This window comes from Dipodomys spectabilis, unplaced genomic scaffold (assembly GCF_019054845.1).
Source record: "Dipodomys spectabilis isolate Male_0828 unplaced genomic scaffold, ASM1905484v1 ptg000030l, whole genome shotgun sequence".
NCBI lineage: Eukaryota > Metazoa > Chordata > Mammalia > Rodentia > Heteromyidae > Dipodomys > Dipodomys spectabilis.
The window spans coordinates 10144749-10414813 of NW_024870707.1; the positions used below are offsets into that span (position 1 = coordinate 10144749).

General features: G+C 52.3%; 14 protein-coding genes and 1 pseudogene across 24 annotated transcripts; 4 read left to right on the forward strand and 11 right to left on the reverse strand.

The window, feature by feature from the left end:
• Positions 1 to 1631: 1631 nt before the first annotated feature.
• Map4k2 (mitogen-activated protein kinase kinase kinase kinase 2) lies at positions 1632 to 15931 on the reverse strand. 2 transcript variants are annotated; one of them, XM_042676255.1, is made up of 32 exons: positions 15800 to 15931; positions 15633 to 15690; positions 15330 to 15420; positions 15184 to 15248; positions 14801 to 14856; positions 14455 to 14502; positions 14327 to 14369; positions 13865 to 13937; positions 13641 to 13772; positions 13503 to 13565; positions 13168 to 13249; positions 12979 to 13086; positions 12261 to 12339; positions 12062 to 12120; positions 11208 to 11251; positions 11058 to 11096; positions 10932 to 10965; positions 10758 to 10860; positions 10587 to 10651; positions 10466 to 10507; positions 10273 to 10357; positions 10123 to 10202; positions 9979 to 10039; positions 9783 to 9900; positions 4479 to 4537; positions 4297 to 4400; positions 4033 to 4210; positions 2813 to 2881; positions 2583 to 2669; positions 2267 to 2337; positions 2125 to 2180; positions 1632 to 2037 (listed from the first exon to the last, which is right to left on the reverse strand). In XM_042676255.1, exons 1-32 carry the CDS (start codon positions 15893 to 15895, stop codon positions 1950 to 1952), a joined length of 2436 nt encoding a protein of 811 aa, XP_042532189.1. In that variant the 5' UTR covers positions 15896 to 15931; the 3' UTR covers positions 1632 to 1949. The 2 variants fall into 2 exon arrangements, with proteins under 2 accessions (XP_042532189.1, XP_042532188.1); XM_042676254.1 differs by having other exon boundaries at positions 10587 to 10675.
• Positions 15932 to 16211: 280 nt separating this feature from the next.
• Men1 (menin 1) lies at positions 16212 to 21905 on the reverse strand. 3 transcript variants are annotated; one of them, XM_042676269.1, is made up of 10 exons: positions 21820 to 21905; positions 21004 to 21464; positions 20075 to 20283; positions 19773 to 19901; positions 19438 to 19478; positions 19269 to 19356; positions 18553 to 18689; positions 18060 to 18195; positions 17494 to 17658; positions 16212 to 17332 (listed from the first exon to the last, which is right to left on the reverse strand). In XM_042676269.1, exons 2-10 carry the CDS (start codon positions 21446 to 21448, stop codon positions 16850 to 16852), a joined length of 1833 nt encoding a protein of 610 aa, XP_042532203.1. In that variant the 5' UTR covers positions 21449 to 21464; positions 21820 to 21905; the 3' UTR covers positions 16212 to 16849. The 3 variants fall into 3 exon arrangements, with proteins under 3 accessions (XP_042532203.1, XP_042532202.1, XP_042532204.1); XM_042676268.1 differs by having other exon boundaries at positions 21832 to 21892; XM_042676270.1 differs by lacking the exon at positions 21820 to 21905 and adding an exon at positions 21730 to 21752.
• Positions 21906 to 29020: 7115 nt separating this feature from the next.
• On the reverse strand, positions 29021 to 49109 carry Cdc42bpg (CDC42 binding protein kinase gamma). Its single transcript, XM_042676253.1, has 37 exons — positions 48838 to 49109; positions 46356 to 46447; positions 46180 to 46263; positions 45464 to 45559; positions 45090 to 45238; positions 43694 to 43787; positions 43279 to 43479; positions 42907 to 43155; positions 41900 to 41979; positions 41235 to 41317; positions 41066 to 41146; positions 40732 to 40838; positions 40461 to 40640; positions 39941 to 40033; positions 39711 to 39832; positions 39541 to 39607; positions 39230 to 39336; positions 39019 to 39133; positions 38724 to 38872; positions 38556 to 38644; positions 38279 to 38331; positions 38096 to 38194; positions 37945 to 38004; positions 37242 to 37347; positions 36586 to 36719; positions 36359 to 36498; positions 36191 to 36272; positions 35440 to 35656; positions 34648 to 34710; positions 33939 to 34538; positions 32867 to 32964; positions 32701 to 32785; positions 32439 to 32559; positions 32190 to 32307; positions 31879 to 32002; positions 31659 to 31744; positions 29021 to 30118 (listed from the first exon to the last, which is right to left on the reverse strand). Exons 1-37 carry the CDS (start codon positions 48995 to 48997, stop codon positions 30062 to 30064), a joined length of 4641 nt encoding a protein of 1546 aa, XP_042532187.1. The 5' UTR covers positions 48998 to 49109; the 3' UTR covers positions 29021 to 30061.
• An 8119-nt stretch (positions 49110 to 57228) lies between these two features.
• Positions 57229 to 84522, reverse strand: Ehd1 (EH domain containing 1). Its single transcript, XM_042676271.1, has 5 exons — positions 83997 to 84522; positions 79953 to 80050; positions 63310 to 63722; positions 59731 to 59895; positions 57229 to 59359 (listed from the first exon to the last, which is right to left on the reverse strand). Exons 1-5 carry the CDS (start codon positions 84398 to 84400, stop codon positions 58835 to 58837), a joined length of 1605 nt encoding a protein of 534 aa, XP_042532205.1. The 5' UTR covers positions 84401 to 84522; the 3' UTR covers positions 57229 to 58834.
• Positions 84523 to 100668: 16146 nt separating this feature from the next.
• Positions 100669 to 124724, reverse strand: Atg2a (autophagy related 2A). Of its 4 annotated transcripts, none has more exons than XM_042675597.1 (41): positions 124470 to 124724; positions 121898 to 122060; positions 121643 to 121795; positions 121404 to 121506; positions 120861 to 120996; positions 120667 to 120765; positions 119449 to 119545; positions 119208 to 119372; positions 118961 to 119101; positions 117766 to 118003; positions 117533 to 117680; positions 117360 to 117452; positions 116471 to 116626; positions 116127 to 116370; positions 115600 to 115696; positions 115317 to 115476; positions 114205 to 114347; positions 113981 to 114120; positions 113715 to 113875; positions 113201 to 113351; positions 112854 to 113059; positions 112679 to 112759; positions 112360 to 112466; positions 112190 to 112282; positions 110428 to 110498; positions 110180 to 110256; positions 109396 to 109560; positions 109122 to 109248; positions 108819 to 109036; positions 106620 to 106828; positions 106252 to 106387; positions 104852 to 105085; positions 104635 to 104736; positions 104461 to 104542; positions 104225 to 104351; positions 104067 to 104139; positions 103859 to 103941; positions 103501 to 103622; positions 102662 to 102816; positions 101431 to 101583; positions 100669 to 101349 (listed from the first exon to the last, which is right to left on the reverse strand). In XM_042675597.1, the coding sequence occupies exons 1-41, from the start codon at positions 124638 to 124640 to the stop codon at positions 101113 to 101115; spliced, it is 5817 nt and encodes a 1938-aa protein (XP_042531531.1). In that variant the 5' UTR covers positions 124641 to 124724; the 3' UTR covers positions 100669 to 101112. The 4 variants fall into 4 exon arrangements, with proteins under 4 accessions (XP_042531531.1, XP_042531530.1, XP_042531528.1 ...); XM_042675596.1 differs by having other exon boundaries at positions 104070 to 104139; positions 109390 to 109560; XM_042675594.1 differs by having other exon boundaries at positions 109390 to 109560.
• A 5502-nt stretch (positions 124725 to 130226) lies between these two features.
• Positions 130227 to 139808, forward strand: Ppp2r5b (protein phosphatase 2 regulatory subunit B'beta). 2 transcript variants are annotated; one of them, XM_042675599.1, is made up of 14 exons: positions 130227 to 130475; positions 130935 to 131389; positions 132068 to 132264; positions 133542 to 133643; positions 133806 to 133898; positions 134005 to 134135; positions 136038 to 136097; positions 136198 to 136306; positions 136733 to 136786; positions 136871 to 136921; positions 137043 to 137162; positions 138215 to 138342; positions 138575 to 138676; positions 139034 to 139808. In XM_042675599.1, the coding sequence occupies exons 2-14, from the start codon at positions 131191 to 131193 to the stop codon at positions 139179 to 139181; spliced, it is 1494 nt and encodes a 497-aa protein (XP_042531533.1). In that variant the 5' UTR covers positions 130227 to 130475; positions 130935 to 131190; the 3' UTR covers positions 139182 to 139808. The 2 variants fall into 2 exon arrangements, with proteins under 2 accessions (XP_042531533.1, XP_042531532.1); XM_042675598.1 differs by having other exon boundaries at positions 130938 to 131389.
• Positions 139809 to 139975: 167 nt separating this feature from the next.
• On the reverse strand, positions 139976 to 140602 carry Gpha2 (glycoprotein hormone subunit alpha 2). Its single transcript, XM_042676630.1, has 3 exons — positions 140506 to 140602; positions 140158 to 140342; positions 139976 to 140077 (listed from the first exon to the last, which is right to left on the reverse strand). Exons 1-3 carry the CDS (start codon positions 140600 to 140602, stop codon positions 139976 to 139978), a joined length of 384 nt encoding a protein of 127 aa, XP_042532564.1.
• A 3248-nt stretch (positions 140603 to 143850) lies between these two features.
• Majin (membrane anchored junction protein) lies at positions 143851 to 172291 on the reverse strand. The gene is made up of 7 exons (XM_042676096.1): positions 172191 to 172291; positions 167904 to 167961; positions 156742 to 156821; positions 153887 to 153950; positions 148427 to 148499; positions 145651 to 145759; positions 143851 to 143915 (listed from the first exon to the last, which is right to left on the reverse strand). The coding sequence occupies exons 1-7, from the start codon at positions 172289 to 172291 to the stop codon at positions 143870 to 143872; spliced, it is 531 nt and encodes a 176-aa protein (XP_042532030.1). The 3' UTR covers positions 143851 to 143869.
• Positions 169554 to 170039, reverse strand: LOC122105010 (annotated as a pseudogene).
• Positions 172292 to 200084: 27793 nt separating the features above from the next.
• On the reverse strand, positions 200085 to 205948 carry Batf2 (basic leucine zipper ATF-like transcription factor 2). 3 transcript variants are annotated; one of them, XM_042676299.1, is made up of 3 exons: positions 205803 to 205948; positions 203717 to 203821; positions 200085 to 201188 (listed from the first exon to the last, which is right to left on the reverse strand). In XM_042676299.1, the coding sequence occupies exons 1-3, from the start codon at positions 205839 to 205841 to the stop codon at positions 200379 to 200381; spliced, it is 954 nt and encodes a 317-aa protein (XP_042532233.1). In that variant the 5' UTR covers positions 205842 to 205948; the 3' UTR covers positions 200085 to 200378. The 3 variants fall into 3 exon arrangements, with proteins under 3 accessions (XP_042532233.1, XP_042532234.1, XP_042532232.1); XM_042676300.1 differs by having other exon boundaries at positions 200085 to 201185; positions 203717 to 203824; XM_042676298.1 differs by having other exon boundaries at positions 203717 to 203824.
• Positions 205949 to 223185: 17237 nt separating this feature from the next.
• Arl2 (ADP ribosylation factor like GTPase 2) lies at positions 223186 to 229841 on the forward strand. Of its 2 annotated transcripts, XM_042675888.1 has the most exons (6): positions 223186 to 223295; positions 223613 to 223744; positions 227360 to 227470; positions 227559 to 227721; positions 228585 to 228665; positions 229403 to 229841. In XM_042675888.1, the coding sequence occupies exons 2-6, from the start codon at positions 223680 to 223682 to the stop codon at positions 229535 to 229537; spliced, it is 555 nt and encodes a 184-aa protein (XP_042531822.1). In that variant the 5' UTR covers positions 223186 to 223295; positions 223613 to 223679; the 3' UTR covers positions 229538 to 229841. The 2 variants fall into 2 exon arrangements, with proteins under 2 accessions (XP_042531822.1, XP_042531823.1); XM_042675889.1 differs by lacking the exon at positions 223186 to 223295 and having other exon boundaries at positions 223544 to 223744.
• A 3936-nt stretch (positions 229842 to 233777) lies between these two features.
• On the forward strand, positions 233778 to 244115 carry Snx15 (sorting nexin 15). Its single transcript, XM_042675893.1, has 8 exons — positions 233778 to 233955; positions 236576 to 236611; positions 236816 to 236936; positions 238101 to 238216; positions 238323 to 238470; positions 239021 to 239164; positions 242185 to 242442; positions 243552 to 244115. Exons 1-8 carry the CDS (start codon positions 233857 to 233859, stop codon positions 243644 to 243646), a joined length of 1017 nt encoding a protein of 338 aa, XP_042531827.1. The 5' UTR covers positions 233778 to 233856; the 3' UTR covers positions 243647 to 244115.
• A 1029-nt stretch (positions 244116 to 245144) lies between these two features.
• Sac3d1 (SAC3 domain containing 1) lies at positions 245145 to 249851 on the forward strand. Its single transcript, XM_042675892.1, has 3 exons — positions 245145 to 245294; positions 245535 to 246115; positions 249282 to 249851. Exons 1-3 carry the CDS (start codon positions 245218 to 245220, stop codon positions 249779 to 249781), a joined length of 1158 nt encoding a protein of 385 aa, XP_042531826.1. The 5' UTR covers positions 245145 to 245217; the 3' UTR covers positions 249782 to 249851.
• A 25-nt stretch (positions 249852 to 249876) lies between these two features.
• On the reverse strand, positions 249877 to 257879 carry Naaladl1 (N-acetylated alpha-linked acidic dipeptidase like 1). Its single transcript, XM_042675891.1, has 18 exons — positions 257625 to 257879; positions 257364 to 257536; positions 257172 to 257293; positions 256908 to 257030; positions 255946 to 256229; positions 255763 to 255867; positions 254759 to 254844; positions 254527 to 254646; positions 253735 to 253820; positions 253577 to 253640; positions 253424 to 253491; positions 253248 to 253339; positions 253077 to 253167; positions 251378 to 251459; positions 251118 to 251291; positions 250955 to 251042; positions 250525 to 250617; positions 249877 to 250290 (listed from the first exon to the last, which is right to left on the reverse strand). Exons 1-18 carry the CDS (start codon positions 257807 to 257809, stop codon positions 250104 to 250106), a joined length of 2223 nt encoding a protein of 740 aa, XP_042531825.1. The 5' UTR covers positions 257810 to 257879; the 3' UTR covers positions 249877 to 250103.
• A 6421-nt stretch (positions 257880 to 264300) lies between these two features.
• On the reverse strand, positions 264301 to 267655 carry LOC122105016 (transcription termination factor 4, mitochondrial-like). The gene is made up of 4 exons (XM_042676105.1): positions 267563 to 267655; positions 267233 to 267331; positions 264725 to 264791; positions 264301 to 264591 (listed from the first exon to the last, which is right to left on the reverse strand). The coding sequence occupies exons 1-4, from the start codon at positions 267640 to 267642 to the stop codon at positions 264424 to 264426; spliced, it is 414 nt and encodes a 137-aa protein (XP_042532039.1). The 5' UTR covers positions 267643 to 267655; the 3' UTR covers positions 264301 to 264423.
• Between the last annotated feature and the right edge of the window lie 2410 nt (positions 267656 to 270065).

Genomic DNA, 270065 nt, shown 5'->3' on the forward strand with positions numbered 1-270065 from the left:
GAAAAGAAAATACATTTAAATACTTTAAATTTGCATAAATAGTGCTAGAAGGGCTCAAAAGTAACTGGGACATGGGTAACTGGGGGAATAAGAGGGAAACTTTAAAATACTTTATTTAATATTTGAGACAAAGTCTTGCTATGTGACCAAGGCTGGCCTGGACCTCCTGCCTTGCCTCTGCTTCCTGAGTGCTGGGATTACAGGCATGTCCTACCACACCCAACTCATTCTATCTTTTGTATTTCAAAATATGTACCTCAAGCAAGGACTACCTATAAACAAATATATAAATAAACTTGAGTTTTAGTCTCAGTCAGTATACATTCCCTGCTCTCTTACCTTCTCTTTGGCTTATGCCTGCCTTTGCTGGCAGAAAACTTGTCAGAGGCCCTTCCTTTCACACACACACATCTCCAACCCCCCTTTGGCACATTACACCTCCAAGCCCCTCCCTCTTCAGGTGGGATCTAAGGCCTCCAGGGTTTACCACAAGGTGGCGCTGTCTACTGTTGTCGTGGTAATGGTCACAGACCTAACCCAGGACAACTGGAGTCAGGGTGTCCTGGCCTCTCCTAGGCGCTCACCTCTCCACCCCTGCCTCCAGCATTCTTCCAAGAAATCTGGAAAACTGGGAGGAAGGAACTCGCCAGGTAGCCCTATCACCTCCCTCTTAATTTGGTCCTCAGAGCTTGGAAAGTGCCTCTCCCCTCGGGTCTCACTGGGTACACCGGATGTGTCCCCTCCCCTAGTCTATCTAGCTCTTCATTTCAGCCAAGAAACACTTGTCACTAGAAACAGCGCAGCCAGGACTCGTCAGGTGGGTGGGAAGGGGTCAATGATATCCTGTGTCTATTCATACGAGCTGTCATCTGCCCTCCCACCAGCCATAGGAAAGGTCGTCTTAAACATCAGCATGCTGATGGGCCGGGCGGAGTCTCGAACCTTTGCTCCCGGAGCTTCCAGCCTCCCTGGACTGGCCCTGCCTGTACACCCCCCTTTCCATCAGGGTCAGCTTCCTCCCTGTCTCGGCTGTCCTCCCCTGTCCAAAGGCTGTGGTCAAGAACAGGCAGTCAGTGCCTGAGGCTGTAGGGCTCCTGACCTGGGGTTCTGGGCCTTTCTGCTCAGGGGCTGTGGGAGAAGGGCAAGGTAAAGCCCAACCTGAGCATGGGCTCCCGAGATAATGGGTCCTCTTGAGGGCGCATCTGCATCTTGGTCGTGACCCTGGAGCCTTGTGCCAAGGAGCCCTTCCGGGTCTCACACACACTCAGCCCCGTCTCCTCTCCTAGCCTGTCAAGTGCACTGCGCTGCTGGGCACCTCTAAGGGGCGCTGCGGGAGGCAGGAGCCAGCAAGCAGCTGCTAGTCATGGAACAGGTTAGATCACAGAGCTGCTGGCAGGGACACAGGTCAGGTCCTGCAGGGCAAGAGTTCCCTAGATGATCTCTTTGTTCTGGATGTCCCTATTGCATGGTCCTTCGGGGTGCTGAACAACAGAGCTCCAGAACTGCAAAGTGGAGGGCTGCCAGGAAGATCCTAGGAACACCAAGCACCCTCAGATAGGGAGGAGGGCCAGGCGGCGGGGGCGGGGCCAGCTCCTCAGCCCACAGGGACCGGTGGGATAAGACCAGCCAGCTTTCATACCAATATAGTTCTCTTTTAAATACACGTTCCCCAGGACAGAGCCAGGGGCAGGCTCTTAGCAGAAAGTGGGAATGTGAAACAAAATGGAATGGATTGGCAGGATGGCCTCCACTGTGCCAGTGTGCGGGTCCCCACACTAGGGAGGTGGTAGCAGTTCCTTGGGGTCCAGTTATTGCTAAAGGGGGGGAGGTACCCTCCCCTTGAGGGACATCCCCCACACACTGGTCAGGATTATTTCTGCCCTCCAGCCCTAGCAGAGTAAGGGGCTCAGGCTCTTCCACGCTTTGCCCAGAGGGGCAGGAGGGACGGCTCAGTAGCTGCTCTGGTGGCCGGTGAGGATGTAGAGGTTGCTGTGTGCCCCGGGGTTGTCTGTGGGAATGCTCTCCAGTATGATGTCTCTAGTGAGGGAAGAGGCACCTGGTGAGCAAGGCAGGAGGTGCAAGGCATGCTGGTCCACTTCTGACCTCAGGGACGCCACCACCTACCTGTGGGCCCCTAGTACTCGGAAGATCCTCGTCTCATCCGTGATCTCTTGTGTTACCTGGAAGACAAGGGGTACTGAAATCACTCCAGCGGGTGTCCTCTCCAAAGACACGAGGGCTGTGGGGGTGGCCCGGCCCAACTCACCTCATTGGTGTCCAGGCTGCGGCCCTGCATGCCATGGCTCCAGAAGGCCAGCACGCTGTCCTGCAGGCACACTGCAGGGGAGAGGGGCTTGCTCTACCTGCCCAGCTCCGCCCACTGAGGCAGGGAGCCAGCCGCCCCCCCCCTCCACCAACCCACTTCTGGCCTCAGGGGTCCTAACTGTGGATGACCAGGATGGCTCCCCAGAAGGGCTGGAGGCGCTCTTCTTGCCCTCCATCCAGATCCTGCCTCCTGGGCCACCTTGTATTATACTCTGAGCTAGGAGGGCACCCCTGCACCCCACCTCTGGCTCACTTACCCACGGTCTCTATGGGGAAGTCGAAGGTCAGCTCAGGGGCCAGTGTGGCTGTGGGTTCACCCTGCAGGTTGACGATCCTCACGCAGCCTACAGAGGAATGGAGCTGGTGTTTGTGTCTGGGGGGGTTGGAGACAGAGTGGCTCCCTCCTAGGAGGGCAGATCCCTGCCCCCACCCCCACCCCCAGCCCTTACTCCCCCTGTGCTCCTGCACGGATCACAGAGGTACTCACGTTCAAAGCTGACCAGCACTGTGTCCCTGTCCACCTGGATCACCTGTTGTGCAGAGCCTGGAATCCCCTCTGTGGGCAGAGAAAAGGGGACCAGACCTGTCTGAGCCCCCAAGATATGGGGCATCTATGGGACACACAACCACTTTCAGCCATCTCATACTGACCCCTACCAGGAAACTCAAGAGAGGGGAGGAACTTCCTGAGGGCCTAGCGCGGGACACATCTTCCAGGGAGGTGTGAGTGGGCTCCACTCTTCCCTTGTCAGCCTCGGTTCCTCACGAGTGACCCAGGCATAGCAATGCACAGCCGGGAGACTCAAGAATGAAATTCTGCCAGCTGCTGGTGGCTCACGCCTGCAATCCTAGCTAGTCAGGAGGCTGAGTGAGATCTGAGGATGTGTTTCAAAGCCAGCTAGGGCAGGAAAGTGCCTGAGACTCCAATAAACCACTAGAAAACCAAAAGTGTCACTGTGGCTCAAGTGGTAGAGCTCTATCCTTGAGCAAAAACGCTCAGGGGGAGCACTTAGGCCCTGAGAATGAGCACCAAAAAAACAAAACAAATCCCTCTTGTGAGCAAGGCTATCATACTGCCAGGCCTGAGCACTGGCAGCCAGAGTTTTCTTGGCTGTCAGTTGTTTGGTACAATAACTTTTTCTTTGTGTGTGTGTGTGCGTGCGCGCGTGTGCGCGCGTGTGTGTGCACATATATGCACATACATACTAATATCAGGGCTTGAACTCAGGGCTTTACACTTTTAGCTTTTTTGACTGATGCTGGTGTTCAACCATATGAGCCATGCCTCCAGTTCTGGCTTTTTGCTAGTTAACTAGTGCTAAGACTCAGATTTGTCTGCCTAGGTGGCTGGCTTTGAGCCACAATCCTCAGACCTCAGCCTCCTAAATTGCTAGGATTACAAGCATGAACCACTGGTGCCCAGCTCCTTTCTCACTGTAGCTGGCCTTCAACTCCTAGACTTACTTAAGCAATCCTCCCTGCCTCAGCCTCCCCAGTAAACTGGGACTCTAGGCTGCACCACCATGCCAGGCTTAGTCTTGGAGATCTTTCCAACTAAAGGGAGGCAGAGAGTTCTAAACCCACTGATGTCCTTGGGCCCCAAGGTCTCTGGGGAGCCGTGGCTTGTGATTCCCAGCCCCTAACTCCCGCCTCTGTCTCCCTTATCTGCTTGCCAACCCCCCCCCCCAACCCAGTCTCCCTGATTACCAGGGGGGATGAGGATGTCAGGCGTCAGGCCGGCCTCCAGAGGCAGGACGTGGAACAGGACGCGGCAGCCAGGCCCCTCGGGTCCCTCAGCACCCACACACACCTGCGGCAGCTCCTTTCCGTCTAGCACCAGCGGCTCCAGCATCCCAGCTGGGCTGGGCAGGGGGCTGGAGAAGTTCTAGAGGGGGGAGCCGGGTAGTCGGGGTACTCGGGTCTCTGCTGCCTGCCTTGAGACTCCCTGGGCCTCTCCCACCACCCCCTCACCTTCAGCAGCAGAAACTTCTGCAGGGGCTCATACCACTGCAGCAGGAGCATGCTGGCGGGCAGGGCGGCCAGCAGGAAGGTGCCACCCGTGTAGGGGTTCCTCACTGAGGGAGAGACAGAGGGTGGGCAGGGAGCTCAGCCTGCGCCCCACCCTGCTGGGGCCCCACTCGGCCAGCTCTTACCCACACGGCACTGCAGGCAGCCTTTGGTGTCTGGAATCTTGGTGGACAGGGCAAAGCGCCTGGAGGGGTGATAAACGGGGGTAGGGGGTGGGGAGTTGGGGAGCCGTCACAGCCAGAGCACTGTAGGGTGGCCATCTTTATCTTGCACACTAGCACGCCGACACCCCATCGCTGCGGCCACCTGGCAGCTCTCCAGCCTGGAGTCCTCAGAGTCACACCCAGGGCCCTCGTGGCCTTGTGCAAGTCACTTCCCCCATCCATGCCTCAATTTCCTTATCTGCAGAATGTGGGTAATGCTAGTGGCCACTTCCTGGGCCGCAGACAGGATGATACAAGTTCCTACGGGGAGAAACGTGCGCCTGGTAGCTTTACTTTTCCACTTGCTTTGAGTTCTAGGAGCCCGGAGCCGGTGGCTCACACCTGTAATCCTAACTGCTCAGGAGGCTGAAACCTGACTGATTTGAAGTCAGTCTGAGCAGACAAATCCAGGCCAGTCTTGGGGCTTGAACTCAGGGCCCAAGCACTGTCCCTGAGCTTCTTTTGCTCAAGGCTAGCACTCTACCACTTGAGCCACAGAGCCACTTTTTTTCTGTGTCTGTGGTACTGAGGAATCAAACCCAGGGCTTCATGTATGCTAGGCAAGCACTCTGCCACTAAGCTACCTTCCCAGTCCTCTAGGAAGACTCTTATCTCCAGAAGTGGAGCCGTACCTTAAGCAGCAGAGCTCTAGCTTTGAGTGAAAAAGCTAAGCAAGAGTGAAAGGCCCTGAGTTCAAGCTCCCGTATCAACACACAAAAACAACACAAAACAAAAGCAATTCTTTTTTTTTGTTTTGTTGTTGTTGGTCATGGGACTGAACTCTGGGCCTGTGCGCTGTCCCTCAGCTCTTCAGCTCAAGGCTAGAGCTCTACCACTTGAGCCACAGCGTCACTTCTGGCTTTTTCAGTTTATGTAGTGCTGAGGATTCGAGCCCAAGGCCTCATGCATGCAAGACCAGCACTTTACTACTGAGCCACCTTCCCAGACCCAAAAGCAATTCTTTTGTGGGCAAAGCCATGTGAAGAAGAGTGGCAGGAGTGGAGTCGGGCTCTGGATTGCTGGGCTGCACTGGCCCATTTCACAGATGCACCCACAGGCCCTGGGGGAAGAAAGGCTTCAGACAGCAACCATTTGCCCTCCATCACTGCTCTGGTGGGGGCTACAGGCCTGCAGGGCCAGGGGGTGGGCGGCTTCAATGATGGGGAGCACGCAGTATTCTCTAGGGAACAGGGCCATGTGCTGGTGTGGACACTGCAGTGACTCAGGCTCTGTCTGTACTTCTGCCAAGACAGGCCCCTGGGAGGAAGCCGGCGTCTGCCCCTCTCTGCCCTCTGCCCTCCTTCTTCCTCTCGCTGTCCTCCCAGCTGGCCTTTGGGAAGGACAGTGGCATACATTCTGGCATGTAGCTTTGTATTTGGTTCTTCCTCTTGAGTAATTCATGTTTTCTCTTCTTTATGTGCAACGCGGACCTTGTGATTCTGACCTTCCAGACACGGGCCCCAGGCTGCAGTGCCTCGCCAGGGCCTCAGTGGGCCAGCTTCCTGCAGGCCCAGGGCCCAAGCAGAGGCTAGACAGGGGATGAAGCTCAGGAAGCCCAGAGGACAGTGGACACCAGGTGCAGTGCTGCCCTCGGCCTGGACCGCCTACCCTCCCTGCAGGTCCCCTGCTGCATGCCCCACCTCTACATCTGGTCATGGCATCTGAACCCAGAGCCAGCCCTCTCCTTGGAGCTTCTACCCCTTCTGGCTGTAGATGGATGGAGGTCTCCTTAGCATGGCACATTCAAAATGTATCTTGGAAGCCAGGCGCTGGTGACTCACACCTGTAATCCTAGCTATTCAGGAAACTGAGATGTGAAGATTGCAGTTAGAAGCCAGCCCAGGCAGGAAAGCCTATGAGACTCTTATCTCCAATTAACCACCAAAACATCAGGTATGAAGCTGTGGCTCAAGTGGAAGAGTGCTAGCTTCAAGCAAAAAACTAAGGAACAGTCAGGTGCCGGTGGCTCACGCCTGTAATCCTAGCTGCTCAGGAGGCTAAGATCTGAGGATCGTGGTTCAAAGCCTCAAAGCCAGCCCGGGCAGGGAAGTCCATGAAACTCTAATTGCCAATAAACCACTCAGAAATATCAGAAGCAGTGCTATGGCTCAAGTGGTAGAGTGCTAGCCTTGAGCTGAAGAGCTCAGGGACAGTGGGCAGGCCCTGAATTCAAGCCCCAGAGCTAGCCAGCGTAGCCAGCACACACACATGCACGCACACACACGCACGCACGCGCGCACGCGCGCACACGCGCATCTTGAGCAGAGCACTGATGGCTCATATTTGTATCTTAGTTACTTAAGACGCTGAAATCTGGAGGATCTAGAGTTTGAGGCCCTGAGTTTAAGTCCTGGGATTAGCAAAAACATAAAAACCAAGAAAAAGAAAAAAAAAAAACCCACAGCCAGGCACTGGTGGCTCACACCTGTAATCCTAGCTACTCAGGAAGCTGAGAGCTGATGATCAAGGTTCAAAGCCCGCCCAGGCAAGAAAGTCTAGAGACTCTTATCTCCAAGTAACCCCCAGAAAACTGTAAATGGCACGTGGCTCAAAAAGTGCCACTGAGGGGCTGGGAAGGTGGCTCAGTGGTAGAGCCCATGCCTTACATGCCAGAGGCCCTGGGTTCGATTTCTCAGCACCACATAAACAAAAAGAAAAAAGCCGGAAGTGGCGCTGTGGCTCAAGTGGTAGAGTGCTAGCCTTGAGCTGAAGAGCTGAGGGACAGTGCCCAGGCCCAGAGTTCAGGCCCCATGACCGGACCCAAAAAAGAAAAAAAAAAAAGTGCCACTGAGTGCCCTGAGCAAAAAACAGCTCAGGGATGGCTCCCAGGACCTGAGTTCAAGCCCCATCACCACAAAAAAAAAAAAAAAGTATCTTGGGCTTGCATCTTTGTACAGCACTTGCCTGGCAAGCATAGGCCCTGTGTGTGCCAGAATTAGGGTTTCAACTCAGGGCCTGGGCACTGTCCCTTAGTTTTTTCTGTTGGTATTTTTTTTTTCTCAAGGCTAGATGTCTACCACTTCAGCCGCACCTCCATTGACTTTTTTGGTAGTTTATTGTAGTCTCACAGGATTTCCTGCCTGGGCTGGCTTTGAACCTCACTCCTCAGATCTCAGCCTCCTAAGTGTCTAGGTTCACGGATGTGAGCCACAGGCATCTGGTGCAAAAACACACGTCAATGCAAATTGAATTCAGCTCCTCCTGGCTCTTGTTCCACCTCTAACTGATGACAGCTCCATCCTTCCTAAAGCCGGGGCAGGGCCCTGGTCAGCACCACCACGCCCTTCTCCCCTCTACTGCCTATCATCAGGAAATCCTGCTGGCTCCACTGGCAACACAGTACCAGAACTGGACTGGTTTGCATTTCCTCCATTGCTACCCCAGCCCTTGTGCACACTGCTTCCCACCCCAGCACGGCAATACCTCCTCACTTCCACCCTCGCCCTGTCGCTGGTGATCTCAGTGTGGGTCACTCCGCCGCCGCAGTGCCCGCCCCACTCTCTCTGCCCTCTGAGTTAAAGCTGAAGGCCTCCTCAGTTATCTCCCTCTCACTCCATCTGATCCACCACACTGGCTTCATTGCTGTTCCTCAAGTAGACCGAGCTGACTTTCGGTCCCAGGGCCTTTGCACTGGCCCAGCCTTCTGCCCAATGGCCTTCCCCACATATCTACAGGATTAGTCTTTTGTTGTTTCTGCTGCACTGCTGGGGACAGAACCCCAGGCTTTACATACAACAGCCAAGAGCTCTGCCACGGAGGTACAGTACCCCAGCTCTCTATTGCCCAAAACAGCACTTTCTCAGCAAAGCCTTCCTGAGCACCTGTTCAACGCCACCCTTGATGTCCCAGTGGCTGGATGATCTCTTGAGCCATCAGCCACCAAATAGTTTCCCTGACCCAGCTCCACACTGCCTGCCTCCCTCCACAAGCAACAGACGCCATGACAAGGGCCAGAGTTCATCTGTGCCCCGGGACTCTGCTAGGAGCCTTCTGAGCACTGTCGTCATCAGCTGAATGACTAAGTGCTCTCTCCAACATGGCCCATGCCTCACAAACCTAGGACACACTCAGGGTTACTCTGTCCCCTGACCTTGTCAGTCTACTCTAAATGCCCCCCAGGCTGGCCCACGGGCCGCTCCTTTCCCAGTTCACCTTCCATTGTCCACCACAACTCATTAGCATGTGCCTCTGCTGAGCATCTTTCTATAAGAGGGCTGAGATGTTCTCCTGCCCAGGGCAGGCCTAGATACCTTATCTCTCAGCCCCAGTGATTGGCTGGAGAGCGAGGCGGCACCTCAGCGGGGCCAATGAGAAGTGGCCTGAAACCTCTGGGAATGATTTGGGAATGGAGGTTCTAGATCCACGGGGTTGGGACTACAGGTAGCCCCATCTGTTCTGTCCTTTGAGAAGAAAATCTGTTAAACCCAGAGATGCAGGCCAGTTCCTACTAGTGCTACCTGCACCTGGATCCAACTGAGCCTGAAGCTAAGCCTACTCCGGCACCTTCAGCTACATTAAACACTAAACTCACTTCTGTGCTTAAACCAATGAGTTGTTCTGTTTTGCTTTTGACTGGGTCTTTTTAGGTCGCCCCGGCTGGCCTAGAACTTCAGATCCTCCTGCCTCAGCCTGGGATGACAGGCCTATGGCACCACTCCTAGCTCTTGGCTAGTCAGTTGAAATCACCTTCAACAGGAAGAATCCTGACTGGCACTCAGATCGATCTTTTAAAAACGCTGATGGTGCAGCAGTGGCAGCAGCAGCAACAGAAGAGCTCTGCCACCTGGGCAGCTTCCTCGGCCTCAGCCAAATACCATGGAGGTCCTGGACTGTTTCACACACATCTCTGTTCTTTCCTCTGCCCAGAAACCATGTGTTCTCAGACTCTGATCTCTTTCCACTCTGCAGCCTCTGTCCCCCAAGGATCTCCCAGCAGGCCCAACTCAGCATCAGGTGGGGACAGGGACTGTCTTGCAAAGGGAGTCATCTCCCTTGATTCTCCAACACAGAATTCATGAAGTGTTATGCCCAGCATCGCCCAGGGCTGAGCTACTGGCTATCAGGAAGCCCAATAGCTGCAGCTGGTGAGGAGGTGGCTAGCACCTGTACTGACCAATAGGGTCCTGGGGCTCAGAGAGGATAAGGGACCAGCTGATACATCAAAGATCCCACCAGTCTCTGCCCAGAGCCCCTGCCGTCCAGTTCAGTGCAGCCCGCAACCCCTACCTGGGGATGATGCGCTGGGTGAGGCGGTTCGTGGGGATGGAGAGCGGCGCCTGGTGCTGTAGTCTCCGTTGCTCAAACAGACCCGGAAGGTCATGTGCCCAGATGTGTGTGGATTTCCCTGCCATGAGCAAGGCACAAGCGGGGGCTTAGGGGGAAGTTCAGGGCACTGGGGCTCAGCAGCTGCCCCGCCCCCTACCTGAGAGTGACAGCAGCACATTGTTGACGCAGTAGAGCCAGGAGCAGCGGTGGGAGATCAGCTAGGGGGCGAAGTGAGGGGCGTTTGGCTGGCGTGCAGCCTCCCCTGAGCCTCTGCCCCACCCCCCAAGGCCAGAAGCCTCACCTTCTCCAGGGTGTCCTCGTGCAGCTCGTGCAGGTTGAGCGTGTAGATGCCCTCCTCAGCTCCCACCACCAAGAACTGGTCTGAAGGTGTGAGCACAGGGTCAGAGATCAGTGGCCCATGGGGAGGGGGGTGGGTCCTCCTCTGGCCTACCTCGAGTGACAGGGTGGACCCAGGTGACGGCAGCGTGGATCCGAAGGGGACAGCCATTGAAGACTTTGGAAAAGCAGGCGCCCATCTGTGGAGGAAGTGAGGGGCTGAGGGGGGGGGGGGCCGGGGCAGCAGTGGGCGGGCAGGTTAGGAGAGCAGCTGAGCGGGACACACACACACACAGGTGAACACTTACGTGCACCTTGGGGGTTGGGGGAAGCCCATGGCAGGATGACCTCTGGGAGGGAAGGAAGGAGTTAGGGCCAAGGTGACCTCACTGCCCAGTGCCCACAGCCCCTCCTCCTCGTGGCCCTCACCTCAGGATCTTCCCGCTGCTTCATGGTGGCCCAGGCGGTGGACAGCACTGAGGGGCTGCCAGGGCCTGGGGGACATGGGGGCAGGGTTCCTGCAGGTATATAGGCCACACGGTGACTTTCAGCCCTGGCCCCATTCCAGGTTCCTCCTGGCCTCCCAAATCTGAGGCTCACCTGGGGAGCTCGAGAGATCCTCCTTGGCTGGCTCCGCAGGGGAGGGCCCCAAGAAAGGGGCGCGTTTGATGGTGCCCATGGCATCATCGGGGGAGTCCAGTTCCTGGGAAAAGGGCTGGGCTGTTAGATGGCCCTGTCACCTGTGTGTACATCCCCCCCTCCCAGCTACAGCACCTGGAGGTCCGAAGCCGGCCTGATGGTCAGGCTCCTGCGGGAGACAAAGCAGTGGACAACCGCTATGAAATGGGATTGGCTCCCGGGCCTAGAGTCCCCGCCCCTCCCAGAGTCCCCGCCCCTCACCTTTCCTCAAGCGCCTCCTGGACAGACTGCAGCAGGCTCCTGTGTGACAGGGGGGGAGGGTCAGAGGTCAGCCTCACTACAGGACCTCCCCCTGCCCCCCCCCCCCCCCCCCCCCCGCAATCCACCCTGCAGCTTTCCTCCCTCACTTACCCACTCAGCTCCTCCTTTCCCAATAGCGTCCACTCTTCCTCCCACTGGAGGAAACCAGGGCAGAGACAAGGAAGGAGGCAAAGAGAAAAAACTGTGAGAGGTCAATAAAAGTTGAAGGAAAGCCACTGTGGCAGCCACGAGTGTAATCAGAACACTCAGAAGGCTCAAGCAGGAAGTTCATGAGTTCCAGGCTAGCCTGGGTCATAGAACTGACTTTATTGCTGAGCAAAACTAAACAAAAGCGAGGTACTGGTGCCACATGCATGTAATCCTAGTTATACAGAAGGCAAGATGGCAGGAGAGAGGACAGACAGGAAGACGGACAATGCACTAGTAACACCAGAGTGTAGGTCAGACCTATGCTGACAGAGCCAATTTTGTGCATGTAGCTGTACTGGTACTGGCGGCTTGAATCAGGGTGCTGTCCCTGAGATTTTTTTGCTCAACGCTGGGACTGCACCACTTGAGCCATATCTCCACTTCTGGTTTTTTGGTGGCTAACTGGATTTTCCTGCCTGAGCTGGCTTGGAATTGGAAACCTCCTATCTCAGCTTCCTGAATAGCTAGGATTGTAAGAAAGAGCCACCAGCACCTAGCTTTTTTTTTTTTTTCTTTCTTCCTTGTGGTACTGGAGATTGAACCCAAGGCCTCATGCTTGCTCTACCACTTGAGCCATACCTCCCCACTAGCCCTAGACCCATCTTCTAAGTCGCGGTCTAAAGGAAACTAGCCCACAATGGAGCCATTAGCTACAGATTTCTGGGTGGTACAGGGAGCCCCTGTCTGAAAGCAATCTCTTACATCAGAGACCCACCCCACCCCACTCCCCACCCCCGGCCCACCACAGCCCTCACCGGCTCATTGATTGGGTCCGTTTCCTTCCTGCGAGGAGCGCCAAATTTCACCTGGTGAACTGGGAGGCCCAGAGTACAGGGTTAGGGGGCTGCCATCTCAGGACTGACCCCGACTCCCCCCACAACGTACACATACTGAGACCCTGGTGTACACACAGCACACACCCTAATCCACGGGCAAACAAGTCAGAAGACTCACACTGGATCTCGGAGGGGGTCCTCTCGGCCACACCAGGCTGGCCCCGGGAGTGAATAGTGTCTGGAAACATGTCGTAAGTCTAAGAAGGAAAAGCAGTGCACTGGCACCCAGCGCCCATCTCCTGCCAAGGAATTCTGCGAGGGCACACACATGGGGTGTTCTGTTTTTGGGAAAACCCTCTGAGGTCACTGTGAGATTAAAATGGGCACCCTCATGTCACAGATGGGAGAACTGGCACAGAGAGGCTATGTGACTTGCCAAAAATCACACCGAAAGCAAGATGGCTCAGTCATGGCCCCGGGTCAGCCTGGGCTCAAGAGTGGGAACCTATCACAGGAAAAGCAAGACCCAGCCCAGGGAAGATTCCTAATAGGCAAGCTCTCTGTGCTGGAATTACTGTGACTTTAAGCTCACACCTGTAATCCTAGCTACTCTGAGATCTGAGGATTGCAGTTCAAAGCCAGCCCAGGCAGGAAAATCTGTGAGACTCATCTCCAATTAACCAACAAGAAGTTGGGAATGAAGCTGGGGCCCAAGTGGTAGAGAGCCAGCCTTGAATGAAAAAGCTAAAGGACAGAGCCCAGGTCCTAAGTGCAAGCCCCAGTCCTGGGGTTAAGAGGGGGACAGACCTTGACCAATATCTCCTTTGGGATCCTTCCAACAAGATCAGGTCAAAGCCTTGTTCCTGGCCCGCCCTTCCCCACTGCTCCCTGCTTACCTCTAGCTCACAGTCTTCAGGGGAGGGGGTTCCCAGGTGGGGGTCACTGGCCTTGTCCAGGAGCTGAGTGAGGAGGGCCCGAGGGAGCTGCTGGGTTGTGAAAGGGTGCTGGAGGAATGAGGGGTGCTCAGGTTAGCCTTGTTCTCCAGACATTAGTGCATTGAGCCCCAGGCCCGCCCTGCCTCCCACCTGTAGAAGCCTCTCAGCTGTTGGCCTCTTCTTGGGGTTCTTGGTCAGTGCCAGCTTGAGGAAGTGGTGGAAATTCTGGGTCCTGGTAGGTACAAGAACCCCCACCCAGCGGGAGGTTAGGCCCCATGCAGGGCATCCTGCTGATCATTCCATCCCTGCTCCAGAAGCTTCCAGAACCCAGCAGGGCCTACCCAGCAAGGAACAATCAGGGCAGGACAGTTACTGCCCACGGCTCCATCACCAGCCATCTGCCCTGCTCTCCCGTCCACACCAGGTCCCGCACCCTGGAGAGTCAGACAGTCCAAGCACGGGAAGGGGGAGGGGAGGGGCCTCACCAGCGCGTCTTGTCCCTCAGCTTGGGTGGCTGGAAGCTGCTCTTTGACATGAGCATCAAGGCCCTGGGGGAGGGTGTGAGGTCAGGGGTGAAGGGTCAGCAGGGCAAGCAGCCGGCAAGGGGCATGGCCTAGGCTGACCTCATGGGGTGCAGATGGAATAGTGGCGGCTGCAGCTCGCCCAGCTCAATGGCAGTGATGCCCAGGGCCCACACGTCACACAGCTCGTTGTAACCACCCTTGCGTTCCACGGCAGCCACCTCAGGCGCCATCCTAGAAGTGGGGGGAGGGAGGGGTGTCACATGTGCGGCTGGCCAGGAACCCCACTTGTGGCCCCTCCTCCTCTTTCCAGGCCCCAGCCTCACCAGTATGGAGTCCCAATGAAAGATTTCCTCTTGGCCACAGATGCTGTCAGCTCCCCAGATACCCCAAAGTCAGCTGCAGGAACAAGAGCAGCTCTCACCAGATCTGTGGCTCTACTCACCTCCCCCATCACTCCGGGGCCTCAGGCTCAGGATGCACCTGGAAAGGCTCAGATGGGCAGGTGGCCAGGCCCAGACACAGCTGCCACTGGCCGCAGGCCTGGCCAGGTCCCTTTCCTGCAAGGGGTCAACCAGCCTCTATCCCTGACTCAGTGCCTTGGTCCCACGCCAGGATGCCATCCAGGCCCAAGCACAGCTAGCTACCAGCAGGAAGGGACTATGCCACAGTTCCTACATGGGGAAACTGAGGCCAGTAAAGTGACTAATCCCAGGGCACCAGGCACTCTCTAGAGCTTCTGGGCTGCCACAGAACCCTAGGTACTGAGTGTGTCCCTAGGTACTGACCCAGCTTGACATCGCCCTGGAGAGTGAGGAGAAGGTTAGCTCCCTGTGAAAATGGAGGAGAGAGTCAGTGCGCTGCCCCATGAGCCTCCAGCACCCTCACCCTGCGCCCTTAGCCGGCCCCTACCTACCTTGATGTCTCGGTGGATCTTCCCTAGAGAATGCAGATGGTGAAGCCCCTGAGGACAAAGAGGAGTCCCTGAGGGCAGCCACCTGGCACACATCCTCTCACTGAACCCCTTCTCGGAGTAGGGCCCCCCACCCAAGCCACTTCTTCCTCCCCTCTCCCCAAACAGGAAGTGACTGAGCCAAGAGGGAAATGGGCTGCTTCCGGCAACAGGGATGGGGCCCCTTCCCCTCTAGGACCCAGAGCCCCTTGAGCCAGTCCTGTCTGGAGCGCTGGCTGCACCCCACTGGTCAGCTGGGGTCTGGACCCACAGCTCCTGGGGAGCTAGAGAGTCTTATGGGCCCAGCTACCTTCAGTGCCTCCCGGCAGACGTAGGCAATCTGCCTTTCCTCCAGGGGCCCAGTGGCTGAAACAGAAAGGGTGAGGGCTGGCATGGAGCGGGGCTGAGAGATATGGGAACCCTCCCCGACACCCTAGGTGTGTGTGAGGGGGTGCAGCAGGGACTTCTAAGGGAAAGGGGTGTTAGATACATCCCTCTCCTGCTTAGGATGGAATTCGGAACCCAGAGAAAGACAGCTATCACTCAAGGTCACACAGCCAGTCAGGAATGGAGAGAGAGAAGCCCAAGTCCGGCCGGGCCTGTCCCGGCTGCTGCCACGTTGGGCTAGAGGGAAAGGCTACAGCCCTCCGAGGGCCCCCCATCCCCGCCCTCGAGGGGGGGGACCCCCCGCACCGTGGTAAATCTCCTGTAGGGACCCCCCTCCGCAGAACTCCATGCAGATCCACAGGCGGTCGTTCCTGGGGAGGAGACACAGGGCTGGGGTGGGCGCGCAGGCCGCGCGGGGGCTGCGCGGGGACAGGCGGGCAGGGCAGCCTCACCTGAGGTAGCTGCCGATGTAGGCCACCACGTTGGGGTGGCGGCATTCACGCAGGATGGTGATTTCCTGCTGGAGGGAGCTGATGTCGTCCCCTGAGGAGCACGAGGGGACACAGAGCGGGCGGCTGACTCAGTGGGCTGCAAAATGGGCCTCGGGCGCCTCCCTCCAGACCGGACAGGTGGACAGGTGGCCGGCGGGGCCGCGGGGGCAGGAGGGGCGTCTTGGAAACGTCCACTCTGCGCCCGCACCGAGCCCGCGCCCGCCCGCGCTGCGCTCCGACGCAGAGGCCCCGCCCGGCCCTCACCTGGGTCCAGCTTGACGATCTTCACCGCGGCCAGCTCGGAGGTGGCGGTGTCGCGGGCCTGCGGGGCGGGGGGCGAAGGGGTGAGGCGGGGGCGGGGCGGCGCCTCCCGCGCGGCCGGGCGCGGCCCCCTCCTCCCGGCTCCGCGCGGTCCCGCCGGCCCGGCGCACCTTGTAGACGTCGCCATAGGTCCCGGCCCCCACGCGCTGCAGCAGCTCGAAGCGATCCCGCGGATCCTGCAGCGACACGTCCCGCAGCAGCGCCATGGCCCGGCGCCGGGCGGGCCGGCCGGCAGGCGCGAGCTGCGGAGCCGGCGCGGGGCGGCGCGGGGCGGGGCGGGGCGGGCGCCCAGGCCGCGAGGGCGGGGCCGGGGCCCTGGGGCGGGGCCGCCCCGCCGCGCCGCCGCCGGGCCGGGAGGAGGCGCCCGCGGGAGCCGCCCCGCCGTCCGCGCCCGGCCCGCCGTCCGCGCCCGCGCCACAGGTGGGCGCGCCGGGGCGGGCGGGGCCGCCCCCTCCCACGCACCCCCAGCCGCAGGTCCCGGGACGAAACACGGACAGGTGCAGGCCTTTTTTTTGTTGTTTTTTTAACAAAATGTATTCATCTGCCTTAGAACTGAAAAATAAATCTATGTACAAAACAGGAAGAGCTCGGCCCGCGCCCTCCCACCCCCCTGCAAGCTTCCTCCGGGGATGGCCGGGACCCGGGCCCCTGAGTCCAGGAAGGGGGCGCGGGGAGCTGGCCAGGAGGACGGGCTCTGGATCCAGGTATCAGGGATCACCCTGGGCGCCGGCACGCGGGGTCCCCAGCCGTGGACTCCGCGGTGCGGAAATGTGCCCCAGAGTCCCGGGCCGGCAGACCTCGGCCCCTAGAGGGAGGCCTGCCTCAGTCTCCCCAGGTGGGAGTGGCCTGCAGTCGGTCAGTCTGGCCGAGGGGGGCGGGGGTCAGAGCTTCGGCTGTGGCCCACTTTCGGGGGCTCGATCCAGCTGGCCGGCCGGGATGCGGGGAGAGGGGACTACACTCTAGGAGCAGGACCATGGCTGGAGGACCTCGCTGCCTCGACCATCTGAGTACTTGTAAACCTGGGAGCTGGGGTGGGGTGGAGGCAGAGCCAGACTGTAGGCCCAATCTGGCTGTTTGGGAGGCAGCGGGGCTGGCTGGGGAATGGGAGCTGGGGGAAGCCCAGCTGGAGGGACTGAGGGTGGGACGGGGCTCCCCGCAGGTCACAGGCCCTTGCGCTGCCGCTTGAGGAAAGACAGAGTGTAGTCGCTGGGCGTGGACACCTTCTGCTTCTTCATCTGCACCTGCGACTGCGCAGTGAGCTGCAGCTTGATGGCGCTGGAGTTGATCTTGGTGGCCACCAGCAGCTCCTTCATGCCCTTCATCTTCTCACTCTGGAAAGTGAGCACCGGGCCATCTGGTGGCGGTGACGCAGCAGGTGCGGGGGCCTGAGCTGCGCTGCTGCCTTCGGGGCCACGGCCTGTGCCTGGGACTGTTCCTGGGGGCTTTCGGGGTGGTCCTGAACTCGCACCCTGCCCAGAGTTGGGGCCCTTGTCCAGTGCAGGCTTCTTGGGGGGCGGAGGTTCCTCTGGCTTGGACTCTCGCCGTGGCCCTCGCCGCCGGCCTTCACGGGCCTCCTCACCCCAGGGTTCCTCTGTCTCAGCTGCCTCTGCGTCTCGGCTCACTATGTGCACCTTCTGCCGCACCTGGACGAGCAGCCGGAAGGTGTTGCAGACCACGGTTGGGAACTGCAGGGCCCACCCGGCCCCAGCCCGGCTAAAGGTCTGTTCCATCTATCCCCAAGGAGAATGGCAGTGTCCTGCCACCCTGTGGTGACGTCATTCCACGGAGCACCCAGCCCCCTCACCTGTCCCTCGAAGCGGCCTAGGGACTGCACGAGGAAGGTGGCCCAGCCCACGTGCAGGACAGGTGTGGGGCTGCCCTCCTCCCATTTGCAGATGCCATCATAGAATCGCAGTAGGTGAGCGAAGCACTCAGGGTCCTGGAGGGCAGAGCCCTGGCTCTGGGTGCCCTGGGCAAAGGAGGAGGGAAAGTAGAGCGCAGGTCAGACCCAGGGCGCAGGCAGGTCCCCACCGAGGCAGAGCGCTGACTACAGAGGTGAGGAGGGGCCAGGAGCATCCTCAAACCCTCCTTCCTCTTATAAAGCCGGTCTCAGCCAGGGCAGAGGAGGGAAGGCCATCTCCTACCTCCATCTAACCCTGCGTGAGGACCCTGGCCATCGAAGAGAAGGCTACCACCCCATATACCCAAAGAGACAGGGTAGAAACCCCCAAACATCCTCAGTTCCTTCAAGCCCAGGATCTTGGCTACAGCAAGAGAACACAGCCCTGAGCCAACTTCCACACGCAGTCCCCAGCCGTGTAATGGGGACCCTATCCAAGGGTGGGCTCCAGTGAAGCTCCAGCTCTTCACCTGAGTCTGCTCCCCGGGCCGCTCCTCGCCTGCCTCCAGCAAGCTGGCCGCCTCCTTCAGCAGGTTGGGGATGACATCATTGGCCACTTCAAAGAATTCCTTGTAGATCTCCTCGTCCTCTCGGCAGTAGTTGTAGCTGAGAGAACAGGGAGCATGTGGGATCTGTGACAGATGCCCCCAGGGAACAAACAGGGGGAACAGCCCAGGTTTTCTCCCCCCAGGTCATCCCAAGCCAGACAAGGGCACCTATGTCAGAGTACTCACAAGACTAAGGAGGGGAGGTAGGGCTAGGCTAGAAACTGGTGGAAAGAAATGGGAAAGGTCTACCCAGAGGCCCCTACTTCCTCAGAGATGGTAGCCTTGGCTGCTCTGGGGACTGAATGGAGGGAGAGGGGACAGAGCTGGGAACTCTGGTCTCAGTCTTGGACAAGAGTTGTTGGAAACTGAGTAAGGGGAAAGGGAGGGCTGGAGGCGGAAGTGGGGGGATCCTCACTCCTGGATGACCGTGGCAGTGTCCGCCCAGGCCTGCAGGGCTTCTCGCACGTTGCGGTTGCGACAGTGGTAGCCAGCCAGGTACATGTAGGGGTAGATGTGCTCATCACGGTAGTAGGCCTTGGCAGAGGCAATGCCCTGTGGGATGGGGCAGGGAAACCTCAGGGAGGCAGCCCCTGCTTTCTGGGATGGCATGCATGCCCCATCGAGTCACACAGGGAAGGTACAAAAGGGATTTGTGGAGTCCTCCCCACTTCCAACCCCAGCTCCACCCCCTGCTGGCCCCTTTGTGGAACTCTCCTCTGGGAGGTGATTGCCGAGGCCTGAAGTGGATTATAGGGATGGGGACCCCCACAGAACAAGGCCCAGGGAGGGGAGAGGCAGCGCTCCCAGCCCCAGCCAGGCTTTGTCACTTACTCTTCTACAAGAACACCAGAGGTTTCCAGACCCAACACCCTCTCTGCTCCCACAGCCTCTACTATACATGGGAAGGATACTAAGGGGACAAATTGAGGCCCTGCCGATTGTAGGCTGGGGAGTGCAGCACCCCTTGGGCAGCCCTGACTATAGACAATGCACTTGATACAAAATGGGGACCTGTGTGGAAGATGCTCCCACACACCCGAAGCCCTTCCATCAACTGTTCCCTGCATGTCCCGGAAAGGAGACCCCAGACATTGTCAAAGCCTAGCTCCTGCCACCTCCTGAGATGCTCACCTTATGGTAGAGGGTGAGTGGGTCTGGCCGGCCAGGGGTTGGCTCCAGCTCCTCCAGATCTGCCAGGTTCCCTAGTGCCATGGGGTACCTGGGAAAGGATCGGGAAGTCTAGGATGCCACTCATCGCTCTGGCCCCTAAGCCCTAGTCTGGCTACTTTTCCTTACTGACCTTTCCAGATGTCCCCGGTCATAGAGCAGCCAGAGCAGCTTCTAGGGCCGAAGAAGAGAGTTATGAGTTGGGGGAGAGGGGGGGAAGGGGGCAGCTTCCTAGCAGGTGGCATGGGGGATCAGAACCACTAAGGACTCCCCAACCAGGGAGAGAGAGCTAGAATTCAGGAAGCAATCCTTCAAGGGAATCAAAGCCCTTTCGGGTCTCAATTCCACTGTCCCAGGAACCCCTGGAAAGGAATTATTCACATACAGAAAGATGAACTCTGCCCAGGGCCCCTCAGCAAGCTGAGGCAGCAGCCTGGCCAGGCCCAGTGCTGCAGGCACACCCCTCACCTGCTGCAGCTGCAGGAGCTCCAAGGAGTCCGTGTGCAGGTCAATGGAAGGGTTGATGGCACACACCATGAACGCCACCTCCATCTTTCGATCACAGCGCATGTATGAGCCTTTCAGGTACAGCCAGCTCTTGGGGGGGGGGGGGGGAGAGCAAGAGCAGAGGGGTCAGGATGGCCCACAGTGTGCCTACTACAGGAACGACTGCAGGCAATGGGCTGAGTGTATGGGCCAGGGAAGAAGAGACCCTTGGATAGCTTGTGTTAGCAGAGCACCAAGGGGACAAGGTTGGAGGTCTTACATACCCGCTCAGCCACACCAGCATTGACTGTCTGGCCTCTGCGGTCCTCATTGCCTTTGCCATGCCACGTGACCTCAGCTGTCTGCTCCCCATTGGGACCAAACACCACCCAAGCATGATCCTCAGACAGAGCCAAGTGTACGTCCCGGAGACCCAGGGCCTGGCAGGCCCCTACTACAGCAAAGGCCACACCAGAGCTATCCAGTTTGGTACCTGTAGAAGGGGGCAGTAACAAGAGAGGGTCTCTTGGGCTTTTTTGGCCTAGTGGGAGAGGAGCCAGGTATCAATGTGCCATATTCCCTCCCACAGCCCCCCAGGCTTCAAATGGAGTTCCAGCAATACCTCCTATGTCTTCCACAGGAGAGGCTCACCTCCCCCGTTACATGCTTGTCCCCAGAAAAGGACAGGTGTTTTCTGGATCTACCATAGCTCTAGCCAGCTTGTGACACTGCCCTTTCCTCGTTATCTGTTATCACCTACTTCTATTAATTCAAAAAGTTGCCTATCTCATCACATCTATTAGATTACCACAGCAATAGTAACAATAGGGCCCTGTGGCCACCCACCAACAAATCCTCCCAATTTATCTCTGCACTTCTCCCCCACTCCGCCCCCCCTCCCCCCCAATCTGCTGCCACTTTCTGCGTTTCAAACTGCATGGCAGGGCTAAAGGTACTGAGCAGACACACACAAGGAAAGGTGAAAGGTTTTGGAGTAAAGCGATTCGATTTCTGCCCCAGTACTGCCATTCTGTGACTCTGGCACATCCCTTGCCCTCTTGGGATCTGTTTCCCCCAACTGCAAAGGACAAACACCTGCCCCTCCGGACTAGGTTTCCAGGTCTCAAAAGGGCTCTGTAAACCACACAGCACTGAGAAGAAGAGGTGGGCCAAGATTCATTTTACTCCCCGGGGCCACCTGTCAGGCTCCAACCTGTGATGAAGCTGAAGAGGGACTGGATGTGGGCCCGGTCCTTGAAGTAGGAGCGGCTGAGGCTGTTCCATATGACATCAGAGACTTTCTTCACCAGCTCGCGGCTGGAGACACCCCCTTCTCGTGGATAAAGGGACAGGTCGACGGCGCCTCGGATCTGGGCGGTGAAGCGGGCATAGAGAGCAGCGATGATGGACAGGTCGGCCACGGGGAAGTAGGTGAGGCCGCCGGGAGGGTCAGGCGCGGGGCTGGGCTGGAAGGTGAGCTCGGGAACGTTGGTGGGGATGACACGGTTCACGGCTAGGAAATGCTCGACGAAACCCAGTACCAAGGAGAGGAGCACCAGATCGGGCTCCTCCCGGCCCAGCTCGGCAGCAAACAGGCGCACCACATCGTCGATGGAGCGCAGCGGGAACAGCGTCTTCTGGGCGGCCTTCAGCCCCATAGCGGCGGGCGGCGGCCTGCCGGGGAGTCCCGGGAGAGAGAAAGAGGGTCTGGCTTGGGGGAGGGGACCCCCTACCGGGCCCCCCCACGGCTCCCCCGCCTCCCCGCCCCCTTCACCTGCGCCCCCCAGCTGCCCCTCCTCGCTCGACGAGACCCCTCGGCCGAGGAAGAAGGGCCTCCTTGTCCCCTCCAAACCCGCGACCCCCGGCCCTGCAGGGGTGGGCGCCAAGGACCTTTCTGAGGGCCTCCAAAAAACGTCCCGCCCTCTCTCTACGATGATACCCTCCGAACCCTGGAGTCCTTCCAGAAGGAGACCTCTGGTCAGCCCCCTAAATCCCAAGGAGAGTCCTGGCCTCGGTCCCCCGCGCCCACCTCCGCGCTTACATCCCACACAAGGCACCGCGGCGCTCGCCGCCTGGAGCCTGCTGGGAAGCAGAGTCCCGCCTCTCGTGCCGCGTCGCCTTCTGGGAAATGGAGTCCTGAGCCGGCCCCGCCCTGCTGAGTCTGCAAATGGTGGCGCACGGTGCCTTATGGGAGTCGTAGTTTCGCTACTCAGAAAGCCTGCGGGGGGTGGGGGAGGGGGGGAAAATGGGGCAGGGAAACAGGGCCACTTTCTCGAGGTCCTCAACGATTGGATCAGCCCCTATCGCGCGCTGGCGAGGAGGCGGCCCCGCAGTGTCTTCTGGGAGTTGTAGTTCGGAGAGTGACAGGCGCGCTCCAGTCGTCCCTGCGCGTCCTCGTGGGGGACAAAAAAAAAAAAAAAAAAAAGCTATTTTGAAACACTTGCAGGGCCGGGCGTAGAGAGCGCGGCGCTCGGAGGCTGGGGCGCGAGGGGCGTGGGGAGCGCGGCGCAGCGCGCGGAGGCTGGGGCGCGAGGGGCGTGGGGAGCGCGGCGCGCGGAGGCTGGGGCGCGAGGGGCGTAGAGAGCGCGGCGCTCGGAGGCTGGGGCGCGAGGGGCGTGGAGAGCGCGGCGCTCGGAGGCTGGGGCGCGAGGGGCGTGGGGAGCGCGGCGCGCGGAGGCTGGGGCGCGAGGGGCGTGGGGAGCGCGGCGCGCGGAGGCTGGGGCGGGCGCGAGGGGCGTGGGGAGCGCGGCGCGCGGAGGCTGGGGCGGGCGCGAGGGGCGTGGGGAGCGCGGCCCTCGGAGGCTGGGGCGCGAGGGGCGTGGGGAGCGCGGCGCGCGGAGGCTGGGGCGGGCGCGAGGGGCGTGGGGAGCGCGGCGCGCGGAGGCTGGGGCGCGAGGGGCGTGGGGAGCGCGGCGCGCGGAGGCTGGGCGCGAGGGGCGTGGGGAGCGCGGCCCTCGGAGGCTGGGGCGCGAGGGGCGTGGGGAGCGCGGCGCTCGGAGGCTGGGGCGCGAGGGGCGTGGAGAACGCGGCGCGCGGAGGCTGGGGCGCGAGGGGCGTGGGGAGCGCGGCGCTCGGAGGCTGGGGCGCGAGGAGCGTGGAGAACGCGGCGCGCGGAGGCTGGGGCGCGAGGGGCGTGGGGAGCGCGGCGCTCGGAGGCTGGGGCGCGAGGGGCGTGGGGAGCGCGGCGCGCGGAGGCTGGGGCGGGCGCGAGGGGCGTGGGGAGCGCGGCGCGCGGAGGCTGGGGCGCGAGGGGCGTGGGGAGCGCGGCGCGCGGAGGCTGGGGCGGGCGCGAGGGGCGTGGGGAGCGCGGCGCGCAGAGGCTGGGGCGCGAGGACCCGGAGTTAGAGCCAGCCCTTGTTACATAGGCTTCTCCGTTTCAAGGTAAACACTCTGCCCTGAAGACCGTTTTAGGATGCACAGGGCTGCACACTTCATTCTTTTGGGGGAGGTGGGGTGAAGGGGGCAGTCGTCCTGGAATTTGAATCCAGGGATTCCTGTTTGTTAGGCAAGTATTCTTTTTTTTTGGGGGGGGGGAGAGGGTCCGGTCACGGTGCCTGAACTCTGGGCCTGGGCGCTGTCCCTCAGCTCTTCAGCTCAAGGCTAGTGCACTATCACTGAGGCACCTTCCCAGCCCCTCTGTGAGACTCTTATCTCCAATAAGCCACCTGAAAACTGGAAGTGGTGCTGTGGCTCAAGTGGTAGCGCTCACCTTGAGCTGAAAAGCTCAAAGACAGTGCCCAGGCCCAGAGTTCAAGCCCCACGACCAAAAAAAAAAAAAATCAGGTAAGCCGAACTTGACAACGTAGAATGTGTCCTTGAAGTGTCCTGAGCTGAGATTTGGCTGCTCACACTGTTATATCCTAGCTACTCAGGAGGCTGAGTCTCCTGGGACCTCAATATCTCAGATTCTACTATCTTAGCTTTGGAACCCCCTATGTCTGCCTCCTGGGTCCCCAGTATCTCAGATTCTGTCTTAGTCTGTTCCTAAGGCCCCAGAAATCCCTACCTCTGTCTCCTGGACCCCCAGTATCTCAGACTCTACTATCTCAGCTTGAGGATCCTGGTTTGAAGCCAGCCTGGGCAGAAGCTTTGAGACTCTTAATTCCAATTAACCAGCAAAAAGCTAGGATGTATAGGCTCAAGTGGTAGAGTGCCAGCTTTAGTGGGGAAATCCAGGCAAGAACACAGGCTCTTGAGTTCAATCCCCAATACAAGCACAAAACAAAACAAGTCAACTTCTCAATCAGGCTGACCTAGATTACCTAATTGCCCTAATTACTTCCCATCCAAATTTTTCTATCATCTCTATACCCTAGCCCAGCTTTTTTTCCCCTAAAGCATCAACACCTTCTAAAACATGGTTGCACAGCCTAGGCACTACTTACATTTGTGGCCAGGTGAGTCCTTGTACATTGAAGGAGGGCTCGCAACTGCCTGGCTGGACAACCTATTGTGACAGCTGTCACCATCTCTAGACTGCCAGATGTCTACCTAAGGCCTCAATAGCCCCAGGTCGAGAACCACTGTTCTGACATATGATCTAATGTGTTTGTTATTTGTCTCTTACCACTGAAATACAAGCTCCATAGGACAGGTAATACGTGTGTTTTGTTTACTAATGTGTCCTGGTTGTTAAATACTGGGCGTAGAAGCTCACACACCTAGTCCCAGTTTACTCAGGGAGGCTGAGGCAGGAGAAACACTTGAGCATAAGCATTCAAAGTCAGTTTGTATAAAACAGTAAGACCCACTGGACGATGGTGGCTCATGCCTATAATCTCAGCTACTCAGGAGGCTGAGATCTGAGGATCACTGTTCAAAGCCAGCTGGGGCAGAAAAGTCCCTGAGACTCTTATCTCCAGAAAACTGGAAGTGACACTGTGGCTCAAGTGGTAGAGCACTGGCCTGGAGCTCAAGAGCTCAGAGACAGAGCCCAGGCCCAGAGTTCAAGACCCAGGACCAACCCTCCACCTACCCCAGGGCCCAGAAAAAAGGGCTGGGAATGTGACTTAAAGGTAGAGTGCTTGCCTAGTATGCACAAAGCCCTGGGTTCAATTCCTCAGTACACACATAAACAGAAAAATCCAGAAGTGACCCTGTGGTTCAAGTGGTAAGACTACTAGCCTTGAGCACAGAGAAGCTCAGGGACAGCACCTAGGCCCTGAGTTCAAGCCCCAGAACTGGCCCCCTCCCCCCCAAAATCAGATAGTAAGAAAACAAACAAAAAACCCAGTAAGATTCCCCAATCTTTTTTTTTTTTTTTTAATTTTATTTTATTGTAAAGCTACTATACAGAGGGTTACAGTTACATGAGTGAGGTAATGAGTACACTTCCTCTTGAACATTGTTACCCCCTCCATTGTTTTCCCCCTACCATCCCCTCCCTCCCTCCCTTCCCCGAGGTTCTTTTTTTTTTTATTGTGATTAAATGATTACATAATTTCAAAGTCACAAGTTCATTCTAACTTCCCTGGAGCAAAAGGGTAGAGGGAATGGCTTATATGGTAGAGTGCTTGCCTAATAAGCTTGTAGCCTTGATTTCAGTTCCCCCCCAAAGTCTAGCTGTTGACCAGGCATGGTGGTATAAACACTCAGCACTCAGGAAGCTAAGGCAGAAGGATGACAGATTGTGTTGGGAGAGAGAGAGAAAAAGAGAGGGAGGGGGAGGTAATGAAGAATGAAGCCAGGAACCTATGATCCTAGCTATTCAGGAGGCTGAGACCTAGAAGATTATTATTTGAAGCCAGATGAAGAAGAAAAGTCCAAGAGACAACACCTCTAATTAGCCAGCAAAAAGCTGGACTGCAGGTTTAGCTCAATTTGTAGAGTACCACCCATGAGTAAGGAAGCCAAGTGTGCTGAGTTCAAACCCTGGTGCTGACAAAAAAAAAGAGAAAAGAAAAAAGAAATCGGACATGAGCCACACATGTTGAGCTAAATGAAAAGAAAAAAGCCAAGTATTGGTAGCTCACGCCTGTAATCCTAGCTACTCAGGAAGGAAGCTGAGACTGACGATCACGGTTCAGAGTCAGCCTGGGCAGGAAAATCCTGAGACTCTTACCTCCAATTGGCCAGCAAAAAGCTGGAAGTGGAGCGATGGATTAAGTGGTAGGGTGCCAGTTTGAGCAAAAAAGCCAAGCAAGAGTGTAAGCCCCAGTACTGGCACAAAAAACAAAATTGGGAATTAAACTGTGTCTGAGCCATACCCACAGCCCCTGGATAGGGGATCCCAATGAAGAGGATATGGAACTCATATTCTCCATCTTCCTGGAGGTTTAGAATTTGCCAATATAAAGTGTTGGGCAAAATAATGTTTTTTGGTCAGTCGTGAGGCTTGAACTCTGGGGCCAGGACACTGTCCACCACTTGAGCCACAGCGCCACTTCCAGCTTTTTCTATTTATGTGGTGCTGAGGAATCAAACCCAGGGCCTCATGCATGCAAGGCAAGCACTCTACCATTGAGCCACCTTCCCAGCCCCAAAATAATTTTTTGTGTGTACGACAGTCCTGGGACTCCTTGAATTTAGGACTAACGCTGAGCTTTTGTGCTCAAAGCTAGGGCTCTACCACTTGAGCTACAGTTTTGTTAGTTAATTGGAGATAAGAGTCTCATGAATTGCTACTCAGGAGGCTGAGATCTGAGGATTGTGCTTCAAAGCCAGGCCAGGCAGAAAAATCCCGAGAGTCTTAGCTCCAATTAACAACCAAAAAAAAAAAACCCCAAAAACAAAAACCCGGAAGTGGTGCTGTGTTCAAGTGGTAGAGTGCTAGCCTTGAGCTGAAGAACTCAGGGACAGCCCAGGCCCAGAGTTCAAGCCCCACGACCAACCAAAAAGAAAAGAAAAGAAAAGAGAGTCTCATGGACTTTTTTGCCCAAGCTGACATGAAACCCCGACCCCATAGCTCAGCCTCCTGAGTAACAAGGATTACAGGTGTGAATCAGTGGTGCCTGGTTTGGGCAAAATAATTATTTTTTGGTCAGTCCTGGGGCTTGAACTCAGGGCCTGGGTGCTGTCCTTCAGCTCTTCAGCTCAAGGCTAGCGTTCTACCACTTGAGCCACAGCACCACTTCCAGCTTTTTCTATTTATTTGGTGCTGAGGAATTGAACCCAGGGCCTCATACATGCAAGGCAAGCACTCTATCATTGAGCCACCTTCCCAGACCCTCTGGAAGTCTTTTGGCTGGTCTGTTTCTGGGTGTGGAGGAGGCAGCCACTTCTCCAAGTTGATGGAACCTGACCCCAGGATTCCAGATTTTAGCTTTCCAGAGGCCTGGTTATCCCTTATCCCTAGACCCTGTCTATGGATCTGTATACCCCAAAAGGCAGAGGAAGCATTTTTTGACACCAAAGGCATTGTATATCATTACTTACTTTAGTCTCACCAGACTATCCCATAAGATAGGTTTTATGATTCCTACTTATAAATAGGGAAACTGAGGGCAGGTAACTTACTCATGACTGCATAGACTTTAATCCGGAGTATCTAACTCTCCAGCCTGGGCTCCTAATCAGGCCCTCAAACTCAAACCTCCAACCTCCATTCCCAACCAGGCAGTGGCACTTCAGACTGGTCCTATACTTTCCTCCAGTTTTAGTATCTTTTTTTTTGGTCGTGGGGCTTGAACTCTGGGCCTGGGCACTGTTCCTGAGCTCTTCAGCTTGGGGCTAGTGCTCTACCAGTTGAGTCACAGCACCACTTCCAGTTTTTGGGTGGTTTACTGGAGATAAAGAGTCTTACAGGGCTGGGAAGGTGGCTCAGTGGTAGAGCGCTTGCCTTGCATGCATGAGGCCCTGGGTTCAATTCCTCAGCACCACATAAGCAAAAAGAAAAAAGCCAGAAGTGGCGCTGTGGCTCAAGTGGTAGAGCACTAGCCTTGAGCTGAAGAGCTGAGGTACAGCGCCCAGGCCCAGAGTTCAGGCCCCACGACTGGACCCCAAAAAAAAAAAGAATCTTACAAACTTTCCTGTCCAGGCTGGCTTTGAACCATGATCCTCAGATCTCAGCCTCCTGAGTAGTTAGGACTACAAGTGTGAGCCACTGGTGCCCGGCTCTTCCAGTTTTAAATCCTGCCATAAGCCTTGGAGCTCAGCCTTCTACCCTCTGGGTCCTGTCCTGATCCCAGGACTCAGGACTTCCAGTCCAGCTCTCAGGCCAGCATACTGCCTGGTCCTAGAAAACCCCAGCTATGAACAAGTAAGCCTCCTGAGGCCTTTCTCCTCTTCTCTCCCTCCTTTTCTCAGCATCCTCTCCTGGGTGGGCAGTGGAGTGCCAGATTCCTTCAGTGGCCTCCGATTCCCTTCTACTCTCTCCACCCTGCTCCATGTGTGCCCCAGGCTGCCCTCTACCATTTGCAGTGCCTGAGGTCTTAGGGCTCTGGCTGGTGGACTGGCTTTTCTCAAAGGCAGGCAGAAGAAAAGTGGAGTCTGGGAGCAGGGTAGGGTGGGGGAGTTTACCTTCCTTCTCAGGCCTGGCCAAGGTTGTTACTACAAGCTAGGGCTCCCGTTTGGCCACCCCTTTGTCTTCCTGGCCAGCTGCCTGGGGTCACTGCTGCCCAGGCCCTGGCACTGCTGCTCCTTGGTAGGTTGCTTTAATACTGCCCACGCTTCCTGCCCCATAACACTGTCTTCATTTACCCTATTTGGCTGTGTCATTTGATTCTTGAAAATGCAGTATGGATACTAGGGTTTGAACTTAATGTTGTCCCTTACCTTTTTTTTTTTTTGGTTGAAGGTCAGTACTCTACCACTTGAGCCACAGCTTCACTTCCAGCTTTTTGGTGGATAATTGGAGATACTTTCATGGACTTTCCTGCCCAAGCTGGCTTCAAACCATGAACCCCAGATTTCAGCTTCTTGAGTAGCTAGGATTACAGGCCTGAGCCAGGGGTGGCTGGCAGGAGATCTGGTCTTAAACCACCCACATTTTTCTCTAGCTCCTGCCCTCCCATTTTCTTTCTTTTTTTCCTTTTTTTTTTTTTGCCTGAACCCTGGGCCTGGGTGCTGTCCCTCAGCTCTTCAGCTCAAGGCGAGTACTCTACTGCTTGAGCCACAGCGTCACTTCCAGTTTTCTAGTGGTTTATTGGAGATAAGGGCCTTTCCTGCTCGGGCTGGCTTTGAACCGTGATCCTCAGATCTCAGCCTCTTTAGTAGCTAGGATTACAGGTGTGAGCCCGGCTTGAACCCATTTTCTAAATCCCAGTAGGACAGACCCAGGCAGGGAGGCCAGCAGCTTACAAAGTTGTCTTTATTGGTTTCTGGCTGCATCACAGAGCATCAGGGTCTATCCCTCCTGGGAAATGTGGCATCTGAAGAGATAAATACTCATTTTGCCCCCTAGACTTTCATAGGGAGAGGTTTCATAAAAATAGTAATATAATAACAATAATAAAGACTGTGATCAATAATAAAACGCTCCCTATATTCCCCTAATACAGTTGGTTGAAGCTTCAAGAAAAAGGAACTCCCTTTCTGGAAAGGGCCAAAGTGGCCCCTTCTAGGGGTCCATCTCCCACCAAGAAGCCCTTATAAATACCCTCCCCATCCCGTCCCTGCCTGGGCAGATTAGCCAACAATGCCAGTCCTGCTACCTATTCCACTAAATCTTGCTCAGGGAAAGGTCCCTGGGCCTGGGCTTTCTCCCAGTTCCCCTCCTTCCACAACTCTCCTTTTATCTCTCCACCTCCTCTTCTCCATCAATCCTCTCTTATCTCTCCTCCTCTGAATGGCTTGTTTCCTTCCAGTTACTACATGCTTCTGCTTCCTGTTCTCCACTTCCTCTCCCAGCTTGCCTCTCTCTCACCTCCACTTACATCCTACTTCCTCCTTGCCTGTCCTTTTCTGTGAATCAGACCCTGTCCTCTGCACCCTGACCCTGAGCAGAGACCCTGACATGTCCCACCTTGGCCTAAGCAAGGGGCCACTGTGCACATAAGACCTGACCCGCTCCCAGGGACTCTGTCCTCCATTCCTCATCCTGACTCCTCCAAACTTCCCAGGGCATGGCACTGGAAAGAAGAGCTTTGGCACTATCATCCCTGGGCACCAGGGCCATTATATTCCCAGCGGCCAGCCCAGGCTGGGGCTGGTAGCCAAGGGAAAGGCAGGATGAGGACAGGGAACCCAGACCAGCCTCCAGGCATTGCTGCGCCCAGGACCCTCTGACACCAAGTTTCCATGTGTCCCGGACCAGCCGGAGTATGGCACCCCTCAAGTTCTGTGCTCCCTCGTGTCTTTCTGTCCTGGGATGGGGTGGGCCCTGCCAGAGGGCATCAAGGGGAACCCTCTGATTCTGGGGCTAGTGGGAGGCTTCGAGGCCGCTCTGAGACCTGTGGGAGAAGGGAAAGGAAGTCAGGCAGGAAGAAGGGGGAACTCTTTCCTCCCCAGACCAATGCTTCCCAGAGTTTTCCCCTCACCCCATCGCCTGCTGTGACATGGCCCTGGAAGAAGCTGGGAGGCGGGGTAGAGGTTGGCTGAGTCATCGGAAGAACCTAGACAACTCCTACTCAATCCTGAACAAACCAAAGTCCCGCTGCTTATTCACCCAATTTCACTACCATCATTCAACAAGCAGGCAACAGAATGACGGAGCCCTCCAATGAATGAGAAAGAAACCATAGGAAGGGGCAGATGGACAGTGTGCACCTTCTTTGAAGGCGATGGTGGCGCAGCCTAGGTGTTAATAGAGGACAGAGAAGTAGCAAAGCAAAAGTCAGGCCAGGGTGGCTCAGGCCTAGTCCTACTTTCTCAGGAGGCTTAGAGCTGAGGCTCAAAGTTCAAAATCATCCAGGGCAGGAAAGTTCATGGACTCTCATCTCCAAATAAACACCAAAAACCAGAAGTGAAGGTGTGGCTCAAGTGGTAGAGTCCTAAGTCTTGAGTGAAAAAAATCTAAGGGATAGTGCCCAGGCCCTGAGTTCAAGCTCTAGTACCAGCACAAAAATAAAGTAAGTAAAATAAATAAATGAATAAATAAATAAATGGGAATAGTGACCTACAACAGTCCTGACTATTCCAGAGGTGAAGACTGTGAGTATCAAGGCTCGAGGACAGCCTGTGGAAAAAAGTTAACAAGACTCCATCTCCACAAGCCACTTGGGTATGGTGGCATGCACCTGTGATCCCAGCTAGGCAAGAGACAGAGGTAGAAAAATGGAGGGCTTAATAAGGCTGGCCCAAACACAAATGTGTGATCCTATCTGAAAATTCAGCAAAATGGGCTAGGAGCATGGCTCAAGTGCTAGAGTGCCTGCCTAGCCAAAAAAAAAAAAAAAGAGGCTCTGAGCCAGTACAAGATAGGTAGACAGGGGCTGGGAAGGTGGCTCAGTGGTAGAGTACTTGCCTTGCATGCATAAGGCCCTGGGTTCGATTCCTCAGCACCACATAAGCAGAAAAAAAAGCCGGAAGTAGTGCTGTGGCTCAAGTGGTAGAGCGCTAGCCTTGAGCTGAAGAGCTGAGGGACAGTGCCCAGGCCCAGAGTTCAGGCCCCACGACCAGACCAAAAAAAAAACAAGATAGACAGACAGATGATGGAAGATAGATGATAGATAGATAGATAGACAGACAGACAATCTCCCAAGAGTTCCCCATTGGGGCATTCCTCCACAGGCCAGGCCCTGTGACAAACATCATCACCTCACACAGGCCTCAGGGTAACCATTCATTTTATGAGACATACTCAGGGAGGCTGAACTCCCTGCTGGGGATGCACAGGTAGAATGGAGAGTTTAGTCCTCTCTAGGTCAGGCTGACTCCCGCAGGTAAGTCTGCTTGCCTATAGGTTCAGCTAGTTCTCTCTGGCTTCCTGTGAAGGCAGTGCAAAACAACTGTTCCTTCTTGAATGGGGCACGGACAGCCCCGCCCCCTCACCTGTATCAAGGACCCAGCGGGGCTCAGCAATCCCTGGGGGCAGGACACTGATTCGCTGGACAGTGATGTCCAAGGCTTCCTCTTCACTGCTCCAGGAGCAGGATGGCAAGGGGGGAGGTGGGAGAGCAACAACAACAAAATGCCTGAGTCAGATTTGGGGGGAAGTCCAAAGAAGGTGGAAATTTGGGGGAGGTGTGTGATAGTGTGGGGCTAGCCTCACTGTGGTCTGCGTCTCCAGGGAGTCCGTCATTGCCAATGGACACTGGGCGACGTGGTGTCTCAGAGAAGCTGTGCGGCCTTTGCGAGCTGGAGCCGCGGGCCCCTCTTCCCTTCTGTTCTGGAGCCTGCCAGGGGACAGATGAGGGGTTGGGACCTCGAAGCACAACAGGTTAGGGCCTTCCTGCTGTGGATGAACAGCGGTTCCCGTTTATCAGAGGGATGAGCCACAGGCCTCAGCATCCGGGTAACCACAGAGGCCTGTGATTGGCCAGCATCATCAACAAGGCTGGTGATTGGCTCTGGAGGACTCACCCGGGGCAGGTCCTTAGCACTGGGTTTCCCATCAGTAGGGCCCACGTGCACCAGGTGGTTGAAGTTGGTGGGCGGTGAGATGAGCTTGGAGCGCACAAAAGGATCCTTTAGCATCTCCCTGAGGGTAGAGAAGGTGTAAGGATCCTGGCAGCAAAGCTCAGTCCTCCCTGGCCCTCCATGCCCGCCCCAGAATGGTAAGGCCCGCCCCTGGGCCGGAAAGTCCCGCCTGGCCACAGCCAGTTTTGGCACCTGCGCTGCTGCTGTCGCTGCTCATCCGACACCCGGAAGAAAAAGTGGCGCTTGCTCTTGGTGCGGAATAGCTGGCGCCGGCTGTTGTCAGTGAGGTCGGGGATGTCAAATTCATCCTTCTCTGTGAGAAAACCTGGGAGGTAGGGGTTGCTCACAAGTCCCCAGAGCCCCAGGGAGCTGGGGCTCAAGGTCAACCCCTCCCCCCCTTGCACAGCTGAATGTACACACATACACACGCTTGGACTGGCACGCACTCCCTTACCTGCCAATGGGTTCCTGAGGTAGGTCAGGCGGATCTTCTCGGTGCCATAGAGGAACAAGGAGCCCTCTAGATTCAGGGGCCGCACCTGAAGCAGCAGGTGCAGAAGTCAGGCGGTGCCACTCAAGCCCACCCCAGTGCAGCCCCCGGGGTCTGGGCAGGCCTCTACCTTCTTGAGCGGCACGGTCTGAACCCATTCCGCTCTCCTCACGTCAAACACATCAATGGAGTTCTCACTGAACACTGTCAGGTAGGGGGCTGCGTAGCCTGCAGGTGAGACACCGCCTATTCTGTGCCGCTCTTGGCAAGCCAGGGTGCCTCTGGAGCTCACTTCCTCCAGGGCTCCAGCAGGAACACCCTGAGTCCTGTCACAGCACAAAGGTCCTTCTGAAGATTCTTCTAGTTGCCCCACCCAACGCTACTTAGAACAGATGAGATAAACAAACTGCCGAGCGTCTCTGAGTCCCACACAGCTCTAAACCCTCCCAGGGTTTGTTCTCCCTCACTTCTCCAACAACTCTGAGTAGGAGCTATTAACACCTCTAACCTAAGGATGAGGGAATGGAAACCCCAGAGCCAAGTTACAGCCAAGGTCCCCCAGCTGGAGAGGGAGAGCCTGGGGCAGTTTTGGCTGAACATCTCTGCTAGCCCCGCCCACAGGCCCCACCTTGGCTCAGGAAGCAAGTTCTGGCTGACTCTCCCAGGTCTTGCCCCAGCACACTTGTTACTCAGGAAGGTATCAGATTGTCCCTGCCTCATTCATTCATTCATTCATTCCTGAAGACATCCGGAGCTCCTAAGCACCTGCTTAGAGGTTGGTGCTAGGTGTGGATAAAGAAACCATACCTCTCCCTCTCCTCTGCACACCAAGCCATCATGATGATAATGATAAGATCTAAGACAGAGCTCTGAATAAAAAGGCTGGGGAGCCTGGGTCACACCTGTGATTCTTGCTACTCAAGAGGCTGAGATCTGAGGATTGTGGCTGGAAGCCAGCCCAGGCAGAAAAGTCCCCAGGGGACTCTTATCTTCAATTAACTACTCAAAAACCAGAAGTGGCACTGTGGTTCAAAGAGGAAGTGCTAGTCTTGAGTAAAAGAGCTCAGGAACAGCGCCCAGGCCCTGAGTTCAAGCTCCACAACTGAAAAAAAAAAAAAAAAAAAATCTGGGCAGGACCCTGCCTTCCTCTGATGCACCACAGGTACCTTCCCCAACGCAGATGTGCTCTTCATCAGCCTTACCCCAGCCCGTGGGGGCCACTGGCCACAGCAGCTCATGGCTGCGTGACTTGCGGCCAGCGCCATCCACGTAGACTCCGGCCGTGGCGAAGAGCAGCAGGAACTCATTGAGGCTGAGCTCCACGGCGCCCAGCGCCTCCCCCAGACCCCCACGGGATGGTGGCAGCTCCTCGGGGACCAGGCCAGCCCCTAACGCTAAGGGTGCAGCCTCGTTGAGCAGCGGGTAGAGTGCGAAGGTTCCAGCCGCACCCACGCACAGCCGGTCGCCCAGCAGCCCCAGGCTCTGGACAGGTGCGGGTGCCTGCAGCTCCCGGATGCGCCGCTGCCAGGGCCCTGGTCCCGGCCCCAGCTGGTAGCAGAGCACCTGGCGCTTGACAGCCACACAGAGCACAGCGGTCCGGGCCTGCAGGATACGCCCTGCTGCCAACACCTGGCAGCCTCTGGACTCAGGGATCTTGGTACCCGATGCTTCACAACTCTCCAGTTCCGCCAAGGCAAAGAGGCGCACGCTGGGACCTCGGCCACACAGCACCACCAGCAGGCCCGCAGCGGGGCTCACGGCCAGCCGCTGCACCCGCCGGCAGTCCCCCACCTGGAAAATGTCTGCGGGGTTGTGAGAGACAGCAAGAGTGGGTGAGAAGCAGCCCACCTCCTCTTCGGTCCCCTGGGGCTGACTCCGCCCACCCCCACCCCACTCCAGCCCCCTGTGTACCATTGCTGTGCAGGTGAATCACAAAGAGCCCCTCCTCGGTACCCAGGGCAAGCCGCTCCTGGTCTGATAGAGGGAGGGAGAGGGTCAGGGGTCAGGGAGGGCCCAGGGCCACCTTGTTGACTGGAGGAGCCTCAGTTTCTCTTACAGTAACCGGGAGGGGTGGTGATCCACCCGGGGTCCCCCAGCACTGGCACCTTTCCTCCCATAGCTTAGACCCTGCTCTTCTGGGGAAGGACCTTGGTGACAGGGGTCAGGGTGATCAGGTCACCTCCTGGAGCCTCAGTTTCCCCTAGGTACACAGAGTTGCTATGAGTAGCCAAGCAGAGCCCCTTGCTCAATAAACACCCTTATCTCTGCTGGCTCCTAGAGCCTCCCGGGGCCCAGCTCAACCTGTCCTGTGGCCCCACCCTGAGGGGCTGCCTGTAGGCTCAGTTATGTAGGTCCTGCTCAGGCCTTATGTCATCTGTTGATCTATGTGAGACATGTTCAGAGGCTCCAGGAGGCTCTGGGGCTGGCCCCTGTCACCCAGCTGCTAGTAAGACAGCCAGAACAAGGACTCTCCATTTCCTTGCGATTCTTTCAGAAAGAGCAGAACCTGAGGCCTAGAGAAATGATATGACAGGAAGCCAGGCCCCCTTAGCCCCTGGCTCTTCCCACAGCTCCACCCGGAAGACAGCTGAGGGGATTCCTGTGAAAGGCTGAGCACCCAGCTCATGGCTTCATCTTCGTGACTGGCCTGGTCAGCCCCTCCCTGCCCCCTGCTCAGACCACCTCCTTTGGGGTGAGGCTCACCAATGATGGCAGCGCACAGAGTATGGGGTAGCAGTGGTAGCCCGTTGTCGTAGGCTTCCTTGAGGGTGTACACGGGCCGCGGCCGGGGCCGAGTGTCCAGCAGCAGCCTCTGCAGCTCGCCCAGCACCTGTAGCCAGCGCTCCCGCTCCCACTCGCTCTCAGCCAGCAGCAGCACAGTGCATGTGGTGGGGGGCACTGTCAGCTGGGAGGCCGTCACCTGTAGACAAAGAAGCCAGGCTAAGGGGCTGAAGGCCAAGAGCCAGCCTTCCACTCTCCTTCTCTTCCTCCAGTAGCTGGTGTTTGTTAGCCATGACTGCATGCTGGGGTGGCAGACAAGCCACATGCGCAATCCCACAGCCTCATGATCTACGTAATGGGGGAAGGACTGTGTAAGAACACAGTAAGGATCCTTCATCAGGATGAGTGCCATAGGGGAGGGGCTGGGGCCTGGTGATCCTGTGCAGAGGGGAAAGAAGGACCAAGAAGGTGATAAAATGTGGGTGCAAGGCATTCTGGGAAGCCGTGGGAGCTCAGATCCATGGGGCTTCAAGGCCTTAGTCTGGAGCCCCTGAGGGCACCAGGGAGCCATCCAAGAGTTTTAAACCAGGCAGGACAGGGCTGGATTCCCAAGTGGCAAGCTCAGGGAGGTTGCAGGATGAGAGCTACCATGTGGAGCCATCCATGTGGAGAGAGGGGGCTGGCCAAGGGGCAGCTGAGTGGTGGTTGGGTCCATCCTGCTCAGAGCACTTACCCTAAAGATGCGTGGCAGGTCTCTGGATTGAGCGTGGATGACATCTGAGGCCAGGACAGGGGTGGCTGAGAACTGGGGATCCCTGGGGAAAGTCACAGAGCATGTCTGAGATTGGGCTGGATTACCCGGATGTCTCCTCTACCACTAGGCCTTGCCCCCATCTCCCACCTCAGATCCAAGGCCTGCAGGAGGGCCCCGCTCGCTGGGCTGACCCGAGGGTCCGGGGCATCAAACAGCAGCAGACGGGAATCACTCAGGGCGGCGTAGACCCGCTGCCAGCCCCGCCGTACACCCGAGGGCCGTGGCACCTGTTGGGGGGCGGAGGCGGATGTGGAGGAGTGCACATGTCCTAGACACCCCCATCTGTCCTCCTCGTCTTCTCACCCACAGCTCACCGACAGGAAGCCCTCAAAGGCAGTTCCGGTGCCCGTTTCCGGGTGCACCCCTAGGGCTGTTCGGAGGAGGTCAGGGGGCACAGGGCAGGGTGGGGCCTGGGGGGCACAGGCTGAGTGACAGAGGTAGCCGCAGGCTGTGGGGAGAACAGAGACGTCAGATGGGGTGAGACTGGGTGAGGGCAGCTGGGATAGGGACTTGGGCCTTCCCAGGTCCGTATCGTTGAGGCCAGGGGTGCCTGGATTGTCATCACCCATTGCTCATCAAGTGAGAAGACTGAGCGGTGGGAAATTTGACCAGTAACCCTGATTTAAATGGAACTGTCTTTGGATGGGTGTCAGGATTACACTCGGGGGGTGAGGGGGGGCGCTGAGGCAGGAGCTCTTGGGGGAGTTGTTTTTTTTGTCATAGGGCTTGAACTCAGGGCCCAGGCACTGAGCTTCTTTGGCTCAAGGCTAGTGCTACCACTTGAGCCACAGCGCCACTTCAGGCTTTCTTCTGTGTATGTGGTACTGAGAAATCGGACCCGGGGCTTCATGCGTGCTAGGCAAGCACTCTACCACTGAGCCACCTTCCCAGCCCATGGGCGGGGGGGGGGGGCGGGGGGGGGGGGGAGGGGGGGCGGGGAGGGGCGAAGCAGGGGAGTTGCAGTTCTCACCATCACAGCCCAGGCCTTGGCGGCCCAGGCCTAGCATCAGCGAGGTACAGCAGAGACACTTGGTAGGTGATGGGAAGCTCCGGGGACGCAGTGTATGTGAGCCAGGCTGTGGAGGGCGATATACCATCACCCACAACTGCCATGGCCTCCCACGGCAGAGTCTGTGCCCCATCCCAGAGCAGCCAGGCCAACAAAGGGTTGAATCAGGTATGCCGCTGACTTGGAGCCCCAGTGAGTCAAATTCAATGCTAGGGCAAGGAAGGCCCTGGGCTCAATCCCCAGTACCCCAAACACATAGAAAAACTTGCAGATACAATTATCACACTAGGGCTGGGAAGGTGGCTCAGTGGTAGAGCGCTTGCCTTGCAAGCCTGAGGCCCTGGGTTCGAGTCCTCAGCACCATATAAGCAAAAAAAAAAAGAAAAAAGCCGGAAGTGGCGCTGTGGCTCAAGTGGTAGAGCGCTAGCCTTGAGCAGAAGAGCTGAGGGACAGCGCCCAGGCCCAGAGTTCAGGCCCCACAACCGGACCCAAAAACAAAACAAAACAGAACAATTATCACACTAAATGGGGTCTGCTAGAGATGATGCTCCATTCCCCCTCACCCCCGGGGTGTGGGGGAGAGGGCAGAAAAATCCAGCACGCAAGAGTTCTGCTGAGTGGCTAGCTTGGTGCCCTACCCCACTGTGCCCCTGTAGGCACTAACCTTAGCAGGAGGACCTTCTGCAGGGGTGGTGGCAGCGGCAGGGGCTCTGGGGAACACAGCCTGCAGGGGTGGAGGGGTGGCGGTGAACAGTGAGAAGGGCACAGTTCGAGTGGGGTGTGGTCCAGTCCCCTGTGCATCCCCCCATCCTTACCCCCATACGCAGGCTGCGGCGGCCCTCAGGCCTCAACTCTGGCTCCGTTCCAGGCCGTGGGGCCTCTCCTGAGATGCCAGCGTCCTTGGCAGACTCCTTCTGGAGATGGGCAAGGGACAAAGTCCAACCCCACCCTGCCCCAGTGCCTTCCTCCAGGATTCCTCTCCACCAGCGGGTTCTTACCTCTGTGTTCCAGAAGGACAGGAAGGGAATGAGGGAGCCTGAGGTCTTGGTGTCTGCAGAGAGAGGGCGGGTGTCAGTGGAGGTGGGGGTCTGGGGACTGAGGAACCGGGGGCCAGTGGGGGCCTCAGTTCTCATCTCTGTAAGAGGGGAGGGGTGACCACGGCCGGGGGACTGGCCCAGTGGGGCCCTAGGGTAAGCAGCAGCATCTGGGACAGCAGTCACAGGACCCCCCCCCCCGCAGGGAGTTGGTGCAGGGAGATGGTACAGGAGCACTCACCCCCTGGCCCACGGGCCCGCAGCTCCTCACGCAGCTCAGCCACCTCCTGCTGCAGGGCCTGGCTCTGCTTCTCAGCCTCCTGCAGGCGTCTGCAGTAAGGAGATAATGGTTCACCATTGGCCTTGTCCATGGCTCTGGTCCCCCCCAGAGCCCAATCCCTGTCCTCACCGTTCTGCCTGCAGCTGGGCCTCCTGCACCTGTGTCAGGCGCTCCTGCAGACCCTGCTTGGCGCGGATCTCAGCCTCCAGTGCTGACTGCAGCTCCAGCCTGGCCGAAGCCTCCATCTTCTGCAGCCGCCGGGCCTTCCACTGGTGGTCCTGGTGGCCAAGGGATACCCCAGTAAGGCACCTGCTGGACCCCCCCCACTGCCTCAGAAACTTCTTCCCCCCCAAAGCAGGCAACTGTCCATGCCATCTGGCCAGGCCCAATGCACTGCCACCCTCACCGCGACCCTGAGGCTTACCATGGGCCGCGTGGGAAGTGTCTGGGTGCCCACATTCCGCAAGGACTCCAGCTCCTCGGCCATCTTGGTGGCCAGGGCCTGCAAGTAGCCCCTGGAGACCTTCTCATCATTCACCCTGATTGGGATGGGGCTCAGCGTCATGGGCTGGGCCCAGCCCTATCCAGGCCCCCACTATGCCCACCCCCAAAGGCTCAGCCCTGGTGACACCCACCAATTGAGGATGTCTGCGATCTGAGCCTCCCAGTTGCTCTCCGTCTCCCGTCTCTCGCCCTCCAGACGCCGCTTGCTCTGAAGCTCCTGCTCCAGCTTTTCCACCAGCTGGAGGCCAGGCAGAAGGTGAGTTCTGGAGACCCTCGCAGCCTCCCCGCAGCTCCCTCCACCCCTGTGAGCCTCACCGAACACAGTCCCTCCTCATCTGCTACAGTGACAGTGTGTCTACTACCAGGGACCCAGAGCTCTGCCCACCCGCCCTGCCAGACGCCCAACATGCCCTCTTGCTCATGTGTCCTCCACCCGGCTCACCCGCTCTTGCTCCCGGCTCAGCCGCTGGTTCTCTTCCTGCAGCTGGCACAGAGCCTCCTCCTTCCCGCTGCTCATGGGGAAGAAAAGGCCAAGGAGGAGGTGGTGATATGCTTCCCAGCCCAACCTGGCCCTGCCCTGTCCTGCCCCCCCCTTTCCTGCTGGCCACTCACCCTCGGCTGCAGGCCTGCTCTAGCTGCTCCTTCAGGGCTGCCACTTCCTGCCGCAGCAGGGCCTCCTGAGATCCCCCTTCCGGTGGTCCCGTGCCGTTGGTCTCACAGGCTGTGTGGACAGTCTTGAGGATGTGGAAAGGGGTCAGCCAGGGACTCAGTAGCCATGGCCCACCCTGAGGCACAGGCCTGGCTCCCAAGGAGCTTCTTACCCCTGGGGTGAGATTTGGTACCTTGGGCCTCAAAGACTCCTTCTCAAGGCTTTGCTTGTATTGTCCCTGGAGTTGTGTCACCTCCTGGCACAGGGCAGCCACCTGGTCCTCCAGCTGTCATTGATGCGAGGCAGGTTATTGCGGACCTGGCCCACCCCAGCCCTTCTGCCCCACCGCGCCACGCACCCACAGCTTCCCCAGCCACTGAGGGTCAAGAAGAGGTTGTGGCCGGCACCGATGGCTCACACCTGTAATCCTAGCGACTCAGGAGGCTGAGATCTGAGGACTGCAGTTCAAAGCCAGCCTGGGCAGGAAAGTCCGTGAGACTTATCTCCAATGAACCACCAGAAAACTGGAAATGGGGCTGTGGCTCAAGTGGTAGAGTGCTAGCCTTGAGTTGAAGAGATCAGGGACAGTGCCCAGGCCCAGAGTTCAAGGCCTGTGACTCACACAGACACACACACAAAGAGGCTGTGGTCTCCCAGTGCCCCGCCCCACCCGTCTCATCCTTGAGCCAGCTCTTCCCACCTTCATCACCCACCTCCCTGCGTGCATCCTGAGCTTCCTCCAGCTGTGAGCACAGGGCCTCGATCTGGCTGGCTGAGGCTGCTTCTCTGTCATGGGCCTCCCGAAGCCTCTGCAGCAGCTCCTCCTGACGGCCCTGGGCTCTGCGCACCTCCCGAGTCTGGACCTGTAGCCCTGCCCGCATCTCAGCCAGCTCCTGGGGAGCCAGGGCAGGAAGACAAAGCCCATCAGGGTATCAGCCACTGATGTAGATCCCCGGGCCATGCACCTGCCTCATGTGGCCTCACCTGCTGAAGGCGGTCCTTCTCCTGCTGTAGGTCACTGTCTTGGCTGGGGCTGGCAGCCGGAAGCCCGTCCGTCTGCGACAAGGAGGCCTTGTTGTCCCTCAGTATCTCTGTCGGGAATAGTCACTGAGACCCGGATGTACCAACCAACCCAAACTCAATCTAATACTCCAAGCACAAGATTCAGAGCCTTCCCTGCAGCTGAGTGGTCTCCCTAGGTCATTGTCCATGGGTAGGCTTAGAATATTTAAGTTACTTCCCTCAGAACACACAGCAGATACAGAGCAGAAGCTCCAAGAGCCGGGGACCCGGGGTTTGTTGAGATGGGAAGGGGTACCTGCTAGTCTCTCACGCAGACTCTGCACCTCCTTCTGCAGCTGTGCCAGCTCCTGGGGCTCTGAGGGGCCAGGCGGGGCCTCTGACAGGACAGTCCCATAGGTGAGTGTCCAGGTCTGCAGTAAAGCACCTGGGCCCACACACCTAGCCCCACCCTGTTGTTCCTGTACCTTGAGGTTTCCAGCTCAGCTCGACCTTCCCCTGCTTCCGCTCTGGGGCAGCCACAGGCTCAAAGCTGCTGTCAGGACCAGGACTGGGAGAGGACAGGGGAAATACACGTTGGCAGAACCCAAAGCCCCTTCCATCCTCCTGCATCCACTCATTCACTTATCTAAGAGATACCCAGCGCGTGCTGGCTCCGTGTCCCAGGCCCCGGTCTCCTGAAACTGCCCTTAGGAGACTCCAGGCCCCTGCCATCACAAGCTGTGACCTTGGACATCATCTAGCTCATCTGAGCCTCAGTTTCTCTCAGAAAAATGAAGATAACAATACAGCGTCTTCCTGCTGGTGAGGGCTGCCCAGAGTGCTCCTTCCATCTGGAGCAGCCCAGGCTCCTGCTGGCCCCATGAATGCTGATCCACCTGCCTATTTTACAGAGGCACAAAATGAGACTCGAACAGCAGGGGCCTCTCACACTCCAGGCCTCTGACTATGAGTCTAATACATTTGCAGTGCTGGGCGGCCGCATGCCACAGCATGGCCACAGCTAGACCCAGACACTGAGGCTCAGAGCACATGTCACGTGCAGTGGTCTGGAAGCCCTTTGGTCCCCTTTCCCAAGATCTGTATAGGGTATGTCCCTAACCTGGCAGCAGGGATGTGAGAACAGACTTACCTGCCTGAGGTGTAGGTGAAGCCCACGAATGGCAGGTGGTGGCCTGAAAAGGCCCCATGGGAGGGTGGTGGCAGGGTCTCCTACAGAAAAGGGAAGGAGAGTCAGAGTCAGCAGGCATGGCTTCCAGCTTAGGCTCAAGGACAGAAGACTCCCACAGATGACAACTTCTTCCTGTTCAAGCGTAAATTTGACACAGTCTCTACTAGAATGGTAGAGGTGCCACAAGTCAGGCACTGGTGGTTTATGCCCACAGCCTAGCTACACAGGAGTCTGAAACCTGAAGAAAGACAGTTCAAAGCCAGGCTGGGCAGAAAAGTCCAGTTAACCAGAAAAATGCCAGACTAGAGAAATGATTCAAGTGGCAGAACACCAGCTGTGACCAAGGAAGCTGAAAGTACAAGGTCCCAAGTTCAAGCCCCAGTATCAGCACACACAAAAAGGCCTATAACGCCCATGAATCTTTGAGGTCAGGGTCTCCCTGAGGCTCCTTCGTATGAATTCTGGTTAACAGGATGATACCTGAGGTCAAAGGGCCTTCATTTGGTATAATCCACTTCAGTGCAAGTGAACCAATTCAGATAAATCATAACTCTCATGGACCTTTAGGGTCCAAAGTTCTCACCCCAGCCCAGTGTAACTGCCTTAGAGAACTTCACTTTTTGTTTTTGTTTTCCTCGATCCACAATCGAGGAAAGTTCTCACCGCAGCCCAGTGTAACTGCTTTAGAGAACTTCACTTTTTGTTTTTGTTTTCCTCGATTGTGGGGCTTGAACTCTGGGCCTGGGCACTGTCCCTGAGCTTGTAAGCTCAAGGCCAGCACTCTACTACTTGAGCCACAGTACCACTTCTGGCTTTTTCCGCTTGTGTAGTGCTGAGGAATCGAACCCAGGGCCTCATGCATGCAAGGAAAGCACTCTACCACTGAGCCACCTTCCCAGCCCCACTTTAGGGAACTTCTGGAGGTACCTGCAGCCTGCTAGGGCACACCCTTCTGCTATGCCACTTACTGGGTGGTTAAGGGTGTCGTCGTCCACGTCGAAGTTGGAGGTGTCCATAGGCCCATGCAGGTCAGGGATGTAGGGGGCAGTGGTGGTTGCTAGCCGCTCCCAGTCCACACCTTCAAAGAAGGGGTGGTTCCTGAAGTCATCCAGCCCGCTGCGGCCCAGCCGCTCCTCCTGGCGGCACAGCAGCTGGCGGATGAGGTCCTTGGCACTGGCTGGCACATCAGGCATATCTGAAGGGAACTGCAGGTGGTCCTGTGGGTCAGAAGAGTCAGGTGGGTCAGGATGGGAGTCCACTTTGGCCCACAGGCATCTCTAATAAAATGTGAGGGTCTCATTGTCCGCCCCCACTGGTATCCCAGAGCCTGGCAATCAGACCTCATGGTTCATGATCTTGCCGTAGGTTTCCACCAGGGATTCAGCATAGAAGGGCGTTTCTCCAAAGAGCAGCTCGTAGGCACAGACTCCCAGTGACCACCAGTCACACTGTGGGCCGTAGTGACCCTTGCCCTCCTCCATGGCTTGCAGGATCTCAGGGGAGATGTAGTCCGGTGTCCCTACTGCTATCGATGAATCCACCTGCAGTTGTAGTAGTAGGTAGGTGCCATGACACCTTCCAGTTTGGCTAGGCCTACTGACCCCTCGTGATGACCCAGGCCTGAGCCTAGCACTTACTCTCCAAGGGGCAAAGCCACAATAGTGCTGCCCCCCCGCCCCCACCTGGGATCCTAATACTAGGCCAGGATCTCATCCACCTAATGTTCCTGGCTCCTACAGTGAGTGGGGTCCGTACCATGCCACTGTTGTTGAGACGCAGGCAGGAGCCAAAGTCGGCCAGGCGGATATGGCCATTCATGTCCAGCAGGACATTGTCAGGCTTGACATCCCTGGGGGAGGTAACAAGAGAGAAGTGTTCAGTCTGTGTCTGGATGTGAGTTTAGGTAGATGTGCAATGGCACATGAATGCTTATACATGTTCTTTTTTTTTTTGCTGGTCTTGGGGGCTTGAACTCCGGGCCTAGGTGCTGTCCCTGAGCATCTTTTGTTCAAAGCTAGTACTCTACCGCTTGAGCCACAACTCCACTTTTGGCTTTTTCTGTGATTAATTAGAGATAAGAGTCTCATGGAGGGCTGGGAATGTAGCTTAGTAGTAAGAGTGCTTGCCTAGCATGCATTAAGCCCTGGGTTCCATTCCTCAGTACCCCATAGACAGTTAAAGCTGGAAATGGCACTGTGGCTCAAGAGGTAGAGTGCTAGCCTTAGCAAAAGAAGCTCAGAGACAGTGCCCAGGCCCTGAGTCCAAGCCCCAGGAGTCTCATGGACTTTTCTGGCGTGGCTGGCTTCAAACTGAGAACCTCAGATCTCAGCCTCCTGAGTAGCTAGGATTACAGGTGTGAGCTACCAGCATCTGGCTTCACATGTGTTCTTGTGTGTACATGCACGTGAGTGTGGAAGTTAGTGATTAGTAGTCAGAAGAAAGAGTCAGTGGCTCACAATTATAATCCTGGCTATTCAGTAGGCTGAGATCCAGAGGACTTTGAGGAGAGCTTGTATAGAAAAGTCTGCTAGACTGTATCTGCACAATAGCCAGTGAAAAGTCAGGCTGGAGGCACAGCTTAAGTTGTAAGAGCAATGCTTGCTGAGCAATCAGGCCTAACAAGTTCAAGGTCCCCAGTTCGAACCTCAGAACCATCCCCACCCTCCCAAAGAAAGTCAGATTGGTTTTGTGAAGACTACAGCTCAGCCACCTGCTAGCTGGGTCATCTTTTTTTTTCTTTTCAGTTGTGGGGCCTGAACTCTGGGCCTGGGCGCTGTCCCTCAGCTCTTCAGCTCAAGGCTGGCACTCTACCACTTGAGCCACAGCGCCACTTCCGGCTTTTTTCTTTCTGCTTATGTGGTGCTGAGGAATCAAACCCAGGGCCTCACGCATGCAAGGCAAGCGCTCTACCACTGAGCCACCTTCCCAGCCCTAGCTGGGTCATCTTGAGCCAACTTAGCCAGGCTTATCTCTGACCTCCTCAACTGTAAAATGGGACCACTGGTGGCCCCCACCACACAGAGCTTTGGGAGGGAGAATCAAAGGAAGTACCCCACGTGGCAAGGGAGCTGGGCACAAGGCAAGTGTACAGAAAACACCATGCATTCCCTGAGGAGTAGCCAGGCTGTCGGCAGTGGGATGGGCACCCCACCTGTGGACATAGCCCAGCTGGTGCAGGGAGTGGATGGCCAGCACCATCTCAGCCAGGTAGAACTGGGCCAGGTCGGGTGGGAGGCGGTCTTCAAAGCGGCTCAGCAGTGTGAGGAGGTCCCCTCCAGCGTAGTAGTCCATCACCAGGTACTGGAGGGCAGTGAGTAGGGTTAGGGATCACTCTGGGAGAAGGGGCACCTGTCTACCTCACACCAGACCCGTAGGATTCTGGCAAGACAGGGTTGTTAGCTCCAGACAGCTCCCAGCTGGGGTATAGACAGGAGGCTCCAGGTCTGGGCTGGACTCAGAGCCCCTACCTGTGAAGGCCTCCTCTGTCCCTAGGCCAGTGCCTCGCCCCACCTCCACTCTCCTCACCAAGTACTCTTCATCTTGGAAGGCATAGTGCAGAGCCGTCACCCAGTGGCCGTTCCCCTTCACCAGAACGTCCCGCTCCTCCCGGAAACAGGCTGTCTGCAACAGGTTTGGGGAGCAGGGGTGGAATGGGGTCAGAGCTAGGAACCCCAACTCCTCCAAACAAGATGGAGTAGGACTCATAGGCCTAGATGCTTTGATTAAGGGTATAACTCTGTACCACCCTGGCTTGGCCTTGGATGAGCTCATGTTTCACGGTTCTGAGCCTCAGTATTTCCATTGAGAAAATGGGAACAACTCCATTTGCTCTTAGAAAAGTTTGTTCTAGCCGAGCACTGGTGGCTTATGCTTGCTGAGACCTGAGGATCACGGTTCAAAGCTAGCCCAGGCAGGAAAGTCCTTGAGACTGTTATCTCCAATAAACCACTCAGAAAACTGGAAGTGATGCTGTGGCTCAAGTGGTAGAGCACTAGCCTTGAGATGAAGAGCTCAGGAACAGTGCCCAAGCCCAGAGTTCAAGCTCCCACCCCCCCCAAAAAAAAGGTTTGTTCCAAGGAAGGAATAAGAGCTGGGTGAATGTTGAGATGGCATCCTACGCCTGCCCAGGTCCCATATGCCACTACTTCCCCTGGGCATCCCCATAGGTCTGGCTGGCAGCACATACCCTCTGTGCCCCTTGCAGGGTGCCCAAGACCCACCAGATTGAGTCCCACACTGACCTCCGCCCTCTTCAGCATCTCCCACTTGTGCAGCATTTTCATGGCAAAAATCTGCCCACTGTCCCTCTGTCTCACCACAGCAACCTGAGGCCACAGGAAGGAACTGTGGTCAGGCCAGGCCAGGCAAAAACCCCCTCTTCCCGCTGCCCCCTCCCCACCCCAGACACTTTGCTCACCTCTCCAAAGGCCCCACGGCCAATCACCTTCAAGATCTCAAAGTCATCTCTCTGCAAACGTAGCTCCTTCACTTTCGTTACAAAGGGACTGGCTGTTGGGAAGGGGACAGAGTGGGGTTCAGTATATACTTAGGAGGGTCCCAGCAACCTCTCCTTGGAAAAGCAGGAGCTGTGACTCCTAGGAGTTCAGGGCAGGGATGTCCCCAGGGACAGCCCAGCCAAGGGGCTGATAGGAGCTGGAACCTGTTCAGCCATGATCAGGACTCTCAGAAGTTAAGGGTCCTAACTCAGGATCACCTGGAATTACCCAGCTCTCCCTGGCTCCCCAGACTCCAGGAGGCTAGCCCAGAGGATGATGGGACCTCGACATCCTGGGGCCTGGGCCTGGCTGGCCAGGCAACCCTGGGGACTATGAGGATACCTTTCCCACCTGTAGCTCACAGCGCTAGGCCCCTAACAGGGCCAGGCCAGGGCCTGTCTTGGGGAACTGGACGGGTGACATTCCTTGTCCCTAGAGAGGCTTCTCTGCCATTTAGGAGTTGTGGGCCTGGGTCTGGGGACCCCAAAGACACCGAGGATCCTGGCTGGAGGTAAGGCTTGGGGCAGCCCAGAAGGCAGGGAGAAGAGCAACTCTGCAGGGCTCTGGGGAGACAGGCTCTGTGCTCCCTAAATAGGGCCTCCTGGGTCTGGAGGCACAGATACCAGTCTGCCCAGGTACTCACAAGACTCAAAAAACAGGGCCAGAAAACCTTTCCCTGGTGGCCAATGCCAGCAGCACCTGAAGGTGTGAGCACTCAGGATTCCCTGCAGGGCTGAGAGTTCTGCCGCTCAGCCCTGCCTTCCTCTCTGGATGGGGCTTTTGCCTGGCCCTTCCTGGACAAAGGGCCTCTCCAGCCCCTCCCAGCCCCTCCCCAGGTCTAGAGTAGCCACAGGCCAGGGGGACAGAGTGGGTCTTGGGAGCTGAGGTAGGCAGGAATGCCCAGTTTGCATTGGGAGCAACTGTGGTCTGGTGCGTTGCCTCAGTTTCCCCCTGCCAGGAGGTAAACTCCTTGCCAGCTGGGCGGGCCTGTGGGTGGGACAGAGAGCTGCTCCACAGGTTTATCAGGCAGAGCCCCCGCAGCGGGGGCGGTGTGGAAACCTCATTACAGAAATTAATTGTCTCTTTCCCAAGTCTGCCCATGGAGCTGGGGAGGAACAGCCAGGCACAGGCTTCAAGGGGGAGCTAAGGCCAGACTGGCGACCCACCAGCCACATGGGTCAAAGCCCAGGACCCAGAAGTAGGAGGACCCAAATACTTTAGACAAGATGCCCACTCCCCGCTGCCTGGCCAGGGGGGATGGGGGCTCTGGGCAGGAGCAAGGACAAGTTGGGGCAAGAGGAGTGAGTCACGCCCTTAGAGTTACCTCGGGAGATGTCAACAGACGGGCCCCTATGCTGGGGTCCCAGGCAGAGGTGCCGGAGGCAGGCAGGGAGGAACAGAACATGCATGTGTCCAAACACACACACACATATGGGCGTGGGTGTCACGGGGTGGGTGGGTGGGTGATGACAACAGTCAGACACACACAAAACATTCGAAACTTTCGGGGAAACAGGCAGGCAACAGGAGCTCTCTAACTGCCCTCCCCCAGATACAAGTGGCAGGGAGGAAGGGCAGGCCCCCAACGGTGCCAGGCTGAGCCTTGTGCCTGCCCATAGCTCTGGAGCGCCAGGAACGCTAGTTGCCCACTGGGCAAACATCCCAGCTCACCCCACCCTTCAGGCCTGATCCCCATGCCCTCCCACCACGGCCCTGCCAGGTGTTGACCAGGGAATCCTTGTGCTGGTGCCTGTGCCCACACGGGGGTCAGGGTCACCCTAGACAGCCACTCCCAGTGATTCCGATGAGTCAACCAGGAGGGGGTGAAGGCCCATCTCCAGTCAGGCCCCCTACCCCAGCCCTGGGGGACCAGCTTCAGTCCAGGCTGTGGCAGACTTGTGTACAGGACGCTGGGGAGTGTCTGCAAATGTCCAAACCCACGGATCGGTGTGTTTGGCAGCGCTGTGGGGCTCCTTGGGCCCCTTTGCCGAGTCCATAAGGAACGAAGGAGAGTAAGAAAGTTGGTGTTTGTGGGAGGTGCACGGCATCTGCGAGCGTGGTTGCGTGTTCTGCCTGGGGTATGAGGTGTGACGGAAAAATCCTGCGTGTGATGTGGCGGGGGATGTGTACAGGGGTAGACAGAGTTTACAACAGGGAGTAAGTTGGTGTGCGTGTACGCGAAGTGTGTGTTGTGTACTGGAAGCGGGGTTGGCAGAGGGAACGAGCCTGTGTGAGTGAGGAGTGCAGGTGAGTGTGCACAGGGGTCCGGTGGCACGTGCCAGAGCCAGCTGGGGGTTTGCCTTCGAGGGGAGTCCCGGGGGTGCGCGTCCCTGTGGGAGGGCGTGGAGTGGGTCGCGCAGGGTTCCCGCAGGCCCCACTCCCCTAGCTGTCCCGGCTACTCACCCCAGCTCAGAAACTGCGCCACGTTGCGATCCCGGCGCAGGGGGGCGCTGCTGAGTTCGTGGTGCAGCCCCAGCAGCAGATCCAGGAGGCCGTCGAGTCCCGGGCCGCCGCCGGCCTCGCCCCGCACCAGCTGCTCCAGCGCGCGAAGCCGCTGCTCCATGGCTGCGGCTGGAGCCCTGCGCCCGGGCTAGAGCCAGGTCGTCCACATTCCCGCCTGTCGATCGTCGGTCGGTCGGTCGGTCCGTCCTCACGTCCGTCCGCCCGTCCGTCCGTGGTTCCTCAGCTTCGTCAGCGCGGTTCCCCCCACCCTCCCGCCCTCCCCGCTGTCACCTTCCCCCGCCGCCGCCTGCGCGCCCTCACCTGGGCGCCGCGCCCCGCCCTCTGCCCCGCCCCCAGACGGACGGGCAGGTGCGCGCCGGCCAATGGGAGCCTCGGCTGAGGGTGGAGGTGGGCGGGCGGAGGCGCGCGGAGGCGGGGCCGACTCCGGCCAGGAAGTGGCGGGGCGGGCCGCGAAGAGTAACTCCTGGGTGGGGCGGGACGAGCCCGGGTGGAAGGGGAGGGGGGATCCCTTGGGGTCGAGAAAGACCTCCCCCCCTCCAAATCCGTGCGCGTCCCGGGCTCAGCCAGGCCTGGACTCTCACCTGGTCTGATCTAGGTAGGGCAACTACAACTCCCCTCGCGTCCCCGCGGCCGCCTCTCCTTGGGGCCCAGGGAGAGGGGGTTGGGGCCGGCCCGGGCCCCAGAGCCGGATGGGATTTGTAGTTCTCCCCTTCCCGGGTCCGCCCACCGGGCTTGGCAACACGCCTTCCTCCCCCCCCTTCCTTCCCCTCCTCCCAAAAAGTTTATGATCGGTCTCACTTTTTGCTTCGTTGTAGCTACCCTGGAGACAGGTGGGGTAGGGATGGGCACACCCACCTAGCAGAGGGACGTACTGAGGACCCAGGGGAACTGAAGCGGAGAGGGGACCCTCAGCCAGACCCTAGGAGGGGGTGCAGACATTGGAAAGGTTTTCAGCGGGATCAGGGCCTGCGGGGCCCCGACCTGGAATGTGGAGGGCGAGAGAGGCAGGGGGAGGGGAGGGGAGGGACTGGCTCAGTCCAGTGATATTTCTGATTTCTGCCCAGCTGTGTGCAGCTGGACTGGACTCGACGCCGGGCTGGACCCGACGCCGCGGAACTGTGAGTCCATCCAAAAGGAGAGATCAAAGGAGGGGCGTTTTAATGGCTTCAGACAGCATTCTCTCATTAAAAGACCCGACAGTGGTCTGGGAGTTCCTGGCCAGGGACCAGGGTCAGGTTCCCCGGGGTGAGAAAAGCCACGCTGAAGGTTTGCAAAGCGGAGCTGGGCACCTCCCGGCAGCAATCGAGGGTGTTTCTCAGAAGGACAGATCTCCCCCGATAGCGGAGACCCTGGCCCAGAGGGCCCACAACCTGAAATGGAGAATCAGGGATGTTTCTCCTCTGTCAGCCGAGAACAAGAGTCAGGATTCAAACTCAGATCTGAGAGTCCTCAACACTGCCAACTGGTGTTCATGTTCAGGGAGGACGAGGGCAGGAGTTTGGAAGGTTACAAGTCGCCCTCCAGGCTCTCACCTGAGGGCTTCTGGGCCTTTCTTAGTGGAGACCTGGGGTAACTGCCATCCATAGGAGGGCAAGAAGGAACCACAGGGGGGCGCCAGAGACCAGAAAGAGGGGCAGGTACCTGGCAGAAGCGCACTTCCTTTTTGGAAAACTAGGGGGCAGTGGTCCTACGCAAAAGATGGGTCTCTCTTGTACTGCCCCTTTACATACCCTGGCCTTCAACTCCCACCCCATCCCAGCTCCAGGGGTCAGAAGTCAAGAGCCAACAGGAGAGGACTCAGGTCCCTTAACCTCTCAATACTGAATTCTCAGACAAGTCCAACCTCCATCAGACTGTCCTCACACTTTGTAGAGGGGAAACTGAGTCAGAGGCCTAGAGTTGAATGAAGACAGCTAGAACTGGCATTAGGAACTCCTTGCCTCTCAGGCACTCTGTTCCTTTTGGTCCTGAATTAGTGGGTTTTGTTAGGGGGGAAGGAGGGTTGTTTTGTGTGTGTGTATATGTGCTGGTACTTAGGGGCTTGAACTCAGGGCCTGGGCACTGTCCCTGAGCTTCTTTTGCTCAAGGCTAGCACTACCATTTGAGCCACAGCGCCACTTTGGTTTTTTTCTGAGTATGTGGTACTGAGGAATCGAACCCAGGACTTCATGCATGCTAGGCAAACACTCTACCACTAAGCCACACTCCCAGCCCCTGCATTTGTTCTTGTCATTTTTGCAAGTTTCAGTGTCCTTGTCTGTAAAAGAGGTTTGCGTTTCTATTCATTTGTTTGCAGCTCTGTTGTCAGAAGGTCCTTAAAGGTGGACTCTGCCAGGTGCCAGTGGCTCACATCTGTCATCTAGATGCTTAGGAGGTGGAGATCTGAGGATCACAATTCTAAGCCAGCTAGGGCAGAAAAAAACATCAAGATTCTTATTTCCAATTAACCAGCAAAAAGTTGTAAGTAGAGCTGTGGCTCAAGTGGCAGGGTGCCAGCCTTGAGTGAAAAAGCTCAGGGACAGTGTCCAAGCCCAGAGTTCAAGCCCCAATACCAACATACACAAAAGATGTACTCTGACTGACCTCTTTCAGCCCTACGTGGCCAGGCTTCCAACCCTGACAGTGAGTGTCAGCTCCTAGGCATAGTCTCACGTTGTCTTAGTAGCTGTATTCTCTAGTCATGAGCTAGCCGGGCCTCCAGGCTTATAGCTCAGCTCCCCTTAGAGCTCAGCTTCCAGCTCAGCAGCGTCAGTGGACACCAGCCAGTCAAAGCTTTACCCTCTTCCCATGGTGTCCTCCTTCCAAGGCCGCCCTGCCTCCCAGAGGCTTACCCAGATCTGCAGGAGGGATCTGCTCTATGCAGCCCCCACTTCACCTCCCAAGCCCCTTTGGGAGGGAGGTGCTGGCACCAGCCCTGGGCAAGAGGCCATGATGATGACACCCTTGCGTTTTTCTGTGCTTCTTGGCATTTCAAAGTGGCTTCAGATGTCTTATCTCCACAAGAGCCCTGCCAGGAGAGTTATTATTCCCTCCCTTCATAGATTAATACACTGAAGCTTGGGAGGTGGCATAGTGCCAGCCCCTTTGCTCTTGCCACAGCCTCCACCCTGCCTTTCACCCTGCGCTCCTGGCCTAGACCGATGCCCGGTAACAGAATGGTACCATGTGGCACCCGGGGGCTGGGGACAGGGGACAGGGCCACAGCAGACTTGGTATAGGCTTCTGCGAAGGAAGTTGCCAAATGTGCCAAGCTAGTGGAAAAAGGCAAGAGGGCTCAGGAGAGAGCAGAGAGCAGGAAGGTGCTGGAGCAGGAAGTGACTGGGAGCCTGGAGCAAGTAACAGGCAGGAACCGGTTTCCTCCCCTCTGGAGCTGGAGGGGGGCCTAGATGCAAGGTGGGCTTGGGGTCCGTAATGTCTACAGCTCAGACCTAGGTCAGAGCTCCTCTCCCCAAGATCCAGAGACTCAGCCTTCAGTGGGTGACTGACTGGCTAGCAGTTTGCCACCCCAGCCTGGAAGCAGCTCTGGCTAGGAAACAACCACCACAACCACAACAATAATAAGCACACAGTGTGGCCCTCAGTAGCCCTTCCACCTTTTCTCTCTAGGAAGACTGGGGGCCGTGTGTGGAGGTATGTAGCACTGCTCAAGCACCTGCTGGATTTTTTTTTGCCAGTACTAGGGCTTGGACTCAGGGCGTGCATGCTGTCCCTCAGTTTTTTTTTTTTTTTTAATCAAAGCTGGTGCTCTACTACTTGAACACAAAAATGGAGCTCTGGGGCTGGGAAGGTGGCTCAGTGGCAGAGCGCTTGCCTTGCATACATGAGGCCCTGGGTTCGATTCCTCAGCACCACATAAGCAAAAAGAAAAAAGCCGGAAGTGGCGCTGTGGCTCAAGTGGTAGAGTGCTAGCCTTGAGCTGAAGAGCTGAGGGACAGCGCCCAGGCCCAGAGTTCAGGCCCCATGACCGGACCAAAAAAAACCAAAAAACAAAAATGGAGCTCTATGTGGGGTGCTGGTGGCTCGCTCACACCTGTAATCCTAGCTACTAAGGAGGCTGAGAGCTGAGGATCATGGTTCAAAGTCAGCCTGGGGGGGGGGGGGACTGGGAAGTTGGCTCAGTGGTAGAGCGCTTGCCTTGCATGCATGAAGCCCTGGGTTCGATTCCTCAGCACCACATAAGAAAAAAAAGCTTGGGCTGGGAAGGTGGCTCAGTGGTACAGCGCTTGCCTTGCTTGCCTGAGGCCCTGGGTTCGATTCCTCAGCACCACATATGCAAAAAGAAAAAAGCCGGAAGTGGAGCTGTGGCTCAAGTGGTAGAGTGCTAGCCTTGAGCGGAAGAGCTGAGGGACAGCGCCCAGGCCCAGAGTTCAGGCCCCATGACTGGACCCCCCCAAAGTCAGCCTGGGCAGGGAGAGTCCAGGTGACTCTAATCTCCAGTGAACCACCAGAAAACCAGAAGTGGTGCTGTGGCTCAAATGGTAGAGCGCTCGCCTTGAGCTGAAGAGCTGAGGGACAGCGCCCAGGCCCAGAGTTCAAGCCCCACAACTGACGCGCCCCCCCCAAAAAAAAATGTCCAGAGCTCCAACTGGGTGGACATACTGTGGTTTTATCATCCAAGTTTTCTTCCAAAAACCTCCCTGTGCTGCTGCGGCTCTCCACGGGCTCCGCAGCAGCACATGTGCTTCTGAAATCATCTGTCCTCTGGGGAGCACAGGAAACCGGCCCAGCCCCTCCACCTCCACCCAGGTCACTCCAGCCCCGGGCGCCACCGGTCTCTGAGCTGCTTCAGGGAAGGGAGGGCACCCTCTCTTTGTTCTGGGTGCTGGGTGGAGCAATTGTGCTCTCTGTACCCCACCTCTTACCCCCCTTTTCTGACTAGTCACCCCTGAATGCTCAGCAAAGGAAGCCATTGAAGGTGGATGTCCTGGAGGATCTGCTAGAAGTTTCTGGGGCTTAAGGAAACAGCATCAGGAGGAAAAAGTCCTGGGTAGACCCCAGAGAATGACAAAGGTAGGGGGTGGTGTTTGCCAGTACTGAGGCTTGAATTCAGAACCTGGGCAGGAAGGCTCAGGTTTTTCACTCAAGGAAGGTGCTTTACCAGTTCAGCCACACCTCCACTCCACTTACAGCATTTTGATGGTTAATTGGAGATAAGAGTCTCAGAGACGGGCTGGGAAGGTGGCTCAGTGGTAGAGCGCTTGCCTTGCATGCTTGAGGCCCTGGGTTCGATTCCTCAGCACCACATAAGCAAAAAGAAAAAATCCAGAAGTGGCACTGTGGCTCAAGTGGTAGAGCACTAGTCTTGAGCTGAAGAGCTGAGGAACAGCACCCAGGCCGAGTTCAGGCCCCACAACCGGACCCCCCCTCCAAAAAAAAAAAAAAGAGTCTCAGAGTCTGAGACTTTCCTGCCCAGGCTGGCTTTGAATTGTGATCCTCAAATCTCAGCCTCCTGAATAACTAGGATTCTGTAATCCTAGTTATAAGCCACTAGGTGAGATTCCTCCTCCTCTTCCTCCTTCTCCTCCTCCTCCTCGTTTTGGGGACTAAACCCAGGGCCTGGTGCATTAGGCAAGTTCTGTGTCACTGAGCTACATGCCCAGGCCCTAAGCTGGAGTCTTTGAAGGTGGCAAGCAAGAGGAGTGTGGCCAGCTCTCCTCTGACCAGCCGGCTGGCCTTGGCAAGTCCTCTCACCCACTGGGATAAAAACAGGCCTGGGGTGGATGTATTGGCTTCATGCTGTTCCAGGAACCGCCACACACCAAACTACTACTGTGTGGGGCCCAGAAACAGAGCTGACTCCTTTACCTCCCGGACCTAAGCTGTGAGGTGCCCCAAAGGCTTCTTACGCTAGGCCTCTCGGACAGGTGAAAGGAGTCTTCTCACCAGAGGCTTGGTGAGAAGGGAAGGCTTGGGGTGGGGCTTAGCTGGCCAGGTGGGCAGCCGCCATTATCTACCTCTGTCAGCCTTATCAAAGTCAAAGAGGACCTCAATCCAAACCAGCTGCCTGAGCACCTCCTCAAAGGGCACTTCCTGGGCAGCATCTGGGGCTCACCCCACTGAGGGATGGGTGCTCAGTGGACAGTGTATCTCCGGGTCCCACAGGTCGAGCCCCCTACTGAAGGCAGACTGGCCTTGCTGCTTCCCCCACATTCTGTGGAGGCTCCTTGGGCCTGCTGTCCGGCGCTCTGACAGCTCAAGGCGCCCCGACAGCTCAAGCTCTCGGGGGCAGCTGTGGTGATGTCTGTAAGCTCAGGTGCAGCCCCTCCCCCCATGGAGAGCATTGGAACTCCTTTTTTATTTTTTTGCCAGTCCTGGGGCCTGAACTCTGGGCCTGGACACTGTCCCTGAGCTGCTTTTGCTCAAAACTAGTGTTCTACCACAAGCCACAGCACCACTTGCAGCTTTTTTTTTTTTTTTTTTTCCCCTTTTCTTCTTTCCTGGGGTTTGAATTCAGGGCTTGAGCTCTGTTACTGAGCCTCTCTGTGCTCAGGGCTAGCCATAGCACCACTTCCAGCCTTTTCTGTGTATGTGGTACTGAGGAATCAAACCCAGGGCTTCATGCATACTAGATAAGCACTCTACCACTGAGCCACATTCCCAGCCCAACTTCTGGCTTTTCTTGAGTAGTTTCTCTCTCTCACTCTCTCTCTCTCTCTCTCTCTCTCACACACACACACACACACATACACAAATACATGCACACATAAATGCACAAATGGCAGCAACGTCTCCATGGGTCTTAAGCTAGCCGTCATTGATTAAACAAGATTTCTCCCATTTTCGTGTTCACAGTGTACTGTAAGGTCTTTTTTTTTTTGGGGGGGGGGGTGGTTGGTCCTGGGGCTTGAACTCAGGGCCTGAGTGCTGCACCTGAGTTCTTCAGCTCAAGGTGAGTGCTCTACTGTTTTGAGCTACAGTGCCACTTCTGGTTTTCAGATGGCTAATTGGAGATGAGTCTCATGGACTTTCCTGCCCTGGCTGGCTTTGAACCACAATCCTCAGGTCTTAGCCTTCTGAGTAGCTAGGATTTCGGGCGCGAGTTTCCTGCAACCAGCCTGGAACTTTTTCACACAGGCTTTCACAGCCCAGGTTGACCTGGAACCTGCTATGTAGCCTGGCTGGCTTCAAACTCCTGATCCTCTTGTCTCAGCCTCCAGAATGCTGGAGTTGCAGATATGTACCAGCATGCCTGGTTTACAGCATCAGATCTTGACTATGGGGCCTGAGGTGGGCTGGGGGAGCTGGATGCTTTGCTTTACTTTGAAAGGGTTTTGGTGGGAAATGCAGTGGAAATCAGTTGGCAACTGGAGAGACCCAGTCTGTCTATGCCAGTCCTGGAACTTGAATTTAGGGCCTGGAGCTGAGCCCTTGCTTTCTTTTGCACAGGCTGGTATTCTATCACTTGAGCCACAGCTCCAGTTCTGGCTTTTTGTATGGTTAATTGGAGATAAGAGTCTCCTAGACTTTCCTGCTTTGAATCGTGATCCTCAAATCTCAGCTTCCTGAGTAGCTAAGATTATAGGCGTGAGCCACCGGGGTGCCCCACTAAGATTTATGTTTTAATCCCATTTGTTACCTAGCTATTGGGGCTGCCCGGTGTCAGGCTCTGCGATGGGCGGTGGATCCCTGGGGGCTCAGGTGATCTGGCACAAAATGAATCCACACAGGGTGTGAACACAGAAGCTGCTCCTCCAACCCTAAACACCTGTTTACTGTCTTCTGCCTCACGTTTGCCTGCAGCAATCTCTCCCTGGTTTCATCTGTCTACCCTTCCAGGCCTGTCAGTCCCAATTTGTCACCCTTCCTTCTCTGTAAACAGGGCCCCTATCTGTGTCATCAGCTGGCCCTAAACAGCCACACCCGCCCTGGGTTTTGTCACACCAGTGTCTGCCTTGTCTGTCTTCAAAGCCCCCTCGGGGTGAGCGTGGAGCCAGGCTGGCTCTGGAGCCCAGAAACCCCATGTTTATGAGATTCCTCCCGGTGCCGAGGGCCCCACAGGCACCCCCTCATTTGTGTTGAGGTGCAGGAAGGGGGGTGCCTGCCCTGTCAGCACTTTCCCCAGGCTTCTCTAGTGGCCTTACTCCCCCACTTCCCATCATCTCTTCCTTAGCTCCCACCTGGTCCCCCGCTGCTCCCTGGAAGACTCCCTTGCCCCTCATCTGCACAATCCTGTGAAGCGGCAGCTCCCATACAGCCGGTGCCTGGCAGCAAGCTTGCCAATCTGTCCTTCCTGGCATCATCGTGGTCTCCAGCACCCCCAGAGGTCCTGGGTGGGCCTGGGAGAGGGGCAAGGCGTTGGCCCCAGAAGACAACTGAGCACCAGGAGCCAGCTTCAGCACAATTAAACCTCTTTAATACAAGCACGTTCTTCAGTTTTAGTCACCTGCCCCGCACAGGGGAGGGAACGCCACGCCTGCATCTTCCACAGTGGATCCACGGCCCCGTCTCCTCCATCTTCCTCCAGCTCCACTCAGGATGGAGGGCCAGGCGGGAGGTAGCAGGCCAGGCCCAGGCACTCAGCCCCAACGAGGCATCCAGCGGAACTGGGGGTGGCCGGGTGGCTCCTGTGGCCTGGGCCACAGCACCTGTCTGTATGATGCCCACCCCAGTGGCCGAGCGCTGGCCGCCAGTGTGTCCAGGTCGCCGGGTCCTGGGGCGTGGCGAGGAGGCGGCGGGAAAGGCAGCTTGCTGGCTCTGGCTTCTTATTGCTGGTCTGGGGGCTGAGGGCAGGCCCTGAGCACACCCAGGTCCTGCACAGGCAGCCTGTGCGGCAGGGGGAGGGGGAAGGAAGGAAATGGGGGGATGAAGAGGGAAGGGGATGTTTTCCCTGTCCCTGCTGCCCGGACCCCAGGTCCAGGCCAGAGCTGCGGGCTGCTGCTTACCAGCATCTCCCAAGATACTGGGAACCCCCACCCCAGCAGGGAGGGGCCCAGGGGGCCATAGGGAAGGGGGGGGTAAAGTGAGGGGCCCAGTTCAGACCCTTCAGGTGGGAATTGGGCTCCTCCTTGGCCAGCCAGTAAACCCAGGCCAAGGGGGGTGAGTTTCCTGTGAGTCCATATATCAGCGCCTGGGGCCCCACCCCCTAGATGGAAAGGGAGACAAAAAAATCACAGCTTTTGAACAAGTGGTCTAGAAGTTACTGGAAAATTCGGTCAAGTGTCACTTAACAGAACAAGACCTAGCTTATGTGATTAATATATATATATATATATTAATATACATATTTTTTTTCTGGAAGATATTCTCTACTTTCTAGAACTCCCCAAAAAGGATAACAGTGGCTGGATCTTGTGCCTGCGGCTGCCGCGCTGGGCAGGATGTTGGAGTTGGGGGTGTGGGAGGCAAGGGTGGGGTGCATGTGTACCGGGAGCTAGGACAAGTGGAGGCACAAAACTGGTGTCACCCCAGTACAAGGGGCTGAGAAGGTGGGATGAAGCCGCCGTGCTGGCTGCGGGCGGCCGCCTCACCTGGGGAACAAGGAGCCCAGCCCGTCTATACAGCCCGTGCTGTGTAGCTGTGCAGCAGCTGCCAGTGCGTGAGCCAGCATGGCTGGCTCTGGGGTCCCTGTCACCCTGTATGCCCGGCCAGGCCAGAGGAAAGGCTGGGACAGGAGAGGCTGTCGGACAGAGGACGAGGCAAGAATGAAGACTGCCTCTAATGTTATATATTAAAAATAATCCATCGTTTTTTTTTTGTGCACAAAATTCCATCATTCACGTGGGAGCAGCACCCTGCCTCCCGCTGGGCCCCGGAGCAGCCTTTCAAAGAAAGATGGTGGTTCTCCTACTAGAGAGCTGAGGAAACACCGCTCTTGTCTTTATGGACCTTGAAAAAAATGGTGACCCTTTCCCTCCCCCCCCATCTCGGCCTCCCCGGCCCTGGCCCGCCCAGGCAGGCGTGGAGGTGGCGGGCAGCCCTGGTGGTTGGGGCGCGGCTGTCACTCATGCCTCCGCTTGGAGGGTGGGATGAGGTGGGGGGGCAGGTCGGCGGGCAGCTCGTGGCCCTCCAGCTTGACCTTGATGAGGTGGTTGGCCAGGGCAAACTCCTCGTCATCCAGCAGCCCGTCCTTGTCCACGTCGGCCAGCTTCCAGATCTTCCCCAGCACCGTGTTGGGCAGCTTGGACTTCACCATCTCCTTCTTGGCGTTGGCGCCGGTGATCTTGCCGTTGACGGGCGACAGGGTGTAGAAGATCTCGTCGTAGGTGGGCTTGTCCTTGCCTACCACCCACTCCACGTCGTCGATCCCTTCGCCCGCCCCCTCGCCATAGCCGTGGCCGAATGGCCCGTTCATGGTGCCGTCGAAGGCGCCGCCCTTCACGGCCTGCGAGGGCATCAGGGACTCCTCCTGGCGCACCATCACCATCAGCCGGGCAATGTCGTTGGCCAGCATGTCGTCCACGGTGTCCAGCAGCTTGGGCTTCAGGGCCTGGAACTTGCTGAAGTCCTGGGCCTGCAGGAGTTCCTGTGGGTGGGGCACAGGAGGAGTGGCCTGGGAGGGGGCGGCCTCAGACTCCAGGCACGTCCCAGTCCCGGCCAGTCCCGGCTTGCATGCCCAAGGGAGCCACAGGGGGCCCCCCTCGGAAGCACCTTCCCAGGAGGGCTGTGGTGAAGATCCCCCAAGGGGACGCTCGGAGGGCCTGGCCCAGCCCTGCCTGCCTGTCACCGCATTCCCCTGCTAGCCTCAAGCCTGATCTGGGAGGGGTGCAGTGATTACCCAGCTGCTACCCTATGGGAGGGGGGGGGGTCCTCCCTCCCTCCCCTCCCCCAGAGCTGGGATTCCCTCTGCACTCCTCCAGCCCAGAGAGCACTCGTGATGGCCCAGGGTGGCCATACCTGCATCTTGCGGAGGCTCGGGAAGTCCCCGGGGGAGATCTGGTGCTCCCGCTCGATCTTCTGGTAGATTTCGCCCAGGTTGTTCACCAGTTCTTTCTTTTTGCTCTCCTTACCGAAGACGTTGGGCATCTCCTTCTTCAGAGAGCTGATGATGTAGGCGTGAACCTGTGGAGACAAGGCACAGGAGGGTTTTCACATTTGTGTGGCCACATTTGCCCCGGCTGCCCCAGGGCCTTGGAAGCTGCTGCGCGGTGCCAGCTGCTCTTGCCGGTCAGGCTCAGAAGCTGCTGCCGCCATCACAGAATCCCGCTGGCCCGAGGGACAATTCTGACCAGGGGCAAGACTGCTCACTGGCAGAAGGATGGAGGAAAGGAAGGTGCGCTTGAAATAAGACAGACATCCTTGCTCAAGTCAAAGGCTGGTGAGCCCCGCTCAGCTTGTCGCTGGCTGAGCATCAGGAGGCACTATGTGTGTCACTATGTGTCTGCCCGATGCAGTTCTGTGCTGCAACTGGAAACAGAACCTGGCCTGTGAAGAAGGCCCTGAATGAGGGCGGGGGGTGTGGGGGGGTAATTAAGCTGCTCAAGGGCTTGATGGACTAAGTTCAGGAGCCCAGACTGAGACCCAGAGTGCTGATAGCAGGCCGTGGCCTGTTCGGTCTCTGCAGCCCCCCTTGTGCCCCCCCACACTGGGAGCTGTTGGGATCAATGCACCCCCTGCAGGGGGAGGGGGAGGGAGAGACAGTCCCACAAAGGCTTTGTCTGATCATCTTCTCTGCCCTGCTCAGATGATTCTCAGTTAAGGTGAGACATTCTCCATTCCCCTTGGAGGGCAGATCATGCCTCAAAGCAGCCCAGCCCTCAGAATGCCTGTCTCGGGCCTAGTGTCATCCAGCCACGGAAGGCTTCAGCCAATCTCAGCTGGGTTCCCTTCCGACCCACGGCCAGGCTCAGCCAATCTGATGTCCCTTACTTAGCCCAGGTGGCAGCGTGGCCCAAATTCCTTGAGTAGAACAGTCACTGGCTCATCTTGCTCCCCCCACCCCCCAATGCAGGGATTCCCCGGGCTGCTGGGAGGGCAGGGCTTGCTGCTCACTCCAAGAAGAGGAAGGAAATGGCTACATAACAGCAGGTGTGGGGTAAGATTGGAGGCCACAGGGCTTTCCAGGAGTGGTGACTCCTGGTGCCCGCAGGCCAGACACTACAATGCTGGTGCTGCCGGGCCAGCGTTCGGGTCCTGTGCTCTGCCCACCCTGGAAGGAGAATGGCAGAGAGGTTGGGCCAGTGTCACCCGTCCAGTTAGGCCATCAGTCCTTTGAGACCCTGGGCGTCACATGGGCCTTCTCATGGCTCCTTTCTCAGGAGTGGCTCTAGTTGCGGGAAGTCTTGGATGTCAAGAAGCCTGGAGGCCTAGGTCTGTAGGTCTGTGTGTGACTCTCACACAGCAGCACCTGCATTGCACCCCCCCCGCCGCCCCCCCCTACTGCCGGCCCTGAGCACCGAGGGATAGAGGTGAAGCTTCAGCACCGCAAAGCGCCGGGAACTGGTTCTGGTAGCCTGAGCCAGGGAGCACCAAAGCCTCCTTCTCTTGGGCCCCTAGGGAGAGACCCCGGGGTGCCTGACACTGCTGCCTGGTCACCGCGCACCTCTGCACGCTGCTCTTCAGCAAGGCCTTCCTTGACCCACAGGGCTGCTCAGGACCCAGGTGACTGTCTGCCACAGCTGTGACTCATGGTGCCCTCTCTCCTCTGCATGCCATGGGCAGCTATGCCCTTTGTGGCCATCTTCACCCATGAACAGGTGACACAGAGGCCTGGCCTCGGCATGGACTCCCCAAGAGCCTATCCTATGGCTTTGGGTTTTTTTTGTTTTTTTTTTGGTCATGGGGCTTGAACTCAGAGCCAGGGCGCTGTCCCTGAGATCTTCACCTCAAGGTGAGTGCTCTACCACTTGAGCCACAGCGCCACTTGTAGTTTTCTGGAGGTTAATTGGAGATAAGAGTCTCATGGACTTTGCTGCCTGGACTGGTTTGAACCCCGATCCTCCTGTTTCAGCCTCTTGAGTAGCTAGGTTACAGGCATGAGCCGTGGCACCTGGCTGGCTTTGTTGTTTGAGATGGAGGTCTCATTGCCCAGGCTCAGGGGCTCCTCCCACTCAGTCCTCCAAGTGGTGAGACTGCAGGCACATGGCCACCTGCGGCTCTGAGCCCTGGGTGTGAAGGAGAGCTCAACCCTCCCTTAGCCATTCAATCTATGTCAAGCCTCTCCCCGCTAGCTAGCAGGAGAGATCCCTCCCATGATTTATCTGGCAGGCTGATGACTGGCTATTTGGAGAGGGTGCCCTCTGCCCCTCTGTGTCTGAAGGGCCCACTGGAGTAACTGGCCTTCATTTCCCAGCCCTGTCCACCTTGGCTGAGCACTGAGGTTCCAAAACCATTATGGGAACCTGTGGGCCTGGCCTCCCATGAAAGATAACGGTGGTCTAGTGCACCTGCGTGGGCAGCGGCCACGTCACAGGGCCTGGGCTTCAGCTCCCAGATCTCTCTGGGTCACAGGCTGTGGCCATCTCATCACTAGGTACTTCCTGTCCCAGCTTAAGCAGCAGCCAGGGCCCAAGGCCTCCTCGCTCCTCCTCACGCAGCACAGTGCTTACTGTGGGGCAGGGCTGGGATGGGGGCAGCGAGTGTCACTGGGCCTAGCACACTTTAGCGTACAACAAACCCCAGAGAAGAAGCCAAGCAGGTCATCAAACTGCTCTTCTGTGGTAACTTCCTGTGTGACTTTTTAATTTTTTTGTAAGTCCTGGGGCCTGAACTCTGGCCCTGGGCGCTGTCCCTCAGCTCTTCAGCTCAAGGTGAGCGCGCTACCACTTGAGCCATGGCACCACTTCCAGCCTTTTCTGTTTATGTGGTGCTGAGGAATCAAACCCAGGGCCTCATGCATGCAAGGCAAGCACTCTACCACTGAGCCACCTTCCCAGCCGCCTCCCCCCCCCCCCCCCGTGACATTTTTAAGTTGTGCTCATGTTTAGAACTTCTGTGACCTAGGTGAGATATAAAACCCAGATAGACCAAGCTGACAGGACCAGGGGGAGAACCGTAGTTGAAAGGCTGCAAGTTGGGAGAACATGGCTCACATCAGTAATCCTAGCTACCTGGGAGGCTGAGATTGTGAGGATAGGGGTCAAAGGCCAATCCTGGCAGCAAAGTCTACAAGACCCTTTTGTCAATAGGGCTGGACATGATACATGCTCTTGTTAGCTATCTAATAAGCAATTTTCAGCCATGTGCACCTTGGCAGGAAGCCTCAAAAATAACAAACAAAACTCAGCGTTTAACAGTAATATCACATGCTTAGGAAGAGCAAGGCCTTGAGTTCAAACCCCAGTACTGCCAAGCATGCGCACGCACATGTGCACACACAAGTACACACACAGAGCCTGGAGCACAGGGAAGAGGCTTCTAGCCATATGGGAAAATGGCACAGCTTTGGCTGTGTAGCAGTCGTGGAGGGAGGGTCCCCAAGTACCAGTCCTGAGCCCCCAGACCCCACTTAGGAACAGATGATCCAATGGGGTGTACCTTGGCCAGCCTCGCCCGCTTGATCAAGTCGTTGAGCTTCCTCAGAGCAGCATTTCGGGGGAGCGACTGGATGTCTTTGAAGAGGTCCTGCTCTTCAGCCTCAAAGAGCTTCCGGTTGTCAGGGATGAGCAGTGGGTGGGACCAGAAGGAGCCGATGTAGACCCGGACCACCTCGGGGGTGTTGATGATCTTCCCCAGGGACCACATGAGGGCCCCATACACCCGCATCAGCTGCTGGGTCTCAATCTGGTCAGCCTTGTTCAGCACCACACGGATCTTGTCCTCGTGGTTCTTGAGGGCCTTAATGACCTCTGAGAACTCATCTGAGATGTCCAGCTTGTGGGCATCGAACAGCAGGATGATGCGGTCCACGCGCTCAGCGAACCACTCGAGAACAGCCGCAAAGTCATAACCTGGGGCGAGAGAGGGAGGAGTTCAGGGCATCACGGTGCAGGCTGCTCTGGCGGCTCTTATTTCTAACTTAGTCTGGAATCTCTGTGCCTGAATTTGCAAGGTAAATTTCTTCAATGTTCTTCCCTGGACAGCACAGTCACTGGAGGGAGGGATCATCAGGTCTCTCCAATTTCCACACCACCTGGAGCACCTTGGCCCTGTTGCGTGGGGTATGCATAGTCATGCATGCAAAGCAAGACCTGACAACAGTCAAGCACTGGTGGCTCATGCCTGTAATCCTAGATACCTCAGGAGGCTGAGATCTAAGGGTCAAACCCAGCCCAGGCAGGAAAGTTGTGGGACTCTTAGCTAAAAGTGGCTCAAATGGTAGAGTACCAGCCTTGAGGAAAAAAAAAGCTAAGGCGCTCAGGCCCATGTGCTTTGGACAGCAGAAGCAATAAACAGCAGCACTTGTAACTGCAGGTGGCCCTGGTGTGGCCAATGCTTACAGTGAGGCTCCCTTGCAAGTCTCAATCATTTTCTATGACAGGGGTTGGTGAGCCATCAGCTGGGACCATAGCTGACCCACCACAGCAGCAGGGTTCAGCTGAGGCTCTACAGAAACACGAACAAAGGTCTGCAAAGCTGACAGAGAAGGGTGCGCTGGCCTCTGCTCTGCAAGCAGGCACAGTCGGCCACAAACCACTCACTTCCCCTTCACAGTAATACATGCTTCTCTAAATGACAGTGGGTGAGATGGGCAGACTCCACCCAACCCTTGTTCTATGCTTTTTCTCCCCGCAAAAGGCCCATGCAAAGCCAACTAATGAAGTGACCTACGCCATCTGTGACACAGACTAATTGGAACTTCACCCATTGACAAAATTTAGCTGGATTCAGTTCTCACCCTCCCTTGTAACATAATAAGAAAAAGTCATATGCAGAAAACTAAAAGTGGATCCCCGCTTGTCACCGTACACTGATACCAATTCAAAGTGGGTCTAAGACCTCAATGTGGAGCCAAAACTTTGAAACTATGCTAGAGAGGAGCAGGAGAGACATTAGAACTTATAGGTATAGGCAGAAACTTTTTTTTTTGGTCAGTCCTGGGGCTTGAACTCAGGGCCTGGGCACTGTCCCTGAGCTTCTTCTGCTAAACGCCAGCACTCTACCACTTGAGCCACAGCACCACTTCTGATTTTTTCTGTGTATGTGGTACTGAGGAATCGAACCCAGGGCTTCATGCATGCTAGGCAAGCGCTCTACCAGGAAGCCACATTCCCAGCCCCAGAAACACCTATTGAAGAGTCCCAGGGGCACAACACATAGGAGAGAGACTTGACAAGTGGGACTACAACAAACTAAAAAGTCTCTGCACAGCTGACATAGTTACTAAACTAGAAAGACAGCCAACCAACCAGAAAAAGATCTTGCCAGCAACATATCAGACAAAGGCCTAATATCCAATATATACAAAGAGTTCAAGAAATTAAACCCTCCCAAACCTAATAAACCAATCACTAAATGGGATAGGGAGATAAGGAGAGATCTCAGAATAAGAGGTAAGATGCCAGGGGGTGGGTGGCTCACACCTGTAATCCTAGCCTCAGGAGGCTGAGATCTGAGGATCACAGTTCAAAGCCAGCCTGGGCAGGAGAGTCCATGAGAATCTTCAATAAACAACGAGAAACAGGAAGTGGCACGGCACTCAAGTGGTTTAGCGCTAGCCTTGAGCTGAAGAGTTCAGGGACAGTGCCCAGGCCCAGAGTTCAAGCCCCATAGCCAACAAAAAAGAGGTAAGAATGGCAAAGAAACACATGAGGAAATGTTCATCATCCCTGGCCATAAAGGAAATGCAAGTCAAAACAACTCTGAGACCCCAGTAAGATTTCCCAACATTGTGAATTTGGAGATATGGGGAAAAAGGAACCCTACTGCCCTGCTGGTGGGATTGTAAACTAGTACAACCACTCTGGAAAGCAATCTGGAAGGTTCCTCAAAACATTAAACATAGACCTTCCCTATGACCCAGCCATACCTCTCCTGGTCATCTACCCTGAGCATCACAAACCACGAAATGACAAGGACACCTCACATCCATGTTCAATGCTGCACTATGCACAATAGCCAAGATATGGAAACAGCCCAGATGCCTCACAATAGGTAAGTGGATCCAAAAACTGTGGTACCTATTCACAATGGAATTTTACACAGCCATTAGAAAGAATAAAATAATGTCATTTGCAGGGAAATGGATGGAATCATGTTAAATGAGGAAAACCAAGCTCAGAGAGACAAACAATGTTCTGATACACAGAAGTTAGATCTAAAATGCACTGGATGACAAATTATATAGGATTCTAAATACATAACAATAAGACCAAAAGAGGATATTCTTTTTTTTTTTTGGTCGGTCGTGGGGCTTGACCTCTGGGCCTGGGCGCTGTCCCTCAGCTCTTCAGCTCAAGGCGAGCGCTCTACCACTTGAGCTACAGTGCCACTTCCGGTTTTCTGGTGGTTTATTGGAGATAGGAGTCTCACGGTCTCTCCTGCCTGGGCTGGCTTTGAACTGAGATCCTCAGATCTCAGCCTTCTGAGTAGCTAGGATTACAGGAGTAAGCCACCAGCGCCCGGCTACCTCTTCTTATTTGTATACAATAATATACATACTGAAATGAATTCCATGATCTGAAAACAAAAGACTGGGGCTGTGCTTGCCTTGCATGTATGAGGCCCTGGGTTCGATTCCTCAGTACCACATAAGCAGAAAAAGCCGGAAGTGGTGCTGTGGCTCAAGTGGTAGAGTGCTAGCCTTGAGCTGAAGAGCTGAGGGACAGCGCCCAGGCCCAGAGTTCAGGCCCCATGACTGACGGGGAGGCTGAGGGGGGAGGACCCAAAACCTTATTTTTCTTTCTTTCATTTCAGCTCTTAGTTTTTGGTGATGGTTCTGTGTTCTTTACCTGATATATGGTGTATTCATGTGTATATCTTTCAGGAAGGCAGGGAGAGAGCACAGAACTCAAGGGAAAAGGGTGAAAAGGTAAACTAGTGGAGCTCACGGACATTGATGGAAGTGAACTATACAACCTATGTGGGGAGATGGGAAGGAGGGACAGGGAGGGGGTGAGGAAACACATGACACTGTACAAAAGGAGATGTACTGGGCTGGGAAGGTGGCTCAGCGGTACAGTGCTTGCCTTGCATGCATGAGGCCCTGGGTTCAATTCCCCAGCACCACATAAGCAGAAAAAGCCAGAAGTGGCGCTATGGCTCGAGTGGTAGAGTGCTAGCCTTTAGCTGAAGAGATGAGGGACAGCGCCCAGGCTCAGAGTTCAGGCCCCATGACTGGCCAAAAACAAAAAAACTCATTACCTGAACCTGTACATCACCTCTATAGTAATTTTTTTTAATAAAAAGGAAGCACACACACACAAAAGTGGCTTTCTTCTTGAGGATTGGGATGCAGCTGCAATGGTAGGAGCTACAGTAACCACCTTATGTTCAAAGATGAAAGCTTCCTGTCAGAGATTGACTGGGACTGTTGTTTTCACATAAACTATCAGATATGTGATTTAGCTCAAGGCTAGTGCTCTACCACTTGAGCTACAGTGCCACTTCCACTTTTCTGGTGGTTTTTTTTTTTTTGAGATCAGAGTCTCGCGGACTTTCCTGCCTGGGCTGACTTTGAATGGGGATTCTGAGTAGCTGGGATTACAGACATGAGCCACCGAGACCCCTCTCCCTTAGCTTTTTTGCCCAAGGCTAGTGTTCTACTGCTTGAGCCACAGCTCTACTTCTGGCTTTTTTGGAGATAAGAGTCTCTACCACCAAGCCGGGTGCTAGTGACTCATGCCTGTAATCCTAGCTACTCAGGAGGCTGAGATCTGAGGATCATGGTTCAAAGCAAGTCAGGCAGGAAAGACTGTGAGACTCTTATCTCCAATAAACCACCAGAAAACCGGAAGTGGCACTGTAGCTCAAGTGGTAGAGCGCACACCTTGAGCTGAAGAGCTCAGGGAGAGCGCCCAGGCCCAGAGTTCAAGCCCCACAACCGACCAAAAAAAAAAAAAGTCTCTACCACCAAGCTTTACCTGCTCTGGTAGGTTTCAAACTGCCATCTCAAATCTCAGCCTCAGAGTAGCTAGGATTGTAGGCGTGAGCTACTGGTGCCCAGCCCTTCCTGACTTCCGAGCTGTGCGGGCTCCATCTACACTAACTCCTCTTCTTAGGAGAGACTGGCTTGACATAGCCCTGGGGAGGGTGAAAATGGGGCTCTGGGGCCTGGAACTCCATGGCTAGTCAGGAATCCAGAAAAACAAAAATGCTCAGCCTGGCTATGAGGTCAGGGGTCAAAGGTTAGTTGTGGCTGGCACAGTCACTAAACCGTTTAGAAAACCCCATTCCCACTGCTTTGGTGACAGCACGCACAATGGCAGTGGTCTCACGGAGAAAAGGGTGCAGTCTCGAGCCTGTGCAGTCGCACCAGGGCTCTGGTGGGGACTGGTCAGAGGGCAGAGCTCCCAGCGTCAGAACACCTGGATCAAGTGCCAGGAAGGCCACCCAGCGTACAGCCACCCTCACAGGCTGCTGGTGCCACAGTTCAAGGCCCTGGGGCACCCTGGGCCCTGCAGATGCTGGGAGAGCAGAGAGGCACCCGAGGGACTGAAAAGTCAGCAGAACACCGGAAGGGGAAGGCAGTGAGGGAAACAGGGCCACAAGGAGGCTCAGTGCCCTGGGCCCCAGACTGCACTCCTGACCCCCAGCACCCGCCCCATGGCGGCCCGGGAGCCTCTAGGAATGCTGACTCAGGAACTAGGAGGCGCCTCGCTCAGCAAAGGGAGGCCCAGCTCCTCCCCTTCTCAAACTGTGAGGCCGCAGAAGGCCACAGTTGAAATTAATCTGCACAGCTGGAGATGAGCAAGGCCAGATCCCGGTTCCTGGGAACGGGGCGAGGGGGGGGGCACCCCACAGGCTGTACTGGCCGTGTTGGCTTTGGACAAGCAGCTGGGACAGTGCCTGGGGAGCTGAGGTCACCCTCTGGCCCCACCCAGCCGCCTCAGTCTTTCCCCTCCGGTGTCAGGGGACCATGGGAATGAGAGGAGGGAGGAAAAGGAGTCTGTCTCTGAATAGGGCCCCCAACCAACCCCAGCCCGGCCCCACCCACTCTAGCCCCGTTCCTAGCCAACACCTCAAGCTGGGTCAAAACAAAATGGAGCTAAGTCCATGTTTTGCAGGTGAATAAAATTTCCTGTTTATTATGGAAAGTGTTCACCGTTTTGGTGGAAGGGAGACATGGCTGGCCAAGTATAATCACAGGTCACCGAAGGGGTCACGGTGCTCAGGGCTGTGCAGACATCAAGGGTGTGACCATGTGGTTGCAGGCCCCTTAACCCACCAGCCCTCAGTGCTCTCTCTGGTGACCACACTGCACGGAATAGCCAAACAATGGGCCACTTGGCTGGAGACAAGCCCAGGCAGGGTGGCCAGTGCTCAAGCAGTACCCAAGGCAATGGACCTCCAGGCTTTGAGACACATCATGTGTCCAAGGCAACAGCAATACTGCAGAGTGGTGTGCTTGATGAGAGAGAGAACAATGTCCCTCAAGACAGCGCCTGCACAATGAGCTTTATCTACTTTAAGCCTCTATAAGACAGTGACTCCTACTTCTACCAAGAACACAAGGCACAACCAGGGCAGGTGGATCAGCCTGTGATCCCAGGTACTCAGGAGCTGAGATCGGAGGATCACGGTTCAAAAGCAGCCCAGGCAGAGAAGTCCAAAAGCCTTATCTCCAATCAAACACCAAAAAGCCCAAAGTGGAAGTGTGGCTCAAGTGCAAGCGTGCCGATCTTGAGTGAAAAAGCTAGGGACAGCACGCCAGCCCTGAGTTCAAGCCACACCAATAGCACAGGAAAACATCAAAACTGAAAAAGAGCACAAAGCACAGCCCAAAGGGGTGGGCTGGAAAGAAAAGGCCACCCTGCAGGGAGATCTTAGTGAGGCAAAGCCAGAGCTATCACTCACAAGAGACCAAGAACCTGCAGGACTTGGGCCTGGAAGCCACGCCCCTGAGTGAAATGAGCCAATCACATGAGGACACATTCAGGCCATTCCACCAGAATGAGGTGCCCAGGTGTCAAATGCAGAAGAAAGTGGGACAGAAGGGCGAGAGGGCAGGGATTAGTAATTAATGAGAACAGTTTCAGTTTGGAAAGATGGGAAAGTTCTGGAGATGGAAGTTCTAGTTGCACTGTGCCTCCCACCACTGAACCCACACTTGAGAATGGGGGACGCTGCTGGACTCTGGTGGTTCCACTCTAATCTCAGGGGACTGAGATCTGTTTTGTTTTGTTTTTGGTCCGGTCATGGGGCCTGAACTCTGGGCCTGGGCGCTATCCCTCAGCTCTTCAGCTCAAAGCTAGCATGCTACCACTTGAGCCATAGCACCAATTCCGGCTTTTTTTTTTCTGCTTATGTGGTGCCGAGGAATCGAACCCAGGGCCTCATGCATGCAAGGCAAGCGCTCTACCACTGAGCCACCTTCCCAGCCCCAGGGGACTGAGATCTAAGGATTACAGTTCAAAGCCACCCCAGGCAGGCAAATCTAATTATCTCCAATTAACCAGCAAAAAGTTGGAAGTGGTGTGGCTCAAGTGGTATAGCACTATCCCTGAGTAAGAAAGAGAACAGTATTACAATATATGTACTTTTATAATATGTATAATGTTTATATATTATAAACATTCATCTTTACATTTTGTGCCAGTCCTGGGGCTTGGACTCAGGGCGTGGGCACTGTCCCTGAGCTTTTTTGCTCAAGACTGGAGCTCTATCACTTGAGCCACAACTCTACTTCCATCTTTTTGGTGGTTAATTGAAGATAAGAGTCTCATAAACTTTTCTGTCCAGGCTGGCTTTGAACCGTGATTATCAGATCTCAGCTTCCTGAGTAGCAAGGATTACAAGCATGAACCACTCACTAGCACTTGGCTGCTAACATATTTTACCACAATTAAAAAGGGAAGGTAGCAGGAGCTGAGAATGTGGCTCAGTGGTAGAGCGCTTGCCTTGTATGCATGAGGCCCTGGGTTCGATTCCTCAGCACCACATAAGCAGAAAAAGCTGGAAGTGGTGCTGTGGCTCAAGTGGTAGAGCGCTAGCCTTGAGCTGAAGAGCTGAGGGACAGCGCCCAGGCCCAGAGTTCAAGCCCCACCACCAAAAAAAAAAAAAAAAAAAAAAAAATGGGAAGGAGAAAAGGAGAAAGGAGAAAATGTCCTGAGCTGCTCTGAGCAGCACTACTTGGGGAAATGGCCACACAGGTGACACTGACAAGATGTGAAAACTACCAGGAGCAGAGTCTCTGCTTACACCGGGCCTCCTCCAGGCCTGCTCTCAGAGGCCCAAATGACAGCAGACTTAGCTGCCTGCCTGCAGGTGTGTCCCGTGCTCTCCTCCCTAGAGGGGCCACGCACCTCACCAGTCTAGCCCGTGGAGACCGCAGCTGCTCAGCGGCCTGCCCTGCCCCAGCACCCTCCAGACACAGGTAGTTCCTGTAGCTGGGGAAAACGGCTTCACGCATTCCAAAAGTTTCTAGAACATGGAACAATGGAGGGTTTGTCTCCACCAGACTCTTGTTTCCTGCCATTCAAACGGCGTGGGCCTCGGTATTTCTTGCCAGAGCATTCCACGGCACACGTTTCCAATCCGTGCAGGCTGGCCTGGAGACAAGAGCCCAGGAGAGCAGAGATGGGAGCTGGGACTGAATGGCAGTGTGGGAACTTGCTCCAGAGGTCCCCACGCTGGACTTAAGGGAAGGCCTTCTCCAAGTAGCACAGAGAGAAAAGGGAGAGGCCTCCCCACCCCAGACATTTACCCCAGAGAAAAGAAGGCGCTGTGCACCACCTGCTACACAGCTTTAGTCAAAACTGCCCAAACTGAAGACAGCCCAGTGGTGAACGCTGAGACCTACTGAGTACAGCACAACCACAGGACCGGAAGCAGGCTGGCAGTAGTGGGGATGGCGGGGGGGGGGGGGGGGGGGGGGGGGGAGGGGGACACACCGATCCCCAGGCTGGGGATGCAGCCCACACGAAGTAAACTTGCCCGTCATGCGCAAGGCCCTTGCTTTTGAGTTCCATCCCCAGTGCCACACAAAACCATTCTAAGGGAGCAACCCCCTGACACTCCTAAACACGCAGGTGAATCTCAAAAACACCAGGGTTGGTCAAAGCAGATGGACACAAAAGGCCCCAAGGATTCCATTTACATCGCATTCAAGTCTTATGTAGCAGACAAGTCTTAGGGACACACGTATCCAAGTTGCCTGGGGCTGGGAGTGAATCACTACAAAGGAGCACGGGAACTTTTTGGGTTAGGGGAAAGCTTTCCATTGTGGTAGTGTAGTGGTGATACACAGCTGCTTCTAAAAGGGTGGGTCTTGCCAGGTACGGAGTAGCATACCAATAGTCCCAACTACTTAGGAAATGGAGATCAGGAGGATTGAGAATTGAGGCCAGCCCAGGCACTAAGTTAGTGAGACTCCACCTTGGCAAAACAAGCCAGATGTGGTTGTTCACAACTACAATCGCAGCTACACAGGTCTAGGATAGGAGCCCAAGGCCAGACCTGGAGAAACTGGAGAACCTATGAGATGTATGTGTGTGAGTGTGAGGGAGGAAATCAAAGCAAAAAAAAAGGCTGAGGGCACAACTCAAGTGGCTGAGGCTCTAGATTTGATCCCCAGCAATGTTTAAAAAAAAAAAAAGGCCAGGTATGGTGGTGAAGGTCAGTAATCCCAGTACGTGGGAGGCTGAGGAGGATTTTGAGGTCAAGGCTACCCTGGCATACATACACAAGTAGTTCTGTGCTAGCATGGTCCATGACTCAAAAAACTGAAATGGTGAAGCACTGGCCTCGAGCTGAAGAGCTCAGGGACAGTGCCCAGGACCCAGAGTCCAAGCCCCAACGACCCACAAAAAACAAACAAACCAACAAAAAACTCAGCTAGGCGCTGGTGGCTCACACCTGTAATCTTAGCTACTAAGGAGGCTGAGATCTGAGGATCTCCGTTCAAGACCAGCCTGGGTAGGAAAGGCTGTGAGACTTGTGTCTCCAATAAACCACTCAGAAAACCAGAAGTGTCACTGTGGCTCAAGTGGTAGAGTGCTAGCTTTGAGCTGAAGAGCTGGGGGACGCGCCCAGGCCCAGAGTTCAAGCCCCACAACAGACCAAAAAAAAAAACTGAAATGGGGGATCTTACCGTACATAATGCAGACCTCAACACATCTGACCTAAAAATAAGCAAGGGAGGCAGAGTGGGGAGAGCAGATGGATGGGCACCAAGCCCACAGCTCCACCCTGAACCTCCTTCTCAACAGGCAGCCTGGTGACCCTAGCATGCCACCTGCCCACCACCGCTGGGAGTTCCCAGTTTCTCTGCAGCATGAAGACAGGAAGTTTCTGCCTTGGATGCTGCTGGGGGCGGGGCAAGTGCCTGGCACACCACAAGCACTTCATAAATGTTTGCTCTTATTTACACGCTCAGATTCTGATGGGTGCGTAGGCAGGGATGGCTTCAAAGGCGTGAAAATGACTAGTACCCCAAATATAAACTGAACATTTGCAGGCGCTTGGGCCAGCTGCTCCACAGCCCGCCTGCTGCTCACAGCCTAAGGAACAGGCGCCAAAGCCGGCACAGCCTGGTACAAAGCCTCTGTGGGCAGAGCTGGCCTGATCCAGCATCCCCAGTGGAGAATATGGCCAAAGAGGCTCCACGCCCAAGAATGTGTATGGGACAGTGGGGCAGTGTGGGGGGGGGGGGGGAGAGGGCTGAAGAGCTGAGTGAAGGAGGGGTGGGTGGGGTCGGAGGCTTTAGGGAGGCTGGCTGCCTAAACCCATAACCCAGCTGAAGTGAAGCTGACCTGAGACAAGTCTGGGAAATCCTGAGGTCCAGAGTCTTGGGTGGGTAAATTCCAACGACCTGTTAGCAATAATCTAATCTTTTTTTTTTTTTTTTAAGCTAGTTCTGGGGGCTTGAACTCAGAGCCTGGGCACTGTCCCTGAGCTTTTTTTTTTTTTTCCTTCAAGGCTAGTGCTCTACCACTTGAGCCATGGCTCCACTTTCGGCTTTTTGATGGTTAACTGGAGGTAAAAGTCTCATGGACTTTCCTGACCAGGCTGTTCGAACCGTGATCCTCAGATCTCAGCCTCCTGAGTAAACAGGATTACCTGGCTCAGAGGCTCAGTCATTCTCCTTTCAGTGATGAAAACAACTCCCTGACCGCTCAGCTCCTCTAGGAACAACCCAGGACTTGACTTTTCTGGGATTATCTGTGCTGCAGATACTCTCAATCCAAGAAGGACATAGCACTGGGCCTCACCGAGGCTTGGGGCCACCCCTAGAGCACTCTATGGCCTGCAGAGCACTTCATGAAACTGGCCCGGAAGACATCAGTAGTGGTGGGTGGATGAGGAGCTGGCCAGAAGATGGAAGGGCCATCCAGAGCACAACCCCATTTTGCCAGGCTTCAGACCTGGTGAAGGCATGGAGAGGAGTCGCAGCCTCCAGCCTATCTAACTACAGGAATCAGGACAGCTCAGGCAGAGCCTATGGACCAAAAAGTAGGCAGAAAGCCCAGTACCAGCCAGCTCAGGCTGGATGGCTCTGGGGACACTTTCTAGTTGGAGGCTGGAACGTGGACAAGGATGAGATACCACTACTGCTATTCAAAGCCCCAGTCCAAGCCGGGTGCCCGTGCAAATGCCTGTAATCCTAGCTACTCAGGAGGCTGAGATCTGAGGATCACGATTCAAAGCCAGGCCGGGCAGGAAAGTCCGTGAGACTCTTGTCTCCAATAAACCACTAGAAAGCCAGAAGTGGTGCTGTGGCTCAAGCGGTAGAGCACTAGCCTTGAGCTGAAGAGCTCAGGGACAGTGCCCAAGCCCAGAGTTCAAGCCCCAGTCCATTTCTGGGCAGGGAGTCTGAGCTTGGCTGGTGGCTAGCATTTCAGGAGGCCCAGCCCTGCACAGGAACAACTCTGTAGGGTGCAAGGCCCATCTGGCCCCATCTGGGACCCCGCCCAGAGTCTGTGTCATCAGAGCTCATCATCAAATGTTCCTAGACCTGCTTCCTCATCTCAAGGGCAGTGGCTTCCTGACAGGCACAGCTGTGGGACACAAGTGGGGTGCATGGACCGGGCCATGTGGGCAGGAAGGCGGGCACAGAGCCAGCCCGGTCTCCACCTCCTCATCCAAGCAGAAGCCACCCTCCTGCTGTGTATACACATTTTTTTGTTATCGTTTTCCGTCTGATTTGGGGGCGTGTGTGTTCGCACGTGCACATGCTGATACTTGGGGCTTGAACTCAGGGCTTAGGTGCTATCCCTTAGGTTTTTCACTGAAGGATGGCACTCTACTACTTGAGCCACAGCTCCATTTCCAGCTTTTTGGTGATTAATTGTAGGAGCTAAGTCTTACACACTTTCTTGCCTAAGTTGGCTTCAAACCACAATTCTCAGATCTAGCCTCTTGGGTAGCTAGGATTTCAGGTGACAGCCACCAGTGTCTGGCCTTGTGTATACAACCTTTGTGGGGTAAAGTAAGGCAGAAAGTTACAGCGTGGCTCACAGTCACACAGTGACCCTGTGGGAAGTGCACTGATCTTGCCAAGTATACTTCCTGTCACTGTCCGCAGGGAAGACGCTGCTCCCAGGACCAAGGGATTTCACAGGTGTCCACAACCTGGAGGCCAAGGGCAGCGGCCTGGCCGGCCCCAGCTGCCCTTTGAAATGCCCTTTATCAGTCACATGGGCAGCACTCAGGAATGAACACGAATGCTGTCTCCACAGCCACCTTTCTCTGCTGACAAGGGAGAATGTTATCTTGAAGGCCACTCAGAAAAGTAGCACAACAGGCAAGAACAGGCTGGGCACCAGGGGCTTATGCCTGTAATTCTAGCTACTCAGGAGGCTGAATTTGGAGGATTGAAGATCAAAGGCCAACCTCAGCAGAAAAGTCTGTGAGACTCATCTCCAATAAACTACCAAGGAGCCTGAAGTGGAACTCAAATGACATAGAGCACCAGCCTCGAACAAAAAAAAGCTTAGGGACAGTGGCCAGGCCCGGAGTTCAAGCCCGGGGACCAGCACCAAAAACAACAACAACACCACCACCACCACAAACAGGCCAGACCAGGGAGAGATCCTGAAAGGGCCCCTTTTCTGCCCTGAAGCAATTCTCAGGGGTCCTGACAGCCTGGCCAGTCTCCTGATGACTCCATCCCCCAGGCCCACCTTAGCTTTATCTTTCCAAAAGGTATTTCCTATGCATAGGAGGGACCGAGGGAAAGGGAAAGAAGTTGGGAGGGGCCGCAGACTCGGGATGGAAGCCAATGTACTTAGCAACATTAATGTTCCAGCCACCTTGGCCCTTTCCAGGGAGGGGGCACTGACAGTAGCAATGCGTGTAGCACACCAGACGCATGCTCCCTGGCCGGCGTATCTTTCTGAGAGGGAAACACCTGCTCTTCAAGCTGCCAGTGGTGGGAGCCCGGAACACACTGCCTTGTTCTGACTTCCTCTGCACACAGAGGCATGGAGGCTCCGGGTGACTGGCTGGTGGGTGGGGCCTGAGGAAAAGCCCACTCCTTCCACACCAGCACCTCCAAGAGGTGGGAAGTGACCAAAAAGCACCCGACACCAAATCCCAACTTGGTAACATCTAATAAGACATAAAGCAGGACCTCTGGGGCTATGGAAGGAAAGGGATGGACTAGGAAAACTGGGTTTGCTCACCATTTTCCAGCTAAAGTCTTCCGCCCACACAGGGGATGTGGCCAAGGTGCCTCTGTGCCTACAGGGACTCACAAGAGACCCCACTAGGCACAGCTGGGGGTCTCCTGTGGGCTTGCAGCTCATGTGTATTTACATAGACTCCCTGAGGCCTGGGACCCCAGTGTCTCTGCCAGCCCCAATGGAAGGCATGGTTGGAGCCGGAAGTGCGGCTCAAGGGTAGAGGGCTTGTCTAATACTCACAGCCCCGGTGCCAAAACAAAAGCAAAGAAATAGAAGAAAAACCACACTGCCAAAGTTTCTTAAGCATCACTTAGATGCCTGTCCAAGACGAGTATGTACACTGCCATGGACTCTCCTATCAAGAAAAGAAGTAGAGCCGGGCACTGGTGGCTCATGCCTGTAATCCTAGCTACTCAAGAGGTTGGGTTCTAGGAACTGAGGTTCAATGCCATCCCAGCAGAAAAGTCAGACTCTTATCCCCAATTAACCTCCAGAAAATTGAAAGAGGGGGCTGGGAAGGTGGCTCAGTGATAGAGCGCTTGCCTTGCATGCACCTGGGTTCAATTCCTCAGCACCACATAAGCAGAAAAAGTCTGAAGTGGCGCTGTGGCTCAAGGGGTAGAGAACTAGCCTTGAGCTGAAGAGCTGAGGGACAGTGTCCAGGCCCAGAGTTCAAGACCCACGACCGACAAAAAACAACAACAACAAACAAACAAAGGAAAGCGAAAGAGGAGCTGTGGCTCAAAGTGGTAGAATGCTATCTTTGAGCAAGGAACAGGGCCCAGGCCCTGAGTTCAAGCCCCCTGACCAACAACTGGAGACTCCAATGCATGAAGACAAACAGTCCAAGCTGCTTGGTCTGCTAAGCTCTGAGGACACAGGCTGAAGAGTCAAAGAGTGGAGCAAAGCATCAGCCACTAGAGCCAGTAAACTTCACCACATTGAGCTTCTTTTTAGTTTTATGGCAGTATTGGGATTTGAACCCAGGGCCTTGTACTTGATAGGCAGGTGCACTTCCACTTGAACCACACACCTCATTCCTTTTTGCTTTGGTTATTTTTCAGATAGGGTCTCTTACTTTTTGCCCAAGCTGGCCTCAAACCTTTTACCTATGTCTCCCACACAGATGGGATTACAGATGTACCCTACCACAGCCAGGTTATTTATTGAGATGGGGGTGGGGTGTCTAACTTTTGGCCAAGATGGCTTCAAACTGTAATCCCAATCTCCGTCTCCTGAGTAGCTGGGATTGCAGGTATGTCCCAACATGCCTAGCCAGGGCCCTTTTCATGAGACCTGAGTCAGAACACCAAACCCTTTACCTCAGTATCTTCACTCAGGCTGGGCAGGCCCCACTAGCAGAGGCATTTTGGCAAGATAAGCCTCCACCAGTGAGCTAGGGTCCCTTATCAGAGGCTGCTAGAGCCTCTTGTCAGCCAACAAAGGTCCAGATACCTCAGGCCTGAGGCAGGTATGAACTCCCTTAGTGGATCTTTCACAGTGACTTATCCTTTTCTGGCCTTTGCTCTGGCAAGTGAGGCAGCTTTGGCTTATCAGGTATTTTCTTAAAACCAGGGTGGAATAATAGTAACAGTAAAAAGAAAGAAAAAAAGAAAGAAAGAAAGGAAGGAAGGAAGGAAGGAAGGAAGGAAGGAAGGAAGGAAGGAAGGAAGGAGGAAGGAAGGAAGGAAGGAAGGAAGGAAGGAAGGAAGGAAGGAAGGAAGGAAGGAAGGAAGGAAAGAAAGAAAGAAAGAAGGCCCAGACTCTGGAAAGAATCCCCCAGCCTGCTCCCTTGGCTCCCATAAATACCACTGAGAACTCTCCACCCTGCTCACAGGCAGCCTACTTCAGGTGTTGATACAAGGGCCTCCAAGCTGCTGGCCCCAACAAGAAGATCCCACCCCCAACCCCACCCCCATAGCGGACAGGCCGTAGGGCAAGGGCCAGAAGACATCCAAGCTAATGATCAACAAACTGGTCCTTAGGTCCTCCTTAAATATGCTTCAGCTCCTGCCAAAGTCACTGGCAGGGATTGAGACAGAAACTGACTCAGGCCAGGCTCATCCTGAACTGCTTCAGGCCAGGCTCATCCTGAACTACATCAGGCCAGGCTCATCCTGAACTACATCTTAAGGCAGCCTAGCGTGACAAGCAGGTCTGGGCCTTTCCTAGCCTCTGGGATGGGCATGGGGACTTAACTGCTCTTGAGAATGTGGGGTTGGAGGCGTGGCTCAGTTGGTAGAATGCTAGTCAATGAGCAAAAGCATCAAGTACGGAGTTCAAATGCCATCTCTGACCAAAAAAGAAAAAGAATGTGTTGTCTCTGTATTGATGGAAATGAAGGTCCGGTTTGTGAAAACAAAAACAAAAATACAGCAAAACCTGGATGGGAGTCATCACAACTGGACTGGACTCAGGCACTAATGCTCAGCAGGAAACTTCCTGTCCTAGCTCAGCCCCCAGGGCCTCCAGCGAGGCCGCTGACAAGCAGGAGCTAAGCAAATGTAAGCAAATTTCCAAGCCCTAGCGGCTTGCACAGCTCTGCCAGTTTCTCCTTTTGCTAGGCTGCTCCTACTATCTCTGTGCTTATTAGGAACTTACATGGCTCTGGGAGGCAAAGATTTTAGGTGCCAAGAGCCACAGGAGGCCAAAGGCGCGTTCAAGTCAGTGATGGCAGGGGCACCTAGGCACAAGTACTGGACAATACCCTGCCATCTCACTGCATGGCCCAGGGGTCCATGTGGCCCTATTCCAAGCATGCCCACCCCTCCCCCAAAAAAAAAAAAAAGCAGCAACCACACAGAAGGGACTGTGATCTTGCCTTCCTTGGTCATCAGAGCACAAGGAGAAAAAAATAGCTTAGGCCAGCACCCATAATGAAAGTGACAGAAGTACTGGGACTTGAACTCAGGACCTTCCACTTGCTAAGTAGGTGCTCTACTGCTTGAATCATTCTGCCAGTCTCTTTTGGCACTGTTATTTCAGATAGGGTCTAGCATTATGGCCAGACCAGCATGGACTTCAATCCTCCTGTTTGTGCTTCTCTTTGTCAATGGAATGACAAGTGTACACCACTGCACCCAGCCATTGTGCTTGTGTGCCCTGTAGCTTGGGATAACAGGGGTGCATTACCACACCCAACTTTGGGTTGAGTTGAAGTCTTTCCAACTTGTTGTCCAGGCTGGCTTTGAACTATGATTCCCTTGATCTCCATCTCCCTAGAAGCTAGGATTACAGGCCTGAGCCACTGTGCTGGGTTGGATAACTCTGTGTGTGTGTGTGTGTGCGTGCGCGCGCGTGCGTGCATGCATGTGTGCGTGCGTGCGTGCGCGCGTGTGTGTTTAAAGCCCAGGGCTGGAAGAAACCTCCAAGGCAGCTTCCAGGCTAATCATCGACAGCACATGCAGTGGTCTGACAACACTAGACACCTAGGCTGCCCTGAGCTCAGAGCTTGTTTACCTCTGCTGATGCGCTGCTTCTCTCCAGACAGGATGCCGGGGGTGTCGATGATGCTGATGCTGTCCAGGACTGGGTTGGGCAGCTGGGCACACATGAACCTGCAGGACAGCAAAGGCAGAGGAGAGCCATCAGGAGGGTTGACTCAACTTCCAGATGCCACAAGGAGAGCTTCTGGGCCTCCTGTTTCTACCCAGGCTTCCTTCCCAGAAGCAAGGGACTAGGGTCTCTCAGCATCTCACTTTCCAGGGGTAGCTCTCTCTTTTCTCTCTCTCTTGCTCTCTTTTGCTGGAACCCAGGGCCTCACACATGCTTGGCAAGCATCTGACACTGAGCTGCCGCCCATCTGCTCTGGGAATGCAGCCTGCAGGCCCTGACCGCCCCCCACTTCCCTCACATGCACTGTCCCCCTAGAGTTCGAGAGGTCAGCTTCCAAGTTGCTGACTTGTTGGTGAAAGCAGAGCGAGCCTGGGTGACCGTTCAGTTCCGAAGGGAAGCAGAAGTGGGACACGGGGGCCTGGCAATTTCACATTAAAATTTCCAACCACTTGGCTGGCTTCCCGCACCCCGCCGAGGCAGCCACTTCCCGGCTGCCTGGGGAAAGTGACAACCAGGGGGACTGCGCTGTCTCACTAGAGGTGGGGAAGGAAATATGGACACACCATTCGCCAAGTGGTAAAGCCAATCCAGGAAAAGCCAGGCCACAGGACAGAGAGGTGACCCCTGGAGAAAGGATCAGCCATGTGCCTGCCCTCATGCAGAGCTCAGAGCAGCCCAGGGGGCTGGCTCTTTACTGAACGGCAGAAAAGCCTCCTTGAACACCCTCTCTGAGAAAGGTATTGTGAGCAAAGGAAAAGAGAACCCCATTGTCTGTAGGACATGGTGTCAAACTGCCCTTTCAGCTGTGGGGGTGGGGTAGGGGAACTAGGGTTCCTCAGTGTCTCCTAGGGCCCCATCCTCCAAGTGACTGGAGGCCCACAGCTGTAAGGATGGCCGGCCAGGGCCAGAGGCCCGACTCCAAGTGTAACAGAACAAAACAGCTGAGCCATGGGTGAAAAACCTGGGACTTCATCATCATTAGGCCAACACAGAGCATGGAGTGTTCTAAGCCACTTCATGCCACGTAGGGCTTCCTCACTGAAGAGAGGATGACAAGATAGAAGTAAAAGAGGAAGCCAGGTACCCATGGCTCCTAGCTAAGGAGGCTGAGATCTGAGGATCACAGTTCAAAGCCAACCATGGCAGGAAAGTCCCTGCGAGACTCATCTCCAATTAACCATTCAAAAAAATCAGAAGTGGCAGGGCTGGGAAGGTGGCTCAGTGGTAGAGTGCTTGCCCCTCATGCATGAAGCCCTGGGTTCGATTCCTCAGCACCACATAAACAGAAAAAGCCAGAAGTGGCTTTGTGGCTCAAGTGGTAGAGTGCTGCTAGCCTTGAGCTGAAGAGCTGAAGCACAGCACCCAGGCCCAGAGTTCAAGCCCTACAACTGACACAACACAAAAAAGAAATGAGAAGTGGCAAAGTGACTGTAGTGGTAAAGCATTAGCCTTGAGCACAAAGAGTATCAGGGACAACACCCAGGCCCTGAGTTCAAACCTCACAACTGACACACACACACAAAAGTAAGTAAAAGAGGGGACACAGAATGGACTCTGGAAAGAAACATGCACAAATATGTCCAGCAAAGAATCCTACCCAGTGTGTGAGCATCTGCCCAGCACAGCACAGGGAGTGGACAGAAAAGCCAGAAGGGCAGGTGGCAAAGAAGCCACCCACCCCAACAAAGATGCAGATTCTATCTCACTACAGGCGGGCCGTCCAGTCCAGGTTATGTAATGAGTGTTGATCCAGCACTTGCAGGACTTTGATTGTACCCTGCCTCCATCTGCTCCATCTGATCCTATCTCAGAGCAAGCCACTCAGGAAAAGGAGGCTGGAGCGTCAAGTTCATGACTCAATGGGTCCCTTGAAGAAAACCAGGAGAGTCTGTTTCAGCCAGAGAAAAGCCCCCTTTGTTATGCCCTCCCTGGTGGGCAGCACCCCTGGTCCATGCATCCTGTCACAACTCGGGCCCCCAGCTGACAGAAGGATGGCCTTCAGTGCTCAGGGACCCTGTGGAGAGGGGGCAGAGGTGAGGAGGGAATGTAAGTGATGTCAGCAAAGCGTTTGTGCCTGACCCACCACTCCCCAGATGTTCTTTTTAAGGCAGCAGCAGCTGTGGGTGCACAAAGGCCAGGGAGTCTCACTGCCTTTAATGTAATGGGTAATCCTGACAAATCAGCCAGGCCCTCTGCCCCTCTGCCTCCTGAACTGATAAGGGCTCTTGAGATGGTGTCTAAAATCCAGTTCTGAAGCTCTAGGTGTCCAAAGACAGGAAATGGAGTCATGTGCCCATTTTCTCTTCCAAAAAAGGCCTGTCCTCACAATCCAGTGAACACGCAAGGATAGAGGTGGTGAGTACAACGCCCCTTCTGTGAACCCCCAAGTTCTGGATGGAACAGAGCCCTAATGAGGACACTTCCAGTTACAGGCACCCAACTTCCTCCAAGACCCATGGCTGTTGGAGGCAATGGACTAGCCACAGGTACGCTGAAAATAAGGGCCAGCCCTTCAGGAGCCTTAGTCCAAAGGGCTTTAGTCAATCCCTGGGCCTGGCATGCAACTAACATCAGCATAAAAACATAAAACAGAAGGCCAGGCTGAGATGCCTGGAAGGGACAAAGAGACACATTAAAGGTCAGCTCTGTGCGGGGAGGCAGCCTGGCCACGGCTGGGATGTGGGACAAGCTGGCCCGCCCCGTGTGCTGGACAGTGTCTGGGAAGGAATGTGATGTAGAGGGTGGAGACCTGGAAAGCAGGATTCAGATTCTTTCTTAGGCTCTTCCCTGACTCAGGCTGCAGACTTTGAAAGGCACGCAGAGTTACTCCTTGAAAGAGGGAGAGAGAGGGCAGGGTCTGAGAAGTCCAGAGTGGGCCTCCGTGGGCCTCCTGGGGTGGAGGCAGGATGCCTGGAGTTCCTTTGGAGAATAGTGAGCCTGGGCGGTACAAGTCCCTAGAGAGGCCACTGCGTTTCATTCATACTTTCATGAGACTCTGATCCATCATTACTCACACTTTAAAGAGGCAGGCCTCACCCTGTAACTGGGGAAACTGAGAGCCAAATGAGGTAAGAAATCTTCTCTCTCTCTTGCAAGAAAGGAGGACCTATATCTCAAATTTCTTATCAGGGTTCTGGGTAATACCACCTCCTGAAGGCCTTGGAGGCGGCCCTGACCCATTAGTAGTCTTTGAGAATAATGTTCAGACCCCTCCTAGGAGCTGTCCCAAAAGTGAGCAAGCCATAGCAGATCCTAACTGTTCCTCCTACACATAACCACAGCTCCCCGGGAGAGTGTAAAGCAGACAGACAGACAGACAGACACACACACACACACACACACCCCGGGAGAGTGTAAAGCAGACACACACACACACACACACACACACACACACACACACACACACACACACACACACACACACACACACACACACACACACACACACACACACACACACCAGCAAAGCTAACAGCCAAAAGTCTCGCGGGTTTCGCGGGACACTTAAGAAACAGACCCAGCGGGAGAGGGAAAAGAGGTTAGAGGGTGACTTCAATGAAATCTGTGAGTCCGGTCTGGGGAAGGAGGTGGACACCAAGAAAGGGAGACACAGCACGGCTCATCTTCCCAAGGACTGTGCGGGAAGTGGGGCCGGGGTCTGCGGAGGGCTTTGGGAGTTAAACTGAAGATTCTGGTGGTGACAGAAGCCAGAGGAGAGGGCGATGCGGCCCCCTCGACCCCCGGGGGGGGGGGGTGGACGGGTTTTCCGCGGGACTGATCGCGGTCCCTGGGAGTGGTCGCGCAGGGTCTGGCCGGGGCCCCGAGACAAAGGACGGAGGGGGCGACGATGGCCGCGGGAGGGGAGAGGCGGGCCTCGCTGGGAGCGGGAGGCCCCGGCCCCGGCCCGCCGCACGCCCGCGCCCGCGCCCCGGGGTGAGCAGTGGGTACCTGTTGAGGAAGGCGTTGCCGAAGGCGTTGAGCTTACGGAAGGGGCGCCGCGGGTCCACGACGAGCGCGTTGCCCGGCACCACGCCCTCGGTGGGGCCGTGCATGACCGCGATGAAGGAGTCAGTGGTGGGCTCGGGCCCGATGCGCATCCCCGGGAAGTCCTGCTCGATCAGGTGCCGGATGAAGGTGGTCTTGCCCGTGCTGTACTGGCCCACGAGCAGCACCATGGGCTTGTTGTCGAAGTCGGCGTCCTCCAGCGCGGGCGAGTGGAACTCGTGGAAGCGGTAGTGCTCCTCCAGGGGCAGCAGCTTCTGCGCGTACAGCTGCCGCAGCCCCTCGGCCACCGTCTGGAAGAGCTCCGGCTCCTTCTTGCGGCGGGCATCCTTGCTGACCCAGCTGAACATGCTGCCGGAGACGGGGCGGGCGGCTGCGGGACACGACCGGCGGCTGAGGGGAGGCTGAGGGCGCTCGGCCGAGGAGGGGCCGGCCGGCCGGCGGAGGGCGGCGACGGCGACGGCGGCGGCGGGGCAGGGGGCGGGGAACGGCCCGCACTGCGCAGGCGCAGGGCTCGCGGACACGCGCTCGGCCGAGTAGCGCGCGGGCCTCCGGGAGCGCCCTTTATAGGGCCCACCCGGCGTTGCGCGCCGCCGCCGCCGCCGTCCCCGCCCCCAGGCCAGCCAAAGGCGGAGGGAGGTGTCCCTCCTGGCCCCGCCCCCCGCGGCGTGCCACGTCCTCCCTCCTTCTCCAGACTTCCATTGGCTGATTTCAAATCTCGCGAGCCCATGGCTGGGCTGCCGTGGCAACCGCACTTGTTTAGACCCGCCCCCGCGGGACGGACTGCGGAAGTGCTGGTTGTGCGCGCTGCGGAGTCCGGGCGCGGGGAGACCCGGGTGGGTCCCCTACACCCAGCCGGAGGGCTCCAGATAGCACCCCAACGTCCCGACGCGCGCCCCGGCCGCGGCGCTTCCTGCTACTGCCCTCCTCCTCCTCCTCAGCCCCCAGAAGCCTCGGAGGATCTGGGAACCCTGCGCCGCCTCCCCTCGCCCCTTCCCCGACCCTCTCCTTCACACTCTGCCGTATTTCATCTGCTCTGGGCACGGAGACCGGGAGAGGCGGTGGGGGAAGCCGAGGGAGTGGGGGATCCACGGGTGGAGGCTGATCAAGAAGAGAAATACTAGGTAGACCCCAGGAAGTGATGGATCCGAAAGGCCTGGCGCCCCCCAAGCCGGCCGGGCTGCGAAGCGGAGCGGGACGGAGCCGTGGAGAACACAGATGACGTGACCTTTTGGGGGGAAAGGCAAGGTCCCCTCTGCCCAAAGAGGCTGCAACTGTGGCGGGGTAATAAAAGAGGAAGTTGAGGCCTTCAAGGCCACTCGAGTTTTGAGGAACTGAAATCGGAAATTCCCTGTGTGGGGCAACAATGAAATCTTGTGGGAACTTAGGGGAAATTAAGAAGCCCAACTATTTCCGCTTTCCTGTCCGAGGCACTACCAGTTACCATCCTTTTGTTCTGACCTATGCACCAACCTCCTTACCAATTCCTGGCTGTTCTATGGGATCATGGCCCCACCATCATCCCCTGCCAACTCTAGACCCTCTTGTCTGTCCAGGCTGGTGAGAATCTTCAGGGGATGATGTCAGAACTTAGGGGATTGTGATGGTTAGGTAACCAGTGTGAGATGGGGGTGGGGTGGAGGTAGAGACATTTGAGGTGAACCTGAGGAAGCCATGCCTGGTGGCACATATCTGTAGTCCCAGCTACAGCGAGGCTGAAGTGAGAGGATCACTTGAGTCCAGGAGTTTGAGACCATCCTGGGCATCATAGTGAGATTGCATCTCAAGAACTAAAAACGGACTGGGAAAGTGGCTCAGTGGTAGAGTGCTTGCCTTACATGCATGAGGCCCACCTAAACAGAAAAAGCCAGAAGTGTTGCTGTAGCTCAAGTGAGTAGAGTGCTAGCCTTGAGCTGAACAGCTTAGGGCCAGCGCCCAGGCTCAGAGTTCAAGTCCCAATGACCTACAAAAAAAGAATGGATGGATGGATAAACAGACAGACAGACAGACAGATAGATAGAACTAAAAACAGTGAAAGCATTTATGAGGCTGAGGTATAGTTCAGTTCAAGTATGTAGTTTAGTTCTAGAATGCCTAGCATACTTGTGCTTGAGGCCTTAGTTTCAATGCCCAGCACCACAAGAAAACAAAATTAAATTTGAACTTGGGAATGTGAAAGCCTTCTGTCCAGTTTTCTGCCTCTGGAGAGATATGGAAACCTGAAGGGCCGAGCACCTGTGTCAGGAAAGAAAGCAAGCTGTTGGCCAAGAGCACAGAAGCAGAACAAGCCATGTGTACATTGGTGAGACCTTGAGCGGGGAAGATGGGAGGTTTTGGGGTCACCTTTGGTATGATGGGCCCCTAACAGAGAATGGGCTTAATGAATTACTCCAATCCACCCAAGGTCCCAAGTCCCTCCCTAGTTCACTGCTGCTTTCCTGTAGGATTTCATTAGTATTCTTTTCATCAATCATAATAAAACACAGAAGCCATAGATGACTTTTTTTTTGGGGGGGGGGGTAGGATGATTGATGCATTCAAAGGAGTATATTGATACTCCTGAGCAGAGACTGTCACCAGAGGCCATGTGCCAACTTGGTGACCAGAGGCCTGGGGCTAAGCCCTGTCCAGACTTCCTCAGTCTGCTTTAGAAGCCAAGTAATTTGCCTCCTACACAGTGTGGCTGAGGGTCCACCCCGGACATGTCATTTCTAGGCTGGTCCAGAGAAAGGCTTGAGGCAGAAGATGCTAAATAAGCTGGTTGTTCGGTCATCTGAATAGGAAGCTGTCTCCAGTAACATTCACCCTGACGGGCCATGGTTTTCGGTTTTCACATCTCCCCAGAGCCCTGGGTACTGGGAAAACCCAGCCCCAACAAATTGAAAACAAAATGTTCCGGGGTTATTTATAAATGAAAGCCCGACCCTGTCTGTTGTGGACGTCCACTCAACTTTTTCCAAGCAGCTCAAAGCACTGAAGAAGGGATCGCCCGCCCTCCTTGTAGGGAGATCTAAGGGTCCCGGAATTACTTGCCCCAATTCCTCAGTTTGGTGTCTAAATCTTATAATGTCCTAATTTTCTTTCCTTTGGCTTATTTTTGTATTTTTTTTTTTTTTTGAATAGGTTACTTTCTTTTTGGTGGGAAAGTTTTTTGTGTATTTATTTATTTTTATGTGAATGAGCCATTTCACTTTTGGTTTCTCTACTGTTTTACTTTCTGCTTCTTTGCCTGTGCAGATGAATACGATTCCAGTTGTCTCAGAAACTGTGCCCATCCCCCGCTCCCAGCCATTTTGATTTTGTTTTCTTCAATTTGCAAACACACCTGCAAACGAAGACCCGAGATTACCCTGTGCCTGCAGAAGTGTCTTTTCTCATAGGCCTCTGGCTTAGTCCCTTAAGGGCCTGGACTAAGGAAGTATCACAGTGTCCCTAAAGACAACTTCAAAAAAAAAGAGCAAGAAAAAAAGAGGGAGTTTTTTATCTCCAAATATGGCAAAAGAATTGGGCTGGGAAAAGTGGAAAACACATAGGTTTCTTCCTGGGCTAAGCAGTGATTCCTTCTTTCCACTGAGGAAGTGTGCATACAAATGCAGACTTTTGTTTATGAAGTCAAACGATTTGACAGCAGATCACTGTTGCCAAAGCAAGGTAAAGAACCAGAGAGGTCTGTTCCCTGGCGTACTGGGGTCTCCCAACACTGGCCCCAGTCCCAGTTGCTTTCAAATACCGATGAGAACAAGCCTGAGGCCCCAGGCTTTTCAGTAACTCGCTGAAGAAAACCAGGCTGAATGGGAAGCTGAGATTTCAGGAATCTCAACACTGCCTTTTTCTGGCTCTGGCCTTCTAGCTGTGAGGTCAGGCAGGTGGAAAAGCAGAGCAGAGCTTCAGAGCCTCTTTGTGAGGCACAGGCTGGGGGGGAGGGTGGGCTGTGCCCTCAGCTCACCAGCTCTCTGGCTCCTTCGTTTGCACTCCCAGCACCAGGCGTGTACCAAGGCACCCAAGAGTACCAGGAATGTTGTACACGCGTGCATGCAATCCCAGCACGTTACAGAGCAGAGACCCACACGTTCAATGGCCAGCTTGTAAACACTCATCACAGCCCTTAGAGCCTGGGGTCCTGCCCTGCAGGGGCTGCTAAAGCGGGGGGATGTAGTGAGTGCAGGCACTGTAGTGTGGATCACCCCAAACTTAACTCTCCCCCACACCTTTGAGCTTTAGGTCTTTGCTTGATGGTCTATGGGAACCCCACAGGGAGTGCTTTGTTAAATGGCACATGAGTAGTATTCCATCTTTTAACAGTGATAACATCTTAGGGCCCTTGGCAAGGCCCTAATGAAGCGCACAGATGCAGCTGCCTGACTGGTCAACAGGTCGTGTGAACAGTTCACAGGAGAGCGTGCGGTGGCTTCCTCTGCCTTCCTTACATCCCTCCAAGCACATAGCAGAGCTGGAAGCAGCCCTAGGATATTTTGTGGAACAGAAGAATGAATCACCAGGTACACGTGGCTCATGCCTATAATCCTAGTCACTTGCGAGCTGAAATGTGAGGACTGCAGTTCAAAGCCAGCCCAAACAGGAAAAGTCACAGAGACATTTTTCTTGCTTGTCCTGGGGCTTGAACTCAAGGCCTGGGTGCTGTCCCTGAGCCTCTTTGTGCTCAAGGCTAGCGCTCTGCTACTTCCTGCTTTTTCTGAATAGTTTTTTTTTTTTTTTTCCTGTGGTCCATTGTGGAGCTTGAACTCTGGGCCTGGGCGCTGTCCCTGAGCTCTTTAGCTCAAGGCGAGTGCTCTACCACTTGAGCCCCAGCACAAGTACCAGGTTTCTGGTGGTGCTTGCCTCTCATGCAGGAGGCCCTGGGTTCGATTCCTCAGCACCACATAAGCAGAAAAAGGGGGAAGTGGTGTCGTGGCTCAAGTGGTAGAGTGCTAGCCTTGAGCTGAAGAGCCAAGGAACAGTGCTCAGGCGCAGAGTTCTGGCCCCACGACTGACAAAAAAAAAAAAAATCCTTTAGGAGTTGGGGGTGGGGAGGGCTGTCACAGTGGCCAGCTAGCAATGGGGATCCCCAAAACAGCCACTGGCAGCAGCAAGGCGAAGCTTGGAAGCAGAGAACCCCAGAGCTTCCAGGCACACACCCAGCCGGGCTGATACCGAGAGACATGTCAGCCCCAGTCCCAGTAGAGAAGAGTCATGTTCTACCTGATGTGTATGCACGTGTGCACATGTGCATGCATGCGCTTGGGCCAGTGCTGCGTCTTGAACACATGATCTTACATGCTCACTTAGCTGTTTTGCTTAATTTGAGTCACAGCTCCACTTGTGGCTTTTTGCTGGTTAAATGGAGATAAGAGCCTCTCCGGTTTGTCTGCTTGGGCTGGCTTCTGAACCATGATCCTCAGTTCTCAGCCTTGTGAGAAGCTAAGATTACAGCTGTGAGCCACTGCTGCCTGTCTCCTGACCACTGCTGCCTGACCACAGGCGCAGAGCTCACACTGGGGTTATTTTAAACTAAAGCGGTTGTGGCAATTTGTTGTATAGCAATAGAAGATGACCACAGCTGCCAATAGGTTTGTCTTTTTCTCCTCCTCTTCCTCCTCCTCCTCCTCCTCCTCCTGCTTCTTCTTCTTCTGTCAGTCATGGGGCTTGAACTCTGGGCCTGGGTGCTCTTCAGCTCAAGGCTAGCGCTCTACCACTTGAGCCACAGCATCACTTCCAGTTTTCTGGTGGTTCATTGGAGATAAGAGTCTCGATGACTTTCCTGCCCAGGCTGGCTTTGAACCGCGATCCTCAGATCTCAGTCTCCTGAATAGCTAGGAGGACAGGCGTGAGCCACAGGGCCTAGACTTGTCTTCTTGTCAGCCCAGACGTCACTTGATGGGCAGCAGGTGGCAGCCACTCTTGTGGGGCTGGAGCAGAACGTGGAAGGAAATGAAGCGGACGGTGGAGTAGCAGTAATGGCAAAAGTCTTGTGACGTGTCCACAGTGTGACCCGGCTTGACACGTGTGGGCATGTGCGCACACAGGCACGGTGGAGTTTCTCAAATACAAGTGATTTAGGGCCTCGGGACATCCGTTCACGTCTGGAGACGTTCTTGGTGGTAAGTCACAAGTGGGGGAATGCTCATGGCATCCAGGCGTAGAAGCCAGGGAGGTGTCGCCACGAGGGACAGGCGTCCTCCCAGGAGAGAACAGAACCCACCCCAGAGTCACTGGAACCGAAGCTGAGAGCTCCCCCATGCGCACGCGCACGCACACACGGCAATACTGTTGAGAAGAAGCAGTATAGCATGAGGCCCAAGCACAGCATTCCAGAGCGGACTGTTACGGGTGAAGTCTGTGTGATTCTTAGCAAGTTGCTCAATGTCTCTGACACTAACTCTAAACTGAGAGATGACAGAGAAACCTTTGTTAAAGTTTTACACAGCACAGCAAAGCCAAACTCTATTGTAAGCTGTCCCTACGTTTTAAGAGCTGGCCAGAGGGTTTCATTATTTTTGTTGTTTGTTTTGTTTTGTTTTTGTGCTGGTACTGGGCTTGAACTCAGGGCCCTGTGCTCTTGCTTAACTTTTTTTGCTCAAGGCTATCATTCTACCACTCACAGACTTTTCTGCCCCTAGGCTGGCATCGAATATTGATTCTCAGAACTCAGCCTCCTGAGTAGCGAGGATCGTAGGCACGAGCCACTGGTACCCAGCTCATGTTTCTTTTATTTTTAATTGGGAAAAGAGAGAAAAATGATGAAAAATATCATAAGTTTGGTCCTCAGCACTACATTTATTAGATAGATAAAATCGAATCAGTGGCTTATACCTGTAATTCTAGCTACTCAGGAGGCTGAGATGTGAGGATCGTGGTAACAAGCCAGTGTAGGCAGGAAAACCCGTGAGACTCTCATCTCCAATTAATTACCAAAAAAGCTGGAAATGGAGCTGTGTCTCAAGTGGTAGAGCAACAGCCTTGAGGAAAAAGCTCAGGCACAGCGCCCAGGACCTGAATTCAAGCCCCAGACCAAAACAACAGTGCTGAGAATGTGGCTCAGTGGTAGAGTGCTTGCCTAGCATGCGTGAAGCCCTAGGTTCAATTCCTTAGTACCACATTAAACAGAAAAAGCCAGAAGCAGCACTGTGGCTCAAGGAAGCTCAGGAACAATGCTCAGGAGGCCCTGAGTTCAGGCCCCTGGACTGGTAAAAAGAAAATGAGAAGCACAGAAGAGAGCTGACAAGGAAAGCAGCGTGGCTTCGGATGACAGGGGCCGCCGTGACATTGGAAATGAGCTTCATGCTGAAGACCAGCGTTGTGTCACTAACACAGGCCTGTGTTTGGTAACTTTTGGGGTTGTGTAAGGATGTCATTTTTCTTAGATGCATTTTGAAATATTTAAGGGTGAAAGGTCATGAAGGGTCATGTAACTCAATGTGTATGACAGAGCAAGGGAGAGACTGGAAACTAATATTATGGCAAATTCATTAACTCAATGAATCAGAGGAAAGGGTAGATGGGTAAGTGGACATTGCTTACAACATTTTGGAAAGTTTCACAATTGTCAAAAAGGAAAACACAGCCTCTCAGGAGGCTGAAATCTGAAGATCATGGTTTGAAGCCAGCCTAGGCAGGAAAGTCTATGAAACCCTTATCTTCAATTAACCACCAGAGTCAGAAGTGGCACCAGCACTATGGCTCAAAGTGGTAAGAGTGCTAGCCTTGAGCAAAAGAGCTCAGGGCCAGTGCCTAGGCCCTGTGTTCAAGCCCCATGACTGACCAAAAAAAAAAAAAAAAACAAAACAGAAAACAAAAAACACCACCAAAAAACAAAAAAGGCTGTATGTAGTTAGGTATTCCCCTCCTTAGGCACCACAGGCCTGGGTCCAGTGCTGTATCCATGGTCCAGTGCTGTATCCATGGGCCCCGGGATCCACCCACTACTCACAACAGAACTGTGTCCTCCCCAGGGAGTAGGGTGCAAAATTCATTTATAGTAAAAAAGGAAAAAATGAATTACATCATAATTATTTTTTATTTTTACCAGTCCTGAGGCTTGAACTGAGGGCCTGGGCACTGTCCCTGAGCTTCTGTGCTCAAGGGTAGCACTCTTACCACTTGAGCCACAGCACCACTTCCGGCTTTTTCTGTGTATGTGGTACTGAGGAATCGACAAACCCAGGGCTTCATGCATGCGAGGCAAGCACTCTACCACTAAGCCACATTCCCAGCCCCATAATTATTTTTTTTAATTAAATTCAGCTGGGCGCTGATGGCTCACACCTGTAATCCTAGCTACTCAGGAGGTGGAGATCTGAGGATCGAAGTTCAAAGCCAGCCCAGGCAGGAAAGTCTCTGAGACTTTGATCTCCAATGAACCACCAGAAAATTGGAAGTGGTGCTGTGGTTCAAGTGGTAGAGTGCTCACCTTGAGCTGAAGAGCATAGGGACAGCGCCCAGGCTCAGAGTTCAAGCCCCACAACTAACAAAACACCCAAAACCAAAACCAAAAAACAATGAAATTCATCCAGCAGTGGAGGAAAGGGAAAGAACTGGTTTCTGGCACGACTCAGCAGTGCCACCCACTGTACAAAAACAAGAATACAACTGATCGGAGCAAACCATGTCAAGGAAGCGCCATGAAGGTCAGCAGGACACAGCCCTGTAGTCAGCAGGCATGGTCTTTTTCTTGACTAGCGTGGTAGTTATGCAAGGACTTACGGTATGCATAAGTGAATATACGTGTGTGTGTGTGTGTGTGTGTGTGTGTGTGTGTGTGTGTGTGTGTGTGTGTGTGTGCGTGCGCGCACGCAGCCAAGCATGCGTGCTGATCCTAAGGCTTGAATTCAGGACCTAGGTGTTATCTTAGATATTCTACTCAAACCTGGTATTCTACCACATTAGCTTGCTACTTAATTGGAGATAAGAATCTCATGGAGCTGGTGGCTCACGCCTGTAATCTTAGACACTCAGGAGGCTGAGATCTGGTAGTTCAAAGCCAGTCTAGGCAGAAGACTCATCTCCAATTAACTACCAGAAAACTAGAAGTGGTGCTGTGGCTCAAGTGGTAGAGCAATAGCCTTGAGCTGAAGAGCTCAGGGACAGCATCCAGGTCCAGAGTTCAAGCCCCACAACTGACAAAAAAAAAGTCTCATGGATTTTTCTGCTCTGGCTGGCTATTTTTTCTTTTGTCCATCATGGGGCTTGAACTCTGGGCCTAGGCACTGTTCCTGAGTTCTTTAGCTCAAGGCTAGTGCTCTACCATTTGGAGCCACAGTGCTGCTTCTGGTTTTCTGTTGGTTAATTGGAGATAAGTATCTCACGATTTTCTTGCCCAGGATAGCTTTGAACTGCAATCCTCAGATCTCAGACTCCTGAGTAGCTAGGATTGCAGGCGTGAGCCACCAGTGCCTGGCAAGAATACATTTCTTTTTAGATAATGTCATCCTTTTCTTTGCTCTCTCCCAGTTTTTCCCTCTCATCCCCACCCACGAGTTGTAGAATGCATTTTCTACATAGTGTCTAGTGAGTACTACTGCTGCATTTGTTCACCCTTTGTCCCTCCATTTCTGTGCCACCCCTTACCCTCCCAAAGACAGATAAATGAACAGACAAAAAGAAAACAAAAACAGCAACAAAGAAAAATGTTCTTGTTTCCATTTCTTGGAGTTCATTTCAATAAATATTATTTTATATGATCAGATGCACATCGGCATTGCACCTTTGTGATCCTCTCCTAAGAATATCCTCCTCTTGTCTCACTGTGTGTGAATGTCTGGCTGGCTTTGAACTACTGTCCTCAGACCTTGGCCTCCTGAGAGCAATGAATCATTGCAGCTACTGAGCCAGCTGCCCGTGCCTGGCACATTTATGTTTTATGCACATGACAGCAGGACGAGTCTCACATGCCCCAGATGCCTTCTCAGTGGAGGATAGCAGCCCTGTCCAGGAGGATTGGGAAGCTGTGTGGAGACTGCAGAGCCCCAGGGAGGCCTGGGCTCATTCTGCAGCCGCAGAGCCCTGCCCAGCTCAGGAGCAGTACCAAGAGCACCCCCTGGTGGCCACTGTGGAAGTGAGGCTTGCAAAAGAGCAAGCTGCCCATCAGTCCCTCTGTCTCCTTGCGGCATCTTCATGCTCCTTGCCTATTCCTTCACTTCACTGCAGCAAAACAAGGATTCACTTCTCTTTCTTGATTGAGACCTCTTTCTTGATCCCCTCCTTCCTTTCTTTTCTTTCTTTTTCTTTTTTTTTTTTTGCCGGTCATGGGGTCTGAACTCTGGGTCTGGGCGCTGTCCCTCAGCTCTTCAGCTCAAGGCTAGCGCTCTACCACTTGAGCCACAGCGCCACTTCCAGCTTTTTCCTTTTTGCTTATGTGGTGCTGAGGAATCGAACCCAGGGCCTCATGCTTGCAAGGCATGCACTCTACCGCTGAGCCAACTTCCCAGCCCCTCCCCTCCTTCCTCTACGGGCCCTTTTTCTACAGTGGGGACGGGAATTATTTGCACATACTCTCCTTTGTTGGCCTTGCTGTTTCACATGGGTGGTGATGATGGTGGCAGCCAGACAACAGCTGGCATCCACCAGTCGGCCGGCTGCCGACTCCCAGCACTGCGTTCCCATCCCCCAGTGTCTGATGCCCAGCACAGGTGTCTCCATCCACACAGGTGGTCAGTCCTTCGGTGTGCATTTGCTGAGTGCCTCCTTCATGCCAGCCTCTTGGGTACAAAGTCAGTGACTGCCACTCCCAGACAGGTTGCTGGTGATGGGACACGATGAGGGTGCTAACTGGCCGCAGAGCATCACGGGAGTCTGTGTAGATATCTCTGGGACTCAGGAAGGCCTTTTGCGCAGGTTTTGTGGGGTTCTGAGAGAGGATGGGGAAGACCCAGGTGAGGGAAGATGTGCCCGGGCCCTGGGTCTGCGGTGAAAACAATCACCACCACCACAAATAAGTAGAGTCAAGGCACAAGGCCAGAGGGAGGGGGACTGCCCCTCTCCCAAGTAGAGACATGGTGGTCTAGAGCTGCCGTGGGCTTTGGTGAGCTCAGGAGAGGCAGGTGGAGGAATCCCATCGGCCCAATCCGCCACCCCCTGTCACCCTAAGTCAGTACTCAGGGCCCCAGGCTGCACAGACCCATGCAAGTCAGTGCCCAGGGGTCCACTAGCCAGAGGATCTTGAACACCTATTGTGTTGGTTGGTGAGAAGCAGGCCAGGAGGATGAGTAAGTGGTGGACTTTGCTCCGGAGGAGTTGGAGACCAGAGCGAGGATAAGATAAGCACCCAGCATGCCTTAAGTGGAGATAAGGGCGTGGGAGAGGCCACTCCTGCCGAGTCCTGGCAGTGGGGGATGAGCTGGGCCTCGCAGGGGTGGCTGGAGTCCCAGGGATTCAGAGGGAAAGGGGTGAGAGACTCCAGAGTTCAAGGGTCAGGTGTTTGTTGCTACATCAGTTCTCAGAGGGAGAAGGCCCAGCTGGCTCGGTGACACATTAATGCTTGTCCCCTTGGAGCCTGCGTCCACCCTCCCACAGGCTCACAAGTTACCTGGCAAGGTAATCTATATGAATGCCCAGCACATAGAAAGAGCTCAGTTACTAATTCCTGTTAAACAATTTGATGTGTGTGCGTGTGTGTGTGTGTGTGTGTGTGTGTGTGTGTGTGTTTGTACGCACATGCACATGCTGGTCATGGGTTTGAATTCAGGGCCTGAGGGCTGTCCCTGCGCTTTTTGCCCAAGGCTAGTGGCTCTATCACTTCAACCATAACTCCACTTTCAGATTTTTTGGGGGTAGTTAATTGGAGATGAGTCTCTTGGACATTTCCTATCCTAACTGGCTTCAAACCAAGCTCCTCAGATCTTAGCCTCTTCAGCAGCTAGGATTACAGTTGTAAGGCACCAGCACCTGGCTTACCCATTATATTTTATTCTTAGATCTATGCTTCCATCTGTTTGCTGGTTAACTAGAGATGAGTATCATGGAATTTTTTTGTGAGGGTTGGCTTCAAATGGTGATCTTCAGATCTCAGCTAGAATTACAGGCATGAACCACCAGTGTTCTGCTAAAACTTTATGTTAGCAGCAGAAATCTTTATTTGTTTATTTATTGCTGGTTCTGGGGCTTGAACTCAGGGCCTGGGGACTGTCCCTGAGCCTCTTTGTGCTCAAGGCTAGTGCTCTACCATTTGAACCACAGTACCACTTTTAGCCTTTTCTGAGTAGTTTATTGGAGATAAGAGTCTCATGGACTTTTTTTTTTTTTCGGTCGGTCATGGGGCTTGAACTCTGGGCTTGGGCACTGTTCTTGCACTCTTCAGCTCAAGGTGAGCGCTCTACCACTTGAGCCGCAGCACCACTTCAGGTTTTCTAGTGGTTTTTATTGGAGATAAGAGTCTCATGGACTTTCCTGCCCAAGCTGGCTTTGAACCTTGATCCTCAGATCTCAGCCTCATTAGTAACTAGGATGATAGGTGTGAGCCACCGGCGCCCAGCAAGCAGCAAAACCTTGAATTTTCTTTCCAAATAGAAAATCTCCCAGAGTCCCATTACATATATAGAGAGAGGGTAGGATTGCAGCTGTCACAGGAGAACGGGGGAGGGGTGGGGCAGGCAGTCCTGTCCACCAGGCTGCTACCACCACCACCACCACTACCATCACCAACATCAGATAAGGCCCCTGGCCTGTTTAAAACCAGGGAGTCCAGGCTATGCCTTAGGGAAGTGAGAATGCCAGAGAGAAGACAGTGAGCAAGTTGGGGGTGGGGGACTGCTTGGTGATTTCTGTCCTTGGTGTCTCCCTCCAGGCCCTGGTGAACACCCACTAATAATTCTTTGGGGTGTAAGATGTAGGCTTGGGAGCATTCATTGTGCACATAGTTGGGCTCCCAGGTCTGGGGGCTGAGCTCTCTGTGGTGCAGAGAAAGGCCCACAACCCCCCACCCCCCGCTTGGTGAGTGCAGTGCGGTACTTAGGATCAAATGCTTCAAGAAGGGTTATTCCTCGCTTGGTAGAATGCTTCCTTAGCATGTACAAGGTCCTGGGGTTCCATCCCTGGGAGCAGAAAAAAAAAGGAAAGGAAAAGGTGCCAGTGGCTCACACCTGTAATCCTAGCTACTCAGGATGCTGAAATCTGAGGACTGCAGTGCTAAGCCAGCCTATGAGTCCAGGAGATTCTCATCTCTGATTAAACACCAAAAAAAATTTAAAAAAAAATGGAGTTGTGGTTCATGTGGTAGAGTACTAGCCTTGAGTAGAAAAGCTCAAGGGGCAGCACCTAGGCCTAGAGTTCCAGACCTAAATAAAAAGGAAGGAAGGAAAGGAAGAAGGAAAGATGGGAATGGGATGGGGGAGTTGGGGTTTGGGCCCTGTGCTGGAGTGGCTAGATCTTTCTTTTCCACCCTTGGACACTTTCTGGCCGGGCTGCCTTCACAGGTCCTGGCGGCTTGCATTCAGGCGAACATACCTGTGACCTATGGAATTGGCAGCCAGGGGGAGACAGCGCACTGGCTGTCAATTCATAGGTCAGAGCCTTGTGCACTGGGTCTTGACAGTGAGCCGGCAGCCCGCCACCCTTGGCCATCCTGGCCTGACATCACCAGGGAGGCCCCTGAGGGCTTGCTGGACGGCAGCTGCTGTTCCTCCTCCGTGGGTACCCGCTGCCGCCCCGGATAACAGCAGCCCCACTGGAAACGGTGGCACTTCCACATGGAGTTGCTGTTACAGGGGGCAGGAGCCAATGAGAAGCTGCTTTCTGTTTGCAGGAGCCAATGAGAAGTTGAGTTCTATTCGCAGGAAGCAATAGGAAGCTGTGTTCTGCTCGCCTGGTGGAGAGGATCCTGGGAGAAGCCCATACCGTCCACTCCATGCCGCTGGATCCTCTTGGCCCCAGGTCCATGACCTTTATCGAAACCCTTATTATCAGGGCCCACACCTGGTACCCCGTGGGGGTGCCAACCCTCCTTTCTGGGCGAAGTCCAGGTTCAACCCCAAAGCTGCCTCATAAAGCTGGGAGTGGCTTGGATTTACAACTCTTGGCTAGCCTTTGCCCACAGTGACAGCCCCCGCCCTCTGTCCCCAAGCTCTTTTGTTTCCTTGTTACTTTTCCAACTAGAGCTGGGCCGCTGAAGCCTCCACCTTATGCCCTTTGGCCACCTTTTCCATGGTGGCTATGGGGGCATCTGTGGCTCTCCAGGGCCCTCTAAATGTCCATTTCCCTGAGGATGGCCTGGTGTGGGAAGCTGGGGACGCAGCAGGGAGGACAGGACGGGGTCGGGAGGTGAGGCTCAGGGGCTGGAAGAGAAACAAAAAATGAGAAAAAGGTCAGAGAAGACAGTAAAGAGATGGAGAAGAGGTGAGGGGGAGGGGAAGAGAACTTGAGGGTTAGGGTGTGGCAGAGTAGCACACGCCCAGCACACAAAAGGCCCTGGAAAAAACAAAACAAAACAAAAAGATCCCAGTACCCAGGGCTCCCGCTTATAATCTTAGCTGCTCAGAAGGCTGAGATCTGAGGATCACAGCTCAAAGCCAGGTGGGGCGGGAAACGTACATGAGACTCTTATCTCCAATTAACCAGCAAAAAGCCAGAACAGAACTGTGGCTCCAGTGGTAGAATGCTAGTCTTGAGCACAAATGCTAACGGACAGCACCCAGGTCCTGGGTTCAAGTTTCAGTATCGTGCACACACACACACACACACACACACACACACACACACACACACACACACACACACACACACAGTTTCTGATAATTCAACCAGACCGGTCAGCAAGTGCTAAGAACAGAGCTGCTGCTGCTTGTGTGCACACACACATGGAACCTCAGCAGCCTGAGCCAGTGAGGCCTGAGAGCTGTCACCTAGAACAAGTATCTTAACCTCTCTGATCTGCTGCCAGTTCCTCCATACAAGCTAGAGCTGGTAAAGCATCCTGCATTCTGACCTAGACTAGGGGAAGCTGCTTTCCACACGGGCTCTGGGAGCCCTTCTCTGGAACCTTCACCCCCTTCTACACAAACTCTGGGACTGAGAAGCTTCAATGATAGGTATGGGCGCTGTCCTGCCCACACCCTGTTGTGGACTTAGGCCATGTTTCCCTTTGCTTGTGGTGGGCAAAGGCCCAGGGTGGCAGAGGAGGCTGCCCAAGGCCACAGATCAGGGTCTTAGGGCGGGAGCTGCCCGTGCTGGGTGCAGTTGAGACAGGCCAGGGAGCTGCGGGCAGGGTTCCTTCTGTCTGAGAGGATGAGCCTGCAAATGAAGACACCAGAGCTGGCGACCAACCAGCACTGTAGAACCTACAGCCCCCCCCCCCTCCCCTGGTGGCCTAGGCCAGCCTGGCCTCTGGCTTGGAGGAGGGGGTGTCCAGCAGCCCTGGCCTGCCAGACACAGCCCCTGACTGGGAATCCTAGCTCTAGGACAATGGGCAACTGAGGAGAGGCTGCAGGCCACTCATCCCAGGGTAGAAAGCCAAGTACAGAAAAGAGGTTAGGCCCACTGGGAAGAGGCGCTGTGGCTCAAGTGGTAGAGCGCTCGCCTTGAGCTTTAGAGCTGAGGGGCAGCGCCCAGGCCCAGAGAAGGGTCTGGGCTGGGGAGAAATCAGGGTTTGGGGAAGCCTCTTACCTGGGTGCCTGGTTGTCCCCTTGGGTCAGGAAGTGGGGATGCCCTAGACCCAGGGTTTTTTAAACTGCTGGCCCAGCCCCTGGTGGCCGTTAATGATTAGCCCACAGCCATCAATACTAATCACAAGTGCAGTTCGAAGGGCAGGAAAGCTGGACTGTGCCCGGGCAGGGCAGGTGGGGCAGCTCCCGGAAGCCCAGGGCAGGGCTCCTGCTGGCGGGTGTCAAACCCATGCTCAGCCCTATCTCTTAAGGGCCTTCCCCCTTTCCTCTTGAGCCTCTTGTTCTGCAGCCAGGGCCCAGGAGCCCCCGGGACCTTGTGTCCAGATCCTCTACCAGGGGCCACAGAGGAGTGGAGGAATCTTTGCTAATTTCAGACCTGTGTAGGGACTGCAGAGACCTTAGGGTTCACCCCTGACCTTAGTCTTAGAGAGATGGGAAGGGAAACGGGGAGTGGCTTCTTCCTGATTTATGGAGAATGAGGGACACAGGGCAGGGGTGATGACTCTTGATCCCACAGGACACTCAGACCCTCCCAGCCTCAGCACAAAGGCCCCCAAACCTACTAGGGATGCTGAGACCAGTTTCAAGAGGCCAGCCTTCAAGAGTGCCCTCAGGCGGCCATCAGAACCTGACCCCTTGGGCACCAGGAGTCTAGAGGCCCAGGGCACAGCCTCAGGCCACACATCAGGTCTGAGCTGCCCAGACCCACAGCTCAGCCTTGACCTGGTCCCAGGGTAAGGCTGGATCCTGTGATCTGGTGGGGATAAAGCCAGGAAATATGGCTGTGAGGACTCCCAGGGCCATCCCTCCCTCTTGGGAGCCTCAGGCGGCCCCTCCCGGCCTCATTCAGTTGCCAAGTCAGAAGTAGGGCCAGGGTGACAGGCTCTGGGGAGGGTGGACTAGGTGATGCCTGGGGAGGAGCCTGCTACAGGCAGTGGGCTGGTGGAATGTGGCACCCCCTGGTGGTGGTGGGGAGGAACTGAATGCAGATGTTTGGGCACAGGAGCACAGAGGCCTGGGAGAGGAGGGGCTGGCGGTGGGCAAGTTTATTCCACTTCATGCAGACACTGACCCACGGCTCAATGCTCAAGGAGCTTAAAAATACACTGACCCACGCGGGTGTCTGACCCCCACCTTCCAAGGGGACACGGAGAGACACTTGGCTGAGCGGGGTCGGAGGCGAGGGTCCCAAAGCCTCTGTCCTGGAACAAGGCAGCAGTGTGGGCCCAGGTGGCGGGGAGGGGGGTCATGTCCTTTCTCCCCAGAGGAAAAGTGCACAGACAGGGCCATGGCCCCAAGGCAGGCAGGCAGGCCCCACTCTCACAGCGGATTGGCAATAGGCAGGGTGGGCAGGTGGCCAACCCCTGGAGGGCGCAGGCTGGGCCCAGCTGTGGGTGCCACGCAGCTCTTGGGTGACTGTGGGCCCGAGGGGGTGGGAGTGGCAGTGCGCCACGGAGTCCAGGTGCCCCTGCTCAGTCTTGGGCCTCCTCCGAGCGCCACTTGAGGGCATGGTCCTTATGAGCGTCGGGCAAGATCTGGTTGCGGATGCCCCCGAGGACGTTGGACGTGGCCTCTGAGGCCACAATGATTGGCTTCACCACCGTTGGGGGCAGCTGGCGGATCACGCCCCCCACGGCGCCTGTCAGCCCCTTCTGCTCGTGGCCACGTGCTGCCACATCACAGATGGTCTGAGCTGTATCCAGGATGCCCTGTGGAGGTCAGAGGTCAGTGCTGGGGCCTGAGCCAGGTGAGGGCGGGGTTTCCGGGAGCAGGGCTGGGGGCCTCCTCACCTCTCGAACTGTGTCATAGGCCTTGGCCACGCCCTCCCGCAGGTCAGCGGGCTGCTGGCCTTTGCGCAGCCTCTGTGCAGAGCGCTTGTCCTGTAGGGAGCGGGAGATGGGTGCTGCCGGGGACAGGATGTCGTATACCGTCTCAGCTGTGGCCTGAGGACACACGGGAGAGTTGAGTGATGGAAGCCTGGCTTCCCTTGGCCCTACCTACACTGGGCCTTAAGCTGTGCTGTCTGGGGACTCCTGCTAGGCCTCATCTCCCTGCCTCCCTCCCCAGCTAAGGGCACATCAAGTCCCTGAGGAGACTTCCTAGTATCTCCTCCAACCCAAGCCCTTCTTCCTGAAGGCGCATGCCTCTAAGGCCAGCCTTGGGGAGGCAGAGACAGGAGGGTCTTGAGTTTGAGTTCAGCCTGGTCTACATAGAGATCCTGCCTGCCCTCCCCCCCCAAATAAAATAAAAACAAAGAACTAGGTGCAGGTGGCTTACACCTGTAATCCGAGCTACTTAGGAAACTGAGAACTGAGGATTATGGTTTGAGGCCAGCCCAAGCGGAAAAGTCCGTGAGACTTTCTTTTCCAACTGGTTGGTTGGAAGTTGGAAGCAGAGTTGTGGCTCGGGTTGTGCAGTGCTAGCCTTCAAGAAGTTCGGACAGCCAGACACTGGTGGCTCGTGCCTGTAATCCTAGCTACTGAGGAGGCTAAGACCTGAGGATTGTGGTTTGAAGCCAGTCTGCAGGAAAATTTGTGAAACTGCTATCTCTAATTAAGCACCAAAAAGTCAGAAGTAGAGCTGTGGCTCAAGTGGTAGAGCTCCAGCCTTGAGTAAAAAAAACCAAAGGACAGACGGTACTCAGGCCCTGAGTTCAAGCTCAGTACTGGCACAAATCAACCAAGCAATAAGTGGGCAACTAAGTAAGTAAATAAAAATAGCAAAAAAAAAAAAAAAAAGTAAAAACAAATCCTTTTCAAGTAGGTAGGCTTCTATGCCTGTGCCTTGCCACCGGCTGCCTGCCTGCTGCCCTACCCTCTTCTTGCCTGCCTCCCCTTCTAGCTGGGCAGGAGCACGGGGGGGTGGGAGGGGTGGGGGGGATGGGGGGGGGCCCTGTGGGCTGTCAGGAAGCCTTGCTGAGCCCAGCCTTCTTTCAACAGTGTTGAGGTCAGAGTCTGCAGCATGGATTGCAGGGTTTCAGCCCCTCCCTGTCCCACACAGGAGCACAGAGTCTGCCCTCACCTGGATGGCCTGGACCAGCCGGTTGCTCAGTTCCAGGGCAGCAGAGGCTGTGGAGGAGCCGAAGGAAGCGGCCCCGCGCTGCAGTCCCCGCATGAGGCGCCCGTCCTTCCGGTACTGCTCAATGGGCAGCCACAGCAGGTCTCGGAACCCTTGGACTGGGGGACAGGGCGATCAGAGAGGCCTGAAGCTGCCCAGCCTCCAGCCAGCCAGCCTGACGACCCCTCCTCCTTTCTCAATGGCAGTCTCTAAGCTGCCTGAGAGTAAAAGCAGTTTCAAGAGACCTCACACCCAAGCCAGTTAACCTGCCTATCTACTACTCAAGAAGCTGAAATCTGAGGATCAAAGTTCAAAGCCAGTCCAGGCAGGAAAGTCTGTGTTGTTCTTATTTCTGATTAACTGCCAAATGGCCCAAAGTGGAGATGTGGTTTAAGTGGTAGAGCACCAGTCTTGGGCGGAAAACATTAAGGGGCAGTGCTCAGGCTCTGAGTTCAAGCCACACCACTAGCATAACAACAAAAACAAAAAAGGGTCAATGCCAGGTACCAGTTGCTCACACTTGTAATCCTAGCAACTCAGGAGGCTGAGATCTGAAATCATGGCTCATAGCCAGCCCAGGCAAGAAAGTCTGTGAGACTCTTATCTCCAATAAGCCACCTGAAAACTGGAAGTGGCGCTGTGGCTCAAGCGGTAGTGCGCTCACCTTGAGGTGAAGAGTTCAGGGATAGCGCCCAGGCCCAGAGTTCAAGTCCCACAATGGAAGAGAGGGGCAGAGAGAGAGAGAGAGGAAGAAAGAGAGAGAGAGAGAGAGAGAGAGAGAGAGAGAGAACACAGACACTCACAGAGCTGAACAACTGAGTGCATAGGGCCCACGCCCCCCAGCAGGCCGGGCAGCTGGTTCTTGCGGATATCCTGCAGCCATTCGTTGAGGGCATAGCCCAGCACCTTGTCCACCCCCAGAAGCCTGGAAGGAAGAGGTGAGAGGGGTGAGGGGCACCAGGAGAGCTGTGCATCTGCAAGGGGGGCCCTGCGGGCACCCCAACCTCCCTCTGGTTCCATCCGGCTGTGTGGAACCATGGCTCGACCCACTTTAGGGAGAAACTGAGGTCCTGAGGAGTGACAACTTAGTCAAGGCTACACAGATTGGAGTAGAGAAAGACTGGGAGCCCAGAGAGAAGGACTGGGGTGCTCAGGGCTCACCCGTGGCGGCAGCAGAGCCGCTTGAGCTTCAGCTCCGAACAGTTGAGCTGGGCCAAGCCAATGAGGAGCCCGGCAAAAGTGCCCTGCGAGGGAACAGAGGAGGGGTTAGCGGGAGGGGAGCCTGGCATGGGGGTGACAGCGACATCTGAGCAGAGTGGGGCCCACGGAGCCGAGTCTCCACCGCACCAGGCCTGCTGGCCCTGCTCACCACCTGGTCCATGGTGACGTGCTTGCCGTGGTAATCCAGACAGATGGGCACCTCGGATGTGAAGCGGAACTCCCTGGGCGTGGACAGAGGGGGGCCTGTGGTCACTGCCACGTCCTCTGTGGTCTGGCCCACCACCCACCCCTGGCCCACGACCCTACCGGAAGTAGATGGGCTGCTGTTCTGCAGAGGAGCTGCGGCTGCCGCCTGAGGCCTCCTGGGAGCCGCTCATCTCCTCCGGCTGCCCGTCCTGGGGGCTGCCAGGCCGGCCTCGAGTCTCAGAGCGAGCTGGGGATGGAAGGTTGGACCAGAGGTGAGACAGGGACTCTGGGTGCCTGGCTGTCCTGGGAAGGGGCCCTGGACTTCCCCTCTCCCCTCCCCCAGCCCAAACTCTCACCCTCAGAGGGCTCTCCTGGGAATATGGGGTTGATACCAGCCACCAGGCTGGTAAAGAAGTCCTTGAGGAAGAAGAGGGCATCCTGTGGGGCAGAGTTTAGGGAGCACGTCAGATCCAGGAGTCCGGGGATGGAGAGGATCACACTGGGCCCTGCCCTGGCTTGCCCTGGCTCACCTGGTCCACGTTGAGCCGCAGAGGCATCAGGGAGACCCGGAGACAGCACTCAGGCCCGCCGGGGCTGGTGGTGGGGGCCACGTGCAGGGCTTTGATGGTGAGCTGCGGACAGACGGGAAGCCCAGGTGCATGCTGGGTCCCCTAATGCCGCCCCGCCCACCCCGCTCCCTCAGCTGTGCCCGTCCAGGGCACCGCCCGCATCCTGCATCCTACGCACCATGTTGGAGTGTGTGCGGCGGGGCAGCCGCTCGCTCGTGTGCAGGTGCAGGAACTTGTTGATCTGGGAGGAGGCCAGCCGGTCTCGAATCTCCAGCTCCTGCACAATGAGCACCTGGCGGGACAGCGGCCGCTCCTCCAGCTCCTGGCCAGGGGCCCTGTCTGTGTCGGTGCCCGTGTCTGTGTCTGGCTCCGGCTCCGGCTCCTCGGGATACACTTCATGCTGGAAACTCACCTGAGGATGGAGGCAGGGTCTAGCTCACGCCCCTTCCTGTCCCGGCCCCATACATGGCTGCTGCCTTGCCAGCTCTGTGTGGCCGTCCCACACACCATGTGGCTTTGAGTCCACGCAATCACACTGAACTCCAATCATCTCACCTGAGTGGCACCAGCCCGCTCTGCCATCTGAGCACAAGTGTTGGTCCTGAGGCTTGAACTCAGGTCTAGGGGCTGTCCTTGAGCTTTGTGGCTCAAGGTGAGCACTCTAGCTCCACTTCCAACATTTAGATGGTTAATTAGAGATAAGAGTCTCATGGACTTTTCTTGCCCGGCTGGCTTTGAACTGTGATGATCCTCAGATCTCAGACTCCTGAGTAGCTAGGATTAAAGGTGTGAGCCCCTGGTGCCCAGCCTGGGTCACTTGCAAGTGGGAGCTCCCTGCAATTTCTCTGGTAGAATGCTCTGCTTCACACACTAGGCCTAGACAAACCTTTGGGCTCTTCTTATGCCATTTGGTCCCTCCGGAATCTGTCACCATCCCACAGCAACACTGTCACTGGCCTGTGCTGACTGCCGAGGTCTCTCTTCCAAAACCCCAGAGGCTCTCACCTCATTCTGGTAAGAATCAAACTGTCCAGGCTCCACAGATGTCCATGCCCTGGCCCCATCTCCTCCCCAGCCCTGGCTTTGGCCTCCTCCGGGCCTGGTGGCTTCTGGGAGAGGCCTAAGCTGCTCCCCTTTCCTGCTCTCTCTCCTGTGCGTGCTCAGATCTTTGCTCAAGAGGCCCTCCTGCCCCTCCACCCTTTGGTTCTGCCCTGATCACCCACCATGGGCCAGGGCCACGTCACGACCACCTTCCTCAGGCTTTGCCTGGCAAAGGGCGTTTCCCTTTGAAGGGGTTTTGTGTTGTGTTGTGCTGGTACTGGGCCGCACACTCTCACTTGGCTTTTTCACTCAAGGCTGGTGCTCAACCAGTAGAGCCACAGCTCCACTACTGGTTTTTCTGCTGGGTAATTGGGAGACAAGTCCCAGGGACCTTTCTGCCTGGGCTGGCTTTGAACCTGAATCCTGAGTCACGAGGATCACAAGTGTGAGCCCCGGCGCCTGGCTAGGGCAGGGCTCATCGGCTCTGACTGCTGCCACAGGCCGAGGGTGCCCTGGTAGCTGTGATGCCACACTGACCTTGCTGAGCTGGATCTCCATGAGAACCTGGTGCTGACGCCCACTGCCACCTTGTGTGCGCCACGAGTTCTGAGGCCGGTTGGGGCCAGAGCAGCGGGAAGGAGAACTCCTGGGGCCTGCGAGGCCAACTCTTGCTCTGGAGAGAGGAATGGGGGAGAAGCTGACCCAAAGGAAGCCTCTGGCTTCCACCCACCCCAGCACAGGGGTGTCAGCCTTCTCCAGTCTCCAGCTGGAGGCAGGGCAAGGAAGGAGGAACTCAGGTAGGAGGAAGGGTTGGGCATCCAAGTTACCATCGGCTTCACCAGAGCTGGGCTAAGCCACAACCCCAGTCCTGCCAGCCGCCACCTGCATGCCCCCTCCCTCCTCACCTATGGCTGGGGTAGGGGCCAAAGTCTCGGCCCCCGTAGAGATGCCAGATGAGAGAAACCTCACGTAGCACCACACGGCTGCTGGGCACCGGGAAATGAGCAGGTGCCCGCAGCAGGTCTGTGCTGCCCAGGGGCCGAGAGAAGTATCCGTCCTGCAGGACGATGGGGCCTGGATGCAGCTGCGTTACCACGGGTTCTCCATCCCGGGGCTGCGGGGAACAGACATGAGAGGCATGGAGGTGAACCTCCGCCCAGCCCCCAACTCCAGGTCCTGCCAGTGTCCCCGCCACGCTCTGCCACCCCCACACCTCCCCATCTTCTTTCTTGACTCTGTGTATCTGTGTGTGTGCTGGTCCTGGGGCTTGAACTCAAGGCGTGGACACTGTCCCTGAGTTTTTTTGCTTGAGGCTAGCAATCTACCATTTGAGCTATAGCTCCACTTCGGGCTTTTTTTTTTTTCTTTTTTGCCAGTCGTGGGGTCAGAACTCAGCCTGGGCGCTGTCCCTCAGCTCTTCAGCTCAAGGCTAGCCCTCTACCACTTGAGCCACAGCACCACTTCTGGCTTTTTTTGCTTATGTGGTGCTAAGGAATTGAATCCACGGCCTCATGCATGCAAGGCAAGCGCTCTACCACTGAGCCACCTTCCCAGCCCCCACTTCTGGCTCTTTGATAGTTAATGGGAGATACAAGTGTCATGGGTGCTGGTGCCGGTGGCTCATGCCTGTAATGCTAGCTACTCAAGAGGCTGAAATCTGAGGATCACAGTTCAAAGCTAGCCCAGGCAGGAAAGTTTGTGAGACTTTTATTTCCAATTAACCACCAGAAAACTGGAAATGATGACACTGTGGCTCAAAGTGGTAGAGCACTAGCCTGGAACTGAAGAGCTCAGGGACAGCGTCCAGGCCCAGAGTTCAAGCTCCATACCACCACCACCAGCACCAACAAAAAGTTGTTCCTGCCCATGTTGGCTTCAAACTGTGATTCTCGGATCCCAGCCTCCTGAGTATCTAGAATTATAGACATAAACCAGTGGTGCCTTACTTCTTGCTTCTGTGTGTGTGTGTGTGTGTTTGTATGCCAGTGATGTGACTTGAACTCAGGGCCTCAAAGCTGGAACTCTATCACAGTTCCACTTTAAGCTTTTTGCTGGTTAACTGGAAATGAGTCTCGTGGACTTTTTGCCTGGACCGGCTTTGAATCTTTTTTTTTTTTTTGTCGGTCATGGGGATTGAACTCTGGGCCTGGGCACTGTCCCTCAGGTCTTCAGCTCAAGGCTAGCACTCTACCACTTGAGCCACAGCGCCATTTCCAGCTTTTTTTTTTCCTGCTTATGTGGTGCAGAGGAATCAAACCCAGGGCCTCATGCATGCAAGGCAAGCACTCTACCACTGAGCCACCTTCCCAGCCCATGGGCTTTGAATCTTGACCTTCAGATCTCAGTCTCCTACTAGCTAGGATTTAGGCATGGGCTATCAGCACCTGGCTTTTTTCCCTATTTCTTTTTCTTTTTCTCTGTGTGTGTGTGTGTGTTTTGGTCCTGGGGCTTAAACTCAGGGCCTGGGTGCTGTCCCTGAGCTTCTTTACTTTTTTTTGTCAAGTTGTGGGGCTTGAAACTCTGGGTCTGGGCGCTGTCCCTCAGCTCTTCAGCTCAAGGCAAGCACTCTACCACTTGAGCCACAGCATCACTTCCAGTTTTCTGGTAGTTTATTGGAGAGAAGAGTCTCAGAGACTTTCTTGTCTAGATTGGCTTTGAACTGTGATCTTAAATCTCAGCTTCCTAAGTAGCTAGGGTTATAAGTGTGAGCCACTGTGCCCAGCTTTTTCTTCCCTATTTCTGACCCAAAAAATGCCCCTCATAGATTACCATTCCCAGAGCGGTCGATCTGGGAGGGGCTCACTCCTGTCCCTGAGACTGCAGTGTGTTTGGGTTTTCTTCTGGCTCTTACAGGCATACCCTCCTACTCTTCATTCCTTTTCCATCCCTTGAGATGCCCCAGTCTCTCTGCCCAGCATGGCAGGCCTCTCTCTGAAGTCCCGCCTGTTCTCTGGAGCCCAGAACCGAAGCTGCCTCCTGCCTATTTCTCTGATCTGGAGCTCTAGGAGGACTGAGTAAACACCTGAGCATCCTGGACCCCTAGCCTAGACAGCTGTCTGCTGGGCAGAGAGCACCCCGTGCCAGCCCCTCCCGCACACACGCACCGGAATGCCCAGGCCAGGGGCATCGAGGATGCAGAACTCATCACTGTCCATGGTGTCTCCATCTCCCTCCTCCTCCTTCTCGTGGGCCTTACCCTCAGGGAAAGACCCTAAGGTGCCAGCAGGGCCCCCAGGAGGGGGCGAAGGAGCCCGAGCCGCACTCCGTTCACCAGGGAACAGGTAGACGGAAATGGGCGAGTCTTGAGGAAGAAGGGGGTCACCTATGGGAGAGAGAAGCCAGTGTGGGAGATGCTGGAGTGGGTGCCTGCCCAAGTCCGCAGTGGCTGGAGCGCCCCCCCTCCCCACCTGAGGGCTGGGCCAGCTCCCGCAGGCTGCGTTCAGTGTCCAGGAGGGCATCGGTCAGGTCCCGCTGGTTGATGAGGGCTGTCTCCACTGGGGGGCATGAAGGCAGGGTGGCTGGGCTCTCGGAGAGCTGGTCCAGGCAGGGGAGGTGTGGTGAGTGAAGGCCTAGAAGGAGGGGTGACCCCAGGGTAACCCCCCCAACTCAGACCCTGAAGGCTATATGGAGGAGGGGCCTGGCCGAGCAAGGGAAGTCTGTGTGGCCAGGCCTCACCTGTACCTTCTGGCCGGCGATCTCCGTGGGGCTAGGGGGTCGGGGTGGGGGGTGCAGGTCGCCGGAGCTTGTGACATACTGGAGCAGATTGGCCAGCAGGGCGCAGGAGTCGGCGCAGCTGTGCACATGGACCACGTTGTTGGAGCAGCGCAACTCAAACAGCGGCTGGCTCTGCGGGAGAACAGTGGGGTATCAGAGGGGGCCCCCACTGCCCACCAGGCCCCTGCAGGATGTCACAGTTTGTTCCTGCTACAGAGAGAGCCAGGCAGGTTTTCCTTCAGTGTGGTACCCCACTCAACAGACGGGCAAACTGAGCCGGAGGTATCGCGGGGTCTCTGGGCACGGATGGCTCATGTCTATAATCCTAGCTACCCAGATGTCTGAGATCTGAAAATTTTTGGCTTGAGGTCTAGGGCAAACAAATGCAAGCAACTCATCTTCAATTAACTAGCAAAAAGCTGGGAGTGGAGGTATGGCCCCAGGGGCAGAGCACTAGCCTTGAGGATACACACACACACACCCCTAGACTTACACATGAAGTTTCTTCTGCCCCTCCCTCTTGGCCCCATGAGGTGGGGGCGTTATCTCACTATACAGAGAACCAGGCCGCTCCCCGCCCCCCCCCCCCCACCCCAGCAAGGCTCGCTTCCACCCTGCCCGCAGCTGCCCCCTGGTGGCTGGACTGAAACACATCCTGCCCATCCATCCAGTGAACAGCAAGGGACAGCTCCGGTCCTGGCTCTTGTGGGGTGGGGGGAGGCACTCTGCCCCTGGTGACAGCCACACACACCAGTTTGCCCTCGGTGCTGCCCTTCCAGGTTTTGATCACGAGCTCCAGGAGGTCGATGTCAAGGACGCAGACATAATCTGAGGCAGAAGGTAGAAGCTTGTTCTTAAGGCCTCCTTCAGTGCAGCCCCTGCCCACCACCACTGGGCGCAGCCCACTCCAAGTATGGGGGGCAGTGGAGAACTAGCCAACAGCTACATGGGGGACACTGGTTACTCTAGGGTTGAGGACTCGGGGCCCGCCCTGCTCACCTCGCCGCAGATCCAGGCTCTCCACCTCACACTTGTCCGACAGGTACAAGGCAGAGTCATCGAGGATGAACCTGGTGGGGATCAGGGCTGAGAAGGGCCCAGAAGCCACTGCAGGCGGCTGCTCCACGGCAGCCGGGCAGAAGTGGGGCTCCTGCAGACAGCAGAGGCCCCAGCCACCAAGAAGCTGCTGGGAAGGCTCTCATGGGAGAACAGAGTGGCCCGGGGTTCTAAGGGCTCCAGCCAGACAGCAGTCCCTCGCCTTACCAAGGCAGCACTTGGAGAGCTCAGAGAACTTCCAGTTCTTTCAGGCTCTCATTTGGTCCTCCCACTGCATGGGGGCATCCCTCCCCTTTCTATCATTTGTTTTCCTCACTTTTCCTTTCCATCTGTCATTTTTCTTTTCCTCCAACCTCTAGCCTCGGATCTCAGCCTCCTGGCCTCCTGAGAAGCTAGGATTACAGGCGTGAGCCACCATTTATGTTACTGGGGATTGAACTCTGGGCCCCTACATTGAGCCCCTCCCTTCATCCTAGTGTGTGTGTTGGTATTGAGACTTAAACTCAATATTTCACATTCTTGGTCTTTTTTCATCCAAGGCTGATGCCTTACCACTTGAATCATGTTTTCAGTTCCAGCTTTGTTGTGTGTGTGTGTGGGTGTGGGGGGGGGGGTTATGGGGCTTGAAGTCTGAGCCCAGGCACTGTCCCTCAGCTCTTCGGCTTAAGGCTAGTGCTCTGCCACTTGAGCCATAGTGCCACTTCCGGTTTTCTGGTGCTTAATTGGAGATGAGTCTCAGACTTTCCTGGCCCAGCTGGCTTTGAACCATGATCCTCAGATCTTAACCACCTGAATAGCTAGGATTACAGGTTTGAGTCACCAATGCCCAGCTATTTCCTGGTCTTTTTTCCCCCCTGGTACTGGGATTTGAACTCAGGACCCTAGACTTCTTAGGCAGGTGCTCTACCACTTGAGCTACTCCCCTAGGAGCTCTCAATATTTTTAAAGAAAAGTCTTCCCTTTATGCCTAGGATGATCAGTTGGCAATCCTCCTATTTATACTTCTGGTATAGCTGGGATGACAGCTGTACACTACCACACCTCACTTTTTATTGGTTGAGATGGACTCTTGCAAACTTTTCTGTCATGGCTGGCCTTAAACAAACAGCAATCCTCTCAATCTCAGCATCCCGATAGCTAGGATTAAAGGCACGAGTCACTGTGCTAGCTTATAACATATTATTTTCACTAAGCAATATATTGTGGCATTTTCTTTCTTTTGTGTGTGGTGTATGTGTCATTCTAGGGCTTGAACTTAAGGCTGGGCTGTGTCCCTCAGCTTTTTTTTGCTCAAGGTTAGCACTCTACCACTTGAGCCCCAGATCCACTTCTGGCTTTTTGTGAAATTTGTGTAATCACTTCATCCCAATAAAAAAAAATTAAAACAACAACAACAACAAAGGAGTCTCACAGACTTTCCTTGCCCAGGCTGGCTTCAAACTACAATCCTCAGAGCTCAACCTCTCCTGAGTAGCTAGGATTACAAGCATGAGCTATCAGTGCTCTCTAGAGATGAGATTACCAAGTCAGAGAGCATTAAGGTTCTCAGGCTCTGATTTGAGGGGCCCAGCAACCCCCTCCAGGAAAGTGGAAACAACTTAGGTTCCTAAGGATGCATGTGACAGGCCACAGCCTGGCTTGGAGGGGAGGGGGACATAGTGAGAGGGTGTGGGTGTGTGGGAGTGGAAGGGAAGATCCCAAATACCTGAGCAGGAAGGTCGACGTGTCCATGACGATATTGCTGGAGAGGGTGAAGGTCTCAGTGGTAGCGAGGACGCGCACGGGGAGGTACAGGGGCCTGCGAGTGCGAGGGAGTCACATTTAGGCTGGGGCAGGCTCCCTGTGGCCGAGGCCTGCCCCTGCCTGCCTGGGTACCTGTAATCCACAGCACAGGAGAACAGGTGTGTGTGCAGGACAGTGATGACGGTTGGGGGCAGGTAGCCCAGCACGGGGTCATCCAGCACGTCCAAGAACTCCAACAGCTTGGGTGGCGGGCAGGGTGGGAGGAGATGGTGAGGAAAGAGGGACACCTCCCTCCTCCAATCCTCTCCTGACCCAGCCCTCGTCTGCCATCCCACCTGTCACCCATCAGCTGTCCCTCATGGCCTAGCCCACAAGCCCATGCGCCTCAATCCCAGCCACCCCGGCCCTGCCCAACTCAGGAGGCCACTATCACTGGGTCACCTCTGCTCACCTGGGAGTACCAGCTCTGTTCAGGCAAGGCCATGTAGTGGCGCAGGGTGGCTTTATAGAGCCGCAGCGTCACCAGGAACTCCTAGGGATGGAGGTGCAGTCAGGAGGGTGGAGATCCCAGGGCCCAGCAGACACAGGAAGAAGGGAGCCAGCTGGGCACGAGCAGGAAGCAGTACCTTGATGTTCTTGTGGGGATCTAGGTGGATGCGCACAGCGGCGGACAGCATGGGGAGGCTCTGGCCTTGGCCCTGCCCCTTCCGGCCTGAGGATCCCCGCTCAGTCAACCCTTCCTCCGATGGGTAGATGGTGGGCGCCAGGTGGGCCGGAGGGGCAAAGCTGGGCAGTTCCAAGTGACTGGGCAACAGGGCATCGCCCACAGCCGCTGGGGAAGGATCTCATGAGCTGTCTGTGCCCTGCACTGGCCCCTCTTGCCAGCTCTCTCCCTCCGACCCCCCCACCCCACCCGGGGGCCCGCCAGCCTGAGGCCTAGATTTACAGGGCACCCAGTGCCCAGCTCTCACACCTCGGTGATACAGTGTTGCCTTTTCAGCTTCCACACAGAAGTAACCGAACCCTGGCTGGCCACGGTACTGGGAGACGTTGAAGATGGTGCCATGGTCCACATCCAGTACCAGCTCCCCATGCCGCCCCTCCTGTCGCTTCCCATCTTCATCCTGCAGAGTGCACCCCCATCACTGCTGTGCCCTGGACCACCCGTAATAGAGGCCTGGACTAGGGGACCTCCCCCACTCCTGCCGGACTCCACCACAGGGCTGTGAGACTGTCTCTCCCAGAAGACCAGCCTCGCCCTGACAGCCTGAGACCAAATGGTACCCTTTCTGCCCTCTCCCTCGGGGCTTTATGAAGAGGAGGGGCTGGTGAGTGGATGTGGGGAGGCGATGGGGCCAGTGGCTGGCAAGGGTGAGTCAGGGCTGGTTACCCATGCCTTCTACTCCACACTTCTGACCTATAGCTGCTTACGTCTGTCTCACTCCTACAACCAAGGAGTCAGGCTCAGCTGCCCACGACTGGCTCACCTTAGCCTCACAGAAGGCTGTGATCCGACCCTTCAGTACTTTCACCATGGTAGAGAAGGTACTCTGTGAGTGATGTCTTGGGGGATCAGGGGCAGGAGGTTGAGGGACACTCGAAGCGCCTACTGAGAAGAACTTGACATCTTCTTCATCAGAGTCTGAATCTGGGGTGAGATCAAGGAGGTGGGGTGAGCAGCGGACCTGTAGGGCTGGCCCAGTCCTGCCCACACCTAGAATCCTCCCTCTGGCCCAATCAGTGCCTCTCATACCCAGCTTGAAGGCGGACTTGCACATTTTGAAGTTGTCATGCCAGAAGCCAGAGGAGCCTGGAAAGCCTGAGGGGTGAGTGGCAGGACCAGGGCTGGGAAACAGGTCTGCGGGTTCCCACATGAGCAGGTCATTGTTGATCCTGACGTGGGAGGATGGGTGGCAGAGGTGAGTAAGGACAATGCCCGGCCGGCCCCATGCCCGGCCCTGCCTGGCATGTCCCCACCTGTTGTAGATGCTTTCGTAGACCTCTTTGCTGGGCAGGAAGACATGCGCACTGGGCAGGAGTACTTCCAGGCTACAGCGGGAGAGGGCTAGCGTCCGGGTCTGGAATGTCCTCATCTCCTCAGGATCTCCAGGGATCACCATCTGGATGGGGTGGGGGGAGATGGGGGGGGAGGAGAAAGAACCTCAGTAGGAAAGCCAAGACATGCTAAGGCAGACATGGCTCTAGAATCTGTGTCCTGACCTTTGATTACCCCTTTCCTTCCCTTCCTTCTTCTCTCTGCTCATCCATCCATCCATCCATCCATCCACCCCCCTGCCTAAGCATCCATCTACCCATACTTCCAATTATCCATCCATCTACCTACTTGCCCAAATGCCCATCTATCTATTCACTTGTCCATCTATCCACCCATCCATTCATTCATTCATTCACTTACCTACCCAAACCATCCATCCACCCACTTGCCCATCTGTCCATCTGTCCATCTATCTATCTGTCCATCTATCCATCTGTCCATCTATCCATCCATCCACCCACCCACCCATTCCTCTGCCTACCCAATACATCCATCCACCCTTCCACCCACCCATTCGTTCTTAGAAGCCCATCTCTATTGGTGAGGGTGATGTCCATTTAGGACACAGTGCCAGTAGCATGCCAGTCTTAAGAGCTGCCCAAATGTGAGCTGAGTCCTCACAACAGCCTACATGACAGAAGTCCTTGTGCCTACATCCTAGAGGAGGAAACCCATCTACAGGTTAATTCTCCATCCCGTGGCAGGGCCTGCAGAGAACCTGGGCAGGCCTTCAGTGCCTTTCAGTCCTTATCAACTGCAGAAAAGTACCCTGCTAATAGCAGGTGGCTAGGTCCCTACTGTCCTGACTGGGGGGCTTGCCTTCCCCAGTGTGCTCCCTCCACCCAGGGCCCAGTGGGAACTTCAGACTCCCTTTTTGGACAGAAATAATGAAAGAAAATGTGCATACCATGTTGGGTCACATCATGCCCACCCCCAAGTGATCGCCAGCTTGGTCCATAGGCACACAGGTGGCTTCCACAATATCTATTGTGGTGGGGTGAAGGCCCCAGGAAGCAGTGGGGCGGGGCCTTACCTCCTCGGTCTCGTACATGGTCCTCTTAGAGGAGAAGGGTGAGGGCTCAGGCTCCCGTAGCTCGCATGGACTTTCCGTGGATAGCTCCAGGTCCTCGCTCTTGTCCGGACCCGTCTCCCACTGTGTGTCACTGGACTGGGGGTTCAGGGTCACCACTACCCTGCCGGGCACAGGCCTGTCACTGGTCTGCAGGGCCCCCATGGGCCCAGGCTGGTCTCCTGTCATCCCCAGCAGGGGCAATCGACCCCTCCTCTCTTGATGTCTCCCCAAGGCCTCCACTTACTGTGGCAGGAAGTACTTGCGCCCAATGTTCTTGGGGTCCACAGATTTGGCAATCCTTAGGCAAGGGATGGGTGGCTTCTCTCCATCTTCGTAGATTCCTGGGGGGATGGGAGGTGGAGTCATCACTGATACCTCTTTATTTTTGTCAGTCATGGGGCTCGAACTCAAGGTTTGGGTGCTGTCCCTGAGCTTTTGCATTCAGGCTAGCACACATTGAGCTCTAGTGCCATTCTGGTTAATTGGAGATAAAAATCTCATGGATTTTTCCTGCTTGGGCTAGTTTCAAACTGTGATCCTCAGATCTCAGCCTCCTGAATAGCTAGGATTACAGGTGTGAGCCACTGGTGCCTGGTGCCTTTTTACTTTTCTTCCCCAGTGCTGGGGAGCATGCTGACACCCCATGGTCTGGCAGTGGTCCAGTGCCCCAGGATGGCAGGGGCCTGTGCCAGGGCCAGATCTACACCTTCCTGTGTTCCCAAACCCACCTGGTGGCAGGGCCCCTTCAAGGTGTCCCCAGGGGTTTCTTACCATGCAGGTCAGAAAAGGTGAGCTCCAGGCGGGTGGAAACCGGGGGGCCAGGCCCGCTGCTGAGCTCTGACCGGAACTGGGGCTCACTCAGTTCCAGTCGCAGCTGCTCTGTCCGCACAGCCCGGCCTGCCCAGGGGTCCCGCTCAGGCCTCAGATCAGCAATAGGGAAGCGCAGCCGCAGCGTGGCCCGGGGTGCAGAAAGCCGAAACACTGTCTGTTGCTCTGAAGCCCACGGGGGCTCTGTCTGTGGAAGGGTGAGGATCAGAGATGCCAGGGCCCCTGCCACCGTGGTAGGGCCTGAGGGCTAGTGTTCCACTACCCCAGGCCCAGCAGGACATTTTTACCAGTAGACCAGCGGGTGGCTTGTGGGGTACAGTGGCCAAGTGCAGCAGGGCAGCAAATCGGTCCAGAGCCCCCAGTTCCACATCTGCCTGGAATTCCTCCAGGTCCAGGACCACTTCTGAATGGCAGTGGCAGGCAACAGAGCGCCGGGCCCGGCTCTATGTAGAATAAAGATGTTGGGGTCACTGAGGGTCATGGGGTAGACAGAGGCAGGGTAGGAAAGGGTTTCCTCAAGCAAAAACAAACCTGAACCCCCTCAGAGGTGGGAGAAGAGCATGGGGAGGGCACCCAGGAGGGACCGAGGCAGACTTTCTACACTGCCACCTGAAGCCAGTTTACTTAAGAAGTCACTGAATGCTGGAGACTGGTGACTCATGCCTGTAATCCTAGCTACTCAAGAGGCTGAAATCTGAGGATCTTGGTTTAAAGCCAGGCCAAGCACAGACAGACCAATCAGAGACTGTCATCTCCAATTAACCAGCCAAAAGCTAGAAGCAGAGGTGTGGCTCAAGTGGTAGAGCACCAGCCTTGAGTGAAAAAGCTGAGCAAGAGCAGGAAGCTGAGTTCAAGCTCCAATGCATGTACACACGTGTGTGCGCGCACACACACATCACACAACACTTGCCCCTTCCAGCCTCAAAGGCCTAGCAGGCCACTCTCTGAGCCAGGGAAGGAGAACCAGGCCTCTAGAATGGCTTGGTCAGAGTGTACAAGTTCACACCCAAAGGCTCTGAAATAGCCTGGTGTGGTCCAGCTGGAGCATAGGAAAAGGAGGGCCAGGGTGACAGCAGAGAAGACACTGAAGAGGCCAGATTGGGGTCAATACACCATGAGAAGAGACCAACAGCCTCACAGTTCGGCTTGGGGGGGTGGGGGGAGGAGGTCAGCTACCTTTGGCAGCCGGCGCAGGGTCTGTGTATGGCGTAGGTGCCCACAGGGCCGAACTGAGGCCTGGGTACTCAGGTTACTGGGGAAACTCAGGATCTAGGACGAAGCAGTGGAGGTAAGCAGGGCTAGGCTGGATCCATGCTCCCCTCGCCCCCAGGCCCTACCTCAGCCCCTACCTCTGTGTATTCGGGTTCTGAAGAGCCCTTGGGCCACAGGCACTCTAGGACCTCCAGCTGCCCGAAGTGCAATTCTGTGGTGGTAGTCCGCCGGCCCCGGCTGCTTGCCCACAGTTCCCAGGACAGCTGGACAGCTGTGCCCGTGAGCCTGCGGGTAAGGAGGTAGGTGTCAGAGGTGGGGTCTGGGAGCCCTGGCGGTCTCTGCAGGCCTCGGCCTCAGGCTGGGCTTGTACCGGACATGGCTGCAGGGGCAAGCCTTCTGGAAGCGTGGCCGAAGGTGCTGGAAGTCTCGCGAGCCAAATGGCCCATCCTTGGTGGCATCAAACTCAGTAAAAAAGTGGGTAGTGAGGTCAGGTGGTCCAGAAGCTGGGGCAGATGTCTGGAGCAAAGTCAGGGTCACGCCACCCAAGGTCATCTTCAGCAGCGAGTCAGGGCGCATGGTGCCCGGAACAGGAGTTGGGGCTGTCTTGCCTGAGGGAACAGAGGCTTTACCAAAGGCTCCTCGGAGCTCGGAGGACCCTAGGTGGGGGTGACAGTTGGCCATGGCGCTGGGGGATCGGGGAAACGATGGCTAAGCTGGACTGTGGGGGAGCAAATCTATCTCATTGTGTGGCTCTGGAAAGGGACTTATCTCCTAGCTCAATTTAACCCCCTGAAGGTTCTAGAAGGCCTCAGTGTCAAACACAGACTAGCACCTGACCCACAATAAATTCAAGTATTGCCTAAAACATACAGTTTGTTGATAGAAAGAGAAACTGAGTCACAGAGAATTTAAATAAGGTGGGTGCTGGAGGCTCACGCCTGTAATCCTATCTACTTAGAAGGCTGAGATCTGAGAATCATGTTGGAAGTCCCTGAGACTTTTATCTCCAAGTAGTAATCAATAAGTCAGAAGTAGAGCTGTGGCTTAAGTGGTAAAGTGTCCACCTTGAGCAAAAAAGCTCAGGGACAACACATCAGCTCTGAGTTCAAGCCCCAGGACTGGTGAGAAAGAGGAAGAAATGAAGGAAGAAGAAAGGAAAAGGGAAGAAAGGAAGAATGAAGGAAAGAAGAACAGAAAGATTTTTTTGTCAGTCGTGGGGCCTGGGTGCTGTCCCTCAGCTCTTCAGCTCAAGACGAGCGCTCTACCACTTGAGCCACAGTGCCACTTTCGGCTTTTTTTTTTGTTTATATGGTGTTGATGAACTGAACCCAGGGCCTCATGCATGTGAGGCAAGCACTCTACCACTGAGCCACCTTCCCAGCCCCAAAACGCAGAAAGAAGTACTTGGTCAAGAGCACTGACTCTAAAAGCTGTGCCCTGCCCATCACATAACCAATTATCACCCGTGGGGGGTGTCCAGGCATCGCCAGGGCCTCCAGCACAGCACATGTCTGATGTGAAGGCCTCTTAGCCCTCCTTTCCCCTATCCAGGGAGCTGGACTCACCAGCTGGGTGGGCTGGGGCAGAGAGTCGGTGGGAGGCCATGTTGCTGTGCACGGAGGAATTTAGGTCTACGTCAGAGAGGGAGAGCTCAGAGACTGCTGAGGCCACGCTGCTTGTGAGGCCAGCCATGGAGAAGAAGAGGTCTAGGTGAGGGGGAGGCGAGAGGCGTTAGGAGACAGAGGGGCTTGGCCCCTGGGATCTTGCACTCATGCAAGCTGCCACTCCAATCAGTGTCGGCCCTGCACCCACCAGGACTGTCCAGGTTGAGGAGGGGGTTGGTCACAGGGTCTGGGCTGAGGGGCTCGGCCACAGCGCCTGCCTGTAGCTGCTGGTTCAGATCCTGTTCGATCAGCCACAGGTCTTCAGCACCTAGTGGGCGACTCTTGTTCAGCTTGTCAGCAAGGCCTTCTGGGGCTGTAAGGGAAGAGGTTTCAGTCCAGCCTGGTTGCCAGCCCTAACCATCCATCCCCTGGTTGTCTTGAAGCCTCACCTGTGAGACTGATGGCACTGAGCAGGTCCTGGAGCTGCTGGAGCCTCTGTGGGGTCAGGAGCAGGTGCAGGGAGCCCAGCTGCCCCGCCACCTCCAGCTGGGGGGGTGAAGGGCGGCCATGTTTGTCACTCAGTCCCTTTGAGAGCTGCTACCTGCCCCCTCCCCCTGAGGTCAATCATCAGGCTAAACTCTATTACCAAGTAGCTGCATGAACCTGCTCACAACCAGACCTCTCTGAGCCTCAGTTTCTCTAATTCAAAGCAGGTCATAATTTCCCTTCTTTTCCTTTCGCTCTTTTTTCTTTTTTTTTTTTTTGTCGGTCGTGGGGCCAGAACTCTGGGCCTGGGCACTGTCTCTTAGCTCTTCAGCTCAAGGCTAGTGCTCTCTCTACCACTTGTGCCACAGCACCACTTCTGGCTTTTTCTGCTTATGTGGTGCTGAGGAATCAAACCCAGGGCCTCACGCATGCGAGGCAAGCACTCTACCACTGAGCCACCTTCCCAGCCTGTCTGTCTGTCTCTTTCTTTGTTTCTTTTTTTTTTTTGGTCCGGTAGTGGGCTACTTCCAGCTTTTTTTCCTTTTTGCTTATGTGGGGCTGAGGAATCGAACCCAGGGCCTCATGCATGCAAGACAAGCGCTCTACCACTGAGCCACCTTCCCAGCCCCTTCTTTGTTTCTCTCTCTCTCTCTCTTTCTTTTTCTTTCCATGCTGGTCCTGAGGCTTGAATTCAGGGCCTGAGCACTCTCCTTTAGCTTTCTGGATCAAGGCTGATGCTCTACCACTTGAGCCACAGCTCCACTTAAACTCTTTGCTGGCTAATTGGAGATCAGAGTCTCACAGATTTTCCTCCCCAGGCTGGCTTCAAACCAAGAGCCTCAGATCTTGGCTTCTTGGACTGGGAATGTGGCTTAGTGGTAGAGTGTTTGCCTTGCATGCATGAAACCCTGGGTTCAATTCTTCAGTACCACATAAGGAGAAAAAACCGGGAGTGGTGCTGTGGCTCAAGGGGTAGAGTGCTAGCCTTGAGCAAAAGAAGCTCAGAGACAGTACCCAGGCCCTGAGTTCAAGCCCTGGGACTGACAAAACAAACATAAATAAAGATCTTAGCTTCTTGAGGAATTAGGAACACACTCCTGAGCAACCAATACCTGGCTATAATTTCCCTCCCTCATTGGAGATGGGGCACACTTGCTCATCCTGGGTGCCTGGTGACCTACCTTAGGTCCTGGAAAGGCCTCGTTCTGCTTCAGCTTCACTATTAGCTCCATGTACCCCGAACAGCTGCCAATCTGCAAGGGAGGCTCTGGTGGCTCTGCCTGAGAGGTGGAGAGCTGAGGAGTTAGGTCTCCAGAGGGTTTGTGGGATCAGAGGGGCTTTGGGATCTTGAGGGTGTGGAAGGCAGTCAGCCTACCTGTGAGGGGAGCTCTTCGAAGTACAGGCGGACCCCCGCCAACTGCAGCATCTTGTGTAGGAAGGCGGGTGGCTGGTGCACGTCCACCGGAGGTGCCTGGCCTGGATCTCGCACAGACTCGTCACAGTACTCCAGTCTGGGGAGTGGAGGGTCAGCCCTTGTCCTGGCCACCCCACGCCTGGTGCCCTTTCTTCTCACAGTGTTGTGTTCTAGGGGTCTGGGGTTGGGGAGCCCAGCCTGCAAAGCTGCCCACCCTATCTGCGACACCCTGGACCACCATGTCCAGCTAGGATGCTCAGCTAGTCCCTCTGACCCTCAGAGTCTAACCTGGTTTCTGGGACCCATGCCACGCAGAACACTTGGGTCCAGGATGCCAGTGCATGCTCCCACCTCGGCCCTTTTCCCCAACCCCACTACCATCAGGCCCACCTGCTTCATTCACCTTGTGGCTTCCCGGAGACCGGCTTAGGGGTGAGGGGTGAGAGGGGAAGAGGCAGGGCCAATAAGCAGTTCTCACACCCTTGAATCCCAGCCTATCTGTACCTCTGCACGTGGATCTCCATGGCCACGCCATGCTCCCCATCGCCCGGAGAGTGCTCTATCCTCACCACACTGTCCAGAAAGGTCACCTTGATCCTCCGCAGCACTGGTATGTGGGGAGGGGGAGGAGTGTCTCAGGTCAGCTGTGGCAGCCAGAGGGAAGGCAATTTCCCCTCTGAACAGCAAGGGGTAAGTTGCTGTCTGAGGGCCCTGTCCTGTGAGCTATGGAGGAGCTGGCTTACCTGTCTCGATGGTCTGGGCAAACATTTCCAGCCCCTCTAGGGGCTGTGGAGGCTCTGAGGGCTCGGGAAGCCCATTCCGAAGACACTCCTGAGCCAGCTGCAGGCTTGTGGTCATGCAGGAAGCCCAGCTCTGCGAGTCAGCAGCCCCTGGCCCTGTGGAGAGGAAAGGGTCTCAGGGTAAGCAGGCTCTGACAGCTCCTGGGTTCCTAGGCTCAGTCCTACCACTTGCCTGCTCCTGGCCTTGTCATGCCTCACCTGGGCTTTGGCGGGGCTGCAGGGTGAGCTGGAGGCCCGACACACGCACCGTGCAGTGGTCAGTGAGTAGCGCAGCCCAGGGCACAGCCACCTCGATGGAGCCCACAAAGCCTTCCACCAGCTCCAGCGGTGAATCCATCGACTCCAGCACCTCGTTCACAGACTGAAGTGAGAAAGGGACATATCAGCTCATGGAACCCCGAATCCAGCTGGCTTCTTCAGCCTGCACAGCCATTTGGCCTTGGAGAGGGTCGCTAGTTTTTCTGTCCTTCTGCATGCTATAAACCCTACTTTGGTTCATGCTGTTCCCTAACCCTTCACCCCATCAACCAAAGGTACTCAACACTGAAGCCAGCTCCAATATTTCCCACTCCATTCAGTTAAAAAATAATACTTTTGCTGGGTGCTGGTGGCTCACGCCTGTAATCCTAGCTACTCAGGAGGCTGAGATCAGAGGATCATGGTTCAAAGCCAGCCTGGGAAGGAAAGTCCATGAGACTTTTTTTTTTTTTGGTCAGTCGTGGGGCTTGAACTCTGGGCTTGGGCACTATCTCTCAGCTCTTCAGCTCAAGGGGAGCACTCTACCGCTACAGCCACAGCGCCACTTCCAGTTTTCTAGTGGTTTATTGGAGATAAGAGTTTCACAGACTTTCCTGCCTTTCCTGACTAGGCTGGCTTTGAACCGTGATCCTCAGATCTCAGCCTCCTCAGTTGCTAGGACTATAGGCGTGAGCCATCAAGGAGACTCTTATCTCTAATTAACTACCAGAAAACCGGAAGTGGTACAATGGCTCAAGTGTAAAGAGCTTGCCTTGAGCTGAAGAGCTGAGGGACAGCACCCAGGCCCAGAGTTCAAGCCCCACGACCGAAAATCAAAACAAAACAAAAAACCATAAACTTTTACCAGACACCTGACATTGAGACTGCATGGCCTCATCAGACCAGGATGAAACCAGAGGTGAGGGGGTACCAGGGAGAGAGGGGGTCTGGGAACACCGAGGTGGGGGAAGGGCTGAAGAATGAAGAGGAAGCAGCCAGGCAGAGATGGATGGCGATGTGTTCCAGGCATGGGAACAACAGGTGCACCAGCCTGGCAGTCCATGCTCACCCAGGGCCAGCACAGAGTTCAAGGGGAGAACTGTCCAGGCGAGGGGCTGACTTGAATCCAGATGGATCCTTAAATCTAAGATAGTAGTGTGGCTGTTCCTCTGAACACAAGACTGAGCCCCAATAAAAGTGCCGTACCCTGCCAGCCTTCTCCCAGTGACCTCCAGTCTACGTGCTACCAGTGAGGTTCTCGGTGAACACTTTTTGGATGCATGAATGTTAAATAAGTGCAAACAGAGCTAACAACTGAGATTAAGGCCCATGGCTGAGGACACAGAGACCCAGGGGACACTAGTCTAGGTACCCCATGTTCTACCAGGGCTAAGACTGGGACCAGGCCTTTTCCCCACCCCACCTGGAGTCTGATTTGGGGACCTTGAGCTGAGAAAAAGGGTTGGTTCGCAAAGTGCCTGAATTTTGCTAGGGGCTAGGTTGAAAACCAGCCTAGAGGGAAGTCTCTGTCTTCAAAAGAAGTTAGGGCATAAGACCTGGGAGTATTTTCGGGGGCTGAATGTAAATGGCTTCCTAATTGGGCCCTCACAGACCACAGGCTACTGAGAAATTCTACCTACTCTCAATCCACATTTTTTCCCAAGGCCTGTTCTGTCTGTATGTCTGGCTTTCCAGTCCAAAGGGCCAGAACTCTAACACCAGTCAGAAAAGAAAGCTCTACTCCCATGCCCACTTGAAGCTCTGGAACTGGAGAGGTGGCCCAATACCAGTCAGTGCTAGGCGGAGGCCTCTAATCGAGGGCTCCTTGGTTACTCTAAATTAGGTGAGCTGTGATTCAGGGAACCTGACCCACCAGCCCCCAGCCTCACATTTCTCCCGAACAAGATCCACTTTAGCTTCCTAACACCAGCCAGGGGCCAGACCTACCCACCTTCCTCAAGGGCTGCCCTAAAGGTAGGGATGCTGGATTCCAAGTCCCGCCCTAAACATCTGCATAGGCTGCCCAACTCCACCTCCAAAAGCAGGAAGTAGACGGCAGCAAGTCGCACGAGGTGTTGATCAACAGGGTCTGACGCTTTTGTTGACATCTGCCTCCGGAGGGGAACCCCACCCACCAGGCTCAGGATCTCGGGGTCTGGAGGTCGGGGCTCATTTTCCACAGGTACCATGAGCAAGGCTCGGTACCCCCCACCAGCCATCCCTCCGCAACTACCCCTCCCCAACTCTGTCACTGCCAATAGGTCCTCTAATCCCTCTTCACTCAGCTCAACTCAGTCCTCAAACTCGATGAGATCCTGCTGGCATTCACCAGACGAGAGACATCCCACCCTCTCAGCCTGTTTCTCCCAGCTTCAGGATCTGATAAGGAACCAAGGCGACCTCGCTGGTGCCCGGAGAGGGCCCGACTTCCCGGCCTCTCTTCACCCAGTGTCCGGCCCTCCAGCCTGACCCCTCCGCCGGGCACTGCCTTCCCGCCCACTGCACCTTCCTGAGCTCGGGCACCGCTCCTCACCCAGTTCTCCAGGTGGATATCCCGCAGGGCAACGCTGCCCTTGTACAGATCCAGGCTGAGTTGGTCCAGGCTCAGATGTTCTTGGAAGAAGTGACCCAAGTAGTGGTGTAGCAAGTAGCGGCAGACCCGTTCTTTCACACAGTTCGACCATGGCCACAGCCATCGTGACATCTCGGGGAACGCCGGGACCCGGCTGCCTCCGCTCACCGCCTGCCGGCGATCCCTGTCCGGCTGCGCTGTTCACTAGAGCCCCCGGCTCACCCCGCCGCTTCTCAGCGCCAGGCCGCGCCCCTAGCCGCGCAGCCACGCCCCCACGCTCACTCCCATTGGTCATTGCAAGGGGAGAGGCCCACTGATTGGGCGAGAGGGGCGGAGCCTTCGGGAGTGGAAAAAGAGACTGGGCTCTCAGTGAGATACAAGGCTCTCAATCATCGTTTACGCCTGCGTACAAGTGTTGTGTGGGAGGACCTTTAACCTCCCTTCCACAGGCTTCGGGAAGACTGTTGGGGGTGGGGGGTGGGGCCGGCGTGCGAAGGACTGCGCAAGTGCAGACCCGTCTCACAACTTTAGGTAGTTGGAGAGGATTTAAAGGGACAGGGTCTTAACTTCGCCAGAGGCTTCCCACAGCGATCATGAGTCGCTGTGAGTTACACAGCCTGAATCTCGGAAACGAGGGAATATACAGGTGCATTTTATAAAATGTTTTATACATTCGTTATCCCGTTTAACTCTTTTGCTTTCTCTTTAGGCTGGCGGGATCAAGAGTCCAGGAAGTCACATCCGGCTCCAATCAACTTTCTTAACTCTTAGGGATTGTTGTTTTCGCTTTACCCTTTAGAAAGCAAGTCTAGAAAGGCCTCTTAGTCCTGCTTTAGGCTAAATTTTTCTTCCTCAACTGAGAATGCTTTGCCCCGGGTTAACTAACCCTCCCTTTTAGGAGAAAAGAGAGAGAAGTCTGTAAAACCTGTGAAGCCTGGGGCCCTCCCTGGAACAATGATAATAGCTTTTCATATCTCTAATTCCAAAATCAATACAGAATGGATTCTACTTCCCTCGAGCTGAGATCTACTGCTTTTGTGCAGCCTTTGAGCTTATACTGGCTTTTATAGTTTTAAATGGTTGGGGGGTGGGGGCGGAATCAAAGAAAGAATGTAACAATGTGAAAAGGCTTGCACAGTCCATCTGGGTTTTCCTATAATACACATCTAGTGGACTGAGACTGTTCACTGACTACTGTTGAGGCAGAAGCTTGTACAGTCTAAAATGTTTATTTTTCAAGTCCTTTCTAGACAGTTTGGGCTGGGTGCCCGTGGCTCATGTCTGTTATTGTAGCTACTCAGGAGGCTGAGATCTAAGGATCCCAGTTCAAAGCCAGCTAGGCAAGAAAGCCCATGGGACTCTTATCTCCAATTAGCCAACACAGAAAGCTGGAAGTAGGGCTGTGGCTCAAGTGGTAGAGCACTGGGCTTAAACAAAAAAGTCCAGGGATAGCTCTGAAGCCTGGAGTTCAAGCCCCAATAGGACACACACACTCAAAAAAAATAAATAAAATAAATCCTTCCCTCTGCTCTGTACAGGTGGTTTAAAGGACATTCATGAGTAATTATGATTCTAATTTAGTTTTTACCATATTTCAGTCTAATGCCAAAAGTCAGTGAAATGTCCATCTTGGCCCTGGGGACAGAGACCTGGATTCTTGTGACTCTAGGTGGCTTTGGGCAACTCACTGCTCCTCCCTAAACTCTTGTTTATTCTCGCATGCTCAGAATAAGATAGAAAGCCAGCTCTTTTTACTTGGTAGGGACTAAGGAAATAGTCCCCACACCCCCACCCCAAATGGAGGAATCTTCAGGAAGGTAGGCTGGTACTAAGGCTGGTCAGAAAATGCTTGTGGGATGAATCAAGAGATATGCCTGTGCTCCTAGCTACTCAGGAGGCTGAGATCTGAGGATTGCTGCTCAAGGCTGCCCAGGCAGGAAAGTCTGTGAGACTCATCTCCAATTTACCTTCAGAAAAACAGAAGTGGCACTGTGGCTCAAAGGGTACAACACTAGCTAGCCTTGAAAAGAAGAGCTCAGGGACAGTGCCCAGGCCCAGAGTTCAGGCCCCACAACTGACCAAAAGAAAAAAGATATCTGCCTGTCTTTGGCAGGGCAGGGGTATAGCTGTGCTCATTAGTTATGTATTACCAATAATAGAGCTGAGTGTAGTGACACACAGTTGTAATCCTGGAATCTGGGAAGGTCCAAAGCCCAAGGCTAACAACCAAGGCTACACAGGAAGACCCTGTCCTAAAAATAAAACAAAATAATAACTATTTGAGCTCATTTGATGTCCTAAATCCAAAGCTTGTTACTTTGTGAACATTATTTCATTTTTTTTCTTGGTCAGTCCTGGGGTTTGAACTCTGGGCCTGGGCCCTGTCCCTTAGCTCTTCAGCTCCAGGTGAGCGCTCTAAACCACTTGAGCCAGAGCGCCACATCCAGTTTTCTGGTGGTTTATTGGAGATAAGAATCTCATGGACGGGCTGGAAAGGTGGCTCAGTGGTAGAACGCTTGCCTTGCATGCATGAGGCCCTGGGTTCCATTCCTCAGCACCACATAAGCAAAAAGAAAAAAGCCAGAAGTGGCGCTGTGGCTCAAGTGGTAGAGTGCTAGCCTTGAGCTGAAGAGCTGAGGGACAGCGCCCAGGCCCAGAGTTTAGGCCCCACGACCGGACCCCCCCCCCCCCAAAAAAAAAAGAATCTCATGGACTTTCCTGCCCTAGCTGATCTTGACCATGATCCTCAGATCTCAGCCTCCTGAGTAGCTAGGATTACAGGCGAGAGCCACTGGCACCCAGCCCACTTGCAGCTTTTGCTGTTAATTGGAGATGGGTCCTTAGGACTTTTCTGCACAGGCTGGCTTCGAACTTTGATCCTCAGATCTTAGCCTCCTGAGTCACTAGAATTACAGGTATGAGCAACCAACACCTGGCTAAGGAGACATTAATAGCTCCATGTTATGGGAGAGGAAACTGAAGCTATGTGCCCAAGTACATGAGGAACAAGCTCCACTTCTTTCCAAGAGGAGTGGAGGAAATGCCCCATTTACAAGGGGGTCCCCATTCCCCTGTTGTGGGAAGAGGGTACAAAGATGGGGGGCCCCGGCTTGATCTTTGTATCTCAGCCTCTAGTGTTCCTCAATATGACTGCTTCCTTTCAGGGTGCGTTCACACCTTTCTCTGCTTCTAACCTCATTGGCCACATCTATTTCTCAGCAGTTGGTACCTGTGTGTGCACACCTGAATCCCATGTACCCCACAGCGGAGTATTGCACAGCACAAATAGAGCCCAAAACACTTTCTCCAGATGACTGGCTGCAAGTTCCATAGAAATCCAAGGGCAGACCATCATCCACAACTGAGCTCAGGCCAGAGTAGGAAAGGAACAAGTGGATACCAAATAATGACAGAGCAAAGGGGACAAAAGTCTCTCAGGAGGGAAAATGGTATTGGGAGCCACAGATGCTTCTCGAGGATAGCTGAGAGGCAGTCAGGGCTACATTGGGACCTGAGCACAACTGAACCCAGAAATGTGTTCCAGAAGCATACTAAAAACCGGTTGGACTGGACGCTGGTGTTGCATGCTTGTAATCCTAGCTACTCACAAAGCTGAGATATGCGAATCATGGTTCAAAGCTAGCCCGGGCAGGAAAGCTCCTGAGTGTCTCCAAATGACCACCAGAAAGCTTTAGTGGTAGCGTGCTAGCCTTGAGCTGAAGAGCCCAGGCCCAGGCCCAGACTTCAAGTCCCACGACCGAAAAAAAAAAAAAAAAGCAGCAGCTCAGGAACAGTGCCCATGTCTGAGTTCAAGCCCTAGGACTGCCCTTGCCCCCCCACAAAAAAAAACAACCACCAACAAAACCAGCCCCAAAATAGATTAATTTTAAGGTATGTCTATGTCTCAATAAAGATATTAAAAAAAGAAAAAAAAACTTTCAATAGCTGTGTCCTTCCTAGATGACATCAGATCAAATGCAACATCTGGGGCTAAGTGAGATTTCAGAGATATGAGATATAAGGCTTTCCTACCCTGTGTGAAACCCATGGTTCTAATCTATCCCGACTCAGTTCCATTCCCAGCCCCCTGTGGATAGGGGAGGGAGTCATTTATCTCACCAGTCTCTGGTCTCTCCTCTGCTTTTCAGTCCTCATGCAATGTATTCAATTCCACATCACCAGCCCAGACCAGGGGAGGTAGGGGTGTGGGGTAGTGTGTGTGTAGGGGAGGTGGTGGTGGTGGTAATCTGTGTGGAGGACTGGATCTAGCTGGTTTCTTGATAAAGTGTGTCATCTAGGGCAAGACATGGCTCCTGTGGGTCTGTGCTCCCCAGTTTGGTGTTTAGGGGTGTGGAAGAGGTTTCACCTCCTGAGCTGAGGAGGTGGGCAAGCAGGGAGGAGAGTTAAAGATCTCACTTGGTCGGGTGGGGTGGGATGGGGTGGGGGAACACTGGCTGGCTCTCCTATGAACCAGTCTTGGATCCCAGCTTGGGGAAACTGCAGCCTCTTGGCTTTCTGTTGCTTCAAATGGCCAATAAATACCTCCTGGATACCCATGTCTCTTCTCATAAGGGCTCCAGGGCCCAGAACAGGGTGGAGCAGATTCTGAAAAGGGTCCCAGGGCCCTCTCTGACCTCACTGTCTAGGTTCATTACCTTCCCCTTCTGCTCAGTATAGACCAGCATTCAGCCAGGCAAAACTTCAGGGTGGAGATTTCACAGCAGTTGAGCAGAATAAAATGTGTCAGAGCCTAGGGTTCTGGGAAGGGGACTCAGGATGGCAGCTGGAGACTTTGGGTCAGATTGCCAAACTCCTGAATCCCTGCTGAGTGTCAGTCTTGGATACATTAGTAGAGGTTTCTTGTTTTGGTTTTTGGTTTTGGTTTTGTTTTTAAATCAAGATCTCCTCCTCTGGCACATGTCGGGGTCTGAACGGTCAGGGGGCCCAGCTGCGTGGGAGTGGGAAGGTCCAGGGGAACACCTGCTCTCGTGCTCTGCCGCCCCAGGTCTGGCCCTTTAAACCATAGACCATGATGTCACCGAAGACAGCACGAGATGGGAGGGGGACTGCAGGTCTGAGGATGGACTACATTTCCCAGCATCCTCTGGTGACCCACACCCCTCACCGAGGTCTCCGACTCGCCCGTGCCGGACTATTAACCAGTCCAGCGCCAGTTTTCAAGGGATTTTGGAGGCGTCCAGCCATTCTGGGGTGAGGGAAGTGTTCCCAAAGGGATGGTCGGGACATAGATGGCCCAGGCCAAAGCCATGCGCCGGGCATAGCGTGCTGGGCCTCTTTCCTGCCAGGATCCTGGCGTACTCCCCGCCCCCCCCCCCCCCCCCCCCGCCTCCGTTCCTGGTGCAGACTCCAGCGTCTTCCTCTTTTCTTGCTCAGTCACCCTTTCCAGAATCTGGGGCTCCAGCCCCCAGCTGGAGCGCACCCCACCCCGCTCTCAGGCTTGGGAAGTCTCAGCCTCTACCCCAGGGTCTGGAGTTCGCTCTCGGGGGGGTTACCCCGGCGGACAAGTCTCTCCCTTTAAGCCGGGCCGGGACTACATTTCCCAGCGGCCCCCGGGCCGTCCTGACGCAGCTCCCCCCCGCCGGGAGGTGCGGGGCGGGGCGGGCCAGGCGGGGGGGAGGTGGCTTGATGTCATCCCGAGCATCTGGGCGGCGGGTGCCGGTGCGCACCGAGCCGGGCTCCTGCTGCGCCGCGCCGCACCGCGCCGAACCCAGTCCCCCGACGCCAGCCCAGGGCCGCGCGCTGCCGGGGCCGGCTCGGAGCCGGCCGAGGTCCCGGTCCCCCCGCCCCGGGGCTGAGCTGGGGCATGCTCCAGCCCCCCCGGAGCCCAGGAGAGAACCCCGGAGCGCCGCCGCCCAGCCCTAGCGCCCCGAGCGGCCGATCCGACGCCCCCTCCTCGCAGGCAGCCCCCCCTCGGGGGTCGGCGACCAAAGTGCGGGGTTCTGAGAAGTGAGTGTCCCCCCCCCCCCCTTCCTCCCGCCCGCCTCCCCGCATGAGATTTGTGGACTCTGAAGGAACTGGGGTTGGAGCGGATGCTGGGGTCTAGGATGGGGTGGCACAGGGACAGGGTCCCCCCTTCCCCCCCATTTTTGCGTGAGTCCGCTGTGGCTGGCATTAGTGGACCAAGACGGCTTGTAAAGGGCCCGGGATGAGGACTGTGGTCTTTCTGAAGAGATGCTGGCTTGGGTGATAGGCCGTATTTGGGGAGGGGTTATTTTAGATCCTGGGAGGACAAGTCCATGATGGGAGGGACTGCACCCTGTTTTGGGGTCTGTGCAAGGGTGGGAGAGAAAAAGAAGACCCTAGCTCCCAGCTGCATCACCCAGTCTGTCTTTGAAAGAACTGACGGGCTCTCTGTCTCTGTCTCTCTGTCTCTCTCTTGCTGACCTTTCTGCCCTGCCTTCTCAGAAGAGCCAGCTTGGGATCCCTAACTGGACTGTTCTGGACCCCCAAGGAAGGACCTAAGGCCTGAGCCATCGCCTTTCTCCCTGCCTGCCCCCCAGGACTGGGCAATTGCCAAAGGCCCTGGGGGGGGGGCCAGAACTGTGGTTGTGCCCCCCCCCCCAAACCTGGCAGGATGGGCCCCAGTTAGTTTGCTCAGCCTCATCCAGCCTCCTTCAGGAGCCCCAGGAGCTCTGAAGACCTGACCTGCTGCCTGCCCACCATGGAGACCAAGCTGCCCCCTGCAAGCACCCCTACCAGCCCATCCTCCCCAGGACTGTCTCCTGTGCCACCACCTGACAAGGTGGATGGCTTCTCCCGCAGGTCCCTGCGCAGGGCCAGGCCCAGGCGTTCCCACAGCTCCTCTCAGTTCCGCTATCAGAGCAACCAGCAAGAGCTCACGCCACTGCCCCTGCTCAAAGGTGAGCTGGGAGCTGCTGCTGGCTTCCAGGGTTCCTGAGCCCTGGAGGGGGAACCAGCATTGGAGAGGGGTGGTGGGAAGGGGTGAGATATAGCTGGCAGCTTGTCCTCCCTGGTGAGGGACTCGGTCAGAACTGACCCCAGCCCTCCAACCCTCTGCTGACGCATGGTCTGACTGGCCTGGAGGTGGGGCATCAGGAAGTGGCGCCACCCTGGGGGGCAGGCTAGGGCCAAGGGTGGGGCCCACAGCTTGGCTTCCAGGCGGCCACTATCAGCTCAACCAGCTGCCTGGCTTCTGGAGCAGGTGCTTGGCACGGCTCCCTGTCATCACCACATAGCCTCTACCCTCACCCCTGACGACTTCTCTACTTCTTGCTGGTAGACTGGGGCGCCATCTAGGAAAAGGAGGCATTGTCTCTTTCAGAAATATACAACCCTGCTTGTACATCAAGGATTTTGTTCTTGCTTTAAAAATCACAAAGTCTCTGAGCATGAATTAGGAGAGAGGTGAAGCTATATAACCTTCAGCTATCTAACCTGGGGGACCAGGAGATGTTTGCTCTCTAAACTACATCCTAGGGCCTGGGGGCAGCAGAGACTGCTTAGAAAGCCAGCTGTGGGGATGAGGGAGGACCACCTGTACTCAGAGCTCTGGTAGTATGGCCCCCATCTCTCCCCAGATGTGCCAGCCTCTGAGCTGCATGACCTGCTAAGCCGGAAACTGGCCCAGTGTGGGGTGATGTTTGACTTCTTGGACTGTGTGGCTGACCTAAAGGGGAAAGAGGTGAAGCGGGCGGCCCTTAACGAGCTAGTGGAATGTGTGGGGAGCACCCGGGGCGTCCTCATTGAGCCTGTCTACCCGGACATCATCCGCATGGTGAGCACTGGACCCAGCACACAAACCCTACTGACCCTCCTAAAAATCCCTGCACAGAGAATAAACCTGACACTCTTCAGTTTAGTCTCAAGATCCACGTCTTCCATCTCCACTGAGTCCTATTGCTGTCCAGCACCCACTTGGGACTTCCTCTTCAGTCTACATCTGCACCTTTCCTTGTTGGAGCTGAGGGGGGTGGGTGCTTTTCTCCTGGGCAGCTTGCCTTCCTTGGACTGACTCAGGATTGCCTCTCCAATAATGTCTGAGCCATACATTTCCCCTTTCTTACCCATAATGCCTGTGAACACTTTCCTCTTTTTTTTTTTTTTGTCAGTAGTGAGGCTTGAACTCTGGGCCTGGGTGCTGTCCCTGAGCTCTTCAGCTCCAGGCGAGTGCTCTACTGCTTGAGCCACAGCACCACTTCTAGTTTTCTAATGGTTTATTGGAGATAAGAGTCTCATGGACTTTCTTGCCTAGGCTGGCTTTGAACTGAGATCCTCAATCTCAGCCTCCTAAGTAGCTAGGATTATAGGTGTGAACCAGCAGCACCCGGCTCTACCCTTCGCTTTTTTTTTTTTGGTCGGGTCGTGGGCCTGAACTCTGGGCCTGGGCGCTGTCCCTCAGCTCTTCAGCTCAAGGCTAGCACTCTACCACTTGAGCCACAGCACCACTTCCAGCTTTTTTTTTTTTTCTGCTTATGTGGTGCTGAGGAATTGAACCCAGGGCCTCATGCATGCAAGGCAAGCGCTCTACCACTGAGCCACCTTCTCAGCCCTACCCTTTATTTTTGACCTTACATCTCCTCTGGGTCCCTATCTAGAGTTATATTCTATCTGCCCTTAGATTCCTCGCTTCTGACCTAAGACTTACTTTTGAACTAGGTTTTCGTTATGATTGTCCAAGTTCTAAAGTGCTTGCTGGAGCAGAAGGTGACCTGCTAGAATGTTGTACTAGAGATCCTTTGACTTCTGCCTTCATCTTTTTTTTTTTTTTTTTTTTGGGTCCGGTCGTGGGGCTTGAACTCTGGGCCTGGGCGCTGTCCCTCAGCTCTTCAGCTCAAGGCGAGCGCTCTACCACTTGAGCTACAGCGCCACTTCCGGTTTTCTGGTGGTTTATTGGAGATAGGAGTCTCACGGTCTCTCCTGCCCGGGCTGGCTTTGAACCGCGATCCTCAGATCTCAGCCTCCTGAGTAGCTAGGATTACAGGCGTGAGCCACCAGCGCCTGGCCTGCCTTCATCTTAAAGAACCTTGACTTTGCCTTCCCCCACCCTTCCAGATCTCAGTGAATATCTTCCGGACCCTGCCACCCAGTGAGAACCCTGAATTTGACCCTGAAGAGGATGAGCCCAACCTTGAGCCTTCTTGGCCACATCTGCAGGTGTGAAGGGCTTGGGGAAAGTAGTAGGGGTCTGCACTTCCAGGTGGTCTGAGGACCTTGGATGGGGGTGGGTGGGTGTTGTCTTGCATGAGGGCCCAAGGGTGGGGCAACTGGGTGAGGCTGTGACTGAACTCGTTTTTTTTGTCTGTCTGCATTTTCTAGTTGGTATATGAATTTTTCCTGCGTTTCCTGGAGAGCCCAGACTTCCAGCCTTCTGTGGCCAAGAGATATGTGGATCAAAAGTTTGTCTTGATGGTGATGTGGGGAGCCCAGGCTGGGTGGTACTGTAGGTAGGGGCATGGCGTAGAATGGGAATGATTAGGGGTTGACCTTTTACTGGAGCCCCCCTCAACTCCCACAGCTCTTGGAGCTGTTTGATAGTGAAGACCCCCGAGAACGTGAGTACCTCAAGACCATCTTACATCGGGTCTATGGCAAGTTCCTGGGTCTCCGAGCCTACATCCGCAAACAGTGTAACCACATCTTCCTCCGGTGAGTGGCTACCTCTGGGGAGAGGAGAGGGAAAAGGAAGAAAAGAGGAGGTGGAGGGGAAGGAAGGGGAGAAGGGAGAAGGGAAGGAGGGAGGGAGGGAGGGAGGGAGGGAGGGGGAAGGAAGGGGAGAAGGGAGAAGGGAAGGAAGGAGGGAGGGAGGGAGGAAAGGAAGGAAGATAGTGTTGAGATGTTAGACTCCAGGACTGTATGGGGTATTTACCAAGTTCTCATTCCATAGCAATATTGATTATACAATGCGAGCATATGCAGTCAGCAGAAAATTAGTATTTATTTCCATTTGACAGATGACAAAATAGAGGCTAAGAGAGTAGTTTACAGGCACTAGGCCAGTCTAGGGAAGCCAAGGATGGAAATTTGATCCTTATGATGCTGTCATGTAAGGACCCAAAGAGATACTCTTTCTGCAAACGTATACTGAGCACCACACCCCCACTGGCTGACGGGAGCTTACATGACCTTTTGTTTTCTCTATCTCCCTCATGCCAGTATTGAGGCTTGAATGCAAGGCCTGGGCCCTGTTCCTTAGCTTTTTTGCTCAAAGCTCAGGTTTTACCACTTGAGCCACAGCTGCACTTCCGGCTTTTTTTTTTTTTTTTTGGATGGTTAATTGGAGATAAGGAGTCTCACAGACTCAGCTTCCTGAGTAGCTAGGATTATAAGCATGGGCTATTGGTGCCCAGCAGTGGACTCGTTTTAGAGATCATGGTTGTGGAGTTGGCCATCCTGTATTTGAGTTTGGTTCCAGTACTTGAGTGGACTTGAAGAAATGGCTTAAGTGCTCTGCTAGTTTCCTCTATTTTTTTTTTGGGGGGGGGGGGGGGTCTGGTCGTGGGGCCTGAACTCTGGGCCTGGGCGCTCTCCCTCAGCTCTTCAGCTCGAGGCTAGCGCTCTACCACTTGAGTCACAGCGCCACTTCCGGCTTTTTTCTTTTTGCTTATGTGGTGCTGAGGAATGGAACCCAGGGCCTCATGCATGCAAGGCAAGCACTCTACCACTGAGCCACCTTCCCAGCCCAGTTTCCTCTCTTTGAAATAGGGTGCTGCCTGAATTAACCTAGGGATTATGCTTCAGGTGAAGTGAAGTGGTACCTTCAAAGCACCTGTGATTAGCCGCAAAGTCAAGAAGACATGATGGTGGCCTCCAGGAGCTCCGCCCCTCACTAGCTTCCCCACTTATTAACTTTGGGCGTGAGGCCTTTAAGCACTGAGTCTTGACTTTTGCATCTGTGTAATGGCTTCAATACGCTCTGCCTCCCAGGGCAGATCTCAGAATTACAGGGTACAGAGCAGATGAAGTCTTTGTCATTGCTTTGGTAGACTGCATGAGAGAGAAATTTTTGTAGGTTAGGTGCCTGCTGGGCCTCAGGTAAGAAGTGCCAGGTCTGGGAGGAAGAGAGGAGCTGGAGTGCCTTAGAGGAGAAAGGCTAAGTCAGGTACCGGTGGCTCACGCCTGTAATCCTAGCTACTGAGGAGGCTGAGATCTGAGGATCATGGTTCAAAGCCAGCCCAGGCAGGAAAGCCTGTGAGACTCTTATCTCCAATTAACCCCAGAAAACTGGAAGTGGTGCTGGGCTTAAGTGGTAGAGTGCTCACCTTGAGCTAAAGAGCTCAGGGACAGCGTTCAAGCCCAGAGTTTAAGTCCCATGATTGACAGGAAAAAAAAAAGGCTAAGCCAGTAGTCAGAGCAGCAGTGGTGGCTGGGCTGGCAAGGGTGTTTCTCAGGTAGGCGTATTTGAGAACCAGAGAAAGGAGTCCAGCCTGGTTGGAGCACTGGTATGTGTGTGTGCAGGTTAAGTGAGGGTGGCAGGCTGGATGGCTAATGGGATGTGGGGCTAACCATGCTGCTCTGAGCTTCCCCCACATTCTTCTCTTCATCTTGCAGGTTCATCTACGAGCTGGAGCACTTCAATGGTGTGGCTGAGCTACTGGAGATCTTAGGAAGGTGACTCATTCTGGCCTCAGCTGGCGCTGAGAGTTGGGGGGAGAAGGGAGGCTGGGGCTCGGTGGCTGAGCCCTGCTCCTCTCTTCTGCTCCCTCTCAAGCATCATCAATGGCTTTGCATTGCCCCTGAAGACTGAGCACAAGCAGTTCCTGGTTCGTGTCCTCATCCCCTTGCATTCCGTCAAGTCGCTGTCTGTCTTTCATGCCCAGGTAAGGCCCAGGCATAGCCCTGCCACAGCGGAGTGGGGGAATGTGGGGTGCCAGTGGGGCCAGGATGTCAGCCCCACACTCAAGGGATTCTGTTCCACCTTCATGCCTACTAATTTCAGTCCACTCTACTTTGGATTTCCTGCTGGCCCTTTAAGGCTGACTTCATACATGAGTGCTGTGCTGCCCTCCTCAACCCTTCCCTCTCTGCCTGCCCACCTTCAGGGTGCTTCTTGCCTCCTTCTGGATGGTCTCAGAGATTAGGATGCAGAAGTCTGTGTGTAAAATTGATAAGGGTTAAACGTGCTGCTTCGTGGTCCCAAGCATCTGGAGCATGGTGTTCCTGTGTGCACTAAGTGCTCAGTGAACAAGGTACCCCTGGCCCCTCCTGACCCTGTCCTCCTTCTCTCCACCCTGCCCCCCCTGCAGCTGGCATACTGTGTGGTACAGTTCCTGGAGAAGGATGCCACCCTGACAGAGCATGTGAGTGTCGGGGGGGAGGAGGGGGAAAAAGGTGGGCCCCGCACTGTGCAGGCCTGACAAGATTCTTGTGCCTCAACTCCACAGGTGATCCGGGGACTGCTCAAATATTGGCCCAAAACCTGCACCCAGAAGGAGGTATGGAGGGGGTTCTGACACCCCAAGGAGGGAGGCTGGGAGGGCTCAGTTCCAGAAGGCAGGTGTGTGTTGCTGGGAGGGGGAGGGGGAATGTGAGCCACTGCCTCCACCCCTCCTGCAGGTGATGTTCCTGGGCGAGATGGAAGAGATTTTGGATGTCATTGAGCCCTCTCAGTTTGTGAAGATCCAGGAGCCCCTCTTCAAGCAGGTGGCTCGCTGTGTCTCCAGTCCCCATTTCCAGGTATAGGGAGGGACAGGTAGCAATGAGTGGGAAAAGGAATAGTCTGTGAAGGATTGCCCAGTCTACGAAGCATAGCTTCCTCTCCCCATTTCTTCTCCATAGAGCGCTGGGTTTGGTATTGGGGAGATGCTTGACTTAGGGTCAGAAGCCCTAGGGTAAAGCTTCAGGTCTGCGTTTTACTGGCTGGGGTCCTTAGACAAACCACTTCACCACTCCATAGTGGTTTCTTTATCTGTGAAATGTGCCAAGAGCAGTCTCTTCACAGAATAGTGATGGGGACCAAAATTCATGACTGTTAACATGTATGGTAAATGGTTTTCTTAGTGGCCATAGATCTCCTTAGCCCTGTGTGAGGATTTGGTGTGGCTTCCCCACACCATCTCAGCAGCTGTAACTCACGCATGTGGTCACTCTCCTGTTATAAGCATAAAGCAATGGAAGTAGTTTTGGAGGGATTCTGGTAATCTGTGTGTGTGTGTGTTGTGTGTGTATGCATGTGCGCACGTGCGTGCCATTATTAGGGCTTGAACTCAGGATCTTGCTCTCTTGCTTAGTTTTCTTTGTTCAAGGTTGGCACGCTACCACTTGAGACACACTTCTAGTTCTGCTTTGGGCTAGTTAATTGGAGTCATGTGTTTATCTGCCTAGGCTGGCTTCAAACTGGGATCCTCAGACCTCAGCCTACTGAGTAGCTAGGATTACAAATGTGAGCCACCAGCACCTTGCTAGTACTAAATTTTATTAAATACTTCAAAGTCCAGTAGCTCATTTTATTCCAACAGCCTGGTGGAGGTGCCTATTATTAGTTCCATTTTACAGATCTGACAAATGAGGCTGAGAAGCTGAATGCCTCACCTCAGTATAGTGGAAGCTGTAGTAGAATTAGGATTTGCTAAAGTGTTGGACTCCAATCTCAGGACTCTGCTCTTTTCCCATATTTTCCTCTAGTGGGTAGCATAAGCCCTCAGGATGGGATGAATGAGGCCTGGGTTTGGGGAAGGCTTGCATATACCCAAGCCTGCCAGGCCCACTCTACCATCTTGCCTGTCCAGGTTGCAGAGCGGGCTCTGTATTTCTGGAATAACGAGTACATCCTGAGCCTCATTGAGGACAACTGCCACACTGTGCTGCCTGCTGTGTTTGGGACCCTCTATCAAGTCTCCAAGGAGCACTGGAATCAGTGAGTACCCAGGCCTTGCCCTAACCCATAGAAACCAGGACCAACCCAGCCTCTGGACCTCTTAGCTGGACAGCATTAGAGCCAGGGGCAGAATGGCAAGGGATAGTAGAGGACAGGGAAGTGGGCAGCGCTGTGGTGTTTGGGGATGGGGATAGACAGACCGCCAGAGAGGGAGTTGAGGTTACATTGACATTTAACATATCTTCTCACTCCTCACCTTGACTATGCGAAGAACCATCGTGTCTCTGATTTACAATGTGCTCAAGACCTTCATGGAGATGAATGGGAAACTGTTCGATGAGCTCACGGCCTCCTACAAGCTGGAGAAGCAGCAGTGAGCACTGGGGCTGGGTGTCAGAGGAGGGACAAGTGGGCAGGAGGGAATATAGAAGGACACCCCAACTCTGTGGTCAGAGGTCCAGTCCCCCCTCAAGTGCCAGCTGTCCTATTCCTAACTACCCACCACATCCTCTGGCCTTCTTCCCGGGAGCCTGTCTGGCGCTGACCTGCAGTTTCCCTCTGCAGCTGTGTCCCCTCGCAGACAGCTCATCTTCTCATGCCTCCCAGCTTTTAACCTTAGCAGCCCTCACTGAGCCACATGAAGTGGCTCCCCTTTGCAGCAGGGTTGGGCGAGGGCAGGTGGGCTGGTGGAGACCCCAGGGAGAGGAACTGCCTCGCCTTCTCTCCCCAGGGAGCAGCAGAAGGCCCGGGAGCGCCAAGAGCTATGGCAAGGCTTGGAGGAGCTGCGGCTACGCCGGCTACAGGGGACCCAGGAAGCCAGGGATGCCTCCCTCCCACGGCTAGCACCCCAGGTGGCCACCAGTGGGGGTCAGAGCTAGAGAGCCCCCCGGAAGGGGAGAAGCAAAGCCCAGAGCCATCAGTCCCTCTATTCCATCTCCTGGCCAGGGTCCAGAGGGACACCTGCCTCCCCCTGGCCTTGCCAGAATGGCTCTGAGGACGCCCTGCCGGCCCGCGTGGGCAGCTTTCATTGGGGGAGACGAGAAGGCAAGATGGTGGTCTCGGCAGCGGACCTTGCAGGCCCTGTGGCAAGACTTAAGCAGGGCGGCTTGACTGGGAAGCCATCAGCACTCTTTCCCAGCCTGCAGCACTGGGCTCTGCAGGCAGGATCCCACCCCGGTCCCTGCTGGAGCAAGGGTCCTCAGGACCTGGCCTGCCCCTGCCTGGGACTGAAGCCAGGTCCTTCCTCACCCCTACTGTGGGGCCCATGGTCTATTTATTCTGCCCCGCTCACCCTCAGCAAGACACTGTCCTGGCCCTGGGGCACCTCCTTCCCTCCTCTCCCTTGCCCTGAACTTCCTTATCCCCTTTTTATTTATTGGGCAGGGGGAGGGGTGAGGGCACAGGCAAGAAGAGGTGGACAATGTCCTAGGGTCAGGGGTCACAGGAATCATGGTCTATCTCCCTCCTCTGGTTGGGGGACAGACTTAATAAAGAGAGACTTGAGAGCTGGTTGCTTTATTGAGGGGCCCAGGAGGACATGGAGTGATGGGACACAAACTGGGTGGAAGCCAGGCAGAAACAAAGAGAAGGCAGAACTCCTCATGAGGTGACCATTCCAAACAGCAGCTGTGACCCCTGGTTAAAAGGATGCCATGGCCACGAGGCCCAGCGGCTAGTAGCGGGACAGGCGACACATGTCACACTGGCAAGCCCTGGCCGTGAAGATCTCCAGTTCTCCCTGGCGGTTTCCCGCACATCTCAGCTGCACCTTCACCTGTAGGCGAGGGGACCCACACTCATCCCATTCCCGGCCTCCTCCTGTCCACCCCAGCACCCCTGGCTCAGGCCCCTTACCTTCTCTAGGCCGCTGATGGTACAGCACTGAGAGACGGAGGTGATGTTGTGTTGATAGCTGCTGGCCACCAGCACAGAGTACCGGGAAGGGAACGCGCTGGACTCGCAGTGGCCCACACAGGCCTGGGCCACATGGGAGCCCTGGCAGGTGCCTTGGCGGTCGCTTCGCATGGTCACGTTGAAGGCTGGAAGCAGAGAGGCAAATGGGCTGTAAAGGCATGCCCTGTTGTCTGAGCCTCCTGGTGGGTCCCTGCAGGGTGTAGCCTGCCTGCAATCCAGTCCGCCAGCTCTGTGCCCACCCAGAGGTCCTCCCTCCCCAGCCCTCCGGCAGGCCCCCACGTTACTCACAGTGCAGGTAGCAGCCTGGGATGGCTGTCTCCTGACCCTGGCCTTCAGAGACAACCAGGACCAGCAGGCTGAGGAGCAGGGCTGGGAGGGATGCCATGGGCCTCTGCACTGTAGAAATACTAGGTGGGGTCTTCATGGGGCTGCGGGTGTCGGGTGCAGTTAGACACCAACTGCCTCCCGTGAGAGGGCTGAGCTGCTCTTTCTGAGAGGTGAGGAGTGTCTACCATTGAGGGAGTGTGTGCTAGCAAGGGCGTGTGTATGTCACCTGCCTGGGTCACTGGATGAGTGTGCCAGCCCTCTCTGGATAGGACTTGTGCATCAGCCAGATTCTCTCCTGGAATTACCTTAGCCTTGGGGTCATAAGCATCTTCCTCCCTCATGCCCCAGCTCAGCCTCCAGGACCTGGACCCATATTTCCCCCCACCCCTCACCATAACACCCCCATCCAGTTTCCCTTCACCCTGTCCCCCAGAGCTCACCAGTACTCCCCAGCCTGGCGGGAACAGCGCAGGCAGCTCACAGGCCTCCAGTGCCTCCTGTAGGTGTCTGTGCCTGCTGCTCTCCACTCTTATATTTGCAGGTTCTGGTGCCACGCCCTCCCAAAGAGGAGATCCAGCTCCCAGGCGCCTCCCAGCCTGAGGCCCCTGGGAGCTGTGCTCTGAGGTGCCGTCCTCAGAGAGTGGCCTCTGCTGCTTATTCCTTCCTCTGCTCCACAGGCTGCAGCTGTGGGGCTGCAGAGGCGAGGTGGAAGACAGCCTGAGCTGCTGAGGGGGTGAGAGGCTGCTGTCTAGACACCTGGGTTCTGCTGTTCTTGTGACCTTGGGCAGTCACTTCCTGGCTCAGGCCCTTGCCCACACCCTGCCTTAGAAGGACTCAGTTGGGCCTGGGTCCCTTCCTGACTGGGGAGGGGATGCCAGGATCTAGGGACATCTCACCAGTGCGGATCCTCAGTGGTGCTGGGTGGTAGAGCACAGCGGGGGCACTGAGTGCATTCAGAGCCTCCCTTCCAGTATTCAGTGAATGTCTGCTCATTCTGAAGGGCTCTGAGCTACAGGTTCCCTTGGAATAGCAGGAACATGACTCCTGAAAGAGCCTGAAGCTGTCAACTTCAGCAAATCTATGTAGTCCAACTCCTAATTCCAGTTTTTTGTTGTTGTTGTTGCTGGTTATGGGGCTTGAACTCTGGACCTGAACACTGTCCCTCAGCAATTCAACCCAAGGCTAGTGCTCTACTACTTGAGCCACATCACCACTTATCGTTTTCTGGTGGTTTATTGGAGATAACAGTTTCACGGCCTTTCCTGCACGGGCTGGTTTTGAACCTTGATCCTCAGATCTCAGCCTCCTGAGTAGCTAGGATTACAGGCATGAGCCACTGGTGCCCACCTCCAACTCCAGTTTTAAAAGCAAGGCTACTAAGGCTCAGAGGAGAAAGTTGCTGAAAATCACAGCTAATTAAGCAGACTGATATGACTGTCCAGCCATACTGCTGAGTTATGCTTGAGACAATGATATGGCAAGCACTGGGCACCAGTGGTACATACCTGTAATCTTAACTACTCAGGAGGCTGAGATTTGAGGATCACAGTTTGAAGCCAGCTCCAACAGAAATGTCTAGGAGACTTGGCAGTTAACCAGAAAAATGCCAGGATAGTGGCATGGTTCAAGTGGTAGAGTGCCAGCTCTGAGTGAAAAGATAAAAGCCTAAGGATCTGAATTCAAGCTCTGGTACCAGTATTTTAAAGATAAAAATGAAAAAAAAATGTGGTAAATTGAGAAACAAAAGGTCCTAGTTAGCAGAGATCAGAAGGAGGCAGTCTAGGAGCTCACCAAATCTACCCACTCCCACACCCCCATTTTTCCAGATGAAGTAATGAGCTCAGAGAAGAACCGTTTTCCCAAGGCCTGAGTCAGGGTGGGTGGGGTGCTCAAACCTCCAGACTGACTTGTGCTTTTCAGCAGGCCATGTTTAGGTTAACAGGGCAAAGACAGTAAATACAGTTAAGAAGAATTGGTGTCATGTCACTCGTAAGCCTCAAATAGCTATACCCTATGGCATCCCCTTCCCTGTACTGGTCCTGAGTCAATTTCCAGGCCCTCCCACAGTGACCCACCTCCTCTCTCTGCTGAAGGTAGAGGAGGGCTCAACAGGGCTGCCCCCACTCCCCCACTCATTAGGAACCCTCTGGCATGTGACAAGAGATTAGCAGTTTAAAGCTCACTACCTCACAGGCAGCCCATTCTAATTCTGGACATCTCAAATAGTTAAAAAGTGATTCCTTTGTTCTGAGCTAAAGTGAGTTTCCCTCAATTATTTTGGTTCTTGGAGCACACAAGTCTAAGATCTGTCTCAGACGGGCCTCTGGCTGAAGACAGCTTGGATGCCTTGACTGTTCCAGGGGCCCTAACTTGCACTGCCTGCTTCCTCATCTGATAAACAGTGTGACCCACCAGAGACCAGAGTGACAGACATCTGGGAGCATTTGTCTGTGGAGGCGACGCTGAACTGGGGAAGATGTCATATCTTTTGGAGCAGGGCTCAGGACAGTGAGTCTTCCCCTAATCCCTGGCAGGAAGCTGGGATCAGGTACAGACTCCTCTGCCCAGTGTGACTCTGGAACCAGCAGCCAGGTGACCAAGGGGAAGGTCTATGCATGGCTTCCTCTGTTTGTTCTCTCTTACTTTCTACTTGACCAAATACAATCAATAATACTTCAAGTGTAATTTATTGAAGTTAGAATCCTAAGGTGCTAGAGACACTGCCTGAGGGCTATTCTCAGACTAGAATATTTTAGAAAGTCTCAATTTTTTTTCTAGTTGTGGGGCTTGGACTCAGGGCCTAGGCCCTGTCCCTGAGTTGTTTTTTTTTTTTTTTTCTCCTCTCAAAGCTAGTGCTCTACCACTTTGAGCTATAGTGCCACTATCAGTTTTCTGGTAGTTAACTGGCGATAAAGAGTATCACAGACTTTCCTGTTAGGGCTGGCTTTCAACCACAATCTTTAGATCTCAGCCTTCTGAGTAACTAGGATTAGTGGTGTGAGCCCTCAGCTCCCAGCTTCCTTAATGTTTTAGACAAGACAAAACTAAAGCAAAACAAAGAGGACTTAATATGGGCCCCTAATCTCTGTAACTAAAGAGAGAAGTCACAAGAAAAGTATGAAAGCTGGGTGTGGTAGCCCGTGCTTGTAATCCCAGCACTTGGGAAGCTGAGGGAGGAGGGTTGACAGCTGGCTAGCATAGGCTGCACAACAAAATACTGTCTCCAAAAATAAAAGGAGAACCAAAAAAGGAAAAGGATGGAGTTGGAGAGGGAATGCTTCAGGCAGGAGACCCCCTTTCCACTGTTGTGGGGCATCGAGAAGACTCACTGGTTGCTCTTCTTGAAGAAATACCGGAAGGGGAAGAGAGTGCTGCAGGAAGGAGAATAATAGATAGGCTGAGACTGAGATCTCTTTCCCCTCTCTGCTTCCCATTAGTACCTCATTAGTCAGGGCATTTTGCTCTGGGGAACCAATGAATGGAAATTCAAGTCTGGAACAGCATTTGAGAAGGTGCCTAAATTAGATTATACTCAGGAGGGGAAAATAAAGGAAAAGGATTGCGGTAGGATGGATGGGCTCCGTGACTGAGGGATATGTTCACTGCCCTCTGCAGAAAGAATTGTGGAGACACAACCTGGATTCAGAGGGGAGAATGGAAACTTTTCAGTAACCAAATCTTTTTTTTTTTTTTTTCCAGTCCTGGGACTTGAACTCAGGGCCTGGGTACTGTCCCTGAGCTTCTTTTTGCTCAAGGATAGCACTCTGCCACTTGAGCCACAGCACCTCAGTAACCAAATCAAAAACCCAAGTAAAATAGGAATAGTCTCAGGCTGCACACTGGCACATCTGAGTGGGGATGAATTGCACAAAAATGAGCCAGTGGCTCACATCTGAAATCCTACCTATGTGGGAGGCTGGGTGAGATCTGAGGATCTTACTTTGAAGGGAGCCAGGCAGGAAAGTCTGTGAGACACTTATCTCTAATTAAAAACCAAAGGCCAGAAGTGGAGTTGTATCTCAAGTGTTCCCCAGCCTTGAGCAATAAACAAAAACAACAACAAAAAAACCTTAGGGAGGAGCTGAAGGTGGCTCAGTGGTAGAGTGCTTGCCTCGTGTGCATGAGGCCTTGGGTTCCATTCCTCAGCACCACATAAGCAGAAAAAGCCAGAAGTGGTGCTGTGGCTCAAGTGGTAGAGCGCTAGCCTTAAGCTGAAGAGCTGAATGACAGCACCTAGGCCCAGAGTTCAGGCCTCACGACTGACCAAAAAAAAAACAAAACAAAAAAACCTCAGGGATAGACCTACCCAGTCTGAGTTCAAGCCCTAGGACCAGCACTAAAAAAAAAAAAAAAAAGGAAAAAAGAAAAGGAAGACACTTTTTTTCTTTTCCCCATCCTGGTGCTTGAACTCGGGGCTTGGGCACTGCCCCTGAGCTTCTTTTGCTCGAGGCAACTCTACCACTTGAGCCACAGCACCACTTCCAGCTTTTTCTGTGAGGAATTGAATCCAGGGCTTTTTGCACGCTAGGCAAGCACTTACCACTGTGCCACATTCTCAGCCAAGACAATCTTTATTAAAATCAAAATTAGGCTCGGTGTGGTATCTCAAAGGCTGGGCTATAATCCTAGCTACTTGTGAAGCAAAGAAAGGAGGTTTGAGGTCAATCTGGGCAATAAAGTTAGTGAGGCTTTCTCAAAGGACAAATCATTCCTGGTGGTACACCACTGTAGTTCCAATAGGAATGCAGGAAGCACAGGAAGGAGTTCACAGTCCCAGGCTGGTCTGGGCAAAAAGCACGAGACTTTATCTGAGAAATAACTAAAACACTAAAGCAAAAAGAGTGGGGGCATGGATCCTATGGTAGGGGACCTACCTAGCAAGGATGAAGCTCTCAGGTCTAAACCCCAACAACAAAAAAACCAAAAACCAGAAACAAAACAAAATCTAACCCCAACCATACTGGAACCATTGCTTTCATCTCATTTCCATGATCCATCTCAACAGAATTAAGAAACTTCAGCAAGTAATCTGCTTTCTTCTTTATTCCCTCTCCCTGCAAGACTCAGGAGATGAGCTCTTAGCTTAATAGCAGAAGGGTGTCTTACCTCAAAAACCCAAAGAAGCCACTAGTTCCTTGCTTTTTTGGTGGAGGAGGGGTGTTCTGCAGCACTGACAGGACACTTGGCTCTGGCAGGCCATATCCCCACTTAGAATCTGTAAAGAAAACACTCAGGCAGGAAAAGGGCCTGTCATGGCCTACTTTCATCTGAGGAGAGATGGCAGAGCAGCCTCACACCAAGGTTTATTTAAAGCCAGGTGAATTGTTTGTTCTGACCTTTCCAATTTCATCTCAGCTCAGTAATATTCTATTCTGACTTTGGAGTTTTCAATATCGTGAGATATTGACATAGCTCAAATACCAGCCTATAGGTGGTATGTTATTTGTGTGTGTGTGTGTGTGTGTGTGTGTGTGTGTGTGTGTGTATGACACCTCAGAGCTGTGTGTGTGTGTGTGTGTGTATGACACCTCAGAGCTTCACACTTGATAGGTTGGTATTCTACCAGTTGAGCTACACTTCTAGTCCTGATATTTTTTAGGTCATTCGTGGGACTTGAACTGAGGGCCTGGGCACTGTCCCTGAGTTCTTTCTAGTCAAGGCTAGTACTCTACCACTTTGAGCCACAGCTCTACTTCTGATTTTCTGGTGTTTAGTTGGAGATAAGAGTCTCACAGACTTCCTTCCTAGGCTGGCTTTGACCCATGATTCTCAGATCTTAGCCTCCTGAGAAACTAGGATCACAGGCGTGAGCCACCAACACCCAACTCTTTTTTTTTTCTTTTTTTTTTGGTCGGTTGGGGCCTGAACTCTGAGCCGGGGCGCTGTCCCTCAGTTCTTCAGCTCAAGAGAGTGGTAGCTAGCGCTCTACCACTTGAGCTACAGCACCACTTCTGGTTTTTTCTACTTATGTGGTGCTAAGGAATAGAACCTAGGGCCTCATGCATGCAAGGCAAGCACTCTACTACTGGGCCACCTTCCCAGCCCATCTTTGTTTCTTTGTCTAATCTTTTTTTTTTTTTTGCCAGTGATGTCCCTCAGCTCTTCAGCTCAAGGCTAGCACTCTACCACTTGAGCCACAGCGCCACCTCTGGCTTTTTTTCTTTTTGCTATGTGGTGCTAAGGAATCGAACCCAGGGCCTCAGGCATGCAAGGCAAGCACTCTACCACTGAGCCATCTTCCCAGCCCCATCTTTGTTTTTTTGAAGATGGGAGTCTTATAGACTTTTCTGCCAGGGTTGGCATCAGACCATGATCCTCCAGATCTCAGCCTCTTAAGTAGCGAGAATTATAGGTGTTAGCCACTTGTGCCTGGCAAGCTGATATGTTTTCACATGGAATGACAACTGGTCCAAATACTCACTTTCATGCAGCCCTACAACCTGCTTCTATACCCACAGCTCCACTTCTGTGATAACTGTAGCCCACACTGAGTCCTCATGCTGGGTAAAAGATGAGAAAGTTGAGCCTAGTGCCAGTGGTTCATGCCTGTAAACCTACTCAGGAGGCTGAGATCTGAGGATCAAGATTCAAGACCAGACCACAGATAATGTCTGTGAGAATTTTTTTTGGTTGGTCGTGGGGCTTGAACTTTGGGCTTAGGCGCTGTCCCTCAGCTCTTCAGCTCAAGGCGAGTGCTCTACCGCTTAAGCTACAGAGCCACTTTCGGTTTTCTGGTGGTTTATTGGAGATAGGAGTCTCACGGTCTTTCCTGCCTGGGCTGGTTTTGAACCGCAACCCTCAGATCTCAGCCTCCTGAGTAGCTAGGATTACCAGCATGAGCCACCAGCGCCCAGCTTGTGAGACTCTTATCTCCAATTAACCACCACCAGAAGTCCAGCTGTAGCTCAAGTAGTAGGCATTATCCTTGAGCGCAAAGCTAAGAGATAGTGCTTAGGGCCTTAGTTCAAGTCCAAGGACTAACATACATAGAAGAAAGAAAGGAAAAAAGGAGGGCTGGGAAGGTGGCTCAGTGGTAGAGCGCTTGCCTTGCATGCCTGAAGCCCTGGGTTTGATTCCTCAGCACCACATAAGCAAAAAAAAAAAAAAAAAAAAGCCGGAAGTGGCACTGTGGCTCAAGTAGTAGATCACTAGGCCTTGAGCTGAAGAGCTGAGGGACAGCGCCCAGGCCCAGAGTACAGGCCCCACAACCGAACCCCCCCCCAAAAAAAAGAAAGGAAAAAAGGAAGGAAGGAAGGTAGAGAAAGAGAGAAGAAAAGAAAGAGAAAAAAGAGAGAGAAAGAAAACCGGGCACTGGTGGCTCACGCCTGTAATCGTAGCTACTCAGGAGGCTGAGATCTGAGGATCACAGTTCAAAAACAGCCTGGGCAGGAAAGGCGGTGAGACTCTTATCTCCAATAAAACACCAGAAAACTGGAAGTGGTGCTGTGACTCAAGTGGTAGAGCCTTGAGCTGAAGAGCTCAGGGACAGCACCCAGGCCTAGAGTTCAAGCCCCACGACCAACAACAACAAAAAAAAAAAAAAGAAAGAAAAGGGAAAACTAGACCTTTCAATTTTCCTACAAAACTTTCCATCTTATTCAGAAATGCTTTGAAACCATGGGAACATCAATTTCACCATCAGAAATACAGGAAGGGGCATGCTGCCTCCTTTCACTACTTAAGGAAGTAGGAGTGGGGCTTCTGTGATTCCAGGATTGGCACCAGACTGGAGAATGGCCAAAGGTATCTCACCCACACAGGAACGAGGCACATTGCCCAAGGGTGCCTAAATGCAGAGAGCTGTGCCACTTTGCTCAGCCAAGCATTATAGGGAGCCAGATGGTTATTAAAGGAGAATAAGCATGAATCCTCTACAACTTACCTTGTTCCTGGATGTCAGGGATATCAAAGGCTGGGGTCTCCTGCCATTCCTGCTGGGTTTCTCTTTCCCTGTTCTGATAAGAAAAGTCTTAAATTTTATCCTGTTAGGGCCCAGGATATGAATGCTATTTCACATCAGCACTGGGGCCTAGTTTCTGACTGGCCAAGCAGGCCCTATATTTCCTTCTATACAATTGTCCTTTTTCATTTCACATCCAAGCACTTCCTCTCTAAAACCACATGCTTCAGAAGCAGAGAACAAATAAAGCTACAGTTACCTTCCATGCCCAGTTACCTCCCACTGCTGAGTACCTGCTATTCTGACAAAACATTGGGGTTTCAGAAACCAGAGGATCTTAATGCCACCTTGGAGAAACGCATGATGCATGAGGTAAAGCACACCTAAACTGTGTACTGCAGGACACAGAGAGAGGCTGCCTGCAAGGGTTGCCGAGGGCTCGAGCAGAGCGGTAGCAGCTGTCAAGGAAGACCTCACAAGGGAAGTGACATTTGGATAGGGACTTGATGGACATGTGGGATTTGTCATAATAAGGGTGAGGAGCTGGTCAGTGAGAGCAGGGTATTCCAGACAGACACATGTAAAAGGGCATGATGCCATTAACAAGTAAATATAATCAGCATGGCTAGAGCCGGGTGCAGCGAAAACATGACTAGGGTATTAGCAGCCAGCATCAATGCAATGCAATCTTACTGTTTTCCTGTGAGCCTCTGCTTGGTGGAAATTCCTTTATACTTTGAAGAGGACATCCTACAACCTGCTTCCGCACCCATAACATTTCCCAGCAAATGCCCTGATAGTCAGAAATGTGCTACACATATTGTCTTTGGGAATTTGCCAGCTGGACACACCCCTTACCCAGCAGAGCAGGAAGGCTGACTGCCCAGCAGCACGCACATGCCTCAGATGTGTTCTGAGGAATTCTGGAGCAGGGTAGGGCTGGGCTGGCAGATACAGGAGGCCCCTAGAAAATTCGGGATGAATTCCCTTCCAAGCAGAAGCTTCAAATTAGGATGGAGAAATCTTTGAGGTAGTTTTCCTTTTCGTTTGTCTGTCTGTCTGTCTTTCTTTTTCTTTTTCTTTTTTTTTTGCTAGTCCTGGGGCTTGAACTCAGGGCCTGGGCACCTGTCTCTGAGCTACTTTTGTTCAAGGCTAGCACTCTACCACTTGAGCCACAGCACCACTTCTGGCTTTTTCTGTTTCTGTGGTACTGAGGAATGGAACCCAGGGCTTCATACATACTAGGCAAGCACTCTACTCTAAGCCACATTCCCAGCCCTGGTAGTTTTCTTCATAAATCACTCAGATCCTAGATCACAGCAGCAGTCTCTAAGTCACATTCCTATAAACACAGAGGAGCACCATGAGGAAGAGGAACTTTCTTACCTCTTCCAGACAGTGGTTTCTGGCTTATGACTCAAGACCATTCATACAAATATAATAAGCTATGCTTTGGGACTTCAGTCCTACTGCAGAGAGTAGCCCTAATAACCAACAGAATAGCATCTCTATGGGTGGTAGTAGGATCAGAAGGAAAAGGCTTTAGGGGAGAGATGCACCTAGACCCAGGAACTTCTTCCTACCAAGTGTAGCTTTTGAGCTCTGTGCTGGTGGCTCATACCTGTAATTTTAGCTACTCAGGAGGCTGAGATCTGAGGATCATGGTTTAAAGCCAGCCTGGGCAAACAAATCTGAAGACACTCTTATCTCCAATTAACCAGAAAAATGCTGGAAATGGAGGTGTGGTTCAAGTGGTAGTGGTAGAGAGTCAGCCTAGAGTGAAAAAGCCAAAAAAGCATGAGAGGGCTGGGAAGGTGGCTCAGTGGTAGAGCGCTTGCCTTGCATGCATGAGGCCCTGAGTTCAATTCCTCAGCACCACATAAGCAGAAAAAGCCAGAAGTGGCACTGTGACTCAAGTGGTAGAGCGCTAGCCTTGAGCTAAAGAGCTGAGGGACAGTGCCCAGGACCAGGGTTCAGGCCCCACGACTGGCAAAAAAAAAAAAAAAAAAAAGCATGAGACCCTGAGTTCAAGCCCCAGTGTCAGCACAAACCACAACAGCTTTGTGTTTTCCTGAATCCACTAGAGGACTTCCCAGATATGTTCAGGAAAAGAATGGACTGAAGGAAAATTAAGAGGAGCATTAGGGACATTGTACCCTGAAAACCTTTGTAGGTCAGGGCCAGATGTGTTTAGAAGTAGAGTTCAAGCAAAATGTGTGTGTGATGGGGGACAAGAACAGTCTCTTCCACTTTTTGGTCATTCATCTTCTCTCCCTGTTTTCTTTTTTTTTCTTTCTTTCTTTTTTGTCAGTCATAGGGCTTGAACTCTCGGCCTGGGCGGTATCCCTCAGCTCTTCAGCTCAAGGCTAGCACTCTACCATTTAAGTCACATTGCCACTTCTGATTTTCTGGTGGTTTACTGGAGATAAGAGTCTCATGGACTTTCCTGCCCAGGTTGGCTTTGAACCTTGATCCTCAGATTCCTTAGTAGCTAGGATTACAGGTATGAGCCACCGGTGCCTGGCTCTTTTTTCTTTTGCCAGTCCTGGGACTTGAACTCAGGACCTGGGCACTGCCCCTGAGCTTCTTTTGCTCAAGGCTAGCACTCTACCACTTGAGCCACAGTGCCACTTCCTGCTTTTTCTGTATTTGTGGTACTGAGGAATCAAACCCAGGGCTTTAGGCATGTTAGGGAAGCACTCTACCACTAAGCCACATTCCTAGCCCTTCCCTCATTTCATCCGTCTAAAGTCAGAGTATCTAGGTCTGAGACCTAAAAGAACAAAGGAAAAGGGTCTTTCCTTCCTTTTTATTCTCCCCCAAACATCTCTCAGCAGACAAGAATTGTATTCTTCCAAGCTTTCCCCATCTAGTCTCCCAATGTGTTCAGACATGTACAATCTGCACTAGCTGTGATCCTATATCCTAACTTCTCACCAAGGAGGAAGAAAACATCAAGCACTGAACCATAGGAGCAAATGCAATTTTTCCAGCTCAAGTGACTTATACTGAGAGTCACTGTGCTCACCTTAATTTAGGAGAAGTCTTCTCCCTGGGAACAGGGTCTGTGATAGAGGCTGTCTTTGGGATTTGATTCAAAATCAATAAACATGCTCCTTTTGCTCAGTTTTGTTCTAAACCCAGAATCAAGTTGAAAAGGTAATTATGTTGAATAAGAAGCTACGAGTACTGTTCTTGAGGAGATGATGTGTCAAACTAAGAATAGGAAGGTACAAAGAGAAGAGAGTGAGGGAGATGTTCCTTTAACAGCAATTATCTTGGCTGTATAAAGTATCTTTGTTCTCTAGAGCTTAGTGTACTTTCTCATTTCTTTGTATCCCTCTAAAGGATGGGAGGCATGGAAGATGACTTTCTGCCTAAAATTACACCATGCCACTTTACCATGGTGCAAAACTGAGGCCCTGTCCTTTCTACCTTCTCCCAGAGGCAGGGGTCTAGAGCCCCAAAGGTGTGCTCTGAGTCCAAGTAAATTATAAGTTCCCATAGAGAAGAAGCTAGGTTCTACATGTGTTCATGTGTGTCTTAGTACCCATACAATGTCTTATAAATAGGAAAGAGGATAGTGGTTTAGATACTATAATTGCTTTGTTTTTCTACTTAAAAAACATGTTTTAGGGGCTGGGGACTGGTGGTTCACATCTGTAATTCTAGCTACTCAGGAGGCTAAGATCTGAGGATCATGATTGAAAGCCAGTCAGGGCAGGGAAGTCCATGAGAATCTTATCTCCAATGAACTACAAAAAAACTAGAAGTGGAGCTGTGGCTCAAGTGGTAGAATACTAGCCTTGAGACAACAACGACAACAAAACACCACAAACTCAGGGACAGAGCCCAAGCTATGAGATCAAATCCCAGGACCAGCACACACAAAAAATGTTTTAGGGAATTGCTATGTTTTCTAAGGTGGCCTCAAGAACTACTGTAATCCTGTTCATGCAGTTGCTGTACTCCAAGCTCCAGGAAAAGCACAATGCTCTTTCTTCTTGTCTGAGCTCCTTAAGTGCCTCTGAACTCCTCTGGGAAGCCTTCCCTCATGGCCTCTTTGTGTTCCCTCTGTGCCCTGTGCTTGCTTCTGCCCCTAACTTTAGGGGGATGCATGATACTCTAACTACCTGGTACACAATTGACCAGTGAAAATATGTTTGACAAATGCTTATGTAAGTGTTTGTTCATAACTGATCAGGTTGCGGTCCTGAGGGGTTAAGGAAAGGAGCTGTCAGTTTCTATGACTTAGGGTCAGATCTATTTTAGAGATACAAATAAGAACTAAGGCCATACCTTTAAGATATATCTAACAGCTATTTAAAGAGGGGATAAGCTGGGCACTGTTGGCTCACACCTTAATTCTAGCTACTCAAGAGGCTGAGAACTGAGGATTGGGGTTCAAAGACAGTCTGGCCAGGAAAGTCCATGAGACTCTTACCTCTAATTAACCATCAAAAAGCCAGAAGTAGGGTCTGGGAAGGTAGCTCAGTGGTAGAGTGCTTGCCTTGCATGCATGAGGCCGTGGGTTTGATTCCTCAGCACCACATAAGTAGAAAAAGCCAGAAGTGGGGCTGAGGCTCAAGGGGTAGAGCACTAGTCTACAGCTGAAGAGCTGAGGGACAGCGCCCAGGCCCAGAGTTCAGGCTCCACGACTGACAAAAAACAAAAAAACAAAAAAGCCAGAAGTGGAGCTATGGCTCAATCGGTAGAGTGCTAGCCTTGAGCAAAAATACTCAGGGACAGCACCCAGGCCCCGAGTTCAAGTCCCAGGACCAGACAAACAAACATACATTAAAAAAAAAGAAAACAAAACCTAGACAGTCCCAGGCTCAGACCCAAGTGTAGATGAAGGCAAATGATTTCTTTTCTTTCTTTTTTTTTTTTTTTTTTGGGGGGGGGGGGGTCCGGTCGTGGGGCCTGAACTCGGCCTGGGCCCTGTCCTTCAGCTCTTCAGCTCAAGGCTAGCGCTCTACCACTTGAGCCACAGCGGCGCCACTTCCAGCTTTTTCCTTTTTGCTTTTCTTTTTTCTTTTTGTGGTCCTGAGGAATCCAACCCAGGGCCTCAGGCATGCAAGGCAAGGGCTCTACCACTGAGCCACCTTCCCAGCCCCAAGGCAAATGATTTCTATAGCCAAAGTTCTCCACTGGATGCCACCTCCATTCAGTACAGACCTATTTCCTTACTTCAACTGCCGAGTACAAGAAACAGCCTTTTAACTTGAGAAGAGAGATCCTTTTAACAAACGGATTCCTCATGTGTGTACTATGCAGCCACACTGGGGATGAGTTGGTTGTGGCAAGGCCAGAATGGTTGAATGCTGTTCCGCAGTGAAACCTGAGAATGAGTTCAGTCAATTTAACCTGCAGCAAGAGGTGTAGGTAACAGGAATCCTGACCTGTAACAGAGAAGGAACAGCCAAAAGCCTCCATGCTTACCCTCCTGGATTCCACTGGGGGCTTCTTTTTGTTCAGGCCTTGGCTGGAAGTCTCCATCTTGGCCCTGAGGAATTGTTAGTGGTTAGTGATGGTGGCAACATTACCGCATTCAAGCATATGTAGCCTGAATGAATATTTCAGCAGGTTGGCTATTTTTATACCACTCCTGGCTGGCAGGAAAAATGGTGTGGCCAAATTTTCTTTGGGTGCTGCTTTAATTCACAATAGAATTCCAGTTTGAGATATTTAAGTGCATGACATTTCAAAAAGAAAAATGTAACTGACAGAAGTTACCAGATTCTGAAATACTTGATTGTACATAAAAACCCAGAAGAAGGGAAGAGCTAAGGTCACACCTCTATGAAATTCCCTTTCTCAGCTCTGAGTTTCCCTCACTCCACTGGCTTGGAACAGAACTCCCTGCTTGAGGTTGACATGCATCTGGAAGGCACAGATCAGGTCTTCATGGTTTTCCCGTGCTATTCCTGAATGTCTAAGGGTCCATACAATCCAATCATATCACCTCAAAAGAGCAGTGGCTTTCTGTGAATGTGGGGTGAAAGTACCTAGGGCTAGGCTGAAAAGCACACCAGGCCTCTCTGGATACTAAGACTAACTAACTTGTCTTTCCAACTCAACTGTCCTTGATAGAAAATCCAAAGAATAAGATCGGTGTTGGTGGCTCATGCCTGTAATCCTAGCTACTCAGGAGGCTCAGATCTGAGAATTGCAGTTTGAAGCCAACTCAGGCAGGAAAGTTTATGGACTCTTATCTCCAATTCATTACCAGAAAGCCAGAAGTGGTACTGTGGCTCAAAGTGGTAGAGTGCTACCCTTGAGCAAAAAAAGCTCAGTGCCCAGGCCCTGCGTTCAAGCCTCATGACTGACAAAAAATAAAAAATAAAAAAAAAATAAAATATAAACATCCTCCAAAACAGTGCCATCCATATGTTGGGATGTGCTTAAAATTCCCTGCAACAATTCATATCCCACTAATAACTGAAATGGATATTTTTAAACATATATAGTCTACCTATATTGCGCTTAATGTTTCAGAGAAGCTTAAAAGCCACTGGTGGCTCACATTACAATCCTAGCTATTCGAGGAGCTAAGATTTGAGGATCACAGTTTGAAGCCAGCCTGTACTGGCTGTAAGACTCTTTTTTTTTTGCCAGTCATGGGACTTGAACTCTGGGCCTGGGCGCTGTCCCTCAGCTCTTCAGCTCAAGGCTAGCACTCTACCACTGGAGCCACAGCGCCACTTCTGGCTTTTTCTGTTTATGTGGTGCTGAGGAATTGATCCCAGGGCCTCATGCTTGCAAGGCATGCACTCTACCGCTGAGCCACCTTCCCAGCCCCATGGCTATAAGACTCTTATCTTTATCTTAGGTGGCTCAGTGGTAGAGCTCTTGCCTTACATGCATGAGGCCCTGGGTTCAATTCCTCAGCACCACATAAGCAAAAAGAAAAAAAAAGCCAGAAGTAGCACTGTGGCTCAAGTGGTAGAGTGCTAGCCTTGAGCTGAAGAGCTGAGGGACAGCGCCCAGGCACAGAGTTCAGGCCCCACGACCGGACCCCCCTCACCAAAAAAAAAAAAAGCAAAAAAAGACTCTTATCTTGGGGACTGGGAAGGTGGCTCAGTGGTAGAATGCTTGCCTTGCATGCATGAGGCCCTGGGTTCGATTCCTCAGCACCACATAAGCAGGGAAAAAAAAAGCCGGAAGTGGCACTGTGGCTCAAGTGGTAGAGTGCTAGCCTTGAGCTGAAATGCTGAGGAATGGTGCCCAGGCCCAGAGTTCAGGCCCCACGACTGGACCCCCCCCCCAAAAAAAAAGACTCTTATCTTCAAGTAACAACCAAAAAAGCAGGAAATGGAGCTATGACACAAATGGCAGAGCACCAACTTGGAGTGAAACCACAAGGGAGAGCAAGAGGACTTGAGTTCAAGCCCTAGTACTGGCAAAAGGAAGGAAGAAAAGAGGGTGGGAGGGAGGGAGGGAAGGAAAAAAGCAAAGAAGGGAGGAAGGAAGAAGAAAGGAAGGAGGGAGGCACACACAGAGGGAGGGAGAGAGGGAAGGAAGAAAGGAGCGAGGAAAGGAACGAAGGAGGAAAGAGAGAAGAAACGTACTGAAAAAGGGAAATTATATATACAGTTATTATATATATATACATAGTTATTATATACACATATACATATATATATATATATATAGTTGTTGTTACTGGTCATAGGGCTTGAACTCTGGGCCTGGGCACTGTGCCCCAGCTCTTCAGCTCAAGGCTAGGGTGTCTACCACTTGAGCCACAGCACCACTTCTGGTTTTCTGATGGTTAATTGGAGATAAGAGTCTTACTTACATTCCTGCCCAGGCTGGCTTTGAACCGTGATCCTCAGATCTCAGCCTCTTGAGTAGCTAGGATTACAGGCATGAGCCATCAGTACCTGGCTCCGAGAATTATATTTTAACTTTTCCAAGGTTTTCCCAGTTGTAGGTTTTTTTTTTTGTAGTTGTTGTTTTAACATTGAGTTCAGTTTCTTACATTTTTTTCCCCCCAGTACTTAGGAATCGATTTCAGAGCCTCACACATGCTAAGCAAGAGCTTTAGCTTTAGCTCTGATCTATATCCCTAGAAAAGGCTTCATTTTGATGAAAGTACTCTCTGTATTTTGCCGAAAAAAGGGACTGTGTTCAAATTACATTGCAAATATCAACTCACTTCCTTGCTGTAACCTACCCATTGGAATGGGCAGATTACTCATGAAGCCCCAAAGGAAAGTGACTTGCCCAAGGACAAGATACAGGTGGCAAAGCCTGCCTGGGAAGCAAGAAGTAGCCTCTCCAACACCACTGACCTGTGCGGCTCTGGCCTGCTGGGGGAACCGGGCTCCTCTGATAGTTTTCGTTTCCTCATTGTAGCTTCTGCTGCTTTCTTCTCAGCTAGGTCCTAGGGAAGAACCACACTCCTGTAACCCCTCCTTTTCCAGAACGGCTCACAGTTAGAAGACACAGTGAAGACAATTCCCCATTTATTTTATTTTATTTTGTTTTGTTGGCCGTGGGACCTGAACTCTGGGCCTGGGCGCTGTCCCTCAGCTCTTCAGCTCAAGGCTAGCACTCTACCACTTGAGCCACAGCACCATTTCCGACTTTTTCTGCTTATGTGGTGCTGAGGAATCAAACCCAGGGTCTCATGCATGCGAGACAAGCGCTCTACCACTAAGCCAACTTCCCAGCCCCAATTCCCCATTTTTAAATTGCCAAATGCAAATGGCTTTGCAGCAAGGATTGCTGTTCCATTAGATACAACAAATGGAGCCAGAGGAAAACATAGTTTTTTGTTTTTAATTTTGATGGGGCTGGGGCAGGCACTGAGCAGTAAAGGCAGAGGAGGGGATAAGAAGAGCATTTTGGAGACAACAGAAGCAATTGAGGCAATTCCATTTTGTTCAGACAAGGCAAACTTACCAATCCAGGAGAAGTGTTGTTGATTGACTTCCCTACAACAGAAAATTCGAATGTCAAAGTGGATAAATCTGCTTGGATTTCAAGCTGTATCTACTTCTTGGAACTGGTACCAGACAAAACCTCCTCATGGGGCTGGGAATGTAGCTTAGAAGACACAGTGAAGACAATTCCCCATTTATTTTATTTTATTTTGTTGGCCATGGGACCTGAACTCTGGGTCTGGGTGCTGTCCCTTCACTCTTCAGCTCAAGGCTTGCATTCTACCACTTGAGCCACAACACCACTTCTGATTTTTCTGTTTATGTAGCGCTGAGCAATCAAACCCAGGACCTCATGCATGCAAGGCAGGCACTCTACCAATGGGCCACCTTCCCAGCTCTATTATTTATATTTAATACTTTAAAAAATCTTAATGAGAGCCAGACACAGGTGGCTCATACCTGTAATCCTACCTACTCAGGAGACTGAGATCTGAGGATCACAGTTCAAAGCCAGCCTGGGCAAGAAAGTCCATGAGACTCTTATCACCAATTAACCACCAGAAAGCTGAAGGTGGCACTGCAGCTCAAAGTGCTACAGCATTAGCCTAGAGCAAGTGAGCTCAAGGACAGCGCCCAGGCCCTGAATTCAAGCCCTACAACCAACAAAAACAAAAACAAAAACCTCAATATGTTGGCCAGACTTAGAACTGTTGATGGACATATAACAACCAGGTAAATATCAAACCACACAGCCAAATCCAGCCAGATATCAGTCAGGATCATGGGAATCCAATCCAGTGCATGGGAGGTATGTGTGCAGGTGGTCCTTAGCCAAGTGGAATCTTAGAGACTGGTCACCCTAAACCTCCTCAAAGATCTAAGGCAAGATCTTCAGGCGAAGCCTCTCATCCTGCTCCCATCCCCAACCTCCACAGTCTCCTCCACCCCCCAAAAAAAAGATAACAAAGAAGTTTACAAAAGTTTTTTTAAAAATCTCAGTGATGGGCTGGGAAGGTGGCTCAGTGGTAGAGCACTTGCCTTGCATGCCTGAGGCCCTGGGTTCGATTCCTCAGCACCATATAAGCAAAAAGAAAAAATCCAGAAGTGGTACTGTGGCTCAAGTGGTAGAGCGCTAGCCTTGAGCTGAAGAGCTGAGGGACAGTGCCCAGGCCCAGAGTTCAGGCCCCATGACCGGACCAAAAAAAAAAAACTCAGTGAGATAGCTATTAGTATGATTCTTCTCCACTTCACTAGGTGGCACAGAAAGATTTAAGTAATTACCTAAGGTCACACAGCTTTTTTTTTTGGTCAGTCATGGGGGTTGAACTCTGGGCTTGGGCTCTGTCCCTCAGCTCTTCAGCTCAAGGCCAGTGCTCTACCATTTGAGCTACAGCGCCACTTCCAGCTTTTCTGGTGGCTTATTGGAGATAGGAGTCTCATGGTCTTTCCTGCCTGGGCTGGCTTTGAACCACGATCCTCAGATCTCAGCCTCTTGAGTAGCTAGGATTACAGGCATGTGCCACTAGTGCCCAGCTCACACAGCTTTTAAATGGCAAAGTGATGAGGTACTGAGCCAGGCTTAGAGTGTGTGTTCCAGGCCTGTGCACTGTACAGCCAGAGTCCAGTTTGGCAGAACCCCTTACCATACCCAGCTCACCCTGCTGACTGGCCTTCTTCTCTACCATCCTCACTCCTGTCATCCTACTTACCTGGTGACAGATTTTCGTGAAGCCATTTCATCTCTACATAGAGAGTGAAAACAAATGGGTAAGGGGCCAAGATGACCTTCTCATGTTTGAATTTCAGGTGGGAAACTCTCTCCCATTTGCTTTTATCTGTGAAATGGTGCTAAGGACTGAGGGAGGCTGATGTGCACCGCTGAGACGTTTTAAGGTTGGGTCTCCCTCCCTCTTTGCCCTGATCTAACCTCCAAATGTCTGTGGTCTGGCTGCTTCCATTTGAATCGACCCAAGGAGACACAGCTCATTAACAGCCTGGAAATGAAGGATACAGGGAAATACAATGAAGTGCTCCGTAACAAATGGCTGCAGATTGTCCAAGTTTCCCAAGACTGCACGGATGGAATCCTGAAAAGGAGATTTGAGGTGACGTGAATGTTGGCAAATCTCAGCCAATCTTTTCATTTACATTTTCCACTGCTTTTCACAAATCCTACATTCTAACAAAATGTAAGTGTTTGTACTTCCCTGAGCATGCCTTCTGCTTCTCTACCTCTGTGATCATGCTGTTCTCTATTCCTGAAATGCCCTCTCCACCACTGGCATCTGTCCAAATCCTAGCCATCTTGTGAGCAATCACCAACTCTAAGCTGTGATTAGCTGTTCTCAAACTTCACAGGAGTTAACATGGGCTTTTACTATATCTCACATACGTATGTTTTATTGTTTCTCTTCCTGGGAGATCTACTTGAAGTAGAATATACACCTGATTTGTCTTAGTATCCCTTCTGCAGTGTCAACTATAGTCAATGATAAATAACAAGTCAACAACAAATATATACTGAATATGAATATTTATCAATATATACTTTTATCTATCTCTTACTCAACTCAAGGCTTTTTTTAATCAGTCATGGGACTTGAACTCTGGGCCTGGGCATTGTCCCTCAGCTCAAGGCAAGTGCTCTACCACTTAAGCCATAGCATGACTTCTGGTTTTTTTCTGTTTATGTCGTGCTGAGGAGTCAAATCCAGGGCCTCATTTATAGGAGGCAAGCACTCTACCACTGAGTCACCTTTCCAGCCCTCCATTCTCTTTGAATCTGTTTGTTTTCTGTGCCAGTATTGTGACTTGAACCCAAGGCCTCATAGTTGTTATGGAGGTGCTTTAGCACTTAAGCAAAAATCCAGCTCTTCTATTTATGTTTGAGGTAGAGTTTGACATATGGCCTAAGATGGCCTCTAGCTCAAGGTCCTTCTACATCAGCCTCCTTAGTGCTGAGATAATGTGCAGCACCATGCCTGGACTAGAGCTCATAGTTTTTTTTTTTTTTTTTTTTTGGGTCTGGTCGTGGGGCCTGAACTCTGGGCCTGGGCGCTGTCCCTCAGCTCTTCAGCTCAAGGCTAGCACTCTACCACTTGAGCCACAGCGCCACTTCCGGTTTTTTTCTTTTTGCTTATGTGGTGCTGAGGAATCGAACCCAGGGCCTTGAGCATGCAAGGCAAGTGCTCTACCACTGAGCCACCTTCCCAGCCCCGAGCTCATAGTTTTTTAAATTAGCATAAATAATTTATAGAGGTTTTTCATTGTGATACTTACACACATGCATATAATGTAGTTTAATCAAATTCACCTCATCTGTATTACTCTTGTACTCCAACCCTCCTCCCCAACCTATTTTTTTTTCCCCGCCAGTCCTGGGGCTTGAACTCTGGGCCTAGGTCCTGTCCCTGAGCCTCTTTGTGCCCAAGGCTAAAACTCTACCACCTGAGCCACAGGTTACTTCTGGCTTTTTCTGAGTAGTTTATTAGAGATAAGAGTATCATGGACTTTTCCAACTTCCAACTGCGAACCTCAGAACTCAGCCTTCTGAGTAGCTAGGATTACAGGTGTGAGCCACCAGCACCCAGCTATTCCCCCACCTTTGTAACAGTTCTTAGTAGGGTCATTAGGCTACTTCATACATGTATATGATGTACTTTTATCATATCTATCCCCTTCATCATCTTCTTTCCCCCTTTCCCATCCTGTTGGTTCTGTGCCTCCACAGTCCCCCTTTTACTATCATGTCATATTTTTTTTAGGTCTGGAGTCCAAGTATGAGCTAAAATGTGATATTTGTCTGACCTTGACTTACCTGGATCAAACTGATGCTCTCCAGTTCCATCCATTTTTTAAAATTTCATTCCTATTTGTCAAGTAACATATCATTATGTATAGGGACTACATCTCCTTATCTATTCACTGGCTTTTGGTAACCTAGGCTAATTTCATGGATGGATAGGTATCTATTATATGTTGAATTACATTTATCAGGATAATATGGTAGTTTTCATTTTAGTTTCTTTTTCTTCTTTCTTCCTGGTTTTATTTTTGGTGCTACTATACACTCAGACCTTGTGCTTGCTAGACTCTACCACTTGAGCCATGTCTCTAGCCCGCTTCTATTTCAGTTATTTTTGGGATAGAGTCTCATGTTTTAGACTGCGGCTGGACTTAGATTGGGATCCTCTTTTTGTGCTTCCCAGAGTAGTTGGGATTACAGATACATACCACCACTCTCAGCTTATTAGTTGAGATTTGATCTTGCTGTGTGTGTGTGTATACGTGCACGCCAATCCTGGAGCTTAAACTCAGGGCCTAGTTACTGTCCCTAAGCTAGAGCTCTACCACTTGGGTCACAGTTCCACTTCTGGCTTTTTGGCTGGCTTTGAATAATAATCCTCAGATCTCAGCCTCCTGAGGTTAGGATTACAGGCCAACAGTGCCCTTGCTAACTTTTTGCTCATACTGGTCTTGAACAACAATCCCAAGTAAATGGGTCTATAGGTCTGGACTACCACTCCCAGCTAATTTTTAGTTTCTTTATAAGCCTCCATAACTGTTTTCCAGAGTGACTACACTTATTTACTTTCCTACTAATTGTGCATTAGAGTTCCTTTAGCTCTATTTCCTCAACCAGCATTTGTTTTTCTTGTTTTCCGATTAGGATGAAAGTGTGTCACTTTTACTTGCATTTCCTTATGGCTAAGGATGTTGAAAATTTCTTCATGTTTGCCATTTGTACTTTTTTTGGAGAACTGTCTGTTCAGTTTGCCAATTTATTAACTGGATTATTTGTTCTCTTCGTGTTTTTCTTTTTAGCTCTTTGCATTTTCTGTGTATTAATCCCCTGTCCAATGAATAGCATATAAAGATTTTTCTCCCATTATGTGGGTTGTCTTCATTCTGGTAATTGTTTCCTTTGCTGTGCAAAAGCTTTTTAATTTGATGCAACTCCATTTGTCAATTCTTGCTCTTATTTCCTGAGCAACTGGAGTCCTATTCAGAAAGTCCTTGTTTATGCCTGTACCTTCCAGTGTTTTCCCACAGTTAGGGAAAATTTCAGGCCTTACACCAAGATCTTTGATCCATTTTGAATTAATTTTTATGCAGGGTAATGCAAATCTAGGTCTTGTCTTCTCCATGTTTAATGTCCAGTTTTCTCAACACCATTTGTTGAAGAGGCTGTCTTTTAGCCAATGTACATTTTTGGCTTCTTTGTTATCTGTGTGGGTTTATTTCTGGGTCTTCTATTCTGCTGGTCCAGGTGTCTGTTTTATATGATGTTTTGTTACTACGATTCTTTAGTATAAAATCAGTATTTAAGTCAGGTATTGTGATAACTTCAGCATTAACTTTTTTTTTTGGGTCTGGTCGTGGGGGCCTGAACTCTGGGCCTCTGTCGGCGCTGTCCCTCAGCTCTTCAGCTCAAGGCTAGTGCTCTACCACTTGAGCAACAGCACCACTTCTGGCTTTTTTTCTTTTTGCTTATGTGGTGCTGGGGAATCGAACCCAGGACCTTATGCATGCAAGGCAAGCGCTCTACCACTGAGCCACCTTCCCAGCCTCAGCATTGACTTTTTTTGTGTGTGCCAGTCTTAGGGTTTGAACTCCTCTTAGGGCCCTAGTGCTGTCTCTGAGCTTTTAGTGATCAAGGCTAGCACTCTACCACTTGAACTGCAGCCCCACTTTCAGCTTTTTGGTGACATAGACTTTCTTTCTTTTTTTTTTTGGGGGGGGGGGTCCAGTCATGGGACCTTGAACTCTAGGCCTGGGCGCTGTCCCTCAGCTCTTCAGCTCAAGGCTAGCACTCTACCACTTAAGCCTCAGCGCCACTTCCAGCTTTTTCCTTTTTGCTTATGTGGTGCTGAGGAATCGAACCCAGGGCCTCATGCATGCAAGGCAAGCACATTCTACCACTGAGCCAACATCCCAGACCAGTGACATGGACTTTCTTAGCTGGCTTTGAAATACAGTCATCAGATCTCAATCTCTTGAAAAGCTAGTATTACAGATGTGAACACTGGAGTCTGGCAACCCTGATGTGTGTGTGGGGGGGGGGGAGGGGTAATGTGGTGTGTGTGTGTATGTGTGTGTGTGTGAGAGAGAGAGAGAGAGAGAGAGAGAGAGAGATAGTACTGAGGCTTGAACTCAGAGCCAGGGCACTGTCCTTTACCTTTTATACTCAAGGCTATAACTCTACAACTTGAACCACAGCTCCAATTCTGGCTTTTTGATTGTTAATTGGAGAAAAGAGTCTACTCCCCAGGGGGGCTTTGAACTTTAGTTCTCAGATCTCAGCCTACTGAGTAGCTAGGATTAGAAGCATTGATCTTGCCCAGAATTTTTTGGTTATTCACTATATATGTATATATTTGTAAGTCCTGGGGCTTGAACTAAGGCCCTCACACTGTCGCTGAGTTTCTTTTTATTTATTTATTATTATTATTTTTTTTTTTTTTTGGTCAGTCCTGGGGCTTGAACTCTGGCACTGGGCGCTGTCCCTCAGCTCTTCAGCTCAAGGTGAGCGCTCTACCACTTGAGCCACAGCGTCACTTCCGGTTTTCTGGTGGTTTATTGGAGATAAAGAGTTTCATGGAATTTCCTGCCCAGGCTGGCTTTGAACCTCGATCCTCAGATCTCAGGCTCCTCAGTAGCTAGGATTACAGGCTTGAGCCACTGGTGCCCGGCTCCTGAGTTTCTTTTGCTAAAGCCTAGCGTTCACTCTATCACTTGAGTCACAGTGCCACTTCTGGCTTTTTCTGTTTATATAGTACTAAGGAATCAAACCCAGGGCTTCATGAATGCTAGGCAAGCATTATACCAATAAGCCACATTCCCAGCCCCCCATATAAAAATTTTAATTATGTTTTTTCTATTTCTGTGAACATTAGGATTGCATTGAATCTGTACATTGCTTTCAGTAGCATATCCATGTGACAATATTAATTCTGCTGATCCATGAGCATGGGTTGTCTTTCCATCTTTTAGTGTCTTTTTGTTGTTGTTGTTGTTGTTGTTTTTCTTTTTGCTTATGTGGTGCTGAGGAATTGAACCCAGGGCCTCATGCATGCAAGGCATGCGCTCTACCACTGAGCTACCTTCCCATCCCTTCTTAAATGTTTTATAGTTTTCTTTTTCTTTTTTTTTTATGTTTTTGGGTCCGGTTGTGGGGCCTGAACTCTGGGCCTGGGCGCTGTCCCTCAGCTCTTCAGCTCAAGGCTAGTGCTCTACCACTTGTGCCACAGCACCACTTCCGGCTTTTTTCTTTTTGCTTATGTGATGCTGAGGAATCGAACCCAGGGCCTCATGCATGCCAGGCAAGTGCTCTACCACTGAGCCACCTTCCCCGCCCTTCATTGTTGGTATCTTTAAAAAGCTTGTATCCTGAGACTTTCTTTCAGAAGTGTTTATCAGATTTATGAGTTTTGATGAAGGCTGTTACGATGGCTTACTGGTAGAGTGCTTGCATTGCATGCATGAAGCCCTGGGTTCGATTCCTCAGTACCACATAAACAGAAAGAGCTGGAAGTGGTGCTGTGGCTCAAGTGGTAGAGCTCTAGCCTTGAGCACAGAGAGGCCCAGGCCCCAGGACTGATAAAAAAAAAAGTCTTGATGAAATTTTAGCATCCTTTAAGTATAGGAACATATCACTAGAGCTCACATTCCTCTCTCTCTCTCTCTCTCTGTCTCTCTCTGTCTCTGTCTGTCTGTCTGTCTCTCTTTCTCTCTCTCTCATCAATCATGGGGCTTGAACTCTGGGCCTGGGTGCTGTCCCTGAGCTCTTCAGCTCAAGGCTAGCACTCTACCACTTGAGCCATAGCATCACTGCCATTTTTCTGGTAGTTAATTGGAAATAAGAGTTATCATGGACTTTCCTGCCTGGGCTGGCTTTGAACTGCAATCTTCAGATCTCAGTCTCCTGAGTAGCTAGGATTACAGGTGTGAGCCACCAGTGCCTGGCTAGACTGCTTTTTTTTTTTTTTTTGGTCCGGTAGTGGGGCCTGAGCGCCGTCCCTCAACTCATGGGTAACGCTCTATTGCCACAGGGCCATTTCCCGCTTTGTTTTTTGCTTATGTGGTGCTGAGGAATCAAACCCAGGGCCTCATGTATGCAAGGCAAGTGCTTTACCATTGAGCCACCTTCCCAGCCCTAGACTGCTTCTTGATTACCCTCCCTCCCTCCCTTCCTCCTTCCCTTCTTTCCCTTTGTGCCAGTCCTGAGCTTGAACTTAGGACCTGGGTGCTGTCCCTGAGCTATTTTTTTGGGAGGGGGGTCCGGTTGTGGGGCCTGAACTCTGGGCCTGGGTGCTGTCCCTCAGCTCTTCAGCTCAAGGCTAGCGCTCTACCACTTGAGCCACAGCGCCACTTCTTTCTTTTTTTCTTTTTGCTTATGTGGTGCTGGGGAATAGAACCCAGGGCCTCTTGCATGCAAGGCAAGCGCTCTACCACTAAGCCACCTTCCCAGCCCCTGAGCTTTTTTGCTTAAGGATAGAACTCTACCACTTGAGTCATTGCTCCACTTTGGATTTAACTGGAGAAGAGTCTCATGGGCTTTCCTGCCCAGACTAGCTTCGAACCATGATCTTCAGCTCTCAGCCTCCTGAGAAGTGAGGATTATAGGAATGAGCTACTAGTGCTCTGCTTGTTTCTTTTTTCCTAACTTATAATGCTTTTTTTTTTTCCGGTCCTGGGGCTTGAACTATGGGCTTGGGCACTGTCCCTGAGATTTTGCTCAAGGTTAGCACTCTACTGTCACAGCACCACTTCTGACTTTTTCCGTTTAAGTCATGCTGAGGGATTGAACCCAGGGCTTCATGAATGCTAGGGAAGCACTCTAACACTAAGCCACATTTCCAGGCCCTACAATCTGTTTTTGTTTTTGCTTTAGCTGTACTAGGATTTAAACTTAAGGCTGTGCTCTTGCTTATGTTTGTTGACTGGTGCTTACCACTTGAACCATGCTTTTAGCCAGTTATTTTGGAAACAGAGTCTCCTTGACTTTTCTGCCCAGCCTGTCTTCTAGCCACACTTCTCCAGATCCCAACGTCCTGAATAGCTCATAATCTGTTTCGCTGGGATCCCAATATAAGCAAAAAACCACAAATATCAGTTTACTTTTTCTAAAAGAATGAAAGAGAATAACCTCTGCCCCCAATTTAATGAAAATAAATGAAAGAGAACATATAAAAGGTACTTTGCAGGCAGGTATAGTGACACATATTTATAATGCCACCACTCAGGAAGCTGCCTCAGGAGAATCATGATTTTGAGACTCTGTCCAAAAGTAAATCATTTTGCAAATTTTAATATGATATACAAGTGTACACAAATGCTCTCTAGCTATCATATATAGTGTGAAGGCATTACACAAATCCAGTTCTTGCCACAGTCTTGAAAACAAGCATGGCTTACTAACTCCATTAAACAGCTGAGGGAAGAGACTCAGAAAGGGGGCAGGTAACATCACACTGAGATGGTTCACACTCAGGCACTGAGTTCAGCCAGGCACTGGGCTTCATGCCTGTAAACCTAGCTATTTAGACAGCTGCAAATGGGAGGACGGTTGTTCAAAATTCACGCAGGCAGAAAAGTTCACGAGCCCCCTTTCAATGCACAGCAGGGCACTGTGGTGCACACCTGTCATCATATGCTACATCTTAAGCTCTCATTTCACAGATGAAGTGACTGAGACCCACATTGCCCAATGAATTGCCAAGGGTCACACAGCTCATTATGGTGTAGCTATTTCAGGACTGAGATCCAGGGCCAGCACCTAGAACTCTAACTCCTTACCCAATGTTTTCTCCAATTTACAAACTGTCTACCTAACTCAGTGCTCTTTCTATTGGGAGAGCTTAAAGCTAGATTTGGGCAGGCAAAAGTTGGAAATGAAGTAGGAATAAAGCAATTGCAAGTGTTTCCAATTAAAATGAAGACACAGCAGCCTTGTCTGTGTATTTACAGTTGAATTTCCTGAACATCAAGTACCAGGCAATGGCTAGATGGTGAGCTTGCCCAGAGCTCTGAGAGGAACAGTCCTCCGGAAACTTCCTCTGTGCCAGCTGCCACAAGAGATTGCTGCTATCTGGGAATACTGGTGGAGTCTTTCAGCCTTAAAGGTAACACTTCAAACCAGAATTGAGAAAAGCCACTGGCTTTACATATCTCCAGAAAGGTGGCAGTGAGAAGCCAAGTTACCAGGTAGAGGTTGAGCTGTAATAATAAAGTCTGGGTATGGAGTCACCTTGGTGTAAAGAATAATTTTCCCGAGGCTGGGTAGGTGGCTCAGTGGTAGAACGCTTGCCTTCCATGCATCAGGCCCTGGGTTTGATTCCTCAACACCACATAAATAGAAAAAACCAGAAGTGGCATTGTGGCTCAAGTGGCAGAGCACTAGCCTTGAGCTGAAGAGCTGAGGGACAGTGCCCAGCCCAGAGTTCAAGCCCTAAGACCAACCCAAAAAAAGGAGGAGGAGGAAGAGGAGGAGGAGGAGGAGGAGGAGGAGGAAAGAAAGAGGAAGAAGAAGAAGGAGGAGGAGGATAATTTTCCCATAGGTTGAATGCTTCTTTCCCTACCTCCAGCTCCTGGATGATGACTTCCTTCTTTTCTATTTCTTCCCCTCTAGAAGGTAAACAGATAAGACAAATAAGATCATAAGGAAAGCTCTGTTGAGAATCTTCCCTGGTAGAGCTGAAGAAAGACATAATGTGACTTAGTGGTAGAGTGGAATATGATTTAGTGGTAGAGTGCTTGCCTCACATGCATGAAGCCCTGAGTTTGATTCCTCAGTACCACTCACACACAAAAAAAGCCGGAAGTGGTGCTGTGGCTCAAGTGGCAGAGTGCTAGCCTTGAGCAAAAGAAGCTCAGAGACAGTGCCCAGGTCCAGAGTTCAAGCCCCAGGACTGGAAAAAAAAAAAGAAAGATAACAGTTTTGTGGCTAATTTAAGGCTCTTGGGGAGAAGGGATCACCTTGGTGGTGTGGTCTGAGCATCAGTACAAGATTATCCCAAAATGTCTTCCCCACTAAGCCAAGTCTTGAGATTCCACTGGGAAGGCTAACCATTTATTAGACCAGTTGCAATCCCAGTGTGATCTGGAGATTCATAGAGATACTCAAGACACTTTCAAGTGATCTCCAAAGCATACTAGGAGGAATATAAAATGATACAGCTGCTATAGAAAGCAGTTTGCCAGTTCCTCAAGAAGTTAAACAGAATCCACATGATTGAGCTGTCCTATTCCTAGGAATATATATAGTTGTTGTTGTTGATTGTGGGGCTTGAACTCTGAGCCTGGGCACTGTCCCTCAGCTTTTCATCTCAAGGCTAGAGCTCTACCACTTGAGCCACAGTGTCACTTCCAATTTTCTGACTGGTTTATTAGAGATAAGAGACTCACGGACTTTCATGCCCCGGCTGGCTTTCAACCGCAATCATCAGATCTCAGCCTCCGGAGGAACTAGGATTACAGGCATGAGCCACTGGCACCAGGCTTTGAACACAAGCTTATTAACTTCGTTGTTTTGTTTGCAGTGTTGAATACCATGCCAGGCCTTGCACCTGCCAGAAAAGTGCAATATCTGAGCTACCTGCCCAGCTAATTAAAGATTTAATTTCTTTTTTTTTCTTTTGGTCCGGTCGTGGGGCCTGAACTCTGGGCCTGGGCGCTGTCCCTCAGCTCTTCAGCTCAAGGCTAGCGCTCTATCACTTGAGCTGCAGTGCCACTTCCAGTTTTCTGGTGGTGAATTTGAGATAAAAGTCTCATGGACTTTCTTGCTCCGTTGGCTTTGAACCATAATCCTCAGATCTCAGCCTCCTGAGTAGCTAGGATTACAGGTGTGAGCCACTGGCACCCAGCCTCCAGCTAGAATTCTAATATGTTGAATACAATTAGTCGAAGTAGACTTTCTAGATATTTTTTTCTGTCTGTTTCTCTTTGTTTCCTCTCTGTCTCTGTCTCTATTTCTTTCTCTCTGATTTTAGATATAGTCTTGCTGGCCTCAAATTCATAATCCTCCTCCTTCAGCTTCGTGAGTGCTGTGAGTATAGGTATGTACCACCTTGTCTGACCCTGATCTTGTTCTTGATCTTAGGGGAGAACCTTTAAGTCTTCCATCACGGGATGTCCATTGTGGGTCCTTTTATAGGTTTTTTTGAGGAAGTTTCCTTCTAAGCCTAGTTCAAGTGTTTTCTTTCTTTTCTTTTTTTTACAAAACAATACTCTGATATTTTATTACTCAAAGCCTTTTTATTTATCAGAAAGGTTCTTTCTTTGCTAGCAGTTTAGAGACCTCTGGAATCCTAGGCCCACACAAACAGCTTCCTGTTTTTATTTAGCTTTCTGACTCTGTGCTTGTGCCTTCAGCACTTTCACGATGATTTTCTGCTCCTCAATAAGGAAAGCACGCTTGATCCTGTCCCGGACACATTTGGCACACATGGAACCAACATAGGCTCTGCTGACATGTTCTTTTTGTTTTAGAGAATCGCATGAGGACAAACCCCCCGGAGCCAGCCTGGACATACACCACATGCAGATTTTGGTGCTTTTCCGACCTTTTTGGTGTAAAGGTAAACAATTCTATTGCCAGGGGTTCGGGACAGCCTGGTTTTGTTAGAGGCTATGTTGTAGGAAAGCCTACGGCGGTATGTCAATTGCTGGACCATTTTGATGGCCTCTAGACACCGTCCCCAGAAGAGCGTGTTTTCTTTCTTTCTTTTTCTTTTTATTGATTAAAGTTTGTTGGATGCTGGGTGTCAGTGGCTCATGCCTGTAATCCTAGTCAGGAGGCTGAGATCTGAGGATCACAGTTCAAAGCCAGCCTGGGCAGGAAAGTCTGTGAACCTTTTTTTTTTTTTTTTTTGGATGGTCGTGGGGCCTGAACTTTGGCCTGGGCACTGCCCCTCAGCTCTTCAACTCAAGGCTAGTGCTCTACCACTTGAGCCACAGTGCCACATCCAGCCTTTTCTGCTTATATGTTGCTGAGGAATCCAACCCAGGGTCTCAAGCATGCAAGGCAAGCACTCTACCACTTAGCCACCTTCCCAGCTCTGTCAGACTCTTAATCTCCAGTTAACTACTGAATTTTTTTTTTCTTGCCAGTTGTGGGGCCTGAACTCTGGGCCTGGGTGCTGTCCCTCAGCTCTTCAGCTCAAGAATAGCGCTCTACCACTTGAGCCATAGCGCCACTTCTGGCTTTTTCTGCTTATGTGGTGCTGAGGATCGAACTCAGGGCCTCATGCATGCAAGGCAAGCACTCTATCACTGAGCCACTTTCCAAGTCCCTGAAAAAATTTTTTTTAAGGCACCAGGCACCAGTAGCTCACACTTGTAATCCTAGCTATTCAGGAGGCTGAGATCTGAGGATCACAGTTTGAAACTAGCCCAAACAGGAAAGTCCATGAGACTCTTATCTCCAATTAACCAATGCAGTAGAGTTGAGCTAATCAATGTGGTAGAGAGCTAGCCTTGAGTGCAAAAGCTCAGGGACAGCACCCAGGCCCAGAGTTCAAGCCCCACAACTGATTAAAAAAAAGTGTGTTGGATTTGGTGACATAATTCTTCTGCATTAATTGCAACAATCAGGCAGGTTTCTTTCCGCTTATTCTATGAATGTACTCATTAAATGTCTGGATTATATGATACTGTCTTGTTTACTGGCTTTCCACGTTGTTGTTGGTCCAGGGGGTTAAACTCAGGGCCTGGGTGCTGTCACTGAGGTTTTGTGCTCAAAGGTAACATTCTACCACTTTGAGCCACAGCTCCACTTCTGATTTTTTAGGTAGTTAATTAGAGATGAGAGTCTCATAGGCTTTCCTACCAGGGCTGGCTTTGAACCACAATTTTCATATCTCAGTCTTCAGAGGTAGGATTACAGATACAATCTACCAGCACTTGGCTTTATGGCTTTTTTTTTTTTCTGGTGTTTTTTGGTTGGTTGTAGAGCCTGAACTCAGAGTTTGCGTGTAAAGTCTATGACACTCTTTTTTTTCAGTCATTGGGCTTGAACTCTGGGCCTGAGCACTATCCCTCAGGTCTTCAGCTCAAGGTGAGCACTCTACCACTTGAGCTACAGCACCACTTCCCATTTTCTGGTGGTTTACTGGAGATAAGAGTTTCACGGACTTTCCTGCCTGGGCTGGCTTTGAACTGCGATCCTCAGATCTCAGCCTCCTGAGTAGCTAGGATTACAGGCGTGAGCCACCGGTGCCCCGGCATCTATGACACTCTTATCTCCAATAAACTACTCAGAAAAATCCAGAAGGGGTTCTGTGGCTCAAGTAGTAGAGCTCTAGCCGGGGCACTGGTGGCTCACGCCTGTAATCCTAGCTACTCAGGAGGCTGAGATCTGAGGATCATGGTTCAAAGGCAGCCCCAGTCCGGGCAGGAAAGTCTGTGAAACTCTTATCTCCAATAAACCACCAGAAAACCAGTGGTAGAGCGCTAGCCTTGAACTGAAGAGTGTAGGGACAGTGCTCAGGCCCAGAGTTCAAGCCCCACGACCGACAAAAAAAAAAAAAAAAATAGTCTACAGTAGCCATTACCATGGATTGAACAAAGGCAGAGCAAGGCTGACCTGGGGGTGTGCACTAGCATGAATTATTGTAATTTTTGTTGTTGTTGTTGGTCGTGGGGCCTGAACTCTAGGCCTGGGTGCTGTCCCTCAACTCTTTAGATCAAGGCTGGCGCTCTACCACTTGAGCCACAGCGCCACTTCCGGCTTTTTCTGCTTATGTGATGCTGAGGAATCAAACCCAAGGCCTCATGCATGCAAGGCAAGCACTCTACCACTGAGCCACCTTCCCAGCCCCACTAGCATGAATTATATAGATGAATTTGAAAATTACCTGATACTGTTGCCATATCTGATTTTGAATTTATACACATTGGATCCTGCATGAAAAAACCTTGTCTCTGGAAACGGGTAGGTAAAGGGTTTCAAAGTCATTGTTTCACAATAGTATCCTAAAGAAAGTAGAAATGTTAGAGTATTACTCAAAAGCTAAAAATGGCATCTTTTATACAGGAAAGAGCATACCCAAACTGTAACATGTATTCAAGGGGAAAATGTCTAACAGTACCATTGCCCACATAGCAGGCTCATTTCTGCTATAGTTACATAGACCATTCTCCTATTTGCATGGGAAAGAAACATGTTGGCACCATCTCTGTGACTTTGTAAAAATCACTTCTCTTCCAGAAGACTAATGTCTCTAACACCTGCCCTGAGGTTACAACTCACAGGTTTTGCTTATAATAAAAAGATTCTCCCAAATATCTCTTCAGGCTATTTTCCTTTTACATCCCACTTTCCCTGGAACCTAAGAAGCTCAAGTTAAGTAATGAGATAATCAAGAGGCTGCACTATTAAGAGGCACAATTACAAAGGCCTCTGCTATTAATTCTTAATGAAATTAAGGGAAACCTGAAGTGGCACTGTTGCTGAAGTGGTAGAGCACTCACCTTGAGTAAAATAGCTCAAGGACAGTGTCCAGGCCCACAGTTCAAGCCACATGGAAAAAAATAAAAAATAAAAAGGTCACACCTGTAATCCTAGCTACTCAGGAGGCTGAGACCTGAGAACTGGGGTTCAAAACCAGCCCAGGCATGGATGTCCATGAGACTCTTATCTCCAATTAATCACCAGAAAGCTAAAAGTGGTGCTGTGGCTCAAGTGGTAGAGTGCTCACCTTGAACTGAAGAGCTGAGGACAGTGCCCAAAGCCCAGAGTTCAAGCTCCCGCAACAACAACAAAAAAAAGGGGGCGGGACTGGGAATGTGGCTCAGTAGTAGAGTGCTTCCCTAGCATGCATGAAACCCTGGGTTCCATTCCTCAGTACCATATAAACAGAAAAAGCCAGAAGTGGTGCTGTGGCTCAAGTAGTGGAGTACTAGGCTTTAGCAAAAGAAACTCAGGGACAGCCCAGGCCCTGAGTTCAAGCCCTAGGACTGGCAAAAAAAAAAAAAAAAGTTAGGGTCTTGCTTTTTTTCCAGGCTGTCCTTGAACTATATTCCTTCCAATCTCTGGCTCCCAAGTAGTTTGGGCTACAGGCATGCACCATCATGCTGGAGACTGGCCATGCCTTATTCTAAGTGCCGTATATACATAGGTAGTATTATTTCAATTAATCCTCACAAAAAGTCTATTGATAGACTTAGTGTGATAGGTGAGAAAATTGGAGGACTGAGAGTTGAAGTAATCTATTCATAACTATAACTGCTGGAATTTGGATTCAAGTTGAATCAGTATAAATCACTCTGTCAATCTGTCCTAGGGTTTATAAGGGGAGCATAAAACGGAAAAAGTTGATGCTTGAAAAATCTGGCAAAAATCCCTCTCCCAGGGGAGAAGGGGTATCATAGTTAAAGCCTTTGCTATGGTTTGGATGTGTCCACCAAAAGTTAACGTGTTGGAAACTTAATGCCCAAACTTACATGTTAATATTATTTGGAGAGGGCTGGGAAGGTGGCTCAGTGGTAGAGCGCTTGCCTTGCATGCCTGAGGCCCTGGGTTCCATTCCTCAGCACCACATAAGCAAAAAGAAAAAAGCCGGAAGTGGCGCTGTGGCTCAAGTGGTAGAGTGCTAGCCTTGAGCTGAAGAGCTGAGGGACAGTGCCCAGGCCCAGAGTTCAAGTGGTAGAGCGCTAGACTTGAGCTGAAGAACTGAGGGACAGTGCCCAGGCCCAGAGTTCAGGCCCCACGACCGGACACACAAAAAAAATATATATTATTTGGAGACATACCTAAATTATATTATGTACTTTGTTTTGGGTCCGGTCGTGGGGCCTGAACTCTGGGCCTGGGCACTGTCCGTCAGCTCTTCAGCTCAAGGCGAGTGCTCTACCACTGGAGCCACCGCGCCACTTCCGGCCTTTTTTTTTTTCTGCTTATGTGGTGCTGAGGAATCTAGCCCAGGGCCTCATGCATGCAAGGCAAGCGCTCTACCACTGAGCCACCTTCCCAGCCCATATTATGTACTTTGTTATAGCAATGTTGTTATAGAAAATTTACTAAGAAATTCTTTGACAGGTACTCATTCTCTGCTTTAAATATTAATCTCATCTTTTAAAAAATGCCTTCATAGAAACATTAAGGATAATGTTTCAGCAAATATCGGGGTACTGTGATCTAGCCAAACTGGCAAATAAAATTAACTATCAAAGGTGAAAAAAAAAACAAACAGGATAATATACATAAAAACCACTTTTTTTTTTTTTTTTGATCATGGGGCTTGAACTCTGGGCTTAGGCGCTGTCCCTCAGCTCTTAAGCTTAAGGCTAGCACTCTACCACTTGAGCCACAGCACTACTTCCGGTTTTCTGGTAGTTTATTGGAGATAAGAGTCTCACAGGACTGGGAAGGTGGCTCAGTGGTACAGCACTTGCCTTGCATGCATGAGGCCCTGAGTTCCATTCCTCAGCACCACATAAGCAAAAAGAAAAAAGCCGGAAGTGGCGCTGTGTCTCAAGTGGTAGAGTGCTAGCCTTGATCTGAAGAGTTGAGGGACAGCGCCCAGGCCCAGAGTTCAGGCCCCACGACCAGACCACCTCCCCACCCCCCAAAAAAAGAAGAGTCTTACAGACTTTTCCTGTCCAGGGCTGGCTTTGAACCGCAATCCTTAGATCTCAGCCTCCTGAGTAGCTAGGATTACAGGCATGAGCCACCGGCCCCCAATATAAAAACTACTTTGTGTCAGGCACTGGTGGCTCACTCCTGTAATCCTAGCTACTCAGAAGGCTGATATCTAAGGATCTCGATTCAAAGCCAGCCCAAGCAGGAAAGTCTGTGAGACTCTTATCTCCAATAAATGACTAGAAAACCGGAAGTGGTGCTGTGGCTCAAGCCATAGAGCACTCGCCTTGAGCTGAAGAGTGCAGGGACAGCGCCCAAGCCTAGAGTTCAAGCCCCATGACCGACCAAAATAAATAAATAAAAATAAAAACTACTTTCTAAGTAGTAAAATGTCATATCCACATAAAAGACAATTTTCATTATCCTTTCCTCTATATTCTTTTTTTTTTGGGTCCAGTCGTGGGGCCTGAACTCTGGGCCTGGGCGCTCTCCCTCAGCTTTTCAGCCCAAGGCTAGCACTCTACCACTTGAGCACAGTGCCACTTCCAGCTTTTTTTCTTTTTGTTTATGTGGTGCTGAGGAATCAAACCCAGGGCCTCATGCATGCAAGGCAAACACTCTACCACTGAGCCACCTTCCCAGCCCCTAATGCCACTTCTTTTTAGCAAAGATCATAAGAGTTTGGTGGGATCAGAAGAATTATGGGCCCAAAGAATGGAGTTTTTCCCAATTTCCCAAGTTCAAGTCTAGGCCTGTCAGGAAGGAGAGCCCACTGTCAGATCCTGCTGCTTGGGATTAGAATGAGAGGAGATTGAGCCAGAGCCCACAGGACTATTTAGACTACAATTGCAGCAAAAGGCAAACAAAAACAACAAAAATGGTGCCAACTACAAAGTCACCAGAGGTGAAATTCTGTTTATAGCCTGAGAGAGGAAAAAACAAACAAACACACAAATACCCCTTACTTAAGGCATAGCAGGAACCCAGACTGGATGTAATGGGTGTCAGATGACTTTTCTTAGACAGGGAGCTCACCTGGTGATACTTAAGTTGCTGTTACAAAAATTTCACTCTGTTACTCAAAAGTTTCTTTTTTTTTTTTTTTTTTTTTGTTTTTTGGGTCTGGGTGTGGGCCCTGAACTCTGGGCCTGGGCACTGTCCCTCAGCTCTTCAGCTCAAGGCTAGCGCTCTACCACTTAAGCCACAGCGCCACTTCTGGCTTTTTTCTTATGTGGTGCTGAGGAATCAAACCCAGGGCCTCAGGCATGCAAGGCAAGCGCTCTACCACTGAGCCACCTTCCCAGCCCCTCAAAAGTTTCTTGAAAGATGTAGTCACTTGCCCACAGACTGTGGTATTGGGGCATCTGAGCAAATAAATGAAGGTCATTTGCTAAAAATGACTATCCAGAGAGAAGACTTCATGTGCTGCACCACAGCTGGCCAAAAGAAGCAAAAACAACCCTCTTCTAGCTGGGGCTTATGCTTGTTAATTGCTGGCTACTGGCTTCAGAAACAAGTACCACACACTAATTACCTCATTTGAAAATAAAGATCAGACAGCACAATCCAAAACAACTACTGAGTAGTAGTGATTCAAAGATTCACAGGGTTATTTCAACATTGACTACAGTATCCATGGTGACAGTGTGTCCCAGTAACTATTATTAAATTGATGGACCTTGTAGAAAAAGGTCAGACTTTCAACTCATTTCTAGGTGACCACATCATGATGGCTTAAGAACAAAGGAGTGAAAAAATTCAGGCAGTATGGGACAGTGAAAAAGACGTAAGATTTAAAATCAAAAGACCATGGCCAAGTTCTACTTCTGCCTCTTATTAGTCAGCTGACCCTAAGTAAGTCATTAGTCTCTGGATTTCTCATTTTCTGCATCTACAATGGCAATTCTACCAATTATAGGTATTGTGGGATTAAATTATATGTGTGTGTGTGTGTGTGTGTGTGTGTGTGTGTGTGTATGCTGCCATTTCATAAACTTCAAAATACTTTATTTATTTTTGTTTGCTGGTCCTAGTGCTTGAACTCTGGGCCTGAGCACTGTCCTTGAGCTTCTTTTGCCCAAGGCTAGTGCTATACCAATTGAGCCACAGCCCCACTCCTGACTTTTTCTGAGTTTATTGGATAAAAAAAAAAAAAAAAAAAGCCGGGCGCCGGTGGCTCACGCCTGTAATCATAGCTACTCAGGAGGCTGAGATCTGAGGATAACGGTTCAAAGCCAGCCGGAGCAAGAAAATCCGTGAGACTCTCTGTTTTTTTTTTTTTTTGTCGGTCGTGGGGCTTGAACTCTGGGCCTGGGTGCTGTCCTTCAGCTCTTCAGCTCAAGGCGAGCGCTCTACCACTTGAGCTACAGCGCCACTTCCGGTTTTCTGGTGGTTTATTGGAGATAGGCGTCTCACGGTCTCTCCTGCCCGGGCTGGCTTTGAACCACGATCCTCAGATCTCAGCCTCCTGAGTAGCTAGGATTACAGGCGTGAGCCACCAGCGCCCGGCCGTGAGACAGTACCCAGGCCCAGAGTTCAGGCTCCACAACCGGACCCAAAACAACAACAACAACAACAACTCATGGATTTTCTTGCCCAGGCTGGCTTCGAATCACAATCCTCAAATCTGAGTAGCCAGAATACAGGTGCCAGGCAGTATTAGGGTTTTGATCTCAGGGTCATACCTCTGCCAAGGAAACTTTCTAGTTATTTTTGAGAAAAGGTCTCCATTCTTGCCCAGGGGTGTCCCTGGGCACTATCCACATTTGTCAGGTTTCCCTGTAGTTACAATAACAGGTGTACCTCTGCATAGAGCAATTTGTTAAGTCTTACAAGCTTTTTCTGCAAGAGCTGGCCTTGAACCATAATCCCAACAATCTCAGAATCCCAAGCAGGTAGTATTTTAGGCACGCAACACCAGCACCTGACTTAAGCTGTATACTTTCATAGAAACATCAGGAAGGCATATCAGTGGTAGAGTGCTTGCCTGCATGCATGAGGCCCTGAGTTCGATTCCTCAGCACCACATAAGCAGAAAAAGCCAGAAGTGGCACTGTGGCTCAAGTAGTAAATCACTTACTTCAGCTGGCCTTGAGCTGAAGAGCTGAGGGACAAAACCCAGGCCCAGAGTTCAGGCCCCACGACCAACAAAAAAAGAAAAAAAGAAACATCAGCTGTTATGACATACTTGAAGAATTTTTCTTTTAATGTTTTATAGGAAAAACAAACTTAAAAGAGCAAAACTGCTTAGCTTTAATCTAAATGCAAAATCTGACAAATCTCAGCCAAGAACCATTTCTTGAAATGCTCAAGTATTAGATTCAAAAGACATAAAGGGATTGAGATTAGAAAAAAATTTCCAAAGTTGTTATATACAAACCATTGGGTCAGCACAGAGAACCTGAGCAGGGCTGAATGCTCTGTAAGGATGATATGGACTACTGCAGTAGAAAATGGTAATAAGAGTCAGGCGACAGTGGCTCACACCTGTAATCTTAGCTACTCAGGAGGCTAAGATCTGAGAATCACAGTTCAAAGCCAGCCCAGGCAGGAAAGTCCCCATAAGACTCTTCTCTCCAATTAAAACCAGAAGTAGACCTGTGGCTCAAGTGATATTTCAGCTCAAGGCTAGCGCTCTACCACTTGAGCCACAGCGCCACTTCCGGCTTTTTTTCTTTTTTCTTTTTTTTTATTTTTTTTGTCGGTCGTGGGGCTTGAACTCTGGGCCTGGGTGCTGTCCTTCAGCTCTTCAGCTCAAGGCGAGCGCTCTACCACTTGAGCTACAGCGCCACTTCCGGTTTTCTGGTGGTTTATTGGAGATAGGAGTCTCACGGTCTCTCCTGCCCGGGCTGGCTTTGAACCTCGATCCTCAGATCTCAGCCTCCTGAGTAGCTAGGATTACAGGCGTGAGCCACCAGCGCCCGGCTGCTTTTTTTTCTTTTTGCTTATATGGTACTGAGGAATCGAACCCAGGGCCTCATGCATGCAAGGCAAGCACTCTACCACTAAGCCACCTTCTCAGCCCCAGACCACTAGTCTTGAGCAAAAGAGCTCAGGGACAGTGCCCAGGCCCTGAGTTCAAGCCCCAAAACTGACAAAAAATAAAAAAATGCCTAAAATGTTTAAGAACAAAAGAGCTTCTGTAAATGTTTATTCAAAACACATTTACTGGGCTGGGAAGGGATGGGAATGTGGCTTAGTGGTAGAGTGCTTGCCTAACATGCATGAAGCCCTGGGTTCCATTCCTCAGTACCACATAAGCAGAAAAAGCCAGAAGTGGAACTGTAGCTCAAGTGGTAGAGCGCTAGCCTTGAGCTGAAGAGCTGAGGGACGGTGCCCAGACCCAGAATTCAGGCCCCACGACTGACAACAACAACAGTAACAGCCAGGTGCCGGTGGCTCACATCTGTAATCCTAGCTACTCAGGAGGCTGAGATCTGAGGATCGAGGTTCAAAGCCAGCCTGGGCAAGAAAATCCATGAAACTCATCTCCAATAAACCACCAGATAACCGGAAGTGGCGCTGTAGCTCAAGTGGTAGAGCACTAGCCTTGAGCTAAAGACCTGAGGGACAGCACTTAAGCCCAGAGTTCAAGACCCATGACCGACAAAAACAACAACAACAACATTTACTGAATAAACCTGATGAGCTCTGATCCCACTAATGATCATGGGCAACTCACTCTCCAGAGAGAAATCCCACTGATGCTAGGAATCTATACCCATGTTTTAGAAATGAAATAAGAATAGACAACCATCTTCTCCTTGGTTCTTTCAAAAGTGCATGATTAGTCTCAAGAGAGCAAACCTTTGTTTTGTTTGTTTTTTTGGTTAGACTTGGGGCTTGAACTCTGGGCCTGGGCGCTGTCCTTCAGGTGTTCACCTCAAGGCTAGCACTTTACTACTTGAACCACAGAACCACTTCTGGTTTTCTGGAGGTTAATTGGAGATTAAGAGTACCACATTAAAAAAAAAAAAAAAAAAAAAGAGTATCACATAAACAGAAAAAGCTGGAAGTGGTACTTTGACTCATGGTATAGTGCTAGCCTTGAGCAGAGAGGCTCAGAAACAGTGCCCAGGCTCAGAGGATTGTTGTGTTTTCTTTCTTTCTTTCTTTCTTCCTTCCTTTCTTTCCTTTTCTTTCTTTTTGTCGTACGTGGGGCCTGAACTCTGAGCTTGGGCACTGTCCCTCAGCTCTTCAGCTCAAGGCAAGCATTCTACCACTTGAGCCACAATACCACTTCTGGCTTTTACTGCTTATGTGGTGCTGAGGAATCAAACCCAGGGCCTCATGCATGCGAGGCAAGCACTCTACCATTAAGCCACCTTCACAACCCCCTAAGTTAATTTCTTAAGTTAATTTCTGCACTTCTAAGTGCATCTTCCTTTTCCACTTTAAAAGCTAATAAAATGTTAGCCATTCTAAAAGCTATTTTAAAAAAAACTATTTTTGGACAATAGGTCCAGGATTGTGTTTCTTACTCTGGAAAAGCAATGAATGATTCCTTATTTCACCACTCTGCTGAACAGTTGTGGCTTGTTACATGAAGATCCACCTGTCTATTAGCATTCACACCACATAATTTTATTGCAACACTCAAAATTGTACCAATATCAAAAACCACTCAAAATATTTAAATGTAAAACTGCAAGCAATAAGTGACATTTTATTTTTTGTTACACTATTGGATGAGCTGCTCTGAAGCAGTATATGTAGGGAAGATTAAAAGGGGGGCCAGATGTCGGGTGGTGGCTCACACCTGTAATCCCAACTACTCAGGAGGCTGAGGATTGTGGTTTGAAGCCAGCCCAGGCAGAAAGTCTGTGTGGCTTTTGTTTTTGGTAGGTTCTGGGGTGTGAACTCAGGGCCTGGGTGCTATCCCTACCCTCTTTGTGCTCAAGGCTAGCACTTTACCACTTGAACCACAATACCACTTCCAGCTTTTCTGAAACAAGAGTTTCATTGACTTTCCTGTCTGGGCTGTCTTTGAACCATGATTCTCAGATCTCAGCCTCCTGTGTAGGCAGTATTACAGTTATGAGCCACTGATACTCATAGCAGCTACTGTGAGACTTTTATCTCCAATCAACCACCAAAAAGCCACAAGTGGCTCAAGTGATAGAGCACGAGCATTGAGTGAAAAAGCTCAGGAACAGTACCCAGGCCCTGAGTTCAAGCCCCATGACCAGCACATACATATACACAAGGATAGTAGAAGACATAAGTATCAGTGGTTTCAGATTGGTAAATGGAGGAAAGGATATTCTCCACTAAAGAGAAAGGAAGCATCTTTTACATTGCCAAACTAAACTGTCTCTGAGCTACACATCTTGAGGGTTAGTGACACAAGATAAAATATGAAAAGAAAGCTTGCAAAATATACAGCTTTGTTCTTGGGTTCTACCACTTGATCCACAACTCTAGCTTATTTTGCTGGTTAACTGGAGATGAAAGCCTTAAGGACTTTCCTGCCTGGGCTGGCTTCCAACTACAATCCTCAAATCTCAGCCTCCCAAGTAGCTAGGATTACAGTTATGCGCTACTGACCCTTGACATTTTAGAGTGTCCATAAGATACCATAGACAGGGGCTGGGAAGGTGGCTCGGTGGTAGAGCGCTTGCCTTGCTTGTTTGTTTTTTTGGGTCCGGTCGTGGGTCCTGAACTCTGGGCCTAGGCACTGTCCCTCAGCTCTTCAGCTCAAGGCTAGCGCTCTACCACTTGAGCCACAGCGCCACTTCCAGCTTTTTTCTTTTTGCTTATGTGGTGCTGAGGAATCGAACCCAGGGCCTCAGGCATGCAAGGCAAGCGCTCTACCACTGAGCCACCTTCCCAGCCCAGAGCACTTGCCTTGCATGAGGCCCTGGGTTCGATTCCTCAGCACCACATAAGCAAAAAAAAAAAAGCCGGAAGTGGTGCTGTAGCTCAAGTGGTAGAGCGCTAGCCTTGAGCTGAAGAACTGAGGGACAGCGCCCAGGCCCAGAGTTCAGGCCCCACGACTGGACCTAAAAAAAAAAAAAAAAAAAGATACCACAGACAGATAGGCACGGATGGTTCATGCCTATAATCCTAGTTACTCAGGGGGCTGGGAAGGTGGCTCAGTGGTAGAGTGCTTGCCTTGCATGCATAAGGCCCTGGGTTCGATTCCTCAGCACCACGTAAGTGAAATGAAAAAAGCCAGAAATGGCGCTGTGGCTCAAGTGGTAGAGTGCTAGCCTTGAGCTGAAGAGCTGAGGGACGGTGCCCAGGCCCAGAGTTCAGGCCCCATGACCAGACCCAAAAAAAAAAAAATCCTAGTTACTCAGGAGGCTGAGATCTGTGAGACTCTTTATCTCCAGTTAATCACAGGAAAAGTCAGACGTGCTTTGTGGCTCAAGTGACCAGGCCCAGCATTCAAGGCCCAAGATGGGCAAAATATAAAAAATAAAAAAAGAACCGGGTGCTGGTGGCTCACACCTGTAATCCTAGCTACTCTGGAGACTGGGATCTGAGGCTTTCGGTTCAATGCAAGCCTGGGCAGGAAAGTCTGTGAGACTCTTATCTCCAATAATCTACCAGAAATCCAGAAGTGGCACTGTGGTTCAAGTGGTAGAGCACTAGCCTTGAGCTGAAGAGCTGAGGGACAGTGCCCAAGCCCAGAGTTCAAGCCCCACAACCGACAATAAAATAAAATGCCACAGATTGTTGGATATTGTGCTGCGTTTACTACCTGCAGGTGTGCACATGTCTTCAACTAGAATTCACAAAAGCCAAGATGTTTGGCAAGGATACCTGCCAGCATCTTTCTGTCCGGCTTTCTGGGCACCAAGATTCAATCAAGTGCCTGGGAAATTGAACATGGATCTCACTGTCATGACTCAAATTGTTACTTCTAAGGTGAAATCAGGTTGTGAGGAAGCAACGACTCATTCAATAATTCAAATCATTGGGACATGATGGAACAAGAAACAATTCAATGGAAGAATTCTTGTTTTCATGACAACTACTAAGCCTGAGTTATAAGACGGCAATTGGCCAGGAGGAGCACTTTGATTTGGGGGAAGTTTCTGTGCAGAGGGTGGGGTGAGGGAGCCTTGGGAGGCTGGATGGGTGCCACAGGCAGCATGACTGCGCTGGGTGTGGTGGAGACAAGAACACAAGTTGACCAGAAGACAGGTTTCTAAGCATCTCTGTGATGGCCACTCGCCAGAGGCAGGAGGTCTGAGATACCGGCTGCCACTTCCCTCCCTAGGGCCACCAGCTCTAAGGCATGCATGCTCTAAGTCTGCAACCTGCAGACTGAACAGCCCCCACCTCGCCCTCCCCACCTCCCCCCCCACACACACACCTTAGGCCCTGCAGTGCCACCTCATGACCTGGCCTCGGGTGTACTGGGCAAACCCGAAGCCAGGGGTGAGGAAGGGACCTCTGGGGACGAGGGGACCCTGCTGCTGTGCGAGAACAGAGTGGGAACTGGAAGTTTCTCTCAGGAAAGGACCGCCGAGGCCGCGGCCCCCCCCCCCCCCCCCCCCCCCGCCTCCCTCCCGCAGCCCGGGCCGCAAGGGCCGCACAGGCCCTTCCGTTACCTCAGCCCCAGGAGCTCCCAAGCCCAGCCAGGATCTTTCTTACAGCCGAACTTAGGGGTCCTCCACACCGCAGAAAAGGGGCCAAAGAGGAAGGTCCCACTTAAAAAAACACAACAACAATTCTTTGAAAACAGCGGGCGCAGACGTCGAGTGAACTTCTATGGCCTCGTGCCACAGAGGTCCTTCTGCGCAAGCGCATCAGCAGTGTATCCCGCGCATGCTCCAACCCTCCCCTCCCGGCCTCCGCCACTTCCGGGCTCCGGAAGCCTGGCTGAGGTCTGCCCTCTTCTCCCCAGGAGGATGCTTGTGGGCCCACCCGCGTGACCCCCGAACGGGCCCACCCCCGCACCCCACCACCCACCTTCCCGTAGCTCCAGGATTCATCCACTGCGTGCACCTGATATGTGTTGCGCATGTTGTCTTCAGCAACTGAGAGCCCTTACTGTGTGACGTGCATTGGGCAAACTCCTTCAATCCTCACTGCCAGGCTCTCAGGTAGTTTATGTATGTACGTGTGTATGTATGTACGTGTGTATGTATGTATGTATCTATCTATCTACTTTTTTGTACTGGTGCTTGGACTCAGGGTCTGGGCATTCTCATTTGACTTTTTTGCTCAAGGCTGGTGTCCTGCCACTGAATCACACCTCTCTTTTAGCTTTTTGCTGGTTAATTGGAGATGAAAGTCTCATAGATTTTCCTGCCTAGGCTGGCTTCAACCAATGATCTTGAATAGCTAGGATTAGAAAGGTGAGCCACAAGCACCAATTTTACAAACAGGAAGTGGGAGTGACAGGTGAACATGGGTCTGCCAAGCATCTGTCCTTCCACTTCCTGTGGATCAGGTTCTGACTGTGTTGTGAATTGTTAAGTAATTGCCCTCCACCTCTGCTAGATAGTGCTGGGTGTGCTGGGTTGGTGATGATGGATCTGCCCACTTAAGAGATGCCTACCACCTCACATTTAGTCCTATGGTCCTCTGGCATTCTCCAGCCTCCATCTTCCCTGTTCATCAGCAGTTCCTCCTGCAGAGACTGCCTCCCCCATACCACTTTAAATATTTTTTTTTTTTTTTTGAGTCCGGTCGTGGGCCTGAACTCTGGGCCTGGGCACTGTCCCTCAGCTCTTCAGCTCAAGGCTAGTGCTCTACCACTTGAGCCACAGCGCCACTTCCGGCTTTTTTTCTTTTTGCTTATGTGGTGCTGGGAATCGAACCCAGGGCCTCAGGCATGCAAGGCAAGCACTCTACCACTGAGCCACCTTCCCACCCCACCACTTTAAATCTTTCTCCTTGTATCCAGGTAAACTACTCATAGGTTGAGTGAGTCAGGACAACGAAGTACCCACTGGCAGGTGGTAATGTTCAAAGGCTTGAGAAAGCAAAGCAGGAAAAAAAAGTGAGTTAGGGGAAGCTGGAGTGGAAGTTGAATCTCCAGAAGGCCCATGCTCCATCTGAAGATGGCACCTGCCATCCATCCAGTCACCCACTGAAGACCTGTGGGGGAAATGTAGTTTGGTCATAACAGATCTGATTTTTGGGTGGAGGGGGAGTCAGTCATGGGGTTGGAACTCAGGGGCTGGACACTTGCTGTCCCTGAACTTTTTTCCTCAAGGCTAGTGCTCTACCACTTTGAGTCACAGGTACACTTCTGGTTTTGTGGTGGTTAATTGGAAATAAGAATCTCATGGAGGGGCTGGGAAGGTGGCTCAGTGGTAGAGCACTTGCCTTGCATGCATGAGGCCCTGTTCGATTCCTCAGCACCACATAAGCAAAAAGAAAAAAGCCGAAGTGGCGCTGTGGCTCAAGTGGTAGAGCGCTAGCCTTGAGCTGAAGAGCTGAGGGACAACGCCCAGGCCCAGAGTTCAGGCCCCACGACCGGACCCAAAAAACAAAACAAAACAAAAGAATCTCATGGACTTGGGCTAGGAAGGTGGCTCAGTGGTAAAGTGCTTGCCTTGCATGCTTGAGGCCCTGGGTTCGATTCCTCAGCACCCATAAGCAAAAAAAAAAAAAAGCCAGAAGTGGCACTGTGGCTCAAGTGGTAGAGCTCTAGCCTTGAGCTGAAGAGCTGAGGAGCAGTGCCCAGGCTCAGAGTAGGCCCACGACCAGACCCAAAATAAAACAAAAAAAGAATCTCATGGACTTTCCTGCCCAGATGGCTTCAAACTGTGATCCTCAGATCTTAGCATCTTAAATGGGATTACAGGGGTAAGCCACCAGTGCCTGGCTCAGATCTGATTTGTGTGTGTGTATGTGTGTGTGTGCGCGCCCATACACACACACACACACACACACACACACACACACACACACACACACACACACACACACACACACACACGCCAGTCCTAGGGCTTGAACTAAGGGCCTGAGTACTGTCCTTGAGCTTTTTTCCTTAATTTTTATACTCTACCACTTGAGCCATGCCTTTACTCTTTACTTCCAGCTTTTTGGGTGGTTAATTGAAGATAAAGAGTCTCACAGACTTTCCTGGCCACGCTGGCTTTGAACGTTGTCAGACCTCAGCCTCCTGAGTACTAGGATTATAGGTATAAGCCACCTGTACCCAGCAGATCTGACTTTTTCCCCCTATCCTAGGGTTTGAGCCCAGGGCCTTGCCAATACTAGGCAAGCACTCTATCATTAAACTGCAACCCCAGATCTAATTTTCCAATAGTAACTGAAGACCTAATTATTGTGGGAAATATCTCAATTGAAAAATGTGACAGTGTACACTGTAGTGGGAGGTAACCAGGTATAAGCAGATTCAGCCCTTGGACTTGATCTTGCCTGGCACAAACTGAAAGCTGGCCACATTGATAGGAGCTGGGTCCCAGTGTTTTTTTTGTTTTTCCTTTCTTTTTGTTGTTGTTGTTGGTGGTTGTGGGGCTTAAACTCTGGGCCTGGGCACTATCCCTTAGCTCTTCAGCTCAAGGCTCTTGCTCTACCACTTGAGCCACAGGGCCACTTCGTTTTCTGGTAGTTAATTGGAGATAAGAGGCTCATAGACTTTCCTGCCCCAGCTGGCTTTGAACCACAATTCTCAGATCTCACCCTCCAGAGTAGCTAGGATTACAGGCATGAGCCACTAACGACCTGCAGTCTGTCTCCATTTGCCCTATACTGTTCTTTGCGAGCATCTTGGGTTCCAGGACTGATCATAATATATTCATGATAGGAGACTGAAACTATCCCTAAGGAACAATAGGACTTCCTCAAGACAGACCACCTGCCAGGCAATGATAACTTGTTTATCTTGTAACAACTTCCCTGAATCACCTTCCACAAGGACTGTAATCAAGATCAATGGGGCCATTCTTGACTGGCTCTGTTTAACAAATACAGACTACCTCTCTTCTCCCAGCCCCAAGTTGTCTATTTAAAGATGGCTGAAGATGAGCTAAAGTGTTGCGTTCACGTGACTGCCTATGTGATATAATAAGCTTTGTTTTTCTGCCATTCACCATAAAGCAGGATAAACACATGAGGAGACAGGTTTTATTTCATTTTATTCTTTTGTTGGTTGTGGGGCTTGAACTCTAGGCCTGGGCACTGTCCCTCAGCTCTTCTACTTAAGGCTAACGCTCTACCACTTGAGCCACCGCACTACATCTGGTTTTCTAGTGGTTTATTGGAGATAAGAGTATCACGGACTTTCCTGCCCAGGCTGGCTTTGAACCATGGTCCTCAGATCTCAGCCTCCTGAGTAGCTAGGAGCCACTAGTACCCGGCCAAATTTTATTATTTTTAATAAATATTGAAAGTATCAGACTCCAAAATTAAAATCAGGAAAATAAAAAGATCGCCACCATGTGCCAGTGTCTCACAGTCTGTAATCCTAACCAGTTGAAGGCTGAGCAGCTTCGTATGTCAGTCCAGCGCTGACATAGGAAATAGATTTCTTATTTTAACTTTTTCTTTTGGTTGTTTGCATTTACTATGATGGATCAAACCTAGGTCCTTCGGGATTTCAGATATTGCAGCTGCTGAGCCATATTCCCAACCCTGGAGCAAACATTTAATTTTAGTAAATTAAGGACACTGGGGCACCTGTGTTCTAGGTCTCTGGGGACCTAGAGGATGCTGTTCAGGTAGCCCAGGTGTCAGGCAGACTCCCTGTAGCAGAAAATGCCTGCACTGTGATAGTTAGCAACTTGCTAAACTTAGAATGAAGAAGTGTAGCCCCCGAGGCTCACACTATCATCCAGATTACTCTGGAGGATGAGAATTCTTATCTCCAACTAACCACAAAACAGCTAGAAGTAGGTGTGTGGGTCAAGTGATAGAGTGCCAGTCTTGACCAGAAAAAGACAAGCAAGAGCTTGAGGCCATGAGTTCAAACTCCAGTACTATGCCAAAACAAAAAGGGTAAGATCACAAGGTCTCTAAGAGTTAAATTGTGAGTCACCTTACCAACTTAAAGGGTGAACAGCCAATCTAGACCCAACAAGGTCATAGAATATCATGAGAGGATATTTGAGTATCACACACAGGTACCTAAGGATTAACAAAAAGCTTCCTTCCAATCTAGGGTGGGAACATTTCTTCAAACAAAAGATTTTTAATTTCTTTTGTCAGTCCTGGGGCTTGAACTCAAGGCCTGGTCCCTGTCCCTGAGCTGCTTCTTCTTTTTTTTCTTGTCAGTTGTGGGGCTTGAACTCTGGATCTGGGCACTGTCCCTCAGCTCTTCAGCTCAAGGCAAGCACTCTACCACTTCAGCCACAGCACCACTTCTGGATTTTTCTGTGTATGTGGTACTGAGGAATGGAACCCAGGGCTTCGTAAATGCTAGACCAGCACTCTACTACTAAGTCACATTCTTAGCCCCCACAAAAGATCATTTGGTTGTTTTAGTCCTGGGGCTGAAACACAGGGCCCTGGCACTCTCCCTGAGCTCTTTTTCTCAAGACTAGTGCTCTGCTACTTTGAGCCTGGGTACCACTTCCCATTTTTTGGTGGTTAATTAGAGATAAGAGACTCAACTGGCGCCAGTGGCTCCCGCCTGTAATCCTAGCTACTCAGGAGGCTGAGATCTGAGGATCGCAGTTCAAAGCCAGCCTGGGCAGGAAAGTCTGTGAGACTCTTATCTCCAATAAACCACTAGAAAACTGGAAGTGGTGCTGTGGTGGCTCAAGCGGTAGAGTGCTCGCCTTGAGCTGAAGAGTGCAGGGACAGGCCCAAGCCCAGAGTTCAAGCCCCACGACCAACAAAAAAAAAAAAGAGTCTCAGGGACTTTCCTCCCTCAGCTAGCTTTGAACTATGATCCTCACATCTCTGCAGCAGACTAGATAAGATTAAAGAAAGGTGTGAGTCACTAGTAGTAGTTAGTGGCAAAACAAAAGATCTTTAATCTATCCAGAACAGCAAACCTTGCAGGGAGGTCGGATGTAATTCAGTAAACTCCCAAACCTTGAGACAAAGATACAGCCCTTGGGCTGTAACCCTCTAAGCTCCTAGGCTAGCACTCTAGCTGAGCCCAGGCACTACCCTAACTCCAAGCTCCTTACACTTGTGTTGGGGTAAAATCATTGTCATCTTAGAGATGATGTGTTTTTAGTTTATTGAGAGTGTATTCCCGGGCTGAGAATGTGGCTTAGTGGTTGAGTGCTTGCCTAGCATGCATGAAGCCCTGGGTTCAAGTCCTCAGTACCACCTAAACAGAAAAGACTGGAAGAGGTGCTGTGGCTCAAGTGGTAGAGTGCTAGCCTTGAGCAAAAGCAGCTCAGGGTCAGTGCCCAGGCCCTGAGTTCCAACCCCAGAACTGGCAGAGAGAGAGAGAGAGAGAGAGATCCCTTCCTGACAAATTTGCCTATCACTTTTACTATGTTTTGTGTCTAGCCCAACACATGGAAAGCTGCCCTGATTCTAGTAACTCACTAGGTCCTTGGAAGGGTTTGGGCTAAGAGACATGGCAAGGGGGAGAAATTCCAAGCAGATGATTTTAAAATTCAGGTTTTGTTTTATAGCTTTGTGTGTGTGTGTGTGTGTGTGTGTGTGTGTGTATGTGTTGTTTTGTTTTTTGCCAGTCCTGGGGCTTGAACTTAGGGCCTGGGCACTGTGTATGTGGTACCAAGGACTTGAACCCAGGGCTTCATGCATGCTAGACAAGCACTCTACCGCTAAGCCACATTCCAAGCCCTGTGATTTGGTTTGGTGTGGTTTGGTTTGGATCCTGGAGCTTGAACTCAGGGCCTGAATGCTGTCCCTGAGCTTTTTCGCTCAAGGCTAGTGCTCTACCACTTAAGCCACAGCTCCACATAGGGCTTCTTTTTGGGTGCTTTCTTTGTATTTTTTTTATTGTAAAAATACTGTACAGAGGGGTTACAGTTATATGAGCAAGGTAATGAATACATTTCCTATCGAGCATTGTGCTTTATTGGAGATAAAATTCTTATGGACTTTTCTACCTGGGCTGGCTTTGAGCCATGATCCTCAGATCTCAGCCTCCTGAGTAGTTGGAATACAGGCGTGAGCTCCCAGCACCCAGCAGGTGACAATGTGTGGCTGTGGTTCCTGCTCAGTGGCTTCTTCCATCCAAGCCTTGGGCTGGCGAATGTCAGGGCCTCACTGCTGGGATTTATCACATTTCTTTGAGTTTGGGTCGTTCTACCCACTGGCGGGGAGGGGGCGGGGCTTTACCCCTGTTGGTCCCTTTCTCCTGGAGACTCCCAGTGGAGTACTTGATTAGGGGCTCCCCACTACCACCACCACCACAGCAATAGTCTGTAGACCTGGGCTCTTCCTAAGAGGAAGAGAACAGGTCTTGTCTCCTTTAAGCCAGTGCTGCTGAGCCTGCGCATAGCTTCTTGGTCTCTAGGGCCAATGAAGGCGCCACTTAGTCACCGGCTCCACTTCATCTAGCACCTGGGGCTCCTTCCTCCACCCCATCGCTGTCTCTCTTGGGCTTCTGCTGGCCAATTACTGGCCAGGCAACAGCCCTCAGCTCAGGGAATCTGGCAAGACAATGGCTTGCACTGCCCAGGAAGCCAAGCTGCCCTGGCTCAAGAGAGGCAGCCATGCAGTGGGGCATGAGGACTCTCTTGAGGGTGGAGCCCCTCCATCTGGTTGGGGGTGCTGATCATGCCCTTCCTGTGTTTGGTGTCTAGATCAAGAAGTCCGTGGAACTTGGAGACCCCCTCCCCCCACCTCAGGTGTGAGTTCTAGCGCACAGGGAGGAGACAGCGTAGAACTGGGTTGTTCAGAGGGCCCCAGATACTTTCAGGCTTGGCCTAGACCTTGAAGGTTCTTTTTTTTTTTTTTGGGTCCAGTCGTGGGGCCTGAACTCTGGGCCTGGGCGCTGTCCCTCAGCTCTTCAGCTCAAGGCTAGCGCTCTACCATTGAGCCACAGCGCCACTTCCGACTTTTTTTCTTTTTGCTTATGTGGTGCTGAGGAATTGAACCCAGGGCCTCAGGCATGCAAGGCAAGTGCTCTACCACTGAGCCACCTTCCCAGCCCAACCTTGAAGGTTCTTGCAGGGATTAGTACTGGAGCTGAGGGCTGCAGATGGTGACAGCCAAGGACAGAACCCTAGGAAGGAAATGAATGTCCCTAGAGGGGAGTAAATCACTACCCTGGGGAAGCCCCTCCCCAGGCCCCTGAAGAAGAGGACCCCACAGCTGGGTCTCTTGGGATTCATAGATGCGCCCAAAACTCTGCAGAACATAAATGTCCAGGCCTGGCCCAGAGTTGTTCAAGAATGTGGACATGACTAAGAAAAGATCTCTAATATGGCTTGCTGTAGTTTTACTCTGTGTTCTGTCTCCTTTCCCCACCACCACCAAAAAAAAAAAAAACACAAGCCCAAGACAGACAGGGAGGAAAACCCTGCAAAGCTGGGTCAAGCTGCTGGATGTGCGGGCTGCGGGACAGGCCTCTCTAGGGAGACTGCCGCATTCACTGGCTTAGAAAAACAAGGAGCCCGAGACCTTTGAAAATGGAACGGAATTCCGCCTGAACACCCACACAGACACGACAGGACACAAGTCAGTCCCCAAGGAATGAGCTCCATCCTGCAGGATGGAAACATCCCCGAAGGCTCTGAACCAATCATCCAAAAGCAAGTCTTCCGGGGTCATTGCCTTTGGGTCACTGGAAATCCTGAAATCTCTTCCTTTCTCTCTAGTCATCCCAACACAGCCTTTGATCTGTCCATGGTTCTGATTGTTACTGGCTTCTACTCTGGGCTAAGGAATAGTTTTTTGAACTCCAGGCCCTCTACCTCTTCAGCCACACCCCAGCTGATCATCATTCTTCCGCACCCCCCCCCCCCCCAGTACTGGAGTTTGAACTCAGGGCCTTATTCTTACTTGGCTTGCTTGCTTGCCGGGCAGTCTACCACATGAGCCAAGCCTCTTGCCTAGTTAGTTATTTTGCTAGTTATTTTTAGAAATGGAGTCTCATAGATTTCTCTTCCCAGTTGGTTTTGAACAATGAGCTTCTGAATCTCAGCCTCATAAGCAGCTAAGATTACAGATGTGAACTACATGTGCCCAGCCTAATATTCATTTTTAAGTGCTGAGGATTGTGATATCTCATCACATATATGCTGAAGTATATGGAAGCCAAAAAAGAACACAGGTTATAGATAGCTCAGTGAGTTTTCATACAATGAGTACATTCATGTAACCACCACAAAGATTAAGAAACAGAGCACAAGCTGGCCAGGGTGGTGCATGACTGTAACTCCAGCTACTTAAAAGCCAGCCCGAGCAAAAGCCTATCTATCTTTTTTTTTTGGTCATTCTTGGGGCTTGAACTCTGGGCTTGGACACTGTCCCTCAGCTCTTCAGCTCAAGGCAAGCGCTCTACCACTCGAGCCACAGAGCCACTTCCGGTTTTCTAGTGGTTTATTGGAGATAAGAGTCTCATGGACTTTCCTGCCTGAGCTGGCTTTGAACCTTGATCCTCAGATCTCCTAAGTAGCTAGGATTACAGGCATGAGCCACCAGCGCCTGGCCCCCTTTTTTTTTAATACCAGTACTGGGACTTGAACTCAGAGCTTCAAGCTCTCATATTTGACTTTTTGACTTGCTACAGACACTCTACCACGTAAGCCACATTTTCCATGTAGCTTTTTTTGCTGGTTAATTGGAGATGAGGCTTTTTTTTTTTTTTTTTTTTGTCGGTTGTGGATCTTGAACTCTGGGCCTGAGCACTGTCCCTCAGTTCTTCAGTTCAGGGCTAGTGCTCTACCACTTGAGCCACAACACCACTTCCAAGTTTTTCTGCTTATATGATGCTGAGGAATTGAACCCAGAGCCTCATGCATGTGAGGCAAGAATTCTACCACTGAGCCACCTTCCCAGCCCAAGATAAGGGTCTTATGGACTTTTCTGCCCAAGATTGCTTTGCATTATGATCCTCAGATATCAGCTTTTTTTTTTTTGTTCATTATGGGGCTTGAACTCTGGGCCTGGGCACTGTCCCTTAGCTCTTCAGCTTAAGACAGGTGCTTTACCACTTGAACCACAGTGCCACTTAGGGCTTTCTGGTGGTTAATTGGAGATAAGAGTCTCCTGGACTTTCCTGCCCAGGCAGGCTTTGAACCGAGATCCTTAGATCTCAGCCTCCTGAGTAGCTAGGATTACTGGCATGAGCCACTGACACCCAGCAGATCTCAGCTTCTTGCGTAGCTAGTCCACAGGGCCTGGTTCACTATGTTAATTTTGTTTCTGTTTTCTAATTTGAAATCTAGATAAGTAGACCATGCTCTCTTCTGTGTCTGGCCTCTATAGTCATAAGTTTGTGTGGTTATTCATATTGTTTCCAAGAGTTGTTTGATCTCATTGCTATGTAGCCAGGCCTAAACATATGATATTCTACTACTTTCTTTAAGACTGGGTGTTGATAAGTTACCAAGGATGACCTTGAACTTGAGATAATCCTACCTTAGCTTCCAGAATGCTTGGATTACAGGTGTGAGCCACTAATACTTGGCTCCACTATTTATATATTCTATGGTTAATGGGTTGGTAATGTGTTTGTTCATTTATCATTATGACTATTGCTGAATAAGCATTCTTGCTCATGTTTCTTGGTGAAAAGATACCTTTCTGTATCATATATACAGATGTGTATATGTATATTTTTATTACTGTTGTGTATATATCATACATGTAGCCCATTGCTGACTGAGCCATCATTATGCAGCATATAACTACACCCAAAAGAACATATATCAGGATCTCAGAAGGACATCAGAGGGGCTGGGAAGGTGGCTCAGTGGTAGAGTGCTCGCCTCACATGCACGAGGCCTTGGGTTCAATTCCTCAGTACCACATAAACAGAAAAAGCGGGAAGTGGCACTGTGGCTCAAGTGGTAGGCACTAGTCTTTTTTTTTTTGTCAGTCATGGGGCTTGAACTCTGGGCTTGGGCACTGTCCCTGTGCTCTTCAGCTCAAGGCCAGTACTCTACCGCTTGAGCCACAGAGACACTTCCGGTTTTCTGGTGGTTTATGGGAGATAAGAATCTCACGGACTTTCCTGCCAGGGCTGGCTTTGAACCATGATCCTCAGATATCATCCTCCTGAGTAGCTAGGATTACAGACGTGAGCCACAGATGCCAGGCTCCATGAGACTCTTATCTACAATTAACTCCAAAAAGAAAATACAAGCCCGAAGTGGAGATGTAGCTCAAGTGGTAGAGCACTAGCCTTGAGCAAAAAAATCTCAGGGACAGTAACCAGGCCCTGAGTTCAGGACTGGCACACACACAGACATCAGCACTACCATGTTTGAGTCCACATTAGTCCCAATGGCCAAGAAATGGAAACAACCTAAGTGCTCACTGACTGATGAACGAATAAATGAAATATGATATTGCTATTTATTCAGTGCTTAAAAAGGAGATGCCATCATTTGCAAGGACATAGATAAACTTAGAGGACACAATGTTAAGTGAAATAAACCAGCCACCAGAAAAAAAAAATACAATCTGGGCACTGATGGCTCACATCTATAATCCTACTATTTGGAAGGATTCACAGTACAAGGATCGCTTTATGCCTGGCAAAAAGCAAGACCTTACCTCAAAAACTACCAGTGCTAGCCTTGAGCTGAAGAGCTGAGGGAGAGTGTCCAGGCCCAGAGTCCAAACCCCACAACCGGCAAAAAAAAGAAGGAAAGAAAGAAAGAAAAAAACTACCAGTGCAAAAGGGTGGAGCCAGGTGCTGGTGGCTCACGCCTGAACCTAGCTTCTCAGGAAGCTGAGATTTGAGGATCACAGTTCAGAGCCAGCCCAGGCAGGAAAGTCCATAAGACTTATTTCCAATAAACCCCCAGAAAACTGGAAAAGGCGCTATGGCTCAAAGTGGTAGAAAGCTAGCCTTAGGGAAAAAGAGGTCAAGACAGTGCCCCGACACAGACTTCAAGAAAAAAACAAGGCGGGGCTGAGGGTGGGGCTGCTGGAGACATGGTTTAAAAGGTATAGTAGGAGCTGGAAAGATGGCTCAGTGGTAGAGTGCTTGCCTTGCATGCATGAAGCCCTGGGTTCGATTCCTCAGCACCACATAAGCAGAAAAAGCCATAAGTGGTGCTATGGCTCAAGTGGTAGAGCACTAACCTTGAGCTGAAGAGCTGAGGGACAGAGCCCAGGCCCAGAATTCAGGTCACACGACCAGCGAAAAAAGAAAAAAAAAGAGAGGCTGGGAAGGTGGCTCAGTGGTAGAGTGCTTGCCTTGCATGCATGAAGCCCTGGGTTTGATTCCTCAGCACCACATAAGCAGAAAAAGCCGGAAGTGTGCTGTGGCTCAAGTGGTAAGGTGCTAGCCTTGAGCTGAAGAGGTGAGGAACAGCTCCCAGGCCCAGAGTTCAGGCTCCACAACCCACAAAAAAAAACCAAACAAACCTGTAAAGCACAAGCATGAGACCCTGAGTTCAAAGTTCAATCCCCAGTATTATATATGATATGTATGCTATTGTATCTATAAAGGAGGGATGGTGATGAATGAAAACAAAGAGATACAAGAGAATGCAGCTTGTTACTTACTCAGCATGATAGGCAGCTTCAAAGCCAGGGCCCAAGGAGGCCCCTCCCTGTGTAATTCCCCTCCTCTTAAGGGTAGGCTGAGCTCAGTGATTTACCAGAAATGGGCAGAATATGTCGATGAAAGAGAGCACAACAGGCAAGGGAAAAAGAAAGTTTATTTCCAAACTGCAGGCTGGCCTCAGGACAAGTTGGGGCCAGTCCCCGCCCCACCAGGTCTTATCTGGGGGAGGAGAAGGAGGGGTGGCCAGGTAAAGAGAAGTGTGGCCAGGTGGGAGAAGGGTGGGGCCACATGGGAAGTGGATGTGACTGCCTGCAGGTGTGCCAGTAGCCTAGGTGACCCAGGTGGAGAGTTAGCCAGGAGAGAAGAGTCTTTTCTGCCTTTCCAGGGTGAACCTTACAATGTCATTTGTGAAATTAGGTTTCAAGCACTCTGTCTTTGCAGTATACTCATAAATGGACATGTTAATTTTTTTTTTTTTTTTTTTTTGGTCACCGGGTTTGAACTCAGGGCCTAGGCACTGTCCTGAACTTTTTGCTCAAGGCTAGTGCTCTATCACATGAGCCACAGGGACACTTCCAGTTTTCTGGGGGTTAATTGGACTTTCCTGCCCAGGCTGGCTTGGAACCACAATCCTCAGATCTCAGCTTCCTGAGTGGAGCGTTTACAAGTGTGAGCCACTGGCGCCCAACCAAATCAAAACTTCTTTGTATAACTATTTGAAGATAATATTAAAGTCTGTCCTTGAGCTTGGCACCAGTGGCTCACACCTATAATCCTAACTACTCTGGAGATTAAGAGCTAAGGATCGATGTTTGGGGCCAGCATGGACAGAAAAGTCTGTGAGATTCTTATTTCCAATTAACCAGAAAAAAAAAACCAGAAGGGGAGGTTGGCTCAAGTGGTAGAGTCCTAGCCTTGAATGAACTAGCCAAGTACAACCTTAAGGCTCTGAGTTCAAGCCTCAGTACTGGTGCACACACATACACACACACACAAACACGTCCATCCTTGAGGTAAGGGACACACACACACAGTCCATATTACCTATTTTTAATTTGTCTTTTCCCTCTCTCTCTCTCTCTCAAGCTGGCTGCCATATTGAGCTATGCAGTGGAGAGACACAAATTCCTCCAGCCAACAGCTGGCAGGAAGCTGATCTCTGCAAACAGCAAGCTTGGAAGGAGGTCTTGTGAGGCCTGCACACAGCTCCGTCAGTGGGCTTTGAAGCAGATTAACCCCATATTGGGCCTTTTAACTGCAGTATCAGCCAACACCTTGATTCCAGTCCTATGAGACTGAGCCAGAAGTACCAGCTAAGTCATATGCAGATTCCAGACCCATAAAAATGTGTGACCCAGAGAAATGAGTGTTGTTTTAAGTCTCCTACTCCTTTTGCAGTACTGGGGCTAAGCTCAGAACCTCATGCTTGCTAGGCAGGCAATGTATCTCTTAAGTGTGTGTGTGTGTGTGTGTGTGTGTTGCCAGCCCTGGGCACTGTTTCTGAGGTTCTTTGGCTCCAGGCTAGCTCTCCACCACTTAAACCACCACTTCCAGTTTTCTGGTGATTAATTGGAGCTGAGTCTCATGGACATCCCTGTCTCAGCTGGCTTCAAACCATGATCCTCAGATTTCAACCTCCTGAGTAGCTAGGATTACAGTTGTGAGCCACTCTTGCCCAGTTTCCCTTTTAGTTTTAATTTTTCTTCAGGTAGGATCTCGCCTTTGCCAGAGCTGGATTCAAACCAACTCCTCCTGTTACTACCGCTACACACCATCACACTCAGCTTGTTGGTTGAGATGTGGTCTCACTGTTTGCTTAAACTGGCCTCTAACCATGATCCTCCTGATCTCCACCTCCTGAGCAGCTGGCGGTACAGGCATGAACCACCGTGTTTGGCAAGCCACAAGCTTTGGAGTCATTTGTCATCTAGCAACAACTATTAATGTAGTCAGATTTAGACATCTGGGGTATATTCAGCCTGTGAAGGGCTTACGCTACCCTGCTAGCTATGTTTACAAATTTGAGAATTACAGCTCTGGAAAAAAAAAAAATCTACATTTCCTCCCACACCTTTTTATTCTGTTTATGTTTTTGAGCAAACAATATCAAACTATAGTGACAGTTCTGGCTCTCTATTCAATTTTATTTTCTGCTTAATATGTTGGAAGTATTTTCTCACCTCATTAAATAATCTTCAAAGCCCCCTTTGTTCATAACAGCTCTTCCACAGTCCTCCAGAGGAGCAGATGGGCAGTCACTCAGCCACGCCCTTCTCGTTTCTAATTTATGGTAGAGTTTTGCCCTCTGGCATCATATCTCTTAGCTTGTGGGACCTTTCCATTTAAGGCTGCAATAAGAGTACATAGAAGGGTTGGAGGTGTGGCCCAAGGGGTAGAGAGCCTGCCTATCAAGTCAATCCTAGTCCTGCAAAGAGTACTGGTGAGACTAAAGGAACTAAACCCTTACTGATTCTTAGCTGTGTGCACTTGAGCTTGTTATTTAACTCACCTGGCCTCAGTTTTCCCTTCTGAATCACAGAGATGATAGCATTTACCTCATAGGGGTTTCACTGAGTTCATACAAGTCCAACAGCAGGATGCCTTACAGATTTCAGGATGTAGAGACACTAACTACACACACCACAGTACCTTGTTCTCATTTAGTCCCAGCCCCCAGTACCTCATGGCAAATCCATTTTGTGTGTCAGTATTGAAACTTGAACTCAGGGCCTGGGCACTGTAAGGAAACTGCAACCTTGCAGACCTAATCTCCACCCTCGACAGCAGCGCATGCGCAGTAGGTGAGGCACCGCCCATTTCTGGGCCCCCCAACCATATAAAAGGGGCCTCCCAGGAGCCAGACGGCGCCCTTTACTCCCTTTCCTCAAGATAACTTGGCCTTGTCAGTCCTGCTGGCAATAAATCTTTTCTTCTACTTGACTTTTGTCTGCGTGGTCTTTGGGGTTACTTTCTTTGTGGCTACTTTCTGCCTAGGTTACATTTTTTTCCTTCAGGCACTATTTTCCAGCTTTTGTGTTCAAGGGCTAGAACTCTACCATTTGAGCCACAGCCCTACTTCTGGCTTTTTGCTAGTTGAGATAAGCATCCATTGGTTAGCTGGGTGCTTGTGGCTCATGCCTGTAATCATCTGTACAAGCAGATTTTTTTTTTTTTGGTCGGTTGTGGGGCTTGAACTCTGGGCCTGGGCCCTGCCCCTCAGCTCTTCAGCTCAAGGCTAGCGCTCTACCACTCGAGCTACAGCGCCACTTCTAGTTTTCTGGTGGTTTATTGGAGATAGGAGTCTCACGTTCTTTCCTGCCCAGACTGGCTTTGAACTGTGATCCTCAGATCTCAGCCTCCTGAGTAGCTAGGATTATAGACGTGAGCCACCAGCGCCCAGCTGTCAGTGAGACTCTTATTTCCAATAAACCACTAGAAAACCAGAAGTGGCGCTGTGGCTCAAGTGATAGAGCTCTCACCTTGAGCTGAAGAGCTGGGGGACAGTGCCCAGGCCCAGAGTTCAAGCCCCATGACTGACAAAACAACAAAAAACAAAAAAACCTGGATGAAGAACTGGGGCTGCTACCCTCAAGACCCCCCGCCCCCCGAGGGCTCCCTAGAGTATGAGTGAAGCCCCGTATCAGAGCAGATACCCCAGTGTAACCCATCTGTGCATAAGTCCCTGATCTGCCAGCTGCCATCAGACCAGACTCAAGGGTGTTCAGGGAGTTGCTCCAGGGGCTCCACAGGTATTGAGTGTCTGGGATTGCCTAAAGTTGGACGGCTGCCTGGGAAGCCACAAGGCCGCAGGCCACCAAGTTTGAGTCCAACCCTGGCAGCTGCCCCTTTCCCCATTCTCTCCCCGCCTTGGTTCTGGAGGAGGATGGCACTGAGGTCCACTGGCCAGGCTTGTTGGGAAAGAGGCAGGGAGCCAGCGGACAATGGCCTAGAGATTGGTGTGGAAATGCAGAGCGGCCTGACCCAGGCCTAACTCCTCCTAACTCCAACCCCCCAGCTTATTTCATTTCTTTCCTGCCCGGGCTGGCTTTGAACTGGATCCTCAGATCTCAGCCTCCTGAGTAGCTAGGATTACAGGCATGAGCCACCTTCACCCAGCCCCAGCTTGTTTCTTGCTGCTGGAAACACTGCTGTGGGAAGTGGGAGCAACTCCCAGACCTCTCTGCAGCCTCTCCTCACCTAGGCTTGGACTTTGCAATGTCGCCAGCTGCAGCCAGGTTTCTCACACCCAGGGAATAACCAGGCACAGTGGAGATCCCCGGCTGCTCCCAGCACTAAACCTCTTGATTGCCTTAGGTTTCTAGGACTTGAGCTCACTTGGGCACCAGGAGACAAAGAAAGAAACAGATGGCTCCAAGAAAGTCTGCATGGGAAAAAACTTTTTTTTTAATGATAAAGACAGGGCTGGGAAGTTGGCTCAGTGGTAGAGCGCTTGCCTTGCATGCATGAGGCCCTGGGTTCAATTCCTCAGCACCACATAAGCAAAAAAAAAAAAAAAAGCTGGAAGTGGCGCTGTGGCTCAAGTGGTAGAGCGCTAGCCTTGAACTGAAGAGCTGAGGGACAGCGCCTAGGCCCAGAGTTCAGGCCCCACGACCAGACCAAAAAATAATTTTAAAGGCTATGTGACTTTATCCATGTCACTTTATCTCTCTGGTCCTATTATCTGAGAGACTGGAGTGGTAACCTTGATTTTTCTGGATGGCTATGGTGGTAAAATAAAATAATGGTGGAGATCACTGGCCACAGGAGTAACAGCTATTTCTCCATGGTAAAATCCTGAACCAACTGGTCAACTAAGAAGGGTGGCCTCCAGGAGAAATGGAGGAACAGCCTAGTGCTGAGGCTGTTGTTTCCCGAGTCCCAGGAAGGGGCAGCCCTGCTGAGGCAAATGAGCTAGAATTGAACTTGAGCAGAGGAGAGCAGTGGGAAGGCCAGGAGAGGGTGGAGGTCAGGATCCTCCTCCAGCCTTTGGCCATCTGCTCCAGGGAGCGGGAGCTCGGGCTTGTGTACCTGGCTCTGTGGACACGTGGGCCCCAAAGCCACCGTTGGGTTGCGTGCCGAAGACTCAGGCCTTCCTTTGATAGGGTGCTCCAGCCCAAGGAGCTGTGGAGGGGCAGGCTGGGCCGGGGGACTGGGCAGGTGGGCACTGAGCTTAGGACAGTACACAAGGAAGTTGGAACCAGTAGGCAAAGCAGACAGGACAGGGCTGGGGGACAGCTGGGCAGGAGAAAAAGTCACTATAGGTGGGCCAGGAGATAATGAGGGCTGTGGTGGTGGGGATGGGAGGAGGCCAGGAGAATCCTGACCCTGTGGATTTGAACACAGATGCTGGTCTAGTGGATTTGAACACAGATGCTGGTCTAGTGGATTTGAACACAGATGCTGGTCTAGTGGATTTGAACACAGATGCTGGTCTAGTGGATTTGAACACAGATGCTGGTCTAGTGGATTTGAACACAGATGCTGGTCTAAAGGAGAGGAACCTGGCTTCTTCTGGCAGCAATGTTGTCTCTCAGGGGCAGACTGTCCCTGGAGTTGCTCAGCCTGGCCCCAGCAGGTGGTAAGCAGTGGAGTTGGGGCACATTTCAGGGGGCACTGGCGCTCATGGAGGTGCAAGGTCCGGCTCCACCAGGTCAGCTCTGCCTGCAGAGTGTGGATCTCCTTCCGCAAGGCGTGGTTGTGTTTCTCCAAGGACTCATGCTGCTGGGGGTGGTGGGGGGAACAGATGGACAGGGAGGGGATGTCAGCCTGGTCATGGCCAGCACACACCCTGTGCCACTCCAGAGGCTGTATTGCTGAGAAAAGACACCACTACCTTTTGCATGTGCAGGATGGAGCCCCTTGCCCATACTCTGACCATCTGTCCACCATTATCCACCAATTCTTTGTTTTTTGTTTTTAGTGGCATGCATGCACATGTGTATGTGTGTGCGTGTTCATGTGTGTGTGTGCATGCACTTCCAGCCTGTGGCTGGTTAAGTGTAGGTAAGAGTCTTACAGACTTTTCTGCCAGGGCTGCTTTGAACCATGATCCTCAGATCTCAGCCTCCTGAATAGCGAGGGTTACAAGTGTGAGTCACCTGTGCCAAGTTCTCATCCTGTGTCCTCATAGGACTCAGACCTGCCCAATACTGGTCCCAGGCACTACCACTATTTCTCACCTAAGAAATTCTCTTGGCCTGGAGAAGTCATTCAGTAATGGCCATTAAACTATGGGCTGAAACATCTGAAGGTTTTTGAGATGCTCAGAATCCATAATCCCTGTCCAGGGGTTCAAGGCCAGCATGGCAGTCCCAGGGCAAGCTGCCAACTCTGTCTTGTTCCCTTGAATTCCTGTCATTCAATTGGAATTTGCATCTGCTACACAATCTCTGTCTCTTCTGATGCTTCCTACCTTGCCCTGTGCCGGTCCTGAGGTGGCCTTCCTGTGGCAAATGCAATGTTATTGTGTCCTAGACACCTCGAATCTGCTTAATGCCATTGCCAGGCCCCTCTAACTTGGCCTAGAAGCCCCCAGTGCTTCCAGAGCACCATGTGGGGGGACTGAGGACACTGCTTCTCAGGTTGGCAGCATGGATGTGTTTTACTGGGTAAAAGATAGCTTTTCCTACATGCTGTTCTGAGGAACACCAGTTTTGTGGAGATCCATCAAGGTGAGCCTCAATGACCATGTACACATATATAGTGGCAACAAGGATAGAAATGAAGAGAGATTTCTCTTGAGCTAGGGGATGATGTCTGTCTAATCCTAGCTATTCAGGAGGCTGAGATCTGAGGACTGCAGTTTAAAGCTAGACCTGGCCGGAAAATCCATGAGGCTCTAATCGCCAATTAACCACCAAAAAGCTACAAGTAGAGCTGTGGCTCAAGTGGTAGAGTACCAATCTTAGCCAAAAATAAAAGCTAAGAGATAGTGCCCAGGCCAAGCACCAGCCCCAGTACTAACTTGTGTGCGCCCATGTACACACACACACACACACACACACACACACACACACACACACAAATTTCATTCCACAGACCCTAGGCTGAATAACTGGAAACATCCTTGGTTCCCTATGTGTGACACTTTAAAAGGAGAAGTTGCAGGCAGGGGCATTTTGCATAAGAATGTGGCTGAGGCCAAGGACTCCAGGTTCAGTGGCCTCACTGTCATACTGGTTTCTGCTTGTGGAATGGATGTTTCTTTTTTTTTTTTTCTGGGTCCAGTCGTGGGGCCTGAACTCTGGGCCTGGGCGCTGTCCCTCAGCTCTTCAGCTCAAGGCTAGCGCTCTACCACTTGAGCCACAGCACCACTTCTGGCTTTTTTCTTTGTGCTTATGTGGTGCTGAGGAATCGAACCCAGGGCCTCAGGCATGCAAGGCAAGCGCTCTACCACTGAGCCACCTTCCCAGCCCTGGAATGGACGTTTCTAAACCTCAGCTGAGCACGCGTGGCTCACACTTGTAATCCTAGCTACTCAGGAGGCTGGGGTATGAGAATTCTGGTTCAAAGCCAGCACGCTTATCTCCAATTAAGCACAAAAAATGGCAGAAGTGGAGCTGTGACTCAAGTGGTAGATTGCTAAACTTGAGCACAAAAGCCCAGAGACAGCGCCTAGGCCTTGAGTTCAAGTCCCTGGACAGGCACAAAAAGAAAAGAAAAAAAAAAACACATCTGTTGAAGCCACATTTCCCAACTGACTGTAAAGATAAGACTTTTAGGAAGTAATTTAGATTAAATGAGGTCAAAAGGGTAAGGGTTTAATCTGATAGGGCTGGTGGCCTTATTAGCAGAGAAAGGGAGAAGGGTCACTCTCCTGTCACACCTGTAGAGAGGCCACAAGTACTCATCACCAAGATGGCCACTTATAAGCCAGGCTGGGAGCCCTTAGCAGGAAGAAAACCAAGGGGCACCTTGACCCACCAAATGCTGAACTGTCTGTGTTGAAGCCCATCTATGGCTTTGCATGGTGGTCTGAGCAGATGGCATATGGCCCCAGAGCTTCCCATTGCCTAGAATAGAACAGTGCCAAGCAAAGAGGAGATTTAACAGTTTGCTGTGGAGCAAGGGGACATCCATGAGGCCTTCCCCAGATGCAGGCTGGGCAAATGCTGGCACCATGTTCCTGTCAGGATTTCCCAGCCTCTAGAACCAGGAGCTAAATACAACTCTTTTCTTTATAAGTTAACCCAGTCTGTGGTGCTGTGTTACAGAAACAGAAGACAGACTAAGACAGAGGGCATCCCCACCTCGTGCAGGGCATCTGCCTTGTCCGTGTGCTTCTGCCGGCTGCGCTGGGCGGCCACCCGGTTCTTCTGTTTCTTCTTCAGCTGCCTCTGACACTCCACCTGGTTCTGCTAGGCATAAAAGAAGGCTCTAGGGTCCTGGCAGGGGACCTGAGCTCCTCTCTCTCCCTCGGCACCCAAAGCACAGGTACTTCCTTGTAATGCCGGTCCTATCCAGTATGCTGCTCACAGCTCAACTGGGAGGTGAGGAAGCCTAGATAATTGGTTTTTATTATTTTTATGCCGGTCCTGGGGCTTGAACTCAGGGCCTGGGCACTGTCCCTGAGCTTCTTTGGCTCAAGGCTAGCACTCTACCACTTGAACCATAGCACCACTTCTGTATTTTTCTGAGTAGTTTATTGGCTATAAGAGTGTCACTGATTGGGCTGGGAAGGTGGCTCAGTGGTAGAGCGCTTGCCTTGCCTTGGGTTCGATTCCTCAGCACCACATAAGCAAAAATAAAAAAAGCTGGAAGTGGCGTTGTGGCTCAAGTGGTAGAGTGCTAGCCTTGAGCTGAAGAGCTGAGGGACAGCACCCAGGCCCAGAGTTCAGGCCCCACAACCGGACCCCCCAAAAAAAGAAAAGAAAAGAAACAAAAAGTGTCACTGATTTACCTGCCCAGGCTGGCTTTGAACTCTAATCCTCAGATCTCAGCCTCCTGAGTAGCTAGGATTACAGGAGTGCGCTACTGGCACCTGGCTAGAAGCCTGAAATTTAAGCTCAGACAGAAAGGGCTTCAAACAGGCCAAGTCTCTCTGGATTAGGCACTCATGTCCCTAAGCCCAGTTACCTCACCTGTACCTAAAGGCACAGGGGACCTTCTTTTCGCCAAGAGTGGAGGAGAGAATCTGGCACAGGTGGCCTTGTGCCAGCCAGGAATGGCAAAGGTCAGCGCTGTTATGCCAACTGCTGTGGTTTCCACAGACCAGGTGCTGAGGTTCCCTACCCGATGGCTCGGTGAGGGCAGGGCCAGGGCTGACTCAGTTCCATGTGCCATGCCCAGCTTGGGTCTGAAACAGATGTTCATTTGCTCAACAAACATCTGTTGACCACCTACTACTATGTGCCAGAGCCTCAGCTAGGACACAGCAGCCAATAAACCAGACAAAACTCCCTGTCCACGTGATCACTCTACAGTGGGCCCGCAGCCATAGGCAAAGACAGAAGAGTGGACCCCAGGATTAACAGTGGTGTCACCCGCCCCCCCACAAAACCTGGGAACCATGAAACCTGGATGAAACATCTCATCCAAATGCCCAGAGCTCTGGAAAACGAGGGCAAGAGGAGAGAGTTAGCTCGCCCCCCCTGCGGAAGTGTGACAGGTATAAGGGCCTAGTGACCCTGCCCAGGGACTCTGGATCTGGATGTCCCCAGTTCGCGGCTACCCCGGGCCCTGTCCTCCCAGGGACTCCTGAGCGCAGCAGGTTCATTTTGGACTCTGGAGAGTCACAAGATCAGAGGCTGGGGAAAGGAGGGGGAGAAACCACAGCTGGGGAGACTTGGGGAGGGAAGAAGAGACTGGAAGACAGTAAGGGATGAGCTTGTGAACGGGAGGAGGCAGGGACCCAATTCTAAACTCAAATCTGGTCTGGAATATGAGAGCTCGGGAGGCTCATCCCAACGCCCCCAGCTCTTCAGGAGAGGAACAGCCAGCCAGGCACTGGAGACTCACACCTGTAATCCTAACTCTGCAGGAGACAGATCTCAGGATCCATGTTCTAAGCCAGCCAGGCAAGAGAGTCTGATGACTCATCTCCAATTAACCACCAAAAAGCTGCAAGTGGAGCTGTGGTTCAAGTGGTACAGCACCAAACTTGAGCAAAAACAAAAAGCTAAGTGACCGTGCTCAGGGCCTGAGTTCCAGCCCCAATACCAGTGCACGCACATACAAATTGAGACCCAGGAAAGAGGAGGATGCACCCTGTGTGTGCGCGGAAGTGGGACAAGAACTCTGGCTGTATCCCTCCCCCTCCCATCCCCCATTGTCCAGACCCTGGGAAGGAACCTCAGCTTACTCCCCTTCTCCCCCATTCCTGGTCCCGATACTCACTGTCCCAGACAGCAGCACATCCCGGCCACAGAGGTGCATGGCTCAGGCAGGAGTGGCAGAGGTCCCCACCGGCATCTGCGACCTCCCGGTGCCCTCTGGGGGCCGCTGAGGAAGTGGTGCCTCTTTAAGTCCTCAGTGACCACTCCCCGCCCCCCCTCCCCTCTGCAAGTCCAGTTTCAGTTTCTTCTAAAGCCACCAGCTGCTCAGAATCCCTGGCTCAGGCTTGCTCACGTGGCTGGGATTTCCTAACATGCACTGGCCTTCCGGTGGGGCCCCTTCTCTGGGAGGAGGCCAGGTGAGGGCGGAGTAGAGGGGCATGGAAGGCCAGGTGTCAGGTGGTGCTCTAGGGAAGAAGGACCTTCAGGCTGCCAGGGACAGAGCCAAGAGGAGGAGCCAGTGGGGTCCCAGAGCTTATGTGGGGTTGTGGGGAGCCCCTGTTTTCTGGGGGAGAGCCCAGGTTTACAATCTTCATTGAAGCTGTGCAGCTTGGAGAAGATGATTCACCCTCTCTGGGCCTTCGTTTCCTCATCAGTAAAGGGTATCGGAGGAATGATACAGATTCCCAGGCTTAAGGTCGGGTCTGAGTGAAACAATGCAACCGTCCTAAACCTTATAAGGCCCTCAGAAGTTTTAGTTTTACCAGATGGGTAAAATACCACACAACATGGAGAGACCGGCTTCCCAGTCATGTGACCTGAGTAGGTAAACTCACCCTTGCTGTAGTTTTGGTTCCAAATCTATAAGGAGAGGGTGGAAATCATTTTGTGACGAATATATAATGAATGAAGGTGAGTTGCATGAACCATGCCAGTGCAAGGTCTGCAAAGAAATGTCTCAATCATAAGGGTAGGAGATGAAACTAAGCGTATAATCAGGCCTAAAAGGCCGGAGCACCCAGTTATATAATAGCAACTGCCATGAGATCTGAACAATATAGACAGGAGCCAGTCGCTCACGCCTGTAATCCTAGCTACTCAGGACCTAAAACTGAGGATTATGGTTCAAAACCAACCCAGACCAGAAAGTCTATAAAACTCTTATCTCCAATTAACCACCAAAAGCTAGAAGTGGAACTGTGGCTCAAGTGGTAGAATACCAGCCTTGAGGAAAAAGGCCAAGTGAGAAGAGCAGGAAGGCTTGAGTTCAAGCCCGAGTACCAGCACAAACAAACAAACAAAAACCCTGAACAGGGGCTGGGAAGGTGGCTCCGTGGTAGAGCGCTTGCCTTGCATGCCTGAGGCCCTGGGTTCGATTCCTCAGCATCACATAAGCAAAAAGAAAAAAGCCAGAAGTGGCACTGTGGCTCAAAGGGTAGAGCACTAGCCTTGAGCTGAAGAGCTGAGGGACAGCGCCCAGGCCCAGAGTTCAGGCCCCACGACCAGACCCAAAAAAAAAACCCAAAAAACCCTGAACAATATGATTAAGATTCTGAGCTGGGCATTGGTGGCTCATGCCTATAATCCTAGCTACTCAGGAGGCTGAGATTTGAGGATCACTGTTCAAAGCCAGCTGGTTAGGAAAAAGTCTACTAGACTCTTATCTCCAATTAATCTTCTGAAAGCCAGAAGTGGAACTATGGCTCAAAGCAGTAGAGTGTTAGCCTTGAGCAAAAAGAGCTTAGGGATAGCACTCAGGCCTTGAGTTCAAGCCCCACAACCAACAAAAAAATTTGTAAATAAGATTCTGTAAAGTTTGATATCAATATGTAAATAGGTAATAAAGTATAAAAGTGTGCATGGAAGGGAATAAGAAATAAAATTGAGAGTCATGGATGTGGGTTGAGTCCTGAAAGGTGGGTTGAGAGGCCTAGGGACTTCTTTTGAGAAAGATAGTGAATCACTTTTAAATATATTGCAGTATATACACAAACAGCATAAAGAACCTAAATGAGAACTGTTGGCCAGTAGGGGAATGGAGGTGGGGAAAGAGAAACGGGCTTTGTTGGGGAATGAACACTAGCGGGAGAGGGTTAGGATAGGGAGGACGAGGGGCTGGGAAGGTGGCTCAATAGTAGAGTGCTTGCCTTGCATGCATGAAGCCCTGGGTTCGATTACTAAGCACCACATAAGCAGAAAGAACTGGAAGTGGTGCTGTGGCTCAAGTGGTAGAGCGCTAGCCTTGAGCTAAAGCACTCAGGGACAGTGCCCAGGCCTAGAGTTCAGGCCCCATGACCGACCCCCCCCTCAAAAAAAAATGATAGTGGGGATGAATACATATGATGAAGGAAATAGGTTGTTTGCAACTATGAAAATAGAACAATGGCCTGCAATCCTAAATTAACATTAACAATTAAAAAAAAAAATCTTTGTACCCATGCACCAGTGGCTCACTCCTATAACCTTAGCTACTTTAACAGACTGAGATCTGAAGAATGGCAGTTCGAAGTCAATTTGAACAGAATTTGGCAGCCTTACTGCCTGGGGTATCCCAATCTGTCTCAACCCCCTTCGAAGCAAGGCAGCAGGACCCAGATAGTGGGCCCAGTCCTGCCCACCTATCCAGCATTTCTCATTATGAGATGGCATTCAATGATTTAGAATCTATGTCTCCATAAATCTCTGGAGGAGGAATGTATCTAGCAGGACAGGACTTACAATAATGGAAAAACTTTCTTCTCACCTCATTCCTTCCCTTCTTCAAAACAACAGAACTATAATAGGTTTGTTTTCTCCATCATCCCCAGTGAACATATCAGGTGATAAACCTGATGAGCAGCATACCAGCACTCAGAGTGAAGTCTTCCAATGCTAAAGCTACCCAGGCTAGTTTTAGACTTAGTTAAAGAGAGGGTAGAAAATTACTTACTATGTCTCTGTTCGTGGAAGACATCACTAATCAATCACAGCATGGCAGACACTACCAATCATTGCAAGAGGAGCCAGTAACTACTTTCCACAACAAGTGGTCTGGTGAGCATCTTGGGGTTGTGCCTGAGTCTGAGGGCTCAAGGCTGATGAGACTACTAGGATAGCAAGAATCCATCTCTAAAAATAAGCATAGAACCAGGCGCTGGTGGCTCACACCTGTAATCCTAGCTACTCAGGAGGCTAAAATCTGAGAATTGTGCTTCAAAACCAGCCTGGGCAGGAAAAGTCCATGAGACTCTAATCTCCAATAAACCACTCAGAAAACCAGAAGTGGTGCTGTGGCTCAAGTAATGGAGTGCTAGCATTGAGCTGAAGAGCTGAGGGACAGCACTCAGGCCCAGAGTTCAAGTCCCATGACCCACCAAAACAAATTTTTTTAAAGCCTGGCTAGAGTCTGTGGCTAAAGTGAGGGATCCACCAAGGGAATATGAGGCCCTGAGATTTGAACTCAGTACCGCCAAAACAAAATCAAATCTCAACTAGCAAAGCCTAAAGCTCTAGGTAAACTTCCATGGTCATGATCTTTGGAAGTAAGACCTTGTTTGGACAGAATATCTGTTAGGGACAGAGGAGCCAGTAACCAATGTCCACAACAAGTATGCTATATGTAGGATCCTATGGTCTGGTGAGCATCTTGGGGTTGTGCCTGAGTCTGAGGGCTCAAGGCTGATGAGACTACTAGGATGGCAAGTGCTGTGGATATGACAATTACTGATGAGTGGTGGTGGTCTGGAGTGGATGTGCTGAATTTTCAGCTGCCTGTGAGCAGATTAGAAAAGAATCTTGCAGGGGCTGGGAAGGTGGCTCAGTGGTAGAGTGCTTGCCTTGCATTCATGAGGCCCTGGGTTCAATTCCTCAGCACCACATAAGCAGAAAAAGCTGGAAGTGGTGCTGTGGCTCATGTGGTAGAGCACTAGCCTTGAGCTGAAGAGCTGAGGGACAGTGCCCAGGCCCAGAGTTCACGCACCATGACTGGCAAAAAAAAAAAGAAAAGAATCTTGCAATGATTGGTAGTGTCTGCCATGCTGTGATTGATTAGTGATGTCTGCCATGAACAGAGACATAGTAAGTAATTTTCTACCCTCTCTTTATAACTAAGTCTAAAACTAGCCTGGGTAGCTTTAGCATTGGAAGACTTCACTCTGAGTACTGGTATGCTGCTCATCAGGTTTATCACCTGATATGTTCACTGGGGATGATGGAGAAAACAAACCTATTATAGTTCTGTTGTTTTGAAGAAGGGAAGGAATGAGGTGAGAAGAAAGTTTTTCCATTATTGTAAGTCCTGTCCTGCTAGATACATTCCTCCTCCAGAGGTTTATGGAGACATAGATTCTAAATCATTGAATGCCATCTCATAATGAGAAATGCTGGATAGGTGGGCAGGACTGGGCCCACTATCTGGGTCCTGCTGCCTTGCTTCGAAGGGGGTTGAGACAGGTTGGGGCACCCCAGGCAGTAAGGCTGCCATTTCTCTGAATTGTTTTGTTTCTCAGAAACCAAGAGGGCAGGGGTAGAGTCTTACCTGAAACAAACACCTGAGGGGCTCATTAGTAGTCCATGAGCTCCATAGGGAATGGATCTGGAGCAGGCTGTGTGTGATGTAACCCCTAAAATATCTGTGTGGGTACCTAGAACACAGATACCCACCCCCTCTCCCCAGCTTATAGTCCCATACGCAGACTCCCAGGCCCTGGCTTCTGCTAGAGGGTAGACAAGCAGCAGGTGTGGCTTCTAAACCAGCCAGCCAGGCCCCAGCCCTGGAGGAAAAGCAGAGGCAGAGTTTATGGCTTGCTCTCCCAGAGGAGATGGCTTGGAGAGGGAGGGGCAGGCAAGGAGGGATTCTAAGGGTGATAAGGTTGAACCTTGAATGCCTATGCAAAGCTTCTCTCAAGGGTGCTTGACCTCCTGGCTGGCAGAGTCACCAAGTCTGAGCCTTCCCTCAGATAGGGCAGGAGGCTCAAACTACATTTATTTCTCACAGTATTGGAAGCTGGGAGTCTAAGGTCAAGGTGCTGGCAGGTTCCGTGGTGGCAAACAAAGTTCTGCTTGCTCTTTTATTTTTTATTTTTATTTTTGTCAGTTGTGGGGCTTGAACTCTGGGCCTGGGCACTGTCCCTCAGCTCTTCAGCTCAAGGCTAGCACTCTACCACTTAAGCCACAGCACCACTTCCGGCTTTTTCTGTTTATATGGTGCTGAGGAATCGAACTCAGGGCCTCATGCATGCAAGGCAAGCACTCTACCACTGAGCCACCTTCCCAGCCCCCTCTGCTTGCTCCTTGACACTAACCCTGCTGGATGTGGAGGCACACACCTATGAACCCAGGTAATTGGGAGGCAGAGATCAGGAGGGTCATGGTTCAAGGCCAGTCTAGGCAAGAGTTAGTGAGACCCCCTCCTCTCCAACAAGTTGAGTTTGGTGGCCACTTCTGCTAACTATACAGGAGGCCTGGGTAGCTATAGTATGGCTTATGATTGACTTGGGGCAAAAAAAAAAAAAAAAAAAGAAAGGCCTTATCAGAAAAAATACCTAAATAAAAAAGGGCTGGAGGTATGGCTCAGGCTCAAATGGTAGCGTGCTCCCTAACAGCACAAGTCCCTGAATTCAAACCTTAGTACTGACCAAAAAAGGCGGGGGAGGTCTAATTCCATCATGATCTCATGACCTCATCTAAACCTAATCACTTCTGATCCTTGCTCTTCCCACACCTCCTGGGGTCTCCAGCTGCCCAGGAGTGTAGGTCCTCCCTACTTCCTCATCCCTCATGTTAGGCCAGACCTCCTTCAAGTCACCTGAGGGAAGCAGAAGGGGCCAGGTGGCTCTAGTGGGACTAAGTATGTGTGGGTCAGCTAGGAGTTAAGCCTCAGCTAGGAGTTTACATAGGCACACACCTGTTGAGCCTTTCTGCTGGACACGTCACTTCCTATTGGAGAGGTCAGTCAGAGAAGGCTTTCCCGAGCAGGAGCTCTTTGAGACAGCCATTAAAAAATGGGCAGGCTCAGCCAGGCATCGGTGGCTCACACCTGTAATCCTAGCTACTCAGGAGGCTGAGATCTAAGGATCGAAGTTGAAAGCCAGCCGAAAGCCAGCCGGGGCGAGAAAGTCCGGGAGACTCTTTTTTTTTTTTTGTCAGCCACAGCACCACTTCCGGTTTTCTAGTGGTTTATTGGAGATAAGAGTCTTACAGACTTTCCCTGCTCCAGCTGGCTTTGAATGGTGATCCACAGATCTCATCCTCCTGAATAGCTAGGATTAAAGGCTTGAGCCACAGGCACCCGGCTCTACTCAAGACTCTTTTTTTTTTTTTTTGTCGGTCGTGGGGCTTGAACTCTGGGCCTGGGCGCTGTCCCTCAGCTCTTCAGCTCAAGGCGAGCGCTCTACCACTTGAGCTACAGCGCCACTTCCGGTTTTCTGGTGGTTTATTGGAGATAGGAGTCTCACGGTCTCTCCTGCCCGGGCTGGCTTTGAACCGCGATCCTCAGATCTCAGCCTCCTGAGTAGCTAGGATTACAGGCGTGAGCCACCAGCGCCCGGCTCTACTCAAGACTCTTATCTCCAACTAACTGCCAGAAAACTGGAAGTGGTGCTGTGGCTCAAGTGGTAGAGCGCTAGTCTTGAGCAGAAGAGCTGAGGGACAGCGCCCAGGCCCAGAGTTCTAAGACCTACCACCAACCAAAAAAAAAAAAAGATGGGCAGGCTCTATCTCAGGTTTTGGAATTTATTCTTGGCCAAATCATTTAAAATAATCTTTATGATTCCTCTGTTAAATGCAGATAATAACAAAAATTGTATATAACATAATAAGTATAAAAAGGCTTAGAACACTGGTATGCAATAAGTCACATAGACATCTGAACTTTTTTCCTTTAATAACATAGGTATTTTATTTTAATTAGCTTACCTAAGTATAGAGGGAAGGGTTTTTCTTTTTTTTTTTTTCCCTTTGGGTCCAGTCATGGGGCCTGAACTCTGGGCCTGGGCGCAGTCCCTCAGCTCTTCAGCTCAAGGCTAGCACTCTACCACTTGAGCCATTGCACAACTTCTAGCTGGGAGGGGTTTTTCATTGTTACATTTCCATACATGTCTATAATATATACTAATCAACCTCACTCCTTCTTTCGGGTCTACCTTCCCCCACTTCCCAAAAAAAATTCAACAGGTTTCGTTGTTCTATTTTCATATGTGTCAACAATCTATTTCATCCTCTTTTATCTTCCTTGTTAACCCAACTTCTTCCTGTTAGTACCTCCCCATACAGAATCTATTTCTCTTTCCCCTCCCTACCGTCACTCTATTGACCTGCTGAACTTTTTTTGGGGGGTGGGGGAGTGTGGGGAGGGATGCAGTCCTGGGGCTTGACCTTTTTTTTTTTTTGTCAGTTGTCAGGGCCTGAGCACTCTCCTTCAGCTCTTTAGCTCAAGGCTAACACTCTACCACTTGAGCCACAGTGCCACTTCTGGTTTTCTGGTGGTTAATTGGAAATAAGAGTCTCACAAGCCAGGTGCCTTTGGCTCTCGCCTGTAATCCTAGCTACATAGGAGGCTGAGATCTGAAGATCACAGTTCAAAGCCAGCCAGGGCACAAAAGTCCATGAGACACTTATCTCCAATTAAAAAAAAAAAAACACTCAGAGAACTAGAAGTAGTGCTGTGGCTCAAGTGGTAGAGTGCTAACCTTGAGCTGAAGAGCTGAGGAATAGTGCTCAGGCCCAGAGTCAAGCCCCATGATTGACCAAAAAAGAGAGAGACAGAGAGAGACAGAGACAGAGACAGACAGAGAGAGAGACAGACAGACACAGAGAGAGTCTCATGGACTTTCCTACCCAGGCTGTCTTTGAACTGAGATCCTCAGATCTCAGCCTCCTGAGTAGCTAGGATTACAGGCGTGAGCCACCAGTGCCCAGCTTCCTTACCGTTTTTCCCCTCTCTATATGAGACTCTACCACTTGAGCCACAGCTCTACCTCTACCTTTTTCTTAATTTTTAAATTTATTTTTGTCAAGGCCATGTATAGAGGGGTTACAGTTACATAAGTAAGGTAATAAGTACATTTCTTGTCAAACTTATTACCTCTTCCCTCATTTTTCTCTTACTTTCCCTTCCCCCTCTTACTTTCCCTTCCCCCTACCCCCCCCCCCCACTAGCTTTTTTGAGGTGTAGTTTATCAGAGATAAGGAGTCTCATGGACTTTCCTGCCTGGGATTGGCCTGGAACCAGGATCCTTAGATCTCAGATTACAGGTGTGAGCCACCAGTGCTCAGCTACATTTCTTTTATTCTGTCAATGAAAAGATTTGAAGTTTATGGGAACATAAGTGAGAGAGATGGTAAATTCCCCTGGTAGCTTCAGTGTGACTTGAATCTGCGAAAGGGACTGACTACAGGATGCCTTTTTGCTACGATGGCTGCTTCATTTTGTGAAAACTATACTTTTTTTTTTTGTCAGTCGTGGGGCCTGAACTCTGGGCCTGGGCGCTGTCCCTCAGGTCTTCAGCTCAAGGCTAGCACTCTACCACTTGAGCCATAGCACCACTTCCTGCTTTTTTCTGCTTATGTGGTGCTGAGGAATCGAACCCAGGGCCTCATGCATGCAAGGCAAGCACTCTACCACTGAGACACCTTCCCAGCCCGAAAACTATACTCTTTCAAGTCCAACGACAGAAAAGCCACATTGTCTCTGACTGAGCCAAATCAACTTTCCCTTGTCCTGACTGAGAGACTCTTGTTTTGTTTTGTTTTGTTGGGTCCAGTCGTGGGGCCTGAACTCTGGGCCTGGGCGCTGTCCCTCAGCTCTTCAGCTCAAGGCTAGCGCTCTACCACTTGAGCAACAGCTCCACTTCCGGCCTTTTTTTTCTTTTTGCTTATGTGGTGCTGAGGAATTGAACCCAGGGCCTCAGGCATGCAAGGCAAGCGCTCTACCATTGAGCCACCTTCCCAGCCCATGACTGAGAGACTCTGGACCCTGAGGTTACCTGCTTCAGCAGAAAGCAACTAGGTCAGTCTTGCTGTCCATACCCCTAAAAGAATTCAGGGTCTGGAGCTCTCGAGAGGGAATGTTATGGTTGGCATCCAGGCAGGCATGAGCAGGAAATGCCCTGGGATACAAGCATCCGTTCTAAAACCTCCAGATGGCCCACATCTGGAACAATCATGGCTAACAGTTAAGGTAACAGCCCTACATATGGCATAGGCCAAGGCTAAACCAAGAAGGACAAAGAGGACTGAACATGAAGGGCAGAAGTACCAAATGCACAAGCATAGGCCTTCCCAAACCTGGGCAAGCCTCAGCACAGTGGCCAAACTATTTGGGGAGGGCCACCTGAAAAGCTAAGGGAGAAGAAGAGGCCTTGATTTGAAGTCCCAGTACCAGCACAAAACAAACAAGGAAGCCAGGCACCGTTGACACACCTGTAAACCTACCTACTCAGAAGGCTAAGATCTGAGATCCAGGTTCAAAGCCAGCCTGGGCAGGAAAGTCCGTGAGACTCTTATCTCCAATTAAACACCAGGAAACTGGAAGTGGTGCTGTGGCTCAAGTGGCAGAGTGCTTACCTTGAGCTAAAAAGCTCAGGGACAGGACCCAGGCCCAGAGTTCAAGCCCCTCCCCCCCACCCCCCATGACTGGAAGGACTTGTCTATGTGTTTCTGACACCAGGCCAAGCATTCTTTCTACTCTGTCCCAGCTGAGTCAGGAAGGAAGGTCACGCTGGGGGGGCGGGGGGGGGGGAGGGAGAGGAGGCAGGAAGGAGGGATGGGGGGGGGGATTGGGGCTATGACTCCCCAGGGCCTATGGGGCGGAAGATACCTTTCACTTTCAGCCCAGGACATCATGAGCATGTGTCAGAGTAGAGTTGGCCTCTAAGGAACTGGGTGACTTCACCCAGGGTTCCATGATGTCAGCCCCACGGTTATTCCTCAGTGGTGAGAGGCGCAGGGCAGGGGAAGTGGGAGCTGGCTCGGATCCCAGCAGTCTGCTTTTCCCTGAAGCCTATGTTTCTGACTCTATGCTATCCCTTTAATATACATGTATTTCTGGGAAGTTAACTTGAACTGGGCTGGAAGAATAAATAATAAACAGCCGCTTTGAAGAGTCAGCTTGTACTCCTGGGCTTTACAGGATGTGGCAATGATGATGTGTCCCTTCCATTTTCACAAGAAGTGTTAGCTGTGGGACTCTGGACAAGGCCTCAGTTGCCTTGTCTGTAAAATAGCAGGCCCTTCACTTTGCCAGAGCTGTCATGATGACTAAAGCCACACATAGCAATGATCAAAAATGAGCCCAGAAGCCGGGCGCTGGTGGCTCACGCCTGTAATCCTAGCTACTCAGGAGGCTGAGATCTGAGGATTGTGGTTCAAAGCCAGCCCGGGCAGGAGAGACCGTGAGACTCCTATCTCCAATAAACCACCACAAAACCGGAAGTGGTGCTGTAGCTCAAGTGGTAGCGTGCTCGCCTTGAGCTGAAGAGCTGAGGGACAGCGCCCAGGCCCAGAGTTCAAGCCCCACGACCGACCAAAAAAAAAAAAAAATGAGCCCAGAAAGACTGATCCTCCTCCCTCTTGACTCAGTGCCCTTAAAAACAGATGGCCTTTACTGAGGCTATTGTGCAGGCTAGGCTAGCTCAAGGTAAAGAAGGGCCAGCCCAGAGCAGTCAAGCTCCCAAGCCCCAGACATGAGAGATTGCCTTTGGTAGACCTAGAACCAAGGCTGGGAATGTGGGTAGAGCGTTTGCCTTGCATGCATGAGGCCCTGGGTTCAATTCCTCAGCATCACATAAACGAAAAGGCTGGAAGTGGCGCTGTGGCTTAAGTGGTAGAGCGCTAGCTTTGAGCTGAAGAGCTCAGGGACAGCGCCCAGACCTAGAGTTCAAGCCCCACGACCGACCAAAAGAAAAGAATGATACCCAAGGGACAGAGCTGTTCTTGGCCAGGCAGGTAAGCAGGGGATCATGGCTAGAGAACTTCAGAGACTGTCTAAGACTCCTGGTTTTGCAACTGGGGAAACTGAGGCACAATAAGAGGAAGGAGTTGGCCAAGTGTAAGGAGACAGCAGAGCCTGGCAGACCTGGGTTCTTCTCCCCTTGTTCGTCACTGATTCAGCGGTGCCTTGGGGGACTGGAGTGGAAATAATGGTGGTCATGAGGTTCCCACAGGAGGACAAGGAGTGTTTGTACTTGCCAAAGGTCAGCAGAAGGACTGAGGGGTGCACTGTGGAGGATGGGGCCTCCCCGAGATGCCAGAGCAAAGCCCCTAAAGCTAAACATCCACAAGGCTGAGAGGGGCTTCAGAACTGTGCTCATGAGTGCCAGGTTTTGAAGCCTCACGCAGACTTGTACCCTCTGTGGGTTTCCATATATGTAAAGGAGTCCATGAGATTCATCTCCAATTAACCAGCAAAAAAAAATCTAAAGAGGAGGTATGGTTCAAGTAGTAGAGTATCAGCCTTGAGTGAAAAAAATCTAAGAGACAAGGCCCCGGCCCTGAGTTCAGGCCCCAGTGGGGCAGGGGGGAGAGGGGGGGAGCAACAAACATAAAAGCTATGGAAGAAACAGTAGGAAAAGGGGGATTTAAGCAAAGTGAGTTGAATGGTTTCCTTCCCCACTTTCCTCCCTCTCTTCCTTTCTTCCTCCCTCCCTTCCTTTCTCCCTCCTTCCCTCCCTCCCTTCCTCCTTTTCTCCCTTCCTTCCTTTTTTTTCATCCAGACTCTTACTATCTTGCCCAGGCTGGCCTCAAAATTTGTGATTCTCCTGCCTCCCTCTCATAAATAGCTGGGATTGTAAGTGGGTAGCACCACACGTTTAAATACGGAGGTGATGCTGGGTCTCCCTGAGATATTTGCTTTCTTTTTTTGCCAGTCCTAGAGCTTGGACTCAGAGCCTGGGCTCTGTCCTTGAGCCTCTCTGTGCTCAAGGCTAGCGCTCTACCACTTGAACCACAGCGCCACTCCCAGCTTTTTCTGTGTATATGGTACTGAGGAGTCCAAGCCAAGGCTTCATGCATACCAGGTAAACACTTTACCACTAAGCCACATTCCCAGCCCAAGATATTTGCATACAAACTTTTTTTTTTTTTTAGCTATCTGAGAGCAGTAAGGTGGAGAGAGCTACTGGAGTGGGCAGAGGAGGGGTTATCCAGGAGGGGTTACTGCAGCAGGAAGTGCAGGAGATTTCCTGGGAGAAGCAATGATCCTTCTAGGCCTAGAGGCCCCTGGGCTGTTGGACAATATCTGACAGAAGATACAAGGGTTGCCTTGGGGAAAAGGAGGGAGGGAGCAAACACATTTCAAGGAGCTGCTGCAGCCAGATGGGCCAGCAGAGACTATGGGAAATGCTGGGGACAGGGTCAGGGCCAAGAGGGAGCAGAAGCATTTGGCATGGGTCTTGAGCTCTTTTTTTGTCAGTCCTGGGCTTGAACTTAGAGCCTGGGCACTGTCCCTGAGCTGCTTTTGCTCAAGGCTAGCGCTCTACTACTTGAGCCACAGCACCACTTCTGGCTTTTTCTGTGTATGTGGTACTGAGGATCCAAACCCAGGGCTTCATGCATGCTAGGCGAGCACTCTACCATGAAGCCACATTCCCAGCCCAGTACCCAGTGAGGTGGACACAGGTGTGGCTGCTCCAAGCAATGAATATCATCTTTCCTGACTCCTAAGGTTTTGGGCGGGCCTGGGGGTGTCACTTGACCTCTGTGGCTGGAAGAGGGTGAGTGACAGCTCCTTCTGTCATGGGGAAGTTGGACAGGATGCCTTCTGTCACCCACGCCAGGTGAGACACCTGGGCAAAGACCTATAGAGGTTTCAACACCAGGCACCCTTGGAGGTGCCAGGCTGGGGTCTGTGGGTTGTCCATACCCACTGAGGGTGAGTGAGCAGCCCTGGGGCAGGGGACTGTCCTGGGGTACTGGAGCCTCCATGGGCATGAGGGAGTCCTACAGCAAGAACTGGGGTTTATCTGCAGTTGCCGTTTCAACATTGGAGTTGCCTACTAGACTTTCCAGTTTTTTGCTTATCAGTAGGACAAAAGCTCCACTTGGGTATGCTGCCACCAAGTGCTGGCTGAGGCCCCTGTCCTGGGCACACAGTTCAAAGCACACAACTTGCATCATTGATGTGTGCACGGAGAATGAAATATGTGTTCTCTTCCCATCAAAATTATTATTTTTTTGGGGGGGGCTCTGGTTGTGGGGTCTGAACTCTGGGCCTGGGCACTGTCCCCCAGCTCTTCAGCTCAAGGCTAGCGCTCTACCTCTTGAGCCACGACGCCACTTCTGGCTTTTTTCTTTTTGCTTATGTGGTGCTGAGGAATCGAACCCAGGGCCTCAGGCATGCAAGGCAAGCACTCTACCACTGAACCACTTCCTAGTCCTTCCCATCAAAATTATAACTTTATTGTGGTAGTGCCAGGTCCTGGCAATGGGCACTGTACCACTGGAATAGCTATGTCCAGCCCCTGTAACTTGTTTACTTAGTATTTATCTGCCAGTTCTGGGGTTTAAACACAGGGCCTTGTACTTGCCAAGTCTATTGCTTAGCTGGAACTCTACCACTTGAGCAATGCCTCCAGACCCAATTTTTTTTTTGTCGGTCGTGGGGCTTGAACTCTGGGCCTGGGCGCTGTCCCTCAGCTCTTCAGCTCAAGGCGAGCGCTCTACCACTTGAGCTACAGCGCCACTTCCGGTTTTCTGGTGGTTTATTGGAGATAGGAGTCTCACGGTCTCTCCTGCCCGGGCTGGCTTTGAACCGCAATCCTCAGATCTCAGCCTCCTGAGTAGCTAGGATTACAGGCGTGAGCCACCAGCGCCCGGCCAGTCCCAATTTTTGTTGGTTGTTTTGGAGATGAAGTCTCACAAACTTTTCTTCCTAGGGCTTACTTTGAACCTTGATCCTCTGGATGGAACCTTGAGTAGCTAGGATTATGGGCCTGAGCCACCAAGTACCCAGATTCTGTAACTTTCTTTTAAACAACCTGAGTACAATAATTTGAATTCAATAGAGGTGAAGTTGTAGCTTAGTGGTACAGTGCCAGCCTAGTGAGCAAAAGGAGCTGAGTTCAAACCTCAGTATCACCAAAAGAACAAACAAAAGAATCAAATAGATAACTTATTTGGTAAGCTTAAAAATAAAAGGTAGATAAGTAAAATGCTTGGGTAAATTGTTGCTGATATTTAGTGATTAGTAAGTATAACTTAAGAAATGTTTTATCTTTTAGTTTAATTTTTTGGTTCCAAAAGTAAAAGTTTTGTTATTATGATTTATTTATTTATTGGTCAGTTGTGGGTCTTGAACTCTGGGCCTGGGCATTGTCCCTCAGCTCTTCAGCTTAAGTCTAGTACTCTACCACTTGAGCCACAGTGCCATTTCCAGTTTTCCGGTGTTTTACTGGAGATAGAGTCTCATGGACTTTCTTGCTAGGGCTGGCTTTGAACCATGATTTTCAGATCTCAGCCTCCTGAGTAGCTAGGATTACAGGTGTGAACCACCAGCGCCCAGCTGTTAATCCTTATTTTTATAAAGGGGTACATAAAACAGCTGATTGAAATGCTGTACCTTTTTTATTTATATTTTGAAAGGTCTCATTGTGTTGCCAGGTTGGTCCCTAACTGGTAGTCAAAAGCCCCCTAGCCTTGCTGGAGATGTAGCTCAAGTGGTAAAGCACGAGCTTAGCAACTTTGAAGCCCAAGTTCAAACCCTAGTACTAACACACACACACACACACACACACACACACACACACACACACACACACACACACATACACACACACACGAAAAAAAACTACTACAGGCTGGGAATGTGGCTTAGTAGTAGAGTGCTTGCCTAGCATGCATGAAGTCCCAGGTTCGATTCCACGTAAACAGAAAAAGCTGGAAATGGTGCTGTGGCTCAAGTGGTAGAGTGCTAGCCTTGAGCAAAAAGCAGCTCAGGAACAGTGCCCTGGCCCTGAATTCAGCCCCAGGACTGGCACTGCCACTCCCCCCCCCCAAAAAAAAAAAAAAAGCTACTACAGATCTTTTTTTTTTTCCTGCCTCACACTCTCAAATATTGGACTATACAGGTGCATGCCACTGCCCCCAGCGAAATTAAAATTATATTGCTAAGTTGTTTATACTGGGCAAATACCCCTTTTTGCAAGGCATATAGAACTCAGTTCTCAAGTTAAATCCGTTTAGCCTAAAGGAGTCTTCTTTTCAAAAGTAGGTTTCACAGCTGTCAGGATTTGGGTATTTTAATTTCATGATCTTTCTTGTGGGAAAAATTATATTTATATATATATCTACAGTTATATATAACTACAGCTTTCTATATATTCTTTTGAAGGTATTTCTCAGGAGTTTTATTTAAGAGCTCTCTTCTCTATAAGGCACAAGGAAACACATTCTGAAATAGATCTCACCCTCCTCTTTAAAATCCCCTCTATGTGACATTGATCAAGATACATCCTTAAACTGACTTGAATTCAAACTCTTCTGTACACGGAAGATATCAGTACATGCAAAATAAATAACTTTTTAAAAAGCCTCTTCACTCCTGATTTCTAGCTTCAGGCAATTACTCATAGTCACTTTCTAACTTCTTCCTTTTTAGACTGAAACCTACCATGGAAATCCCACATTTACTTATTTATGTATTTAGCCTGCATTTATTTAGCCTTTAGTTATATAATTAACCTTGATGTATTTATTTATATAGCCTCATATGTATTTATTCATATATTTATTTTGTGCCAGTACTGGGGCTTGAACTCAGGGCCTCAAGATCTTGCTTACCTTTTGCCACCCAAGCCTCACACTCTACTTGAGCTACACCTCCACTTCTACTAGTTAACTAAAGTTAAGAACCTCACATACTTTTCTGTTCTGGCTGGCTTCATGCCTGTAATTGAATAGCTAGGAATAGCTAGGATTACAGGAGTGAACTACCTGCACCTGGCCTACGCCTAATATTTATACAGGTAATTCAAGGCTAGTGACAGGTAAAACAATCCAGAAGCACTTATGGTAATAATTTCAAGTCCCCTCCACGCCAAGCTTGCTCCCCAGAATTAACATTTGAATTTCAGTGATTTTTAAACTTTGTGAGTGTCCCATATTGGGAAGTATATTCATCCATATAGATACTGAACCAGGGCTGGGAAGTTGGCTCAGTGGTAGAGCGCTTGCCTTGCATGCCTGAGGCCCTGGGTTCAATTCCTCAGCACCACATAAGCAAAAAGAAAAAAGCCAGAAGTGGCACTGTGACTCAAGTGGTAGAGCGCTAGCCTTGAGCTGAAGAGCTGAGGGACAGCGCCCAGGCCCAGAGTTCAGGCCCCATGACCCGACCCCCCCAAAAAAAAGAAAGAAAAGAATAGATACTGAACCAAACGTTTCACCAAACACTACCTTTATAAAAGTAGCTATGCTTTGTTTTGTTAATCCAACTTTTATTAATACTATTAATTTGAACCCTATGAAACTGATATCTTTATAATCAGAATGGCCAAATTCAGTTAATTCATGTCATTCAACCTTTGAGGAACATTAACTTCACAATCCACTTAAAGACTTTATTCCATTATTTTTTTTAAAAAAAACTTTTTTAGTGGGCATTCTTCCAGTTATTGTTCTTTTATGGGCCGGGCGCCGGTGGCTCACGCCTATAATCCTAGCTACTCGGGAGGCTGAGATCTGAGGATGGCAGTTAAAAGCCAGCTCAGGCAGTAAAGTCCGTGAAAATCTTATCTCCAATAAACCACTAGAAAACCGGTAGTGGCGCTCTGGCTGGCTCAAGCGGTAAAGCGCTAGCCTTGAGCTGAAGAGCGCAGGAACAGCGCCCAAGCCCCACGACCAAAAATAAATAATAAAAAAACTAAAATGGGACCAGGCATGCTGGCTCGTGCATATAATCCCAACCACCCCAGAGGTGGAGGGAGATCATGAGGATGTGATTCCAGGGCAGCTGGGGCAAGAAGTTAGTGACACTTCTATCTCAACGAAAGCCAGATGTGGTTGAGTATCAGTTATCCAACCTAGGCTGGAGGATCCAGGTCTGAGACCCTATCTGAAAAATAACCTAAAAGCAAAATGGGCTGGTACGTGTGGCCTAATTAGTACAGAGCCTACCCAGCAAATGTGAAGTCCTGAGCTGAAACCCTAGTACTCCAAAAGGAAAAAAGAAAAAGGAATAGAAATTTGCTTCTTTACTTAATACAGACAACACGGACACAGACAGCTGGGGCTCGAACCCAGAGCGCCTAGCTGGGGCTCTTCCACCTAAGCCACAGCTCCACTTCCGGGTTTTTCGGCGTCTCGTAGATTTTCCTCCCCAGGCTGATCTCAGCCTCCCGGGTAGCTAGGATTGCAGGAGCCTGGCGGGTGGGTCAATTCTTGGCGTTCCCCCGCATTGCAGGACTCCCAGTCCTCTAAAGGACATTGACTATCCTGTCACGGGAAAAGACACGGCGCGCGCGCGCGCGCACACGCACACGCACGCGCACGCACGCACCCTTGGAAACGGCCTCTAGGGGGCACGACCGCCCTGGACTGAGCCGGGGACCGGGGAGGCCCATCTGCGTCACTGCAGATTCAGGAGGATGCCGAGGCCCCCGCGGAGCGGGGCTGGGCCCCCCGTCTCCGGGCCTTCTACTGCTGCCAGGTGAGCAGCCGGCACCCTGTGCCCCCAGTTCTGTTTCCAGAGTTAAGCCCTTTGTAGGTACTCCCCACCTAGCCAAGATAACGGTTCAGGAGCTTCAAGCTCCCGTTCCCGCCAAGTCCGACGGTCCCAGGCTGGAAGGAATGAGGATTTCGCCCTGGGAGGCGAAGGGTTAACGCCGGGGTGGGCGCAGCAGTCCCGGTGACCACTAGGGGGACCATGGCTGCGGCTCCCAAGGGAGGCTTCCGAGTCACGTGGAGGAAAGGGCGGGACCAAACACGGGGCCGACCAATAGACGGTGCTCTCCACGGGTGTGATAGCCAATAGGAACTGAGAACGGAGTCCCGGGACTAGAAGAAACGGCAGCCGGGAGGGGGTTACGGGACCATGGGGCTTCTGACCATTCTGAAGAAGATGAAGCAGAAAGAGCGGGAGCTGCGACTGCTCATGCTGTATCCTTCCGGAAGCCGGAGCCGCGAGGGCCGGGGGGCGGGGAGGGCCTGCCGGGTGGGCGGTGCCAGGCGCCCCCTGCCGGGCGCGGGAGCGCGGCCGCCGGGTCCGTACCAACTGCCCATTGTGCGTCACGCGCGCGGCCCTACCAATCCTCCCGGCCGGGGCCGCCGCGGGCCGTACCACCTCGCGGGGACGGAGGGGGACTCGCCTCCAAGCGCCAAAGGTGTGGGCCTGGAGGCGCCCTGCGGGGCGCAGCGTCCCGGGTGCTGGGTGGCATAGGGCCCGGAGGTGACTCCGACGTCACCCTCTGTCACTCCGGTCCGCGCGTGGGTTCTCGTCCTCCGGTGCTCTGACCTCCTCCCCCTGGGCGAGGGTGCCGGCCCCGACCCCGAGGTCGGCGTCCGGGCGGCGCGCGGGCCCCGGCTGGGGTCAGGGCGGCGGTGTGGACCCAGCCTCGGGTCCTCTGCTGGGCAGTCGGTCGTGCCTGCGCCCCTAAGGGCTTGCAGGCCCCAGGACCCTCGGGGTGGTGCGTTAGCCGACGCCTGCGCCCCGTTGCCCTGCGGTGTACCAGGCTTGGTAGAAATCTGCAATCGACCCGGGCGCCGGTGGCTCACGCCTGTAATCCTCACTACTCAGGAGGCCGAGATCCGAGGATGGAGGTCGGAAGCCAGCTCAGGCAGACAAATCCAAGAGACTCTTACCTCCAATGAACTAGCCAAAAAAAAAAGCCAGGTGTGGCTCAAGTGGTAGAGCACCAGCCTTGAACAAAAAACCTAAGAGCATGAATCCCTGCATTCAAGCCCCAGTACCAACACATTAAAATAATATAGTGCCACACTAAATGACAGTTGGGTAAAGACATGAGGGGGGCAAAGATTGAAGCATACGTATCTGGAGGAAAACTATCCAAGGCAAAGAAAGGCAAATGCATTCCTGTCAGGTTCATGGGGACATCAAAGAAGGCAGTGTGGTTACAGTAGAAGAGACCCATCTCATAAGGATTTCTGGTTCTTGGCTTTTCCTTTAAGTGAGAAGTTTAGAGGAGAAGCCATGAGCTGAGACCAGGCCCAGGACTGAAGGCAAGGTCATGGAAGACATGGTATAGGCAGGCCAGCAGGAATAACTAGATTGAGAATGAGATGAACTGAAACCAAGCCTGACGCCAGGGTTCTGGCCAGAACAGTCTGAAGCACAAGGAGCCGTGCCTTGGTGCCTCATGCTTGTAATTCTAGCTACGCAGAAGGCTGAGATCTGAAGATCCCTGTTCAGAGGCAGCCTAGGCAGACAAATGTGTGAAACTCATCTCCAGTTAACAAGCAAAAAAGCTGCAAGTGGACATGTGGTTCAAGTGATAGAGCAAAAAAAGCCAAGTCAAGGTGATGTTCTTAGTTAAAGCACCAGTATGGGTGCACATGCATATATATGCACACATGCAATCCACTGTGCTGAGATGGGGAGGAACAGGTTCCTGGGAAGATGATAGCCCTGACCTCTGTTTGGCCAGGTGAGGCATCGGAGCTATCCTTAGAATGTCACATGTGCTGCTGGACCTGTGCAGCAGAGGTAGGGTAGTGTTTGATCACAGGTGCAGGAGCTCAGCTAGAAAGTGGTGTGCACAGGTGTCCAAACATGTGAAATGAGGATGCAGGTGCTGCAGGGGAGCAGAAGATAAGCAGTGAGGGCCGCCAGGCCCCTGAAATGCAGCATGAAGTCTTTGGGGACCACTGTGGCAAGAACAGGCTCTGGAAGCCACTGGGGACACATTCTGATGATATGCAGTGGTTTCCCCCTCTCCCAGTTTAAGAAAGCAGGAACTGGGAGCCAACAACTCACACCTGTAATCCTAGCTACTCAGGAGGCTGAGATCCTCAAATTATGGTTTGAAAGCAAGCCCAGGTAGACCCATTCCTAAGACTATTAATCTCAGGTAGCGCTGTGGTTCAAGTGGAAGAGCGTCAGCCCAGCCTTGAACCAAAAAAGCTAGTGGAGAGTTCCCTGCCCCTCAGCCCTGGTTTCAAGTCCTCATACTGGCGAGAGAGGGGTGGGGAAAGGGAAAGAGGAGAGAGCAAGAGCAGGAGTTCTAACCTGTAAGGCCCTGGGTTCCATCACAGCACTACTAAAAGGAAAGAAAAAGCAGGAAGATACAAAGTTTGGCCCAGGTGAGTGTAAAGAGTGTTTGAGGAAGTGTGCTGTAGAAGGCAAGTTGTATGTCACTGAATGGGGGAGAGGGAAGAGGAGCAACAGGAGTTTGTCCCCTGTTCTTGATCCATGGAGAACACATAGATAATACTGGCATTAGAGAGACCAGGATTAGGGCAACTTTAGGCCTAAGATTGAGCCTCAGGAGCAGCACTTTTCTTGCCTCCATCTCTCAAGTTCCTAACCAGACCAGGTAAACAGGAAGAGGGCCTGAGCACAGGACCTGCCCTCCTTCTAATCTCCAGTCAGCTGCAGGAGCTCAAGTGTTGGAAGGAGAGGAGGTGGTTCTCTTTTCTCTAGAGATTTGCTCTACAGAAAAGGATGTGAAACATTCCAGAAACACAAAGGTAGCTGCCATTCTCTGATGTTTGTTCTTCCCTTAGTCCTTCAACAGGCTGGCCTTGGGTGTTTCAGACACTCAAGAGACTTCACCCAGCATCCCTGGTGCCTGAGCCTAAAGCAACTCCTCTTGGACTCCTCTTGGACCATGCCCTGCATTGGTCACTCTTGCCAGGATCTGTAGTACATTATTGTTGTTATTTTGTCCTCCTGGAGTTTGAATTTGGGGCTTTGTAATGTCTAAGCAGGCCCTCTACCACTTGAGTCCCTCAGCTAGCCCTTTTTGCATTGATGATTTTGCATTGATGATAGGGTCTTGCTCAGGCTAGCCTGGACTGTGATGCTACTATTTGTGCTTCTACCAAGTCACTGGGTATGCTCCATCTCACTTAGCCATTGGTTGAAATGGAATCTCTTAAACTTTTTTTTTCCTTCCCAGCTGGCCTTAAACCCTCCATTTCCCATGTCTGTCTCTCAAATAGGTAGGATTTCAGGCTTAAGCCACTCTACCAAGCCCTCAGGTTTGTAGTCTATCACAAGCTCCCATGAGAGTGTAAACTTCATAAGGATGAGAACTTTGTCCTCTAATACCCTAAGAGGTCCTGGCTCTTAATAGGTGTTCAACTAATAGTTGCTGCAGGAATTAAGTTGCTTTTGTTCATCAGAGATGATAGAAATGATTATTTTGCTCAGCTCAACATTTAGAAAAAACTTTTTTTTTAATTTTGTGCCAGTACTGGGGCTTGGACTCAGGGGTTTGAGCGGGGAGCTTTTCACTCGTTGCTTGCTCACTCAAACCTGTTGCCATACCACTTGAGCCATAGCACCACTTTCAGCCTTTTGCTGGTTTGCGGGGAATAAGACTCTCTTGGGTTTGTCTGCCCAGGCTGGCTTCAAACCATGACCCTCAGATCTCAGCCTCTTGAGTAGCTAGGATTATAGGTGTAAGCACTAGTGTCTGACTTCAACTTAACTTTATATCTATGATGGGAAATGATTAGCCCTTAAGGAAGGGGCGCTGTGTTGGCATTGCCACTGGCTTGGCACAGGGACTTCTCCTTAACCAAATGTCCCAGCGGCCTGGACAATGCCGGCAAAACCACCATCCTCAAGAAGTTCAACGGGGAAGACGTGGACACCATCTCCCCGACCCTGGGCTTCAACATCAAGACCCTGGAGCACCGAGGGTGAGCTGGGACCCTGCCCTGCACTAGCCAGGTCGGGGCAGGCGGGGGCCGGAGGGGGCTGATTTTCTGCTGGCTCTTTCCTGCCCAGCTTCAAGCTGAACATCTGGGATGTGGGCGGCCAGAAGTCCCTGCGCTCGTACTGGCGGAACTACTTTGAGAGCACAGATGGCCTCATCTGGGTGGTGGACAGCGCCGACCGCCAGCGCATGCAGGACTGCCAGCGGGAGCTCCAGAGCCTTCTGGTAGAGGAGGTGCGCAGGCCGGCCAGTGGGGGCTGGGACCCGGCACATAATAGGTGTTCAGCTTAGACTTGCTGCATGAATGAGGTTGCTTCTGTGTTCACAGATGAGTCCCACAGGCATCTGTGCTCCAAGTAACATAGGGTCAAGGTTAGTTTTTGTTGGTGGTGGTGGTCATGAGGCTTTGAACTCAGACCCTAGGCTCTGTCCCTGAGCTGTTTTACTCAAGGCTAGTAGTGCTTTACCACTTTCAGCCACTTCTGGCTTTTTGGTGGTTAACTGGAGATAAGAGTCTCATGGGGGCTGGGAAGGTGGCTCAGTGGTAGAGCGCTTGCATGAGGCCCTGGGTTCGATTCCTCAGCACCACATAAGCAAAAAGAAAAAAGCCGGAAGTGGCGCTGTGGCTCAAGTGGTAGAGCGCTAGCCTTGAGCTGAAGAGCTGAGGGACAGCACCAGGCCCAGAGTTCAGGCCCCATGACCGTACCAAAAAAAAAAAGAGTCTCATGGACTTTCCTGCCAGGGCTGGCTTCACACCTCGATCCTCAGATCTCAGCCTCCTGGATAGGTAGGATTACAGGTGTGAGCCACTCGCACTCAGCTCAGACATCTTGTTCAGCATCTTCTCCTGATTATAGATGAGGAAACTGAGACATGGAAGAGAGAGGTGCCGCTGGGTGGTGCTCAGCTGGACCCTGAGTCCACATGTAGCCAAAGTGGGATCAGACAGGCCAGCCACTCTTTTCACTCTGCCCTGCCACCCAGGCCTTGCCCTGATCATGGAGACTGATGTTTGACCCCAGATCCTCTAGGCCAGTAGAAAAGGAGTCAGGCTGGCCTGTGAGCGCTCACCCTCCTCTCCACTTTTTCTCTCCCAGCGCCTAGCCGGAGCAACCCTTCTCATCTTTGCCAATAAGCAGGACCTGCCAGGAGCACTGTCCTCTAATGCCATTCAGGAGGTGAGTCCTTGGAGGCAGGCTTGCCTAGAAAAAGGGGCATGAACCAAGATCTACTTGATAATTATTAGAAAAGCATTTATTAGTCCCCTATGTGTGGCAGGACCTGTTCAGAGCACTGGACATTGGGTCATTAATAAGGTCTGTAATGGCAGCTTACAGCCTGGGGAAGCAGAGCTACAGACAGATTGATCCACAGGATACGGACAGTCAGTCTGCAGGGAGTGCTTCCTGTCAGGCTAATTCTGCACAGACCCGAGTCCATTTCGTTCTCACGACCACTCTCATGTTCTAGATGGTGCAACACAATGAGAGAGAGTAGATGACTTACCCGGTACCACACAGCCAGGAGGTAGACAAGCCAGGATTTAAATCCAAGCCTGTCTAGCTCAAGCCTGCATTTTAACTGCTATTCTAGTTCTCAAGTGCCACAAAGAGAAAGAGCGGGGTTAGGATCCTAGTTCTGCCACTTACTAGCCATGTGATGTGGCCAGTAATTGGCTTCTCTGAGCTTTGGTTTCCTTCTTGGTAAAACTGCAAGCCCAGTCGTTGGCACCTGGGGCCTCATAGGGAACGAATGAGATGACTTCAGTGGGGTCCCTGCCCCGTGAGACCCTCAGGAGTCCGTGTGGCTTTTACATCAAGGACCACAGAGAGCCCCGGTGCCCCGCGGGCGATGCGCCTCACCCCGCAGGGCTAGGGCTGTGCACTGTGGCTCCACCTTTCCTCTCTGTCCCCAGGCCCTGGACCTTGCCTCCATCCGTACACACCACTGGCGCGTCCAGAGCTGCAGCGCCTTCTCTGGGGAGGACCTGCTGCCCGGCATCGACTGGCTCCTGGACGACATCTCCAGTCGGATCTTCACCGCCGACTGAGTCACCATGGATGTCCCCGGCTCCAAGTCCAGACACCACCTTGGGGGTGGGGGGGAGCTGAATAGGCCAGCTAGACTAACACTCCCCACCCAGTGACCTGCTGCTGCTACCCATGCCCACTGCCGCTCTCCCAGGCAGAGCACTGCCCAGGCTATCATCCCAGCTCCTGTCACTCCAGCCCGTGATGAAGGCTGCAGCTGTGGTGCCAAGAGGACAGGGCTGGGCCGGGAGGGGCTGCCTGCTGCTACTGAGGCCCTGGGCCACATACCTTGCTCAGTGGTAAGAATAAAGCACTCCTTCTCCAGTTCCTGGCCTGCGCTGTTTGTGAGATACCATCTGTAACAGTCCAGGCAGGCTTCCCAGAGAGAAATGACTTCAAGCTGAGAGGGGCCTCACACCTGTAATCCTGGCCACTTGGGAGTCTGAGATTGGGAGGGTTGCAGTTGGAGGCCAGCCTAGAAGAAAATTTCACAAGACCTTTCCACAGGGCCCAGTGACAAACCTATTACACGTGCTAAGGTGAACATATAGGGGTCATGCCCATACAAGAAACTAGACCCTATCAAAAATAACCAGCAAAAACTAAGGCTGAGGCATAACTCAGTGTTACGAGCACCTGCCTTCCAAAGGCAAGGTCCTGAATTCAAACCTCAGTGCTGAAGAGAAAAAAAAGAAGGTTGGGAATGAAGGAGTAGAATGATAACTTCTGGGTAGAGGAGAGGAAGATGGTTCACAGGGTGGTGGCCCTCAGGAGGGGTCCCCATGATCGTGGGTATTGGATGGATCATGGGCAGAAAGCCTATTGAAGCTGGGATCCCTTGGGGAGGAGCATGCAAAGGGAGGGAAGGAGGGAAGGTGGCTACATCAAGCTACAAAGCACTCAAGCAGGGCCACCCTGCCCAATTGCTGGCTCTGCAAAGCGGGGTTCTGTGGTAAGTGCTCCCCACAGAGGACAGTCCAGCATGGGCATCCCACCCAGCTAAGGGAAAGTTGGAATCTGAACCCAGCACACGCCATCCCAGGGCCTTCCATGGAAGCATGGGCCTGACCATCTTCTGCTGTTGTTTCTCTGTTCAAATTCAAAAGCTAAGAAGACTTGAGTAAGACTTGGGCCCGTTAGCTGGATGCTGGTGGCTGACGCCTGTAATCCTAGCGACTTAGCTACTCAGGATTGCGGCTCAAAGCCAGCCCAGGCAAGAAAATTCATGAGACTCTTATCTCCAAGAAACCACCAGAAAACCAGATGTGGTGCTGTGGCTCAAGTGGTAATATGTTGAGGGACAGTGCCCAGGACCAGAGTTCAAACCCCATGACCTACAAAAAACAACAAAAACTGGTGTCTGTCTACCTGTCCAAAAATCACATCCCTCCCTTGCAAAACTGGTTTAAAAAAAAAAAAATTGGGCAGGGGCTGGGAAGTTGGCTTAGTGATAGGGTGCTTCATGAAGCCCTGGGTTCAATTCCTCAGTACCACATAAAGAGTAAAAGCCAGAAGTAGCACTGTGGAAAGCTAGAGCACTAGCCTTGAGCAAAAGAAGCTCAGGACCCTTGAGTTTAAGCTGCAGGACTGGGGAAGGAGGGGGGTAGAGGAGTGGGAAGGTCGGGCAGTAGTGGCTCACGCCTGTAATCCTACTACTCAGGAGCCTGAGATCTGAAAAGCCTGAGATCTGAAAACTGGAAGTGGCACTGTGGCTCAAAGTGGTAGAGTACCCAGGCCCTGAGTTCAAGCCCCAAAACAGACAAAAATATATAAAGACTCATGCTTCAATGCAGGACAGTGGTGGCTTAAACTGAAATCCTAGTTATTCAGGAGGCTGAGGATCATAGTTCAAAACCAGCCTGTGCGGGAAAATCCATGAGACGCTTATCTCCATTTAACCAGCAAAAAGCCAGCATCTAAGGCATAATAGCCCTTCCTCCAGCTGTTTTCATTCCAACCAGAATCAGACCATGGCTAAGTGGGACTGACAACAGCTCTTCCAATGTAGATGCTCACTTCCTCAACAATTGATTCCTTTGGGGGGGGGGGGGGGGGGGAAAGGGTCCGTGGTAGAGCCCGAACTCTGGGTCTGGGAGCTGTCCATCTCTTCAGCTCAAGGCTAGCACTCTACCACTTGAGCCACAACACCGCTTCTGGTTTTCTGAATGGTTTACTGGAGATAAGAGTCTCACAGACTTTCCTGCTTGGGCTATTTTACAAGCAGTTCATAACCCAGCCCTTGCCTTTCAGTGATGATAGCATGGTATTGATGCCTGTCTTTCCCACTTTGGCTTTTTAAGGCTTTTTAGTGGTACTGAGATTTGAATGTTGCTAGCATGTGATCTCCCACTGGAACCATACCTCCTGCCTTTTTTGCACTGGCTACTTTTGAGACAGGGTCTCACTTTCTGTACAGGCCACCTGGACTGTAATCCTCCTATTTAAGCTTCCTGCTACAGCTAGGATATCAGGAATGTGCCATTATGACCAGTTTGCTTGCCTTTTTTTTTTTTTTTTGTCAGTCATAGGGCTTGAACTCGGCATGGGCACTGTCCCTGAGCTCTTCAGCTTAAGGCTAGTGCTCTACCACTTGAGCCACAGCGCCACGTTTTCTGGTGGTTAACTAGAGATAAAAAGTCTCAGGGAAGCCGGGCGCCGGTGGCTCACGCCTGTAATCCTAGCTACTCAGGAGGCTGAGATCTGAGAATCGCGGTTCAAAGCCAGCCCAGGCAGAAAAGACTGTGAGACTCCTATCTCCAATAAACCACTAGAAAACCGGAAGTGGCGCTGTAGCTCAAGTGGTAGAGCGCTTGCCTTGAGCTGAAGAGCTGAGGGACAGCGCCCAGGCCCAGAGTTCAAGCCCCATGACCGACAAAAAAAAAAAAAAAAGTCTCAGGGAGAAGTGGTGCTGTGGCTCAAGCGGTAGAGCGCTCACTTTGGGCTGAAGAGCTCAGGGACAGAGCCCAGGCCCACAAAAAAAAGTTATCTACTTGGCTTTTAGGGCTGGGAAGCTGGCTCAGTGGTAGAGTGCTTGCCTTGCATGCATGAGGCCCTTGGTTTGATTCCTCAGTACCACATAAGCAGAAAAAGCCAGAAGTGGCGCTGAGGCTCAAGAGGTAGAGCGCTAGTCTATAGCTGAAAAGCTGAGGGACAGCACCCAGGCCCAGAGTTCAGGCCCCATGACCAAAGAAAGAAAGAAAGAAAGAAAACACAACAGTCCTTTTAGCCAGGCGCCAGTGGCTTTTGCCTATAATCCTAGCTACTCAGGAGGCTGAGATCTGAGGATCATGGTTCAAAGAGAGCCTGAGGCAGGAAAGTCCGTTAAACTCTTATCTCCAGTAAACCACCAGGAAACTGGAAGTGGTGCTGTAATTTAAGTGGTAGAATGCTAGCCTTGAGCTGAAGAGCTCAGGGATAGCACCCAAGCCAAGTTCAAGCCCCATGGCTGACCCCAAAAAAAAAGTCTCAGGGACTTTCCTGACCCAGCTGGCTTTGAACCAAGATCCTCAGATCTCAGCCTCCTGAGGTGCTAGGATTACAGGTGTGAGCCACCAGCTCCTGGCATGCCCAGCTTTTTATTGATTGAGATGGGGAGAGGGAGGCAGGTTTCCTGAATTTTTTTGTGTCAGCTGGCCTCCAACAGCTGTCCTCCTTACTTCTGCCCCCAAGTAGCTAGGATAACAAGTACAAGCATTCTGTGCCAAGCACCTCATTTAGGCTTTGATGTAATATTAGGTTTCAGCAATATGGTTTTGATGCATGCTTATTGGTAAAAGGCCACATACACTACCTCTGGGGTGCAGTGGCTCATGCCTGTAATCCTAGCTACTTACATAAATATATGTATATGTTAATGTCTAAATATATACTTTCATGAATATTTAAATTACATTAAACACATAAATTTTTTTGATAGGGGTTGAAGGTGTGGCTCATGAGAGAGCTAGCCTAGCAGGTGCAAGGACCTGAGTTCAAACCCTAGTACCGACAAAAACAACAAAAGTATGTGGATGGATAAAAGAAGAGAAGTGGTTTGGAAGTCTGTGGGGCTTACGCTCAGATACGGGCGGGGTGCGCCATCGCCCTCACAGGTGAGGAGGTGCCTAAACCTCCCCCGACCAATCTTCCTTCCCCCATTACTCGCGTTTACGCTTTCCCCATGGTAGGGAACTTTTCAGACGCTCCCTTGGCCGCAGGCCGGGGCCAGGGCGGTGCTGCGACTTGCGCCCGGCTCCGTGGGCGGGTAGAAGGAGGGCGCAGGCCCGGGCGAGCCGGCGCTGGCGGAGGCCCGAGCCGGAGGGGCGGGGGCGGCGGTCAGCGCCGCTCCAGCTCGGTGGCCATGTCTCGCCAGGCGAAGGATGACTTCCTGCGGCACTACACGGTCTCCGACCCCAGGACCCATCCCAAGGGCTACACCGAGTACAAAGTAACCGCGCAGGTGAGGTGGGGCCCAGCGGGGACCTTTCCCCTTTAAACAGCTGGGGGGCCGCGTGGTACCTTAAGGGTGGGTGAGGCGGGAGGCTTCCTTGTTTGGACGACAGAAAAGCGGTTTCCCTTTAAGTGGAGTCCGGCGTGAGGGCGGTCCTGGGCGCCCTGTGGGCGGGGCCTCGGTGGCCGTGAGGGCGGTCCTGGGCGCCCTGTGGGCGGGGCCTCGGTGGCCGTGAGGGCGGTCCTGGGCGCCCTGTGGGCGGGGCCTCGGTGGCCGTGAGGGCGGTCCTGGGCGCCCTGTGGGCGGGGCTCAGTGGCCGTGAGGGTGGTCCGGGCGCCCTATGGGCGGGGCCTCGGTGGCAGCCTTTTCCTTTTTTTAAAGGGCGCGGGGCGTTCCCCGCCGCTGCGCTGCGAGCTTCCCGCGTAGTCTGGGCTTAGTTTGAGCATTTCTCAAACATGAAAAAGAGCTTAACCCAGTATGAATTCTCTGGTCACTTGGAGTTTGGTTTATTGGTTTAGTAAAAACTCTTGCAATACTTTATTTCTTTTTTTTTTGTCGGTCGTGGGGCTTGAACTCTGGGCCTGGGCGCTGTCCCTCAGCTCTTCAGCAAGGCCAGCGCTCTACCACTTGAGCCACAGCGCCACTTCTGGCTTTTTCTGCTTATGTGGTGCTGAGGAATCGAACCCAGGGCCTCATGCGTGTGAGGCAAGCTCTCTACCACCGAGCTGTGCCTAAGATTCTTTGTATTCAAGGCTAGCGCTCTACCACTTGTGCCACAGCACCACTTATAGCCTTTTGTGAGTAGTTTACTGGAGATTAGAGTCTCATAGACTTTTCTACCTAGGCTGGCTTCCAACTTAGATCCTCATGTCTCAACCTCCAGAGTAGCTGGGATTAGGATTAGCTAGGCATGAACCACTGGTGCCTGGCTTAGGTTTTTTGAAATTGAGACATAATTTATATAAATGTACAGCTGTAGTGGGGAGGGGCAGTGAGACCACTGAGTCCACAGTGAAAATGTAAAAGATATTGAGCGAAAAGTGCTGACGCGCCAGGACCTCACCTGGAGTGATCCCAGGAAACGGCCCTGAGTGCCAGCCCACATTGGCTTTTAAGCATTTTGGACTAGGGTGGGGAAAATGGGAGGCTGGGTGTTGGTTTTAGCCAATGATTGTTACAAGAAATTCACACGTTGGGCTGGGAAGGTGGCTCAGTGGTAGAGCGCTTGCCTTGCATGCCTGAGGCCCTGGGTTCGATTCCTCAGCACCACATAAGCAAAAAGAAAAAAGCCGGAAGTGGCGCTGTGGCTCAAGTGGTAGAGTGCTAGCCTTGAGCTGAAGAGCTGAGGGACAGCGCCCAGGCCAAAAGTTCAGGCCCCACGACTGGACCCAAAAAAAAAAGAAAGAAATTCGCGTGTTAATTTAAAATTTCCCACCAAGGTTTTGCTGGCTGGAAGCAGGGGAATAGAACAAGGGGTGGTGATGGTTCATCTGGGTTAGGGCTTCCATTGTTCAGAAAACAGCAGAAGCAGAGTTACAGAGTTACAGGGTTACAGAGTTATAGTTACTAGCTAAAATAGCTAGATACTAGGGAAGTCTTATCCACAGCACACTTACATTCATATCTGTCCCCCCCTCTCCCCCATCGTGGGCTTGAACTCAGGGCCTGGGCACTGTTCCTGAGCTTCTTTTGCTCAGGAAACTCACTCTACCACTTGAGCCACAGCACTACTTCCAGCTTTTTCTGTGTATGTGGTGCTGAGGGATTGAACCCAGGGCTTCATGTATGCTAGGTGAGCACTTTACTGCTGAGCCACCTTCCCAGCCCACACATTTATATCTTAAAATCCCTCATTATCCATTTTACACAATCCAAGTCAAATATTCCATCTTTACTTCCTCTGCCATATCACAGCTTGATCAGATTTTATGTAATATATATTGTGCAACTCAACATACACTTCCATCCCCCAAGTTTGTGTCTTGTCAGTCATTAGTTGTCTTCTGTCACCATAAATTTGATCCATTCTTTTCTTTGTTTTGTTGCAAGATCAGTACTCCAACTTGGTACCTGAGGCTTTGCTTATTGGCCAGGGCTCTATCAACGAAGCCACACCTCCAACCCTTGGTCCGTTCTTGACTTTCCTATGAATGGACTCACACAGGAAATGCTCTTCTGTGTTTGGGCTCCATTTTGGAAAGTCTCATGGACATTCCTACCCATATAGATTTAAGCCTTGATCCTCAGGTCTCAACTTCTTGAGTAGCTAGGATTGACAAGCGTGAGCCACCAGCGCCTCATTTGATCATCCAGTTTGGTAGATAAACAGAAGTATCTGGGGCTGGGAAGGTGGCTCAGTGGTAGAGTGCTTGCCTTGCATGCATGAGGCCCTGGGTTCGATTCCTCAGCACCACATAAACAAAAAAACAACAACAACAACAACAAAACAAAACAAAAAAACAGAAGTATCTAGCAGAAAACTTGCTAAGTTATACTCAGAGCCTTAAAGTCATGGCACGTTGATGCCAGAGGGCTCTGTGCCTTTGAGGGGAACTAAGAGGTCCCTGGAATGATGGGATGTCAGGTATCAGGCTCTGACCTCACCAGGTTCTTGCCTTTCCTTTTTCAGTTCATCTCAAAAAAGGACCCAGAAGACATCAAAGAGGTGAGGCTTCTGGTTGGGAGGCAGTCGCCCCCCATTCCAGCTCTGGAGACAGTAAGGGAGTTGCTTGGGAACTGAGAAGAGCCCCTCCTTCCCCTCCCTTATTTCCTGGCCCTGGGCGGGCGGGGTACCCTGGCTCTTCACTGTTCTGAGAGGCAGACTGGGCATGGGAAGGCCGCCCTGGTCACAGCTCCCCCCGCATAGTAGGTGGTGGTGTGGAAGCGGTACAGTGACTTCCGCAAGCTCCATGGCGACCTGGCCTACACACATCGCAACCTCTTCCGGCGCCTGGAGGAGTTCCCTGCTTTCCCTCGGGCACAGGTGTTCGGTGAGTGAGTGAATTCTCAGGCCAAGAGGGAGGGAGAGTTGGGCAAAGGAGATCTTAGCTGGTGAGGGCTGGAAAGAGTCCTGGACCTCTGTCCTCCAAGATGGCGTCATCTGACAGACGTCCTGGGCTCTTTCCCATTCCCAACTTTGTTAGCACCCCCCCTTTTTTGGTGCTGGTATTGGCTTGGCTTTAGGACTTGGGCATTGTCCCTTAGCTTTTTCTTTCTCTTTTCTTTTTTCTTTCTTTTTTTTCTTTTTTTTTTTGTCAGTCATGGGGCCTGAACTCTGGGTCTGGGCGCTGTCCCTCAGCTCTTCAGCTCAAGGCTAGTGCTCTACCACTTGAGCCACAGCACCACTTCCGGCTTTTTCTGCTTATGGAATGGAACCCAGGGCCTCATGCATGCAAGGCAAGCACTCTACCACTGAGCCACCTTCCCAGCCCTTCCTTAGGTTTTTCATGCAAGGCAGGCGCCTACCACAGCCATAGTACCAGCCTGCCCCAGCTGGCTCCATCCTCAGATCTTAGCCTTCTGAGTAGCTAGTATTACAGACACCAGTGCCCAGCTCACTTCAGGCTTTTGTTGGTTAATTGGAGATAGGAGTTTCATGGACATTCTGGAATGGGCTGGCTTTGAACCAGGAGCCTCTTTTTTTTTTTTTTGGCCAGACCTGGGGTTTGAACTCAGGGCCTGGGCATTGTCTCTTAGCTTCTTTTGTTCAAGGCTAGCACTTTACCACTGGAGCCACAGCACCACTTCCAGCTTTTTCTTTTTGTATGGTACTGAGGAACCCAACCCAGGGCTTCATGCATACTAGGCAAACACTCTACCAGTAAGCCACATTCCCAGCCCATGCTCTCATCCCTTGAGTAGTTAGAATTACAGTGAGCCACTGATACCTGGCGATTTTGGTTCATTTTATTTTATTGTATTTTCCTCCCCATCTGTCCTGTGATATCCTTGGGAGCATCTTCTCAAGCCAGCACAAAGTAGCTGCTCAGTAAACGTCTGGTATGAATGAATACACACAGGAGGAGCCAGGGAGGCTAGAGAGGTAGCCAGCAGGCTGTGCAGAGCCTCTCAGGTAGAACCAGGAAAAATGGGCCATGGAGCTACTCACTTGTCTCACAGTTGCTCTTCCTGCTCCTTTGTCCTGGCTGCTGCAGGCCGGTTCGAAGCCTCTGTGATAGAGGAGCGGAGAAAGGGAGCAGAAGACTTGCTTCGCTTTACTGTACACATCCCTGCTCTCAACAACAGCCCCCAACTCAAGGAGTTTTTCCGGGTACGTGCACCTGCTCTTGCTAGCGCCTCTGCACCTGGGAAGCCCAGCTGCCCACCAGGTGACACTTGTGCCTCTCCCCGCCTGGTCTGGTCTTTCCCTGCTGCAGGGTGGGGAGGTGACTCGGCCTTTGGAGGTTTCCAAGGACCTACACATCCTGCCAACCCCTCTGATCCCCGCACCACCACTGGATGATCCCCGGCTGCCCCAGCCGCTCCCTGCAGAAAGGAGGGGCCTGGAAGAATTGGAGGTTCCAGGTACATCAAGGTGGAAGGAGAGAGGCAGGGTTGGGTGCCCCAGGGAGAGAAAGGGGGGCCTGTGTTCAGTGATCACAGCAAACAGCTTGGGATGTTCCCTGCTGCACTGCTCACCTGCTCAGGGCGGTTGGAAAGGTCATCCTTGTCTGTACTTCAGTTTACTTATCTGTAAAATGGGTACAAACCAAGCCAGGTGCCGGTGGCTCATGCCCATAATCCTAGCTACTCAGGAGGCTGAGATCTGAGGATTGCGGTTCAAAGCCAGCCCAAGCAGGAAAGTCCATGAGACTCTGAACTCCAATAAACCACCAGAAAACCAGAAGTGGCACTGTGGCTCAAGTGGTAGAGTGCTTACCTTGAGCTGAAGAGCTGAGGGACAGCGCCCAGGCCCAGAGCTCAAGCCCCACGACCTACCAAAAAAAAAAAAAAGCAGGGGAGTACAAACCCTAACAGGCTTGTCTGTGCCACTGGCTGAGGGAGAGGATGATTCCCTTTTGAAAGCCAGGAAGTGGTGAGGGCAGGCGTCAAGGGTCCCCTGGTCTCTCCTCAGTGGACCCCCCGCCGTCTAGTCCTGCCCAGGAGGCCCTGGATCTTCTCTTCAGCTGTGGCAATGAAGAAGAGGCGTCTGGTTCCCCTTCCCGAGGCCCCCTCTCTGAGGCTGAGCTCGCCCTCTTTGACCCCTTTTCCAAAGAAGGTAAGGAGGCAGGGTGGACGAGGCGGGGGCTGGGACAGGAGAGCCGCAGAGAAGCACAGGGCCGCCGGCCAATCTGCAGGGCACCTGTGTAAACCCAGGCATGGCTGCTGTCTGCTGCCGGCTGGCCACTCTCATGACCATCAGAAGCAAGAGGCCCACTGTGCCACAGCCCGGGCGCTTGGTGAGCTGAATACCAGAGCTATGAGCATCCTGTTTCTCCTCCTATTTCTGTTGTATGCGTTTTTGTTTTTGTTTTTTCATTTAAACCAGTAGTAGAGCCTGATGCAGCTGGCACCATTTGAACCAGGCCTCCTAGCTTTTTTTTTTTTTTTTGCTGGTTGTTTTGGAAATGGAGTCTCTTAAAACTTTTGCCTGGGATGGCTTTGAATTGTGACCCGCTACATCTCAGCCTTCGGAATAGCTAGGCACGAGCCACTGGCGCCTGGCGCGTCTGTGTGTTTCTGGAATGAGCTTTCACTTCGTTGCTCAGGCTCACTCTGGAACTTGTGTGTTAAGCGATCCTTCTGCCTGTCTCCCCGCACTGAGGAAGCAAGGCGCACGCCTCTGCACCCGGCTACTTTTCTTCTGCTTCCTCCCCTCTCTGCTCCTCCAGGTAGGAGGGCAAAGAAGGATGTGGGGACAGACAGAGTGCTGCCCCCGGGCTGTCCCCCAGCCTCTGAGCGCGAACAACACTGAACCCTCCCCCTCCCCCCTCCCCCAGGGTACTCAGTGGGCAGCCCTGTAAGCTCTCTCATAGGCAGTGGCACCCTGCAAGAAAAGGTCCCCGTCCTTGTGCTATGGTGGCAGTGTGCTCACGTCCTCCCCTGTGCCACCCATGGCAGGCACTTCATCCTTTCATCAGCTCTTCTAGGCCAGGAGCCAACACTGCACTTAACTGGACACCAGGCTCCTGAGCTCAGTACTGAGGAGCTCTGCTCTCAGCCATACGGGGAGGTCTGGAGGCCCAGCTGGAGGCCCTCCTCCTCCCAGGAGGCCCCCAGGCTCCCCATGGGGTCTCCTAGGATTCCTCACTTAGATGGAGATGGAGCAATGCCTACCTCTTCCTTCTCTAGGATGGGGTACCACAATTCTCCATGCTCCTGTACCCCGTGTGTGTATGTGTGTGTGTGTGTGTGTGTGTGTGTGTGTGTGTGTGTGTGTGTGTGTGCGTGCGCGTGCGTGCATGCAGGTACTGGGATTTGAACTAAGGGCCTCTCGCTCTCACTTGGCTTTTTTGCTCAAGGGGTGCTTTACCATTTGAGCCGTAGCTCCACTTCTGGTTTTGTGGTGGTTCATTGGAGGTAAGAGTCTCACAGACTTTCCTGCTGGGCTGGCTTTGAACCACAACCCTCAGATCTCAGCTTCCTGAGTAGTTGGATTCTTATCAAAGAAAGTTGGATTCTTATCAAAGTAGTTGGATTCTGCACCAGAATCACCAGCTGCTGGGAGGCTATCTGACTACCTCTAAGCCAACCCCAGACACATAATGGGCCCCTCTCCCTACTTTTGAATGTGAGGGTGCCTGTCATCAACTGTCTGCACATTTGGGGTCCTTGATTGAAAAGGAAAGACCTAAAACCCCAGAGGGGACTGACGTTGTGCGTCTGTGGTAGAACACTTGCCCAGCATGCATCCCTATCACTGCTTCTCAAAAAAAAACCAAAACACTCATCAAAACCTTGAGATTCTTTGAATCTATTCTAAGATTATTCTAAGACTTTAGAGCAGTTCTGCCCTTAACCCAGAGATAACAAATTAAACTTTTTATTTGTTTATCCTGGGTCTTGAACTCAGGGCCAGGCACTGTCCCTAAGCTTCTTTTGCTCAAGGCTAGTGCCCCATCCCTTGAACCACAGTTCATTGGACATAAAAACTTTCACAGGCCCAGCACTGGAAGGTCATGCCTGTAATCCTAGGTACTCAGGAGGCTGAGATCTGAGGATCAGAGTTCCAAGCCAGCCCCAGCAGGAAAATCTGTGAAACACTTAGCTCCAGTTAACCACTTGAGTCCAAGCCTCACAATTCACACACGTGTGCACACACACACATAGACACACACACACACACACAAAGTTTCATGGAATTTCCTGCATGGGATAGCTTTGAAATCCTAAGATCTCAGCCTCTTGAGTAGCTAGGTGTGAGCCACCAGCTCCAGCTTCACAAACTATAGTTATGTTGTATACCTAAAGAAAGAATTTTGAAGGTAAGACTTTGTACAAGCCTACATGAGCACCAGATGTGGTGGTTCACATTCATAATCCTAATTACTCAGGAGCCTAAGATCTGGGAATCAGGGTTCAAAGGCAGAAGGCGCAGAAAGTCTGTGAGATTCTTTATCTCCAGTCAACCATCAAAAAGCCAGAAGTGGGCTGGGAATGTGCTTAGTGGTAGAGCGCTTGCCTCGCATGCATGAAGCCCTGAGTTTGATTCCTCAGTACCACATAAACAGAAAAAGCCAGAAGTGGCACTGTGGCTCAAGTGCTAGCCTTGAGCAAAAGAAGCTCAAGGACAGTGCCTAGGCCCTGAGTTCAAGCCCCAGGACTGGGAGGAAAAGTGAAAAAAAAAAAAAAAAAAGCCAGAAGTGGGCTTGTGAGTCAAGTGAAAAGAGTATCACAGCCATGAATGAAAAAGCTAAGGGACAGAACCCAGGCCTCGTGCGGGGGGGGGGGGGGGGGGGGGGGGGGACGGGGGACGGGGGGGGGGGGGGCTCACACACACACACACACACACACACACACACACACACACACGCACAAACTAGGAAGGTAAGACTTTTTACAAAGTACATGCCTCTAATCAAACAGATCTTAGCTAGTTTGCTATCTTTTAAGTTAAGGCTTCTGGGTTTGTCTAGGCTCTAGTTCCTTCTTTTGGAGAAAGCTGGTGTCCTGAGGGAGGAGAGGCCTGGGGGTGGGGAGCAGGTCCTAGGAGAGGAAGAGCTGCTGAGCGTAAATCTTCTCACTTGATCCTACCCAAAAGGCCAGGAAGCAATGTGAGCCCTCTCTGTCCAACTGCAGAAGGCGCAGGCCCTAGCCCCACTCACATAGGAGAGCTGGCAGCCATGGAGGTAGAGTCTAAAAGGCTGGACCAGGAGCCCTGGGAACCAGGAGGACAAGCGGAGGAAGAGGATGAGGAAGAAGGGCCAACCCCTGCCTATCTGAGCCAGGCCACGGAGCTCATCACCCAGGCCCTCCGGGATGAGAAGGCAGGTGCCTACCCTGCGGCCCTCCAGGGCTACCGAGATGGCGTGCACGTCCTGCTTCAGGGAATGCCCAGTGAGTAGGGTCTGGAGGGTCAAGGGTCAAGTTTGGGATTGCTCAAGAATGCAACGGGGAAGGATAAACAGAAAAGCAATGAAAGGATTAGGAAAAAAAGGCCTGTAATCCTAGCTAATCAGGAGGCTGAAATCTGGAAGATCACAGTTCAAAGCCAGCCTGTGCAGGAAAGGTCATAAGACTTTTATCTCCAAATAACCAGCAAAAGGCCAAAAGTTTAGCTGTGGCTAAAGTGGTAGAGTGTCAGCCTTCAGCAAAAAAAGCCAAGCAAAGGCACAAGTAGGGATTTGTCCCTCACTGATTGGAAGAGGGTTTTTTGTTTGTTTTGTTTTTCCCTTCAGTTGTGGGGCTTGAACTCAGGACCTGGGCACAGTCCGAGCCTTTCTGCTCAAGGCTAGCACTTTGAACCACTTGGAACCACAGCTCTACTTTCAGTTTTCTGGAGGTTAATTGGAGATAAGAGTCTCATGGACTTTACTGTCCAGGCTAGCTTTGAACCAGGATCCTCAGATTTCAGCCTCTTGAGTAGCTAGGATTACAGGCATGAGCCACCAGTGCCCAGTTGGAAGAATAATTTTTTTTTTCCCCCAGTCATGGGGCCTGGGCACTGTCCCTCAGCTCTTCAGCTCAAGACGAGTGCTCTACCACGTAAGCCACAGAGCCACTTCTGGTTTTCTGGTGGTTTATTGGAGACATAAGTCTCATGGACTTTACTGCCCTGGCTGGCTTTGAACCGTGATCCTCAGATCTAGCCTCCTGAGTAGCTAGGATTATAAGAGTGAGCCACCAGTGCCTGGCTGGAAGAATAATTTTAACCTGTGAAAGCCTCAGTTTTCTTATTTGTAAAATGGGAGGAGACAGGGTTGGGAATGTGGCTCAGTGGTAGAGTGCTTGCCCTGGGTTCGATTCCTCAGCACCACATACGCAGAAGAAAAAAAAAAGCTGGAAGTGGCGCTGTGGCTCAAATGGTAGAGTGCTAGCCTTGAGCTGAAGAGCTGAGGGACAGCGCCCAGGCCCAGAATTCAGGCCCCACAACCGGACCCAAAATGGGAGAAGACAATAGGATCCAACTATAAGGGACCAGACCAAAGGCCAATCTTTCTCCACAGGTGACCCATCCCCTGCCCGACGGGAAGGTGTGAAGAAGCGGGCTGCCGAATACCTAAAGCGGGCAGAGGAGATCCTTCAAGGGCACCTGTCCTAGGTGCCACCCTGAGGGAGGGGTACTACCTGGAGAGCCAGCTCCAGCACTGCCAGCCTCCCTCTTGTCTCCCCAGAGCCTGGCCCAAATTACTGGTCTTTTAACCCCAGGGATCTGTAGGTAATTGGACTAAGGATGAAGAAATAATGACTTCTCAGTTTCCAGCCTGCCTCGCTGAAATCAGATACACACTTCTGATTCTGCCTGTCTCCATGTCCACGTTGTCAGCCACAGCTCTGGGCAAAAACTATCACTCTACCCATCTGGAATGGGGGTCTGCAACCTGTAGCCTACTGCCAGATTTGGCCCACTGCCTTTTTGTTGTTGTTTTATTAAGGTTCATGAGCTAGAATCGATTTTTACGTTTTGTAAAGGGTGAAAATAAAAAAAGAATCAAAAGAATAAGATTCTGTAGCAAGTGAAAAATAATACGAAATTTAAGTGTTAGGAATAAAAATTTGTCAAAACACAACTAGGCTCATTCGTATAATGTCTATAACTGAGTACAAGCTGTGTACTTGGGTCCACCTAAATCACAAATTTCTGTATGGCTTTACAGAAACAGTGTGCTGACCCCTGCTGTAGGAGACGGAAAGAATATGGAACCCCGAAAATGACAAGTTGATAAAAACCAGTTTATTGAGAGAGAGATGAATGAAACCTATTTCTCTCTCTCTTTTCCTTCTTTGTTTTTTTTCTTTTCCTTTCTCCTGTTTTTTTTTTTTTTTTGTCGGTCGTGAAGCTTGATTGAACTTGGCTTGGGCGCTGTCCCTCAGCTCTTAGCTCAAGGTGAGCGCTCTACCACTTGGGACCTTCCGGTTTTTTGATAGTTTATTGGAGGTGAGTCTCGCGGACTTTCCTGCCTGAGTTAGCTTGGAACCTTGATCCTCATCTCAACCTCCTGAATAGCTAGGATTATAGGCGTGAGCCACCAGTGCTTCCTATTTCGTTTTTTGCTGCCAGAGCTAGGGTTTGAACAAAGGGCCTGGGTGATGTCCCTGAGCTTTTTGCTCAAGGTTAGCATTCTACCACTTGAGCGAGGGCTCCACTTCCCGCTTGGAGATAATGAAGCCTCGTGGACTTTTCTGCCCTGGCTGGCTTCTAACCGCGATCCTCAGATCTCAGCCTCCAGAGCAGTTCAAAACCCAAGTGAAGGCTCTGAGGACTGAAGCCCAACGGGAAGGCGTGGCCCCGTGCTGGCCCGCCCCCGCCGCCCAGCCATTGGCTGCGGGAAGGACTACAAACCGGTGCATCATGGGACTTCCCAGACCCACAGGGATTTGGTTTGGGTTTTCTGTGCTGGTTCTAAGGTTTGAGCCCTGGGTCTGGGTGCTGTCTCTTAGCTTTGCTCATCAAAGCTGGCGCGCTACCACTTGAGTCACAGCTCCGCGTCCGGCTGTTTTGATTAATTGGAGGTAAGAGTCACGGAGTTTGCTGCCCAGGCTGGTTTCCAAACGTGATCCTCGGATTTCAGCCTCCTGAATAGCTAGGATTACAGAAGTGAGCCACTCTACAACTCCAAGACCCTACGGGGTACTCGTACCTCGGAGCGCTGCGCACTAACGGAGACACGGATGGAGGCTGAGCGCGCGGAGCCCAGCTGCCAACGTCGGCCGCGGCGCAGTGCATCTCGGGAGCTCTACAGGACCCGGTGAGAGGGCAGTGCTTGTCCGGGCAGGAGGCGGGCACGCTGGAAGCCCGGCCTGGGGGCGGGTCCCGGCCGGTCAGGCCACGCCCCTAGCCCGGCCCCCGTCTGCCACGCCACGCCCCCTCACCAGCCCGCCACGCCCCTCTCTCCTGAGCCTCAGGGGCCGGGTAGCGGCTGCGGGCTGGCCGCGGCGGCCGGGCCGCGGGGTCCTCACCATGCTGAGCGCCCACCCTCTCCCCGCAGCCCACACGTGCTCGACTGCGAGCCCCGGGTGGGCATGTGCCAGGACATGTGCCCGGCCGCCGAGCGCGCCCGGCGGGAAAGGGAGCGCCGCCTGCACCGCTTCGAGGTGGCGCCGGGGCGCCGCGGGGAACCGCCCCGCGCCGATCCGCAGCGCGCCGTGAAGGAGTACAGCCGCCCGGCCGCGGGCAAGCCCCGGCCCCCGCCCAGCCAGCTGCGCCCGCCCTCCGTGCTGCTGGCCACCGTGCGCTACCTGGCCGGCGAGGTGGCCGGGAGCGCCGACGCCCCCCGCGCCGAGGTGGCGGGCTTCGTGGCCGACCGCTTGCGCGCGGTGCGGTTGGACCTGACCCTGCAGGACGCGGGCGACGCCGAGGCCGCGGCGGTGCTGGAGGCCGCGCTGGCCACGCTGCTGGCCGTGGTGGCGCGGCTCGGGCCGGAGGAGGCGCGCGGACACGCGGACCCGGTGCTGCTGCAGACGCAGGTGCAGGAGGGCTTCGGGTCGCTGCGGCGCTGCTACGAGCGGGGCGCGGGCACGCACCCCCGCCAGGCCGCCTTCCAAGCTCTCTTCCTGCTCTATAACCTGGGTGAGTCGGGGTTCGCCGCGGCGCAAAGCCCTCCTTGGGGCGGGGACCCTCCTGGGGGACAGCGGAGGGAAAGGAAGGAGCTTTGAAGTCTCCGTGGTCCAGGCTAGGGGAGGGGGGCGGAGGGGGTGTGGCTCAGCGGCAAAGCGCATGCGCCCCCCCGTTCCATTCCCAGAAACAAAATTCAGCTCACCATTAGGTTCCCCCAAAAGTTAGTGTAAAGCCGGCGCCGGTGGCCCACGCCTGTAATCCTAACTACTCAGGAGGCTGAGATCTGATGATCAAGGTTCAAATCCAGCCCTGGCAGAAAAGTCTTATCTTAGACTGGAAAGGTGGCTTAGTGGTAGAGTGCTTGCCTGGCATGCCTGAGGCCCTGGGTTCGATTCCTCAGCACCACATAGGCAGAAAAAGCCAGAAATGGCTCCATAGCTCAAGTGGTAGAGCACTAGCCTTGAGCTGAAGAGCTGAGGGTGGTCCAGGCCCAGAATTCAGGCCCCACTACCCATCAAATAAAAAGGAAAAAGCTTATCTTCAGTGCAGCACCCAAAAGCCATAACTGAAGTGGCTAGCAGTAACCTTGAAGAAAAGAGCTCAGGGACAGCATCCCGGGCTTCTGGAACACGCTTCCTTCACTTTTTCACTCGACCACTGGAGCCACAACTCCATTTTCAGCATTTTTGATGAAAAAAATAATTGGAGATAGAGTCTCTTGGATTTATCTGCCTGGGCTGGTTTCAAACTCAGATCTCAACCTCTGAGTAGCTCCGATTTCAGGCCTGAGCCACAGCTCACATCTCATTTCACAGACCAGCTTCCCTTCCCATTTCTGGGCTCCATTTTCTCAATAGTAAAAGTAAAAAAAGAGGGCTGGGAAGATGGCCCAGTGGTAGAGCGCTTACCTATAATGCATGAAGCCCTGGGTTTCATTCCTCAGTACCACATACACAGAAAAAGCCAGAGTGGTCCTATGGCTCAATACAGTTTTAAACAAAATCAGCAGCTGGGAATGTGGTCTAGTGATAGAGTGCTTGCCTAGCATACATGAAGTTCCGGGTTCAATTTCTCAGTACCACATACACAGAAAAGGGCTAGAAGTGGGGCTGTGGCTCAAGTGGTAGAGCGCTAGCCTTGAGCTGAAGAGCTCAGGGACAGCACCCAGGCCCAGAGTTCAAGCCCTACAACCGACAAAAAATAAAAATAAAAATCAGAACTCAGAGTCTTGTACTTGCTAGGGCAGGTGTTGGACCACTTGAACCATACCTTCAGTCTTTTGGGTTGGGCTGTAGCTCAGTTGGCAAGGTGCTTGCCTAGCAAGTACAATGTCCTGGGTTTGATCGCTAGTACCAAAAAGAAAAGGGCTGAGATGTAGCTCAGTGGCAAAGCGCTTGCCTAGCAAGTGCAACGTCTTGGGTTCGATCCTCAGTACCAAAAAAAGAAAAGGCAAAAAAAAAAATACAGTTTAAAAAAAAACAAACAAGGGCTGGGAAGGTGGCTCAGTGGTAGAGTACTTGCCTTGCATGCATGAGACCTGGGTTCAATTCCTCAGCACCACATAAGCAGAAAAAGCCGGAAGTGGGGCTGAGGCTCAAGTGGTAGAGTGCTAGTCGACAGCTGAAGAACTGAGGGACAGCACCCAGGCCCAGAGTTCAAGCCCCATGACCGACAACAGAAACAACAACAAAAAAAGAAAAGAAAAAGAAAGAAATTAAGACAACAACAAAAAATACAATTTAAAAAAAGAAGCTCAGGCTGGGAATATGGCATAGTGGTAGAGTGTTTGCCTAGCATGCATGAAGCCCTGAGTTCAATTCCTCAGTACCACATACACAGACAAAGTTGAAAGTGGCACTGTTGCTCAAGTGGTAGAGTGCTAGCCTTAAGCAAAAGAAGCTCAGGGACAATGCCCATGCCCTGAGTTCAAGACCTAGGACTGGCAAAAAGAAAAGGGAAAAGCCGGGCGCTAATGGCTCACGCCTGTAATCCTAACTACTCAGGAGGTTGGGATCTGAGGATCGAGGTTCAAAGCCAGCCTGGGCAGGAAAGTCCATGAGATTCATCTCCAGTTAACCACCAGAAAACAGACCTGGCTGTGGTTCAAGTGGTGAGGCACTCACCTTGCGCTGAAGAGCTCAGGGACAGACCCAGACCCAGAGTTCAAGCCCCAGGACCAACAAAAAAGAAAAAAAGAAAGAAAGAGTAATGTGAACAAAAGGGCTGAGAGCATAGCTCCATGGGTAGAGTGCTTGCCTAGTATACTCTAGGGTCTGGAATCAATCTCTAGGAAAAAGAAAAAAAACACACACTTTCAAGACTTGAGCACCTTTCTAGCACCTTTCTTTGAATGATACATTTTATTTTTTATTTATTTTTTGGGGGTCCAGTTGTGGGGCCTGAACTCTGGGCCTGGGCGCTGTCCCTCAGCTCTTCAGCTCAAGGCTAGCGCTCTACCACTTGTGCCACAGCACCACTTCCGGCTTTTTTCTTTTTGCTTATGTGATGCTGAGGAATCGAACCCAGGGCGTCATGCATGCAAGGCAAGCGCTCTACCACTGAGCCACCTTCCCAGCCCTGAATGATACATTTTAGTAAATCCTATTTAATTATAATAAAATGCTGTTGATTTCACAACTGAATGAGTCAGAAGCCTCCGTTCTTAAAAATGTCCAAAGGCTCAGTATCGTGATTTCCTGGAAGGGAATTAGAGACGGAGTCACCTCAGTCACTTCCCATGTGATCGGGGACAGGGAGGCAAAGTCATCCCTGTAAACAGGTGCGGGGCAGCCAGGACAGTGGGAAACCCAAGCTCTAGGCAGTCACTAAACTATCTGGGTCTGTGTACCCCTCAGAAACCACTGCCCACGTCTTCCCTGTTACAAGACCTAGACAGAGGGAGTTGAGACCTTGTGGCACCTGACCAAGCTGTGGATGAGGGATTTGCCTGATGGTCAGATCTGTCTTGGAGAGAGGCATGGCTGTGAGTGGGTCAGGCAGGTACCTGAGTGGGCAGGTGACCAAGGTCAGGAGATGAGCTTAACTGAAAGTCAGAGGAGGTGGGACTAGCTGAGACTGGACCTGGGAGTGGGCGGAACCCAGGATGATGGATGGATGGGAAGCGGGGCCGACCCCGAGAAGGACCAGGCATCCTCATCCCGCCTTTCTACCCCTGCAGGTTCCACGGAGGCTCTGCGTGAGGTTCTGCAGCTGCCTGCCTCCCTGCGCGCCTGCGCGCCCCTGCGCAGGGCCCTGGCAGTTGACGCTGCCTTCCGCGAGGGCAACGCCGCCCGCCTGTTTCGCCTGCTGCGAACTCTGCCCTACCTGCAGAGCTGCGCGGTGCAGGGCCACGTGGGCCGCGCCCGCCGAGAAGCCCTGGCCCGCTTCGCTCGTGCCTTAAGCACTCCCAAAGGGCAGGCATTGCCACTGGACTTCATGGTCCACCTGCTGGCCTTGGATGGTGCTCACGAAGCCCGGGACCTGTGCCAAGCCCATGGACTGCCCTTAGACGGAGAAGAAAGAATTGTGTTCCTGAGAGGCCGCTATGCTGAGGAAGGGCTGCCTCCGGCCGGTACCTGCCAGGTGTTAGTGGAGAGCAAGCTCAGAGGACGCACCCTGGAGGATGTGGTCATGGCAGAGGAGGAGGAGGGTGTACACAGACCCGGGCCCCCCACGTGAGGGGCCGTGCAGTCTCTCACAGCCTTCGTGTTTCCTTGTTATTCCCACGTAATAAAAGGAACTGTTTTTATAAGGTTGCTAGACTTCCTTTATTTGGGGGTGTGAGGAACGACTGACTGCACAGAGGCCTGTCCTCAGTGTGACTTTGTTTCCCAAGAAGTGGAGAGAGAGAGAGAGAGACTGCCCCTGTCTTCAGGTGTCTGATTGGCAGCTTCTGCTCAGGTGCTTCAGAGGATGCCCTGGTTGCGTGACTCCGGGCCTCCACTCCAGGACACCAGGTGAGAGGCGGAAGATAAAGGAAGCATTGCAGACACAGCTGGTATCAGAGATCAGCCACGGGCCTCAGGGTGGCCGCTGCCCCCTCCAGAGCCATCACCACAACACTGAGCTGCCTCTGCACCTCAGCCCACGCTTCAGATCCGGGGCTTGTACCCTCGGCCCTGGAGCAGGCATTGGCCAGGCCTGGGAATGTGGCCACCGAGCTGGTGCGGGGCGCCCAGAGCACGTGACTGACAAAAAGGCATAGGATGAAGGTTAGTGAGGGACTAAGCCTGGACCTCACGCAGCTGCTGTAAACAGGCACTAAAGCCCCCCACCCCGCCCCCCATCTATAAAATGGAAGCTTATGGCAATGGGGGTCACTCCGTTCCTGTCTCTGGGACATGAGTTGATCTACGCTTCCCAGTAGGTAGCCATTATGCTGCCCCACCTTGGCACCTCCCAGGACTTGGGATCTGGCTCACCTGTAGTACTGCTCCTCTGGGAATGCCCGGGGGTTCAGGAAGGCCCTTTCCAAGAGCATCAGCTGGTCATTGACTGCCCGGACCTGCAGAGAGCTAGAGGAGACAAGACCTGCAGAAGCCTGCAGCCAGAAGCCTGCTGCTAGCCTGACATCTGTTTGTTTTTATGGGGGGCAGTCATGGGGCTTGAATTCTGGGCCTGGGCACTGTCCCTGTGCTCTTCAGTTCAAGGCTAGCGTTCTACCACTTGAGCCACAGTGCCACTTCTAGTTTTCTGAGTGGTTTACTGGAGATAAGCCCGGACTGGCTTTGAACCTCGATCCTCAGCTCTCAGCCTCCTGAGTAGCTAGGATTACAGGCGTGAGGCATGGGCGCCCAGCCAGCCTGCCATCTTGCCCGCAGATCCTCATGGTCGCCCACTGCCCTTGCTCACTCTGGGCTGCTGCTCTGAAGCGATGTTATGTGTTGGATCAAGGCTGCGGCTGCTGTCTCAAACTTCTCCACTGCCGTCACCAGAGGCCCTGTGAGGAAACAGCCAGTGGCTTAGTCCTGGGGGTTCAGGGCTCCCCAGGCCTTGTGTCAGGAGAAATCAGTACCCAGATTGATGTTGTGCTGCTGCAACTGGGTCCCCAGGTGGTCCTGGGCTGCCTGCAGGAAGCTGCGGAGAGTCTCACTGTAGTCACTGACGTTGAGTGGCAAGAAGAAGCTGTCACTGAGCCGGAGAAGCACGCTCCCTGCTGTCCGCGCCACAGCTTGGTGGCTGCTGAAGCCTGCAGGAAAATGACAAGGCCAGGGCTGGGTCTGCAGCCCATCCTCCCTCAGCCCATCTCAGGATGCCCCTTGTCCCTCTTCTCACCGGGATCCACAAACTTCTCCACATACTCAAAAGTGTCGAAGGCCGTGTGGTAGGTGGGGTAGATGCGGGCTGAGGTCTTGCTCTAGGGGAACAGGGCATGGGAAATGGGTGCAGCTACAGTGAACCACTCTGTGTAGGCATTTTCTCGTAAGGTAGATTCTAGGATTTTTAGTTTATATCACTTCTTGGCCTTTGAGTAAGATCATGTGTAAAATTTCTCCTTTCTCTTTTCTTTTTTATTTGGTCGGCCGTGGGGCTTGAACTCTGGGCCTGGCACTGTCCTTCAGCTCTTCAGCTCAAGGCGAGCGCTCTACCACTTGAGCTACAGCGCCACTTCCGGTTTTCTGGTGGTTTATTGGAGATAGGAGTCTCACAGTCTCTCCTGCCCGGGCTGGCTTTTTTTGTTGTTGTTGTTGGTTGTGGGGCTTGAACTCTGGGCCTGGGCACTGTCCCTCAGCTCTTCAGCTCAAGGCGAGCGCTCTACCACTTGAGCTACAGCGCCACTTCCGGTTTTCTGGTGGTTTACTGGAGATAGGAGTCTCACGGTCTCTCCTGCCCGGGCTGGCTTTGAACCGCGATCCTCAGATCTCAGCCTCCTGAGTAGCTAGGATTACAGGCGTGAGCCACCAGCGCCCAGCTTCCTTTCTCTTTTCTTGTTCTTTCTTGTGTGTGTGTGTGTGTGTGTGTATGTGTGTGTGTGAGTTCTTTTCTTGTTCTTTCTTGTGTGTGTGTGTGTGTGTGTGTGTGTGTGTGTGTGTGTGTGTGTGTGAGTACTGGGGCTTAAACTCAAGATCTAGGTGTTTTTTCACTCAAGGCTGGTGCTTTACAACTTGAGCCACAGTTCCATTTCCAGATATTTTTCTGGTTAATGGGACATAATCTCTCAGACTTCCCTGCCCACCCTGGCTTTGAACTTTGATCCTCAGATTGCAGCCTCCTGAGAGAAACCTGAGGCTCAGAAGGACTTACTTGCCTGACTAGCATAAGAGAAGAGCTAGGCCAGTGCCAATTTCCAGTTTCACAGAAAGGAGCAGCATGAGGCTTTGGAGGCCGATAAAGGCCTCCAATCTCAGCTTCTCCTGTACAAGCAGAAGGTGTTTGGGTACCAATCAGGGAGGGCAGTCTGTGCACTCCACAGCCCTGGTCTACTTGCATTCTTTTTTTTTTTTTTGGGGGGGGGGGTCCAGTCAGGGGGCCTGAACTCTGGGCCTGGGCGCTGTTCCTCAGTTCTTCAGCTCAAGGCTAGCACTCTACCACTTGAGCCACAGCACCACTTCCAGCTTTTCTTTTTTCTGCTTATGTGGTACTGAGGAATTGAACCCAGGGCCTCAAGCATGCAAGGCAAGCGCTCTACCACTGGAGCCACCTTCCCAGGCCTCTACTTGCATTCTTTATGCTGAAACAAACCACCCACCCTACATATCAAGATCTCAGTACCTCTTTCAGTCAGTATCATCTACAATTGATTGGCAGTGAGGTTTGCCTTAAATAATGCAAAACCTGATCTACATCTTATAATCAGCAGTATTTGTCATGAGGTAATAAACAGATACACAGAGAAGGTAAACTTGCCCCAGGCTGCACAGCTACCAAGCAAAAGAGCCAGATCCAGTCTGTACTAGAGCACACGGCAGGATGTTGAAGCTGGCGGAGCACTCTAGGGGAAGGGCGGTTAGGGCAGATCGGGGTGCCTGCTTACCCTGTCGTAGGTGTAGGCCAGGTCCATGGAGGAGATGCCAAGGAAGTGAATGAAGGGTGCATAGTCACTGCCGGCACCCAGAGTGCCCACGCTGCGGACAGGAAGAGGGCAATGCTAGAGGCTGCTGAGCAGGCCCACCAGCACCAGGCCCCGGCCCAGTCCCTGGCTCACCTGGGGATCAGGCCGTACACGGGACTGCTGCGGTTGGAGTACCGGATCCAGTTGTCATAGATACTGAGCCCGCTGGGACCTGGTGCGCCAATCTATGGCGCAGGGACATGGAGTCTAGGACTGCCCACTCTCCAGACCCAGGCTTCCAGGTCTCCTCCCAGCCCCCCCTCCTGTACCTCTTTGGCTGCAGAGAAGATGACACTCTGTACCGGGGGCGTCCCCTGTGCCCGGAGGGTGGCGTTGGCTGTGGGGGGAGCAGGAGAGGACTGTTTGCACCTGGATCCTGTCCCCTTTCTTCCCCCACTTCCCTCCTGGCGCCTGCCCCCTACCAAACACGGAGATGTCCACGTTGAGGTAGGCCACCGCCCGCTCCTGCAGCTTGCTGAAGAACTCCTGCGGGGGGTGGGGGGTGGGGTGGGGTGACCTCAGACCCGGCCAGCCCCACCCCAGAGCCCTGTTCCTGCCCTGGCCTGTGGGACTTGCTTACCTCGGTAAATTCTGTGGAGCCAATGAGCCCAAACTCCTCTGCCCCCCAACTGGCAAATATGATAGACCTGCGGGGCCGCCAGGTGCCTGGTGGGGGGCCAGGAAGGGTTGGAGGGTGGGATACCCAGAAAGGTTAGGGACATGGGAAGGAGGGCAGCTCTAACAGGAGGGCAGCCTTCGCCAGGCCTTCCAGGAGGTTTTGTTCTCTGAGATAGCCCACCCCAACACCAGACCCCACCCCACCCCCACAGTGGTCACTTCCTCCAGATGCCAGCTTCCTTTCCATAGACATGATTATAAAAAATAAAAATTAAAAAAAGCCAGGCACCGGTGGCTCACGCCTGTAATCCTAGCTACTCAGGAGGATCATGGTTCAAAGCCAACCTGGGCTGGAAAGTCCGTGAGACTCATCTGCAATGAACTACCAGAAATCCGAAAGTGGCTCTGTGGCTCAAATGATAGAGCACTTGTCTTGAGCTGAAGAGATCAGGGACACACCCAAGCCCAAAGTTCCTAGCTACTCAGGAGACTGAGATCTGAGGATCATGGTTGGAAGCCAGCCACAGCAGGAAAGTCTGTGAGATTCTTACCTCCAATTTATCACCCCAAAAGCCAGAAGGGGAAGTACGACAAGTGGTAGAGCACCAGCCTTGAGCAAAACAACTCAGAGACAGTGACCATGCTCTGAGTTCAAGTACCAGAAGAGCATACACACACACACACACACACACAGAATAAGAATGGGGGGAAAGGAGTGGGCTGAGTCTTTGCACTAGAGAAGGGGGCAGCTCACCCTTCTTCAGCAGTGTCCCCAGAACGCGAGTGATCTCCAGGAGGACGGCGGTACCACTGCTGGGGTCCACAGCACCATGGATCCAGCTGTCCCGATGGTTTCCATAGATGACATAGCGGTCTGGCAGGAAGAAGAGTCAGAGCCCAGAGAGGAGGGAAGTAGGGGGTGAGTGGGCCGCAGGGGGCTGGGTGATGGCTCGGGGCACAGATGGGCTCTGCACATGGGGGCTCACCAGGCTCCACGGCCCCACGGATGATCCCTAGGACGTTGGAGGAATTCCTCAGCATCAGGCGATTGTGGACACTCAGTTTTACCATGCTGAGGAGGTGATGGGAGGAACAATAGTCTTGGCCCTGTTCAGTGTCCCTCTACTCAGCAGGACAAGCTGAGGTCCAGGGAGGGAAGGGGTCAAGGTCAAGTCACAGAGAGGGTCCAGGCCCAGCCCTTGGGACTGGAGTCCTCTCTTTTGCCCATTCACTAAGTATATATCAGGTATTTTGTGTACATGCAAGTACCCTAGTCTTACTAGCCTCTGCCCAGTGAGACAGACAGGACCAAAGAGGGTGAGGGGGAACTCCCCCTTCTGAGCAATAGAGCGCAAGCAAGTGAACAAGGCCTTGGGAGAGGGCAGAGCCCTTGGGGCCAAGGAGGCTACAGGCAGGGAGGCTGACACCAGCCAGGAGTGGTTGAGGCCCTGATGTGGAAGCCATCTTGGCAAGTTCAAGGTAAGATGTGGCCACAATGTGAGAGGGGCAGGGAATTCCCAGCTTCCCCTAAACAGGAAGGGCTGGAAGAGAGAAAGAGATAAGGCTAGGCCTTGGGGTGGGAAGACAAAAAAGGTAGGTAGGAGGCTGGGAAGGTGGCTCAGTGGTAGAGTGCTTGCCTAGCATGCATGAAGCCCTGGGTTTGATCCTCAGCACCACATACACAGAAAAAGCTGGAAGTGGCACTGTGGCTCAATTGGTAGAGCTCTAGCCTTGAGCACAGAGAGGCTCAGGGATGGAACCCAGTCTGTGAACCCCAGGACTGGGGGGTTGGAGGGGAGGGGAGAAAAGATTGGAAAATAAGACATGAATGGAAGTGGAGGTATGGCTTACATGGTAGAGCGCCAGCCTCAAGAGAAAAAGCTAAACAAGATCATAAAACCTTGAGTTTAAGCCCCAGCACCAGCATTTTTTTAAACTGAATAGCCCACTCCCCACCTCATCCCCTTTCACCCCACCCCACCGCACTCACCTGCCTGCTGGGAGGCCTCCATTTGTGGAGAAGCCAGGCCCCAGTTTGTAGTCACAGCCCAGCGCCCCCTGCCAGGAGTCTGGAGCCGAGGGTCCACTGAGGTTACTGGGGAGGAGAGAGCAGTCCCTCAGTGCACGCGGCTGGGCGGCCCGATGGGCAGGGGCCCCACGGACACAGGCTCACCAGAGCAGCTCTTTCGCATCCTGGAAGCCAATGGGCTGGGCAGGAATTGGGGGAAACCCAGAGGTGTTGTTAGGGTCCAGGCGGAAAGAAGCAGGATGGGCTGGTAGGTACGGAGTCAGAGGGTCCCCAAAATATTTGTAGTAGGAGCCTCGTTCCACGCCAGAGGGAGGTAGGCCCCAGGAGTTTGGGAAGGTCTCACTGGGCAAGCTCTTCCCATCGTTGATGTCGGCAGGGTCCGTGTACACCAGCACCCCAACCACACCATGTTTGGCTGCATTCTCTGCCTGCAGCAGCAGAGAAGGGGTGAGTGCCCTCCTTCCCACCCTCCCTTCCTCCTTTCCTCTTTCCTTCTCTTCTCTCTCCCTCCCTTCCTTCTTCCCTCCCTCCCTCTTTCTTTCCTCCCCTTCCTGTTCTTCCTCCCTTCCTCTCTCCCTTTCCTTCTTCCCTCTCCCTTTCCTTCCTCCCTCTCTCCTTTCCTCCTCTCCTCTCCTCCTCCTTCCTTCCCCCTTCCTTTCCTTCTTCCTCCCTTCCTTCCTCTCTCCCTACCATTTTCCTTCCCCCTCCCTCCTTCCTTCCTCCCCTTCCTTTTCTCTTTCCTTTCTCCCTATATTTTTAATTCCAACCTCCCTCCCTCCCTCCCTTCCTTCCTACTTTCCTTCTTTCCTTCCTTCCCTGAGTAAAAGCTGGGACTCCATCTTCTCATGGGCAAGAAGAGGTTTATGCGAAGCATTTATGCAGTGCTCCTTACAACACTGAACAGTGTCGGATGGGGAATCTGTTTTGGTTTGTTACTTGTCTGCTTCAGCGCTGCCCCAGGAGTTCAGGTTTAAAGTCTCAATATGGCTCGCCTCACCTGCCCCAAGCCTGGAGCTTGGCTCCCCAAGCAGCTCGGTGTCTCCCTTCCCCTCCCTGCGTGTATGTCTGTCCATAGATGCCCTTCCCCCTCACCCTGTACTGCTCACCTTGGCCCCTCGCCCAGCGCCCCCATAGCGTGTCAGGGCGATGGTGCCTTGGAGTGTGATGCCTCGTGCCTGCAGCTCCTTGAAGTCCTCTTCTGTGCCTTGGTTGGCATAGACGAGGAGGCCCTAGTGCCAAGAGGAGGGATTCCTGGGGCTGGGTTTAACCAAGGGCAGGTGGAGGAGGGACAGGAAGGCTGGAGGGAAGAAACCTGGGCTGAAATAGGGGAGCTGAGCTCTGGCAGCATGGGGACGGGGGCCTAGCCCCACCTTTGGGGTTCCAGGTGGAGCATAGGCTGCATAGGGTTGCACCACGTTAGGTCCTGCTTGCTCCCCGGTCACGTTCTCCTCACTGGGTTGGAAGGAGTGGAGGACGGTCTCATTGGAGTCCACTGTGGAGGGACCCCGGAGTCAGCAGCTCCCCTCAACACCCCGACTTTCCCAGCCCGAGCAGGACCTCACCAAGTTCCACAAGGTTGGGCTGCTCCTGGTTGGGGAAGGACAGTAGCACCTCATATGTGGAAGTCACAGCTGAATCAAGGCCGGAGAGCTGATCCTTCCAGCGCTGCAGAATGAACTCCACAAGGGCCTCGTCTCGGGGGCTGGAGGCCAGGTGCGGCTCCTTGGAGAGTTCTCTGCAGGGCAGGGAGGAAGAGGAGCAGGGCTAGGGTGAGGGAGGGGCCTCTAGCCCACAGGGGGAGGGGGCACAGCTGCCTCTCTCACCGAAGGTTCTCCCGGATCTTGCTGGCATCCAGCTGTGCAAGGACAGTTTTAAGGATCTCCTGGTCCAGGTCCTGGGGGTCTGGTGGGTCAGCGGCTTTGGGGATGGCAAAGTGGCCCAGGATGATCCCCAGTGCCAAGATGGCGGCAGCCCCCACTGCCAACCCTACTACCTTCGCCCAGTGCATCCTGGAGACTTGGCCAGCTGGGTGCCTCTAGTTAGGCCTCTTAAAGAAGGGGTGTTAGCTTAGTTAACCATTACCCAGCAGGTAGGGATTGCCCTTTTGCCCCAACAGCAGAAAAGTGAGGGGGACATCCCACAGTGCCAGCAATTGTCACACAAACCATATTCTGCACCAATTACTTGAAAGGGACTTCTGAGGCACCAGCACAATGGGGACATCCAGGCCCAGGAAGGGAAGGATCTCAGCCAGGGCCTCCCCATCAAAGAGAGGCCACACCAAGCTTGGGACTAGGAGCTCCCGTGTCCAGTGTGAGGCCTGCTGACTGCCTCTGTCACTGCCTAAGTCTGGGTTGGTGTCACTCAGTGTCTGGCACAGCCAGCCTGCCTGCTTGAGCAGATCCAAGTCTGATTCTGTGAGCCAGGCACTGGTGGCTCACATCTCTAATCCTAAGTACTCAGGAGGCTGAGAGCTGAAGATCATACTTCGAAGACAGCCTAGGCAGGAAAGCCCATGACACTCTTATCTCCAATGAACCACCAAAAAGCCAGAAGTGGATGTGGCTCAAGTGGTAGAGCATCAGCCTTGAATAAAAAAGCTGAGACAGTGCCCTGGCCCAAAGGTCAAGTCCCTGTACTAGCACACACACACAAAAATACAATCAGCTGGGTGCCAGTGGCTTACGCTATAATCCTAGCTACTCAGAGGCTGAGATCTGAGGATCATGGTTCAAAGCCAGCCCAGGAAAGTCCATGAGATTCTTTTTTTTTTTTTTGGTCCATCGTGGGGCCTAAACTCAAGGCCTGGGCGCTGTCCCTCAGCTCTTCAGCTCAAGGCTAGTGCTTTACCACTTGAGCTTTACCACAGCACCACTTCCAGCTTTTTCTGCTTTTTCTGTGGTGCTGCGGAATCAAACCCAGGGCCTCATGAATGCAAGGCAAGCACTCTACCACTGAGCCACCTTCCCAGCCCCCATGAGACTCTTATCTCCAATTAACCACCACAAAACTGGAAATGATGCTGTGGCTCAAGTGGTAGAGTGCTCACCGTGAGCTGAAGAGCTCAAGGACAGTGCTTAGGCCGAGAGTTCAAGCCCCACAACCGATATAAATACAATCAAACATTGCATGACAGAAGCTGTATGACCTTGGACAAACCATGCAGCTTCTCAGAAAATGGGGATGATAGGACCTAGTTCACAAAACTGGGGTGTTGTCTGCATTCATATTTATATAATAAATATTAAGCAAAAGAGAATCTGTAGAAATAGCCTGGTGTATGGTGTGCATGGAACTCAGTAAGGTGTAACTTGCCCTCCCCACCCTGAAATTCCTGGAGCATAAACCTTAGAGTTAAAGGAAGAACGAAGATCTAAAGAAAGTTCTGGCCAGGCATTGGTGGCTCACCCCTGTAATCCTAGCTACTCAGGAGGCTGAGATCTAGGGATCATGGTTCAAAGCCAGCCCAGGCAGGAAAGTCTTCGAGACTCTTATCTCTAATAAACCACTCAGAAAACCAGAAGTGGTGCTGTGGCTCAAGTGATGGAGCGCTCATCCTCGAGCTGAAGAGGGACAGTGCCCAGGCCCAGAGTTCAAGCCCCACAAAAAATATTCTGGTTCTGTTGTGAAGAGTTTCAGCTTATTGGAGGAAATGGCGAGGAGGGGCTCTGAGGGCATTTCTGAGGCTAAATCAGTAAACCCATATCCAAAGGTGAATTTGTCCTCCATCTCCTGGCTTGATGTGGAATTCATCCACGCATCCACCTGTCCCTTTACCCTCTTCCCTCTCTTCTTCCCTCTCTCCCTCCCACCACCTTCTGTCCCTCTTTTATTCACTCTTTCACTGTGTATGCATATGTTTATTTAGTCATGCTAGGTCTGTGCCCGGCAAGGGGGTAACAGAGTCCAGCAGAGGCAGGCAGGGAGTTGATTATCAGCTCTATCTTGAGTATGGCCTTGGATCTTATCAGAAGCCCATCTGTAGGGAGCACACACCTGCTCATGAAGACAAGGATGGTCTCTTGCTCATGATAACAGGATGGTTGCCCAGGTCACCTGATAAGATGAGAAGAGGACACTAGAGGCAGCAGCTCCACCCTCTCCTGGGAGGACTAAGTCCTTTGAACACCTGGACACGTGTGTAAGCCGCCTGAGCGGGTCACTGTGCTGTTAAGGGTGGTTTGCATTTGAGAATGTTTGAGGCCTAGCATGCGTGAAGCCCTGGGATGAATTCCTTAGTACCACATAAACAGAACAAGCTGGTGCTGTGGCTCAAGTAGTAGAATGCTAGATTTGAGCACAGAGAGACTCAGGGACAGTGCTTAGGCCCTGAGTTCAAGCTCCAGGATGGGGGGGGGAGGGGAGGAAAGGGCAATGTATGAATGTCTATCTAGGTGACACTCCAGAACTTGTCCTAGACGGGCCTATGCCTGTGACATCTGAGAATCACTATTCCAAGCCAGCCCACCCAGATAAGAAAGTGTGTGACATCAAAAAGCTAGAAGTAGAAGTATGGCTCAAGTGGGAGAGAACCAGCCTTGAGTGAAAAAGCCAAGCAAGAGTTGAGACCCAGAGTTGAAGCTTCAGCACCAGCACCAAAACAAAGAAAGAAAGATAGGTAGAAGGAAAAAGAAAGAAAGAGAGAGAGAGAGAGAGAAAGGAAGTAAGAAAGAAATGAAAAGAAAGAGAAAGAAAGAGAAAAAAGAAAAAATCCGCCATGAACTTGGGTCACTTTTCCTTCTCCCACATTGACTGGGTAGGATGTATGGGGCCTCTCTGAACATTCTAGAATGTGATTGTTAATGGAAACCACCTCATTTAGCTAAAGCCTATAAGCATCCACCTTCTTCCCATGGCTGCTGGCTCCCAGGACCCGTTGCTTTCCGCTTCTTTCCCTTCTGGCCCACTGTGTGGCCCTCCCCTCCAGTACAACACTTCCTCTCCACCCGACTACCAATCTACTTCCTGTGTCATCAAGACTAGAGAAGTCACAGGAAAATTCCATACTCCAGCTCCTGGCGCTGGCTCATCTCCTTGGCTTTGCTCTACCCTGGGCACACAGTTCAACCCCTTTGATCATTTTCCACATCACTCAGGGCCTGTGTGGAGTCTCTGAGGGTTGTTTTGTTTCATTTGTTTTTTGGTTTGAACTTAGGGCCTAGGCACTGGTTCCTGAGCTGCTTTTGCTCAAGGCTAGCACTCTATGGAGCACAGCTCCACTTCCAGCTTTTTCTGAAGAGTTTATTGGAGATAAGAGTCTCAATGGAAACCGGTGCCAGTGGCTCACACCTGTAATCCTAGCTACTCAGGAGGCTGAGATCTGAAGATCATGGTTCAAAGCCAGCCTAGGCAGGAAAGTCTATGACTCATCTCCAGTTAACCACCAGAAGAAAACCAGAAGTGGCACTGTGGCTCAAGTGGTAGAGTGCTCGCCTTCAACTGAAGAGCTGAAGGACAGCGCCCAGGCCCAGAGTTCAAGCCCCACAACCTACCAAAAAAAAGTCTCATGGACTTTCCTGCCTGGGCTGGCTTTGAACCACAATCCTCAGATCTCAGCCACCTGTGTAGCTAGGATTACAGGTATGAGCCACAGTGTCCGGCTCTTTCTTTTCCTTCTTTCATATGTGTGTGTGTATGTGGTGGGGGGGAAGGTGTTCATGTGTGCTAGTTTTGGGGCTTGAACTCAGGACCTTGGCACTCTGTCCTTGAGCTTTTGTGCTCAAGGCTAGTGCTCTACCACTTGAGCCACAGCTGTACTTGTAATTTTTTGGTGATTAAGTGGATAAAGAGCCTCAGGCTTTCCTGCTGGGGCTGGCTTGGAACCGTGATCCTCAGATTTCAGCCCCTTGAGTGGCTAGGATTACAGGTGAGAGCCACTAGTGCCTGGCTTTTTTTGAGACAGGGTTTCTCTGGCCTCCAGATAAGCCTTCCCGGTGCTGGGATTACAGGTATGTCCACCTCTCAAACTCTGCTTTTGCTAGTGCTCCAGCACTTAAGCCGGCCCTCCAGATCTTTGCCTTTCTTTTTTTTTTTTTTCCCCAGATAGGATTTCACCTTTTTTCCCTGGCTGGACTCAGACTGAAGTCCTCCTCCAAATAACAGTGAATATAGATGTGAGTCACTATACCGTACTTGTCTGTTGAGCCAGGTCTTTTCTTTTTGCCCAGGGTTGGTCTCCAACTTTGATCCTCCAATTGCTCCCTGCTTCCTGAGTAGCTGGGATTACAGGCTTGAGCCATGACTCCCAGCTCTCCTCTTTCCCTTTGCCTCCCTATTTTACTTGCTCACCTCTCCAGCCTCTCAGGCCTCCAATGATTTCCTGAACCTTCCAGATACCTCCTGACCCAGCACCTTTGTATCTGCTGCTTGTGCTTTTGGGGGCCCCGCCCCCTCCTTCAGGCCCCTCACGTGTTTATTCAAATGTCATTTCTCAAGGCGCTCTCCTGTCCTGGCCACCCCACAGTTGCCTTTCTTCCTGACCCTCCGACATCACCAGGACTTGCTTCCCCCACTGTGGGGAACACAGTCCCAAGAAGGCAGGGGTGCTTATTTTTTTTTTTTTTTTTTTTGTCGGTCATGGGGCTTGAACTCTGGGCCTGGGTGCTGTCCCTCAGCTCTTCAGCTCAAGGCGAGCCCTCTACCACTTGAGCCACAGCGCCACTTCTGGTTTTCTGGTGGTTTATTGGAGATAAGAGGTCTCACAGACTTTTCTGCCCAGGCTGGCTTTGAACTGCGATCCTCAGATCTCAGTCTTACAGGTGTGAGCCACTGGCGCCCAGCTTTTTTTTTTTTTTTTTGGTGTGGGGCTTGAACTCAGGGCCTTGAACTTCTTTGTGCTCAAGACTACCATTCTACCACTTGAGCACAGCACCACTTCCTCATGTATTTTCTCTGGAGAGAAAGCCAGATGGCACCAACACGCGCGACACTCCTGTTCCAGCTGTGGTGTCCAGGGAGTTGTCAGGAACAATCACAGAAGATACAAAAGATGTCTTGGAGCCCCTGACAGATACCCATCCGGGATAGCCCACAGGGCTGCCGAGCCAGCTTTGACCAGGCTGGAGGGACAGGGCAGAGGTACAGGTGCTCTCTAGGAACTGAGATTGTGGATCTAGAGCCAGGTGTTTCTGAAGATTAGCGCAATGTAGATGGTGCTGCCAGGCGGTGGAACCTGGCCACTTGCCCACTGGGGCAGAGAGTCGTTGAAGGGCCCCAGGGGCTGCTGGGAAGGGAAGGATAGAAACTGTTTCTCCAGAGCAGCTGAAGCCACCAACCCAGGCTGCCAAGAACCCAAGGGGTACACACTGGGCCCCACCACGTTACAGGTGACAAGCCAGTCCAGTCCCTGGGTCAAGATCACCCTGCTGGGAGCAGAATGCACGCAGTGGGGCTGCCACTGTGCACTAGATCATTTGTCACCAGCCCAGTGCCTGAGGGGGACACAGGTGCAGCTCAGGACTGACACAGGTGTCCTTACACTAGAGCAGATCTGGGGGACTCTGTGCATTAAAAGATCTAGGCCAGGTGCTGGTGGCTCACACCTATAATCCCAACTACTCAGGAGCTGCTGAGAATCTCAGTTCAAAGCCAGCTTGGGCAGGAAAGTCTGTGAGACTCTTATCTCCAATAAATTGTTCAGAAAAAGCTGAAATGGTGCTGTGGCTCAAGTGGTAGAGCATCAGTCTTGAGCAAAGGAGGCTCAAGAACAGTGCCAGGCCCTGAGTTCAAGCCCTAGAACCTGAACAATAAAAACTCCCCATCTTGTCTTGCTTGGTGTACATGTGTGCACCCTGTCCCTTCGGTGTTTCATGCATGGTTGGTGTTCTGCCACTTGAGCCACAGCTCCACTTATAGCTTTTTTTTTTTCTCTGCCAGTCCTAGGGCTTGAACTCAGGGCCTGGGCATTGTCCCTGAGCTTCTTTTGCTCAAAGCTAGCACTTTACCACTTGAGCACCACAGCACCACTTCTGACTTTTTCTGTGTATGTGGGACTGAGGAATCCAACCCAGGGCTAGGTAAGCACTCTACCACTGAGCCACATTCCTGTAATCCTAGCTACTCAGGAGGCTGAGATCTGAGGGTCACAGTTCAAAGCCAGCCCAGCAGGAAAGTCCATGAGACTCTTATCTCCAATTAACCACCAGAAAACCGGAAGTGGCACTGTGGCTTAAAGTGGTAGAGCACTAGCTTTGAGTGGAAAAAGTTCAGGGACAGCTCCTAGGCCCTGGGTTCAAGCCCCAAATCAACAACAGCAGCAAATAGTTCCAACCCTACTCAGAGCAGACACTACCTGCTGTGTCCACCCTTTCCTCCCTTTGCCTCTGCTTGCTCCTCTGCCTCTTGGTGAATTCCTTCACACCCCATGCACTGGTCAAAGTCTCCTGAACCTCACAAGGCCACAGGCGCGTGGTGAGCTGAATTTCAGGCAGACTTTATTGCCGAGACCTAATGAGGCATCTGCTTCTCCAGGAGGTATCCCTGGCTGGGGTCTGTCCAGGACTGGCTGTGGTTACTGTGGACACGAGGAAGGTCAGGTGGGCTGTGGCAGGGAAAGGTGAGGGAGGCTCTTGTGAGCAAGACTAGACAGGCACCTGGAACAGCACAGGTGCCCCCTCCTCTTTGTCATCTATCACTATAATCATCATCATCGTCGTCGTCATCGTCATCATCATCATCATCATCACCATCATCACCACTGTCATCATTATCAGTTTCTTCCTCCAGAGCCATCTTAGCTTCCTCCTGAAAGGCCAGGACTTCTTCCTTCATGCTCTGGTACAAAGTAGTAGACTGGAACAAAGGGTGGAAGGGCGCAGCTGAGCCACAGGACTGCCTATGCTCCCGAAGCACTGGGGTGGGTGGGGTGGGTGGGGTGGGAGGAAGCCATGTCAAAGCAGATTCCTGGACAGAGGGTCAGTCTCACCAGGCTTTGCAGCTTCTCCTTCAAGGCCAGGTTTTCCATCTGGGTAATGCTCACAGCATCCAGAAGCCTAAAGTGCACAGAGACCCCCTGAACCCTGCAGGCTCTCCCCAAGCAACTTCCACCCTCCCATCTCCTGCAGCAGCCACAGGGACCAGGGTTTCACTAGGAGCCCCATCTTTATGACATACCATTAGAGAAGAAACTGTCCTGCCCATGTGACTCAGCCCCGGAAATAAAAATCAAAATTACATTAAGATTTAGGGTCAGTCCCCAGAGGAATTAATCCAGCTTTTTCTTCCTTTTCTTCCCTCTTTTTTAGAGAGAGAGAGAGAGAGAGAGAGTTGGTATGAGAGCTGGAACTCAGGGCCTGGGTACTACTCCTTAGTATTTTTTCAACAAGGCTGGTGTTCTACCACTTCAGTCATAGCTCTACTTCTGGCTTTTTGCTTGTTAAAAGATATGAGTCGGAGCTGGAAAGGTGGCTCAGTGGTAGAGTGCTTGCCTCCCATGCATGAGACCCTGGATTCGATTCCTCAGCACCACATAAGCAGAAAAAGCCGGAAGTGGTGCTGTGGCTCAAGTGGTAGAATGCTAGTCTTGAGCTGAAGAGCTGAGGGACAGCACCCAGGCCCAGAGTTCAGGCCCCACAGCCAACCAAAAAACAAAAACAAAAAATGAATAAAAATAAAAGATATGAGTCTCATAGATTTGTCTGCCAGGCTGGTTTGGAACCATGAACCTCAGATCTCAGGCTCCTGATTACAACAATGAACCACCGGGGCCTTGCAAGAATCTTCTGAACAATTTTTGTGTCTATGTTCATCAGGGAAATTGTCCCAGTTTCTTTGTTGTTGTTGTATCTTTGTTCACTTTCAGTATCAGGGTGATCCTGGTTTTGTAAAATGAGTTTGGAAGAATCCTTCTTTTCTTGTTTTATGGAAGAGTTGGGGTGAATTGCTGTGCTTTAGAGGTCTGATAGAATTCAGTAGGGAATCTTAGTTCTGGGCACCTTTTGCTCAAGGTGCTCTACCACTTTGAGCCAAAGTGCCACTTCTGGTTTTCTGGTGTTTAATTGGAGATAAAAGTCTCACAGATTTTACTGGGCTATCTTTGAACCACAATCCTCAAATCTCAGCCTCTTAAGTAACTACCATTACCAGTGCCTAGCTTTGGAAGATTCTTTATTATTGCTTCAATCTTATTACAAATTATAGACCTGTTTAGGTTGTTTTTCATCTTGTTTCATTTTGGTATGTCATAAGCATTTAATAATGTATCCATTTCTTGCTGAGCAGTGCTGGCTCACACCTGTAATCCTAGCTACTCAAGAGCTGAGATCTGAGGATCTCAGTTCAAAGCCAGCCATGAGGGCTGGGAAGGTGGCTCAGTGGTAGATCGCTTGCCTTGCATGCATGAGGCCCTGGGTTCGATTCCTCAGCACCACATAAGCAAAAAGAAAAAAGCCGGAAGTGGTGCTGTGGCTCAAGTGATAGCGTGCCAGCCTTGAGTTGAAGAGTTGAGGGACAGCGCCCAGGCCCAGAGTTCAGGCCCCACGACCGGACCCAAAAACAAACAAACAAACAAAGCCAGCCATGAGATTCTCATCTCCAATTAACCACTACAAAACCAGAAATGGTGCTTTAGCTCAAAGCAATAGAACTCTAGGCTTGCACATAAGTGCTCAGGAACAGCACCCAGACACTAAGTTTAAGCTCCATGACCAGCACAACAAAAAGGAAAAAGATCCCTGATAATGCAGTTACTGGTCTCCTACCTGCCAGGCAACGTGGACACACACATGATGGAAAGAGAAGCCCAGGGTCCCCACACCCATGAGGTATGAGAGGACACTGCTGTTGGGAAGGTGATGGCAAGGTCACGCTGACAGACTCAGTACAGGCAAGGGAAAAGCACAGCATGTGGATACCAACCTACAGCATCTGCCCAATGCCAGGTGCTGGCGGCTCACACCTTGCAATCCTAGCTACTCAGGACACTGAGATCCGAAGATCAGGGTTCAAAGTCAGCCCAGGCAGGACAGTCTATGAGAGTCTTATCTCCAACTAACCACTAAAAAACTGAATGTGCAACTGTGGCTCAAGTGGTAGAGTGTCAGCCAGCCTTGAGCAAAAAAGCCAAGGGACGGGATACAGGTTCTGAGTTCATACCCCAGTACCAGCACAAAAACTAACCAACAAGGGCTGGGAAGGTGGCTCAGTGGTAGAGCATTTGCCTTGCATGCTTGAGGCCCTGGGTTTGATTCCTCAGCACCACATAAGCAGAAAAGAAAAAAAAAAGCCAGAAGTGGTGCTGTGGCTCAAGTGGTAGAGTGCTAGCCTTGAGCTGAAGAGCTGAGGGACAGCGCCCAGGCTGAGTTCAGGCCCCATGACCGGACCCCGCCCCCACCCCCCACCAAAAAAGAAAACCAACCAACAAAAAGAATCAGGCCAGCAGCAGTGGGGGACATTCTGTCATCCAACATGCCCCTTTTCTCCCATCCCCTCTCACCTCATGCACTCATGCTGCAATTCCCTCATCTCCTTCGAGGTTTGTTTGGGACCCCAGTCGTCCTGATCGAGGAACTGATTATCCTGGGTATCTGAGTCTCTGGGAGAGTGAGCAAGTGATTCACGGTCAGCCTCAAGTGAGGGTAAGTTGGGTAGGGAGTGAATGGGGCTGCCCAGCCTGAGACCTGGGCTCCTTTAGTCCAGACAGGCGTCACCTCTGCACAGCTCAGGGCTGAGCAGTATTCCCACGGGAAAGGAAGTCCCCTCTGCTCTTCCCTGTCCCCCCTGCCCCCCCCCCCCCCCGCCTTCCCACCTGCTCCCCCAGCCTTACGACTCAGAGTCCTTGGTCTCGGGCGTGTTGAGGAGTGTAAACAGGAATCTGACAGTAGGTGCTGACTGCAGGTCTGGCATTTGATCTTCAGATGGTGGCTTTTCAGAGAAGATGCCATAGTGACTGAAGCGGCATGAGGCTGCTCACCCAGCAGCCTAGGTCCTCCCTCCCACTGCTGTCTCCCTGCTTTTCAGGGCCACCCTGCACTCCCGCCCTCACCCATGGAAGAAGGGTGGTGGGAGAGGAGCGCAAGGTATGAATGGGAGGTGTTCAGACTCCCCAGCAGCTAGAGGCTGCAGCGACAGGACAGGGTGCGACCAAGGGAGCTCAGGTCTCCACCCAGCCAGAAGAGCATCTCCAGCCCTCCTGCCACCCCTGCCCCCTGCCTTGGGAGGACCCAGGGATTGTTGTCACCTCTTCGTCTGACTCCTTGGAGGCCTGAAATTCTTCAGACTTCTGTTCAACAGGCTGCACATCCTGTCCAGAGTGGACTCTTCTACTGTCCCTGGAAGGCTGAGGAAGACACAGGCCTGGTTGGGACCTACGTGTGCCATCCTACCTCCTTGCTATTTCCAGCCTGACCTGGTTTCCTTGGGACAGTACCAAAACAGCGCCATCCAGCAAGCTAGAGCCCTCAAGCTTGCCAGAGGGACCAATACAACACACCATGCCCAGTTAAACTCAATTTCATGTTAAAAATGAATAGTTCTTAGAGGAAGTGTACTCATTACCTCACTCATGTAACTGTAACCCTCTGTATAGTAGCTTTACAATAAAAAAAAAAAAGAAAAAAAATGAATAGTTCTTGAATATATTGTCTGAAACATTTGGGATATGGAGGCAATAAAAAAATTATTTAGGATTAGGGCTGCAGCTCAGTGGTAAAGCTGTGTAGCATATATGAAGCCTTCATTTGTCACACACACACACACAATTATTCAGAATCTGAAATTCAATTTTTCTAGGCATCTAACATCTTACCAAAGCTACATGTAAACAGATTTTGCACACTGACTCCCTATAAATACAAGTTGAGTGTATATGGGGAGAATGGAATTGAGAGGACAATTTTTTTTTTTGTTTTTTATTGTAAAGATACTATACAGAGGGTTACAGTTACATGAGTGAGGTAATGAGTACACTTCCTCTTGAACATTGTTACCCCTTCCATTGTTTTCCCCCTACCATCCCCTCCCTCCCTCCCTTCCCCGAGGTTCTTTTTTTTTTTTTATTGTGATTAAGTGATTACATAATTTCCGGAAATTCACAGTATTGTGGAATAATGATGCTCATTTAAAGTCACAAGTTCATTCTAACTTTCCTGGAGCAAATTGTCTATCACAGTCTGTAATATATAACGGTGTTCACATGTTATATACCATATATGTGATCAGCAGCATGGGGATATTTAGTAGTGGTTCAACCAGATGAGTGGGAGTTCTTTGTTTCTTAAGGAGAGGACAATTTTTTAAGGATCTTACAAGTTTTTTTTTGTTTTGTTTTGAAAGCAGAAAACCTCCATTCTTGGTTATAGAAATGATCCGTCAAAGCCAGGCACAGGTGGTTCACATCTATAATACTCAGGAGGCTGAGGTCTGAGGATCCCAGTTTGAAGCCCCTAGTCAGTAAAGTCCATGGGACTTTTAATTAGCCAGCAAAGAACTGATAATGGAGATGTGGCACAAGTAGTAGAGCACCATCCTTGAACAAAAAACCTGAAAGCTAGAAGTCAGCGCCCAGGCCCTGAGCACAAACCCCAGCACCAGCACCATATAAGTCAGATGGACACAGAAGCAAATCAATGGAAAGAGTTGAGCGTCCATGACTCATGCCTGTAATCTTAGCTACTCAGAAGGCTGAGATCTAAGGATTGTGGTTCAATCCAAGCCCAAGCAGGAAAGTCCAGGGAGACTCTTAGCTCCAGTTAACCACCAGAAAACCAAAAATAGGCTCAGAAATGTGGCTCAGTGGTAGAGTGCTTGCCTAGCATGCATGAGTCCCTGGGTTCAATTCCCCAGTGCCACATAAACAGGAAAGGCTGAAAGTGGCACTGTGGCTCAAGGTAGAGTGTTAGTCTTGAGCACACAGAGGCTCAGGGACAGAGGACAGGCCCTGAGTTCGAGCCCCAGGACCACCAAAAAAAAAAAAAAAAAATTAATGGCTTGCCAGTCATGTAGTGTGATTACATGATAGGAACAAAGCTTAGTCTATGCCCAGTGGCTCTGAGAACCACCTGTCCTTGGGCCAGAGCCTCCTTAAGGCCAGTGGACCCCAAGGGACTTAAGACTAGATGCAGATGCAGGAGGCCGAGGGAGCTGCCCTAGATAGTGTTAACCATTAGGCCACATTGGTTACTAAACAGCAAATGGAGTAACAAGGACACTGGAATAAACTAGGGAGAAGGGAGCAATCTGACAAGTGGCTCATGCCTGTAATCTTAGCTACTCTGGAGGCTGAGATCTAAGTATCATGGTTTAAAGCCAGCCCAGGCAGGAAAGTCCGT

Coding starts and splice junctions, on each gene's coding strand:
- Map4k2 (XM_042676254.1), bottom strand. CDS start 15,895: ATGGCGCTGCTGCGGGACGTGTCGCTGCAGGATCCGCGGGATCGCTTC. Junction 13,250..13,502: donor CTGAGGGACAAGACGCGCTG/GTGAGGCCCCTC, acceptor TGTACCTACCAG/GACCCAGAATTTCCACCACT. Junction 4,211..4,296: donor AGAAGTTTCTGCTGCTGAAG/GTGAGGGGGTGG, acceptor TCCCCCCTCTAG/AACTTCTCCAGCCCCCTGCC.
- Men1 (XM_042676268.1), bottom strand. Junction 19,357..19,437: donor GACCGGGGACATCTGGAAAG/GTCAGTAAGGAA, acceptor ATCCTTTCCCAG/GTACCCCATGGCACTAGGGA. Junction 17,333..17,493: donor TAGGCCGCTTCGAGGGACAG/GTGAGGGGGCTG, acceptor CTGCTCGTCCAG/GTGCGGCAGAAGGTGCACAT.
- Cdc42bpg (XM_042676253.1), bottom strand. CDS start 48,997: ATGGAGCAGCGGCTTCGCGCGCTGGAGCAGCTGGTGCGGGGCGAGGCC. Junction 40,034..40,460: donor CTCAGGATGCACGCAGGGAG/GTGGGTGATGAA, acceptor CATCAATGACAG/CTGGAGGACCAGGTGGCTGC. Junction 36,720..37,241: donor CCAAGGCCTGGGCTGTGATG/GTGAGAACTGCA, acceptor TTCTCCCCACAG/CCTGCGGCTACCTCTGTCAC.
- Ehd1 (XM_042676271.1), bottom strand. CDS start 84,400: ATGTTCAGCTGGGTCAGCAAGGATGCCCGCCGCAAGAAGGAGCCGGAG. Junction 80,051..83,996: donor GGCAACGCCTTCCTCAACAG/GTACCCACTGCT, acceptor GCTGTCCTGCAG/GTTCATGTGTGCCCAGCTGC. Junction 63,723..79,952: donor GAAGCAGCGCATCAGCAGAG/GTAAACAAGCTC, acceptor CTCTCGCCCCAG/GTTATGACTTTGCGGCTGTT.
- Atg2a (XM_042675594.1), bottom strand. CDS start 124,640: ATGTCACGATGGCTGTGGCCATGGTCGAACTGTGTGAAAGAACGGGTC. Junction 121,507..121,642: donor TGCCCAGACCATCGAGACAG/GTAAGCCAGCTC, acceptor CCCACATACCAG/TGCTGCGGAGGATCAAGGTG. Junction 114,121..114,204: donor TACGAAAGCATCTACAACAG/GTGGGGACATGC, acceptor CTCCCACGTCAG/GATCAACAATGACCTGCTCA.
- Ppp2r5b (XM_042675599.1), top strand. CDS start 131,191: ATGGAGACCAAGCTGCCCCCTGCAAGCACCCCTACCAGCCCATCCTCC. Junction 131,390..132,067: donor GCCACTGCCCCTGCTCAAAG/GTGAGCTGGGAG, acceptor ATCTCTCCCCAG/ATGTGCCAGCCTCTGAGCTG. Junction 138,343..138,574: donor TCCAAGGAGCACTGGAATCA/GTGAGTACCCAG, acceptor GACTATGCGAAG/AACCATCGTGTCTCTGATTT.
- Gpha2 (XM_042676630.1), bottom strand. CDS start 140,602: ATGGCATCCCTCCCAGCCCTGCTCCTCAGCCTGCTGGTCCTGGTTGTC. Junction 140,343..140,505: donor CCCAGGCTGCTACCTGCACT/GTGAGTAACGTG, acceptor CTCTGCTTCCAG/CCTTCAACGTGACCATGCGA. Junction 140,078..140,157: donor CCATCAGCGGCCTAGAGAAG/GTAAGGGGCCTG, acceptor CCTCGCCTACAG/GTGAAGGTGCAGCTGAGATG.
- Majin (XM_042676096.1), bottom strand. CDS start 172,291: ATGACTTTGAAACCCTTTACCTACCCGTTTCCAGAGACAAGGTTTTTT. Junction 156,822..167,903: donor AGCTGGAGGTAGGGAAAGAA/GCATTCAACCTA, acceptor GACCTAGCTGAG/AAGAAAGCAGCAGAAGCTAC. Junction 153,951..156,741: donor AGCAGGCCAGAGCCGCACAG/GTCAGTGGTGTT, acceptor ACAATTCCTCAG/GGCCAAGATGGAGACTTCCA.
- Batf2 (XM_042676298.1), bottom strand. CDS start 205,841: ATGCACCTCTGTGGCCGGGATGTGCTGCTGTCTGGGACA. Junction 203,825..205,802: donor ATGTGCTGCTGTCTGGGACA/GTGAGTATCGGG, acceptor TTTTATGCCTAG/CAGAACCAGGTGGAGTGTCA. Junction 201,189..203,716: donor AGGCAGATGCCCTGCACGAG/GTGGGGATGCCC, acceptor CACCACCCCCAG/CAGCATGAGTCCTTGGAGAA.
- Arl2 (XM_042675888.1), top strand. CDS start 223,680: ATGGGGCTTCTGACCATTCTGAAGAAGATGAAGCAGAAAGAGCGGGAG. Junction 227,471..227,558: donor AAGACCCTGGAGCACCGAGG/GTGAGCTGGGAC, acceptor TTTCCTGCCCAG/CTTCAAGCTGAACATCTGGG. Junction 228,666..229,402: donor CCTCTAATGCCATTCAGGAG/GTGAGTCCTTGG, acceptor CTCTGTCCCCAG/GCCCTGGACCTTGCCTCCAT.
- Snx15 (XM_042675893.1), top strand. CDS start 233,857: ATGTCTCGCCAGGCGAAGGATGACTTCCTGCGGCACTACACGGTCTCC. Junction 238,217..238,322: donor AACTCAAGGAGTTTTTCCGG/GTACGTGCACCT, acceptor TCCCTGCTGCAG/GGTGGGGAGGTGACTCGGCC. Junction 239,165..242,184: donor TGACCCCTTTTCCAAAGAAG/GTAAGGAGGCAG, acceptor GTCCAACTGCAG/AAGGCGCAGGCCCTAGCCCC.
- Sac3d1 (XM_042675892.1), top strand. CDS start 245,218: ATGGAGGCTGAGCGCGCGGAGCCCAGCTGCCAACGTCGGCCGCGGCGC. Junction 245,295..245,534: donor CGGGAGCTCTACAGGACCCG/GTGAGAGGGCAG, acceptor CTCTCCCCGCAG/CCCACACGTGCTCGACTGCG. Junction 246,116..249,281: donor CTTCCTGCTCTATAACCTGG/GTGAGTCGGGGT, acceptor CTACCCCTGCAG/GTTCCACGGAGGCTCTGCGT.
- Naaladl1 (XM_042675891.1), bottom strand. CDS start 257,809: ATGCACTGGGCGAAGGTAGTAGGGTTGGCAGTGGGGGCTGCCGCCATC. Junction 257,537..257,624: donor AAGATCCGGGAGAACCTTCG/GTGAGAGAGGCA, acceptor CCTGCCCTGCAG/AGAACTCTCCAAGGAGCCGC. Junction 257,294..257,363: donor GCCCAACCTTGTGGAACTTG/GTGAGGTCCTGC, acceptor GTCCCTCCACAG/TGGACTCCAATGAGACCGTC.
- LOC122105016 (XM_042676105.1), bottom strand. CDS start 267,642: ATGCCAGACCTGCAGTCAGCACCTACTGTCAGATTCCTGTTTACACTC. Junction 267,332..267,562: donor GAGACCAAGGACTCTGAGTC/GTAAGGCTGGGG, acceptor TCACTCTCCCAG/AGACTCAGATACCCAGGATA. Junction 264,792..267,232: donor TTGCAGCATGAGTGCATGAG/GTGAGAGGGGAT, acceptor TGTGCACTTTAG/GCTTCTGGATGCTGTGAGCA.